The sequence below is a fragment of the Mugil cephalus genome, chromosome 1 (genome assembly GCF_022458985.1).
Source record: "Mugil cephalus isolate CIBA_MC_2020 chromosome 1, CIBA_Mcephalus_1.1, whole genome shotgun sequence".
In the NCBI taxonomy this organism is placed as follows: Eukaryota; Metazoa; Chordata; class Actinopteri; order Mugiliformes; family Mugilidae; genus Mugil; species Mugil cephalus.
In genome coordinates, this window is record NC_061770.1 from 1718707 (window position 1) to 1970472 (window position 251766).

Genomic DNA, 251766 nt, shown 5'->3' on the forward strand with positions numbered 1-251766 from the left:
TGACATCAAACTTGATGTAGTTTAAGAAGTTCCTTTTCACGCAGCTTGTTCAGGTTCATGTCGAAAACTTCGTAACCTTGTATAAGGGTGACTATTAGTGATTGATAAATAATTAGTAACTGGTAATTCATTAACGAGCTAAAGTAGACCACGGTCATGTGGTCTTGTATACTGACGATGCTGTGCTTCCTATTTTTGCAATTGCTAATAATTAACTAAGGTTGATACATAGCTTTTTACTTCCTCAGTAGGCTGTAAATCTGTAGACCAACCTACAAGATAAAAATAAAAACACATATTGTAAACACGTATAACTTACAGGGTAATAAAATAGTAGTATAAAAAATAAATAAAAATGACTTCACTTTTCTATTTATTTGTTTGCAATAGTATTTGACTTGTGGAGACATGAGGCTGATCCATAAACCTCCTTTTCTGCTACACTACCCACTGATGGGAGCGTCCCAGCTCTGGAGAATGGTGATGCAGGAGAGAAAAGCAAAGCAAGCACTGAGGCAGCGCAGCATTGACGTCACCAGCCTTTATCAGTGATGGTTAATCTACTCGGGGATGGATGGGCTTATGCAATTGTCTGTGAGTCCTCAGGCCTCGCATGTATGGATTTGCTTTTCCACTGTTTGACCCAGTGTGCTCCTGCAGCCTGCAGACAAACACTGAGATGATGGAGTAGGAATTTCTCCTCTCTGTGGAATTTCTAGTAGATGTTGTTTTTTTTTTTTTGTTTTATTTTTCTTCCCTTCATCAAATGCAGTGTGCTTCAGGTTGCAGAGATGAGTTCGAACACATGGGTTTATTGTTTCAGTCTGGTGAGCAGTTAAAAGGATCCTGTCGTACAATGGGAGGACATTACTGCCTGATCAATACATGGGGGGAAACTGATGAAGGCGGAGGGAAATAACTGAATATTGGAATAACTCTGAGTGCACGTTTAGTGTTTAAAACTAAATGTGATTGATGCAGGAGTGAGGGACTTGGAAAACAAAGCCATTAGCATTTATTGGGGTGAGATGCCATTTGTATAGTTTCTGTTAGCATACAGTGTGATTAGAAATTACTTTTAATGCTGCACCTCCGGGTAGGTATTTTAGTAGATAAGTTGGAGAAATTGGCTTTGGTTTCAGTGTGTGTTAGAGAGAAAGGTCAATCAAGCTGTGTTTTAGAGTGGAGGCGTGTTTTTGTTGGGGATTACAAATAGCCTTGACCTAAAAAAATGTAATTGTGACCATTGATGTTCCACTGCATACAGTTACTTTGACCTCAGTGCTGTTGCTGTGAGGTAAAGGTCTGTTGCGGCTGCTTGCTCTGTGGGATTGTTAGGGAAAGTGTCAACCTGACAACTAGGAAGTAAGTTGCTCTGCTATGTAGAGAGTTGGGTGATTTAGATGATAGACATAAAGTTTTTCATACCTTACACGACTGAATGAGAATCTATGGATGCCGGGATATATATACATGAAAAGTTAATAGAGGGGTGAAAGGAGTAGTCTGGGCTGTGGTGAAGTTGGGATGAAAGGGCATTACAAAGTTCCTGGACTGAAATGTTTTATCACCCTGCAGACTGATGTCCTGTTGAGTTTGGGTGGGGGATCAAGAACACAAAGCCTAGTTTCCCCCATGTGTATGGAAACCAGGATGTCCCATCTACCCTGAGGTGCCTTCTTCTACAGGCTTTTGGCCTTTGACCCTTTTTTGCCTTGAGACTTGAAAATCTGCTTGCCCAAAATGCCGGGAAATAAAATTGGCAAAGCCAAACAAAGAAGTCTTATACTGAGAAAGATTCAACTGAACAGCTGGAGCTTTGTCAGAGAGAAAGAACTTTTATCACCATGTGGACATAAAACACTGGGAGAGAAACTTATGGATGAAGGCCTTTTATTTAAAGGGAGTAACTCTGCTGTTTTTTATTTATTTATTTTTAGAGAATGTTTTTAAGCGGCTGATTCAGTGATTTTTTTTTTTTTTCTGAGAACAGCTTCTTCCATCGCTGATGATGTTGCTGTTTGACTCAGGTTGGTAGAACTGAGAATACCTAGAATTTGCTGCATAATTCATCAATCCACTTTGACCTTTCAACAGACTGCATTCCCCAAACTGTGCTTAAACACACACACACACACACACACACACACACACACACACACACACACACACACACACACACACACATACACACACACACACACACACACACACACATCTGATAATGTTGGGGCTGCCTCAGAGCTCTTGCCTATGCAACTTTTCTTAAAAGCCAGTCTCATCTGATCCTTCAAGCTCCCAGAAGTGTTCCACTACTTAATTACTTGTTTTCTGTGTATGGACATCCTGGAAAACCCTTTAATCAGACTACTAACACTTAATAACTTGAAAACAATCTTGCTCCAGTGGGATCCCTCACTGGACAAAACTGTTTCAGCTGCACCATTTCATAAAGTTTTAATTAGCACAGCACAAGATGTAGTGTCCTTCTCTGTCATTAGCAAAGAATAAATGAATCCCATTAAATCTATGGCTGAATGAAAATGCTTGAGACAGATTTGGGATGTGTTGAATGATGTATAAAGTGGCAGTTTTCTTTTTTCCTGTTTGAATTAGCAGCTTTCAATTAGCAGTATGGCACCACAGCTGTAGTTGATTAGAATTATGAGGACTAAAAACCACTGTAGCCAGTAGCACTGTATTTGGATGTGTGTGATGATGCTTAAATGGCTTTTGATTTGAGAAAACGTGGCTTGTGTCGGACGTTTCAATCCAAAAGTGAGCAGACACCTCTCATTAACACAGGAAGCAGATAGAAACCTTGACTTGTGATTGCGTCAGCGTGTGCAAGAGAACTGAAACCAACAATGAATAGAAGAGTGGCACTTTAATCAGAAGATGCTCCAGCCACGTTTTCAATTACCGCAGCTTCAAAACTGCCTATAGCATATATGTCCCTTCCATACAGTCCTTCATAACCTGTTGAACTATGAATGCACCACCACTGATGCATAAATTAAATTTTGTATTCCTTTCAGTATTGGAACTGTCTCATGGACACAGAAGATACAGATATTGTAGGTTCTTGTTTGTAGTTAATATTTGGCAAAATATTCTTGACACAAGGTCCACTTGTCTGAGTTTTCAGCAGCATCCTATAGTCTTACACAGTTGTCATGGAGACGGCTCAGCTGTCCCCTCTTAGTCAAGCTATGACAATTTGGTGAAGTGGTTAGATGTTGTTTGGAGATTAAAATGCTAAATAACAGCATCCATGCTCTCATATTAAAGGCACTGTCTCAAAGATTTTAATTTAAAGACATGCCTGTTGAAATGATGGATGAGTCTATGAACCAGTGACCAAATGATATGATAATACTTGCATTTACTGCTGCTGGGGGTCTGCAGAGATGTTCCTGTGGAAAATTACAAGCTGTGCATATTGATACCAGGCCAGTCATCGGGTAGTTACCTTTGCGTCAACTGACTAATAACAGTTGGAGACACACATGGATCTGTTTAAAAACACAAGTGCAATTACTTAAAGTGATTATGTAGGGTCGGTCATATATGACAGCAGATTTGTGCGAAGGATTTCTGAAGCGAAATGTGAAATACTGTATATCAATATGGAATGAAGACAACTGAGAATATGATCCATTTGGTTGACATTTTATTTCATGGTGGTAGGAACACAAGACAAAGGTCATAAAGTTAGTAATGTTCAGGTCATGCCACTCTTACTCGGTGCACTGCCCTTTGACGAGGTTTGCGCAGTCAGACAGTAGTTTACAGAGGCCGGATATGGAGGGTAATCCACATGTAGACATAAATAAGGAACAGAAAATAGATTCAAAAAACAGTAAATAGATTTTTTTTTTTGTAAAAAGCCAGATGGGACATTTGCAGAGGCCATCTGGGATAATTTTTTTTGAGTGTATGAGAATTATTACTAATATAGTTATTATTACTATTATGAATTACTCATTTACATTATGGGGATGAGGCTAATACACTGGCTAAAGAAAGGAAATAGTTACATGAATGAAGTCACCTGCTTACAGCCGAGGTGACCGGTTTTTAAGGCAATTCAGTTTCCACATAAACCAAAGACTGCAATTGTCTTTATTGAGTAGATCCAGGATTCTCTCCTGTTTTAAGTTGTTACCACCTGAATGGGTCAGATTCAAAGAACAGTGTGGTAAAATAAGACCAGTCTGAAGTTAACAGAGTGAGTGCTGGAAGTTAAAACACCAGAAAAGGGTTCCCGGGTCTGGTGCCGACACCCTGAAGCTTGATTACACACAACACAGTTATAGCTTTAGGGCTATCACTCCCCATGTAAGAAGTATATCATTGTGTGGGTGAACAGACAAGTCAGACATGGCTCCAGTGTATATCACTAAAAACATAAACCTCCACAGATCACACATTTGCTAAATTTACACTCAAAAATTGCAGGGCTGTACAAAAACAGGTGGGTTGATGATTTAAGGAGGGTAACATAATTAAGAACTTAAGAAAAACAAAAAAAGAGTACAAGACCATTTTATATTCAACCACGAACAGGCATGATTTAGTCATATAATATTGCCAAGGTTCTCATATCAAAACAAGTGTCTTTAAGTCAGTCATCGCAGCTTATTGCAAAGACGACTCCACGCTGCAACAGTTCACTGAATGTGACAGAATTCGCACTCATAATACAAACCCATGTGTTGCTATGTTAATTTGCAAGTACTGTAGGATTATGTATCTTTCCCCAGTTTTTGCGGCTGTTATGGCTTCATAAGGTCTCAAGAACAACACAGTCTCTCTTATACTCAACAGCCGAGGATTCGTCCAGGAACACTCCCAGGTGAAAATGTGAAATTAAGTCCCAGGCCGAGCTTTTTGAAGCTTTTTTTTGTTTGTGTTGACAACTGACTATTGTTTGAGAGGACATTTCCAAGTGTAGTGGCCCTCCTTGTGGCAGGATCTCTCCTTGCCTCCTTTTTGTCTGTCCTTTTCATCAGTCTTTGCTTTTAGCACCTCCTTAAGGTCAGAAATGGTAACAACTCTTCCCTTATGCACCGTTCACGGTCCTGCAAAACTAACCCCAGGATAAAACACAAAAGATCAAAACAACAAAACAAAAAATGATACAGGGAATGAATGAATTCAAATATAATTCCAAACTCAGTGGTTTCTGAACTCACATCAGTGGAAGTAAGAGACAAAGAGGAACGTTGATTAATCAATGCAAAGAAAAGCCCAACACAGTGACATTTTTCAAAATTAGATTTTCTGGACGAAATGTAAAACACAAACAAAAAACAAAAACCAGATTCAAATCAACACTGCAGAAGTGCATGCATTTATAGTGGTCATCGTTAGTTCATGAGCTGATTGTAGAACAGAACGCACAATAGTACATGAGAAGCACAATTCTCAAATGAGAACCCATCTTACATATTCACAGTCTCAGGTATTATTTATATACTCTATATTTATAACATTTATCCATGTCTATGATTCATATCTTGACTTTATGACTAATGAAATGCGAGTAATTGTGGAACACAGCGCTTTCTCTCCATCACGTCAGGTTGCAGTGTTAGTGAGTCATATTTCAAAACTAAAGGCTCTGATGGGATTCAGATCGAGAGGAGAGGTTTTTTTTTCTTTTTTTTTTGGTGCTGTGAGATGGGGTGTTGATTGAGTGGTTTTGACTGTGTACTTTCTCACTGTAGCAGCTTGACTGATATCTGAAAAGTCCCATTAGGAAAATACAGTGGACTGAATACCGGGTCTGAATACAGAGTTCCTTGACTGCAGATGCCAGCTGGCTGTAGAATCAAAGAACTGAACACACCGGCTTCAGTATATACACACTGTGTGTAGCTCTCATGTGGGAATGTAAATTCAAGGATTGAAAAGCCATGCTTGGGGAATGTGGACGATAGATATGGCACCAAGACAAGGCATTAACCAGAGATCATCAGAGCGAGGTCCTCTGCGTTCAAGTAATGAGCGCGGGAAAAAAAAAGCATGGTTGATTTTTTTTTTTTTTTTAAGTAGCCGTTTGTTTTAAAACAACAAAACAGAATAAAATCTCTTTTTCACAGAGGTGCCTTGTTTTGATGAAAGCTGAAGGGAAAGGAAAGGGAACTGTGTATTGTGAACAGAGGTGCAGATTAAAAAAAAAAAAGCAAAATATATAAAACTAAAATTAAAACAACATATTCATTTTCTTTCCATATAAAAAGCGATGAAAAGTATACAAAAATAGAAAATAATTACAGCAGGAGACATGGGCGCTATGGAGGGAGCGGGTGAGAGGGCTTTTTTTTTTTTCCTTGCAATATTTTGTCTCTGCCATGTTATTTGGCGGCGGAACAGTGTAAGATTTGAGGGCTGTTTAAGGCGTCCTCCACCAGGTGGAGATCCACGCCGTCTACCACCACGTCCTTGATGCAGCCAACAAAGCCAGTGCTGTAGGCCTTGGGCAACCGGCGGGCCACGGCCAGCTCCTCCAGACCACCTGAGGAGACACAGACAGGGGTTAGTGTGACTGAATCAGCTGCAGAACATAAACACCCATACTATACTACGCTAAAAGGTGCCACCTCAAATATTTCTACTTCAGTAAGTGTCTGTTAAGGCACTACCTGTTGCAAAAATTAAGTAGTAACACTGCAATTGAGTCAATGGCCTAATGATGAAATTATATGCAAGTCCTTATATTTACAGTATATTATATTTACAGTATGTTGAACAGCACGAGACAGAAGGGAGAGCTAATATTCAAGTGAATAATGATGACACACCGGCAACACTGTTAGGGAATTTCTAAAACACACCTACAGTTATGATTTATTGCCAAAGGTGGTGCCAAAAAGAGCAGAAATGAGATCTTTGAGAATACATTTCATTCAACTATTTTTGTTCAAGTCATTCTTTACAACTCGCACGCATCTAGCTTGTAAGACAGGTGTTCTGTTTTTTCAATTCAAAGCCAGATCTCAGGTTAATTTGTCAGATTCTCTAACCTCCACAGAACATCTTTCTTCACTGGCAGAGAAATGCTCTCCAAACCTAACGAGGCACATGGATTGTCACACAAAGCCTTCTCAGAAGTTGTCCAAGGAGGAAATGTGCAGCAACTTTCGAAAAATACTTGGCAGGCAATTGGGTGAACCACCTGTCTGTCAACATTTATCAACCGGTGAGTTCAATGAAACGTACAGAGCTGATGTAGCAGGAGTAGAAGGACAAACACAATGACAACTCTGTGGCAAAGTAAGTAGTTAGCATGTTAGTAGATGGTTCTTGCCATCTCGTAAAAGGAACAAAGTGTCACCAAGCTTTTAAGACACTGAGCTGCCAGCAGCTGATGCTGACTGCTTTAAGTCTGACTGATGGATCATGACATGATCTGGTAACCTCATAAGAATCCACCTGCCTCATAACATAAATACTCATACACCAGGGACAGGGTTTATATTTAATAATAAAACCTTAATATTAAAATCTGGGTTTGCAGGAAATGATAATGTTTTTAATTGATTGATCTATTGATTATTTTTAAATTAATGTATGGACTATTTTCTCAGTAGGCTATTATACTACTAATGTACAACTGGACCTTTTCTCATAAATGTTATTCAAACATAATGGTGACATATTTGAACAAGGTATCTATAAATGAAGAACCTATTTTAAGTTTTTGTGACTTTTAGTCTTAGCAACAAAGTTCAGATTTAGTGAGTGTAATTAATAAGATGATTATAATATATTTTGTGCTGGTTGTAAATGGAAAAATAAACCTAACATGGAAGAGGCTGCTGCATGTTCTCACATGATGGTAAGTCTCTGCTGAGTTCTTTTCTCAAATGACCAGCAACCAACAACCAGACTGAATTCAATATATGTAAGTCAATTTAATTCTGTGGCTACTGGTTGTATTAGTTGTATTGTATTAGAGTCACACATATACATATATGTATTAACAAGTACTTAGCTCTGTGCAATGAATTTGGATAAGGGCTTTTTTTAAGCAAACACTGTGAAATGCAGCCCTATGAAAACCTCATCAAAGCCATCCTATCCCTGAAAAAGTTTTGTACAAACTATCAAAGAGATTTGTTGGTTTAGTCGGAATGTATAATAGCCTTTCATGTTCATATGATGACATTAGCTGATGGACAAGACAGAATGTCAGTTTATTTGTCAAATCACCCTGATCAAAAGCAGAACGATCCTCCTCAGTCACAGAGAACTAATCTGAGACAGACAAGAGAGAATGCTGTATTAAAATGTGCTTCAAATGAAAGTGGTGACAGAGTGCAGAGTCCTCGTTATTTTTTATTTGTTTCCATCTCTGGTGAAAAGTGCACACCGCCCTGCTGCGATATCACCAGACACACCTGTCCATCAGGGAGTATATTCAGAACTGTGACTTCTTAAAGTTTGACCTCCGATAGGCTATACGCTTCTCTTCATCTTCTCATATCCCACTGCTAACTGTCTGGTCTTCCTTTATTTATTCCAAACTAGCCCAGGAAATAAAATCTCTATTTTCTTGTATGTCTCAAAAGACTGATCCGATACCTTTAATTCACAAATGGGCGATTTAACTAACTGCTTTTCGTCAAATAGTAATAGTAATAGACTACCTTTGACAGCATGTTCTGGATAGGTTGTAGAAAGTTGACTTACTAATGTTTTCTTTTCTACCAGTCAGATCAGAAGTATAAAATATCAAGGACCTGTGTATAAAAAGACATTCAGCTTAAATTATTCATTTTGTGAATAATTTGTTCCTTTTCTTCTGTTTCGCATCAGACTGATTTTTTTTTTTTTTTTTTTACAAACTTTAAAGTCTCATAGAGTCTCTTTGTGGAGACTTGATGACCTAATGGCTGGTTGTGTGGCTGACTCCTTTGCCCTTTTGATGGTGTTTTGAGCTACTCTTTTGAACCAGCGCTTCCAAAGCAGTAATTAGACTCTTTCTCATGAAATCAGTTTGAAATATCTTTATTCCAAACTCCCTGGGGTTTCTTTCCGGGAGAAAGCCTGACCTTAGGTTTTGTCTGCCTTCCCCTCTCATTGTCTGTTATCTACATTGTCAGAATCCCCCAGCATCTTCTTTCCTTCTCCACTTCATCGTAATGCAAATGCAAATATTTCTCTTCACATTCAACACCTCTCCTTCCCTTCCCTGTTTTGTCAGACTTCAGAGTTCACATCCCCGTCTAGCTCTTTACATCCCCTGTCCCTGCCCCCATTAATCGGATTGCGTGCCTCCGAATCAGGAGTCGACAGGGCTAATTTCATGCGAGTTACAGATGAATTAATGATGAACAGTGAAAAGGGGATTTAAAAAGGAGAAGGGCTCTCGATGGGAGGGCTGTGAGTGGATTATATATTCTTGCTGCGGGGCTCGCTCAGCACCTGTTCCACCGTGCTGCCTCACCAAGAGTGTGTGTGTGTGTGTGTGTGTGTGTGTGTGTGTGTGTGTGTGTGTGTGTGTGTTTGTATAGCGGAGTACACGAGTGCACCTCTATGCGCGGCGAGTCTCTTAAATGTCACTCAGGCTGCTCCTCCACTCAAGCCTGCCTGTTCTCTGCTCTGTGCGCTGCGCATTTTAAAGAACATCCTGACTTTATTGCGCTGCCTGTCTTCAATGTTGTTCCCTCTGAATGTTCAATCCAGCCGTGCCATGTGGGTTCGAAAATGATTTCTTTGAGCCAAGTTCAGACCAGATAGAAATCCAGGTAGATAAAGGGGCAGACTTTGGTCATCTTCAATACAGGAGAGCAGACAACTTTGCAGCTACTCTAATAGCCTTTCATTTCTCAATTCAATGCCTGAATAGAATTGAATTTCTTTGGCCCAAACCACAGATTTTTACCCTGCCGTAGACTTTGCTTATCCTGTACAATGCCACTGACTTCATTGCTCTTTTTTTGGCAGCCCTCTACCATCGGGTACAATCAAAAAGCACATTTTATAGACAAATTTTCAAATCTGTATGACATGTTTTGTTTTGCATGTGTGGGCACCTACCCAACCAGAGCGCTCCGTCTGTGTCCAGCTGTGTTGCTGCCAAAGGCGATGACCCTGTTACTGCTGCCTCGTTGCCGACCTGAAGAGAGCCGTCCCGAAGTGCTCTGAGGAGAAAGAAAACGAGAGATGCGTCTGGAAGTTAGTCTGATACATGTGTGTCACACTGGATGGCGGTAAATTGCAGTTTCATTTAATCAGAAGCATCAACACTCCATTGCTCCACCACCAGTACACTAAGCACTCACATAACTGCCTTTGCCAAACGGCGTTCTAAATGTGCCTGTCTACCAGCTAACAGATGAAGTTAGAGCACCATTCATTCTACGCGGCTCCGCAATGCACATTAGCACACACTTAAGAATTGTGAAGACGGGGAAAATTTTGAGCCAGTAAAGTGGGTTTCCAACAGAGAGCGAGTATCATTAAAGGCAAGCCACAAACACACACAGCTATGTAACTATGTGAGCTGTGTGCCACATGTGGTGATATACACCATCATCAGCATACAGACTGTGCCATCTTCCGGCTACTCATGTGGTCTCCTCAAAAGCTCGGGATGAGGTTTGTCCAATTCCCCGTTCGAAATAGATGCAGCACGTTTTGGAGGATCGATTATCCTTGCCTCATGTGACGAAGCTAATCTAATTATCTGCCATCCTTCCATTTACAGTGATGTGGGAGACAAACGTGCAGCATCGAGACAGCGGAAATCATAGCAAGGCTGCTGAACGGGTCATCTTCAAAGTTCAGCAACTTAATTTGGCTCTAATGAAGAAATCTATTACTGTGACATCTCTGTCCAACAGAACGAATTGAATGCTTTGTGTTTTTCTGGAATGGATTTGGAATGATTGTTCATTATTTATTCATGTACTAATCTAATACCTGTACTACTGTGTCTAATGGAAGGCATGTTCATTTACTACACATGTTTTGATGTCATTTTTTTTTGTATTTCTTCTCCCGTATTTGATCTAATTCGAATCGTAGTCATTTCATTTCTCTTGCAAATGTGTATTTAATGGTTGTGTCTTCAAACCACTCGTGATGGATACACTGTATACAGTCTGTGTATTAATATACATCTTGTTCTGAATTAGTCTTATTCACTTATTTCCTGTCGGCGTGTTCTTATTTCAATAATATGCCAAAACGTGCTGTGATGTTGCAGCATGTTCTTCTTTTTTTAACATTCATTACCACGTCGAAGCAATTTGAAGCGTAATGCGTCAACACTCATGCATGACCAGGCATGAAAATAAGCTTAATCTGAAACTAATCAGTCATCTCGGTGTTAGGGATCACCGTGTGGCAGAGGATTCATGCAAGAGATCACACAGTACGCAGCAACACTAATACAATATGGATTTAATCTAATCCTGGTTTAACTGTAAAAGCTTTTGCTGCTGATCCCCTGCTACCTGCCATCTCCCTGCTTACCTGCTGGCCTTGATGCGTATCCAGCGGTTAGTGTTGACGCGCACAGAGGAGCGCAGCACGACGGGCTTGGAGCCCAGGTCGTACGTCATTTGGACGTGTCCATCCACAATGGCCAGGGCAATGTAGTCTGAGCGCTCCACACCCTTCCCGCTCCACAGCACCAGGCCGTGGGTCGCCTCGGTCCGAATGCTCAGCTCGAATTTGTTCACCAGCAGAGCCTTCTCACTAGGACAACAGAAAACACATTAGTTAGCTTTTGGTCTAATGCTTTATAAAAGGAATTCTGATCTTCCTGGCGTAGCTCATTGGTGGCTGTGTCATTTGTAGTTGCGTAAATGAAGCAAGGGAGCTCTGTTATTGTCTCAAAGGTACATCATTCAAGGATGACATATGGTTATGTTTACTTCACCATTTAGGGAGGAAGCTTTGCAGTGTGGGCTCTGCCGACTAACAGAGTTAAAGTGATTTGTAAGGAAAATCAGAATGCAGACAGAGTTTAGGAGTAGCAGGAGGCTGTTTTGCTATTAGCTTTCCTACATCCTACTGAGCCTGAACCGCACCGCAGCTCACTGCTTCCTGTGTTGCTCTGTGCCATGCTTTGTGTGTGTGTTGTTTAGGCAGCTGTTTGATCTCCCGCCTCTTGAGTGCTACAGCTGCAGGGGTGATTTGGATGCAGAGACTAGGAGACTTCCATCTATCCTTAAGAGGCACTGCATGCCACTGTCACCGCTGTGTGAGAAAAGTCCACACAGCTATCTGCCTTGACTGTATGTGTGTGCACTCACAAACACCATCGCACATCCATCCCTGCAGACAGACATCTACAAGCATTCTTTGTGAGTCCACACAACCACACCTTCCGTTTTCACTCAAACTGGAACCAGTTTCTGTACAATTCTCTGCAAATCTGCCCTACTTATACCTTCTTCACAGGATATTTGAACACAAAGACAAAGACAAGGTGAGGACATGTATGACAAAGAACCACTGACATTGGTTAAAAAAAACTGCGGCAAAGAGCTGGATACATTAAAAGCGACTAGACAACAAAAGAGTTAGCACAGCAAACGGGAGCACATGGCAGTACAAATGGGACAGGAAATGGGAGGAGATAAAGTGAAATTGAGTAAAGCACCTCTCCTTAAACTGGAGGACAGTTTTTTTTATTTCTTCTGAGATTTTTCTATTAAACAATGTGCAACGATAAAAAAGCAATAGGCTGATCTCTACCCATTGGGGCAAGGCAACGATGACAGCAGCAATGATGCTGGTTCACCTCAGCAGAAGAAGTGGATAAAAAAATCCTGAATTCATTTTGAGAAAAAAAAAAAATGCTTAGGTCAGAAACTTCAACCATCTTGATTAATTAAAAGTGCTGAGGTAAACAAGACAACATTCAAAAAAATAAATAAATTATGATTTCAGAGCATTAGATTTTTTTTTCCTCTGGAGAGAGAGAAAAAAATCCAAAATGCAGCTCAATGAACCCTCTCCTGGCAAACCCTCAAAGAGCTCACGCGGCCCAATAAATCTCCATCGGAGCAGCTTGTCAGTGATAAGGTCAAGGTTATTAAAAGTGCTGAATATATCATGAATAAAACAACGCCGGCATACAGCGTTCTAAATCTAATACACCACTGACTTCACAGATTTCTGGTGTGATGCTGTTTCCTGTTGGAAATGGAGAGGTTTTATCTCGTCCTAATATGCATTCCAGTCTTTAGAGGACATCTCAGCATGTGGAGCTCCGTTCCAACTCTAGGTGGCACTAATGGTTAGAATAACAAAAACCCATAAGGGAGGATGGCTCCAGCAAAGAGGTTGGAGCTTTAGCCAGTTTTGTGCTGTTGTCAGTGCTCTGAATTTCAGAATGAATTGAAGCATATGCAGAGGCTGTTTGAGATTCGTACTGGTGACTCTATTGCAATAATGAAAACAACGGAGGATTCAGCCCTGTGAGAGGTCGAGGAGTTATCTGGAGAGAGGAGGGGAGGAATGAGCAGACGGTACCAAAGTTTGAAAGCTTTGAGAGACTCACCTCTGGTCAGAAGGGTTCTCCAGAGACTCGGGACTTAAGGGAGCAGGGGAGAGAGTCAACGGCATGCAGTGTAAGCGCAAGGGGCCACAAGAGGAAAGGGGAAAGGAGGAGAGGGAGGACGTCTAAGCTTAGACCTAGAGTTGCAAAAAAGCATAACTTATCTGCTCTACTGCAATATCGACCCTGTCAAGAGTCGATAACAACTGTTGTGTGATCATAGGAAGTGTGTAGCCTTGGTAACACCCCAACCATAAGAGGGGGTTCTTAAGGGAATTGGTCGGATCAAGGTGGATGACTAATGCACCATAATGCCCTGGGATCAAGCTTTTTTTTTTTTTTTTTTTTCCAGACAACATCAAGATTAAGTACATTCATGGTCAGTGTTCACACCAGCACAAAGCCTGCTTTAAGTCATCGACAATTATTGAACAACTCCTTTATATTTATGGCTCTGCACGCTACAGTGGGGCGGCAATTACCTTCTGTCTAGAGAGGAAAGTGGTGAATGAGAAAAATTGGGCAATTGTCAAAAAATGGGGTCAACCGCCGTATCAGTTGAGAGTCACGACCAAATATGATTTGTCAGTGAAATAATGGGACTTGAGCGATTGACCTGAGCTTTCACATATGGGGAGAGAGGTAAAAGAGGGCCGATGGGAGGCTGCTCTATATAGTAACACAAGCATTAACCCAAGGTGGGAGCTTGGCATTTTGGCCTCACCAGCACTTAATGGCCTCTCAGGAAATGTATTAATTTCCTTTACAAAATCAAATCATGCAGAATTGATCGGCGCACATTTAGAGTGCTGCATCAAGAGTCTGATTTGCTTAGATTCACGTTCATTGTGGCTCTTAGTAAATGTGACATCCGTTAAACTTCTGACAGTCTGGCTCCAAGGACCACTGTCCCCTCCTGCTAAGGGAGATTGATGCCCATGGCTAAACACTGCAGAGAGATCTCAACTGGAGGTCTAATCTACAAAGGGAGACAAATCTGTGATTAACATGTCACAGCCTTTCTGTACAACCAACTCTGTAATTATTCACTATTACAGTTAGAGATCTGACAAAAACGAAACGACAGCAGCCCTGGCATGGACTGGGACTCAGGGCTGAATCCAGTCGGCTTAATTTGAGCTGAATTCTGCTTCATCGCTTCGTAGGACTTTAAAAAGAGGTTACTTACCGAGCTAATGAGCGGGAAGAAAAACCCTTAATAACTAAGTCATGGCCAAGGGTTTTCCAGAGCAGAAACTCCACAGGCACCACGAAATAGGTTAAGGGGTGTTTAGCGCACCCCCCTCTTGCAGTTGTAGAGGGGTCTCATCCATTTCCCACACAACACTTAATGCCATTCAGTGTAAAGTGCATGGCAATCTATTTTGTTTATGAACGAGTTACAACCATGCATAAAATATTGCACATTCCTAGAACAGCAATTCATTTTCTCTGAGGCTTGAGCACAATGCTTATCATGCACGCATTCATGCTTCGCTTTGCACTGGGTAACAGAAAAGAGGCTCTAATGACACTGCAAAATGTGTTTAAAATAATGAAACCTGTCAAATGAAATTATGGATGTGGAGCTTGAACGTGAAATTTGACTTTAACGGTAAAGATGATTTCTGAGTGGAAATTAAGAGGGGAAACTGAATGTACTTGAATCTTTTCTGTTGGGTTAACTATCAAAAATGGATTATCTGTTGCTGCTGTTAGTTGGGCTTGATTTGACACTGGGCAAATGCCCGGTCTTAAAGTCTTACTTACTCTGGGATCTCATTGGTCAGTTGGCTTGATTGAAAAAGGAAAGACAGTGAAGGACATTTATATGAGACAAAGACGTGTGCGTACGACGGTGAGGGAGGTCACACTGAAGGACAGGACACATAGTGGACAAACAGTAAAGACACACGTAATGACACACAAGTATTTCGCAGAATTCTCCAGCCAGTTGTTTCATGAGTGTGAGTGTGAGCTGTGTGCGTGGTGATCCCCGGGCTGTGGTTTTCACACCTCTGAGTGTTTGCGTGAAGGGCTGTGAGTCGCAAATATAGAGCCGTATGCTCGATGCCTCTTCAGGTTCATCATGTAAACACGTTCATGCCAACCTGGAGGTGCCAGTCTGCTAGATGGATGGAGGAGTGTAAATGTCTCATCAGGAGTCTAAAAGAAGAGGATTTGTTTCCTTTTTTTGTCCCCCCCCCTCCCTTTTTTTTTTTTTTTAAAACAGCACCTCCAGAAACCATTTTACAATTATGTCATCAGTTTTTTATCCTTCAGCGGGATGTTAAAATTGAAAAGTAACACATACATACATGCCAATCTGATGAAAAGTGGCCCTCCACGGGTTAAAACGGGACAAAAAGTTGAATCGTGGGTGTGCTTACTGTTCAGTGTGTGTGTGTGTGCGAGGCCATAGACCACAGAGTGAACTGAGTTTGCTCAGGGCAACACTGTGATTGTTAACTGTTTCGCTAATTAATGAAATCTAGTCAAAAGAGAAGCAGAACTGCTATGGGGGGCTATTAGCCAATCACCTAGTTCACCCTGGAGCCTGATCATATCAACACACTGTCATCAGAGCTTACCAGAGGAGGAGATGGATAGACACAGGGGTTATTTGGCTAATAGTTAATACAGTGGAGATGGTGGATGAAGCCCATCGGATGACAATGTTCCACTTGCCCTCCTCCTTACCTCTTTGTAACGCCGTTGTGGTACTCAATGAAGGTCCTCCCATTAAAGGCGATGGCCTCGGTCTCTCCAGCAGATTTCTCGTGGACGGCTGCGAAGGAAAAGGGTGGGGAGGATTGTTCAGAAGATGAGATCACACCAATCAATAAGAATAAGGGCTCAGTTATCAGAGCTGAAGGCAATGGAGTGTGAGCAAATGGGGGTAGAAGGGAGTGGCGGCGCGCTCATAGTTTTAATTAACGTGAAAGGGACAGCGGGCCACGTGCACAAGGTTAATGGGGAAAGCAGTGACTGAGTGCGTAATACCGATCGGACCTGAGTGAGTCTATGTCTGGCAGCATAAGACGAAGATGATGAAAGGGATGTGCAACTATTTCGTCTCATGAATATTCAGTTAGCACATTTCACAATTTTCATAACTGCCAGATTAGTTTGAAAACAATACATAATGTCGGCACATAAAAGGGACGTCACGCTATTAATATTGTCATTATTAACTTGCACAAGCTGAACTCAATGGACATAAAGGCAGAAAAAAATCAAAAAAAACTGAGGCTCATGATGAACCTCCTATTGAGGCGAGCCAAGAACAAGCTGTGTTACATGAGGCATGCTACGCTTTTAAAGCAGCCAGAATCCTATGTGTCCTTTTAAAACCAGATAATCTTGGATGAGAAAATGGAATAATTTGTACAGTTAGAGTGATTTGCTGCAACTGCAGGCTGCCAGGATAAGGTGATCTTAACCCAGTGTTCTTAGTCCCTGGCTTACACAAAAACCAATCACACTGATCCTTATAATTGGGGTAGGAGGACTGAAGTGCTGACATTTTTCTGTGGTTCATTGACTTGCACTGGGATTACGGCAAATGTGATGTCCCTGTTAGAACGGACAAAGAAAATGGCAGCGATACTCACTGTTCAGACACTGCAAGCCAGAGAAACCATTGGGGCAAGCACACTTGTAGGTGCCCAGCTCAGGGTTGCAGCTGCCTCCGTTGTGGCAGGGGTTGTAGGAACATGGGTGGTCCTCAAACATGGCTATGTTCATGGAGTGTAAGGCATTCTCCTCTTTGAGGATGGGCGTGCCCATCAGAATGATCTGGAAGCAGGGAACAAATGGTTAAAAGGAGAACTTATGGTTAATGGGTCTCTACTGCTGCTCCAGAACTGAGAACAGAGCTGTTTTATGTGTGTTTATCATGACTTTGGCACACATATTAAGTTATTATTTATTGAACTCCACCTTGACGTTAGTTGGACCTGAACAAAAGTCTTATATTATGATATATAGTTATACCTCCAACCCTGGGAGTTTTCATAGGCACTGCAATCTCCCGTAATGAGTGTGAATAAAGACATTGGTAAAATGAAGAATGAGGAAATGCGTAATTTAACCACACATGGCTGCTCTTGTACACACATTTAATACTTTCATTTGTACGTTCTTACTTAGGTTGATGTTTGTATTATTTAATTAGTGAACAACTACAACTTCAAAGGCTCTCATTACTAATGGACAAACATTACTTAAGGTGCTTTTTCTGTTTTAGGCTATCATTTATAATGTTTTTAACAGAATGAATGAGGTAAAACTCCCCTGTTGAGTATAGGAGTTCTTTAATGTGACTTAGGATACATTGCGTTCACACTACCAAAGTAATGAGGACACACGCAACACAGACCACCTCCAAATGTGATCAGAGATCTCTCCAATGCAATTTCAGTGCATCCTGGAGGTGTTCACACCTGTCTTTTATGTGATTGGATTGCCCAGATTGGATCATAATGCAAGGTCTGAACAGGCCCTGAGTCACAATAACCGATTCCCAATAAGTAATTACTTTTGTACTGATGTTGATTAACAACACATAGATATAATTGATCTAATAATTAATTTTTTTTTTTTTAACTTATAACTACATTTTTCCAGAGTAGATTTGTTTGTGTCATAATTTGATCTCTTTTGTCTTTATGTTATTTTTTATCTCACCCAATCACTTATTATTAGCTTGACAGCCATTTGAGAACCTCTAAGAACTGCATTAACCTGTAGGAGAAGTTCTATTCAACGGTTATTTATCTGATTGGTTGAATGCGTTGTAAATACTCTGTCTACCAAATGTTCTAGCAATACCAGCATTACAGGGGCAAAGATCCTCACAGCTCATTAAGAATATCTCATTTTAAGCCACAAGATATACTGTTGCATCCTCCCTGCGTGATTCAGCTGAAAATCAATATAATCATTTCTATTTTCACAACCCTCTTAGTATTTACAGTGTGTGATCTTTCTTTCAGAGGTTACTTTACAGTATAATTCCTGCCTTGATTTTATGTTTATTATCTCCTTTTAATCACATTTCTTGTCTGATTAGATGTTTCTCCCCTTAGGAAAACACATGAGGATTATTATTTGTTACCACTCTTATTCAAAGGGCTGGGTTTTACCCCCGAATGATCAGTACACCTAATTACTGCAACACATCTTAAGAACAACTCCAGTGATGCTGTAGATTCTGTTAAACAAGTTCCTCTAAAGATGATACTCGCAATGTCATCAGGCGGGAAAAATAGCTGCTGATAGCACATTCACGTTAAACAGTACATCAGAGCGAGAATACCTACTGCCTTCCTCATAATTAACAATTCCCTACAGGCCAAGTAAGGCAAACGCCACATTTAGCTTTTGATTTGCTTGAAACTGTCAAGGGAAAGTTTGCAAAGGAGAACTAATGACAAGTTTGCACAAACAGTAACATCCTGTCTTTGTTCTACGGAGTTATTTTTGGCCCTCAGAGATGAGCCTTTTGCTGAAAAGTGGAGAGAAAAAAAATAAACTGGAAAGCTGTCAGGAAAAGATCTTTGAATAGCAAAATGGAGGGACTTCAAAATGTGTATTCTATTATTAGTGCATGCTAATCCAAATGAGCAGAGCCACTGCCCGTCACAGTGAGAGTTTATAATGGAAAATTACTAATATGAGGCTCTGTAGTATGACAGCTGGACAGCTAATAACTTATCACTGGACTCTGCTATGGTATGCTTCGTTACAAGCAAGGGCCCCCGAGTCATTAAAATAACGCAAAAATACAGAACAAGCAGAACAAATGACACAAAATGACAAGAAATTCTCTCGCAATTTAACATTTACCGATTGGATTGTTCCCTTGAAGCCTTCAGTCAGTGCAGCAGCTCTCGCCAGTCGGCTGTAATCCGGAGCTCCGCCAACAAAGAGAGACTCCTTCAGGTTAAGATCTATGTGTGTAGACTAAAGAGACGGGACACAAACAAGATGAAGCTGGTGAGCCATAGCATTGCAAACTTCCACAGATAAAAATGGAATCTTAACCCATCTCTAATTTTTCTCCGTGGTATTCTGTTTAGGACATAACGGTTCATGGTTTTTATGGAGTTATGTGTTTATGTCAGGAGACATTAAGAGTAAGATTAAAAAGCATATACCACATTTGTAGACATGTCATGGACGTATAGATTTTCACATAAAAAAGGGTTAGGCAGAGACTTTACTGCTCTTTTTTGTCTTTCTTCCACACCAATACACTTGATACATTAGAAAGTAATTGATTTCTCCATCTCACAGAGAGAGTGGTCAATTATCCTCTATCTGTGCCACATAAAAAGAGACTACAAAGGGAAATCAGGAGCAGGCTGGACTTGAGATATGGACGGTTCTTTACAGACATCTCTAATGAATGGCTGATTATAAGCACCGACCTTTCAAACAGTTGAGTGTGGAGACACATTAATTGCAATTCATTTGCGCGGCGGATGACTATGAAATTCAATTCTTTCCACCAAACCTTTGGGACAATTGCTTTGCTTTAGCAAGGTGCCGCTTCCTTTTTTGCTTGGAAGAGCCGGCCCACTTCAGAAGGAAGGAATTAATGATCTTTATTTTATATAGGGCAGTAATCGCCAGAGGGGTAAAGTGGAGTTAATTGCTGGAAAAATGACGGAAGAGGCCAAATAAACAGGCTTTGTGCAGGCAAACTGGCATCGGCTTGGTTTTTCTTTAGGAAGGGACTTGGAGTGCAGGAGGCAGTGGTGCTTGGCCTATGTCACTGCACCTTGAGCTGCTTCCAACACAGACAGACCTTTTCCAGAGTTGCTGGACGAAGTTGTGGCTGGTTTTTGTGGGGTTTGCCAAAGGTTGTTACCAAGTATCGGGTAAAGTTGGCCACCTCAGACCTCGTTACTGTTCTGTGACACTGACTAACTCTGCAGGACGCTCTCTGACACAACTCCCCCGGTTTGTCATTGTCATCTTGATTGAGATGTTACATCTCCATAATGTGTAACTCTGGAAATTCAACACTCACTATCTAGAGTGTGTAAGGAGAGGCGCTAAAGTGAAACTTCATGCAATGAAATGGTTGAACTGTTTTTGCCAGGTACTGGTCTGCACCTGGTGAAAGAGGACACTGATGTTCAGTGAGTCTTGTGTGTGTCGTTATGGGTGAGTGAGTGGGTGAAAGGCTTCACGAGCAGCTTCATGATATTATGGAGGATTTTTCGTGTGTGCAGGAGAAGACAGAGTGGATGACAAAAGAACAGCCCAGCTTGGCTTCGCACCTCGTCATCTTCTACGGTATACATCCTCCTCGCCTCCCTCGTCCTCACCCTCACTTTTCCGACAGGCACGCGGCACCGGCGTCTTTATCCCGCCTACGCCAAGCTAATGAAGACGTTTCTTTGTTGCAAAAAACAATGGCCGTCACAAAGATGACTGCCTCTTTTCCCTCTTACTTCCCACCTTCCCACCTCCTTCCGCCCCCACAGCAGATGGACCGAGGTGAAAGCCAAACCGTGTTCTTTAAGAGCATCTCTCCTTCAGTGCTGTGTGTGCGTGTATGAAATGGCAAAGTTTTTCTACAGAACTGGCACCTTTAAAGCTGCCCGCAGCTCTGCAGAAGTAGATTTTTTTTTTCCAGTGGTGTTGTTGCATGGAGAGATGGGGGTGAGAGGACGTAGTGAACGGCTCAAATGAAATACGGGCTAAGGTGTGACTAGGACTTGTCTCATTACCTTGCGTGATTTCTTATTTCCAGACAGCACATCATAGAGAAGGAAAGAAAATAGGGAGGAAGAGAGTTATTAGGGGGAGACTAGTAAGTGTATGTGCACAAGGAGGCATGCAGCGCTAGAGCAAAGGCTCCCAAAACACACACTCTCACATAACGTTGTGTACGGACGCACACACACACACATACTGTACACATCTCTAAGAGCATTAAAAACAGCAACAGACATGGGAGACAAGCACATTAAATAAGAATATAAGTAATGTGAAGGATGCGCCACCGCATAATACGCTCAATATAAACATACAACCACAAAGCTGTGCAAGTGTGTGTTAACATCTAAGAGAGTGAATGCAAATAAGACAGCAAGACTGAGAAGGCCATGCATGAGGCAGATGGTGCCATTAAGAAAAGATGAAAAGAAAAAGACTTCATGGATGAGAGACTGTGAATAGTGCCACTTAACCCAAACTCATTTACAGACTGCTGCCATTCACTAAGAGGTGAAGTAGATCTCTATTTCTCCTATCCATGCCTTTAAAAGTTTGTGCTCCATTACGGTGGCAGCCTGAGCCGTCTTTGATACGGCGATCACTCCCTGCATACAATGTGTATCCCTGTATATGCTCATTTGTGTGACCACCTTTGATATCCATGTACATACGCTTTTCTCTAACTCCCTTTGAGTTCTTGAATCCAACACAGGAGAGAATTAGCTGAGAGCCACACTGGACAGGGTGTCTGCATTGAGCTCCATAGCTAGTCTCGACTTATCCCTAGCGTCCTCCCAACCCCCTTCCATCTTCACTCACTCCTTGGCTCTCTTCCTCTAACAAGATTTTCTGCCTCTGTTGCTGGAGTAAAACACAATTATCATACGGTTGTTGGGAGGCAGCGGGGGAAGGACCCAGCATGGAGGGGGAAAAAGTGTTGCGTCTTAGAGGAAGATGATGGAGTTGACAGTGCATGTTCATATTCAAAATTGCACTGTTTATTATAATTGGATGACTTACAGACTTATCAAAGTATTAGATCACCTTCATTTAGAGGCATGTACCTGCTTTACTGCCCTAAGTGCTGGATGCAAGAGTTTCATTATGCTCCTCTAGCTGGAGCTACTTTATCTGGAGCTCCTTTATCTGCCTCCACCTCCCCACACACCTGCATTCATGAAATTGACTGTACACTAGCAGTAAAGGTTGCTTTAGATTTCTCTAAGTCAGCCAGCTGAAAAGTTGAGAGGTGAAAAAAAAAGGGAAAAAAAAGAGGAAATACAAAATTTAGACAGCTTGTCAGACTGGCCCTCTACATCTGGAGCTCTCCTTTTTACCTTGACAGATGTCTGGAGATAGCGGCATATTTTCAATAAAACAAGCTGGCAAAACCACACCGTGTTTGAAAAACCTCAGCAAAGATTCAATTGTGCATGAAGCGGCAACTTGGACTACCTTTACAACTGCAAATAGGAGCACCAAAGCCTTCAGTTGTGGCGCTGATGAGATACGAGCACGCAGATGAGTATGTTCAGGCAGGAGCAAGGCTAAGCATAGCAAAGGGCCAAAAGCAAGATAACCATGAGCAGCAGACTGTCAGCTTGTTGTTTCTTACTGGTGACTCTCCTCGGACAGCGTCCTTCTTGTTCACCGTGATCTCTCCTTTGCGGTTGGAGCGCTCCAGGTCGATAGTGTTCCACACATTTAACTGGATTGGTTCTTTACTCCTGAATCACACAAACAGACATTTTGTGTTACTGTGTTTTGCCGTGGCACGATCAAATGTAATCTTTATGGCAATATAGCACCCCAGTGTTTCTATACTCTACAGCCTCCATGTAAAACTTATTTTACATTTATTTTAATTTCAATTTATTTTCTCCCTCTTTGAACGTAAATCTTGCTGACCTGATGGTAGCTGGTCCCTTTCCCAGGTCGTAGCGGAACTCCAGGATTCCTTCATTCAGGGACAGGGAGATGAAGTCCCCTTTTCCGTCAGATTTTTGGCCGTTGTAGAAGATGAGACCATTGGAGTCATTGGCCATGAGGACCACTGACATGCTGAGTTTCTGACTGCAGAGGTAGCACAAGCAAAACCAATAAATACATGGAACCACTGACACTATATGCTACTATACATACAAGATAGAGGTTGCCTTGATGTCTGCTGGAGCTCTTTCTATATAAAATGTATGTAGTGATACTATATATTCAACTTGCTTACGCCTAGATGTTTGTGCAACCCTTACTTAAAGGCTTACTTATTTCAGACTTAAAGAAGTAAATTCTGCCTTAGGCGCAGAACAAGCTCCGCCTTTGTAAATTACATGACATACACGGTTCTATAGTATAAGACATCACAGTGTGGGACACATGTGATGTCTTAGGACTTACCGCAGATCATGCCCGTAGAGGTAGAGCCCCTTCAGCTCCAGGTACGAGTCTTTGTTGAACAGTGGCATGTAAGCCCCACTCCTTTGAGTCACTGGAAAAGAAAGAGAGACCTTATTCAGCCTCAGGTTTTTTGTTGATGACAGAATTGAAATTCAGGGATAGTCGGTATATCGTTGAGGGGACTGTCAGCATTATGAAAAGAGATGAATTTGAGTTTTTATAGCATTTGGGATTAAGACTTTCTTTTGACAGAAATTCAAACAAAAAAACATACAAAAACCCTTATGTCAGTCTGATTACACAGCCCGCCACTATATAACAAAGAACCTTTGGAGAAATGCAGAGTTTAACACCACAGCCGGGACCTATGAAATAATGCAGCCATTGTAGTTTGGCAGTCCTTTTTTTCCCCACAAATTCATGTCTTTGCGACGGATTCTACATCTGGCTGTCCCGTTTCCGGCTGTCTGGAGTGATTAGGACAGGCACCGTGCCATCCTTCTAACAAGTAGCTTGACATTAAAAATCATTCAAGTGTCACCCGCGGGTATGTGTTTATTGGGCTGTTTGCAAAAACTACCATCGTTCAGAGGCATATGCTACAGACGAGCACACACACAAACTAACACACACACCTATCTATGTAGCCAGCAAGAAAGCTTTTATTCGTAATTGGCTGGGATTAGCTGAGTCGAGTCAGTATGGAGAAGGCAGACGGAGATGAGAAAGCTAATTAGCTATTGTGCAGAAGACTGCTAATGATGATGGCACGCACCATGGAGGAGAGGGAAAATAGTCTTGCGCACTGAGCACGCGACAAAGAAACGTGCACCAAAGTGAACTCTCTTCTCAGACTGTGGGTTCTTATGGAGCACTGTGGACAGCTGTTATTATTTTCACCCATAGCTTGAAGGGGGAGCAGCATGATCAATAACTCAGTAGAGGTCAAAGGACTGGAATGAGCTGCGTGACCAGGAAGAGCTGCATGACGTTTGGGGAAACCAAGCTTGAAGACCAAAGAAAGTTAGTCAAGTTGAACTTTTTAGGGCTACATTTTTCTCAAAACTCAGAAACATATCAGGAGTAACGCATATATAGCTGTTGCTGCATTGCTTAAGTTGAATGTAAGGTCTTTGGAAATTTAGTTGATATTAAAGTACTGTTACTTAAGTTGCACCTAAAATGCACTTTTGCCCCTTAAAAACTTCCCGCCCCATCCACAACTAATCAGTCTCTTTGGGAGGCACATTTATGTTTCAACATGACTGATTCGCTGACTCATTGTCGCTAAGTTGCTAAATGTATAACATCATTGAAGCTCAATCTCCCACTTGCAGTTCTTTTTTACTTTTTCAGTGTCTGAGTCCGAGAGATCCTGCTTTCATCGCTAAATTGTAATGATTTACACTATCACAGGGTAAAAGCACAGAGGAAAGTAAGCCATTCAATACTACTGGAACACCCTTGAGAAAAGTCCTTGACTGAGAATATTATAGCAGCGAGCAGGGCTGACGAGCCCTGGCTGAATTGAAATGAAAACCACAGCTCAGCTGAATATGCACACACACCCAGATACAGACGCTTCATATGATGGCTAATTCACCTTTAGGCCCCTGACGAGTGGCCTCTAAGCTATCCGCCTTTTTAACTGTTCTCAGTGCAGCGCTCAAAGGGGACGTCCGTCTGGATGCTGCTTTATCTCTGAGCTCCTGTCTGGGGCTGACACTTTGGCTGACTGACGCTTCCATTAATCACCATGGGCAGGAAGGACTGATGCGATTAGTCATCTCATTGATTCCTGTGAAAAAAATAGCCTTTTGGAATGGGAGATGCTCTCGCTCACATTGATTTTGGTTCACCTCAATTTATTTTAATCACCTGCTTGGAGGGAGGCTATTCCCATCTGCCTTTTCTAAATTCCCAGAAGTGCAAAGGCGCATGGTTCTCTTTTGTTCAAAATGTGCGTGATACTATATTCTCTTTAATTTGCAGTTGCAGAAGTCAACTTCTGCAAACATTTATGACAACATCTACAAAGGCAGGGAGGGAAATACACGAGTAGACTTCAGAATGTGACACCGCCAAAAGTGCTAATGATGAACTTCAAAAGCAGCTGAGCAGTGCTCTGGTCTTTCCCAGCAGCGGCCTGGTTCTGCCATGTGAGACTAAGTACCAACAATCATGTTTGAACACAACACCTGTGGGCGGATAGGCAGGGAGGGAGGGAGGGAGCTTCTCTTCTGCTTACCCACTAACAAGCGTAACTGAGTCGATGTGGTGAAAGGCCCGACGGGGCCAATCATCTACCTCAGTTCTGTAACCCACCAACCCTGAAGGCGCACTCCCCTACTTCTGCGTTTGATCTCCCTTTTCGAGTCAGGGCGGATGGAAATGTCACGGAGCGGAAAGAAAAGAAGAAAAAAAATAGGCAAAAACAGAGGAGGAGCTACTTAGCTGACTCTAGACCAAAAGAGCAGTGCTCTGGAGAATACCTCAACAATGATGTTACAGCGCAGTGTTTTGTGAAGTTACCTCTATCACAGAATCTCCCTTCATGTCCCATGGGACACTCGCATTTGTAGCCTCCCTCGGGGAGAGCCTGGCACTGCGAAGGTGACTGGCACATGTTGGATTCGCATGGGTCACGGTTGTCAGCACATTTTGGACCTAGACACACACATACATAGATATACACCATGAGAAATCCACCAATGAAACTTGCAACAAGCACCAACATTTTCCTCTGTCTGTGTTATCCTATCAGAGACGAGGGGCAGACAAAAAAAAAGGGGAGAGAAGGGGGGATGAGGATTTCCTCTGTAATAGAGGTCATTTTCTAATAGGATTTGGAAATATTACACGTCCAGATTAAAGAGTGGGGAGCCTCCCTGCCACGTGGCTCTGTTTCTGGGCCAATGTTGACTGTGTGAAAGGCTGGTAGATGATGGTTTTGCCCTCTGCCACAGCCCGTCTAAATTCAACCATCATTACTTTAGCAGTCAGGGCCTGTGGTGAGGAGAGTGCTTTAATGAACCTCATCCCTGCTGAGCTCACAGGTCTGCCCCGTTTTCCTGTCTTTCGGTTTTGGAAGCTGCCTTGTATGCTCCGGTCTCTCTTCTTCCCTTCCATAGCTCTTTTTTCCCCCTATCTTTTCCTCCTTTTCCTTCTTGCTTAGCGCTAATATTATCTCACGTCCCTCATTCATCCAGCTGTCCTCACATGTCCTCCCACTAACTACAACTCACCCCACCCATGTATTCTCTCCTCTCTCTGTCTCTGCCCCCCCCAGAAAGGAAATCTTGGCCACCTTTACCATCGTGACAAAATTAACTTGAATGCAAGTCCGCAGGCATCAGTCCAATCCTCATTATCACCATTCATTTTATGCCTTGTTGCCAGCACAGTCCTTATCACAGCAGTACTTCTACTACAGCGTTTTCTATTCTCCTCCCCAAGCTTCTCAGGAGCAACAACAAAACATAAAAGCATCTAAATAAATGTAACAAGATACTTTATTGATCCACATTTTAAATTCAAGGACAATGGTCATTGCAACTTAAAAACAGATTGCCCCTTACATGAGTATAAAAACCTCTGCTATTCAAGCATAAAAGCTTAACTCCAACAATTGCTTTTGTGAAACTTCCTGCAGTCGGCTATGGTGTCACCATCTAGGGCCACGCTTCACTAGGCCCTGATCGTGTCTGCTCTTAACTACAGTCTCTCTCAGTTGCTTGTTAGTTGCCATCTGCTGCAGGAAGAATGAGAGGAAGAAGGGATGTGGAAGTAGAGGTAGGCCAGAGACCAGTCACTGAGAATTTGTTTAAAGTTTTCATGTTGTCTGCACTCCGTCAACATTTAATCTCTCATTTCTCCATTGGACACACAGACATGATGATGTTGGGTGTTTACAAAATGACTTCTAGTGCTCCTGCTGGGGGTATGAGCTACACTGTCAAATTAGCCTGTCAAGCTTACTGGGGATTTGTGAGCAAGGCATGACCACTCTGAATCCAAGGCAACACGGATATATATATATATATATATGTATATATATATATTAACATAACATCAACTACAAGGTGATAAATAAGACATATTTTCCAGCTATTTTCCTACACTTTCATTGGAATTAACTTCAAAATTCCATTACTTTTGAGATATCTCACTATAAGTATTCTGAAAACTGCTAAACTTCAACGCCTCAGTGATGAATGTCAACACCTTACCCCAGAATCCTTTGCTACACTTGCAGTGGAACATCTCTGCCTCCTTGACCTGGCATACACCGCCGTTCTTGCAGGGGTTTGGCTGGCAGGGGTTGTTACCACATTCACCAACTCCACTGCCGTACAGAATGTCGCCTCCGTTCTCCTGGAGGTTGAGCACCCGGTTGTTGACATCCAGCAAGCGGATGCAGCCCACCAAACCCGTGGCCACCGCTGTCCTTTCCCGTGTGCTAATGACGAGGAAGGAGCAAGACAGAAAGTGACAGTTATGATGCTACTGATCCTGAGTGATGCTGAAAGAACACGACCGACTGAGGGACTATAGAAATACGTCATATGAATGTGTCGACAGTTTCTGTTAGTATCACTGCCAAAATGGCAAGACAAAAGTTCTTAAGTATAGCTATAATGATACAGAAAAATGGAAAAAGTCATTACTAATACCAAGTTTAAGATGTTCATGCATATGTCATATAAACTAACTCATAGAAACTCATAGATTTTAGATGCTTTTAGGTAACTGTATTGTATTGTATTTTTGAGTCCAGTACTTAAACCCCATCTCCAGTGGCAGTGGCTGACAATGTATGGCACATTGTCCCTGATAATAAGGCCACTAGAGGGTGTATTAAATAATTTAAAAAATACACATTAACTGATAATTTAACATCAGTATGTAATTTAATGTAGAAGTCTATGTATTGCTGTAGGGGAGGAGGTCAAGGAAGAATCATTCTTCACAGTTTCGCTTCATTCGTAGCTTCAAAATAATCCAAAATGTTTGATGTACTGACGGTATAAAGTTCTATTAATAGAAATAAAGGGGCCAGTGGAAGCTGTGAAAATCTTTCTAGCCAGTACTAATCCCAACATGATTTAATGCCAGGTATAAAACAAATGCAAGTAAATGCAGTCCATTTATCCAAAGCACTTTACTATTCATATGGGAGATTAGGAGATGTAGTCTGCACAAGAAAGCAAGGCCGGATTATCAAAAAGGCAACCGAGGCCCTGAATAGCCCCCCTGGAGGCCCTATACTCATTAACTGCAAATGTGTTTGGGAACATGCACCAGTAGCACAAAATATCAGCTAAAACGGCAGGGTCCTTGGGGTGGGTTCTGCATATTGCTACATACATCAGCCTAGTTCATCCTGTATTTGGGGGGATGCTATGTCAAATAATGACATGTTGCTCAGAATTAGTGGAACACTGGAGTTAATATAAAAAGCCTTAAGACTGGAAGAAACAGTTGATAAATTTACTTGGTGCAGCAACTTCTACCATAGAGATGAAACCGTAGTTGTAAATGGAGGGTCTTACTCTTGCTTTATATCATCTGGCACGCCTCCTATGAACAGGTCAGTGTCAAGGTTGAGGCCGTCTGTCCCCCGTGGACTCTCGCCGTCGATTTGCAGCTCTTCATCCACCCTGAGTACAGCACTCCTGCGGTTGCGATTCACCACCAGCTGATGCCATCGGCCCTGACTGATTTGAACTTTGCTGGTCAGTGTGCCTGTGCCCGAACCTGTGTTGAACCTGAGGAGAGTTGATAAAAGCACATTCAGATGCTGATTCAGTCAGCTTTATCCAAAGATTACTTGCAGCAACTCCTATCATAGTGCTGATATGTACTTTATAACTCCATACAAGTTTACCACACAAATTCGGGGAGTATGTATGCCTGTTCCGTATCGTGCAGCGCTATTGACGAGAATAAATCTGCTCAGAATGCTAAACAAGACAGCGATAGATGAAAGAAAGAGGGCAGGAGACCTCCCATTTAGGATTCCTAACTACAGTATGTGACTGGAATGAAGCAGTTGCTCACTCAAAAAATGTCTTTCACTGCCTCATTTTAATTCAACCTTTTATCTAATGAGGTTTTGTTGAGAAAAAGACCATATCATCGGAGAAAAGAGCCGTCATGTACATGCACCCACACATACGGTAGTATTAGCGCAACCTGAGAGCAATTATCTGCCACAAATAATTAGTTCTTCTCCACACGTCTTGGATTTGCAGAGCTGTGGGTGGTAATCTCACAGCTGTATTTCTGGAACTAAGGCAGAGCTGCATTTGAGAGCACAAGTGACTAATGATCTCCTTTAGTTTGCAATTGATTTCACTCCGAATAAAGAAATCTAACCTGGCCAGGTTGGGAGAAACTAAAAGGGCTTCGGGGGGTCGGGGTGAAATACGAGACCCAAAAGATAAGGAAATGGTGCTTGAAATAATAGGTGCACAACAGAAGAAGTGCAAAATCTCTAACAAGTCCAGTCACGGCTCTTCTAAAGACACTTCTATTCACACAATTCCACAGCAGGAGAAGACATGAATGCTTAGTGTTTGTGTAGGTGTCTGGCAGGATAACTGTCCCATTTCAACAGACTGGATGAAACGTTTACTTACTGTCAGCATCAGTCCAAAACTGACACTTGATAATACTATATATATACCATGCATCTTAAAGGTGGATAACACCAATTTCACACGTCAGAACCAATTTTGGTCAGGCGACTCTACATTGCTAACCGAGGGCAGGGATGGAAGATGGATTTATCAGGCAGGGAGGGTTGAACTAACAGAGGGCAAACCCTGGAAATTGTTGGAAATTTTATTATACAGTATATTGTTTTGGCTCTGTGGTATGACTATGCAGTCATACACGTCATCAGAGCACTGTGGTGTTAAATTAGATTAGTCATTTGAACACCTAATTGTACCTGACTCATATTTTGATAAGAGGTGAGTATGCCTCCACTGGGTAGTCAGTTATGAGAAACAAATCATTTTTCGATGTGGTTCAAATCGCGCCATGATTTTGATATGGCTCAAAGATCATTTTGCAACTAAAGAAAGTTGCAGATTGACATTGCCAAGATGAATGTAACCCTGGTCTACTATCCATCTTGAACATAGACTGTAAATAAAGATGGAGGTGGAACGGCTCCTCAAATGAAGCCAAAGCAATGATGCAATTTATCTTGTGATTTCTGCATTTCTTTATTATTGGCCTTGCAAGTCCACCTTTGATTTTTAAACTGCTACAATATACATTACATACACTGGAGGACCACCAGTCCAATACTCCAGGCTAACGCAAAGGTGACATAAGGAACCTTAAAATTAATGCAAATTATATTTGATGATTGTCATCAGCATCAGTATATTTCTATATAAATGTCAGAAGGAAAGTATGTTAATTTTCTGGATGCATTCCTAGGTCACTGCTTCTTATTAACATTTTTCCTTAACTGTATGTATTTGATTAACAAATGAAAGGCCCATGTCAGACCTCCTGCACATATCACTGTGCATATATTTCTACCGCCTGTGAACGTCCTGTTAATCTGAAGGTCTCAACATATTTTCTGAAAGCATTCATTGCCTCAACATACAAGTCTGAGAACAAGCTCCTGTATCTATATTTTCTGGCACCGCTGTCTTCAACATGTTTACTTGCTGTAATTATTTGCCTCATTATCTCCAGTGCCGTCTATTTGTTTTACTCTTATTTACATCCTCCCTCAGCTGCTGCAATGACCAAGTTCCCTCGTGGGGATCATTAAAGCTTCATTGAATTTTCAGGGGATGGATTGGGAGGATAAAATCGCTGATCAAATTAAATCAAACAAAAGCCGAGGAATCGATAGCTGACAATGACGCAGCCATGACTAACTCAGCCGATGCTCACCTGAGCTCGACCCTCCCGTTCACCAGGGCCAGAGAGATGAAGTCCTTCTTGCCATTCTGGCCATTGTAGAGAAGAAGGCCGGTCATGTTGGATGCTCTGAACTCCATGGCAATACGGACCGTGTGGTATGCGCTCATGGTTGGGAAGGCCAAGTAGGACTGGCCACCAAATGACGGGATAAAGTACTTGATCACTGTGGAGTAATAAAGACAACAAGCAATCTTGTCATTACACAGCTTAATAGAAGTTTAATGTGCTCAATTAAGTGTGTGGTGGTGCAGTGTCACTGGCTCTTGACAGAAAAATAAGCCTCTGTGTCAGTTTATTTAAGGAAGGATGTTTGTTTTGTTTTGTTTTTTTAAATGCATTTTGAGTTTGTCAAAGAAAGGAGGCTGAGAAAAAGGAGGGTTTTCCCCCCACTCTAATACACATTCACAAAGTCATGCACTCACACAGAAATCATTTGTTGATTTTTTTTATCCACTCCACAATTATGATTATTTATTTATTATCAGCCACTTTGTCTTCCCTTTTCTCTGTCCATCTGCCTTTCTGTCCATCGCTCTGAGGAGAATGGCAGCTGATGAGCTCCTTCTTTCCTAATGACTTGATTGATCTGGAGGAGGCTGACGTGCACACATCTGTGAGTGTGCGTGCACAATTTCATTCAGTCAGTCTAACTCAAAGACACACACTGATTCAGGCCAGCTAATCCCCGTCAAAGCAATTAGTGTCAGTTATCTTAAGATGCAGCTGTGTGAGGTCACTCCTCGTTCCGCAAAAAAAGTAGAATAAGAGGAGAGAAAAAAAAGAGTCGCGCTCTCAAGAAGTTCTGCATGATTTTTGATTTTCTCCGAGGCACTGATTGCATCCTGTGTTGCCTTTGCTGAGCGTCTGCTCATGTCTGAATAAGATGAGTTTGAAGCACCGAGAAGAGATGCTCAATTACTCTTCAACTCGTGGTCTCTTTCTAAAACAAAATCTAACATAAAATAACTCTCTGTCCAGTGCTCTGACTGCTGTTTATATGATCCAATAAATCCACAGCTGCGATGATATAACATTTCATTTACATATTCTGGCGTTAACTGAAAGTCATTACTCTCACTGCCACTGGCATAAGGTATCACGCTGCTCTTACTACAATTAGAGAAAAGTGTTGCACGACAGTTGGAATACATTTCTTTTCTTCTTCCCTTTAAAATAAAGGTTTCCTTCAATAAAATATCTATTTAGTACTTGAGTTATTTTTTATTATAATGGTGGCAAAATGTATTAGAACCCTTTAGGATATGGTCAGGAGTGGTTATAAAACAGCTAAAAGGTTTGATTGGCACAATGGAAAGTGGAGTGCCTAAAATGCTCTTTGTTGCTGTAAGATCTTCCTAAATGTCACCCTTTGGTGCAGACATTGGATTTGCTAACTGCAATTGTATCAAAATATAGAGAAGGTCTTTTCCAGGTCATATCTTAGAAGAGTTTAAAATAGAAGGCTTTGAAACTTTTGATTTAAGAGTAATTACAAATATGAGAGGAAAAAAATAGTTCATAATTTGTGAATGGTAATTTTGTGAATGTGAATGAAGAGAAACTCACCCTTCTCACACACAGATCCTCCTCGGCCGGCAGGGCACTTGCAGCTGAAGTCGTTGCCTTCGTCCTCGCAGGTGCCCCCGTGGAGGCAGGGGTGGGAGTCGCAGGGCTTCTGGGAGATGTCGCCATGCCTGCCTCTGATGCCGGGGTTGGTGGTGGCGGGAGGCAATGCGGTTGTGGTGACAGCTACAGTGGTGGTGGTGGGGAGCGGCGTGGTGACGGGTGCTGTGGTTGTGGTGGTACGTCTGCTGCTGAAGGGCCTGCGAGTGGTGCCCAGTGGGCGGCTGGTGAAGTAGGAGGAAGTCGCCGGAGGCCTGGTCGTAGTGGTGGGAGCGGCTGTGGTGATGGATGCTGTGGTGGTGGTGGTAGTGGTGGTGAAGATGGGGGTGGAGGACAGGCCTGTCAACAGACCGGGCAGAGAACAATGGAAGTTGGAGAAAGAGATGTTAAAATGTGCTGAGGCTGTGGCCCTGTGATTTCCTTCAGACCCTTTGATAAATCACCTCATGAATAACTTAAATCCCCCTTTCATTTTATTAATCCCTACACACTCCTGTTAAGTCCACACTGTATTACCATAATTGGTGAATTGAATATTCTCATCCTCGGGCTTCTTCACAGAGATGCTGGTGTCTTTGGAGGCCTTTAACTGTTTCAGCAGGGCTCCTTCGATGTCCTCCACGGTGTATCTTGTGTCTACAATAAACAAGAGATACAAGCACTCAGGACAAGGCCTCTGAGGAGCATTCCAAAGCAAATACAGGACTCAAGCTTCTTTAATGGTACAATGGATATATCAGGCAGCCCTCTGTATGACAGGTGGAAGGTCTCAGCGGACCACTTGTCCTCCAGCCGTCGCTTGTCCAGCTTTTTTTTTTTTTTTTTTTCAGATGAATGGCTCTCATAATGTTCGCCACAGATGTTTGCTTTACAGGCCATGGAGGAGCGCTACATAACAGCACCCGTCGGCCCATGTGAAAAATATGAAGGGCGCTAAACGGTGCTCGTAAAATAGGAAAAAAGGGAAAGGTGATGTTTTGTGTAAAGCTGTGTAAAAGACCAGCTGTGACATATATCAGCATATACAGTCCATCCAAGACTTTGTTTTAATGACAAATCAGCACTTTCTATGTGTGGAAGTGAAAGTAGTGAATACTGTACATGCCTGTGAATATGTAATGTAAACTGAATGTGAACACATCAAGGAAACTTTAGTAGCTCAGTGTTTTAAAGCCTGTGTGCAAACTCCCAGGCAGGATCAGTCAAGGAACCTTTCCTGGCTGAAAAAATAACAAATACTCCTTTGAACATCTAAGAGAAGGAAAGAACCTTGCGATGGCACTGGTTGTTTTTAATAAGAAGGTAAATTGGTGCAAACAAGAGATTAAGATTGTCACTGAATAGAAAATAATAATACTAATAAAAGAATCTAGTGAGGAAAAATATTGAGTGCCTCAAAACATGAGCTAAATAAAAACTAAGCAGAAAGCACTCAAAGTGCACAGGCCTGCGAAGACGAAGCACAGTCCACCATCTCAGTTATCATTTGCACCACTTGCATTACATTTCTATATTTGGTTGTATTGTGTGTGCTTGTGGCGTGTGTATTTTGAAATAGATTTGTTTTTTGTCCATTTGCTTGACTTTACTTAAGATGGAATACGCTGAGGTTGTGGTGATTTAAACTGTTTTTTTTTTTTTTTTTTTTTTTTTGGTTTTGTTTGTTTTTTCTGTTGTGCCAACTCTGTATATTTTAGTTTTTATGATAACTCAGAATGAATCGATATGAGCATGTGCACTTTGGCTATTATGCCACAACTGCCCTGAACATTAATGATGAATACTAATGTTAAATATGCCACACCTACACAGATTTAGTTTGAGAAAACAGTGGAACATTAAGAATATGCTATCTACTGCATATAGTGAGTGGGCGAGCGAATTGGATTTCATTATGCGGCATGTTCGGCAGATACAGAGAAGAACAATATCTCTGCACACAAGCAGATAGTCAAACAACCAATCAGAGGCAAAATTACTTGAGGATGGCAAACTTGGTCTGGCTTCCAGGACAAATCTGTGCTATACTAAATATTCTAGGCCAAAATTTCGCCCCAGTGCTTAATTTCCGATCCAGGGGTAACAAAAAATTAAATGTACTTAAAAAGGCGATATGGTACATTAGTCTTTATAAAAAAGTAGGTCTTTTGTGGCCAGTGGCCAAACTCTTTTTCCACTTTCTTTTAATATTTTGGTATTTTTTCCTTGCTGGAGGAAGCACATATATCTCTATATCAAAGATCACTCACCTGGCTTGAAGTGGGCCTCAACAACGGCCAGGATGGAGTTGCTTTGTTGCAGTTTGCGAACACGGACACTCATAAAATCTTTGCGCACCCCTGACTTCCTGAACAACTCGTTTAGCTGAGGAGGAAAGAGGGAGCGGGAGGAGAGAACAAACAGGGAGAAAAGATGATAAATGAAGCTGGTAATGAGCTCTACGTCATTATTGCAGCCAATTTCAGAATACTGTACACTATCTCCATGAAGGAAAGACCAGCTCTCAAATCGAGGTGCAGAGGAAAAACCTACTGGGTGTGGACAAATTGACATTTAGCTGCTGCTGTGGCATTAATTATGGGAATAAGTTTCCAGGAGGAGCTAAGATAAATGTCATGCTACCCTGACAATCTGATTGGTTTTGCTTCTAATGCCCATGCTGCATATTGTAAGAGCCTGAAGAGCGAAGAGGAGGCTGAGGAGGTTTGACTGAAATGTATTTTTAAGCCAAGAGTGATACTTGCCTTTACCCCCAAATCTGGGCCAATATTATATCTTTAACTAGGCCATTGTCACGCTAGGACTTCAAAAAAAAAAAAAAAAAGTTCACATTCTCAGTGTTTCTCTTTAATTCTGTCCTTGCCAGCGTGGCGGTGGATTAATCACATTCAAACACTCTGCAGTCCACGAAAGCGACAAGAAAATCCTCTGCATCCTCGTCCCCATTTCAGCTGCTGGTTAAAATCACAGCAGCCACAGGGCCCGCTAACCCACTTAACTACAGCCTCCTCTGAGTGGCCACTTCTGTTGTTTCTAGCGAGTGCTCCTCCACACTCCCCATTTGCATGTCACAGATTTTACTTAAGCCAATAATTATTTTAAAATTCCACCATTTTATGAGACAATACACAGGCAATGGCCGTGACTTGTGGTAGAAAGGATAATTCATTTTGTGCATGCTCTTCACATTCTGTTCTACTCATGGAAATAAGGAGGTGAACATCAGTGAAAAAGATGCTTATTTAGTCAGTGACATTGATGATCCAGTCCAATTTGTTGAGCATGAGAATTCCAAAACAACAAAGTAGAAAAATAAAGTTGGCTTGAGGATGGTAATAGTGATCCGACTCTTTACTGTGATCTGCATCTCTTTCCTACATCCCAATTTATTCAACAGTTCTAAACTAAACTTGCCATGTCATCAAAGAACTGCAGCTCGATTCTTATCACACGTATACCATATGTCTGTGTGAGTGTGGATGCATGTGGCCCATGTGTGTGCTGGAAGATGAAGAGAAGGTGGCTGCTGTCAAGTTGCGCACCAGGCTTCAGAGACACACAGTTTGAGAGCGTTAACAAGCGCACACACAAATCACTGTGAGGTAGCAGATTAGGTCCCAGTGGGGGTTAGTGACACTGATTCAACAGCTGGTACAAGTGTACTGTGTAAACACACACACACACACACACACACACACACACACACACACACACACACACACACACACACACACAAGCACTAGTTCCCGTTTCATCAGAGGAGCGAGGCCTTGGCTTGACAACAGAGGCGTTTGTTCAAAGGTCTGAGCTCAACAGAGAAAACGGACAGTGGAGAAGTTCAACAAGAGTAAACTGCATGGGCCAAACCATGGTTACTGTATGGGCTGTGTGCCTGTCCGGTCGGTGGTCGGTGACAAACACCAAGAATATGCACCCGATTTTTGAAACTGCTGAAAAGTCTTAATTAATCTCACATGAGAAGCTGCTTTTGCATACTGTGAAGTGTTTGCCAAGCAATCCAAAAATGTGTCTTCGCACAAATCGGCGTAGGGCTGTTGCTTTTTTTAATAGTTGTCTTATTAAACTTGTGTTTCTTTTTAAGTGAACACAAATTCTGTTAAAAGTCTTAATTAACCAGTCGTATATCTGAAGAAACATTTGGCGTGGACGTGATCAGAATTCTAATTTTGATGTACATCACCGAATAGAAGAAAGGAAAAGAATATTAAATCACAACAATGGCTCTGTGAAAAGTCTTATTTTCCCCTGATCTACCTACAGCGGTAAAAAAAAAAGGTATTCAATTACTACTTTCTACGGATCACCTGATGCACCAGATTGCCAATGCTCTCCTTTTATTAAAAATCAAATATCAGCCAGGCTATGTTATCTGCCTCTGATATGATGTATGTTCCTCTGTGACCGCAGCTTGCAAATATGTTTTTTTTTTATCATTGTTATTTTTCTATCAGATGTCTGACCACAGCCATCACTTCAGCCCAGCGTGGCAGAATATTACTCAGCACCTTCAGAGGTGTCAAGCCAGTAAAACGTGCAATGAAACCCGCCTGAAGGAGCTGAAAGAATTTGATTAGACTGGCTCTAGGCGAAGAGTGTCATGATGCTCTGAATGTTGTTTCTGAGGCTTCTTCAGTCTCGATCAAAAACATTCTCAGGAAAATACAAAATACAAGACTATGGTTATCTCTTGGGTTTGTTGCATTGATTTGCCATGTCCTGCAGTTGCGTCAAACACAGTATATGGTATATTATCAAATGTCATTACGGCAAACAGTCAGCAGGTAGGCCCGCTAATGCAATTTGCAAATAAAAAGTGAGACTGACATTTATTTCCTCCTGTGTTTAAAGACTAAACACTAAAGCAAACAGCTAAAAATGTCTAAAGTGCTCGAGGGACATGCAGAGATTGTGACTATTTAGTGTTTTTGTCACGAGAATCTTTCACATTACATCAATTTGATCAATGACAGTATGTAAGTGTTGTTTTAAGACCAAATGCAGGTAAGAAGGACAATAAGCAGGAAGCAATTTCATATTTGTCCACATTAACTGACATCTAATATTTGTTGTGCTACCATTATAACATCACATCACATCACAAGATTACATACTCTCAACGTAGACAGGATATTTCGTTTCAGCAGATTTAGGCAAGAAAAAAAAGCCCATCGTACTGTATTCCCACACTACTTACAGCACTCTCTATACTGCGGGCTGTCTCTCCGAACAGCTCTGACTTTGGGTCGTTCATCTCTGCCGTGTGGAAAATCTCCTGGCCCTCCACCTTGTCCAGGTGCAACAAACCAGTGAACTTCATGGTAGCTGGAAGGAGAGGAAGACATGATACTGAAACACTGTGATATCAATTACTTCATTACTCTGTTCCTACTGCCTTCACACAGGGCTCGTTTTGGGGAAGTGCCAGTTTTGCGTTAGTGATGGGTCGTGTGTTTGTGTGTTTGACAGGGGGAGGTTAGTGAGTGTGTTGCTTAATGTGTGAGGGTCTGAAAAGGGCCGGAGGGCGACCGCTGGAGGTGAATGTGGTGGCGGTGGAGGTTGTGCAGGTGGACGGGGTGGACTGTGACACATGACACAAGAAAGGAAGGACAAAAAAATAGGAATGAAAGGGGAGGTGAAACAATGGGCCAGTTTTACCAGACGGAGACTCATCCCAAAAGCTGGCCGTGGCATGGAAGGCTGGGCAAAAAGACAACAAGTTAGACAGACACACACAGATACATGAGGAAAAAACAACACACACACTAAAGAGGAATCATCCCCAAGGAACTCTGAAAAGTGCCTTCTTCAGCAAAGAAAAGGCATCCCTGTCCGACCTTGGAGGGGGGTTATGTTGTCCAACATCTATCAACTCTCTGTGCAGTTTCTTCGCACTGCCGACACAAAGGAGAGGGCTTGAAATAAAGCTAAAAGGAGAAGAGCAATCGTGTGTGTGTGTGTGTGCGTGTGCGTAGAACGGAAGAGCATGTGAGCCGCTGATGCCGGGCTTCCACGCCGCCCGTAATCAGTGCAACAAATTGCCCAAATCAATCATGGCTGCCCCTGCCTGAACAACGGCAGGGAGAATTGGAAGAGCACTTGTATGATTATCGTGAAAGATAGTCGTAATTGTCTCCTTAATGTCGCCAGACCAATGACTGACAGAGTCTGCTTAAAATTGCATGCAAGGGACAGCAGACACTACCGACACACACAAACCTCACGCTGCCCACATCCCCTCCCACCCAACCCTTCACGGGGAAGAACACATCGATTCAGATGTGACGCTGGCCATAAAATAGAGGCGAATGGTTGAGGTCTGGTTGATGGGGAAAGGGAAAATAAAGAAAGAGAGATCTGACTTTTAATCTGCAAAGAAGACAAACATCAGAAAGGGTGATTTTCCAGCCCACTACCATGACGGACGTAAAGAGAGGGAGAGTGATAAAAGGAGGGACAGAGCTATTTGACTATCAGATTCCAGTGAGCTGTTAAATGTAGTGGATTTGTCAGACTTCCCCTGGCATATGGAAGAGTTTTCAGTGGAGCTGGAGCTCAGTGTGCCATTAACTTTCACATGAGCACTTGCCGGCTTGATGTCGTATTAAAATGGTATGCTTAAATGTAAGAGTGAGTATTAAATTAGAATTACTGCCTTGTGGTTGTGCCAACTCAAGTAGGTTTTACACCCATGTCTGTCAGCACTCATACAGTATGTGGAATGAAAACTTTGATGGAGTTTAATAAAACTTTCGGATGTCATTATTCTGTCCTTTTAGAAATCTTGAGGGGATACCATTTGAATTCTTGAGTTTTGGCTGAAAATGTTTTGAGTTTTGTGATGTTTGTAGTACTTGAGTGAATGTCTGAAATCTGAAGAGATTCCCCCTGATATAAGACCCATGAGTATTGCCAGCACCACTGACTGTAAATAAAGATGATTGAACCTTTTATCATGTCACTTATAGGGTTCTTTAAGAGCAGTTTTTAAGCTTTGTGTTTCCTCTATGTCCGTTGCCATCTTGGAAATGCCTTACTCCACCTGGCTAATTCCAAAAAAGTCAGAGCATGAGAGGGGCTGAAGTGGTTAGGTGAGGCCTAGACTGTATATATATATATATGTGTGTAGTTGGATAATGTGTCCCCACTTCCTAGCATTGGCCGAGCTGACGTTATTTCAGAGCCAAAGTCTGTGCAGTACGGTCCTAGAGCAGAGCCAGGCAGAGCCGTGTTACTGACGATCTGCCCTCTCCTGCACTCTGGTCTACGTCCACCAGTTACAAGGAAATGTTGGATTATACACTATACTTATTGATTTTTTTTTAACAACTTTCACAGTCCTGCAGAACTGCTTTACGGAGGGGTTAGCACAGCAGTCATGATGTCACTATTCTATTGAAAATTCTCAGAAAAATTGACACTTGCATCATCATCAGTAGTACTTACCTAAAATGAGAGAAACTATCCCAGAAAAAAAAAAAAAAAAAAAATTGATGTGTATATTAGTGTTCTACTGTAGTTTGGCTCCCATCTGCTAACATGGTGGGGCTTTTGACCTATACTGCTGCCAGTCACCAGGGGGAGCTCTACTTGCTCTGGCTTCACTTTTGAGGAGCTGCACTGTCGTCCATCTTTATCGAGTCTATGAGGCGGATAGTTAGCAACCTGTGAGGACTGCCCCTTGTCAATCAAACCGCAGCCTTAATTATGCATAATTTCATAAAGCTAATTTTGATATAATTTTAATGAGTAAGTTATATAAAATTACACCCCTGTACAGATGTTATGACCAGTGAAATTGGCTGCAGGGATCAAAGCCATGTACCAGGCTTTTCTTGGCCATTTTAACATGGAGAATTATTGGTACTGAGTCACAGTTGGAGGCAAGTGGCCATTTGAGGAGTTACAGTGTATGTCACTTTAGCACATCATTTTTTCTGCCGTGGAGGTTTCAGACAGTTTAAAGAAAATACATTTGGCGAATAAAGCCAAAACGTTCTCCAATCTATCTCTATGGCTAAAAGATAAGACTTTTTTTTAAGTCACCCATTCTCCACCAAGGTCTGACATCCACTCTGAATCTTTACAACGCAATACAATCAAAGTTTAATAGGGCTCCTTGAGTGTACGAGAGTGTGAATTAAACTCAACCTTGAGCCACTTTGGCAGTTGATGTCTAAATAAAATGGGACTGGGGCAATGAACAATTAGTCCTTATGCTTCTGAAACAGCTGGGCAGCTGTCAATAGACTGGATTGTACAATGACATGGCAGCCGACGCACAGGGGACGTGTCATTTCACTTCTAATGAGTGGAGCAGGGCCTGAGCTCTTCTGAGAAGAAAAAACAAGATCCGGCCTATCGATCAGCATATCGCACTGCCTGCTTTTATCGGTAACACTTGAGATGAATGAAGTATTGATCGCCTGTGTGCCGTCATTGTTAGCAGGGATAAATATTTACAGGCTTCAGAAGATTTGTTATAACAGATCTCTTTGAGCTAAAAAGCTGCTCCTTCTGTTGCCTGGATTTGAGGACAAGTCCCATCGAATTCCACTTCTACACGACATTCCAGGTTTCACCTATTTAACAACAACTTCTATAACACAACGAAGGCCAAAGGTGGCCTAATTTCTTCAAATCCTACTATGAATTTTGTGGCCGTAAATTGTGCTGGTTTATTGAAGGCTTTGGGACCTTCAACAGAAATGCAACTCCACGCACATAATTGTGGCCTCAGCTTTTTCAAGTAGTGACCTAGAGCTCAGAGAGTATCTCTCTTTTCACCATCCCTCAGACTACCATTGCTGGGACAAACAGAGAGGAGGTTTCAACAGAGGGATGGAGGGAGAAGCACAGGGGAGTAAGGAGTCCTTTATCTTTATGAACTGAGTGTGGCAGAAGGCACTGATTGGTACAACAGCATTCGTCGGCCTCTGGTAGTCCCTTGAATCTCTCTCCGCTCAACTCCAGAGAGAAATGAACTGATGCAAGACTGGATTGAGATTGACTGGGTATGAAGCAGAGAACAGAGAGAAATATAGCTCAAGAGGGAGATACGGAAGAGTGGCGCTGACTGATAAAGAGAAGAATGTGTGTGCAGGTTGATGTGTGAGTAAAAGAAAATAAAGGAACCAACAGTTATTTATAAAGAAAAGAAGAGGGACTCTAGAATATAATGTTGGATGAAACCAGACTTCATTCAAAGACTTCAAGAAATACTAGCGAAGAAAAAAACTCACTGGAGTCTGGCAGCAAATGACTAATATCAGGATCAGGCTACCAGGTGTTGTCAAATTCATAAACATGGATAACTAAGGGCAGACAGTGAGGCTTTTTCTCTTTTTTTTGAAATTCCTGCCACCTGTCAATAAAATCATTTACATATGAGGGAAGTGATTCATGAAAGCACTGCTACAGAAAAAAAAAGAAAAAAAAACACCACCTGTTCTGGGGCTTCAAGACAGATGGGCCAATGCCACGATTTCCATAGTAAACATTGAATATGAAAAAAATGTTCATCATAAACTGAAAAAAGTGGAACTGCTAGAAGTCACTCCGCACTCAGGACATCGACACAAAGGTTGTTAAAAACATGCAAAAGTGTAGAGCTTATTAAGCTGTAGAATTAACGGTCAAGAGTGAAGCTTCAGAACACTGAATACTGAGCTGAAGCTGGGACCGGATTAGTTTAGATTATTGAGCGGAAGATAGATGAGAGAGAAAACAAGTCCTTGTCATTCCACCCAAGTTTGTGTGCATTTCTGTGCTTTTGTGCAACCATAAAGTGAAATAAAAAGATAAAGTGTTCACTGGTGCTGGTTGTCTTTTTTAAAAAATTGGCGAAGGATGTGTTAAGTGTTCTCTTGTGCTTTCAGCCTTTACGCATTGCTAAACTGAGCTAATTATCACATGGCTCCAGCTCTGTACTTAATGCACAGAGCAGAATCAGGCTTTTCATCTCACCCTCGGAAAAAAAAAACTAAAAAAACAAATGTCTTAAAATGCTTCAATTGTTCCTTTTATGTGAGTTGTAGTTTTATATCTATTATTTGAAGAGTTATACGATGGCAAAGAGTCTAAAGTAGAATGGTAGCTAATTGCAAGTACCGTAATACACATTCTTAAGTGATAAATGGTAAAACCCTGAAATCTGCTTTACTTTTTCAAAAAGACCAATGAAAGAAAGCCTAAGTAGAGATGGAGATTGTGGGATTTGGCGTTAGACAACCTACAGATGGGCAGCAGAACAACAAAAACAGACAGCAGACAAAGACACAGAGGTAAATTACTGGAGGGTAAATGTTTTCTGAAGGGGGCATTTGGACTTACAGGGGCAGTTGGCGCCCTCTGGAGTGCTGGACGGCGTCTTGCCATCGGGACAGCAGCCAAACTCTGTGTTGTCGCAGGACGACCTGACCTCAGGTGTAGGAAAAGTGGAGCTCGCCACCGTGAGACCTGGAGGTGACACACAGGGGCTTATTATAATTCATTAATCTTGAGAACATTCATAAATTCAACCCAGCTTATCTCAACAACCCAGAAGAGAGGTATTTTTTAAGAGACTTTGGGGGCAACAAGGTCAGGTTGTGTTTCTGAGGACAAAACCTATCATTTTTAATTTTTTTTCTTAATTTGCTCTTGCTCTTACAAATGCTTGTGCACTGTCAGTCTTCTGAGAGGCCTGGCCAGTGATTGGACTAAAAAAGGCATCTGTCAGGAGGCATTTTCACTGGAACCGATTTTACACCTGGAACTCATTTTCTCAAGCAGTGAACAATAAATGGCACCATTGCCAGTCATGTCACACACAGACCGCCTTAAACACCGTGTGGGAGACGGGATAAAAGCTGATTGCTGATTGGCTGACAGTAACTTTCAAGGCTTCCCTGGAGGAAAAAAAGATACAGTCACGTATTGTGTTGGAGGCACTGTATATCTGGCTATCTTGGGACATAAAAGACATAAAAGAGGCTGCTCTTTCTCTATCTGAAGCGAGCCTACATCCCCTGTAATGATCGCCTTGGTGGAGGGGTTGTCTTGGTCCACGCGGTGCAGTTTACGGCCGCACAGAGATTAGAAATAATCGCAGAGGCAAACAGCTAGCGGCTGAACAAGTCGTAAAGACGTCAGAGGCGAAGGACGTCCTGCTCAAGGACTTGCGGTCAAAGAAAGTGATGGGAGGGTGGGGGGAGGGCTAAAGGCGGCAATAGGCTGGGGTTTATGGGGCATCTGTTGGCGGGTGGTCCGCAGATTTACAGATGCTTGGATGAAGAGGAGAATGCCGGTGGGAGAAATAGGGCAATGCATAAGAGCAAAGGGACGCTGCACGACTCTGGTGGGAGCCGTAAGAGCTGTGAAATCAATACACACACGCGCACACACGCACACACACACACACACACACATACACAGTACGTGCAGAATTCAAAGGAAGACAGATATAAAAATGTACAAATAAGCACCTCTGATCTATACACATTTGTTACACAGTCTGTTCCCTTTGAATTGGACATAATACTCTGTGACACGAGAAAAGGACATGGAGAAAAGACTAAGCTTACCTCACAAAAACATTCGCTTACTCAGAAACAGACCTTTTCTGGATTTAATCTCCATGCCTAAATTTGCATTGTGCCATCCCCTAATTGGCTAAAACATTCACACTCACACACTGACATGTGTTACTACTTCAGTGTGCAAACACAGTAATAATAAGAAGAAAAGACAAAAAGAAAAATTCAGACATGCTTGGTTAAACATTCATTCCCACACACATCTACACACAGTTAAAAGGCACTGGTTCTCCTTCGCAGACAGGCTACATGCTCCTCGCGTCACAGAGCACTCTGGTCAGCCACTGACAGGAGAATAAATCTAAAACTCAAGGGAGAGGGAGCAAAATGGGAGGAGGATGAGGGGGACGAAAAGACGAGAAAGAGCATATTGGGGCTACACTGTTTCATCAGTCCTATCCTTTTACTGCAAGCTGTCAGGAAAGTTGGATGGATCGAGGGCAACATCAAAAAAAAAAAAAAAAAGCCTGATTGAAAAGTTTCAGTCGTCCCTTGTTGTCCGAGCGGAGGCCCCTTAACTGCAGCCGACTGTTACAGTCAGGAGGGCATGTCGAGAAAGATTTAAGGCTAGTCATGTGACACACACACTCGCACCTCAACCTCTCAGTCACATCAGCCTGTCAAGTCAGGCTTCAGAGATCCTCAGATGCGGACCAACGGTCTCATCTATCTGGCCTGGCGCGAGTGTATTTTACAGAACTCGGGTTTGTTTAGCTACGTGTTGAGAACGGGAGCTCTGGTGGAATGGGAGAAAAAACGCATGGGTGATGTAGCAACAGCGAACCATGCAAATACATTCCTTTCAGTCTGAAATTGAGATATATATCTTGTGTATATCAAGTGGAAATGACTCCGGCAGCATCTGTTTACATACATTTCTCTTCCCTGCCTGCCTGCCTTTGACATTTGTCTTCTCAAAAGCAATTTGCATACAAATACATAAGCCTGCAATTTCATTTTCAATTAACAGATGATGGCATGAATGCGTTATGATGTCAGCTAAGAGGAGACAATGAGTGTGTCCAACCCCTTCTTCATGAAAGACCCTCCCACACATCCCTCATAGTTTTATGGATAATGCAGTGAAAGAGCAGGGATTTACCGACAGGCTCCTCCGCCCCACTGGCCTCCGATGGGACGCCACTACCAGCTTCATCTTCCTGCTCCCCTTCTTCGGGTTCGTCACCGCTTGGCTCCCCGCTGCCGGAGCCATCGAAATGGGCTGTGGTGGGGACTGTGGGTGGGGCTGGGCTGCTGCGAGAAGATGGGGTGGTGGGGGCAGGCCTGGTGGGCTGGTTATGAGTGGAGTGGTGGTGGTCTGATCGGGCACGGTTGCGGGTTGGGGTGGACAAGGGGGTGGTGGCCGGAGGCTGCTGGGTGGTCTCTGTCTCAACTGTCCTCGGAGGCGGGATGCCCAACACCATGTTTGAATCGTGGGGGACAGGGGTGGTGATGGTGGCGACAGCAGCTGAGCTGGCGGTGGTGGTAGGGGGGTTGGGGGTGGGTCGTTCTGCTGGCTCGGTGATGGTTTCTGGTGGAGGGAAGGGGAGGAAGCAAGGAATGGATGAATGACTGAGCAAAGATGGAAATGTCTGATTTTGCTTCACCTAACTCAACCCGGCACAACCACAGATATCACACCAAAGGAAATGAAAACATCATTAGCCAACAAAGCATAACAAAACCACTTAATGATTATTACAACCTACTGCTGACAATAACTTTTTACCTCTGCATTTAATGAATGATTATTGCTTTTAATCATCTAACCCATCTCCCTGATGATCAACATTGTCATTATGAAATTACATTAAAATAATGATACACCAGACACATATGCAGACTCCAGTTTGAAAAAGCAACCACTGATTAAAAACCCTGCAATGGATGAGATGCTGGGAATCGTTATTTTTCTAATCTTTGGAGTGAGTATGGAATATGCCAACAGATGACACACTACATTCAGATGTATATGTACAGTGGGGGAAATAAGTATTTGATCCCCTGCTGAATTTGTAAGTTTGCCCACTTCCATAGAAATGATCAGACTCTGGTTTTTATGGTTGTTTACTGGTTATGGGTATAGACAGAATATCAATCGAAAATGCATAAAAAACACACAATCTAAAAGTTATAAATTGTTATGTATTTTATTAAGGGAAATAAGTATTTGATCCCCAACAATTCACTTAGAATTCAGGCTCCTACAGATTGGCTGGTGCGCATGTGGCACACAGCTGTGCTCAGTCAACTAATTACCAATACTCCTGATCTTAACTCGTCATGTATATAAAGCACACCTTCTCTAAGAATCAGTTTCTTACATTCCAACTTCTACAGCACCATGGGCAAGACCAAAGAGCTGTCAAAAGATGTCAGGGACAAGATTGTAGACCTGCACAAGGCTGGTATAGGTTACAAAACCATCAGCAAAAGGCTTGGTGAGAAGGTGACAACTATTGGTGCCATTATTCGCAAGTGGAAGACCCATAAAAGGACCATCAACTGTCCTCGGTCTGGAGCTCCCCGCAAAATCTTGCCTCATGGAGTGAGGATGATGATGAGAAAGGTGAGGGAGCAGCCTAAAACAACACGGCAGGAGCTTGTTAATGATCTGGAAGCAGTTGGGACCTCCGTCACCAAGAAAACAGTTGGCAACACACTGCGCCGTTATGGATTGAACTCTTGCAGTGCCCGCAAGGTCCCCCTGCTCAAGAAGGCACATGTACAGGCCCGCCTTAAGTTTGCCAGTGAACATCTAAATGACTCAGAGAAGGCTTGGGAGAAAGTGCTGTGGTCTGACGAAACCAAAGTTGAGCTATTTGGCATTAACTCGACCCGCCGTGTTTGGAGGATGAAAAAACGTGAGTATGACCCAAAGAACACCATACCCACGGTTAAGCATGGAGGTGGAAACATCATGTTTTGGGGCTGTTTTTCAGCAAAGGGTACAGGGCAACTTCACCGCATTATGGGGCCAATGAATGCAGCCATGTACTGTAACATCTTGGACAAAAACCTTCTTTCCTCAGCAAGAACACTGAAGATGCCTCGTGGGTGGGTTTTCCAACATGACAATGACCCAAAACATACTGCCAGGACAACAAAGGAGTGGCTCAAGAAGAAGCATATTAAGGTCATGGAGTGGCCTAGTCAGTCTCCAGACCTTAACCCGATCGAAAACCTGTGGAGGGAGCTGAAGCTCCGAGTTTCCAAGAGGCAGCCAAGAAACTTGAAGGATTTAGAGACTGTCTGTAAAGATGAATGGGCCAAAATCCCTCCTGCGCTGTGTGCAAACCTGGTAACCAACTACAAGAAACGTCTCATCGCTGTGCTTGCCAACAAAGGTTTCGCTACAAAGTACTGACTTGTGTTGTGCTTGGGGATCAAATACTTATTTCCCTTAATAAAATACATAACAATTTATAACTTTTAGATTGTGTGTTTTTTATGCATTTTCGATTGATATTCTGTCTATACCCATAACCAGTAAACAACCATAAAAACCAGAGTCTGATCATTTCTATGGAAGTGGGCAAACTTACAAATTCAGCAGGGGATCAAATACTTATTTCCCCCACTGTATGTGTTCAACCAACAAATGAGTTTCTCCAGTTGGTGTCAATGCAATGTATAGTGTGCATATTCTTGCTTGTGTTTGTGTGCATGCTGTGCCAGCGCCTATGAATTATATATCCATATTCACACGCTGCCCTCCAGTAGCAAAGCTTTAATCACTAACAGCCAGTGCCTCCGGTGATGAATGATTGATAGAAATGGGGCAGAAAAAAAGAAGAAGCCAGCTTTAACTCTGGCTTCAAAGACAGCACGCTGCTGCTTGCGGAGAGCATGAGCATCCGTCAACGCCACCACAAACACACCGATGTCAACAGACGCACACACCAAAAAACGCTTCAGATAAGTGAGAGAGAAGAGCCTCTCACAGCAAAGATACCGTCATTACCAATGCAAAAAGCTCTGGTGCAAGAGGACAAACTGTCGGCGATAAATACGACAAAAACTCCTGAGGGGGCAAGTGAGCTGGCAGAGAGATGGTACGTATCTGAGCAGTTTACATTTAACCCAGGCAAGCAGGCGTGACAATATTGCCGTTTTTTCTTGTATTTCTTTATGTCCCATGAGGGTAAAATGAACAAAAGAAAAAAACCTTACCATAGATTTGAGCCTCACAGGGATTTGGGGATACACATTATGTGTAGGACTTAATTACATTGCTATAATCGCCTTTTTATCTGCAATTATTCACCGAGGTGTGAAATGTGATACCTACTGAGACTGCAGAAAGCCTGGGAGACACACAGAGTGTCAGCTTAAAACTCAGAAGATATTTGTATATGGAGAGAATGGCAGCAGAGTGCACAGAGGAGTGATGCTATCGCCAGGAACGGTGGCAAGCATTGTCTTTCCTCTTGGCTACACCTGTCAGTCAGGTGCCAAGCTTAGCGTCAAGACGCTTGCTCCTGGAAAGGACCTGAAGTGTGTTTGAGTGCGTGTGCATATCTTGAGTGGCAGGCTCTGTGGCGTGGGATAAGGAATGAAAAGAACTCATGTTTGAAAGAGCAAAGAAAGACTGGCAGGATCTGATGTGTCTCTTAATCAGGTTTAACACTATTTGCATTTTTTGCCTTTTTTCCAGGCAGTAAAGCAAAGGACAGTAATGTCAATGGGCGAGGGAAAAGAAATCATTGTCATATCGGTTCACCTCAGTCGTGTAGTTGAAGTTGAAAAGTGGTTGTTAAAATAGTTTGTGGTGTCAGATGCTCTCAGTGAGGAGGAGGGCTGTGGATATAGCAGATCAGAGAGGGAAGGCGAGAGAACCACAGAAAGAGGCAAGAAGAAGAAGAAGTGATCTGGACAAACTGTTTAAATTAGGCAGAAAAAAACATGCTAACAAAGCAGCAGTAGGAGAGTACGGTAAGGCGAACACAATAAGGGATAGAATAATGGGAGAAAATCGCTGGACGTGGAGAAGGCAAGATAAGCCTGACTAATACGCCGGCAGAGGGCTGCCTGTGCCATATGCTGGCATTCATTGCCAATTTGCTGCGAACCTACAGGTGATAACACCATATGGGAGAGGCAGGTCATTGCCAACATGGTGGTCATTTTCTCCCAGTGCCAGCATTTGCTCATCGGTACAAATGCTCTCCCTCTGGTGCTTGGTACACTATCTCTCGCTGGATTTCTCAGTTATTCCTTCATCTTTTGCCGACATACAGCAGAGACACTAGGACGACTCCTCCCTACACACTGTGGCTGCTCAGAGGGTTCAGAATGCACTGGGCAACATCGCAGTTTGCACCAAGTTCTCTATCACAAGCAGAAAGATTTGAGGAGCTTTTTCTGCAGGGCTGTGATTTCTTTTCTCAGCCTGCCCATTAGTGGCAGACTGCGTGATACTAGTCATACTCTGCGGTGTAATAAAAAGTTGCAACAGATCAATGATGTCAAAAAAGATCAATATTCACTCATTTATATAAGCCCTTGGCATTGCGCTCTTGTCAAACCACATAGCAGCTCGGTGAGCATTAGCATGCCACAGCGCTGAGGCCGGGCGTCTGGAAGCATTGCATGTAAACAGCGGGAGGGAGGGCAGGCAAGGCTTCAGCATGGTGAGGGGTGGAGGCAGAGCAAATGCTAATTCGCACCCAGCCACACGTGAAATGAGCTCGAGATCTAACCCCCGAGTCGACAGCAGCGACAGAACAGCTACCCGCGGAGCGACCGCATCCGGGAGAAGAAATTAAAAGATCCTCTGTGGCTGTCGGTGGGCCCGAGCGCTCGGCTGTCTGTTCCTCCCCTGAGGGTCTGATAGAGAAAGAGTCCGCTGCGAGGCGTCTTCTTGCCTTCTGTGAGCAGCAATGCTAGGTGAGGGATTACACACAACCCACATTTCTATTGCCAAGCAACAGAGGAATGTGGAACCAGTCTGGATTCTGGCTCCTTTCGCTGGTAACCCACGGCACTGAATTTGTAATCACCAGATGTTCAGGGAGTTATCAAAGCTTTGTTGATCTCTCGCTGAGCATATTTTTATTCTTTCATTCTGTACCTGTAACTGCTGTTCAATACAGACTATGTAAACAGCCTTACCTCCTCAATTTTGTGCCTTAGAGGACCACTCAAGGTAAATGGATGAAAGGCACCAGTCAGTGTTTGGTCACTTGATCCATGCCCGCTAAGCGATGAGGTGAATGGACAATTTTCTATCTAAAAGTCTTCGACACCTGTCAGTGGCTCATGGCCACAACTACACAGCTGGCAGTCCTGTTGCCCACTGTGCTTGCCGGCAGCATCTCTAGAACCCTGTTGTGATGCAAGCTGGCAGCCAGCGCGACAACTTCACTGTACATGAAAGCTGTGGCCTTGGCACGTGTCCCAGCACCTATTACACCAATCCAAACGGTGTCCATCAGCATCTGGACCAAGGGGCAAGAGCTGTACCTTTCCCTCTCTACGATTATACTCTACATATGCAATCTTACTCCAGCAGCATTGTGTTCCTGGCAGCACAAAGCTGCGAAGGGAATGACGCATTCCCCAGCAGGGGGTTTGAGGATGAAGCCAAATCCCAAATGAGAGGTGAGAAAGCAGAGAAGAAGTGTCATTGCTATACTGCGGGATTGCAAGGCTACAGTCAAGCCCAGGGTGTTTGGTTTTTTAATATCAGCATCTTCATTGTGCATTGTGCATCCACCTGGTGGCATGAACCTGCTTACTCTGTGTACTATATATTTACTAGAAACCTGTTTAGAAACGAGAACCACAAACGAATAAGCCTCACTACTCAGAATGATTCTAGGTGCAGGTACTTTCCTGTACACACACACATCTCAAATCTAATTTACATTCAGGATGCTGTGACTTTGCTTTCTGAGACAGAGAGATGGATAAGAGGGAAAACAGCAGGAGAGGGATAATTTGAGCCCAAGGCGCCGCTCATTATCTTTTGATTGGCGACTGACAACAGTTGGCCATCCGCGGTACAAGTGATTCATGGAGGCTTCAACAGGGCTCACCTGTGCACTGGCCAGGGTACTGCACCGTGATGTCCTTGTCTTGCCTACAGGCTATGGTCCTCAGCTGGCACTGGTCGGCATAGGTCACCCCATCTGAGCCGCACACCTGCTCCACATTGACAGAGATGGAGAGGTGGGAGACGGTAGCACATGTTAACTCTCTACTAAAAAACGATGAAAACGATGAAAACGATGTGTTTGTGAAGTAGAAAACTTGGGGATCACACAAGTCAGGTTTTACAGACCCACCTTGGTTTTGTTTTTGATGTCGCAGTCAGGTGAGGGGCATTCACAGTGGGCTTGGCCGTTCTCCTCAATGCAAGTGGCTCCAAAACTGCACAGTAACTCTTCACATGAAGTGGGAGCTTCGGGACCTGTGGAAAGTTTGAATTGTTAGCATTCCACAGTTCCACAATCATTTATAGCAACGGGGTAAAGCTACTTTATGAAATTTGCAAAATGGCAAACTGAAGTTCTATTTGCAGCCGCATGAGACACGTTATGAGATAATGCTTGCCTTAGTGCTAGTACTCAGGGTAATACTTGTGAAGGAGAAGTCGAGGCACACAAAGGTTCACAGTACAACTTCGTTCACGTTATTTCCATCACCCTCTCAGCACAGAGCAAACACCCCGTGACACCACTTGTCCCAGTCTGGTTGACTATAAAATGCTGTTGTGTAAATCTTTCTCTTCTAAGTGTCTCTGAGTACTTTTGCAACCACAGTACAGCCTTAATGCCATCACAAATTTCTTTATATCAAAAAGTGCAAATTATACAGTTTCACAGACGGCAGCATTTCTATAAACTGCTTTACAACAGCAAAAAACTGTATCTCTAGAATTGTACAAAGGTGTGCACTCAGGATATTTTGGCTCCACATTTCACCCCTAAAGCTCGTTTGAAGCATTGAAGTTGCCACAGCAGGAGCTGCAACCCAGGAGCCATCATCCACCCGCCACACTGTAAGTGTGGGGCCTTTGCATTGTTGGAACATCAGAAGGCTTGGAGGCGCCCTCCCTTTGGCTCCTGCTTTTATGTGCGGCACCCTCTAAGTACCTTGTCTTTTTTCTAGCCAGGGGTGGCAGGGTGCTCCACTACTGTGCCGGGACTGCTGGCTTCATTAAGCATTTGACTTCCAGTCGATATCTGATAGTGCATCTTAATCAAGGAGCTGCAGGCCCCCACAGCAGGAACTAACCTTTACTTCAACTGGCTTTTTAGCTTGTGCAATCACAGGGGCTGTTTCCATTATTAATCAAAAGTAATCAATAGTATTTATACAGGGATATAAACATACACTGCGAATCATCCAGGATGGAGTATGATGGTGAGGAAATAAAATATCAGTGGGCAGTTTGTCAAGCACATGCCATTTCTACGCTCCGTATTTTCCTAATCACTATTGATTAACTATCTTGGAGCCACTCTGCCAATAAACCTGATGGATGTCAAGAGCAGATGAAAAAAAAAAGAAGCAGCTGCTGATTCACAAATCAGATAAGTGACTCAAAAACCTCTTTCAAATGATGTAGAGAGACATGGACAAAAGAGAAAAATGGCTTTGTGCTGCTTTTATTAATGCTGCCCCCATCTGCCTTGGTACTCTCTCTCATTACCTTTGTCGCAGCCATTCATGCCCATCTTGCTTCCATCTGGACACACGTTGCACTTCATGCCCTTCACTCCTGTCTTGCAGGAGCACAGACCCGACATCTGCTCGCAATCATCCCGGACTGAGCCTGTGGCGTCGCAGTTACATGCTGCCGTGGTGAGGTAAGAGGTAAAAGGGAAGAGAAAGATTGATGAGAAAAGCCAGTCAATTAGGGATGATGACAGGAAGAGGGATATGAATTGCTTGGTTTCTATAGTGGAGAAAGTATGTTTGAAGCAACATTAGCCTCTCTGCTTCTCTTGAGATATATGTTAGACTCAAGGGTTAGGGATGGTTCACCCAGCCTTAGGGGTGACAGAGAGAGGAGGAGGATGAGCACGGAACAGAAAAAACCCTAGGGAAGGACATCAACCTCATCATGTTCCTGGAATCAATGATGTGTGTTTTTTTTCCTCCACCTCTCCTGCTGAACAGCGTATTGTCGTGCGGTGTTCTGCCTGCTTGCTTTGGGTAAACTTTGTTAGGGTCAGGCCACGGGTGAGACACTTGCCAGATCCCTGCTGTTGACTGAAAATGCTCTGTGGCTTAGGGAGCGCATGTCCTATGATACCTCAGCGGCAGGATACGAGCTAGTCGCCATATTGCATTACACCAGGACAAACAAGGGGTCTTGACCCAGTTCTTTACTTGAATACAAATGAGAGCAGTTCATTCAGTACAGTTTTGACAGGGCTACAGGATATGGTAAAACGAAGGCATCAATTGATAATACAGTAGCTGAATGGCAGTTGTTCAGGTGGCAGCTGTCCACAGAGGCGTCTATGGATTAAGTAGAGTAACTATAACATAATCTCTTTTTTTTCTAATTACCAAATAAATCTCACTCAACACTGGCATTTGCTCTGTGACATAGAAGCGATTCCTTACGTGTGCAGCCGCTCATGTTCTCTGTCACGATGCCACGGAAATTCCAGAAGCCCGGCTCGCAGCGGTCACATTTCTGCCCCCCTACACCTGGCTTACAGGAGCACTGACCAGTGGCAGGGTCACATGTTCCCTTGTAGGAGCCATAGACATTACACTGACAGGTATCTGAGGAAAACAACAAAACAGGTTTTAACTTCTTCTGTGCCACACAGGAGCCTTGATTTGTGCTTTTCTATCCTTGACCCAAACGTCGTAACTGCAGGAAGTTAGATACTGCTTACGACGAGGAAAATTCAGTGTTAAAGATTTATGCTAAACTCAAATGGCTGGGTAAGCCCTATTCCACAAACAAAAAGGTGGATGAAGTGTACTTAGGTGATTTCCTCTTTCCTAAACCTCAGTATATCCTTATCTCTAAGTCTGCATTTTCTCCATCCATACAGTATCCCCTGGCTAACAGCTTGATGCAGCATTTTCTCTTCCATCTGTGTGCTATCATTTGTCAAGATTGTAGAGATTCTTCATCTGATGCACTGCAGCATTACCATAATTATTCCTTGGATTAAGATGAAACATTTTCATCTCTGCAACTTTAGTGCTGTAATTGTGGTCAAGGGCAATAAGTCCCATATGCTACAGTAGTCTGATAGTATCTACAGAGCTTTCTCACTTTTTTCAGTGCACACAACAAAGTCAGGACATATGAAGGGTCAAAGTGGGACACAGAGCAGGACTTACTGGGGCATCCAGCCAGTCCAACTCCTAATGCAGCCGTAATATTGTCGGAGCAGCAGCCGTACACGGAAAGGCTGCAGTGCTGGGGTACTGTCGGCTCAGGCGGCAGTACGGCTGAAGTCGTCGGCGAAGTGGGACGAACAAGGGAGGGAGGATGGAAGATGGCAAAAGGAGAGAAAAGAGAGCACCAGCATTTTAGTAATTACTGTGGGCTGGAGTTTGGTGGGGAAGGGTAGGCATTAGACAACACAATCTCTGAGCAACATGTAACTTTTTGCCAACAATGAGATTGGCTTCAGGGGCAGAGGTGGAGAGGCTGGCAGCCAGCTTCAAGATAACAATTCTATTTGCTTGTTTCTCCACAATGGCTCAAAATCAGGGGGAAAATGACGCCATTACCTCTAGTGAAAACAAACAATGGCATTTCTGGTGAATGTGCGGCTGCTGACATTTACCACCTACTAGGAGGCATGTTCTCGTCATTTGTTCTTGTCTAATATTACGAAATTGCACTGCCGCCCTACAACCTCCCTTAAAAAAAATAAATAAATACAAGCAAAACAAGCCTGCTGCATAATGTGAAGGAATGTGCCAGGCAGTTTCTGCCTGAGCACGGTGCATGGAGAGCTCCTTTGTCTAAGGATGCACGAGCCGTCAAACGAGCGTGGCAGCAACGAACACAGAGCTGCATTCAACAAAATAAAAAACAAATGTGTTCCCAAACCTGGCACTTCTCCAGAAACTGGGAGCGAACAACAAAATACAGTGGGAGGAAAGGGAGGCTTGTTTAATGGCTGAAGCACAAATATCATTGTTCAAATAGTGGCCAGGCTTTGGAGTAGAAAGTAAAGTTGTAGAATGAAAAGAGAAACTGCTCCCTCCTTTTTCCCTCTCTCTATTCCCCTCCCCATCTCACTTTCTTGTGTTGCTCATTTGGAGTTTGGAGGCTGGAGATACGGGAGCCATAAATCACACTGTTACTGGTGTGGATATGAGCCTCAGCCTAATGGTGATGACTCGGCTCGCTCTTTTTCCAGTGCTTTCCCACTCCAGAGATGGGCTTTGGACACAGTTCATTTAACTTGCCACTTTCCAGCGCTCCATTCAGCTATCTGTACTGAGCCTATTAGGACAAGGAGAACTTTTAATTTCATATGTTCTTCCACCCTTCAAGGGTTTTTCCTCTTCAGTGGCCATTGTCCGGCACAACGCAGCTCACTGTGAGATGTGCTGTATTACCCTCATGTTTTCAAGGTCTGCTGCTGTGCCTTCTCCGCTGCAATGATTGAAGCTAGACTTTTATATTCCTGCAAGGGTAATGCAGTGCCTAGTAAACCAATAAATACTTCATTGGATTATATTGAAATCCCTGATCCAGATTTAAGTCTGTAGAAAACTAAGAATCACCTCAGATACAATGTGAGGCAGACTTTACAAATGTGGATGCAGCCGATGACAAGAGTTGACATTGTTGAACCTCAAAAAAAAAAAAAAAAAAAAAAAACAAGGTTTCTTTTATGCTTCAATAGTGAGAGCTGGTGTGTTTTTATAAGTTTCAGGAGGTCAAATGAAGTTTCTCCTAACACAGCTAATGTGGAGGGGAGTGAAATAATTCTCCAGGATCTGAGTTTTTCCATTAGCCAATAGGAGAGGAGACCCCAGAGGTCCCATACCCATAGAGGGCTCTTCAAAAAGGATTGATTATCCATGGATGGTGGAGAAGTGTGACAGTCAATGCCCAAGGAGGCCAGCTTAGGCAGGAGAAGAATCTGCAGGGGTGTGTGTGAAAACACTGGCTACTCCCTCCTTCTCTTCAGCACTCTCCACCCTCCTCTCTTGGGGAATCAAACAGGCTGGAATGATCACACAAAATCCCTTAAGTGCGTTTTGCTCTGCTCCCTGGCCTGTGCTAGCAAAAGCTCTTCATTTATGGTGGTCAACGTTTGCTGCTTAGCCACCAATCTAGCAACTATTCTGACTGATAAATGCCACTCATTACATGCCAAGAGAGGTGTTTATATTAAAGTGTGTTTAGGCAAAGTGGTGTCCTCGGGGTTAAGAGGCAAGCTTGTGAGCAAGTTTAATGGCTTAAACTGTCAGATTGTCAGAGTGGAAAAAGTGATTCATTACTGCTATCAACTCAGTCCATACATGAGTCCGTGAGAAAGACCTCTAACGCTGGCCCCAGAGGAGCGGTCAGTTGAGTCAAATTTCCCCGAGCAAATTACGCAAATACACACATCGTATTTAACACCGACCTCATTTCATCATTTCATTTGCTCATGGCTACAATGGTTGGCTTGGATAGAGACAACAGAAGTGCTGTCAGGATTCTATTCCACCAATTACTACCCCATCAATGGATGAAATGAGAGGAGAAATGAGATGTCTGAGACAATGAGTCTTGATGAGGGTGCTCCTGCGCTCTGTAATGACATTAACTCTGAGTGGTGTAATGTACCGACCTGCACAAGGTCCCTGATTCTGAATCAACAAGTGCTCTTGTTTCTCACATCTGGCCTTCTTCAGCTCACACTCGCTGCTGTACGTTTTTCCATCTGAGCCACAAACCTACAAATTACAAAAAAAAGACACATGAGAATTAGAATTACACAGGGTGTAGTTTAACCCTAGGCTCTGTTGCTCAGTTCCATTTGTTCACTATCGAACCCTGACAAATACGTTGAAAATATCTCAAATAAAGGTCCAGTTGCAGGTTTATGAGGGAGTTCTCAGTGATCTCACAACCTTCATCACTGGAGTTTGTGCAGTCATGAAGAACTTGGCCCAGTCGGTTGTGTATGTAAGTCATCTGACTAAACAGCTGTTGATTAAGACTGATGAACCTTGCAGGATTATTTCAGAACAAGTAACAATGTAGTCATCACTGTAGTCCTCATTTTATGTTTCCCAGAGACATCCATGAACTGAACAGAAAGGAAGTTCTGAGCCTTAGTACAAGGAAAAAAGGCGCCACCAAACAAAGCTAGTTTTAAGTGACTGAGTCATTCCTATTGTTTTTCTTTTCAAATACATATCTTGTCTTGACACAATATTTTAGACTTATTACCAAAATACAGCACTTTAAGGATATATCATATCCCAGAATTTTACCAATAACCAAATGAGCAGTCTTCCAGAACTGTACCGACATACGTCTTTTTTACTCATTTTTAATTTTATCAAATTCACAGGAAAAGCAGCTCCTGTTTGCAGCAAGACAGACATCATCTGGATTGTTTTTGATGCTGAACAACGAGGCAAAAATGAAGGTAAAAGACTGTTTGTTTTTACTCTCATCCCTGATAAACTACGGGGCTAAACCGTGTCTGTATTTGGTTCCTTTTTGAAGGCGTCTGTACCTGGTTGTGAAGCACATTTTGGCAGCTGAATTCACAGATGCAGCGGTCGTCCTCTGCGTCCTCATCCCATGAGCCACCAAAAACACGACAGCGGTCCTGCTCACAGCTCTCCACCCCTGAGCCTGACCCTCCTGAGCCACAGTCTGCATACAAAACAAAAGCACACAAAAATCATGAATAAAACATATATACACACACACGGAGATTCTTTTTTATTAGTGCATCTTCTGAGTGCTGTAGTTTCATTTCCCTTTAAGCGAACACTACTTTTCTGGTTTAAGAGAGTCAGAAAGTTATGATAATTTACATTTCCGTCGCGCTAGTGGCGGTGAGAGGGAACCAAAGGCCTGCTGGTAGCACAAGATAATGACCAACTGTAGCGAGGGTTAGTGATTGACTAAATAAATTAAACATCTCTGCAGCACCAGTGAGGCATCCTTTTCATTTCAATTAACTTTAAAACAAAAACGGGAGGGAGCCATTAACTCTGGACTCCAAGTGTGAAGAGAGAATTGGTGGCAAGCCCTGCTTTATGGGTGTCGCACTCCTGATATGAGATCGCAACTAACTGCACTTGCATTTGTCTTAGAAGACTACTTATCTGTATCGTATCCTAGTAGGACTACTGCTCTATCAGATGTTCATGGACAATTTCTGGTCCAGCTTAGTTTCACAAAACAGTTTACAGGTTTACAAGAAGGACATGAAAACATTGATTCGATGGCTATTGCAGAGTGTAAGCAAGGAAAGTGGGAGGATAATGCTTTTGAAGTTGCAAATTTCATCTACAGTGGAAATCCTGGGGGAGATTAGGTGAACGTGTATGAAGGCAGGGAATGAAAGCGGCAGATAGAGAGAATGTCAGATTGAGAGATGTACCCTGGGGGCTGACGGAAAGTTCATTTGAAACAAATTTGTTATTCAAAATAGGAATGCATCCCAACTAAAAGCTCCCAGCATAGCTGAAAGACTCAAAAAACATTAGCTAATCAAGGTGTGCCTCCCTCTTTGTGTCTACTTTTAGGGCTCATTCAATTCATTGTATTCAAGAACCACCTCTAATAGTGAAATCAATGTGATGGGAGTGTCACTTAGCATAACCCAGCTTCTAAAGTAGATTATGGAGCAGGTCACAGGGGCAGATGAAGTGGCTGTTCTTTAATATGGGTCATCAGCAATGGCCTGTGAGAGTGTGGTTGATACGTTGGGGGAGCCTTCACTTCATTATCTGCAGTTACAACACAGTAGCTGGAGCTTCAGGCAGAATTCGAGAGCCCACATCCCCCACAAACATCAGAACTTGTTAAGAACTCGCTCTGTCTAAAGCGTCGCAACCTCCGACCCTAATCCTTTCATTCCTTCGTAGCAAATTATCGATCGTCCGAGTTAACATTTTGTGACGAAGCTAATGGCTTTCAACTCCCACTGCCGCAGTCGGTAGCATTTGGCTTGAGACAACATCTGAAAATGGGAAGTGAGCCGAGTCCAGTCTAGTCCAGGACGGATCAGAAAGAGAAAAAGACGTAAGGCGCTGAAGGCTGGCCTCATGTATCTGTTTACTGTACACCAGCACAGCAAGACACAGTAAAAGGGGATTTGCAGGATGGACCAATTCATATTCCGCTCAGGCCCCCTAACAGAGACAAGATAAATAAATAAATAAAAGAGGAAAGACATTAGAATAGAATAAATAAAAGTGAAAGGCAAAGGGGGGTCCTAATTAACTGCTGTTCTTTGATGTGCCCACCACCCGCGCTGCCTATGAACCTTTCAATTAATACATCCTCAGCTAAGATGGCTGCATCAGCTATTCTCTCTGCACTGCCCGTCCGTTCCTTTTTTACTCAATCATGTCAGAAGCCTGAGTCTATTTAGCCAAGGGAGCTCCATTAATAGGACCGAATTCAGCGGCAGAGTGAAGAAAAGAAGTGAACAGCACAAGAACGATGGAGATGATTTGACAGTAGAAATAACAGAAGATACTATTGTTGAAGCTGTGCTCATCTGCGTGTTAAGGAAAACAGGAAAGAGAAGAATGAAAGAGAGGAAGAAATGGAATAAATGAGAAAATGTGTGTGACAGGCAAGATAACTGGCTTGCAGATTTGTGGTCGACCAGACTGATCATGTCAACATCAGCGGCTCCAGGGTGTTACCTTGGATATCATGACCTGAGTAAAGGTCAACCTGGGCATCTATCAGTCCAAACAAATCCTCCCTCATTGCGGCGAGACCCATGGCAAAGATTGAAAATGGCATTAGCAGAAGGATGCACAATTTGCCTTTGTTTTTTCTCCATCCATCACACCCTGCTCTTGACGGATGTGACAGGGCGTTAGTCCAAATAAAGTTCCCCCAAGATAGAGAGGGATGGAGCGTCACCAAAAGTGGGGAGAAGGAATTGGGTGTTTGAAGATGGCAGAAGGAGAAAATAAGTTTTGTTGCCTGAACAGAAGGTTACAAGCCCTGTGATGGATGAACCATGAAGGAAAAATCCGCTGATCTCACTAAGAGGAGCTTTTTGCAACCAAGCCTCCCACCTCGCTTAGCTTTTCATGCCCTTTCATTTCTTTGGGAGCTTGATCTGATCTGTGTGATATCAGGAGCAGGGTGTGGACTGCGCATCACTGTGTGATCCTCCACTCATAATCTTGTTTATTAAATGTCTATTCAATTAAAAAGGGCCAGGGACCCCTTAGGTGATGAACTGCTCTCAGTTGCCACTTTGTCAGTGTCGAGAAAAGGAGCTGAGGCCAGGCCTACCCGAGTGTGAAATTAAACAGGTGATAAATTTCCCTGTATGGCCAACAGTGAGAACACTGTCATTTTTCATTACTGCTAAATAAAAGGCGGGAGAAAACAACTTCCATTTTTATGTCGCATGCCCCCCTCCTCCAAACAAGACTAATGAGGATGGTTTTTAAGTCTTAGGTCTATGTGAGCAAATAAATCACATGTTCACTTCCTCTCCAGGCTTATCTTACATTTGAAGTATGGGACGGAGGGTTCTGCATACCAGTGATGTAGAGCTTTGCGGCTGTCTACAATAGAGCCAGAAATACAGCATCACATTTTGTGACAAGGGTGCTACATTACACAATATATACTCCTACTTTTTCCAAAAACTACCACTCATACATCCAGACAGGGGTGAATATATCTGCTACAAATTCTTTCAAAGGCATGCAGCCAAAAAGAAGTAGCACGACCGAGAACTTGGTTTGGACTGTATTACAGTCTCACCAGACTTCCTGTGGAGGGTCTGGGTCACAATCGAGGGGGCTGAAAGAATCAGGGAAAGAGCTTGCAGCATAAGACAGAACTGGTAGCTGCCCCTGGGGTGAAATTTATCGATTTTAGACGATCAAATCTCCACCCCCATCTGTGAAAGCATTGCTACCCCTTTTGTCAAGAGATACAATTTTGATGGAGAAGAGTGCAAAATGGAGAGAGACATGAGTGGGTGGGACAGTGGGGGGCGAAGAGGAGAGCAGAAAGAAAAAGAAAAAAAAAATCTATTGTGTAAGCCTGATGGTTTTCCCTGAATCAAAATGAACAAGTGGTGGAGAAAGGGAGGATGTTCAAAGACGGCACGAGAGAGTTGAGAGAGAGAGTTGAATAAAATAATAGTAATAAAAAAACAAGCTATCAGGTACCACAAGCACAGCAATGCCCTTGGGGATGCAAGAGCATTTTTGCCTGACACCATACAACCAACGGACAATGAGTACAGAGTGTGTCTGTGTGAGTGTGTGGCAGGGTGGGGGATGGACAGTATTGAGTGCATACTATTTCACATTTCACTATGCTCCACATACAAAAAATGTCAGTCAATCTCAGTCAATGAAATGATGTTAAATCGACCACAAGAAGCCCCACAGGCTGAGGGCCAGTATGGAAGACAATGGTCGCAGGAATGAAAATTAAAAAAAAAAACTGAAAAGAAAGAAACACCCCTGACAGCAAGGAAAATGGAGGTGGATTCCGCCCATCTCTCTTTTTGCTCCGCTCTTCATCTACCTCCTCTTTTCCTTTCTTCAGTCATTGCTCCATCTAGCAGGTGTAATCTGCTCCCCTTCACACCTTGTCAGTGGATGACTGTGTTCACTGTGACGACCCACTAGCCACAGGAGAACGCCGCTGCCTGCCTGACAACCAGAGGTTGGCATGTTGCTCCCTCCAGAATTGTCCCCAAGACGGGCTGAGCGAGGGACTGTGATATGCTGCCTCGGTCTGTCAGTGCTGATCAAGATATGAGCTGCACGGTGAATTAGATCTCATTTATTCGGGATGCGGAGGAACGAAGCAGCTACAGGCGTGGAAATCACAGATACTCGCATTAAGCGCCACCGGTCACACTTTTAAAAGCCTAATTGGATAGAAGGGCTTGATAAAATGTGTACTGTAGCTGTCACAACACAAATAAACAACACCTAGCCTGTAATGAAAGTCAGGTAGAGTAAACTCTGTGTGCTACGGTGGCTCATATTGGAAATTCACAAAAAAAAAGAAAAAAGAAAGCTGCTAGTCGGCAGCTCAGTGATCTTTAGCATTCACTAGTGTACTTGAGATTCACCGTCTCTGTGCTGAAAACATTTCACAATGAAGTTACAAGAAAAACCTTGTTAGCTGGTGGAAGGCTTTAAATGTATAATACCATTGCCGTAAGTTTGAACTCACACCAAATAAAAACAATATGTTCAACTAATACAACAATATATTAGGCTCCGTGAAGAAGAGCAACAGCAGCAGGAAGTACGTCAAAAACACGCTGAATGTGTAGAAGCGAAAAAAGATTGTTCTGTTCTGAAGTTACCCACAGACGAGCAACTTATGTTCCTGTGACAGGTTTTGATTATGGACACGCACTATGACTCTCACTTCATCTTTTGCTGCATTAGACTACTGGCATGCTGCTTGTGGCATATGCCACCATTATGAAAATCCACAGATGACTAAATACTGTACCACAGGTCAGTTGCTAAAGATAATTACAGCACTCCAAACGCTGATTGGTTAACATAATTACACCATTTCAAAGTCAATTTCCTACCTTCATCACAGCTGCCAGGCTTCGCCACATCAATTCTCCTCTTGTGCGTGCAGGAGGACAAGCGGAGTTCACACTCGTTGTCGTAGGTGTTGCCATCACTTCCACACACTGGGGAGAAGGCCTTGCCCGAGCACTGCAGGCACTCACACTTATTTTGGACACACCGGGCGCCCCAGGCACAAACACTGTCGCCGCATGTTTCTTTATTACACACAGAGCAAAGGGACAGGTAGAGCACAATTGGTCAGTGGAAAAAAAAAATTACATATTCACATAAATATTTTGATTGATCTCATCCACAGAGACATTAAAATGCATCTCTGGAATTGATATTTAAATGTAATTTCATGCATCCTACTTCTTCTCCTTGTAATACATTTCTGTCTTCAAACACATACATGCTTCCCTAATAATTGCCCATGTGTGCATCCAGTTTGACAGATTTGTTTCCACTTGAACTACCTGCCTGCTCAACTTCGATTTAAGGATGCAGGAAGAAATCTTTACAGGATTATTTCTTTTTCACCTTGATGTTTGGGGTCAGGAAGTACGAGATGCTGTAATTAATGGACACACACTGCATAGATGAACAAATTACTTACTGCACTCTCCCTGGTTGACAACTCGGATGTCAACCTGCTCCCTGCAGGCTCGCACATGCAGCTCACACTCGCTGTTGTAGGTGGTACCGTCACTGCCACATACGGACAGGCGGGACTCCACGCACTCTGATGGACACATACACTGCCCGGTCTGTGAGTCGCAGATTCCCCCAAAAGAGCAGTTGGCACAAGACTCATCTAGACGGAGAAGAGGAGGAAGGCATAGGCTCAGCGTACAGAGCTTCAGACGGCGACACAGCTCAGTGATTTCACATCATTTTACATCTTTTATATGTTGTTATATGGTAGAATTGTGCAAATTGTGCATTTTTGCTGTTTTTCCTTTCTGATGACCGTTTAAACGTCTTTCAAGAGGATATAAAGTTTCAATGAACTAGTTTTTGCCTTGCTACACATCCTCCATTATTAATAGTTTTAGTGAAAACATTCACATAAAACTCCCTCACTAGAGTCATGAAATAAATCTTTCAATAAAATAAAAGCAATTTTGTGGCCAATATAATATATAGATGCAATGTTTGCTTGCATTATAAAGTAGTGTTTTAACATTTATGACACACAGCATCTGTGGAGAAATAAAATACAGAAAGGAGCTGTTGTTTTTATCTAGCTCTTGATGCCAAGTTAACTTTTTGAATGTAACTCCACATTTAGTATTTTTAGCTTAAATCATACAGTGACAAACATCTGTCCATTTAAAGGTATCACGGTTCTCATGCATGTGAGAGGTAGAAAAGCCATGGAATTCAAAAAAATTCTAATGAAGCAAATATATTAGGAGGTTTAAAAATAAATAAATAAATAAATATAATATAATATATAATATAGAACACAAAGAACTTTGTAAAGTCTCATCAAAAGCATAAAAGAAGCTACCGGAAGGACAGTGGTCTCTCAAGCATTCCATCAATTGGGACGAGAGTGGTCGGAAACTGAAGCTACTACTGAGAAAAAGCGTCATGAGAGCCTGATTGGAGTTTGCCAAATGACACTTAAAGCATTCTGAAGCATGAAGGAAAATTCCTCTGGTCTGATGAGGTGAGAATTGGCCTGAACGCCAGTTGCTGTATCTAGTCAAAGCCAGGTACTGCTCATCACCTGGCTACTACCATTCGTATGGCAAAGCATGGTGCCAGCAGGATTTTCTGGGGATGCTTCTGAGCAAGAGCTACTGGTTATTGGAAGTTATTCAGAACTGAGAGAGAAAAGTCACACTTTCCTGATTGCATTTATCACTTTGTAAGGTTGATCATACTTGCTAGAAAGGTGCTAGTTTCTGCACTTCATATTGAATCAGGCAAACAATATCTATCGTCTCTCCAAAAGACTGCGCTGAGGCACCCAGAAGACTCAGAAAGACTTTCGAGACTTTCTATATTAGTTGAAGGATTCGCATAGATCATCTCCTGCTTTGCTGTATTTTTTATTTGCTTCCTCCTTCAGAAACAAATAAAAGAAATGGTACAGCAGGATCAGACATGTCCAGAGTATTGACTGATTGACTGTCACAGGATGGCGACAGGAAAAGAATGAGAAACACGAGGCCTTGTGGGCTAGCAGCAGAGACACCTTTCCCTCTAACACCAATTACACCAAGAGGTCTGCATTAGCACAGCTCGCTATCACATTCAATTAGGGGCAAGTTAATAACTGCTGCTAATTTAGCACTAATTGAGAGAGGCCATGCTGGCCTCTGGAAACTTCCTCATTATTAATCTGTTTATTACTCTTTTAGAGTCCATCATTTCCTTCATCTCTCAATCCAGTGCTGGCATCCACTACTTTCTTGGATTAACAGCCTTGACTGAGAGGTTTTAACTTAACATACCACATGGTGCCACCAGGAGCCTGTAGGAACCAATGTGTCATTTTATCTTAGCAGAATTACACACCTACAGAGGCATACCTGAATTAAACTCTGACATGAATGTTTCCCTGTTCTCCGTACTTTCAGTACAGAATATTAGAGGTTTCTGTCTCAGCCTGGTTATTCCGAAGACCTGACATGCACAGCCCAGAAGAAATGAACAATTCTGGGATTAATTAAAGCAGTGATGCAGTGACTTCACAAATGCTATTGTTTATTGGATGGGTGCAAATCCTTGAGAAAAGGGGGAAGGCCGTTATAGTACCACATTAACACTCACACGAGTGTACAGTATGTTTGATAATTTACAGCTCAGAGTAAATATCACTGTTTTGTCATCACTTCTTCTTCACAATCCTGACACTGCAAGTGGGATTGTTCGAGATGAACAAGCTCCTCGACTAATGTTTTCCACTAGAATCTGTAACACTGTGTTGTTGTGGCTCCTCTGTGGTTGCGGCAGCTATAAATCAGTAAGTGGCTGTGGTGAGTGTTGTCCTTTATCAGGCCCTGTGTCCTGATAGTAGCCTCGCTTCTTTATCACTTCCTGCCCCTCGCACCTGGCTCTCCACACTGCCTGATCCTCCCGACAACATGCATCACAGCCAGAAGAGGAGGGGAGATTCAGTTCAAAGCCAGGAGAAGAGAGGGAATTGTCACCATTACTGATAATGTTCACAAGTCCACTTTTTGTCATCTCTGATTCAGTCATCTCCACGTCTATCACTGATAATGTGGAGTTTCAGTTCTGAAAGCAACTTTCCAGCCACAGATAGTTCAGACTTCAATGTGAAAAGTCCCGCTAAGAATTATGACAGAGGCATGACAATAAAGAGAGACTAGTGTGCTCAGATTACAGTACGAGATCTTTGATATCATGCAAATCCCTTTCACGTCCATCAAAATGTCTCGAGCATAGAAACGGTGTAACAAGATGTGCACGATCAAAGTAGGAGTTTCTTGTGCAGTCTAATAAAATACATACCACTAACTGCATATCAAAAATTTACATAAGTGTTAAACAAGTGACAAGACAACCCAGTCAGTCATCCGTGGCTGAAACCAATCCCCAGCCTATGTCCCCCTCACTGGATATACGTTAAGTGTATGGAGATGGGCTGAGCATGAGAAAACACTGAGCCAGAACTGACACCCACGTCTGAGGGTTGATATTTGTGCACCATTCATCATGTTTCTGATGTGATACAGTGCAAATAATGCTTGTTACATACTCTGCAAAAAGTGGTACATTTGTTCTTAGTGCAGCATCAAGCAGAACTTGTTTGGAAGATGGTGTGATTAATGTGGAAAAGTGGAAATGCTATTGCTCAAGTCAGTGAGGCCACTTTGTGTGCTTCCAGATGTTGTTGATATGTTGTTTGAACGCTAGTCTCTCCTGGGTAGAGAAACATGGCATAAAGAGATATGGCATACTGTGATCCGATGGACACGGCCGTCAAAACGTCTGGCCGATATCCGAAAATGGTAAGAAAAGTGCCTCTTTTCCTACATCTCCCACAGTGCTTAGCGTGTGTGACATATGCTGCAGTGGGAGGGCCCAATGAGGACTTCCTGGTGTTCTGCACTAAAGTTTCTTGTAAAGGGATAGAATGAACTTTGTTCTTGTTCAACTTGAGAACAAGAAAAAAATATCGCTTCTTGCAGAGTGTGCAACAAACTTAACAGGCTGTTGAAGCGTACACGTATACATTGTATTATTTGTAAAACTGTCCAAAGATATACTAAAGCTTCTGTTGTTGTATTTGGCGAGTCTTTGCGGTGGCAAGAGTGAGGAATAGAGGCAGGTTGGTATATAAAGTGCCCTTGAAAGCATGAAGGATTGACTCTGTGCTGAAAAACGCCAAAAACAAAGACCCTCCAGCTGCACAGCATTTTCTTGATATACTTACTGGGAGAAAAGTTATAGTGCAGCTGAGGGGGTCTGGGAGGAGTATTACCTCAGGATTAAGCAGAAAGGAGTAGGCTGGTTTGTGTTTTGAAGGCTTGTGAACATGGCTGGGTGATAACAACTCCCCTGTTGATGCCCGCCCGGCCGGCATCTATTAACTCTGCCTCCCACTTTCTGCTCCTCCTCGTCTTATTTACCTTCATCTCCTTCCCTCCCTGCATTTATCATTTCCCCCTCCTCCCTCTCGTCTTCCCTCTTTCCACTGTCTCTCATCGACTCCTCTCATGCTCCTGGTGTGACCTATATTTCTTACTCAACTGAGAATATCATTTCCAACACCTGTGGGAGGAAAAAAGGGGGGAACTTGTTATTGCCTTTTCTCAAATGATTCAGGCGCCTCTGCTTTCATCAGTTTGGGTAAAGCAGTATGAATGGTCCCTTTTTTATGAGGCGACTGATATGTAGCTGGGGGGTCTATTAACTGAAAGCACCTCTCCCAGCCCACCCTACAAGGTCGCCCGCCACTCAAACGCAGGGGAGGAAAAATCTCCGAATAATAAGAAATGTCACTCATATTGCTATCAGGTTGCACCTGAGCCATATAGATAACCACTATTTTTCCAGCCCGGAGGGAAGGAAATGAAATTATGGCTGGGTCCAGGAGAGCCAGTAGTAAAGCTACACACACATGCGGTTAAGCACATCTTTCCCTGTTGCGGTGCTTCTCTCACCTTCTAAACCGTTGCTGCTCTAACTGCGTCTACTAAACTCCTACTTTTGATTCTGAAAGCCATAAATATGACAACTGACGCACCATAGAGAGCTGGATAGCAATATCTAAACAGGAGCAGTAAACAAAAATGGAATTTCTTAGAGGACTATTTTGGAAATCACACATATAGAAACATTTAAAGGCAAATGTATTCATGACAATTATCAGTTCACTAACAGACAAGAAAAAAATAAAATAAAAACCCTCCCTTTATTTCTCTTTTCTTCATTGCCTAAGTCTTTGAGGCTTGCTTCCAAGTCTTCGGACAGCGCCTGAAATTTCTGCCCCATAAACATGTATAGTATATGAGTGGTGGGAATAGGCTGTTATAATTAGATGAGATAATAGCTTAAATCAGTCAGTTGTTATGGTGCTGAATAAAGCTCAGTAAAGCTGTGCAAACAGCCCAGAAATAACCCGCATTATCATTGCCATCATTCCTCGGCTGGCTTACGCTTGGCAAGCGAGTGCTTCAGCATTTTTATGGCACCACTGCGCTGATGCAGGCCTGTTCCTGTGGGAGCCAAGAACCATCCATATAGTGCTGGCTTCCCAACATGGCACTTTACTCCGGAGGCTCGCTCTACCTCTCGGTTTTTAAAATAAAGACTATTCATTACAGCAGAGGGACCCCGAGCCGATGGATCTGCTGTCTACCTGCAATGTGGCACACCAAATTGACTCAGACTACCTGCCCACTGACTAAACGCTGCTTTCGCTCCATTACTTGTGGCCATACGTCCTTACATGCTGGATATCAATTTAGAGAAGGCTGGAAGGGGAAGATGACAGATGCAGGTAGAGTGTCCACTGGTACCTCGCCAACAACTAGGTATCATCTACTCTGCTTTAAAACAATCTGATTAGTTCACACAAACAAAGTCAGAACCATAAACGCTTCCACACTTCAGGAACAAATTGCAGAGTACATTTCTGTAACAGCAAACTAATTCATTTATATTGATCATTCTCCTAACCGCTCAGCTCTTCCACTAATACAGCACAGCAGAGGCCCACTGATTTTAACTGTTATAGTCTTCAAAATATGCAGACAAAAAAAAATCTATTGCAGTAAAACTGAGTAAATGAGGTAACTCAGAGAGTCTGGCCAAGGGGCAAATAACTACTGTACTTCTGCCCAGTGTGTACAAAAAGAAAACGATCTGACTGTAGACAAGGAAGAATGCTCAATCACCATTTCGAATCCATGGGAAAATTGGCCTTGCAAAATGGCATTAAGCCATCAAGAGTATTCACTAAATGTGTTTACCAAGATGTAAAAATGTGTCCATGTGGCTGTGTGCCTGTATAGTGGATATGAAGATATTTTTACCACTTGAAGCTCTGCTGTCTCTCGTGTACTAATGACTAGCTGATACTGTGACACTGCAAGACAAAGCCAAGTGACTCATGAAGCCAATTACAGACAAGTATGCTCAGTGCTCTCTTTCATCAGGACTAAAGTGCATCTTCACTGAAAGGTCAAAACTGGCAAATTGGAGTCTTGGTGTCAGTATACGGACTTAAGAAGAGAACCAGGGCACGGACGAAAATATGAGACAAGGAATCAGGAAATTCTTCCGTGTGTTAAGTATTGTTTTGACTATGTTTGATTTGAAATGGGCAACAGGGGGTTGACACATGAATTGCGATGCTGTATGTGTTAATTGGTAAGGTCTGGGGATTACAATTCAGACTGAGTAATGTAGCACTATTAATTCATTTGAACCAGACATATTTCACAGGGGGGAGATGCTTCCCTACCTGTAAGCTATGATTCATGCAATTTTACTAATAATTTCACAGCTATATAAATGACTATGCAGCATAACATAAAGGCGATGCATGATGCATACTAGTAATTCATGAATGAAATGGCACTATATTTAAACTGTGTGGCATGGTGGTGTTGTGTGACTGGAGCTACTCACCGCAGGGTCCCTTGTGTTGAATGTTGATGACCTTCTGTAGGGCACAACCCATCGCTCGCAACTCACATGGGCTGCCATAGCTGTGGCCATCAGATCCGCATACGGGGTCGGACGTCTGCGGGCAGGCCTCGGGGCACTCGCACACCGGCTCATTGTTCTTAACCACGCATGTTGCTCCATGTTCGCATTCCTTTTCCAAGCAGGGACTCGGTACGTTGAGATCTAAGGGCCACCCACCCAAGAGATAGAGAGAAAAGTTAGAAGGAGGAGGCCGTACAGTGTAGCAGGAAGGAGGAATGTATAGAGGTTGGAGCAAGGTCTGGGGCTGGAAAGGGCATAGGTGATAGGGGGGTTAGAATATAGCTACACGGGAGAACTGCTGGTTTTTGTGTTAGAAAGGGTTTGGGGAGGGAAAAAAAGGTATGATGGAATATGCAGTACAACCCTACTCCTGTGACACCTCTGCTTACTCAGCTTCCTATACCATTTCCTTGCCTCTGTGCCTATCCTGATGTATCCTGAATCTTTGAAGAGTCCACCGAATCCGGTGGCATGAGGACAGCGGATGAAAACATTGCCCTGTAGCACAATAGAGATGAAACGGCCCACGAACAATGGTTGCACAACCGTTTTTTTCTTCCCAGGCAAGTAAATGCTCGGATTAATTGACGTTCCCACTGTGTCTCTTCAAAGGCTGCCATTTGCATCTCAGTGAGAGCCACCGCTTCAGCCAAAGCTGGTTGAACTGACATGGAGGAGCAAGAAAAGGACAAGTAAAAGGGATCGAGTGAGCGGAATAGGGAGGGAGAGAGAGAGAGAGAGAGAGAGTGAGAGAGAGAGAATGTAGAAAAAAGAAAGAGATACAAAAAGGAAAAAGGTGAAGAGAAGAAAGAGTCCTCTGCTTAATAATTCAAAAAAGGCAAGCTCCTGGGCAGAGGCAGATATGAAATGTGAACATCAGAGAGAGGTGTCTGCTTCAGCCTTCCCTTCTTATGCACTAACTCCAGCATGACTTCATTAAAATGAGGACTGGATTTTGCACCTACGATTCTCGGCAGCGGCAGATGGTTGTAGGCTGGGCTGATCAGGAGAAACCTGAGAAAATGGCGTGGACAATGCTTTGATCGCAGCCTCACATCCTGACTCAATCCATTCTTTGTCGCTTTATGTGTCAGTGAAAATATTACATGGCAATGTGTATACGGGTCCAGGGTGCCAGAGTGTGAGTCCGTGGGCTCAGCTTAATGGTTGTAGACTGAGACCTTAAGGTGGGATACACTTATCAAAGTGATTTCACACCCAAAGTGCAACAAAACTTCTTCCTTCTCCACTAATGTATCGTTGGTTTTGGGTAAGGTAGATGTGCTGTCATGGAAACTGCCACTTGTAATGACACCACCCATGGATCTATCATTACTGTGACCATTATGGGATTAGATGGCAACGTGGAGGGGTGGGGGTTGGGGGGGTTACTTGGCATGCTTGGAGGAACATGATTCATCTATCAGCTCAGAGACATTCAACAGAGCCTCAACCCATAGCAGGGGTGAATTATCAACTGATAACACAGCTGGGGCAATTAGCTTGATTCAGACTGATTAAGGCGATGGGAGGCATTGGTGACACTACGATCAACAAATCTAAACATCTTGAGAGCAAATAAAAAAACAAAAAGTAGAAGGGATATTAGTTATATTACTGTCCATTGATGCCTACTGCTTTTCCACTAAGCTGTGACTATAACTGGAGAAATCTTTCCGGATGTCCCATTTCTGCAAGTGTGTGTTTCAGATTAGAAGGTGGAACACCGCTATTGATTTCTGTGTTTTGGTGCCAAGCTGCTGCTTCAAAAGAGCTTGGAGGTGCCTCATAAATACGTAAGCCGCTCAGTGCTGCTTAATTTGGTGCCGCTTCTAAAACAATTGATTCCCCGTGATCTCATTTCAACGCCTTGCTTGTGTCTGCAAGTGTGAATGTTTATGAGTGTTTATGGGTGTGTGTGTGTGTGTGTGTGTGTGTGTGTGTGTGTGTTACAGCTGTAAGCTTGTGATCCCAGCTTAACAGTACAACCTTGGCCTTCATAAAAGTTCACCGGCCCACTTCCCAAGGACAGGCTCCTAAAACACAACTGCAGCTTCTGATAACGCCTTTGTCTCCCATTCTCTTTGTTTCAAACTTAGGAAAAAGATTAAAGAATTTCCCTCCAAAACTAATTCTTTTTTTTTTTTTTTTTATCATCCTCTACCTCTAGGGGGACAAATTCTGCCAGATTGATTAACTAGGGACTGTGTAAAAAAAGGGAGACAAATCTTCCCAAGTGTAAAAATCTTATAACCCAGTTAAAAACTGAAGCTATCTCTTTCCTTTCTCTTGGATGCAGGCAGACGCTTTGAAATGGCAGCCTGTCACAACCGAGGCCGGTGGGATGGTGTTCACAAGGTTTTTCCAGTTCACTTCCTCTCTCTGGTCCTCTACCAAACACTTAAATCCATCTCTTCATGCATGTATCAGTGTTTCTGTCAGGCACGTCCAGAATAAACCAAAGTTGCTGGGTTTAAACTGAGCTATTTATATGTGAAAATGAGCTTGACAGTTGAGCGGGAACATCTGTAGTGCCAACACATGGCGCAGCAGCCAAGGCGGTGTTTCTGTGGTTGAGCAGGTGCAGCATGCTGTTTGCTGTGGCGGCAGGGTAACGTCAGGGAAAACAGTAGCGAGGTGGAAAAAAGGAACAGGAACCATTTTTTCTCTAATCACAGATTCTGCTCAACTGGCGTGCACTCTGCTCCGTTTCTGTACTACCACACCGGTTGAGAGAATTCTACATTCTGGGTGTCACTTCAGTCTGTATCCTCCCCTGCCAGCCACTGTGTAACTTTTCTATTTTAATTAGCGTGGTATTTTAATGGCGTGGCCCCACTTCAGGGCTCGAAAGAGGATTACTTCAGGTTAGGCCGTGGTGTCAACTCGCCGCAGCTGAGCTACATCGAATATTAAGAGAACATATTTCCCTTATGTCCTGACACCTGCTGAAGTATTATTGCTTGCCACTTAGTGGTGTTATCTGATAGATAAAGTGGCAAGTACGCTACGGTGTAACGTCTGAAGCTTAACAGCCCCTCATATGCTGGCACGATGGCACGGCAAGCTGTGGCAGGACTCTGCTGTAACCGTGTGGCTGCTGCAGAGAGCAGCCGTACACCGTTAGCCCCCCGTAACATGTCGGTAAAACGCTGGGAGATTATTTTGGCGAGCGTTTCCTCCCATCTCCACTCAGCTCATACATATGTTAATTGGACTTTTCCCCCTTGGGTCTGTGTGCAATTCCAAATCACTCCCTGTATTATGCAGGGCAGTGAATCAGTGTAATCCAGGTGATGCTCACAGTAGCCAACTGGCAGGGAGAATCACCTACAACTGCAGCCCATTACAACACAGGACTCCAATGGGGCACAGGCAATCTACAGCAAACTCCGCCTTCGGTGTTTCTTCACCTGCAGGGCTTTGATCCAACTCCCTCTACCTCACTCACATTAAAAACATTTATGTATCATATTAGTCGAGGGAAAGGGAGGTGCAGAGAAAAAGGCTATATTAGCATACCGCAAAAGGCATACCCGCGGGCTGTGTCTGTCTAGCACTGAATACGTATCACAGGCAGGAGGTAAGTCGAAACCTCTTTGTGCATTTACAACTAAGAACGTGCTGCTCTTCAAAATGGAGACACACAAAAGCAGCATGTGGGGAAGAAGAAAGACAAACTAGGAGCCCTGATCTTGTGACATGTATCTATCACAGGTGAGATGTAAACACTTTCTGTCAAATCCAAACAGCTGATGTTTTTCGCCGTTAGGGTGCGCATGCCACAGGAAGTTTAAAAAATGATCTCGAAGTTCCCTCAGAAGACACACAACATAAAATGGAACAGCATGGCATCTCTAATGAAGTCGGGAGCTGCAGCACAAGAACGGGCTCAGACGAAACAATAATTAAAATAAAAGGCAGAAATTGGATGGAACCACATGACTGATCATGGTCCAGTAACACGCAATAACACCCACTACGCCTCAAGCCGCTTCTGACACCTTGTTGACCCACATTTTACTGCAATTTCTGCTCAATGACAGCCTGCGGGCCGCTGTAAGTGGACCGGCGGTCCCTAGCTGCTGTCAATCTGGCTCCCACGGTACATCCTCTAATTAACTTGATTAGGAATAACAGCACTGGTGATCTCAGGCTGACTTCCACATACTCCAAACTCCACATCTGTTTCTGAGTCCAATCACAAACGCGCAGAGGGAGATGCTCATCAAATAAACATGCAAATGATAAAATATTCTGCACCGAGTCTTGACACCTAAGGTGACAGATTTTTCTTCCCTGCTTTGCAGAGCTCTTTGTCAATGACAATGTGTCTTCCGCTGACTGATTTCGTGTTAACCTCCAGAGGCGACAGGCAACAAATTTCAAGCAACTCACATGAGGTTTTCGGCACTTGTAATGGTGAACTCACACGCACACTCGGCTGTTTACACATGACATCACAAAAAAGCTGTGACTAAAGAATTTATGTCTGCCTAACTAGCTCTTTCATTTGTTCACTTGTAGTTTGGGTGCCAGCATGTTCCTAAGTTTTAGTGATTTTACTGAATTCTTTGTCTATACACTAAGAGAAACCTGGGCTGCTGCTTGTATTTCTATTTAAGGAATAGTCTAACAACCAATTCAGGAACCCCTCTCTGCTTCTTGTTCTGCTAAAACCAGACATGAGGCCGGCACATCAACAGGCTCCTGAGAGTTGTGGTGAGCCACTTCATACGCCCGTACCCTCTAGCACTGATTCAAAGCACGACTGAATAAGTACTAAACATTCTTGACTTAAAGGAGCAGTGGAGAAAAGCCGGCGGGCAGGAAGTAAGCACTGACACAACTCGGGCCAACACAGAAAGAAGAAAGACAAGTTTTAATTATGCATTTTGTTTGTAAAATTAATTAATTGTAGTCACAGGCTGCTTCTCTGATATTAATGTGCTTTTTTTATTGGCAAATTAAAAAGCAAAACCATTTTGCTTTAAAAATGCCCCTCGGTGGAAGTTTATTTTAAGACCATTCCTGTTCTTGAGCCTTATCATGATGATGTATAGTTTTTCATTAGATTTTATATTTTGGCTTGAAGGATTCCCGAGATGCTTCCAGAACTAGTTGACGAGTTGAATTTGTAGTTATTCCCTTTATTTATTTATGCTTTTATGCTGCATAACTGTTATCAATGTTGCAATTTAATTTCATAAAAGCTGTCCAGTTTTTGTGGATCTCAAAAAGAAGAAAAAAACAAGCATGAAAGAAAACATAAAAGCCTTTGAAAGCCTCAGGGCTCTGAAGCCCCACCAGTGTTTGGTCCTCTAAATATAGTTGAACAATTACGACTACACTTCTGCTGCAACAGCCCCAGATCCAGGCGCACTTCCTTGTTTAGTTTGCGCTGGTACCCTGCTGTGTGGACATCATATGGTAAAGAGAAAGAGAAAAAAAAAACAGGATTTCTGTGCTTCAGCCTAAAAATATTCTCATGTCGCACACCGTGAAACGTCTAATCTCCACCATCTGTATTGATTTGCGATCATTTATAAATTAGCCAAACAGCTCAATCAAATCTTTTTCTGCAGGACACGGCACATATTTCCTCACAGTTTAATCAGCCACTGAATGAAGGAAGGTTCTATTGCGGCGTGGCGCTGAGAAGATGTTTTAATCTAGGCTTTAGGGGTGTGTGTATTTAGACGGCACAGTGGTGAGGATAAGGTCAAGAGTAAATAATAAAGTAATGACCCTTTTTTAACAGAGCATGCGTAAGCAGCTGTGTCATCCCATTTACTTGTCTGGTGATGACAAGCACCTTCTCTTCTTTTCTTTCTCCAGTGTCAGAGTTCTCTTGTATTCATCTCCAGATCCAAGGCTACAGACCTATTCACCGTCCTTCACAGCAGCCTGCTCTGATTCACTTCCAGCAAATCCTTACATGTTCCTAGACATCGAAGAATTGTGACTCCGCCAGGACACGAGTTAATCAGCTAAACGCCACGCGACGTCTCTATCTCTAAATTGAAGGGCTCTAGATATCAATCAGAGCCTTTTCTGCCGCAGACAGCAGTCAGGACATTTGAGACATGTGGGTTTCTTTGCATGCCGATCCTTTAGGGAGGGGTTGACATTAGGGGCTGTCACCCACATGAGAGGAGATTTACGACTGTGTCAGAACGGGAGAATTTCATCCGCTTGACAGCTGGCAGAGCGATCGATCACCCCGCCCCGTGCACCACTCAGCCAATGAAACGAGAAAAGAGATCATTATTTATCAAATCATTTCATATATCAAAGTCTGCCTTTTCAGAGATGGGAAACTTTGAAGTCTTTACACAGTGTACGTGAGCATGTGACACCGTGACACAGGGGTCATTGTTTGGTTTTCTTTTGACTGTTCTCTTTTTGACTGCCAGCCACGTCAGGACAACGACGGAGCACAATGGAAGAGTGCGCCTCACACCATAAACATCCTGTACGTATGTGTGTTCTGTCACACGATCAGCGCAGGCTATTGATTGACTTTCGACAAGCTACTCTTTCTGGAAGACAGAAAATCAAAACGCACTCTCTCTCTCTCTCTCTCTCTCACACACACACACACACACACACTCACAAAGACACTGACACGCTCAAATTGCATGCATCAGTAGGATGAAATTTTTTCTTGTGTTACGAAGAAAGTCAAAAAATAAGGAAGGAAAAAAAAAGAAACAGAAAGAAACAGACGCATGAACACAAACGCACACACTCACAGACACACACACACTCCGTGCATGTATATCATCAGTCTGACTAAACCAACAGTCTCAGTGGGCACCTACGCTCGCCTCTTTTGATGTTTAATTAAAACTGTATCGGGGGGGCGGTGGCGTTCGTGGCGCTCTGTTTTGAAAAATATGCAAATGTCAATAAAAATGCATTAAAGAAACATACTACCAGTCGCTGACGGCTGCAATCTGCGTTCCAAGGGAGGAAGGATGAAGAGAGAGAGAGAAAAAATGAAATAACTAAACAAATGAGGAATGGGGTGGTGGCGGCGGTAGGACTGAGACGCCATTTGCCAGAAATAATGAAACACAGCAAAACATATAAGCGCTCTCACTACCAAATAATGCAAATGAGCTCTGGTTTCTTCTAACGCTGCCGACTGGAGATAACTTCAACGTTCAGCTTCGCCCCAGTGCCTGGAGGACGGAATGATCTCTCTGCCTTTATCGGCCTCTGTTGTGACAACAATAAAAGTGTGGACAGCAACTCTGAGCAGAATTACACAGCGCGTGTGTTTGGTGGACTTCCCGTTTGAGGTAGATTGAGCAGATTACTCCAGCTTTATCATGCATGCTGAGCTATCAGCGTTATAAACTGAAGGAGCAAAAACGCTTCCAACTCTGGAGATCAACATAAGACGAGGCCTTCAAATGAACCTTAAAAAATGATCAGGGAGGAACTTGCCTCACTTTAAGCACCTAGTTTGGGACTTCATTAAAAAAGCTATTACTAATTCAGGTGAATTGACCCTTTAAGCCAACACAGAAATAATCTAGACAGAGTGTGCTGACTGCAAAACCGGTCTTGAACATTTTATGCCTTCAGCTGAAATTGTGCCAAACTGCCTCCACATTGTTACAACTACTCTAGTGTGTGAAGCTTAAAGTTGGTTCACCAAGCTCTGAGGCTAACAAATCTCTCACTGAATCTTTTATTTCTTCTTATTCTTTTTTTATTAGCAAGGGCAATTTAGCTTTCATTCAACAGGCAGGGTTCTTCTTTTCACCCAGCACAATGTTGACGTTGGTCAGGTCGGCACTGGATTATATTCAATTATGCCTTTCTTTTTCAAGTTCTAGGGCTGGCGTTTTTTTAAATTAATTTTTACAACATCTGTGGCTACTATGAGCTTAATAAGCGATCTATAAGTGCTAGTAAACTGTTAAAATAAGTCTACAACAGAACAATTGTGGATAAAGGCTGCATGCCCTTGACTCTCATCCCCCACCCTGCACTCAACAACTTTACATTCTGTATTGCTACATAAAAGACTCACTCATGCTTTGTCAAATGTGGGTAATTTGAACAAATTCACAAATTACCCAGTCTTTGATCCATTAGCTGCATAGTCATTAACTCTCCACTAGTCCTGGCAGGGTACACAGGTCTCCAGTCTATCACAGGGCTAACACACAGAGAGACAGACAGCCGTTCACACTCACACCTACGGCCAATTTAGAATCACCAATGAACCTAACGAGCACGTCTTTGGAGGGTGGGAGGATTCATGTGCACCCTGAGAAAATCCACGCAGCCACAATTCAGGACCAGAACCTTCTTGCTCTGAGGTGATAGAGCAACAGTGCGCCATCCAAAAAACAAGTGACACAAATAGAGCTGGACCAGCGCAACGATGTGCGACGATGGAATACACGCAGCATCCCACTATTACGGCAGCTATTGCTGCCAGGTATATTGAAAATGACCAAAAAAAAAAAAAGGCAGAAAAATGTGGCCCAGCAGGATGCACATTGTGTACAAAAAAAGGTGTAAAGTTAGTAGTAACGCACCAAAAGATTAATCAACTACTCAGAAAACAACTACCAGATTAATCATAGCAGCCCCAGATACAATTTTAGAAGCTATGGTCTGTTAAATATATAATGATACCCAAGTGAAAATAAGTTGTAACATTTCATTATTACAGCTTATGACATTTTTCAGGTTGTAGCTATAAGTTCCTATATATTTTGCGAACAATGGCTAGGGCACCTCACCTTTAATGTGCTGAAAGATGGTTTAGTTATTTTGACCGCTCAGTAGTTAGGGGCAAAGCTAAAAGGGCTGGATACAGGGGATTCAAAAGGTTTCAACAAGTGAACTCCAACCCTAGTGCAGTATTTATGCTCACAAATGGTAAGAAAGTGAGTCTCTCACATTGATTGAGCAGTTGCAAGCTTTTATGAGATAGTCCTGATGATGGGGAGAGGGATTGTTCGGGAAGCGGTGAGGTGAGGAACTGCCGTGCACTACAGCATGCAGTAAGAGGAGAGTCAGAGGTCTGCAGCGGTTAGGGACAGGAAAAGCTTTTGCTTTTTTTGTTAGACAGGAAATAAAACACAGAGAGCAGGAAGAGAGGGAGACTTCTCCAACCTCACGCATCACATCTTTGCGGGAGGGTGAACAGAAGGAAAAGACATTAATGACACAAAGAGACACATATAGACAGAAGGAGTGAGAGGAAAAAGACAGCGGTACAAGACCCCTCCTGTTAGGTCCACACGGAGACAGGGGGAGGGCTTCACCCCTCAGAATCCGCTTGATGAGGTCGCCCACGGGGTGACCCCACTTTCCACCTGCAGCCAGACAGCTGGGAAGACGGCCACATGGACATAGACTGACAGACAGACTGACTGACGCACTGAAATAAGAAAGAATAGCTTTTTATACAAGAAGAGCACACAGGACAAAAAGACAAAGACAAGAGGAGAAAAAAACGACAAAAGCCACTGAGGTGGAAGACTGGCACGAGTCAAGGAGTAGAAGACACGGAGAGGATGAATGAAACATGAAGGTGGCGTTTCGTTTTGGTCGCGTGACTGAGATGGAGGGGTGAAGCGTGACGTGGTGAGGAGATGGATGGGAGGTGAACGTGTGAAGTGAAGGCACGGTTTTTATGAAGAAGGCAAACATGTTCTGTCTAAACCACCCCACCCCCAACCCTCTCAGAAAGCAGAAGGCATCACTCAACCATTTCAGACATCGCGTTTAAAATACATACAGTTAGCCTGAAAGGAAAAAACACTGAATTAAAAATAAGCAGTGAAAGACATAGAACAAGAGAGGGACTCAGCATTAACCCTTGAAAAGAGTGAATAGCAGCCCCCCTCTTTCCCATTCTCCAGCTCCACTCACCACAGGGCCCTGGGTGCCTGATGGGGATGAGGGCCTTGCTCAGACACTCTGCTTTGCGTCGCATACAGTCGTTGGCGTAGGTTTGACCGTCCTTGCCGCACACGGGCTTGTAGATGCCGCCGCACTCGATGGGATCACAGGAGCAGTGGGCATTCAGCTGTTCCACCAGACACACAGCATTGAAGAGACACTCATCTTTGCACTCAACTGCAAGGAAAAAAAAAACGAATCAGGCTTCAGACTCAGAGACAGCCTAACCTTAACCCGAACCTACTGATCCAACCTTTCACTGACCCCTCACTCTTTCACTGTCACCCATCTGCACAGACACTGATTAGCGTTTTTAGTGATGTTTCCGAGAGCCGGCATGACAGACTGATCGCTACTAGAGGAAAGGAGAAGTACTAGCAAAGCGTGAAAAAACAAACAAAAAAAAAAGCACGCAACATTTCCAGCAAGAAAAAGTGTTTGTTCCTGCTGTGTGACACTGCTGGTCCAACCATGAGGAAATAAATCAATTTTCCTCCAAACAGTAATTACATGTTAGAGTGGACTGATGTCACCAGCAGTGCGTGTAAAAGCTTTTCTTTCAGCAGTAAAGGTTCAGCCTTTTGAGAAAACACACAAAAGAAACACATCTAGGATTGTTAATTGGGGAATAATACAACAATTGGCCAGTCTAAGAAAAACCTGAGGGACTGATTTATTACAAATCAATTTAACTACATTTAAGTAGCAGGGGAGTAAACAGCATGATATGCACGATTAGCTGATAGACTGCAAGGTAACAGAAGAAGCAGGACTACTAGTGGAGATTTGTATGAGATTGTGGACATTTTATTCTCATTTCGCTGGTCCATTAGACCACATTGGGGAACATTTGTTACGTTTAATTAATGATGGGGAAGTTGACAACATAAATAACCAGGATTGATTGATGAAAACCATGGAAACCAGGACTTAGATGCTATTAACACCGAATAGTTTCAGTTTTGATTGGGGCGTCATTTAATTTTTATCTCAGTTCAGATAAGTGTTTGTTTTTTAACATTTCCTCTCATTTTTGTTTTTGTGTGGTTTATGTAAAAGTAATACACTTGGAAAAGTTTGCCACTAACTTTAATAATAAAAATGAATCACAAACTTTGTTTAAGGGCCAAGTTACAGTCTAAACTATTACATGTGCAACACTTTGACTCACTAAGCAGAAATCTAGTGCGGAAATTAAGGGAAAAAGGAAGAAACACTGGTGATGTGAAATGGCAAATTTTCCACTGAAGTGAGAAAATCCAATTTGAAGCAGGCCTCCGTTCTGGAGGCGCTCGCTAGACTTTGAATTTATTTCATTCCTGATCAGTGGATCAAATTTGTACAGCAATTCATTTCCTTATTCTCTTTTCTTTAAAAGCCTGTCATGCCACACTTAATTACATCGCTGCTGTATCTGGGCGAGAGGGCCACGAGGATGTGCAATGTCACGGCTACGAGTCGAAATGGCCATTTTCATTAGTTACCGATTTGTAATTTGCTTTGGGATATGATTTCATGGATCTGTGTTTCAAATTGAATCATTCTTTCATTTGAAAAAGACGGAGGGAAAAAAAGGTGAAACAGAAAAATGTTCATCCATTTGCTCATATGTTTGTGCAGATACATACTGACACTTAACACAAACACAAACTCACAACCCTACTTAGGCTGGGATTTGTGCAATTTGAAACCGTCACACTGCTCCGTCAGCCTGTCAAGCAGCGCAGACAGAGGAACCGGAGTGTGTCAAAAAAGCGTGTATCAGCCTTCACTGCTGACAGTACCAGAGGACATCCTGCAGTGATCCATTCCTTTCTTTTTCATTGTTAGGGGGTCTCAGTACATGGGTGGGGGTCTCCACACATTACTAGGCCGGCACAGCTGCGGCTTTGCAGGGACCCGCCGACAACAAAGCGGCAAAATTGGATTTTCTCTGATGGCTATCAGATGTACAGTAAAGGCTGACAGCTCTTTGTTGACTAAGGCTTAAACCCCGTGTTCTAATAGCACAGATAACAGCCCTGGAGGCTCTTATCAGGCTGGAGGAGGCCAGTGCTAGAATGGATACAGTACAGACCCCGAGACCTCGGAGTCACTTATATATGTGGCATGACTCGGATACAGCTACAGAGTTGATGTTTAATGCTGGTTCCACTGCATTTGCTGGCCAGCCATTGTTAAATGTGTGTTTGTTATGTTTGCATAACATCAGGACTTACATCATGCTTATGTGCTCTTCTTTGCGTTCAGTTAACTGATTGTTGACTATCTGATATGCTATTCTGCTTGGTATCTGTTTCAAATTCCATCTTATAATTTTTTTCTTTTTTTTTGCTTGACCCTTGATATGATGATGGAAATATAATTATAGTTTTGGACTGGCACACTGTGTTAAATACAGAAAGAGACTCTGGCCTCCCCTGCATTTAACAACAAAATTCATCAAGCAAAAATAGATACATACAATAAATTACAATCACGACACTTTTCTTAGTACTAATAGTGCGTGAACGTTAGTGTGCAGTGTTGCATCCTAGAGGTGATAGAGTGGCTGATAAGAGATCAAATCTGGGAGAGTTATGCAGCGTGAGCATATCTGGAATGGCTGCATCACAAGGACATGGCTAGAGGTGAGCTGAATGTGGCTAATAAATAATCATTTATATCAAAAGAGACAAAATAAACACGACCAAAAGGCACTTGGCTACTTTTCTTGCACCTACACGGGTAAGTACTGACAGATTTCAGTGGAATAATGATAACAGGAAGATGGTGCATCTGCAAAAGCAACCTTTTATAGAATGTTTAAGAAGAAATAAGATAATAGGGTGTAAGGTGCTCTGTTCATTTTCAGTATACTCTCAAGACCCCAAAGTTTGTACTTACCCAGCCTTCTGCATCGTCCCTCATGGACCTTCCTGAGTTTGATGCCTTTCTGTGCTGCTGTCGCCATCATGGTGCACTCGCTGGAGTAGGTCCGCCCATCACTGGCACACAGATGCTCGTTGCTTGGGGGGCACGACTCCGCCAGACCAAAGAGTTGGGGCTTGCGGGTGAGAGCCTCCACCCGACACACAATGTTCAGGCTGTTCTCATTGTCCTTGCACGGGTCTGTGGAGACACGGGCATTTGTGAACATGTACTGCAGTACGGCATGGTATCCAGTAAGACAGAAAGGCTGTTCATATTAATTAGACTCTGGGGAATTGAATCCTATAATCAAAACCATCTCTGACCATCTTTTTGTTCGCTCTGGAAAGGCGAACAACAACGTGTTGGCAAAAGAAAAAAAAAAAACAAATTAAAAATATAACAGGGTGTGATGTGCCTCGATTAAATTGCCTTACTGCTGGCACCTGTTCAACTCCCTCTGAAGAAATAGCTTTAAATAGTAGTAAACACATATAGTTGAATTATTAGAGGAGAGAAGAGAAAAGAAAAGTAGAGAATCTGCTTTCCAGATAATATCAGTGGCCCGTCGGCTCTGAGTGGGACCTTGGATGTGAAGGGGAGAGAAGGAAATAGATGAAGAGACGATCGGTTTGATTTGCTCGTTCACACCACCCTCCTTCCATGGGAGCGTAGGTCTGGCACACTCGTCCCTATCAGTTCGTGATCATAATGGAATTGGTTTGTGGATGTGTGGGACGGGGCTGTTACTCCTTCAAACAGGAGCCCAGGCTTTATCCCACTCGCCACGCTTTCAGCATGTGGGAAGACAAAGGATTTATGTAGCACCGTGACATATTAAATCACTGCCAAGCTGCAGACGAGTCATTCAAAACACACCAAGGATAAAAACCCTATCATCAGGAAAGGGGCAGAAAGGAAGACAATGCGAAATATAGAATAAGGGGAAAGGGTTTCCAGAGGCTTCTGGCAAAGAGCGAAAAGCTGGGACATAAAAAGGAACAGAGCGATTTGGCTGCAGAGGTGTTAGAGGCGGAGTGACCACTGGCCAGGCCTCGGATTGTTTTCTAGCAGCACCTTGCAAAGGGTTGCAGAGACTAACCACCGAGCAAACAGGGGTTTTATCGTAATGCATGCAGTTTCTCTGCATGACGCAGTGCCTCCCCTGCCAGCCAGACCATTATCTGAGAGAAAGACCATTACCTCCCATTAACCAAGGAGAGCAGCTTCCAGTATCCATGCTTTCTCTCGCTGAGCAAGTAGGATAATTACAAAAAGAATGGCCTGTTTGCTACAGAAGCTAGCTGTGTGGATAAATCAACTCCATTTGTCTGGCTAGGGCAAGCAACCTGAAAAAGCCAAGGCTTTAGAAGAAGCGCCTGCAGGAAGATTTAGAGGACCATCAGGGACGACTGGTTTTCTGAGTCTTGGCCCACACCGGGGAGGACGGGGCAATTCAGGTCACTTTGGCTGACTCCCGCCGGATTTATACGACCAGCCTTCTGCCTGCGGACCTAAACATCCATCTCCCATTGCCCACCGCCCCGCTCTGTCTCCTGGAGGCTTCTGCTGCTAAGAGACAGAGTTAGTGTCGACTGTTACTTCCCTCCATCTGGCTTGTCACGAGAAAAAAATAAAAACATTCAAAAGTTGAGTGCCTTGGGAGTAAACAAGTACTGCCGAATGATAACAAGGAAAAACAGACAAAAACGACAGCTCTGAAGACCTACTTAGAGAAAACAACAATTCGCACCACAGGAGTATCCGTGTGAAGCAAAGCAACCCGAATGAAAAATGCGAATGAGTGTGCCGTAAGTAAGCGGGGTACGTAAAGGAGAAGCAACAAAAGACAGAGGTAGTAAGCAGAGAAAGGACATATGAAGAGTTGTAGAGGGTTTTATTTATCAAAAAAACCTTTCCACCTGCTAAAATGTGAGGGTCTGTTTCTTTAAGATCTTTGGACTATTGGACAAAAAGTCCAAATGCTCAATTGATAAAGAACAACATAAATAATGCTAAAATAAAACAAAAACACAAGCTTACCACAGTGTCCTTGGTATTGCATGCGGATGTTCTTGTGGTTCTTGCAGGCATACTGATGCAGTTCACACTCGTTGCGGTAGTCCTTTCCATCACTGCCACACACAGTCTGCTCGGGCTTACCCTCGCAGCCAAGGGGGCACATACATTTAGCCGACAAGCCATCTGATGACTGGACACAGGTGCTGCCATAGCTGCAGATCACCTCAGTGCAGGGGTCCTTCCGGGCTGCAGGCGGGGACGGACAAGAAAAACAAGGTTTAGTCCAAAGCTGAGGGGTTCTTACAGGAAAATACATTGATCCAGCAGCAGTATGCCAGGACACTCAGCGCTCCTGTACACTGGAGTGCATCACAGATGACAGGCCACCTTATTTAGGTGGCTGTTGCGCATTTAGGAGTCAAGCATCGTTATTCTGGGTTTGACGAAGTACTCGACACCCCTGGGTAGAGATGCACAGCTATAGCTGTCTACTCGTACAAACATGTTACGTTTCATTTCTCAGAGCAGTGGGAACTGAATTAAAGGCATTCCCAACACATTCTGGATTGCTATGCATGAACATGCTTTAATCACCGTGGCTTGAAAATGACCCTTGAATATTTACCTCTACACAAATTAGATCCAGAGAGGGGAACCAAAAACGTGAGTTTGCTTCTACGATAACTGAATGAATGAATGCGAGTGACTTATTCCAGTGATGGTAGAAGGTGAAACTTTAGTTTACTTTGAGTTCCCCACTGATGGGGCTTCTAATACTCAACAAAAGGCAGCCATGAGATTATAATTGCTGTCATCTCACAGCATGATGCATATTTATGACTGTCAGAGACAAACATGCACTCCCATGAGAGAGAAGGCGAGCATCGGCAGCCCTCTCATTTCCTAAGCCCGCCACTTTTAGCATAAATATTTGCCCATGTCTGATATTATCCCCTTTTGTTAAAGCAAGCACCAATGAATTTCATTTAAAGGGGGAGTGATATATAGTGAAAGCCTTTGCTGCTCATTCTGCCTTGTTTGTTTTTTTTTTTTCCAACCCCTCCATTCATTTTGAACAAGAGACAACAGGAACATGTCTCCGAGTTGGAAACGCACGGTCTCGTTATAATGAATGTGTGCAGAGATATATTATGGATGTGTAAGGAGACAGGAGTGCTACGAGGAGTGCTCTTGATCAAAGTATATCCCACAACTCGCTTTCCTCCTCTTCATGACACATTTTTTCCCCTGCTTTCTTTTTTCTTTTTTTGATCTCTTCTGTCAAGTTCTTTTGAGGTTTGGTGTGCTACACTCGTTAATGAACACTTTTTTTTTTTTCCATTTTATATTACTGCGGCAGGAACTTTGAAACTGACTCTGCCCCTAATTCAATAGTAAAATCAAAATAAAGAACTAAATTGTACCTGTAACTGCAGGACACAGGTAGAAAATGACTTCCTGAAATCATACGTCATTGTGAGCCATTTATGATGACTTAATGGCAGCCCATGTGGAGCAGATCCCAGTTGCGACGCTCGACCTCTACTTTGTGTCTAATCATATGAACAATAAGACACTGATGACCTGTGGGATACGGCGCTGCAGTAATGACCTTGTTGTGTTTGCCGGAGCAGGTAAAAGGTCATGTTAAATCATAGCGGCGGCAATTACGCACAAGCCACGACACAATTTGCATGTGCAAAAGAGTTCATGCCTGAGCATGCCCCTCTAGGAATATCCTTCAAAACCATACTGCTTTGCTGCGCCTACTGATGGCGATGAGAGGTGTTTCCAGACAGGGAGAAGAACTATTAGTGTTTCAGTAAAATGCTGGTTGTTAAGGTGAGGGGTGCAATCACGGCTACCGAGGAGGATGAGGGAGAATCCCAGCGATGCTCCTTTGCTGTAGAGAGGAGCCCCTGTTTGCTTTGTCACAGTAAACAGCATCCTCCTCCTCGCACTTCTTGATCTCATTAAATAATAGCCCGGGCTTTGTCTCTCTCTCTTTTACTTTCCCCTGAGCAAATCTGGCATGTTGACAGGCAAAGAGGGGGGGGGGGGGGGGGGGGGGGGGGGGGGGGGGGGGGGGGGGGGGGGGGGGGGGGGGGGGGGGCGATAGCAAGGGGCGCGAGAGGCAGGTAGAATGGGGAGGGGAGGCTGGGGAGGGGGCGCTCCATTTGAATGCTAACAGGGACCGATTTGGATACGAAGCGAAGCCTCAATGCAGATAAGTGCAGATAAGCTTTCCTTCTCAAACCCAGACAGGCAGGCAAATTGGCTGCACGAATGTGATCAGTGTAACAAGCGCAAATAAAAAAAAAAAGAAAAAGGACAAAAGAGGGGGGAAAAAAAGAAAACATGCACATCATAGCACACTTGAGTTCTTGCTTATATATTCTCGTTTTTATAACGTGAAAGGTAAAAAAAAATAAAATAAAAAAAAATACAGAGAAATGGAGGAAGCAGGGAGCTGGACGTGTCAGTACAGTTGGTTGCGCTAAATTAGAATGATCCTCAGTGCCAATTAGATTAGTCTCCTTTGCTGGAGTAAAGCTCATTGAGGTTTAGACTCCACGCCTAATGAAAGACAGAGATAAAGACACAAAGTAAAACTGAAGCAAATCTGTAATTCATGATAAAGTATCCCAAAAACATGTGCGCATTCTGTTCCCCAGTTGAAAGAATAGTCCTCTATTTATGCATGTATGGTCAAATAGCTTTTTGTGGAGACTATACATTGTTTTATTTATTCATCTTATATTTTGTATTAGCTCAAATCCAGCTACTTTTATAAGGACTCATTTATGTGGGTCCATCACAACAGGAACCTGGATTTGTTTGGTTGGAAAAACACCCCTACAGTTCTCTAATGATGAGCATGCAGCATTTGAATGAACACACCTCCTTGGAATATCTACAGTCAGCAGGTTTGCTTCATTTGAATCAGAGGGCCGGTAGTGTCTGTCAGTAGGTTGAAGCTCTGTGACCAGACTACCTTGAGTGCTTAACTGGCTGCATGTGGTGTGGAAAATCCCAAATACACACCTTCACAAGTTAAGAGTAACACATGAGCATCTCCCGTAACTTGGGCTTTAACGTTGTGTAAATTAGGATTCAAATTGGGACAAAAATCGGTCTGGTTGTGCTCGCAGCTGATTAGTAATGCTTACATTGTGTGTGAGTGTGTTCAGACTGAAGGCAAAGCTAGGCAACGTGATTGCATAGGAAATCAATGCAGAATTAAGAGACAGAAATTTTTTTCCAGAAATAATGTTGCGCATTTCAGATATTTGTGACTTCAGCTCATGAATGTCCCAAGAAGAAACATTAAATGTTTGAGGGGTCTGGAGGAAAAACAATCAAGAAAAAGGGTTCACTCTACCACTTTCACAACCGCATCGGCATGACTTGCTAGATTAAAAACCTAGAACCTCTCTCCTGTCAGTCTGAGCTGTAGGTGCTTTATTTTTTAATTTTTTTTAACAGAATCGATTGAGAAGTGTAATTTTCTGTAAAATTTTTTCTATGCAAATAAAAATTCTGGTAATATCAAATGCAAAAATAGATACCTTGGAGCGTGTTGGACTGAGCGTGAATTAAAAACATTTTCCCTTTTATCTGTGCAGTCTGGCGCTGAGCTGCTGAAGTCTTGATTGCCAGTGTGTGTTTAATTACAGAAGGTCATGTCTTGAGTCTTAGTTTGACACCAGGAAAGTGAAACATGTGGAACTTTCAGCATGATGCTGAAGAGCAGGTGATTGGGGGGTGATGTCTCCCAGAAAAGTGGGGCAGAGTGGGTTTTGGAGGACGGGGATTACAGTGATCCCCTCCCCTCTCATCTCTACCCCTGGCAGTCAGCAGGCAGACAGCCAGGCAGGTGGGAGCTCTGCTGCTCTCTGATCCACTGTTTTGTGCTGCAGTTTATTAATGCTTCATTAGGGACAGGGAGCTGTCAGTGCCGTGCTGGCTTTACTTGAAGCCCTGCCGCCACGACACCACCAGTAGCCCAGATGTGTGTGCGCGTGTATGTGTATGTGCACATGGGGAGACTATGTGTGTTCATTCAAGTATATGCCAGTGCACGTCGACAGAGAGCTATGGAGTTCAGATAAGTGAGTTTCTGATATCTATGCATGCGTATCTGCACAGCCGCGTGTGCGTGCGTGTCTGTGATGCGTTTCCTGTTGTGCTGGGTGTGATAATGGCAGGAGCAGGGGGTTGAAGCTAATCAAATGCAATGATGCGATGTGGGGAGACTTGGCAGTGTGTGTTCTAATCAAGAACCTCCCCATTGCCAGCAGGAGAGGAAGAAGAAGAAGAAGAGAAAAAAAAACAAGAAAAAAAGACAGAATGTGACACTGAGACAAAAACAACAACAAGGGCACTGGGTTCAAATATTGACTGCAAGGGACGAGAAACTATAACAATTCCATTACTATTCAGACATTTTCTGTAAGAGTTCAAGAGAGAAGTGAGGAGAGCTTTGGAACACTGGACCTCCTACCTTCCAGATTGTTTTTGTTCTTTAAGCTGCATTATTCAGTATTTTCCTATCAGCAGTAAGTGAGCATTACATGTGTAATGTGAAAGTTTATTAACAAGTCCACAAATTACCACCAGACTCTGCAGAGGATATACAATTACTGCCATCACCTTTAGCATGTCAACTTTAAAAGCCAATGCATATGTCAAATGTGTGATATTCAGCCCGAGGTTGTGCCTCTAGGTGGCTTAGTGCGCAATACACAAACATGAAATTGGTGTTGATCATTAAAGGGATACAGGAATGCAAAGAGGCAAAATGCTCGGGGGCTACTTTAAAATACATTCATGCACAACTTCATGAAAATAAGTCAGGTGCACTGCTACTCATTGCCTTTGATTTGTTTCCAATCCCTCTCTGTTTGCTACTTTACATTTGACTGCTCTGTCACGAGTCCATCTTTACAAATCCAGGCTTTTTGTTGGTATAAATGAAATGCCAGGACTTCAGTAATCCCCTCCCATTGGTAGTCTGTCTGCTTTGTCTTTCAATGTGACGTTGAAGAATGAAGCAGCGCTTTACTTTATTTTATTTTGGATCTGGGTTCAGGAGCTACCATCAGAATCAGAAGATGCACGTTGCAAATTTTGCGTGACAAGATGCCACTAATTTGCAATTTAGACAGTTTTCATATTGTTCAAAAATGAAAACTCAAATCACTTTAATATCACAGCGCTCGACAGTGTAAAACCTGTTAAACTACTCTCAGCTAAAACTTCAGAATCATGAGTGACTGGAATGCCAGTATTGTGACTCACTGAGTGACCAAACTAATGTTTATTCTGTAGAGAAAAAGAGTAAAATACGGAGTGATGTACTTCAAAGTAAAAACAGAAATGTGTTATAAGGTAAAATCGGGCATGTGAAATGCAGGAGTACAACATCAATAGGCTCTTGGCACGTTTAAATAAAAAAACAGCAAACCAGGAAGGACAGGAAGTCAGAAACATGGAGAGTAGATGGAGAGGTTGTGTTGAGCTGGTAAGAGGGAGGTGTGTGTAAGTGCGATAAGAGAAGAGGTCAGAATGGAAGCAAGAAAAAGGCAAAATAAAATGGTCAGAAAAAAATCAGACAAGATCAAAAAAAAATACAAAAATCCAAGTACTAAATATGGATGAAAATGTGCAGCCAGATATTCAAACCAAGTGATGAGGAGCAGGAGGCATGGACTGAGGGAAGGCCAAAGGATTAACAGTCCTACACACCTCTCCAACATGCTGTCCGAGTACACAAACACGCACACGCTTCCTCTATTTTCTGTGCTGTGAGGCCAGTGGCAACAAGATGATTCTCTGTGTTTGATGTAGTTCCTCAAAGAGCTCCATTCAACTGCAGCTGTTTCTCCCTTTCACACATTTTGCTGTTTTACCCTTTGGAATGGAAAACGAACCGCACAAAACCCTCATCGTGCTCTAGACATCGGTCACACTCACTGTAAAATAGTGCGGCCTGAGCATACAGTACAGCTGGACAAAATTTAAGCCAAATATCTGAAATTTATTCCAAGTGTGAGAAATGTTAAGGAGGACAAAGAACAATGTCTTTAATTGGACAATAGTTTTGTCCAAAAAGATCAGTGTTTAGTTAAGTTTAAGTGGCAGATGATAAAATACTAAAAGTAAGCAATTCCTCAATTTTTGGCGTCATCGTTGTCATCTCCAGTGGCAGATATCTCACGCTTGAAAGATGCAGTAAAGTGCAGGTGGGGTGCTGAAACGACTGCACAGGGCCTATTTGTTCTTCTGAGTGACAGAAGGACAGCAGAAGAGGATTAAACCATCTGGATGTGGCATTTATGACAAACACAGACAGCGGTGTGTCCATCTTTCAAATGACAGCACGCAATTTCACCAAAAAATCTACAGTTATGCATCAGCAAACATAAAAAACACGAAACATCCTTTAGCAAAACTCCCTTGAATCCTTGGGCGGTTACATCCACTTATCTTATCTAATCTTATCATTTTAACACTGTCAAAGTATACTCATGGGAAATTCTCTCGCCCCTTGGCAGACACGTCAGACTGCAGCTACAGAACAGCCTCCATGGAGCGCGTGACACCAGAGCAAGATGGAGTATAAAGATTTTGTTGAATCTGGAGAGGCTCCAAAAAAGAAATATTGGCATCAAAATAATAGAGTGATTCCATATAACACAGCAAAACACAAGGTAAAAAAGTAAGCACCGAGTACCAAACACTTCAGTTCCTCTAACGACCACTTGAGGCTGCTTCTAAATGCTATGCAATATCAACCCGCAGAGACATGTTAAAATGGCAAACAAAACAAACTATTTGGTACAAACTGGACTGGTCCAAAGGGACAAACTTTCTTTTTTGCATATTTAAGGATGTAGGCAGTTTGGACGAAAGGCACATGCAATCACAAGTCTCTAGCTGCCCATCATCTTTAATCATTACTCGTCCAACTCAACTCCACTCATGCCCCAGGCCTCTATAGAACACTTTTGGATTGGCTGGGAGTTAGGTGGAGTCAGGCACCGGCAAGATTGAGACAAACAGAGCCACTATAACTAGCTTCAAACCATAGACTGTATGTAAATATGGAAAACGCACCTCTACCTCTTTGCATTGGTCAAAGTGACGGTAGTTTCCCAGGAATAACTGAAACTATGCTTGAAAACACTTTTTAGCGTTTTAGTTTGGTCCATTCACTAACATGGAGGAGTTGAAGTTTATGACCTATACTGTAGCAAGTCACCAGGGGGAGCTATAATTTGGCTTTACTTTACTTTTGAGGAGCTGTTCCTCTGTCCATTTTTATTTATGATCTTTTCTCTAAACCCACTCTTTGGAAAACCTAAGGCTGAGCTCACAGAGGTTCTGTCACTTTATTACATAGTTTAGAGTTCTCTCAGTTACTGCTAAATGACTCTCCAAATGGTTATACATGTGTCAAAACATCCAGACAGTTAAAATGTGACAACTCACTCTATTTTAGACCTTTAATCCATATAAATAGCTAAAGAGATAAAAGGTAAGACAAAAAGAAAAACACTAGCTGATGGACGGTCTCTTTAACCTCGGGGCCTCCCGTGTCACCTTAATAGCCCATGGGAAAAGTCGGTATTACTTATTGGAAAACTGTCACTGCTTGTACCAAGAGCTGTGACTCTTGGATCAAGGCCTTTTGAACATAACAAAGAAGCTCTTGGTGCCAAAACAAGTCGGTGAGAGGAGTCAGAGATGCTCTTAACTGCTTCTTTGTTTATCTCTTCAAGCCCAGGATCCCACTAATCAATAATGCATTTATATTGTTTGAGTGTTGATTCTACACTGACGCCTCTGGATGAAAAGTTGTGAGATTAAACCTGGTCAGACCCAGTTAACAGATTTAGCATTACAGCGTACATTTATACAGCAGCTTTGGTTCATTTTTGAAATACTGTCATCACTAAAACTTCCCCGGGAGCAGGAAACAGGAATAATGACTTTAGCATGCATAATAGTTTAAAATCTGAATAAAATTCAATCTGCACTCTTGTGCCGAAAAAACAAAATGAAAAGATGCTGGAATCAATGAACTCCACTGAGAGCACTGTGCATTCAGACTGACACCCATGCCACAGAAAGAGGTACGAGGACCCATGTGGGCTAAGTGGCACATATGCCACAAGTTTCCTTTCATTAGGTCCTGATTAACGGGAGCCGGTTGTGGTGGGGAGCCAAAATCATCACTGATGTGCAGCGGAGCATTGGCTAATCATACTTGGCCTTTGCCATCAAAACACTTGCTAATGAGTGATGGCCGCTGGGCACAATATGCTGTTTCAGAGCTGCTGAAAAGTCAGCTACAGTAGGTGTTTGGTTCTCAGCACAAACACAGGAGCATCTGTGTGGAGTCATGCACACATGAATGCTTGACGGGCTCTGACTTTATCTCTCCCCTCAATGGTGTCATATAAATCTATTCAAGAGTTCTCTGTCACCAGGTGATACAAGATACAACACCATATCACGAATGCATTTGTTCCTAATCTGGAAGAAGGAATGTGTAATTATTACATCATTACAGGAAAATATATCTATTTTTTACTCCATATTTTTCTGACCTTACTCACATTATTATCTTGTGATCATAACTTGCTGCTTACTATTTATAACTCAAAGCAACTCATTCATATGAATTCTCGGCAAATTAAATCTGGTTTTTACATTTCCAATTACTCTTTGGAATAAACTGAGACATCAGCGACAACTACAGAAAGCTCATCAACAGAAAAAAGCTCCCTGTGAAACACAAGTCAGATGGTTCAAAAAAGACCAAAATGCTGTTTGTGAACATAACCTCACTATCTCTCTTTCTCTCCCACACACTCACTGACACCCAGGGACATGTGGAATCTGATAAACCACTCAAATCGGCGCGCCCGTTTCAGCTTTCCAATATGGGGACCCCATTTAACTTGACAACAATTTAATTTAAGCAATGTTGATAAGGCTGCAGGACACAGAGAGAGGCAGCAGGAAGCTGCAGCAGGAGCAGAAAGTACTGACATTTATTCAGAGCAAACAGTAGATGAAAATAACTCGGATTGATTCTCTGCCTTTTCAATAGCAACTACTATTACTGCAACCAGGCGCAGTGTGTGCATGTGTCTATTATTCTAATTGTGAAGAAAATTGCGAGCTCAAAGAGTAAGAAAACAAACACATTTGGGGAAATTAAGGTGCACTGGACAGCCCTTACAATTTCCACGCTAATGTGGTTAGGGCCAACGGTAAACAGAGAGGCAGTTTATATGGTCAACATCACCGGTCAAGTGACAAACACTATAAGACTGACTCATTCAATCTGCTGAGAAGCACCACTTTAATAGTGTTTTGCTTGTTTTATTCCACTATAAACAGGACATTTGAGTTAGGGCACAGCTCAGAGAAGAAGTGTTCAAATTTGGGTGTGCTCCACTGCAACAAAGAGGAGGAAGGAGGACACTGTTAGGTCCTTCAGTAGAAAGAAAACATTGTGAAATGTTTTGTGCAAACGCTTGTCTTTTTCAGACACCACAACACAAGTTAATTGTATGCAATATCCTTTAATAAATACTTATGTCAATAATAAATGAGTTGAACTGGGAAGGAGTTTTCATTTTTCCGATGGAGCACTTTAAAGTCACAACACAGATCTCCAGAGAATCTAACAGTACTTTTATCTTTATGATCTACGCTTTTCCAAAAATAGTAATAATGTGTTTTTTTTTTTGTTTTTTTTTGTTCTGTATGTGTTATCTCTTTATGACAGTAGTACTTAGAAGATTCCATTATTACCGGCAGAGTCCGCCACATCTACGTGGCATTCAAATTGCCCAAGAGCAAGAGGTTCAGAGGAAATTATATGCCGTATTGTTACCGTTTATGATTGTTTTGTCCTTTGTGTAACCTGTAATTAACTGATGTCTGTCTTACATTTACAACAGCTGGGGTGTCACATAAAAGTGCTCAAGAAGCAAGGCACATAATGGCTTTTATTAAGAAGCGTCCATAGAAAACACAACTTATTTGTCAGCGATTGGTGCTGATGTTCTATCGTGGCAGATAAGCAGTCGCCGACAATCCACACGTCCAACTCTCCACCGAGGTCACCAACTCCTCTGCCTGTCTGTTCTCTGTCAGGTAAAGTAACTGATTCAGAAGGAAATGAATGCACCGTTAGCCTACATAGCCTATATTATGGCATTGTAGGTTTTATTTACAAAAAAAATCCTTCAATAGCATGCAGGGTTAATACATGTACTGCCCAGGGCCAAATAGAATACTAAGCCTTTTTCTCTTCTGCTATGTCTGAAATCACTCTCTGATCCACCCGTTCAATATAAAACTCCCTGCACTGGAATAGCTTATAACAAGGAACAAGTTGATTCAAGTATGAACTCACAGAATTTATTTCATTAATTCATTCCATAATTTGGAATATATACTTGACAACAGAACACTCAAATACAGCACAGTTAGATTATCCTTCGTTATCCTGGGGACTGGATTTCTCTTCCTCTCTGCTCACTTAACCACATTCACATTCCAACCCAGGTGTGAAGTGTGCCTCATTAGTTCGCTAACATGAACAGCAGCAGGACTCTGCGTCCCCGTGACCTTGATCAATAAGCCGGGTGCTACTTCATGTGGGCTTTGAGATCAAACAGTGTACTATACAACACACATGGGACTGCAACAAAAGGTTTAGAATCTGTTTGGTCATTTTACAATAGCGACAGTGGGATTTAAAATCAATCCCCCCCTAAAAGGAAGGACGGCTTAATTTGTCCTCAAATGCCAAAGTGTTAACCCACTAACACTCTGGGGAGTGAACTCAGACGATGGGGAAACTATAACCAGGTTTCAAAGCAGGAGTGAATCTACAGCCTATCCCAGCGGCCACTGGGCAAGATGCACCCTGAACAGGTCTCAGACAGACAACCATTCACACTCACACTCAGTCACCAGTTAACCTAATGAGCATGTCTTTGGACGGTGGGAGATGCACCCAGACTACATGCCTTAGTCAGCCAGCGGGTTTGAGCTCAATCATCTTGCTGTGAGGTATATGTGCTAACCACCACACAACTGTGCTGGCCTTAGGTCCAGCTCAGACACATTTGTTGTATTTCCCCAATATTTGCTATCCCCTGCATGAGGTTTCTATCGATAGGAAACAAGACATACCACATATTTAAAAAAAAAAAATTAAATAAATCAACCTGTGGATTTTATAAATCGATAGCGGACCTTTCAAAATCCAGCCCTTTGAAACACACTCAATAATTAATAACCAAACATGGAGGAACTGTTGAACGATGAACACAGTCTATACACATATTTTCTTTCACACTCCTGTACCATTTCGTGGACAATCTTTAGAAGTCAGGGTCCTGACAGTTGTCACTGGCTCTGTTCGGCGAAACATAAAATAACCGTTATTGTCTGCTGAGCTGGTAGTTATCCTAATATTTTCAACAGAGCTCTGCTTTTATCATTTTCACTCCCTTCCATCTCCCTCAAAGTATACATGGAGAAAATAACAAATAACAATGTATTATTCAGGAGAAGCCAAATGCATAAATACATTAAAAGGTCTCAAAACACAACCCCTTGTCTGGGATTATGTGGGCGTGTGTGGATACGGAGGTGTGTGTATGTGGATATAATCTGTGTTTTACCTGCACAGTAGCAGAGGCAGGGAGAGAGAGAGAGAGATGACGAAGAAGACAGGATTTGCTTACAAGAAGCAGTGGTTGCAGAGGAGTGGAACAGCAAGTAAAGATGGATAGAGGATTCCAGCAAAGCCCATTATCATCTCTTTATGTGCGTGAGAGTGTGTGCTGAAGTACGATAACAAAAATGTAGATTTTTCAATCTATCTGTTTGCAAAATGCCTGCAGTGTGTGTATATTTCACTAAGTATGCCTGCCATGCATAGGGGTATAAATGCACTATCAGTACCTTACACACAGACGCACACACACGCAGTTAGTCCGTCAGGTTCTGCATGCTGCATGGTTATGAATACCAAGCAAGAGTCAGTGCCCCGGGGAAATGAAAGCACGAAAGCAGAGTTATTTACAATGACCTCTCGCCCTGTGTGTGTGTCCATTTGTGCGTGTACGAGCGGATAAATGTGTTCAGCAATCACCCTGGAGAAATTTGATTACTTTCTACATTTGTGTATTTGAGCCTGTGTTTGTGTAAGTTACTACTGATGATAGTAGCAGTGGCAACATTGTGTCTGAAAGTCTTAGAGCGGCAAGAGGGAGAGAAAGAGGGATGGACAAAAAGAAGTGAAAGTGAAGGAGTGACAAGAAGCAAGGGGCGCGTGACTAAGGCGCTTTTGGCTGAGCTAACAGCACGCAAATGAAGGAGAGGTGAAAGAGAGAGTGAAGTTAAGAACAATGGACTGAAAGAGAAGGAAGACAAGATGGGAAGAAAAAAGAGAGGAGGGAAGTAGAGTGTGAAAAGGAAGAGAGTGTAAAAGGCAAGAGGCAATAAGCCCATAAGGGTAAAGACGAAAAGGGGAGGGGGAGAAAATTGGGACGAGGATGGGAAGAGAAGTTAAGAGAAGAAGAAAAGGGAAAGCAAAATGAGAAAAGGTGTGGAGGTAGAGATGACTTGTTGTCTGTTATACTTCGCAGAACACTGTTATCTACTCTGGCAAAGCCAAAAGTCATCTCTGCCATCTACAGCTATTACCACCAGTACATTGTCACTGGGGGCAACCAGGCATGTCGCTGGGGTAACAATATAAATTGGCAGAGCATGAGCAGACGGGGTTACACGGGGGTAAAGGAGGAATAAATAAAGCAGGTTGGCTTTCATCTCCAGCTCCGCTCCAGAATGAGGCTTTGGCTAGTGGGGGATTTTCAGACACGTCGCACCCCAGCCAGCTTTGGGGCCTACGAGGGGATAAATCAGGGCTTTACCTGGCCCAGCCCAGACACCTTAACAACCAGCCAGACCAGCACCAGACACATTTTCAAAACGCACAGCTGGGGTAGCAAGCTCAGGACTTTTTATTTTAGATTCTTCTGGGAAATGTCCTCTCCCAACAGTAGTTCAAGAGGAAAACCTTCGATTTATAAAAGAGTGTACTAAAAGACAGGAACTACATGGGTTTATGTGTAAACATTTGTTTCACAAAGTGCTTCAAAACCTCCCATAGCTGTTTACACTAGACTATTGCTATAAACAGCCAAATGACTGGGTTTGCATGATCTTTGTATACATATTTGTTAGTTTTCTGTCCAGAAAACAAATCTCTGCTACCAGTGTCTCCTCCATGTAGGCACATACCAGGAGGTGAGCATGTAAAATCTTCCAGCTGGAACAGAAGTCAAACCATAGCAACCAGGAATGTGTTTAATGTTGGCAATGTAGGTATTTTTCTAAACCTACGTATTGAGTGCCTAAATCTGACCAAACAGCACCTACAAACATGGGTGATAACACAAAATGGGGAATAATAAGTCAGCTGATTGAAAAAGTGATGGTCAGACACAAACCACCAAGACAACAACAACAAAAGAGAAATAGCTGTATATGAAGCTCAGTGTGAGTTAAATTAGGAAAAGTGTCTTCACCCTAGCTCATTCAAAATTCACTTTCTTCCCACTCCCCCGGCCAGCTGGGACTTTCCAGCCTATCGATTCAGATTTTGCCGTGATCTCAATCACCCAACCAGGCCATTGCATCAGACTTCAAATATGTTTCTCCTCTGTTGCTCTAATTTCAGTTTGAAATTGCTGTGACCCTCCACCACCATGTTCACCTCGGTTCTTCACATGCGTGGCTCATGTGGAGCACCTTAAGAGTCCACTCAAATGTGACGATGCCACAGATGCTTACTTTTCTCTTATTATGCCTCAACAGTCATATCTTTAACTTCCCTGGTTTAACTGCAATACATACAGACACCAACAATTCACTGGCCAGCTTTGAAAATGTTGTTATATATAACTAAATACAACTTCACGTTGCAGAAGGAGATGGATGTTCACATCCTCTTAGTATTAGGTCTGATTGCCAGCAGTTTGTAAGAGCAGACAGAGTATCAGGTGTGGAGTACTGATGCCTTTTTCCTTTCACTGTGAGGACACAAGGAGTGTCGGTGCTGGAGAGATAAAACCCTCTCTAAAGCACAGTGAGACAGAGAGAGAGAGACTGTGCTGACAGAGTAGGACGTAGGGGGCTGCACTCATAGCCAACTCTCAAGAGCCCAAACGTGCACATGCACGCATACACAAAATCAACCTCCACTGATCACTGTCTTGAACCCCGGTCACTGTACCCACACACTCCACCTTTTTGCATTACTTGTTGCACTCCTTCAAAAAGAAAACAAGTAAAAGAAGCCATGTTCCACTAGAGTGGCCACACAAGATGAGTTGTGCAGCACTTGTGTGGCTCTCTCAGGGAAAGGGAGTGTATTTATCTGTCTGCTCCAAGTTCAATATTAGGAAAGCCAACATGGTGCACGTTCCCCAGTCGCCTGTGTACATGGTCCCACACATACACACACATACCCACACACACAAACATATAATTGCCCAAATGTCTCATGTTTCTCTGAACCAGAAAGAGCTTGCTGTGTTCCTTTCTTTTTCTGCCCCTCTCACTCTGAGGACTTTCTTTTCTTAACCATGTGTTGTTATCTGGCGCTCCTGTGGGGCCAATTTAAATGCTGCTTCTCCTTTTAATTTCGATAATATCTAAGGCCATTATGTGCTCGCTGCCTGGCTGCTTGACCGCCGGAAATGTAACCCCGCCGATTCCAAATCATCCTTCTAGAACAAAAGGAGGATAATGAAAAAGCTGGGCCCGAGCTGGTCAGCACCATTAAGGTGCAGGTTATGTGAATATTAGAGGGGAGCGATGGGAGAGAATAAGAGGCCACGTTGCAACAACATGTGGGACATTTTGTCCTGCCCTCAGGAGGGAGCTTGTACTATTACCTTTGAACTTAAATGTTGTAATAGCTAGTTCAGTGCCATAAGTGAGATGCCAAACTGATGTGTTGTAGGTAGTTTTTTTTTTTTTTTTAATATTGAAGCAAATTGAGCTAAAATGAACTATGCAGTCACAGGAGTGGGAATATGTAGTGTAGGCTGTAATCAAGCCAATGTATTTGGCTTTAAAAATGCAAGCATATCCAAAATGTGAATAAAAAATGTCTCATTGCGATGGAAAGTGTGTTCATGCATCTAAAGTGAGTAAAAAAGGACAGAGCTGTGGCAGAGAGTTGGTCTATTAACTGTGGAGGGGGCTTACAGCAGAGGTTGTGCCACAATGTCCTCTTCCAGACAGATGTGGATGACTGAGGGTTTGTTTAAAACCTTTCTGACCTGCCTGTGATTCATTTAACTTAATTTCAGCAGAATTGCACGATGCCAAATCAGTGACACAAAACAATGAAAATAAGAGCACTGTTGAATGAAAGCACAATTAACCAATTAGCAGAGACAACATGATAGTGTATTAAAGTGAGTGATGATGTTGTTTATCATTTAAAAATGCAACTTTTCTGGCGGTGAAATGATTAAAGTGTTATTTCTGTTTTTAAAAGTAGCACAGGCAGTCCTTACACAGGCTTCAAAAAGTCCACACTGGAAAATGTAGCGGTGTCAGCGTCCTACAGACACCTGCTGATTGACGTTCCCTCCTGTTTGTGAAAGTATACACCAAGCTTCAGATTTGTACTTAGTGCTAACAAAATGCTCCATATAAGTCTGGTCCCTTTAAAGTCGGGATAATCTGTGAGGAAAAAAAAAAAAACTTCTTTTGTGGCTGTACTCCTGAGTGCCAGATAAGACTCCAGAGTTGCTTTGAATTGGACATGACGGCTTCTCAGAACGGTAGCCAATTCACTTACCCCAATGAAAACCCGCCATTCAAATCGAATGAGTCAAACGAGACTTCGCACAAAAGTGCCAATCCCACCGCCCACACTATTCTTAAAGTTAAAAGCTCCCCCTTTCCCTCGGCTCACTCTCTCTTTTAGCGCTGGCTCCTGCTCTTCTTCCTTCCTGTTCTTTGCCTCACTCTTCCTCCATCAGCCCTGACAACTCCATAATCTCAGGCAGGGTGACCTGTCCAGACCCTCAGTACCGGCTGAATTTATTGGAGGAGAAAGAGAATGAGAACCTGTCACTTGGCTTCCACTGACCTCATGATACCCTCTCCCTTCCACACACACATACATCCTAGCAAATATGCATGTATAGCATCCTGCACACCAATGTCCTTATACCGCTACAGAATATTAATGCAAATGTGCTTGAATTCAGCCATAAACCAACACATGAATGTGAACACTGACGACTGCTACGCCACAACCTTTCCATCCACTATAAAACTACTTGTCGTCTACAGACGTGTGTGGGAGCACGCCAGAGGTAGCTGTAGCAAGAAAATCAAAGGGAACCCAGATAGCACTTAGTTAAGTGGCTGATGCAAGACCTTGACTGAATCAACCATGTTAGCTATAGCATAAAGCTATAACAGCTATAAGTGAAGAGTCCAGAGCTGAAAAGACGATTATTTCTGCTGTACAAGTTTTATAAATTTAAAAATGCTGCACTGGATGCATTTCTCCAGACAGATGGTCTTTGGTGGGTGACAGACCCATGCATTAAAATATTTGTACCTACAAGGAATTTGTTATTTTGTTGCATGGAAAACATAGAATAAAATAAAATAAAATAAAATAAAATAAAATAAAATAAAATAAAATATACAAACAAAGAAAAGAAAACAAAGCTAAGACAAAAGCAGCTGGAGATTTCTTGAATGTGTTTCGTCTAAGCATCTTCAGCTTTAAAGGACTGAGTAGAGGTTTTTATCAAGGACATCTGTGGGTAGTGTTTGTGTCTGAAACTCACGTGACTAGAGTGTGTTAATGACGCAATGCTCGCCTGAATTAGGGGACGTTATTCAGATTAACATGGGAGGTGCCGCGTTCCCTAACAACATTTTTGCATTGACTGCATTATAAATCAAGAGTGACAGCATTTTTCCTTACCAAGACTAAATACAGGCACCACAGTAAGGTAAACAGCAGGTTATGTAACAGGCTTCATAATAATTATTATTAATCTTACAGTAAAAGTGTATCAATTAGCAATTCTACAGCACTTGTAATAAGTGGTCTCCATCCACTTATTACAGATTACACATTTGTTACCAACAGGCATTCCTGTGCGTATTCTGAAAAAAATAGGTCACTGGTTACATGAAAAAGTTGCATTAGCATTAGCATTATTTATATTAGGTTAACTACAATGCAGGCAATTTAAGTAAAAAAGAAATCCTAGGAAAGGATGTCTGTTCTGATGGAGAATATGTAGCTATAATCAACAATACTATTATTAGTATAGATCATATTTTACTTCACTGCCAGTGGTTTCCAGTGGTTATTATGGTGCTTCTGGTGGCCTTAAACCCCCCACAAACCATCATTACAACCTTCATACTACTGATTTCACTCTCTAAATTTAATCCACCATTCATTCACTCAATCACTCTGTTTCTCCAGCACTCCACTATTTGTCTAAATGTTCAGGCGCTCATTCTTCTTTCATTACTCCCCCACTCCCTCTGCAGAGGCTTTTTTCTCTCTGTTCCACGCTGCACCTTGTGTTCCTCCCATCCTATCTCTGTCCTCCTAGCTCTTTATTTTCTCTCTGCCAGTTGTGGGCAGTCACCAAGCTTGTTATTAGTGCCAGGTTCAAGCCTGCACTGTAATCAGACCCCTGGAATTAGCAGCGGGCCCACACTGGCAGGAAGGCACAGCGCTGACAAAACACTATAGTTATTACTGAGGCTGCTGCAATGTTGTAGCTTTGGCAGGGATCTTCTCCTCAGAGCCTTGGATTTTGATAGGCTCTGCTAAAGAGAAGCAATGAGAGGTACAGCAGGAGTATAGGCGCCCACCAGGGGCTGAGAGATAAAATACACACTGGATGGCCACCAATGGGAGCATTAAGTGGCACATTTTTTTGTTGTGGGGTTGCAGGTGGTGCTGAAGCACTGGGAGCATAGCCATATTGGAAACACAATGGATTGCACATAATGGGGACGTTGTTTTATTATTGTGGGATAAAGATAGGATGGCAATGCATGTTGTATTAGGACAGGGTGCAATAGAAATCCATTTACTTGACAAAAACAAGCAATTTAACATCACTCAGAGAGACACAGCTTTGTCTGATTAAGTAACCATGATAGTCTTTTGTCCAAGTTCAAAACTGTTCTGTTGTTTCTATTATTTATTAAAACAAAATCTCCCAACCACTGTTAAAATTTACCATTCTTTAAGCCATTTATAAACTTTCACATTCAACTCTCAGTGGATGTGAAATGAAGAGTGCCAGTCTTGGTTAACATTGCATCAGAAATACCATTGACGCAGCAGTCTTCCTAGGACTGATCCTTTCTGGATGAAAGGCACCAATTTGATTTCTCAAAATATCCAAACCATAGATTGTATAAAGATGGATGGCAGAACAGCTGCTCAAAAGCGATTCTAATGCTGATTCATACTGCATGCACACAGAGTCCATTTTTCTGATAAGTTTCTTTTTAGTTTGTTATTATTTGAAGCTAGATAGAAACAGGATGTGACATCAAGTCGCCATGCCAACTGTTCCTAAATGAGCACACAGTAATTTTAATTATCATGGTTTTTACTGTCTACTGTAATTTTATTGTTTTTATTTTTTGCAACTGTAATCTATTTATCTTTTTATTTCTCTTTATATGTACTCTGTGCCCTGTGCTGTACAGCACCTTGATCGACTGCTGTTGTCTTAAAGGTGCTTTATAAGTAAAGCTTGAGTTGAATTGAAAAAATAGCCCCCAGAAAAATAGCGTCAGTTTGGTCAATGCATTGTCCTTATTTATACAGTCTATGTCCAAACCCTGTGTGTACTAATGGTCAAACATAAAAGCTCCTGCTGCCGCTTAATAGTCTTCAAAGAACACTGTAAACCTCATTTTGAAGTTTGGGTGTTGTGATGATTTTATGAATACAGCACAGCAGATGAACATTTAATACTGCTCAACCTCTATCGCCTTCAAATGTGAAATCCACAATGTGTTCCTTTTAAGTACTGCATGAGAATAACAAGTATTTAAATGTCAAACTTTAAACTGACTTTCTTTAATTTCCATTCCCACAAGTAATTTCAGCATACTCTCAAAGTCTTGAAACTAGGTAAGACAGAAAAAGGCAGATCATTCCAAAAATGTCAGGGGATTTCCAAAAATGAGCTACTCTGCAGTAAAAGCACACAGAATTATCCCAGATCATCCACTGTTTGCTTAAAAATGACTATTTTCGGTCTCAAAAAGAGATTGGATGATTTGCTGAAACATTTTCTGAGAGTTTGCTGGTTGGTGGGCAGGTTGTACTTACAGCAGGGTCCCTTGCGGAGAACCTTGATGCGTCGCTGTGCTTGACACTGGGCTTTCTCCAGCTCACACTCATTGGAATAGGTGGATGAATCCGAGCCGCAGACAGGCGCCACCAATAATGGGCAATCCGTTTTCTTGCAAATACACCCAGCCTTGGCTGGGTCAGTTGGGTCACGCTCACAAACAGCACCAAAGCCACACAGCATCCCTCTGCAGCCTGGCAGAAAGGAAGACAAGGAGGACAATGAGTTAGCATTAATGTACACCAGTTCTCAATGTTGCCCAGTATCACAATTTGAAGTCCAATCATCAAAGCCATCTGACCCCAAACCTGCCCGATGCATAGTTTAATTAAACACATTAATTGTAGTCCACGTCTGTTTCAAACATGAACTGATTATACATGCAAACAAATGAAGACTAATGATGTTTTTCTTCTACTTCTTCTTGCAGAAGAAAGTTTAATACCAGACAGGCATGTCTAAACAGATTTATCTCACTATGTGTCATCCATTAGGGTCTTTGTGGAGAACCCTACACAGTTCAGCCACACAAAAGCTTCAGGGATTAAATGTGATCCTGGCATAAAGCAAACAGATGCTCTCAATTCATTCAGAGAGAATCGGTCCACCCATGCAGAGAAAAGCACACAGTGTTGTTGGACGTGCTGAACATTTTACAGATTTTGGAAAAGCTTTAATGTTAAAATTTTCAGAAACTCTGCAACGACATTAAATCGATCTACAGGCAGCCAGCTTGTGGTCAGTTCATTTTCATCCTCTGAAGAGGATGCAGTCTTCAAACATCAAGGATACACCGTCCAGGAAAACAGGCAGCAACATGAAGACAAACCGAGGTTAGCCAAACACTTCAAGGCTTCACAAGTCAAGCACGAACAACTCTCAAGACTTTGATCCTAAACCTCCCACTGACTCCTCAGCTTTGATCAAGTGTTAAATAGCAAAACTGGAAACTTTGTCCAAGTGCTGAATGTGCACAGCAAACAGGGAGTGTGTACATGCATATGCAGCCATTTTTCTTTTTTTTTTTTGTTGTTGTGTGTGTGTGTGTGTGTACACAACATGAACTTGGAAAGTAATTGACCCGTACTGTGGCATCTACAGCTGCTGTGGATCTGCACCCACTCTGAGAGCTGTTGGGCAGCCAGCTGGTGTGACATGGTGGTGTCAGTTCTGAGGGGGGGGCATGAAAAGAGATGGCAAGCTCTCACGGAGCGGCAACATGATTGGAAATCAATGAACAAAAGCTCGCAGAAAACGAGTCCACTATATAAAAAAATAAATAAATAAATAAGTAAAAAAGTCTCTTTGGCTGGAGAGGTGAGCAGCAAGTGTCACTGTGAGGATATTTATGTCACACAATCACACACTCATGCACCTACACACAACTTTCTTATCACTGGCTCCCAGGCTAGCACTAAACGGAAGGCATGTCCGCTTGGAGTCACTGGCAGGTGACTTTTGCGGTACCGTATAGATAGACAGACAGACAGCCAGATAGACCACCACACACATGCACACACATGCTCTTTGTGTGCAGCTCAGACAACTGCTCCTGCATCTGTCCAAGGTATCTCATTCTGTCTCTGTCCTCACACCAAAACACAGTGCGTGAATGCGTCTGTGTGTGTGCACATGTGTGTGCACCCGCACAGAATGACAGGCGGGGAGGATGTTTTTGACTTGCCCACTGTTCCCTGTGGGGGAGCTCCTGACAGCTACCTGAGCTCACTCTCTCTTGTACCAGGGGAAAAAGAAGTGAGTGTGTGAGTTTGTGCGAAGCTATCCATGAATGCATCTGTATTCCTGACAGCGTGCATGTGTGTCTAGGAGGTGTAGGCATTAGGTGTCTCACACACAGGCACACACATGAATGGGGCCGGGTGCTTGCATGAAGGCCTTGTCATGACTGGGCTCCTGCTCTGCCATCACTTCACACCACGCGCCATGTGCTTCTGTGTGCTTGTGTATGTGAGTGAGGTTCGGTGTCAGTTTGAAGAGACAAGAGGTGAAATTCAATCGAACCGTGTCAGATGTGTACAACAGAGAGGGAGGGTGTCTGATTGTATGACAGGGAAAAAAAATGTGAGAGACTGAGGTTGCAGGTCACCAAAAAAAAAGATCTCGCTATGGTTTAAATCAGATGAACAGTACAGTTTGGAAACACCTTCTCATTCGATGTGTTTTCCTTACTTTTTTCTGATGTTCTACATAGTAGAGTAAAACTGAAGACATAAAAATTATGACATGGAATTATGTAGGAAAAAAAAAAGTATTAAAGAAAGATATATCGTAATAAAGTAGTACTTCCTAATACTAAGTAACTCTACTTTGAATGTCAACACACCATCTAGAGAGAATTAAATCCTGAATGCTAGTGGTGAAGTGTAACCAGAAGCCTTGAGAGATGTTTCCCTATAAGAAAATCTCAGACCAGCCTTAAGCTTAACTGTCTGACAAAAGACTGACATCAGAGCCGAGGGCTCTGTCAAAGTGAAGGTATCAAATGCAGGCTCTGGACTGAGTGTACAAACTGCATACTTATGTACCAGGAGTTCTTTCCTGGGAAAGATCCTCCTGGCACCCAAGAACAGATACATCTGACACTTCCAATTTCTTTAGAACAGGGAAAAAAATCTTTGGCACTTAATATGAACAGCGGTATCTACCGTGTCTGCAAACAAAAGTACACTACCAATGAAAACTTTGGCAACAATAAATCGTAACTGTGCTGGCCCTGACCCAGTTTGACTGACAGGCGATCTCTGGGAGCACAAGCACAATAATGGAAACAGTGAGGATCCGGTGGACATGTCCTGGAGACAGATGAGCATTACTTTACAAAGAGTACAAATGCGATAAAATGGAAATCTCCACATACCCAGTGTAAACCTTTTCCCACCGGTAACACACACAATGAAAGCAGCGAGGAACTTCGGATAGTGCTTTATGTTGGAATGAAAGCAGGATAGAATAGACAACTGCCCTATAATGCTGGATGATGGTTATTGCTCAACGCTTTCACGCTCACAAGCAACCGGCATAAATGGTAAAAATCTTTTCCAAAGACCCAAGACCATTTTCCATTAGTGTCTCACTGATGGATTAAACAGTGAAGAGGCATATAAACACAGTGGCTCCTTCACTCCACTGAAAACTTCAGTATATTAATTTTATTTAAAACACCTCTGAGTACAACATAACAGAATAATACAGCACACTATCCCATTGCCCCTTTTACTATCACCATTTAAAGAAGAGCAGTTAAACAATGAGTTTGTATTCTTATTCTTCCTCCTTATTATTTAGACAGCTGTCTGACTTTTGAACTTCATAGATCAATGCTAAAAATAAGAGAGCCAAAAGCTCAAAATAAAATTTGATACTAGACTAGCAAAATTACAAATCGATGCTTCCAAATAACAGTCTGATAATGAGAACCACTGTGCGGCTCCAGTGGGACTAATGGGCATGACCTTTGGAGATTGTTTTCTCTTACTAGAGTTGTGGGAAATAATGTGGATTTTTTTTTAATGCATACTATGTGTATGCAGGCAACAAAGCAATCTCTGGGGAAGTTTCCAGCTGAGCTGACATGATGACATGGGGCACTGTAAAACAAATTAATTTATATCTTAATATGGAGTGGTTCAATGCCCTGCTGTACTATATCTCCAAAACGATGAAACTATATGGCATAGTTTGATGATTTTCTTGATAGTGTAGAGCTCCACAATGGAAACAAAATCTAAAATGTTCTTAGACTGTCCAGGTTTGGTCTTTCAGACTTGCTTGACATGCCTTAAGAAAGAGCTGTAAACAGTTCTTAAGTGCTCGCAAAGGTGTGAGCTTTTGTATACAAAATTGTGCAAGCGCACTTATACCATTTGTAGATGCAGCTTTGCAATTTGTTGTGTAGATGTCTTTTTGAGTGTGTGTGTGTGTGTGTGTGTGTGTGTGTGTGTGTGTGTGTGTGTGTGTGTGTGTGTGTGTGTGTGCATGCTCTGCGGTCCATGTAAGTGTGTAAGGTAATCTCCCTCTAGCCCTGCAGCGTTAAAAGCCTCACTTCCATGATGGTTTTTCTTCCAATTGGAGGCAGAGGCAGAAAATCCTATTGCGAAGAAAAGACGGCATGTCCAGTTTGTACTTGTCCAAGGCAAACGTCTTGTCCAGGTAACGCATCATCCCGTGTTAGGACAACTCACCCATTAATAATGACACGGCAGCAGAGCCTTAAGGATGCTCTCAGTGCTTCAGTTGGTTATGGAAAGAAAAGGATGTTGTGATTCGAGTCACAGTGAAGAACGTCATGGCTCTGGTGGCAGTTATTCATGTTCTTTTGTCCCAGTTCTGATGCGTGAGGATTCAGAGTAGGTCGGAGGTAATACACATTTAAGTTCATTTCTTGTGTGGATCCCAACACGATTCATTTTCACCCACTCCTCTGTGTTAGTACAGTGGGGGCCTATGCTTTCAGTTCAATTGTAAAACAGTGCTTCCTCGCTGGCACAGCAAATGAAAGATACATATTTCATCCTATGTTATCTCTGCGCAATTTTCGTGTTAGTCGCTTGCTTTTCGTTATAGATTGAGAGAGACACAAATTCAATAAATATGTCCCAAAACCAGAGAGTTTCTATTACTCTGAGATTGTTTCTACTCTGTGAAGAAAATGTCCCCACAGCTTGTGTTTGTGGTGATGCTCTATCAGTTTCATTGTTTTGCTGCCTTGTTACATTTACTTCAAACAAAGTGAAAAGGGGAGAAATGGACTGGTGTGGCAAGCATGAATGCGTCCAGGCCCAATACAGCTTGACAGAATTGCCTTGACAAACTCAAAATGGCTACTTGGGAAGGAACAATAGTCTCTGCAGGGAGGAGGATACCTGTCATGTCTTTTGAATGATTTTACAGCAGTCCCATTTGCTTCAGCAAGAGAGGGAAGGAAAAGAGAAGATGTAGGGGAAGGAAGGTGTGCATGAATAATTAACATCTTGAACTTTACATGGGTGACAAGAAAAGCAGCCAAATTATCGGGACGATGGGCATAGTAATGCACAAATGGCGAACGTGCTGGAAAACCCGCAAAGGTAGAGTCAGTTTTAACATGATCAGATTAAATCTGCACTCGACAGCTTCAGCACTGACTAATAACATATTGGCTGCCAGGAAATCAGGAAAGGAAAGTTGATGGAGGGAGATAAAGCTTGGTGTCAGAGAAGTGACATCGCATTAATGCAGAATGAGTCTAAATTCATTACGCTCTAGCACTCCAAGGGGACATCTTCCACTTACTCCTTAATAAAAGAACCCTTTCCTTTCAGATGACGCTAAGTAATACAGATGTGCTGCTCAGTCCGGGCAGCTTTTAACAGTCCTCTCCTCTCTCTCCTCCTCTCCATAAGAGGGCTTTAGCCTCTCTATCAGTGTAGCCGTACCAGAAGACCTCCGCGGTGAAGGGACAAGTTGCTATGGCAACAGCCAGTGATGCAATCGGCACAGAGCTGCTTCTCTCATCACATTGGGAGTGGAAACTTTCCGTCATGCCCACAGGTGGATTACATATGTATGCACATATACATGCAGCATCTGTGTGAATCCAGTGCCTCCTCAATAAACTCCTTGACATATTTGATGAGTTTGCCTACTTATTATGGCCGGATGCACCAGTGAGGCTATAGGTGCTTTGCATAGATCTGGAGCACAGCAATAGATCAGTGCAGTATTGAAAATCAGTTGACTTCCCTGTCCATCGATACGGTTATTTTCAGCACACAGTACACTACACAGTGGTGTAGTGTACTATGTCAGCGAAATGATATAGAAACACAGCGGTGGATAGCAGCTATACCTGGTAAAATGTCTGAGACGGAAAAAATCAAACCTACACGGCTCCTATTGATCTCTGTCAGTGGTCCCTTGGGGACCAATGCAGTCAATTATTGACCTTCCAACACCCAGTGTGAAATAAAGAAAATATCTGCTCCAAAAAGTACACCCCACCACACCAATGAGACTCACACTCAATGAGAAATTGCTACTTTAAACTGGTTAAATGAAAAGAAAACGGGGGAGGGAGGGATTTTCTAAAGAAAACAACTTTTCTCTTGTCCTGCTTTTCAACCCCGCTGTTCTTATCAGCACAACAGGAGAATGAACAAAACACAAACTGTAAAGATCTATCAGTGTACTGCATTTTCTCTATGCCTTCTGCTGCAGTTCTCTCCTCTGTCTTGAAGATGCAGCATTTATGTTTTTGCATGTGTGTGTGTGTATGTGTGTGAGGGCTAGTACAATACTGTGTTTTCTCCTTCCCTCACATAAAGGGAGCAATCAATTTCATCCTCCTACTGCTTTCTGAATGCAACACACGCTTGTACAACTGAGCGCCTGGGCCTTGACCCGGCTAACACGCAGGATGAACTTATTTACCAGACTCCATCGTCCAGACCTGCACAGGCTTACGCCTTTCCAGAAAGTGAGAGATAAAGTTGGAGATAGACTGAGACAAAATGGGGAGATGAAGGAAGGCAGGCGAGGGGAAAAAAGGTTTTACTGGAAGAAATACTGGATGAGATGAAGAAACAGAGGTGAAAGAAGGTTAGAGTGAAATATGAGCGGTAGAGGGAAACTAACTGGATTGGAATACCTTTTACTCTTTACACCTTGTTCAATCCAGAATGTCAAGCAAAGCCTCACCAGCTGCAAATAATCTGCGGGCTGTGGCATAATTGATGCAAAGACTATTGGACTGTCCATGTGAAATCAATAGGTCAAAATCTGAATACACATTGACAGTGTTAGAGGAGGTCTGGATCTTTAAAAGGCTGTACATCCTTAAATTTTCCCTGTTGGCATTGCTGCTAAGTCACCTCAGCTGCTACTGCTCTGAGATTTTGAGAGTTCTATTTCTGGCCTCCCTTGGATGTGGTTACTTTTTTAATTGTGTCCCAGTGGCATTAAGTGTAAATAAACAAGCCATACAAAGGCTGTAGCGAGCATGCACACAAGCATATGTTGAAAAGATTTAACATACTTTTTTGTTTTGTATGTTTGTTTTTTCAGTGTTGTTCAGTGTCCAAAAACTCAAAATACTATTAAAAAACCTATTCCATCCTCAACAGTGAGCAGAATCACTCTTCTATTCTCATTAATGTTTTGGGCCATATAAACACATATTTTATGAATTCAATATTTAATGTCCAGGTATGCAACTGAAAGTTGGAATCTCAAATCAGATGATGATTTCAGTTGGATTACAGATATATTCTCCACTGTGACAAGTCATATGTCACATCACAAGATGCTTGTATTTAACGCTCTAGGTCATTATTTATAAAGACTGTGAACGTAAAATGCGGAATATCCGGTAATACCGGAATGTCAGTGTTACAGTGTTATATTGTGCGCCCATATCAGAGGCTACAATGAAAGATATGCTTTTGTAAATAACTGGTTTAAAATAATGCAGTTCAAATTCTTTCTTAAATTGCATTCGTTTCTCAAAATTTCTCTTCTGTCATCAACTTTTGCAAGCTGGCACCACCCCTCCGTGTTTTTCTTTAATTTTTTTTGGCATCCAAACCATACAGCAAATACATTTTTCACACCTACTTGGGCGTGAGAAGGTATTTCAAACCCTGGAGCAGTTCTCTGTTTTGTTCACTATGTTTGGCCATATGAGAACCCAATAACTGCCAAAGCAATTAGACTCAGGCCTTGTTGAGAGAGCTTTCAAAATATGTTTCAAAACCAACCCCAGAGCTGTGTTTGGTGTGGAAGCGTCATCGGCCTGTGATCCAGCCCTATTGCAGAGGGTGTTCCTTATGGGCTGGGCCCACTGTGATTTATTGGCAGTCTGAAGATTTAGCCAAGACGACCGTGTTCTCCTACATCAAGTATGAGATCAATGAGGCTTAATGATTAGTTATGGTTCAGTGCAAATCTGCAGTGCAATAAACCAACAGCTGACTGTTTATTGTCATGTGGACCACAACACACTCAATGTGTGCTATTTGGGGATGTGAGTTACCCATATAGCCAGTGGGCAGATCTTTTAAAATGATTAGTATTTTCCACTCTTTTCTCGTTTAGTCATGCCATCTTTTAGGTTTTTGAATATAGCAGGTGCTGCGACTCCATAAATCAGGCCTGAAATATGACAGCTCTTGACAGCTTTGAACATCTGCCTAATCACGCTTGTTATGGGAGAAAAATACATGAAGGGTATATGAGGGAAAACGCTTGGTTATTTGTCTTGATCAGGCAGGGACAAGTGCAGTGAAAGTAAAGAGGGACTAAAGTCGACAGAACGATGTACTGAGAATTAAATAGGGAAGGTGTTCCACATAAGGAAATGAACGCCTCATCTTGGCAGAGGACGATAGTACTAACATAGTTACCAACAAGAGGGTAATTGACAATGGGGAACTATTGGTGGTTTGGGAACCAAACTGTTGGAGGGATGTACTGAATAGTTGACAATGCCATTCTTAATAACGCATAATATTCATATTATTTATGACGATATCCTAAAGAGGTATAACAACTGAACTTAGCAAAGAACTGAGAACTCAAAACCCTGTCCAAGATCTTAACAGCAAATCCCTGTAAGTGTTAATGGGGCTCAACTCCATGTATTTCACAGGGAATGCAACCCTGGACCCCATCAGCTGTAGTGCCTTGCTCTTCTTAATGAGTCACATGGGTAATGGAAACAAGCTGTGTGTTGGCATGAACAGACTTGCTATCTTCAGAGCGTTCCTGTATTTTCCAGTACCCTCTCCAAGCTTTCCCCCACCCTATCTTATCAATAATGGAAGCATCGGTGACAGAGCCCTATTCTGTCACCTCACATCTCCTCCACAAACTCAAACTAGCAGGCAGACTGAGATGCTCCCTGAGAACAGATTACACAGCTAGTGTGCAATATACATGAAGAAAACCAGCATGGCTGCCAGCGCACTCCTGAATTCAATTATTTAGCCAGTGTTATGAGAGGAGACCTCTTTGTTCACGCATCTGAGTTTGTGTGAGCTCACGTCATCTCCCAGAGATGTGAGATGGACTCATTTATTCGAAGAATTGATTTTCATATGACACACACGCGCGCGCACACAGCCTTATTTTTATGCTTGCTAATTGGAAGTAGGCATTGTGTGGGAGTTTGAGGGACAATTCATTCTCTCACTATAAACATCCACGCAGACATGCAGAAAATCGACACAAAGACACGCATGCTCTGACGCACAGGCTCTCGCCCGCAAACGCACAAAGTGCCCAAAGCGAGCATCCTCTCATCTTGTCCTCGCCTGCCTTCTTCTTTCTTGTTCTCACGCTCCGCCCTCTTTCAATCCATCTCTTGTCACCATCATCAAATGTTTCATCAGCGTTGCGATTCCTCTCACTTGATACATTAAAAAGGGACGGTAGGTGTGTATGAGGAGGGGTAGCAGAAGGTAGAACTTGCCCCTCTGTCACTGTCACCACAGCGTGAGATTTCAGACACATTTTCTCTGCTTGATTTACTACAAACCATTACAGTTTCCTGGAGTAAAGGCACCAATGACAACTTTCTGAAGAGCCAGCTGACGCCACCTCATGGCTAAAGCACTGTTTCTGATTAGGAGACATAGTGGCTTATCTCAGAGGCCAAAATTACAAAAGCCGTAGCGAGGTTTAAAAGATCTTGAGTTTTAAACATCAACTATCTGAAAGGAGTAGAGAAGTGTTCATGACCTTGTGCTGCATAATTATGTGAGTTTGCCTGAGACAACAGGCGATGTCTGCTTCCTTGCAGTAAACACTTCATAACAGGTCTGACTGAGGTGTGATTTATTTGTTTTGTATGTGTATAAAAAGAAGAACTGTCCAGACTTTCCCTCCTGCAGTCAGTCGGCTTTGTGTGGGTGTACGCCATCATAACAGCATCTATAGCTTTTGACTCCCACAATTCTGGCACCATATGTGCCTGTAAACAAAAGTGACTGAGTAAAATAGATGCAAGTTCTAAGTTTGCTCTCCATCTTTTGATCAATAAATCCGTATTGTAATCTAACATTAGGAAATTACACTTGAACTACAAATCAATACCACACTAAAAGGTCCGCCCAGTATCGCAAGGGTTTCTGTTTATATTGGACATTTGTGCAGTGTAAGACTTCCATCTAATAGCAATGTTTAATGTAAACAGGGGATGCTGTAGCATTGTAGCATTCATTTTAATGTAGACAAGCTTTTACATTCTTTGACAATGACTCTGGATTTTATTGGGTGTTATGTTTTGTATAGTTGCATTGTCTAAAACTGCCCCCTTGGGTCTTTTAGTCTCTACTTTATGGATCATGTTTTCTGTTTATTTATCTGTCTTATTGAGTTGCTTGCTGCTAACTAGCATGCATCTCCCTGGGAGACCGAAGGCAGCTAAAACAGACTGTGTTACCCTTTTGGAGAGATTGAGGTCTGTCATAAGCTTGATCCATTTTCAACAACAAGCCATAGGTGAGCATTGTCAATAATGTCCAAACTGTTAACATGGTATTTATGCACTGTGGCAGAGATGGCATGAGGATCACAATGAATGCTGTTTTCAGATACTGCTTGTATACCCAATTACTGCCCGAGTCCACCTACTAAAAATGCACTAATATTTTGTAATTGCAAGGCTCAGTGAATATAAAGTGAGCAGGACTATGCTACAATGTAATGTTCTTTTTTCAGGGAAATATGACCTTAAGTGCTGGTTGAAGGATTTGGCGTGTAACTGTTTGAACAACCACTTCAAGTCACTTATCTAAACTGCCAAATTATTCCACCAGTTATTCCCATATGACCAAAAATTCAACATTACTGGTCCCTCCCCCCTGCCAGAGGGAACTCAGGCCACCGGCAGTTTCCTTTAAAGTAGAGAGCTGGAGATGAAACTGGGCCTCCATGCTGGCTCCTGCAACCGAGAGGAGAGGGTGCTCCATTTTTCCTGGATATCTGGAGGGAGCCCAAGTCAGTGGCAGATGGCAGCAGGATGAGACTCAGAGACAACCTGGGGAGAGCTTGGAAGGCAAGCCAGGAAGCGGCAGCTCTCAAGTGCTGAGCTGGTGTGCACTGGATAAAAGGGAGGCAGCCTCCTCCATATGCTACTCATTGCTATGCCTGATCACAACGAGGTGTCCATTGAGTCATTGCCATTGTCACTGAAAGACATTCAGAAGAGTTGGAGAAGTAGTAACCCTTTTTCAAGGAAAAACTGTGTGGAGATGTGTTTAAAGTAGGACATAGAGTCAATTATCCTCTTGCCAGTCCATATTTGCGTCGCCATATGGAAAAAGTGAAAATATAATGGGAGATCCTTCTTGATGTGAGTTTGAGATCCAGAAGGTAAAGAGAATTATATTCCTGTGAAGAATATAGATTAATATTGATGTTCCTGGTTGAAAGCTCCTGCAGAAAATATTGAGCGCAGAGCTTCTTCCCATAATGAAGGGTTGATGAAAGTGGCTCAAAAGAGAGAGCAGCTTGGGCCAGCTGAGCCATGGTTGCCCTAATTTTGCACCCATCCATAATGAACCCCAAGGGCCTTCTAGTAATTCATGAGGGTGATCCCCTCTCATTGCTCTCATGCCAAGACAAAAACTACATCACTCCCTTCCCCTTCTCCTTTTCCACTTTCCATCTCCTCCTCATCCCATTTCTCCTTCCCTCTCTACTCTCTGATCAATAGCCCTGACCTGTTGATCAATATGGCCACAAATCACTTTATTTTGTTTTTATCCCCCCTTTTTCACTGCCGTCCCCCCCAGCCAACCTGAAAGAAAATAATAAGGTGTAGGAGGGCGATATCATTGTGAGAACTGCCCTCCCCCTCCCCTTTGTCTACTTCTTGGTTTATTTGCTACTTGTGCAACAGTCCAAAGAGAAACTAAAGAGGGAAATAAAGCCTATTAGAGGGCAGTCTGTATTTCAGTCCAGCTCATTTTAAGCCCTGTCGCCATACGTTGGCCCGCACACACAGTGACAAATGCACCATCACACACGCTTCTAGCCACTCCTATCACAGCCTCTGTCTGCTAATAGTCCCGAACGGTGAACATAGCATATGATTGTGTTATTTTCAGAAAATCAAAGTGTGGTGTCGACTGCCTATCCATCAACCTGAACTTTTTCTATGAGGTGCCTTGAAGGCCATAAACTCACATAATGTAATCACACACAAGGAGTGGATCGGAAAACGTAAGGGATAGACTGGGGAAAAGTACCTGACGTAGATTCATATTTATAGGCAGCATCCATGCACTGCTGCCTTTAGCGTTAGTATTATAGCACTTCAGGACCCTGCCAGCCACCGCTGTGGAATTAATTGCCAGTGACGCGAAAAGTAGCACAAAAAGTGCCACGCTTTTGCGCTTTTCATTACTGTGCCGGGAGTCTTTCTGTGTGGCTTTGTAATATTTTCTCCTGGAGAGAAAGAAAAAAGCATGTGTGTGTGTGTGTGTGTGAGGGGGGGGGGTAAGTAATATGCAGAGTATTTAGCTCATCTCTGTTCATTTGTCTTTATTTGGTCTTAGCCCACCCTGATCCACAACGATGCAGCTCCACCATGTAACAGCTGTCTGTGTGAACGCACAAACATGTACAGACAGCCACACAAAAGCATGTACAGTATGCAGATTCACACCTTAAAAACTGAGGGAGTCAATGTATCTCTGGTTATGCATGCCAATAAAACACACCCACAAACACAAATACACACAAATGCATCTCAGAGATTCATGGGTAAATGATTCAAGACCAGCCCATATCATAACACCCTTGTGTCTGTCACACAATTGCTTGCAGCTCTGGACCTGTGTCCACAGGCTAAATAACCTCAAGGTCAATGAACTCATGTTACTGTGTGTGTCAATTGTCACTTGTGTCAGGTAAGAGCCATTCTTTAATTTGAGATGCATATGACCTCTGTTTTTATATGGAAAGACAAAGTGAATAATCACTTCCGGGCTCTGAACGTAACATTAATTAGGACACGATTCAAGACTATGCATGGTACATCACTGCTTATCTGATATCTCTGTTTGTATCTGCTTTTACCGTGCACCATTAACAAAACCCTGGATCATTAGTGTAATTAACTTGAGAAGTGTACTATGATAATGCGCTCTAGGGGTCAAACATGTTTACGGACAGTGGAGATTACAGCTAAAAGCTAGGGAAATCTCATTAGAAAACAGATATAGGTATAATAGATATAACAGATAAGGAAGAAAAAAGGAAAATCTTGATTGATGATTGGTGTTCACTTTTGGTGAAATGAAATAGAAGAAAAGCAACAGTAGAACTCAGGACTATGTTTAATAGTGAAAGTAAGAGCATTTCCTCATATACAATGTGAAGAGAACTACAGGGATTGGGACTGAACAGCTGTGTAGCCTTAAGAAAACCACTAATCAGTGAGGATAACTGGAAAAAAAGGCTTTAACTTGCTGGGAGCACAGAGATTGGACTCTGGAGCAATGGAAGAAGGTTATGTGGTCTGATGAGTCCAGACTGATCCTGTTCTAGAGTGATGGGGCATCAGGGTAAGAAGAGAGGCAGATGAAGTGATTCACCCATCATGCCTAGTGTCTACTATACAAGCCTGTGGGGTCAGTGCTATGATCTGGGGTTAGTGTAGGTGCTCAGGTCTAGATTCAGCAACATTATGCCCAAAGAATAAGGTCAGCTGACTACCTGAATATACTGAATGACCAGGTTATTCCATCAATGATTTTTTTTTCTCAATGCCAGGATTCATGGGGCTCAAATAGTGAAAGAGTGGTTCAGGGAGCCTGAGACATCATTTTCACACATGGATTGGCCACCAGAGTCCAGATCTGAATCTCACTGAGAATGTTTGGGATGTGTTGGAGAAGGCTTTGATCAGTGGTCAGACTCTCACATCATCAGTATCAGATCTTGGTGAAGAATTAATGCAACACTGGATGGAAATAAATCTTGGGCCATTGTAGATGCTTCGTATGGAAACAATGTCACAGTGAATGTTGCGGTAATCAAGCTAAACGCGTTCCAACAAAATATTACGAGCATGACCTTTTTGTTTTTGTTTTTTTGTTTTTTGGTAGTGACTTTGTTTGGTCAGTGTATATTAGGTACTGCTGACATATTACTTATTTAACTTTGATTACAAAATTAGATCTGTTTTAGATTTATCTTATACGACTGAAACACTGCAGTGAGTTACAGAAAGCAGAAAGCTAGTTGAAAAGTGGTATTTCTATTAAAGTCAAAATCTCCTGATTCTAAAAATGATTCTATAGGTGCAACCGCTCCTCCCTCATAGGTTTCCCGCGATCTTTATTAAGAGTGCTCCTCCTAGGACAAAGACTCTGCACAGAAGTAAAAGGATGCATTCTTCTGTAACAGAAAATTTGCTGTCAACACTGCCAACCAGGCCAAACAAGATGGTTGACAGCGGTGCAATTTGGTTGCCCTGGGCAACTGGTCAATTGTTACCGTGGAGCCATTCACGTTGTTCCTTCTCTGCACTCTCTCCTATGACTTTGGATTTGGGTCGGCATGACGTGCTTATCACATTACACCACATTCCATTCCCAGTATGCTGTATGTTTCCTCCACAATGAAACATTTGTTTAAACATCCCACCTGGACGACTGGGAACTGGGAAGGCGGCAGAACAGTGTCCTTGGTGTCTATGGCATACATGAACATTATGAATCAGCTTATTGGTATACTGGGGTTTACCATTGTGTGTTTTGGAAGACAGACGGTGGAAAAAATGGATAAAACCAGGAAAATACTGAGGAGAAGGGTCTAGTCAGTGTGAGCCAAATGACCTCCCACAACTGTCTATTTCAGGCTTCTTTACTCAGATAGAGAGACACACACACACATTACCAAAAGCTTCATTATGTAAATTCATACTTCTATTCTTGCACTGTATGGGAGGACAAAGAGAAAAGAACATGTACTGCTGCTTATTACAGCTCCCTTGGAGGTGTCTTAACACAGGAGTGTAGAAGAAACTTGGTCTAATGATATCATCAAAAGACACAGTGGCACTGGCCATGTGTGTGTGTGGAGTGGTGGACTGGTTCGCTACTGCACGTCGTAATGCAATAAGATCACTCTCTGATCATGAACAGCCCGGTGAGTTCTGTGTACCTTTACACTGATTGATGCCTTGTGTGTGAGTTCATCCCTCCCCTGGGACATCAGAGACCACTTTGAGTAACTGGACAGCAGCTGGTAGGGATTCAGTGTCTGGCTCAAGGACATTTCAGCAGAGCAGATGTTTGCTGAGACAGTGGGACTGGACTGCTGCTGGTGGTGTAAGAAAGCCTCCGTAAGCCTCATAAAGTATCAGTACATGTATTTCTACAAGCGCACTCATTTAATATAAGTGGATCTAATATAATCTGGGAGATGAATCTAAAAGGTCTGAGCGCTGACATGTGCAGTCGTGCTGTTAAATCTGCGCTGCACAAGGTTAACTCTGAATCACAGCCTCAGTAATGGGATAACTATATGATAGTTTATTGCTCTCTATTGGGAATCCCTCGTTGTTCAAGCTACAGCATCCAGTTAAAGAGTTTGGCTCAAAGATTCAGCTGGGAGCTGTATGAACATGAGTTGAGTGGTGTCACTTGGTTAGAGGAGAGTTTCTATTTTCAACATATCATGCTGGACTAGCAAAACCAGGTTTGCTGTTGGCTGCCAGTATCACCAGTCCTTTACTCTGAAGAGAGCTTCACGGCTGCATGCAACACTATTTTAATACTGTTGATAATCAGCAAATAGACTGCTTTAACGCAACAATAAGTAAACACATAACTCAGAGTGATGAGGTGATTTATTTTATACGGTCTATATGTAGTCAAGGCTACTAAAATCATACATTTGGATTTGGATGATTGGGCACTTTTTATAAACAATTTATTAATATTAGAATCACAAACTGCAACTCCATTTTTTTAGGAAAATGTATAAATTGCATTTAAAATTACAATTAGTACTGACACAAGTGACTGATTAGCAATTTCACAGACTATGTCATTATCAGTTAAAGTGCAATTCATCAAATGCCAATGAAAACTAATAAACTGAGGTTATTTAACCTTAGGATTGTATCAGACCAATAAGCACGACTTCACATTGGGCTTTCACTTTTCTTATTTTTTTCTTTTTTTTTTACATCCTCCACTCTAAATGACTAACTGTTAAATTAACCAAACATGAAAATAATCACTACAACTACAGACTTAATTTAAGCTACAGCAGAACATTCACTTATTCAGTTGTCAAAATGCAATTATGCCAGCCTAACTGATAAGGAGTGTGAAACTTGTATATTAATGATTACTAAATCGAGGGAGTCTAGACTGTGGTGTGCAGCTACACTGTTAGCTGAGGAGGCCATTTTTCACTGAGCAATATTCTGCCTGCAAAATGCCTGTTTCTGCATATGATACTGAAACTGAATTGCAAACCCAGTGCTCTCCTTCTCATAGCATTTGCTCAGTATAGCCGGAGGGAAGACTTACAAATCACTACCACCCGTATTTGGTGGAGAACCCAACAGCCATGTGAAAATTTGCCCATTGAAGCGAGATTAAGTCCAGTAGCACGTTATGGCTCGACTGGAAATCATTCACGGGTTAGATGTGAACAAATGCAATATATGTACTGTATAAGCACTCTTGTCTGTGCATTGATTATGTGCTGATGCATGGCTTCAGAGTACGATTCTTTTCACAATCACATATGCACACCTCTGTCTTTCTCTCCAACACACATTATTGTTGCTATTGTTCTGTCAATCCCACCTTTTTATCAATCTCTCTCTCTGGCCCATTGTTGGTGTGAGGGGAGCCTCCATCATGCAGCCCACAGTTGCTGATACGCTCTCTGACTGACCACTACCTTGCTGATTGGAGTGTTTGTGTGTGAGCACGCAAGTGTGACATTTCTACAAAAGCTTGTGACAGGCAAATACACAAGTGCACGTGCACATCCACGTTCACACATCCACAATGTGACTTGGCAGTAAGCACATAACATAATTAATAGCTGCCACAGAGTTCCCCCGTTCCAAGGCAACAGTTTTCCTTGACAGAGAGAGAGAGAGAGAGAGAGAGAGACAGAGAGAGAGAGAGAAAGAGAGAGAGAGAGAGTTGAAATTAACTGAAATTAATTGGAAAAGAGAGAGAGCTGCAGAAGTTTACTAAAGAATATTGGACGTTAGAAAACAAGAGTGTCACTGGGCAACTTGACACGTGTTTGTCTGTGTGTATGTGAGGGCTGTTTTAGGATGCAATGCAGTCACTGCACGTGTTCAGAACTAACTCACTGTGGTGTTCCAACAGTGAGAAACAGGAGACAGCATGTAAATCAATAGTAAATTCCAATTGTACAGAAAGTATTGTAAATCCCTTCACACATCCTTAGAACTGCTGTAGAGTGTCTTGTAGTGTTAAATCAGTTATTAACTAGGGCTACATGAATGAATGTAATATAAAATTGTCAAAATACTTTCAAAAACCTGAAATGAATGCAAAATCATCACACGTTTAACTGAGAAGTTTGTATATATATACATATATATCAAATTAAATATTTTTCAGCTTTCTAAAATATCAGCAGCATTAAGATTTAATTTAAGGTTTCTCATTGTAATGCCTTGATCAATAGAGTACTGCTGTGCTGCCACTTTGAAGTGTTTTCCATATGACTACAAATTATACAGATTGTTGTCATACACTGCTTTGCAATCTGAATTGGTTATAGGATGGCCTGAGCTGCTCCTTTCATTACGCAACCTGGAGCCAATTAGGTAGCCATCAAGACATGAAATGCAATGATCAGTGTCTGAATCATAGACTGTATAAAGTTGGACAACAGAACAATATATGATATATATATACACATCAGATGACAGTGATAATTCATTGAGACGTTCACTATCGGTCCAAAATGTTCTTCGTTTTCTTTTAAAATTGATATTAACACATTCAAAATCGATATTGTATCGCAAGAAAAAATATCGCAATATATTGCCATACCAATATTTTTTCCCCATGTCTAGTGTCATATTTATATACAGACTGTGGTTGGAATGCACTGGCCATGCCTTCTATTGACAAGGAAACTGTCAAGAGACGAGTAATGTAATTTAAATTGTGAGTTATGCTTTTACACATGGACCCAATAAGAGCAATGATTGCTGCACCTGAGCCACCACTGACAAAATTACCCTCACTGGGAAATTTGGCAGGGGGTCACCACTGCCTAATATCAACAAAAAAAGAAATCTTGCTGAGCATAAAAATTCTTCTTCTGCTAAAATAAGCAAACAAGACTTGAATACAGGATGAAAATTATCATTTACAACCCACTGATTTGAAAAGAATGTTGAGGAGCAACAGTGCACAGAAAAGAAAAACATGCATGGAGAGAAAAATATTTCAAGATGATCTTAACTGGAAATGGATAAAAGAGGATCAATGAGACTGCAGCAGTGTGACCTTATAGAAAAGGGAGATGAAAACTGAAGCAAGGTTTGTATCTGGAAAGAAAATAGCAGTATCTGAAGGAAAAACACACTAGAACTACTGGGGTTTAGCTGAGCTAACCAACAAAGCATCTTCTATTCACAATGGTCCCTGACCATCCATCAGCTGCCATCTTACTCCTCCGCTTTGCCTGTTTCTCCATTGTCACCAGACACACAATGGCCTTGTCCACATTGACAAAACAGGGGTGATTCAGTAAAAGCAGAGCCAACTTTCCTGCCTACACTCCCAAGTTTAAATTAAGCTAAAAACAGAGCTGGGTAAAATTAAGACAGCCAGCAGGCGTGACTTTTATGGCCTGCTGTATTCAACCAAAGAAATTGACTGTTCAGCAAACTGCCCGTACAGAACAGAAAAGCGACAGAGTGGATGTACATTCTGACTACACAGAGGGAGCAGGGCCTAAACAAAGCACTAGACTGAGTTTTGCGCAAGGCTCAGACGTCAGATAAATTGAGGTCACTCAAGCTGATGGACTTAATTGGCAAAAGTGTTTAGGTAGACATAGCTGTCAGCACAACCTGTAAGTACCAAGAATTTGTAGCTGTGGAAAAGAAAAGTTGCTTTGGGCCCAGATGGAAATCATGCTGTTCACATCATCTTTGCTGTTCTGATTTATTTGATACAGGTGTGTATTTCCCACTGGGATTTCAAATTCAAAGCAAAATGGCGGCCTTGTATTTGTTCAAACCAGCTTTGGATTGAGAGTAGCTCATATAATAAGCACACACACACTTTAGTAACACTGCTATGCCCTGTGGCGAGATGGAAACCAGGATGGTGATGTTTGCTTCCATGTCCAGCGGAGCCTTGAACACTGTGTGTGTTTTTCTGTGTGAGTGAATTTGAGTGTGTGTGTTAGGATGCGTATGATCACATTCCAAGGACGTGTGCGTGTTTGTGTAAGAACGGTCCGTGCAGCCAACGGACCAGAATGAAGCGCTGCTGCTGCTGGTCTATACTCTCTGGGAGACACAAACAAGCTACAAGGGGCAAGTTCAACAATGTGTATGTTTCACCTGGGACCTGGGAGTCTGAGTGTGAGGTCTGATCTCAGCAGCCAAGGTGTAAGGGATGAGAAGTGTGTCAAAGTAAGAATCAAAATGTGCGCACTAATGCAACACTGTGACAACATGGCAGGACTAATTCACAAACACTGACGATTTCCCCCCCCCATCACCACACTCAATTTTCCCTTTTAATTTTTTTCTCTGAAGCTTATCTATCACACCGTACTCCAACCAGTTTATATGTATAACATTTTTAATGTGCAGAGACAAACACATCGCCTGCAAACGACATAGTATTCCAAGGCATAAGGCACACGTTTCATCTATTAAAGGCTTTCTGGCTGCGCGGTTCAGTATCTGCCTATGTTCAACACATATGGAAGCACAGATAAATGCTTGTCTTTGTCTCCGCAGTCTCGCAGCCGTTCTTCACGCTCGTTCTGCAGCCGCCTTGCCTTTTTACCTTTGGGAACAGAGTGGGAAGAGAGAACGCGGGGAAGGTATTCAATTCTGAATCATCATCGACTCAGCTGCATGATATGTTTCCCCCTGCAGGGCACACTAATGATCCTTAGCATGAATGACATATGTCTGAGGCCGATTAGGACGCTGCAACCTGACAACATATCAACAGGGATCATGTCAGGCTGAATTAGTTCAGCTCCGCTTAGGTGGGCTGGGAAAAAGTTCACAAAACGAAACAGGTGGATTACGTCACAAGCATGACTCTATGGGTGATCGCATGCAACATGAAGGCTGGAACTAATGTGGTTTCTCTCTTTGTGCTCCTTGTTTCATTTCTGAGCTGCACATGAACAACTGCAGGCTAACTAGAACGGTGCAAGGAATTCCAGGCTACAGATAAACCTCAAAGAGCAATATCCTTCTCTGCAAACCTTCATTTTGGTTCACACACCAGCATTTCTTGGCTCAAGAAAATGGTGCAGCATGTGTTTCTCCTTGCCAGCCTTTTGTTTTCTTTTCGTACGGAGTGCTACTATCTCACGCTGCTTTCAATCTCTCCACATAAGCTCCTTCCAATTTCACAAACTGGAAATATGACTTGACACCCATTCAAGTTCATTTGGATCTAACGGTAAAATGGACCAGAAAATAAAAGACAATTTTTTTGTAAACTTGTTGGCTGTTGTTTTGTTTCCCAAAGCAAGTAGGACAAAGCCGCTTAGAGGTGCAGACTTATAAGTATGTAACCAGTAATAGAATCATTACATCTTTGGAAATTTCACATTTGTGAGTCACGTTAACCACTCTGTTAGCTTGTCCATGTAACTTGTAATTATGACATCTCCAAAAGCATCTGAAGGCAGAATAAGGTGACAGCAGTACGTGGGTTTGCTGCTGCTCTACTAGGCAAATGTGTGGAGAGTTTGTCTTTGGAGACGAAGCCAGAATATTTCAGGCAAGCAGCCTTGAAATTTAGATTGCATCAGATTCTCTTTCCATTTAATGGAGTGCCAGGCTGCATTAACTTGAATCACTTATGCTAAATGTAGGGCTATTCATATGGTAAGTGGTTCTAGGTATGTGTTTTTTCTGCTTAAATTTATGGATATCTGTGTAGTAAAGATATGAAAAGTAACTGCTTTCGTTTGGAAAATGAACATGGAAACAGAAAGAGAGAGAGAGACCCAAGGGCCTTGTTGCCCATTATGCATGCAGCATTTTCATTTTCATACGCGACAGCAGGAGATACAAAGAAGTCAGCTGGGGTGTGAGCGTGTGTGTTTGCGTATGCGTGTGTCACCTCTGGTTGGAGCGCTCAGTATTGTGCAGGGCCCAACAGATAGTTGTACAGAACAATTAACAAATGATGAAATTGTTAAGTATATTACAGGGAGCCTAAACTGAGAGCATTTAATACTGCTCATGTCCACAGACAATTTCAATTGTAATAATGTCTCCAGCATTTCATAAAAGGAATTTCCCCACAGAACAGTGTTGGAGCTGCAACATATAAAATGTTACTTCTAATAACCAGCACAAAAAAAAAAAAAAATCATGTTAATGCTGCAAATGCTTCAGTGTTCAGGGTTTGAGTCTGTTACACATCACGCCTAAAAGACTAGCAATAAACATCATAATGAAAAGCATAACGTTCAAAAACATTAAAAAAGTATTACTGTGATTTAAATGTATTTAAATTTAGCAATAACTAAATAATTGAATGGCTAGCTTGAAATTGCCTAATACATTGACATAGAAACCATATGCGTCCATGTGCCGCTATGCTAACAACAGGGCTGCTGCTAAAAACTTCTCCATCCAAAGGTTATTTTAGCAATCTACATCTACCAACTGATGCTGGATACGTGTTAGCTAACAAACACAAGTGCAACGTCTATGTTTTCTGATACATTAACATTCGACGATAAAAGGTTCTTGGTTATAACAGCTTAGTTCTGGGTTCTTCATCCTGTTAGAGTTGCATCTTAAACAAACCAGCTTTTCAGCAACATTTATTTTTGTGCTACAAGTCAAGTTGCTATGAAGAGCCGTCCGTGTGGAAATCAAGGTGCATACTCAAGTTTTCATTAACGGCAGATGTGGATTGTAAGCTAATATAATATATTGGAGTTGTTTGCCTTGGTGTTTTCCAGATGCCAACAGTTTCCTGGCAGTGGTGTTCTCTAAGCATATGACAGATATAACAACATGAGCACCAAAAATTTTTTGTACACATTTCGTGTACACAACTTCCCATGTCGTAAGCACAAGCTCACACGTCCCATCTGGAAGCAGTAAAACATGCAAAAGCTGCACTTGTTCTTCGTAGACTGTGCGCTGGGAGGGTGGGGGGGGGGATACATACATTTTTACATACAGTCATACATTCTTTAAACAGCTGCAGAAACAACAAAGATGCTCATTCTCACTGAGTTGGGCAGCAGTAATACTTTCACATTATGCTCATTTTCATTAAGTATGCAAATTATCACCTGTGTCAGGAGTAATATTCACATTTAGAAGAAAAGCTATATATTAAAAAAAAAATATGTGGATTTAAATGACTCTATCTAGAATTATAAATTGTTGTGAGGGTAGTAAATGCTCTCAAGACACAGTCATTGTCTTGCCCAACGTAATCAATATAAATCTGCTGTGTTGTACAAATCTTGGAGCAATAACTTCCCAATACACAATAGTGTATAGGGAAAATAACAACACAGTGTCCCCTAAACTTGTGTATCTCTATTAGCAACTGTTTGATATTCATTCCATGCTCATCATTGGGATCCTTTGATGAAAATGTATTCCCAACCTTCACTTAACCTCGGCTTCTTTATCTTCATTCAGCTGATTGACCTCCAGGTTCTCTCTCAACTCACTCAATCATTTACAATCATGCAGTTCCACACATGCCTCGTGCTTACATGGCTGAGCTGAGGCAGCTGGACATAAGATGCCTGTGTGAAAGAAGTGTTGTATGCTTTGGCCACCTACACTTCTTCTATCACGCGTGAAGGATTTATACGTTTTGCCACAAACATCCATTCATTTTAAAATCTCTGGACGAGCATCCATCTTCTTTGCCATCACTGCTGCCTGGACTAAAATGCTAACAGCAATGACAGTGAATGCACCTGCATGAGGGCCACAAGTTGGGCATGATGACTAAGATGTGTGTGGGTGTGGGTGTGGGTGTGGGTGTGGGTGTGGGTGTGGGTGTGTGTGTGTTGGGGATGGAGAAAAAGACGGTGGAAAGGTCATCATGAATAGTGCATGAGTGTAGGTGTAGGTTCAATGTCCATCACCTTCCTGCAGATGATCTCCCACTGGTTGGGGCAGGGCAGGTGGGGGGGTTGTGACTAGCCAGTCACACGTGTGCATTTGGTAGCAGCGACCTCTTCCATATTCATGTTCCAAGCGTAACCATATGTATTCAGCTCCACATGAGACACGCCTACATCCAGGAACATTTAGGATAGAAATAATAGGAGGAGACATAGGGGGTGGAGGTCTGACCTTTGTCCTACACTTTGTGTGTGTGCGTATGGGGGAGGGCTCAATGGAATACTGGCTGCAAACAGTTGGAAGTGATGCCTCAGCTACAAAAATGTACATGGATAAAACACATATGGCTTCAATATGAAACAAATAAATAAATAACATCTCATTGCTGCCCTGATGCTTACATTTTATTCCAGCTTAAACACAGACAGTGTCTAGAATAGAACGGAGGGACAAATATATCTGGGACAGATATGTCACCCTGGTATATTTCTAATATCACTCTGACCTGTGCTGAATGTATTTAATAACTGTCAAGATGGTCAGGAACACATTTTCAACTGTTGACTCTTTTACTAAAATGAGACCAATCAGTAGCAGGGCAGGATCAGATCTCTGTTGATAATGGAAAAAAGAAATACAGGAAATTACGCAGAAAGGATGACATATAACTGAAACACTGAGAGATCTTGCTTTAGTATCACAAATATTTTATGCTCGTTATGCCTTCATGAAATAAGCCAAATTCAGTGCCTCTTATTGCTTGAGTCAACATTGTCAGTTGAGCCAATTATTCTTTTGATTACTTTTTCCGTATTTTATTTTTACTCTTCCAATTATTTTCTGAGTCAGTGATTACTTAAGCTTCTATCAAATAATAAACATGACTTCTCTCTTTGAACTCTATGGAAATCTATGACTGTAGAAACCATTGCCATGGTTAGCATGTGCACTAGCATGAGCCCTATTGTGCACTCATTAGCAAATACAAAGAATCTGCCGTCCACTCTATTAACTTATAACATGTAAATAGGAGTTTGAATAATCTGTAGACAACAGTGGCATATTAAAGGCGCATTAGAAGCAAATCTGCTGCAAAACATGGCGGAAAATGTCAGTTATATTTTAGCAAAGCAGAGGGATACGTAGAGGACAAAAGCAGATTAATTCCACCATCCAAGTATCACTGATCTCAAAAACAAACAGACTTGGAAATGTTTATTTTTGAATAATTTTAATATTCTAGGATAGCTAAATATCACTGCTGGGGAATGCGTCCAAAAATGTGTTTGGCTTGTTATCATCCAAGGTACAAGAACAGGCAGCACCAACCTCCACACACATGCTCCACTTATACAGTACACTCATCTATCCCATCTCCATTTTCTCCTCTCACTCGTTTGACACTTCAGTCTTTCATTATTAATCTTTACACCGGTGCTCTTTTCAATCAGGACTCCTTTGGCCTGCACACACACAGCCTTCAATTATTAATACATTTCCCAGGACTAAAAATAGTTTGATCAGTCTTGCCTTATTTACATTGCATTTTTCCCCAACAGTACCAGGTTTGAAGGTGAACTAGAGACTTTTGGCCACGAGACCTGGAACGGGAATTCAAACCTGGCACAGACAAAGACACACATTCATCATTGACTGCGTGGAGGTGAGAGAGCTTAAATTTAAGGCTTGAGGAAGACGTACAATGTTTCACCTGAGGTATTAATAACACAGCACAAAGTGCTCCACACTGATCCCCTGTTGTGCCTTCAGACAGCAGCATATGGCCTGACCAACACCCCGACAACAAAGCTATAAGACTCTATATTAGCTTATGCAATGCAGGTGCAATAGTGTATAATGTTTTACTATCCTTGAGTGCTTTTCCCACCAACTGGAAGGTTCATAAGCGACTAAATTCTTGTGCCACAATGGACAAAACACTGGACCTCATATATCACAATTCCCTTTGCCAAGTAGCTTTTCTGCTTGAACTTAAAATGTCAGAGAAAAGACCAATAGCAAAAATATTTTCACCAAAACCAATATTAAGTGAAGCAGAGAGAATATAAAAAATCCTGCGAGTGTATCTGTGAACGCACACCTCCATTTTTAAAGCACTGACTATTTTTGCCTCTTTTGCAGGAAGCTTTCATTTCTTGCAGGTGCGATTTTAACACTGTGAATACTGTACCCTCCTACTTCATTTTGCTGAGCTCTACAGAGCCACTGTTATGAGAGAAGAAAAAAATAGATGTAATTAAATGAATCAAGTGTGATTTCGTTACTGATATCTCATGTGTTAGATGAGGTTTAGTGTGCAGAGGTGGTGCTGAGTTTGAAGTGTCTTCATTCGATGGCATGCATTTCAACAATACAGGACACCCAGTAGTCTAAATGAGATACTTAACAGCATCAGCACAACAGAATAATGTTTTATTACAAGGTGAACATGTGATTAAATTACAGAGAGCGCCAATTACTGCCTTATCTTTCCCCAACAGTTTAAAGTTGCATATCTGTGTGGAATGCTCTATGAAGTGCATCTTTTTTTTTCCTTCGAATCTCTGCACCATCTAGCAGAGGCTCAGATTGTGAATGCAGATGGTTTGTAGGGCTCAGTGTGTGTGCATTTGTTCCTCAAGGCGAGGAGCAGAGAATCAGTGATCCTCACATTTGATTCTGCTCATTGATCCTGCCTCTGGTTGTACCATCCTAGCGCAGTTCAAACTGTATCTGCTCATGGAGAAACTGCTCAAAAGAGTAGTATAATATGTAATATATCACCACGGGCTAGCATTTCCAAGTGTGAGGCGCAGCTTGTTGAGATGACACAACCTGAGTTATGGCTTCACTCGCTACCTGGGCCTATGTTTATGTTCTGAGTAAGTAAAGTTGGATGAAAGCATCACACTGCTGCACTGTCACTTTTGCACAAATATAGTAGGAACTGTGGCGTCTTTCGTAACTTAAATAGCACTCGTCAAAGTACAAACATTCAAGACTGCAAACAGGCTGACACATCTTCATGTCGGAATATGTGCTGCATATGTTACCTCCATCTGTGAAATTTAACAAGCTTGGCTCATTAAAGAGCCCTCTACCCGCGTATTTGTATGGACTGTGTACAATTAATGCACATTTTATTAGTAAGTACTGGTGCGGGAAATGAAAGTTGTAATTTTCACATGAGAACTGTGTAGTAAAGTAGGTCTGTCTGACATGGTATAAGATGTGACGATATCCATCAGAGAGATAAATACATTTCAGCTGTGGTGTGAAATTACATTCAGACTAAAGCAATCATTTTGGATTTTCAAGCAAGGAAGAAAATAACAAGTCTGTATTATGACGGTACATTCTTCAAAAAAGAAAAAGTTCATTTACTGTCTTTTTCTGGAGCTTTCATCTCGCTTTTTCATCAGGGATGGAGGCTGTGCAGTTGTCATCACAAGTGTGGAAGGGTTATGTGCTAACAGACAGTTGTATAAGGACGAAGATGCAATAAAGTGTGCAAGAGGGTGTCAACTATCTGTAAAATATAACACATGGATCCTAAAAGAATTCATTGTATTGTGTCGTGTCCTATCGTACCGTATCATACCGTATCGTAGGCGCATTGTGTTCAATGAAAATTTTGTCACATCTGCACACACAGCATGATTGACATTACCAGTCTAATATTGCAAAACATTACAGTTCTCTTGATGATACCTGACTAACGAGAAATTTTAGTCATGCATAGACTGACCTATCTATAGCAACAGAACTGGAGAATGACCTGCACTTCTCCCTCTGGAATATTGGGAAAATGCATTTTATCTTTGTGTATTTCTTTAAATAATTGTCAGTCACCTCAGGGCTTGCCAAGCCCAAGATGGAGAAATGCAAAAAAGCATGTGCATCGTGAAGCCTTTGCACAGGGGAGAGATGAACACTGTCATCAAAACAGCTAGACACCACAGAGACAATAAAAGAAATGTCTACTGTGTGGTGCCAGTTTCACTCGCAAAAAATATCATTAGATAATCAATGTCCTGAAGGGGAAAGCAGCATATACCAAACAAAACTGTGAGCTGGGGGTTAGAGGATAGTGAAAGTTTTTTTTTTCAGTATCCTGTGCTATGCTGTGGTCTCTGATTATATCAATAAATCAAATCATCCAATTCTATCTTCTGTGTTTTTGACATATGGTGATCAGGGAATCCTACCAGGCCCTGTCCACAGGAACTGATTTAAAAAATTAAAAATATATCTCACCTTGTCCATTGCTTGCAAGTAAAAACAAAACCATTTTAAATATTCAAATAAGGTGTGTGTGAATACATTTGCAAGCATATATCTTCCTTAAATAAAACATCTCCTCAGACTCTCATGAGAGACACCCTTAAAATAATTCAAGGCAGAGGAAGAGACTAGAGAGGTGGAAGCACATGCTTTGGTTGAGATTTTACATCTGCACAGCCGCACTTTTTTAGAAAAACAAAAGGTATTACTGGGATAATCCTGTTTTTCATTATGTGCAATATTAGCTATTTAATCTAGATTGAAAGCCTTTTGCGAAATAAAAAGAGCACTGTCTGGGAATTGAAAGAACTGACGGCTCTGCTGTAACTCTGCACTGCTGCATGTAGTTCAGAGAGTGTGCTGGGATAAAGTGAAGTGTGCGATGCCGCTGCTGATTTCTCTCCTGGCTCATTAAAACTTGATGAACCTGAACACTCCCTCTAAAAGCAGCAGCCGCTCTTTGACAGAGAAGGCCTTGCCTCTGTCCATTAGCATAATGTGTTCAGTGATAGAAATGGCCAAGATCATCAGAAGACAGGATTTAAGGACATTTGGCTTTATAAACATGTTAAGTAACTGTTTTTCTTTTTCCAGTTCTTTTGTTTTCTTAGCACCTCATTTAATCATTAGAGCTGCACTAGTCAAGATTTTGTTTTTAACAACTGGATTGAAATTACTGTCTGCATTATGGAAGGTGTTGCTGATAGTGATAAACACAGAGAGTTATCACCAAGCTCTTCAGTTTCTGTCAGCAGCAGGCAGACGTTTAGTGTCTTTCAGCCCATTTTTGGGGGGTTAGCAATCAGCAACATCACTGTGGTATCTATTCTCAAAGCAGCACACCTTCCAGGTTTGTTATATATGGACCAGAAAAAGAGGGATCTGTAAATCTTCTTGTATCAGTTAAAGGTTAAAGGTATCCGGGATCATGTTCTGCTGCAAGCATGTCGTTTTTCTCTAAATTAACTTTTTCTGGGAAGTTCGTTTAAAAAAAAAATCGAGATTCACAAAAGAACCCAGAGCAAGAATCCCTCAGAACCACAACCAAGTCACAAGGACGGCCCCATCTCTTTTGAGGCCAGGAGTTGGACAGTCTTTTTCCCTGATGTAAAACACATTCCGCCAAGTGTTTTAGATTAGATATAGACTAAATAATTCACTGTTATGCAAAATCGATGGCCTACAGACAGGAGAAGCAGATCAGGGACTGGTTTAAATGAAAAGGTTGCAGATTGCAACTTTTTAAAAATTAAAAAGTTTCTCTGAGTTGCATCTGGGAGAGTTAAATATAAATGGCAGTTTGCAAAATTTAACTGAGAGAGATCGCTTCAAAGATGCCCACAGATCCCCACACCTTCCAGTGAACGCGCTCGGATTGGAACCTAATTCACCATGCGTTATTGTTTGCTCCATATGTGCTAGTGTATACTGCAAACAGTCAACTCTGAGCTGGTTTGAGTTTGCATAGAAAATGTATTTGGTCGGTAAGCAGCAGAGAAAGGCTAGCTATCATCTCTACTTAAGTCGGCTTTAAGGCCCATCCTATGACAAACACTGATGCTTGTTTGTTTACCTGGACTGGGAAGAGAGTGTGCTGGTGCATATTAATGACAGAGTGTGTGTGAGCGTGTGTGTGTGTGTGTATGCACTCATCGGTGAGCATGTGTGTATGTATTCAGCCCTGAAGCTGGCTGTTTCCTATCTCCAACACCATATCTCATCTTTAGTAGAAGGACCACTGTGACCAATCTAACACAGCCCCAGGAACCGAAAGCGTGTGTGTGCATATATATTTGTGTGTGTGTGCGTGTGTGTGTTGGCTGCCATCTGCCCCTGCCACTGTTCTGCCTCACCGTAGCAGCTCCTGACCTGTGCTGCTCTAACAGGGCCGCTGAACCTGGCTCCGTTCTCTCGTGGCTCCAGTTCATAGCCACTTCTGATGACAAGGAGGAAGGAAAATACCTAAGAACTGTTATCTGATTGAAAGACAAAAATAGGTAGCTTCACATCATCACCCAAACCAATCCCTGTTCCTCTCAGCTATAATGGAACTGGTCGGGGGGGTGGGGGAAGTGATTGAATCGTAGCGTGGTATCAGATGAACCCAGCATGGCACTGAGGTAATTGCGCATTCTTTTTTTTTCCTCTGGTGCTTCAGCTCGCACATAAAAGTCTAATTTTGAACAAGAGAAAATGTATTGCCTCTCAAGGGACTGAGGAGTGTTAACGTGGCTTCGAGCCTCTGAATTAAGCCCCACCCCGTGTAGACATAAATGTACAGACCACTTGCTGCGCATACATCTGACCGCGAGTTCACTCCAAAGGCCAATCGCTTAGCAAAGCAGATCCGCACAAAAATTGGCTCGATCGAGCTGATTCTTTATTCATTATCAAATGTCGTTCACTGACGTTGGCCTTTGAAAGGGAAGGGGGGCAACTGAGCAACTGATGGAGCGCCGCAGTCCAGGAGCCCTCAAGAGTGAACTGAAGTCTACAAGGGGGAGGCAGGAAAACCTGTTTTAATTAAATTTCTCTATCTGCTCTGAACAAACACACACTAAAGGTGCTAAGTCCTACCCCCAGGCTGACAAGCCCTCAGGGTCGGGCAGAGGGGAAGGGATTTCTTCAGGAGAAGGGAAGAGAAAAACTTAAGAAGTGGAGAAAGGAGATAAATCAAAGGCAAATTTCAGTTCAGGTCAATTTCTGAATGACGATTACTTAATATTCTAAGTGCGAGGGATGGCGCGGGTAATTAAGTTGTTCCCCAACCCCCCATGCCCTCACTCTCAGTCTAATTTCTTTCCTTTCCTTGCAGTAGTTTTTATTTCTATTTCCACATTCTCTCGTGTCTTAGATTTAACTTTTATAAAGTTCCTTTGTTCATTTTTTTTCTTTGTTTTTCTGCTGTTTTCCCCCTCGCTGTTCACTCCAGTCGTGTTGTTTATTGTGTCTCTAGTTATTTTAAGGGTTTTTCTCACTTGTGAACTCTTTCACAGTCAAATTAATGCTGACCTTTGTTTCTATATATTGTTAAGTGATTCTTATTTACAATGCAGTTTTTTAAAAGAGAAACCGCTATGATGAGTACGAAATACATACATTGTTGATATCCTATCCTAGTAATCATCGTGTACCCCTGACCTCTGGCTGAGAACAACTGAGCCGTCATGCCTTCCCCTAAGAGGATGCCCTTACATACTGCGTGAAGTTGATGATGAGCTCAGCCTACAGAGGTTTTGAGACAATTTATTCCTGAAATCCTCAAAATCAGGTAGTCTTCAAAATCCAAACTCCGTTGTGTCACCGCAACACTTGCTGTGCCCCAGTTTCCTCTCTCTAACTACCATGCATGAGCAGCATCCACGACCGACGGCCTCAATTACACACATACACAATTGTTATTCACTGGAGCACATACACATGCATATTGTGTAACATTTAGTTCAGTCAAAGGTTGTAGCCTCAGTTAGGGGTTGTTTTGTGTGTGTAAGGGAGGTGTGGCAATGTGGCTTCAAATTGTATATTAGCATGGGCTAGTTCCTGTGTTTGTTTCAGTTTTAGAGGTAGAAGAATTAAGAAAGGAAAAGCAAGAGGATTAAGAAGAGGGTTTCAAACTGCAGAAAAGAACTCCGGTTTGAAGACTGTAAATGATTTCTTTTCCACAAACGTTAATTTTGCCACTTTCAAAGCTGATTAAACTGATTTAACCTGTCAGTCAATACCCCACAAACAGGAATCTCAAGCCCGGTATCTCATGACTGTGTCTTTGAATCAAGGAGAGGTAGAGGAATCTGACAAATATTTTAGGAGAATGACAGAAAAGTTAGTCATATTAAGCCATAAGATGTCTTTTTGAAAGTTTATAGTTTATATTTTAGCTCTGAGAAATAACTGATTTGTTACTATGAGAATGAGTTATTGCAGTGCAGTGACAGAAGACAGCTGGGGGAGATAAGAGCTGTCTGACACCAGTGGGAAATGTCACAGATAATACGTATCACATGTGGAGCAACTCACACTAGAAGCCTTGTTTCCTATAACACTGTGTGTGTGTGTGTGTGTGTGTGTGTGTGTGTGTGTGTGTGTGTGTGTGTGTGTGTGTGTGTGTGTGTGTGTGTTTGTGTGTGTGTGTGTGTGTGTGTGTGAGAAAGAGAGACAGACGTGAGCTCACTCGCAATGAAATTCCACATGTGTGTAGCACATGTTGAGTGCATGAATCTGAATGCTTCGCAGTTATCCGATACGCAACCCAGAGAGTCATTCATCAAGCAGGACACACGATGAAATGCTTGGCTTCAGGCTGTGCTTCCAGTTGCTCTGTTTGTGCAGAGAATTAGAAACAAACTTGTAACTGTGTTATAATGGGAGCAATGGGCACACAGTTGTTCATACTAAGTGAGTGCAACTTACACATAAACACTTTTACTTTTTTAAAACATTTAAAGGGCCACTCACACAGAGCTTTAGTGCACCACTAGCACTACCACTGCACCGCTAGTAAATTGTAAAAATAATAAAAATCCTACAAATTACATTCAATAATTAGTATTTAAACTCCAAAAAGGTTGAATGTTGCATTTTTCTTAATACATCCAATTTCATTAAAACAGCTCCTGTCCCTTTAAAACTGGGACATGAGCTGTCCAGCATACTGGTAAAACTGCCTTAAAAAGCCCTGAACTCTATCATGAATGTTTCTTAAACTTTCCTTTAGGATGGAAAAAGTTTTGAGATTGAATTACATGTTAAAGAAATGCATTCTTTTTTTAATATTATGATTATTTTTGTATTGTAGCCATTAAACCTGACCTTATAAGGGTTTAGGCCAAACAGCCATTTCCAGTAAATGCAATGAAAGTTACAACACACACACACACACACACACACACACACACACACACACACACACACACACACACACAGACACACTTACACACACAGTGTTTGCCTTCGGTGCCACCAACCCCTAATTATGGAGATACAGAGTGTACTGGGGTGCATGAAACTCCAGCAAAAAAAAAACAAGCTCAAGCAAAGGAGTGTAGAGCAGATATGCAGGCACACAGCAGCCTGCCCGTTGCCTTATTACAGGAAACCTTTGACATCTTTCACAGGACTTTCTGTTTTTATGCTCATCACATACTGTGAGCGCAGAAACTTCACACAATGCAAAACCCATTCAAATAGCCAAATTACCCACACCGAGGCACGCACGGAGCACAATCAGGAACGCACACAATAACTTCCATCTTTCTTTCTATCAAAAAATAAACACAACAGCTAAATTGTTCAAATTATCCTCAATTCTTCATCCTGCTTCTTTCTCCCCCCCCCTACTTCTTCATTTTTTCCTCTCTCATTATGGAAATGAGGAAGCGGGTGGATGTGTGAGGTTGTGGGAATACTAAGCACATTCTCTGTTAGTTCTCTCCTGTTCACACACTCTCTGAGCTGTATGGCTAAAAATTAAAAAGCGAGGGCGTTAGGTAATGATGAGTTAAATGCACAGGATGTGAACAAAAAAATGCATTAAAACAGACGGCTTTGGAGGACAATACATTTGCCTTTCACCAGGAGTGCAAAAATACCCTTCAACTCTATAAACAGAGGGGCAGACTTAGCAGTATGCATGTCTTAGCAGTAGCAGAATTTGGTTTCTTCCTTAACAATGACATGTACACAAGAGATTTCATTCATGCCACTGCACGTATCACACATCTTTAGCACTGAAGTGGGTTGAGAAATTCCGTCATAACAACATTACTTTCGAAAAATGGCTCTAACACAAAAATGTAACAGTTAGATAACAGTTATGAGGGTTAAGTGTACACATAAAGATTTTCATGTGTCTCGTGTGTCTTTTTTATGGAATACGAAAGGAGTCAAAGCCGCTCAAAGGTCTTATTTTTTTCGCCTGATTTTTGCCTCATTCTACACGGTAGCTCAGCTCTCTGCTAACATGAGCAAACCACCGACTAGTGCAGGGCAAAATCCAGCAATTCCCAAATAGGCATTCTCGGAGCAATGTATAAATACATACTGAAACGCATCAACGCTGAGGGGCACGCACATAAATGATATTTTAGACTTTGACAAGTGAGTAAACAGCATATTGTGCCGTTACCCTCCAGTGTGCCTGTGGCTGGCTCTGTGTCACACCGTAAAACACATTATAATATGTTGGCTCCCTTCACTGACCCGCTATAGTGTACAGTACGCTATATATTATCTGTATTTCAATGCATTTCTTTATGCTGCGAGAAAAAAACGAACAGAAACACTCAAGTGATTTACAGTCTATTTCTCTTTGTTTCTCCCTTCGTCTCAATATCTTCTGCCCTCCGTCTCGCTCTCTGCTATCATAAATCTTATTAAAGCTCAGCGAGAGGGCAGCGATCAGCACACACACAAACCAAACCACGACCCGATGAAATCCATTTGCGCATGATGTGTGTGTCCGTAGCCCTCTCTTTTTTTTTTTTTGAAGGAGGAAAAAAAGTAAATTGGTGTCGCTGACATGCCATGTGTCAGTGTGATGTAATTGTGTCCAGTGAGGCAGGACACACATATACTCAACACACACGCAGATTCTGGTAGACGTCAGGGCATCCGGGGTCCAGAAGCCAAATCAAGTGGGATGACGACAACTCGTGTAGGCTGTGTGTGTGGTTGAGCGTGTGTGTTAGCAGAGTGGGTGAGACTTCCGTCTCCATACAGATGGAGCTACCATACGAGCAGTAAATTATGAAAAGACTGTTTACAAGAATTCCACTGACTGGTTCACAACATGCGGTTGCCATGGCAACTTCCAGTAAATATAGTGGTACAGAAGACAAACGAACAAATATGTCCACCTTAAATCGGAAAAACAGAGAGATGCCACCAGTCCACTATAGCCTTACAGTTTTTGAACTGTCTTTGTTGTGTTTTTGCAGGTGTGGGTGCATTTGTGTGTGTGTCAGGGGTCACACTGAAGTTGCTCAGAATGGATCAAAAATGGTTTCCTGCCTCCAAGAAACACAAACACACACCAAACACAAACTCAGCACAGACATACCGACCAACGGCATCCACAGAGACTCTGATAAAATTTGGTACAAGCTATAAAAACGGATGTTTGGGCTTCTAGTATGTGTGTGCGCCGGGAGCGTACGTGTTTTCATGCACACATCCTGAGGTTCAACTGCAATCTGTAAACAATGTTTCTGGCTGAGTGAAGAAAAGTTAGAAGCGAAGGGTGAAATGTTTGGGAGAAAGTAAGTGTGTGTGTCAGTGTCTAATAGAACAAGAGCAACAGAGGACTGAAGTGCAGACGCCTTCTGCTTCTGCAGAAGACGCACACAGTATCAGTGTGGATGTAGTTGGCACCAAGAGGGACGCTGCTGTAACTTTCTTAATCAGGGAAACAGTGACTGTGAACTAGGACGCTAATAGCAGGATATCACAGTACAATACTGTTTAGAAACACATTGACATTACAAGCTACGTATTTTCCTCTAATTAACCACCTGACAATGACATTTTTCACACTGGTTTTCCTTCCTAGTGTGGTTATTTTCTGACATTGCCACCCAACAACTCAATTAGCGCCTGCCCATCACAGCTACAAGTGAAATGATGACTGAGTCGCGATTTAAAATAAAGCGCTGCTGTGTTAATGAGACAGAAGAAACAACGTAGCCTTTCACTGCTGCTGAGCAGCCACTATAGCCTTCAACATGGGAATAACATGTTAATTTAAACAGACATCAGGCAATTCTGCATGCTAATTATTTCCAGTGTATGACAGAGGGCTGAGGAACGGTGGGCTTTGGACATGCGTCTACATAGCCATGGCGAGCAATAAGGGCTTCGATAAACAGCTGGAAAGTATTAATTAGCTTGCATGGATTCCTACAGTCAATGGAGTTTTGTTTATCCTGCTAATGTCATCCCATTGATTTCATTTCAGGGACTCAGCATTTAAGAAATGTGTGTTATTTTCTATTATATTGTTGTTTAACTTGTGCAGACATAGTTTGGATGAATTTACTTTGGCAAAATAAACACAAACAAAAAATAAATTTAAGACTTGCATAACTGGATTTTGTTTTTTTTTTAGGAACAGGACCCTGTAGCCCTGTGATCTAGGGTGTACCCCACCTCTCGCCCAATGCTGGACTAGGGAAAGGACCCAACCCTCTAGAGGACACTCGGTTAAGGAGAATGAATGGATGACTGTTTTGTATGCATTGTACATAATGTTTCAAAAGCTACTTTAGTGCTGATTTGTAATATTCCTTGAATTCCTGCATCAAGAAAAGGTTTGCTCCACGTCTCAGGGACATATCAAGAAAAACTGCACTGCTAACTGCGTCGACAATTACTCAGTGGCCAATACGGTTGGTCTTTACAGCTCACTCAGTGAAACCTGGCTCATATTTTTGTTTGTCTTTCTTTGGACGACTGCCTGTAACCTATCAAGGCAGATCAACAGCGGGTAGGCTGAGATGAGGGAAGGCGACCCTGAGTGGGAATGCTATCGTTGGCAAATGGTTAGACAGTGGGGGTTGATGATACTTGGCTAATAATTTACATTTTTCCTTTGTTTTTGAAAGGAAAAAAAAAACCCTCACAACCTACTGGCTGTCAGGTAAGCATCCACTGAGATGAGGATACAGAGTTCAGCTGTGCAATTTGGGAGCTCTGTGTACTTCAAAAAGGGCAACAAACTTTCAGCTGATAAAGTCAAGGCTTCCAGCGGGGTAACAAGCTGCTCTCTGTTGAACACCGGATATGACTCTTCTGTGAAATCATAATCCTGGGAAGGCAACTTTGCAGTGTACCTTTGATATCTTGATGTGAGACATTCTCAGCCAGGGCCCCCACCCCAACTAAAAGATGAGGTAGATATTCTGCCTCTGTTGTGTGAAATCTATGATGTGAAAAGATTTAATTAAGATAGGCCGAGGAGTCATAATTAATTCTGCCTCTCTCCGAGTCAGGCTTACTGTCAAGAACACAGGGAAACGCTCCGGCAGAATAAATTACAGGGGCATTTTATGTGTGTGTGTGTGTGTGTGTGTGTGTGTGCCCTCCCTCAATCTGAGGTTAATGGCTGTGCAGCACATGGTTACTGTATTGTACCAGAGCTGACGAAGAGTTATGTCAACTCTAGGTCGTGGTTCTCAAAATGTAAGCGAGCCCGCTGGCACTTTCTTTTCTCTCTTTTTTTTTTTTTTAACAGGCGTCCCAGCATCTCAGATCAAATGCCATTTCAGTCCAGGAGTTTATTTTGACTGTCAGTGAGGAGCATCCTCTGGGGAGTGCTGTCAGTGGCAAATGTGAAACTCAAAGACTTGCAACAAATGGGATATTGCCAAGCAGGTGGTGGTGCAGACGGCTACAGTCACAGGAGACTCTCTGAACTGTCTGAGGTTCCACTCTTCCATTACACTTTGTCTCTTTTGAGTGGCCTATTTTGATCTCATTTGGTCATTGTTTTGTCGCCCAAGAATGCAATAAGATGCAACGACACATATTCAGGAACCCATATTCACTCCTTTTCCTTTTGGTCTTGAGGCAAAATTGAAGTAACAGAAGTATTCTGCTCATTTACAACTATATTTGCCATCACTCAACACCCAATTAGCTTCAACTTCCAATGTCCTTTAACAGCTGGTGACCAAGAGCTTCTTTCATGAAGAATTTCTCTCGGTCAACCCACGATTTCCAAAGTCCAGTACTAATCCCAAAAGCTGCAAATTCTATGAGCTTTCTAGCTTTGGCCAAGCACGCAACAACTGTCTTATTATCAAGAGACGACAGGCAATAATGAGTATGGCCCGAGCCAAGCAACTGCTGCTTTGAGCTTTCAAAGAAAGAGCCTAATTAAAGGCTGCTTTGTGACTTTTGTCACTTTTTTGACTGGTGATTATAGGCCATTCATTGGGGAGGATTCGTCAGCTATTTGCGGGTGGCGCACACCATAAATACCATCTAAGAGCCTTTACTCGTGTTGTGCCGAACCTGCATTTTTCCCTGGTGTGTCCCAAGATTCTCTTGCTCTAATTTGCAGAACAAATTCCTTTCCTTTCTGCAGAAACTCCTTTGCTAATAAGGACATCTCATCAACGGTATTTCAGAGACAAACTGAGCTGTTTAAAAATGCAGGCTCCTTGGTATCTTGTCTGTGATTTCCTGTAATTAAGTACTGGGGAGCCAAGTGTCCTTGGCGCTGAGGACAAGTTCAATAGAACAAGCCCTGTGCTCTCTGGAGAAGCTGTGACTGATGGTGAAACTTATATTACTACAGCATCTTCTACATCACCCCTCCACCACTACTAAAAGCATCTCTCATCTCCAAAAAGTGGCCTACTACCGTATATGGGCCAGACTCTAATTGTCTCACTAATCTCTCAAGTGTTAAATGACCCAGAGAATCTGTGTCCCACTGGGCAGGCTTAGCCCGCTGATAGGAGACTTTGCTTTTTGTTTTGCTTGCCATATTAAAACAGCATAGGCTGCTGACAGGAAGTCTACAGAACTATTGGAAATGTAATTAAGGGCTAGGAGCAGCTTTTAAACGGTTGACTAGTGCAGAAACAAACTGTGCCCTTCCAACAGCAAAAACTTTAATACATGGGAAATGAGTGGCTCAATCGATAAGCTGGGCGTTATTTCTTTTGTGGGGGAAAATTCAATGGAAGACAGAAATGGGCTGCTTCGCTGCCTGCATACTGTTTCTCATTTCCCCAGTGGAGAGCCAAATTTTATTGCAAGATTTGCTTCAAAAACAGACAAATAGAGACCTCAGCGTAGGATATAATCATTTGTCAAGTCAATTTCAGCTGTCATTAAAACAAAAAGGAATTGCTGCTGTAAACGGTGCCGACTGCAATTGAATCGTCAGAGGTTTTTGTGATGAGGCACAAACGGGGAAAATACAGACATCTTATGGACTCCTGAGGTGTTGAGGTGAGTTGAGAAATGTTCAATCAAGCCCTATTATTTGTTCAGGGCAAACGCCACAGCAGTTTCACATTGACAGTGAACAGCTTATTGTCCCGACTCTGCAAGACAATTACATTCATCATAAATCACCTCTAATTTGATAGGTTTTTTTTTTTTTTCTTTGTTGTTTTTTTAACCTGACATCTTTCACAAACTGCTTCTGCAAACAAGCTGGCCTATGGGGAGAGTGACTGAGCAATTACAAGAAACAGATTCAGCGAGCCCACACTTTGGCCTTTTGTCCCAGGCAGTGGCCAGCCCTCGGATCATTAGAAACATTTTCTCTTCATGTTTTCTCCCTCCGAACCTCCGGTTTTGTAGCTGGCACACAAGCAGGATGATACAACACCTTCAGAACTAGTGGGAGTCCAACCCCAGCGAACTGTCAGTGCAGCACAAAATAAAAAAAAGTCTGTCAAACACCGTCTCTGTGCTGCGTCTGATAAATATTCATGAAAGCAGCTTGAAAACCAGCTGTTTTCCTCCAATTAAATCTTGCAGAGATCTACTGTTTTGGAAATAAATTGTTGCCTTTTTAATTAAGGGCTCTGTGTAACTGGGCCCAGAAATGACTGAAACAATGTGACATTCATTGCAAAGGTTTATATGTGCCGGATTGGATGCGAACATACAGATAACAAGGCAGGGTAATGGTGCAGCTCTTAGCCCCTGGCCAACAAGCCCCAAGCAGCCCAATGTGTTTATATTGAATAGTCACATAGGAGGAGGTGTATTATCCCATTAGACCCTATCAGAAGTATGCGAATGGTGCTGTCGTAACAGGTATTGAACATGAGCCCAACTAGCAGTGCGGAGCTGATCAAATCAAGTCATCAAGAGATGCTTCTTACATCAAAGCCCTGAGCAGACCTGGCCACGTGCCTGCCATACCAACAGTGGAGAGACAAAAAGCGGAGCAGCCAAATCTGGCAAAGCACACAGACCACTGCCCACTTCAAAGGCAGAGATCTTCTGTCTGCGGTCATTATTCGCAGGCACCCTCCCTCCCCCAGAAACCCAGCGGTCAGCGGAGGCGCGCGGACAGAAACCACAGAGGACTTACCATCAGGAGGCTGGGCTGGTGTGAAGTGAGGTGGTTTGTCTGAAAGAGATAAAACAGAAAGAGAGAGAAATAGGGTTTTAGTTTTGGGGAGATTCAGCAGCTTCCCAGGGGTAAAGGCCAAATAATTGAGTTGCTACAAAAAAGGGACACACATCCTTGGTTTTTCTATCTAACACATTCTAATGCAGTCACTGGGCCCTGCAGGGACCCGGCCAAGCTAATCGACAGGAGTGCATTTCAGAAATGCTCTGATGTCTTTCATTGCTTCTATCATCTTCTCATTTCAACCACACGGCGTGAGTTTTGATATTGTAAGAGCGCATGAGAAGTGAGGACACGTGGATCTGAAAAGGTGAGATAAGAGTGATGCATGACATGGTGAAAACCACGTCCCCTGCAAACACATGCAGAATCAATCAGAATATTTTCCCTTAATACATCAAATGACATCATGCTCCTCTGTTTGTCCACACCAGACAATGACATCAGGCCAGGGTGTTTATGGGAACCATAAAACTAGACCTGTAGTGTCAAATGACAGAGCAACTCACCAGGGGAAAACCTCCTGTAACCTGAGTTTAGTGCAGCCGTAACACAATGATGCTTGAAAATACCTTGATATGGTTACATGAATCACGGTCAGTTAATGATCAGTAACACAATATGTTATGGAGATTTACCTTTTTTTTCTAACTTCTCCTTACTTTTCTTAGTAGCAATATTGTAGAGAATAAAATTACTTTCCACAGCCTTTGGAGATGTCTTGAAATTGGTTGTATTCTCAAACAATCTCCCAAAATGTGTAATTCCCGATATTAAGCAGCCAATTTTCACATTTGAGAAGCTGAAACGAGGGAAAGTTGGTTGGCCGCTGTAGCTTAATTTTCTGTGGATTGACTAACTGATTAAACAGCTAATCATTGCAGCAGTGAACAGAAAACATCGAGTGGGATAATCAAGTAGACAGAAATATGCCACAGACATCATGACAGAAAGCACATCCAGCTAGTGGATATCAGCAGACTCATACTTGATAGTGTTTGTTGTACGTGGCCTGGAAGCCTGCCTGACTTCTCCCTCCCAAAAAAACTGTTTGCAGTGGAAGGTTGATCTGGAGTCACTCTCAAACTGATTAAGCTTGGCCAATCAAATGGTCTGGAAGGGTTATATGCAGTGATGAATTGAAGGCATAGTCATCCACGTCAGCTGAGTGTAGTGGAGTCAAATTTGTTTACATCAAAATGACTAGGACTATCCAATTGCATGCAGATGGATTTTTTTCTGTATTGATTGAAACACACCCCATAATGACATCCAATTTATATTCTCAGAAGAATTGAGCATGGCTACAGCAGGCCAAGTAGTATTTCTTATCCAAAACAATTGCATTTCTAAGCATGACTACGACTGAGAAGTTTTTTTTGCGCTGTGCATTGTCACCATTCACTATCACAAACATGATATGTTCCCTGAAATCTGTCGTGGTACACTGGTCACAGTGTACCAGAGCACCAGAGTACCAGGCACGACCCAACCATACCGCCATCTGCACTCCAGCAGCAACTCGCCTGTCTGACTCACTAAGCAAAGCCCCAGTGAGTTGTCAGCGCTCCCTGCACAGAACAAACACACCAGCGCACACATATTCAGAAAGCCTGTGCATCCGCCCAGCCATCTCTCTACTAGCATCTCTGCACTGTGACGGATAATGAGGAAGATAAAACACATCACATCAATTACCCCGCTAAAACATTTTTCAGTTGCCCGTCAGCCACTGCACCGCAGTCTTTCTCAGGACTTCTGCAACACCCGTCGGCATCCCGAGACACAGCTGAGTTTTAAATTTAGGCTCACTTAAAATTGCTTGTCAACAGCCGGGGCTTTGGGGAGAAAGCGAGCGAGTGAGAGGGGGGAGGGAAGGAGAGAGAAAATGAGGAAAGCGGAGAAGAGAAGCGAGGTTGGTTCTAGAGGTGAATAATGAAGTGTCTGCTGAAGCCGTTTCCCAGTCAGTCATGACGATAACTGATTTCCATCTGGAGGGGATTTCAAGAGAACATGTGAAACCAAGGGAACATAAATCGTCATGAGGAAGATACAAAAGTTCTGCAAAGAGAGTAAAAAAGCATCGAAACAGGTTGTGCTTCGGGTCGCGCACTTGAGAGCATGTCTAAACATGCACATACAAACGTATGCCGATAGAGATGTATTGTCGCACAAGGTGAATCGGAAGGAGCCCGACAGAGACGGTGTAGTACAAAGTGAGCCAAGATGCTGGGCGAAGCTAAACGATTTCCTTCACATTTCCATAACGAAAGGACAAGATAAGGTCTTTCCATAAACATATCAGCCATTTCCATCTCCCTTTGCACTTGGCAAAGCCTGCGTGAGTTCCTGTGCCTGTGTGAATGTCACAACATGGCCATCATTCACCCTATATCTCTAGCAAATCAATGTGTCTGACTGTGACATTTAGCCATGTACAGAACGAGGTGTGTGTGTGTGTGAGTGTATCTCTGCAAGTGTGTCACCTTCCCCTTTGCCATGGTTGATGTATAGCGGTACAGAATGATGAAATGAGTGTGCCTGCATTGGCAGGCGAAAGAATTTCAATGGGTGGGGGGGGGGGGGGGGGGGGGGGGGTTACAAATTGCATGCGTATGTGTGGACATGCTTCACCCCATATGGTGATAACAGAAATTGTGAATCTGAGGTTGCATGACTACTCTAACACCCCTCCTCCCACTACACACACACACACATCACACACACGCACGTCACGTCACTACTACCAGCACTATCACTATCCCATCCAGCTGTCCTTGTTGCCACATGGCAAGGGCTCTTGCCAGCATAATAGAGCCCCTTTCAGCTCATCAATTTCCCTACTGCACATTTCTTTTCACTCTGTCATTTGAGAGGTGAAAAGGGGCCTGCTTTAACTGGGATTGTATTAAATCTAATAGAATCTGTCTAGCTAAAATTGATTCGATTACAAATGAACTATCCTCCATCAGTTCACGCACAATCACCAGTTGGAACGACAAGGAACGGCCGACGAAGCTGAGAGAAAGACACAAACCTAGAAAAAACAGACACTTTTTGACAAATGCAAAGAGACACACGCTCCTGACTGTGGGGACTTTGCCTTGTGCATGGTTTAAAAAGTCAACAGCCTGATAAGAGTCAAAGAGTAATCCAGCGAAAACAGGTTGACACGGAACAAAAAGCACAGTCAAAGAGAACAGCGAATCCCGTTATAAAGTTGCTCTAGTACCACTTCAAAGCCATTTTGGCATAAAATTGCTACTATGGTTGTGCTTATTGACCATATTTACTTACTTTACTAAATTCTAATACATAAGTGAGTGTGTTATGAGGTATAAGAATCACATAAATGGAGAGAGGGGGAAATTCAACTTTATGTTGTTGTGCTGTGAGTTGTGTAAATCTCTCTGAGAGAGTGAAGGAAATACATCTGAGGAAATACCTGATGGCCTGTTATTGCTGGTGTTAAAAAAAACAAAAAAAAAACAGTACTACTTGGATTACTTAAGCAAAGTCACCCAAGCATGCAAAAGTCTATTTAGGTCATGTTGTGAAGGTGACTATAGGTGCTTACAGCTGTGACAGTCAGACCTGTCAGGAACTGGGCTGAGTATCTGATCAGTGCTTTCTAAGCAATATTTGAACCTCAGGATCAGAAACTGTCAAGTGTCAAGAGACGGCATCAAACACTTGGTCAGATTCTTACTTTTCTGTACGCAGTTCCTAAAGCTGCTCGTGTTCAGACAAAACAGTGCTGTGAAGAGAAGGCTGTCATATTTCTATTCATCTAACTATGGTTCTGAAAAGAACACTCTGTCTGTACAGAAACGCATCTACTGCGTTTCTACTGTATTTGCTCTGGTGCTTGAAAGTGACACCCCGCCAGGATGAAGGTTAACATAATCAAAACCAAAGCAATTAACTCTCGTTCCAGAACTCTTTGACACAATGCCAAACATCAAAACTACTACCAGCAGCTAAAGCACACAAACGGCACCGTATGTCTTGGGCTCTTAATGAGCTACTGCGCTTTCAGTATGTAGCAAGGGAAGAATTTTGCTGTCGGGGCAGATAAAAGGAGCGGTCAGGATTTTCCAGGCCAAAAGACATTTTTCATCCACCAAAGGCATTAATCGCCATTTAATACTTCATTGCACAGTTTAATGTAAATGCCATGGCTTTGGAGGGGAGATATGGAGTAGTTGTAGAAGCCTGCAGACACTGAAAGAAGAAAAAGGCGACTGTGACTTTAACTGTCCTGATGTCCTTACTTCAAGCGGAGATAAGGCTGTCAGGAGAAGGGAGTTGAGCTTTGTTTTGGTGGCATATGGTTCAACAAGGACATTTACTATGTAGTAAAGGATGCAGTATCTGCAAAACATATTCTTCCATCTAAATTGTGTAGCAATGTGGCTTTATGGCAAGCATTGTTTTCCCAAGCAGTATGCTTATGTGATATGAAAATGCAAAATATGAATACAGTACAGAGAGTAAAGTTGTGTGCTTCAAATGAACAAACGTACAGTTATTGAGGAACAGGAGCACGGCGAAGCCCAGTGTAGATGTGGCCAGCAGGATCAGACAGATGTTGCAGGGGATCATGAAGTAGCGCACCACCAGGGACACTTTGTGCTGGTACCTGCGGTCCCGCTCCGGTGGCGTTGGCGAGGGATAGTGGCACCCGCTCATGCTCCACTCCAACGACCCCCTCCCCTCCAGGGTGGAGGAGATGATGGGGCGAGGAGTGCGACGAGGGGTGCCCAAAGACCCGTTGGAAAAAATGATGGCGGTAGAGTAAGCGCAAACAATGAAGACAAGGAATATACAAAACGCAAAAAAAAAAAAAGAAAGAAAATGATGCGTAATGGTCGTTATTTCAGCTGTGGTTCCAGCTGTGCACCGTGGCAGGGACCCGGTGACTGTTTCTGTCAGAAAATCGCAGCAGCAAGCTTTCAGCGGTTTCCAAGCAACACATTTTTAGAGATAATAACATCCATTTGGGGAAAGGGGACAGACGGGGGGACAGGGATGTTGGACTCCTACAGCCCTCCACCTGTCCACACAACCTCCATTCTGCTGTGCCCACTGAGAAAAAGACAAACTAATGGGGTTTTAATGTGCAAGAATGTGTGTGTTTTGAAGTGGTTTATACTTACAGTGCAAACATGAGTGCGGATTTAAGTGGGTGAAGATAAGGTGTTGGGCAGTGTGTGCTAGTACATATGTATGTGAGATACACCTATGTCAGAAATGTGTGAGTAAGGTGTTTTGAATTGTCAGACATCCACAAGGAACTCTTCCACAGCAGACCGGTAGTAAATCCACAAAAGGAATTCAATCTTTTCTTTCCAGTGACCCTGACTGGTAATTAGTCGAATTTGAAAGAGGTCTAGGATGCCGGCTCATACGGCACTCCCCCCTCCTTCTCTGGTCAAAAGCCTTTACAAATCAAGCCGAGGTCTGGTGCTCACCGAAAGCATGTGTAACAAGTATTTCCCTAAGAGGTGCTGGTAATGCATCGTTTTTAGCTTTCCTGTGGCTCTTGCACAGCAGGTGCTCCCTCAGCAACGGGCTGCCTGGTGTTCCTCTAACTCAACATAACTTCTTTTCATCCAAAGGACCGGCTCTTTGGTTTATGGTGTGGTAGACGGCATGTGAAATCCACCCAAACTTGATACTGTCACTGGAGAAAATTGTATCTGCTGTAGTGTGACTACGAGGATCGCTGTAAAGCAGCTGGCTGTCCCTCACTAAATAATATGGTCCCAGGATCGAAGGAGACGGTTTGTTTTTCCTCCCTGTCCCTCCTCCGCGCCTGCCACTCCTCCTTGGTTCAATATCCTTTATTCCTGGGCAGTCTTGTGGATGGGGTTAGTAGCTGCCCCCACTAAAACCCACCGGTACGCTGGGGCCAAAAACAGGTCAAACGGAATGTGGTGAGGAGGGAAAAAGTTAGAGACACCAACGATCGCAATCCCTACTTGACTTGTCAGTCTACAGCTGTCTCCTGTTCTAAGCAGCTACAGATGAATGAAAGAAAACACTCTGAATGAATAAAGTCACAGAATGAAAAGGAGAAAAATCTCAGAGAGATTAGAAATCAACCAAGGCGCTCGAGGCAAAGATTTCTTGGGCTTTATGTCTCTGTCAGCAGCCCACAAAGAAGATTCCAATCAAAATAACGTGAGGAAATGATTCTCTTAGTGTGATCTATCGTCAGTCTCGCCTTCCGGAAAGAACTTGTCCAGGCTTCTCTCTGATTCTTTGGTTTGCCGTCTGTTTGTTTTATACGCTTCCTCAAGCATCCAGTCGCTTTTGCGCTGGGATGTCTCAGTCCAGAGGCTCTCCCAGTGTCCTGGCCACAGGGATTTATGTTCCAGCTTCTCCTCCGTGTGAATCCAACACTCACTGGCAGCCAAAACAACAAATTAGGCTTTGGGTATTCATAGCGCACTTAATCCCCAGGCAGCAGGTAGTGGTCCCAGTGTCAGCGCGCTCCGTCAGCCAGCTGAAGCAGGCAGGGGTGAGTCAATGAGTGAAGTCAGCGGACAGAGAGAGAGCGATCGGGGTGAGTAGATGGGCGGGAGGACAAGCGTCGGCAAGAGGAAAAGGCGCTCCTGACACTTCGGTCCACCTTTTTGGTTTGTTTTCTTTTGGAGAAAACAGCAGTGATATGTCGCTGGTTTCCCAACACTCTCCTCCAGAGCGCTCCACTCTCAGCCCTCAGCCGGCGGAACGGATGAGCAAATAATGAGAGAGCGAGAGAGACAGTGCAAGAGAGGGAGAGGGAGAGAGAGAGAGAGAGAGAGAGACGTGGGGGGAGTGGAAGAGGGGCTGTCTTAACAAAGACAGAGGGGAGGAGGGGTTGGAGTTAGGAGAGAGAACGGGGAAAAAAAAAAAAGAAAGAAAACGAGCGAGAATAAAGGCTTTGGGGAATAGTACTCAAGTCCTGTCAAAGCAGGGAGGGGGGCAGCAACAGTGCAGCAGCAAAACAAAAGAGGGCCACAGTCTTGGGAGATGTCAACCAACTCCTCCATTTGTTTATGGTCTAATCAAAAGAAAGTCTCTTCCACAAGAGCTGGAGAATTTCCACAAAGATTTAATGAGCAAACTGAGAGAAAATAGGCCTGCGGATGGAGGGAGGGAACAAAACTTAAACACATTAAAGTCAATCACGTATTGAGGCTCTAACAGCCTAACCCACTTGTTTGTGACTGATATGCACAACCAGTGCAGAAATAAGCTGCAGAAACTCAACATCCGTTCCACACTAACAAGCCAATATTCAATTAATTAACAATCCCATTTGGACCTTTTTATTCTCACTGGCTTGCATGACAACTAGGAATAGGTTTCTTTTTTTCCCCGTGTTAAATAATATGGCAAAATAAACAAATATTCAGTTAATCTGGCAGATGATCTGAGGCTGAAGCATTTGCATCTATTTCCTAGAACGTAATCGTTGCCTATTTTAAAAGCAACGCATTATTGTTTTTCTGATGTGATAATGAGGTCAGTATAGAGGGGTGGTTGTGCTGTGTTTTTGCAAGACCCTGCATCAACATCTACTTTGAAGAAACTCAACGGCAGCAGGCGGCAGATGCAAGGCGGTATGTACCATCAATTATTTATGTATTTTTCACTCTCTCTATCTGTGTCTCCATCTCCATCTTTTCCATTCACTCCCACCACCCCCCACTCTGCGCTTTACTCAGGAGTGCACAAATGCATACACACTAATGGCGATGCACACAGCGCCCACATCCACAGAGGGATTGCATGAACACACACACAACTGCCTCTTTTCTGTCCGACAGAAACTAGCACATGTGTGCAAAATGGCTGCTTCTCTGCTTTTTTGTTTCCGTCTGTTTTCAACCTGCAAACTTACACAACTTAGACTCACTGTAGTACGCTCTGAAACACGTCCACACTGGCACAGGTAGGTGATTTTGCTTCCCCTCAAAGTAATTTATCTCTTTGGACAGTGTGTTCATTCCCAGGCCCAAGCTGAGCTCTGTGGGTGAGAGTCTAATACGAGAGGTTTTCAGACTGCCTGCTGAGGGTCAAAAGTTCAACCCCCCATCATCGGCAACACCGCCCACCCAGAGTTACCTCTCCCCTCGCTACTCTTTCCAGACATTACACCCCAGACAGTCCACATCAGCTCTCATATTGCATAACAAAACCTGATTGATGGACTGAGTGAAAGGAAAGAGGAAACAGCTGCTTTCTCATTTGCTGCCTCTCCTTTGAGTGTTTTTTTCACTTTTATCTACATCCGCGTCTTAATCACCAACTGCCTACTGTCTGCAGGGCACAGTTAAGGATTAAAACCATTACAATACAAAGAAAAGAACAACACAACACCTCAAGTTGTGTCCGTGACAGAGAGTTCTCCCAGCAGAGGGAGCTAAAGAGTCAGGCTTACCAGCCTTCTCTGCTGCCGGGACCCAAATAAAATCTACCATTGACATCAAAGCTCAGCTGCTTTGATCCATTTTTAATGTCACAAGTATCGCACAAGGTTAACATCTCTGTTTGAGGGCTTTGAAATAGCAATTTCCATTATGGAACCAAAGGAGCTGCTCTCTTGTTCAGTGGTCTGACAAGACGAAGAGCTGATATGTGTGTGCATATGCACATGTGTGTGGGTTATTTTTTATGCTTATGAGGGTGAGAAATGTGTCCTGTTCAATAACAGACTGACAGTTATGCTTCAATCAAGGTGTGTGTGTGTGTGTGTGTGTGTGTGTCTGTGTGTGTGTGTGTGTGTGTGTGTAAGCAGCCCAGCACACATCCCGGTCTTCTGGCTGGTTCATCTAATTGGTTTAAGAGAAAACTGTTGTTGCCTTTACGGAATGATAATTCTCGCTACAAAGGCCAAACGGATTATGAGACGAAGAGACAGAAGAAAAAGAGAATGTTACCACTGAGATTCACTTATTAGCATCAAAGTAAGAAGGGTTAAATTCCCTCTCCTTTTGCATCATCTTCAGACATTTCCCATAAACGCAACTTTCCAGCAGCACAGGGCTGAGGGTCGGATCATATGAGATGATATTTTTCACATTTTATAATCACTAAGGGGTCAAGGCTTTGAAACAACAAGCAAAAGATCTTACATTTCTGGTTTAACTAGCTTAACGTGCCAATTCTCTCAAGAATATCAACTCTACCTTTAGATTTATGATGATTACAATACATATGTGTTCGCTGTAGCAGTGCAAGCCCCAGCCATCTGTCAGGTGTGTCTTTTGAATGCAACTGCACTGGATATAGAATTCATGTCACAGTTTAACAGTGACACTTTATTCACAGAGAGAAACTTGTAGAAAAAGGTTAAAGCAGATGCATTTATTAAAAACATTTTCTGGTTCAAACCTGCTAAGATGACTTCAACACAAAGTCATCCAACCTCCTCTGATGATATTAGGAGCTTAGTTTTCTGGCTCTCTGATTGGCTCACGGTATAACGCTTTTTTAAGCTCACTGACACACAAGCATGAAATAAGTATGAGTTCTTCGGCTGCATCTTTTATCAGATAAAGTGTTGTGGAAAACTGCGTGTAAGGATCTTTTGCTAAATGCGTCGACAACAGCTTTTTACGTTAGGGTGTTTGAAAAAAAAAAAAAAAAAACAGTTGATGAATCCACCAGCACCCCATTAAAGTGGGATTCTATCCATTTTTCAAAGCAGGAGCTATCAAAAGGGAAGCTGTTTCCTTCACTAATGGCATTAGAGATCATCCTTTCCTGCTGTCCCTTATAAATGAGCATTTTAATGACGCTGATGAAAAGAATAAAGTCTGTTAAAATTTAGGACGGATTTCATAATTGTCTGCACTACATTCTGCCTGCTGGCCCGCTCAACTACTCATTTATGCCTCATTTCCAAGATAAGTTACTGTATTATTTGTCATATTGTTTTGTTGCATGTGAATACATAGATATTAAGCAATCTGCTGCAGTGGGTAATATTTCAGCCAGATGTGTTACAAAGCTCGATCACAGGCTATTGACATTTATTTCTTGGTATGTATTTGTACGACCTTGTTGGTCTACATGACATCATTAAATGTATCTTATTTCACCATGAACTATAAATTCAAGGCCACAAATTCTGCTTTCAGGGACATCAGGCCAACATCAAAAAGACATGTTGAATTCTTCATGTGCATCGAAGCGTGCAGACGGAGTGGTGGGGGGAAGCCAAGGCTCCTCACCCAACGGGCCACTTCGGTGCGTTGCTAGCAGGTGGGCCTATTGTCTTGCTATGCTATTAACCCCAATCATCATAAGTCAGACGTCGCGGCAGCATCCAACAGATTCCCAGTCTCCTCAGTCATCAGGCAACCAAGCTGAGCAGCACACTCAAGACATGTAGAGGCCAAGGCCTCTCACAGCTGTGTGCAACAAACGGCATTAACAGCGATTCAGGAAAAAAAGAGTAAGAGGAAAACAAGCTGCTTCTTTGACAAGTGTTATCATGACAACCAAAATCAATACTACAGCAACTGAATGACCATATATATTCTGGTAACCTGCAAAACAGGCCAGTATGTTAGACTGGTTTGGTAACAGATGCATCAATTCAAAGGTGCTATAAGACGACAGGAAAGGGTTTGGAAATGTACATAGCAACTACTTCCAGATACACAGTAGAATGTCATGTTACTAGTATTCTAGTATTCTACCAGGAACCTGTGCTTCCTTGTGCTGTATATGCCAGAGGGTGAGTATTATTTTCATAACAATGCATGTTTTTCATCGTGTTGAGATGCTCACACTGACGTCCAAAACAGATAATTATCATACTTTTCATACACAGCATTCTGTGGGACTGGGGACTTTGTATGGGAAAAGTGTTTCATATATTTTTAAAATTTTCCACTATTTTATCCTGTTTCTTTTGTTGGTTTGCATGAGCAAAGTATAATAGTTATCAGGAGGACAATAATAATAATAATAATACATTTTATTTATAAGCACTTTTCATGGTACTCAAAAACACTTTATATATTTTACAAAAATCTGTCAAAAATTGTGATTCAGTTAAAAGTTAAAATCCAGCACTTCTGCTACAAATCCCAGTTCATCCGAACTTGCTGTAAAAAACACTTAAGTTGAATGTTGAACTTTCTGATGGTCCAAAATGCACCTAATGTGCAAACACTCAAATCTGTTAGAAATGTGGTTGGGCATTAGTCAGTGATTACCCACGCTTCATATTTTAGCAGCATTACAATATTTAGATTCTGAAGTCACTGTTGTGTCAAAGTCAGAATTCAAAGCACTTTCTCTGACTCAGTTGATGATGGTACTACCGTCCAGCATTGGCGTGAGTGTGAATGAGTGTGTTCTCACACTGGGTGGGCTCCACACATTGTGACTCACAATGTGACACACATATCACCCAGAATTTGATGTCAGCATAGATACACTATGACACTGATAGCTGTGGAAATGCAGTCCACAGCTTTGCATGAATGTTCATGAATCCACGGTCAAAACACTCAGGCCACCTTGAAGCCTGACAGCGTTTGGGAACCATTTATCCATTTAGAACTGCAATAGACAGCCTGGTATGTGTGTGTTGACTTTGTTCAGACCGCTAGCCAATCCTCCAGCTAATGCTGTTCAACTGTCCACAGAGGAGTCTCCAGTCAATATGATCCACCTGTCAACACTCAACACTACTGGCCACATTAGCCTCTTCCTCCCTCTCCATCCCGCAATGCCTTGACCTGCTTTCAGCTCACAGCCAGCCAGCTCTTAGCCTGGGGCCTCAACCAGAACGTGTCCTCAACTGGACATCATTTAGTTTAGGATGATATTCCTCGCCTAGGGGCTCATCTGGAGCCAGAATATGGCGGTTCAAGCCTCAGGCTTGACATTCACAGGCCTGCTGCCCAGTGACCCTCCTCCTTCCTTTTACACTGGTTCTCTAATCGAAGAAAAACTCATTCACGATGGAGTAACTTGTTATTAGATGGCTCTAATTTTATAAACAGCCCCTTCTGCTCATCATCACCTGAAACAGCAGTCATTACAAGATGTAATATTCTCACCGCTCCACTGCCTCACCCTGTTTGTTTAGGTCTTCAGCACCAACATTTTCCCCTAAACAGACATGTAGAAAATGATTTCAATGACGGGCCGGGGCAGGGAAATAACTAGAGACAAGCAGAAAAGGAGAGTGACAGAAAGAAAAGGTGGGATAGAAGAGGAGAGAGAAGCCTGGGAGCTTGGCTGCTGTATGCAGCGCTAGCGGAGAGTGACACTTCTCCGTGTGGCTGGCATATGGAGCCAATTGTGGCATCAGAGCAGGAAGGCTAGGAACAGGGAGGAGTTACTGGCTCTGATGGCCTTTACACTGGAAAGGCAAGGTTGATGGAGCTGAAGGATGATACAGATGTCACTCTCCAGCCAAGTCAGCCATCTGTCATGAGGAGCTTGCCAAGTCACACTGGCCCGGTCATGCGGAGAAAGTGGCAGGAGACTCATGATGACCACTCATTATGAGCTGGGAGGTGTCCTTTCAGCATGGACAATACCCAGTGGTATTTGCATTGGTGTAGAGTAGAAAGAGTGCAGACATAAATAGGACTTTTAGAATACTGTCTGAAGAGTGTCAGGGAAATATGACTGGTCAGATTCAGATGCTTCTTGATAAAAAAAATAATAATAATAATTCCCTGCAACATCACATCAACGCTATCAATTATGTCGACTTCATAAACAGGTTGATTTGTGGATTATAAGTCAAAGCAGCCCCCATCACAGCAGCCCAGTGCACCAGCACCAGAGAACATTCAGCAGCTTTCTGACCTCAAAACAACAACACCAGTATTGGAACTATTACTGTGAGTTTATTCTTATTTTTGTTGGTTGCTGTTTCATACCTGGGAATATTTTTGTGTCCTTACCTGAGGGTTGTTTTCTCAGACAAGATCTCAACGAACGCTCCCTAGAGCAGACACTAATGTTTAATATGGCAATGTTGCCTAGAGGTGCAGTTTCATCATAATTAATTGCAGTATATAGGGAAGATCAACTTTCCTTGTTAGGTCTACAGTGAATAAATCTCCTATGATAAATAGTATCACTAGGTAAACTTTAAGAGGTTGAAATACCTTCAGTTGCACTTTTCTTGGGTACAGTTGTTGGAGTATTCAGCAACTGGCCGCAACTGGCAGCCCCACAATATCTCTGACCCCAAACTTGTATATTTTGAGTGATAAAACTCTAATGCCAAATATCTCAAAAAGTAGTTATTGTCAGAATTATGAGACAATGGAAAACTGACCAAAGCCAGAGTCAGAAAGACTGACACAATGGTAGAAACAGCATCTTATGAGTCTATGCTGTATAGAGTGAAAGGGAACATGGGAGATGGGATCACCTCCTGGCATCACTTCTGGACTCATATAAAGACTGATAGGGATCTTGTGTCCACTCCACCACCGCCTGGGTGTCCTGTATAAATTTTCCCTGTTGCTTGCCCCTATGTGTAAGAGATGTGCATGACATGAGGTTTTTATGTTTTGCTGCTGCGAGGTCATCATCGGCAGATGTGTGGGAGCACAGAGGAGACATAATTTAACATTTGACAATATGAGATTTGTGAGGAAACGTAAATGAGAGAATGGGAATGTGCTGCTGCCCAGAGAAAAATGAAAAATTCTTTAGCATTTCTTATAAATAAAAGGATTCCAGTTAATGAGCGATATATCTGACACAAAACATTGTCATTAGAAGTGAGCTATAAATATTCTATTTTAGATTCCATCTCCATTAAAGATCTTATGTTCTCTTGTTTAAATATATATATATTTATCATATCGGCTTTTTGGCACTCGGGCTGAGAGTGACAAGCTATTAGACACTGGGACCCTTTAATTTGCATTTATAGTAATGAACTCGCTCTCTCCCTTACACTTCTCTTTCTTTCTTTCTTTTCTTTCAGCTGCTTGCTGCAAGTCCTGCTGGATCTTCTCAGACAGAGGGCAGAGAGGGAATATTAATTGGCGTGCAATACCCACTTGCTGAAATGCAGCCCATAAATGAAATGACTATAAATTATTTATATGCCTAATCAGACAGCATGTGCTCCAGTTATTCTCTCAAACAAGACAGTTTCAGTGCTATTCCCTTTTTTCCTCCCGTAAATAATTTCACTTTCTTTTGGTAAGAGTACAATCAGACGAGGCTGTGTGTTGGAAGTAGAAGCTTAATGAAAATAAATCAGGTGCACTGACGAAATAGCCGATTTCTGGCTGCAATCATGGGACAGGGAAATGAATGACCTGCTGATTACCAGATATTAAAACATAACCTGTCTGTGGAGAGTTTTATTCTGAGACCAAAAGCAGATAAACGCACATATTCACCACTGAGTATTATCTCATTAGACGTGAATGAGATGATCTATGAGGAATGGATGTACAGAACATATAACAAAAAACTAAAACACTTGCTCATCCCAGAAGCAGATGTAGACAAAATGTGAAAGGTTTAAGTGTGCACCAGTAGTGAGAAAAGGTCAGAAAAGGTGAGCTTATTGGCAAGACAACTTGATTTCTTTGTGCGTTGCAAAAGTGTCTTCAGATTTGGAAACACTGTAAATATTTAGGTACCAAAACAACCTGGATAGGAAAAGGTTTGACTTAAAAAAAGTACTTTGTTGAGAACAGGGAACATATCTCATATTAAATACCTTTTTGTTATGTGATGGGGTTGATTAAGGATTAAGGCTGATTAAGGCTTATGCCCAATTGTGGCTAAAAAAATATTTTTTTCCCAAGGTTTTGTTGACCCATCCATCTGCTTTGAACTCCTCCTTATAAAATTATCACCTTACTCCCTCTTCTGTGTCCCTACTAGAGGGCTTTGTCTCCTCAATGTAAACACACTGTTTGTTTGTTTGTTTTTTTTGTGAAAAATGTATTGATTGATGCTGTCCCTATTACCTGCAATTTATGCTTCTGCATTAACTGACGCAAAGGTTCCCATGTTTGCGCAGACGCAGAGTATCTGTAGCTGACATGCACCTCCCCAGAAATGCAACAACGTGTGTGGCAACATAGACCAGAGCTGTGATTAATCCACTTGGTAGTAGCAGGTTTCCGCTTTAGTATTTCCAGCAGCTTCTCCATCTCCATGACTTTTGAACCAATTGTTTTGGTTGAGTAAAGAACTGGTTAACTGAGGAGGTTTGGAGACAGTGTTGGGGTGGCGTTGTTACAGATCACTGCAGGTAGCTGTTTTGTTGCAGATGATTTTGCATTGTTTTATTCAATTAAAATACTAATATAAATATCTAAATTCATGCTACAGATACATTGAACAAGAAGTAGATTAGAAGACTAATTTCAAACATCTAGGCAAGACGCAGTGTGGACATACCATGGATGCCAGCTATTATCACCGCCCGGAAAGTAAAAAGGCTCTATCCTGAGCTCAAAGGTCGTCAGAGTCATTGCTGCCATAGACAGTTTGCAGTTAGAAGCAAAGCAAAGCCAGGAAAGAAGGCCATTACCAGCCATGGAGAACCAATAAAGAACCATCGTCAGACTCCTCAGCTGGCTGACAGGCTGCAGTATGTCCTGCTATAACCCTGAGACCGGCTGTCTGTCAACCACAGGGCTTTGGCTGCATCCTTTCCAGCCTCACAATGCTCTGAGACTCTCAAACACACACACATGCACACATTCTTACAAGATAGGCACAATGTCTTGGCATTCACACACTTGACAGAGAAAATAAAAGCCGACACATTTCTTCCTTGAAATGCCACAAGGTCCTGCAGGGTTAAAATAAATGGACTGCTTAAAATTTACAAGAAAAAGAACAAGAGGGTGGAAGCCGGATGGCTCAGTGGATGTTTTATAATTCCTTATTTAAAAAAAAAAGTCTAAGATTCTTTATTCATGTGTAATGCCCTCTTGCTCACAGTTCATATTGAAGAAGTTTTATTCAGTTGTCTAGACTGTGGAAAACCCAAAACTCCTACTCTGACAAACATCTTGACTGCTAAAGTGTCCTTGAGCAAGACTATGAATTGCATTAGGCTGCTGAGTGGTTGAGCCTGACCTCTGACCTCCATCTTTAAGGAGACAAGAATTTCTTCACAGAGATCAATAAAGTATCATTCTTTTTGATGCTGGGTCACAGCAGAAAAACGTCAACTGTCCCTTATGATTGGCCTCAAGCACAGCTAGCAACTAGTGGTGACAAAGGTGGAGGTTGGTGCAGGTGCATGCTCAAAGAGTGATGCAGACACTAAAAAGACGACTTGAATTTCGGCATTGTGACAGTCTAGGCTGTGACGTCTTGATTTAAATGACAATTTAAATTCACATTTCCTGAGAAATCTTCGGTAATAGTTACGTTTTAAAGGGGTTAAGTGTGAGATACGGTTAGCTCTGCATCTTTGGTGCACATCAGTGCTGATAAATAAAGATTGGAAGTGCATAACTAATGTCTAGTGTTTGATTGCCTTTGACTCATAGCACACTGGGTTGGTTTAAAATGTGCCCTTGGGTGAGAATAAGCAGGAATATTGAGAATGGGTAAAGTGGTAGATGAAACAATAGGTAAATGGAGTAGAATGCTATTCCAGGCTTACAAAATGATACAGTTTCATTCATATAGGAAACACGGGACAAAAAACAATGTACCATATGTGTACGGTATAGACATACAGTGTACGGACATACAGTCTCGGTACAGACTCAGTCTCCTCTCTTCATCTTCATCAGCTTGTGCAACAGCCGAGATTCGCATGGGGAACAGTGTGTGCTGATATATCAACTCGTCCGTCAACCAGAAGTGGAGGGGGTGGAGTCAGGGGGAGGCAGTGGGCCTGGTTTTTAGCGAGCATGACAATGATGAGCTTGGTGTGTCGCCGAGGCAACGAACATCCTCATCCATTATTCATTTGGGCAACAAACTGATAAACGAGGTAAATGAAGAGAAACAACGGCAGCGAAAATAATGCCGATGGACCAAAAGAGACATTCAGAAGCTGGCGGCGCCAGCAGCATCCTGAGGCGCATATTAATCTGCCAGGTAAACAACAAGGTCTGGGCACGGGGTCAAAGCACAGCAGCTCTCATCCTTGGGAAGAGTGATGTGCAGCAAGTTCCAAGCTTCAGAAAATGGTGGCGGCACAAAGGAGATACAGTAAGAATTCACATCGCTTATTAGCTACCACACTGTCAATCACCCACCAACCGTATGACCCTGCAGAGCCCTCCACACTGTCCACAGCCAGAAAACAAACTACCAAACCCCTTGCAGCAGAACTTCAAGTCCCAATCATCTGCATCAGTCTAGCAGCACAGGTACAGAGAGCATAAATAACATCCTGGGTCTCACATGTCATGCCAAATTCATGCAACACGATCTGTACGAGACAGCAGGGCGAAGAAATATTGCCCTGTTGCTACGGTAACACCCTGAATGCAGAAAACACCATGTCGTGGTCTGAAAAAATGGTGATTTGTGAGATTTCATTTTGAAAGCCAGTCCAATGACAGGGGAGACAAGTAAGGAGGGATAAAGGAAAGAAAGAAAATTGGCAGTAGAAGTGGAAGAACAGAGACTCAGATACAGTAAGGGGGAGTAGAAGAGGCAAGGCTTCACTCACAGCAATTTGCAGCAGTGTTTTAGACAATCTGGGTCACTTCTGTCACTGTATTTCTATAAGGGGAGGAGCAACACCTCATCTGCCATTCATTTCATTTCCATTCCCACACCTGCAAGCCATTTGCATTCTGTCAGTTTTACCTCCCCCTTTCATTTGTCCACATGCCACTACATTTCCTGAATGACAACATACTGGCAGTTTCTACATTGGCATAACATGGGCCAGAACACAACACCACCTGCATCCAAAGCAGGGGGACATGTATCCAGTCTTGTGCTTCAATTTTTTTTTCTTTTTTTTTTTGTCGCTCCACCCTATGTCCCAGTTTGCCTCTCAGGTTTCCTGTAACAACCACCCCACCACCACTTGATCGAATCCAGATCTTTGCCATATGACCCTCAAGAGCCCTTGCAGGGCCAAGTGACTCCCCGGGGACCTGAGGCCAGATCGTATGTCTCACCTCTCCACAGCAACAAATGAACCAGGCACTGAAAAGCCCGCCTGATTGGCTGTCATGAGATGTATACTATCACTGCTTACAGCAGAGCTCCACGGGGCCACAGTTGTGTCTTGCACAGGATTACTGGCTTGTTATACCAGAGCAGACGGGCAGCTGAGCGGATTCAGGCAGGTTTCATAGAGATGAATTTAATATTTTTTCGAATCACACTGAAATAACGAAATAATGCCACTAGATTGTGGAATATGAAAACTAAAAACTAAAAACTAAAATAAAAAAAACTGTAGTCTAAAAGAGTAGCTCTGCTTGTCTGGGCTCATCCCTCCTGAGAAATACAACACAGCAAGAAAAACAGTAAAAAGCATTTGGGGCTTACGGCTTAAAAAACTTTAAATGCTCTGAATTGAGATATTCACAAAACATCAATATTCATGAGCTTTTCAAGCAGTGCTGTGCAATTATTACGTACTGGTAGCCCCAAAATGTCAGACAGATAAAATGGTTTTTGAATTTTGAGCTTTAAGAACCTGAATGCGTGTTTCATGTTTAACCGTCAGGCCAGTGTGTGAAGCTTCATACCAAAGGGTGCCAAAAGGATAAGAGGGAAAATAAGGATCTAAGATAGGCAAGCCCTGCTTTCTTAAGATAGAACGCACACTCACAGCTGTTTGTGAGACATTATTTCACTCTAGCAGCAATCTTTGAATTTATTTTTTTTCTATTGTCTTCCAGTTTTGAAGAGTGCAGTCCCTTCTGTAGTTCCAGCAGTTTTCCTTTGATTGTGCCTCTTCTTTCTTTATCTGTTCAGCCTTGGTTTTCTATTACAACAAATGGTAACCACTCACTGGTTCCACTCTCACCACAAAAAGCAGGAAAATCAATCAAAATCACGCGCATCTCAGTATTCCTCCCTAGAAAGATGCACCCAGCACCGAGTATTAAAAACGAAAATGAAAAAGCCATTGGATGGAATCATGTCCCAAAGACAATTTCAATAAGCTGCAGCCACGGATTACCTTTAAATATTGTCATTAGTTATTATGTACACAACACAACAACTAATCTCCCAGAGCATAAGGTGACATGTCCACTCCTTTGTTTTGTCCCATATTTACTGATTTTCAATTTAACCCAATCAAAAGCTGGGAAATTGGCATTCATGTTTATACAGTATATCCAATTGCAAGACTTCGATTAAAATAATCTGGGGTTCATAGGGTACATGTTGTACGAAGTTGGACTCTTGTCATTATGAGGCTGCCAGGCAACCAGAGCAGACTCATACATTCACTTTTGTCCTGATCAAAGAAATAATTACAAATGCATTAAAGCATTATGCAATATTCACTTCATAAAGGTTTTCCAACAGTAATATGTGCCTAATATGTGCCCCCATAGCTTCTGTATGAGGCACTTCCCTCACTTCCTTGTTCCACTTTTTAGCAAAAGTGTGTTTAAATAGGCGTATCAGAGATTTTTCCCTTGTTGAGGTCAAGCGGAAAAATAACCACTCCCTCTTGTGGTAGATACTGCCTTTGCCCCTCCAAAATTACCGAGCGAGCACCATTTTTCTCTCTTTGCAAACTCTTGCAAACACACACAGCAGAAGGTACAAGCAAAGCACAGCCGTTGCTCTGTCGTTGACTGCATCAACGAGCACAGAAGTCTATTTTTACTCCTTTCGTCTGAGCCTCCTAGTGGATCGATTTTATTTTTTTGCATGTGTGCGCCCAGCATTTCACAGAGGACTGCCTTCTAAACATGTGTCCATACAAAACAGGCTTCGTTAAACAGCTGAATATAAAGCATGGCTCGGTAGCAACAGTACCACAACTACAAACGTGGGAGTTGTAAATTATTTTGTTTTGTGTTGCTTTACTGTGTAGGCCTAGTTAGCGTGATAGCCTGTGAACATGTCCCTGTAACGTTATCACTGCAGCTAACGTAGCCTAGTTACTGTTGCTAACGTTTGTGTCCTTGAATAATATGCAAGAGTAATTAATATCAGGAGACATTCAACATAGACAGATATCCCTGGTGCTTCTTAAAAAATATATTATATGCAGTAATTCTGATTGGTATGCTTGTGTGATTCCGTCCCCCATTCCATATATGTACATTGATGTCATAGTGTCGCATGTATAAGTTAGATAAATGCATATTTACAATATATATGTAAAAACTGGACAGAGTGCATGTCCTGCTGCAGCTGCAGAGTCTGAACGTCTTCAGGAACCTCTCCTTCTGGGTCATATTCTGGTTCAAACTGGTCATGTTGAACAACAGCGTCTCTACCAGCCATAGTTATAAATCTACCGTAAACATTAGCGCATGGTAACTTCAGCAATAGCAGCATCCTCTCCCTGAGAGGGGCGTGGAGTACATGTGGACAGACAGCTCATTAGCATTTAAAGGTAGATCTACAGACAGAGGAGCAGCCTGTTCTCAGTAAAGCTCACTAGAGCCACTTTTTGACGGGCTGAAATTCAGGACAAGGCTGAATTTGGGGTAACAACAATAATGTTGGACTTCTGACACCTATACGAAATTGGTGAAAAAAGTATAATATGGGACCTTTAATTAGTAACGTATAAAGCTGCTGGTATTTTTTTTTATCTTTTTTGCCAGAGCTATGACTGTTTGCTCCTGATTACCTAAAACTACAGCGCAGGACGTTTACACATAAATGAATACCTTTACCTTTGGAGTTCACATAGTAATAGCTAAGCTGATCAGCACCATGTAAAGCTTTAATGTTTTTTAAATCTGGTGTCCATGGCAACATTCCAACGCCGGCGCAACGGTAACCAAGAGTTTTATCTCAACCAGCCAGACTGGTTTTCAGTAACTGAAGAGAGCAGTGATTGAGAAGGAGTGGCCAACAGAAATTGCTAATGGCTCTCAGAATGTGTCACCTCTGGCAGCAGGAGAATGAAATACAATCAGAAACTAGGAATTTCTTTAATGTTAAAATGATAAAATAATTACATTTATTCAGACGAAAGATTACAGTTCGAAAAGTACGGACTGAGGGTATTGTAGACATACACAGATCAGGCATAACATTATGACCATCTTCCTAATATTATGTAGATCTCCCTTGTGCCAAAACAGTTGTGACTCGTCAGAGAATGGACATGGTCCTGGGTTGAGGGAGGGGCGTTTGCAGATCATTCCACAGATACTTGATAAGTGTTTTTGTGTGTGCTGAACAAGGAGTGTCAAGTTCAGCAATGTATCTTTAAATGACTGATCGTCAACATGTGTTGCTTTATCAAGCACCACAGTGTGTCCCCAAACTGGTTCATACATATCAGCAATCTCTCTTTTTGTAAAATAGTGCTTGGATGGAAGATTCTCGTCATGGACAATTAGACAGGTGTACTTTTGGTTGGAATCATGGCTTGAGCAGTTTTAACATGGTTTTATGCATGCGATGGGGGGTGGTGCAGTGCTGTGATTGAAAATGTAGGGCAAACCCCTTAAGTGGAAAGACGGGGAGAAGGAGAGAGAGAGATCATCAGAGCCATTACAGCATGATAAATGATTTGCTAGCTGGTGAGTTGCCCTGAGGGAAATGGGGGGGCAGAGTGCATGTGTGTATGTGTGTGTGGCGGGCAGGGCGGTTAAACCTGTAGCTTACTTCTATCAAGATCCCATAGCACCCACGTAGTCCTAATGCAGTCTGTTTCATTACACAGAGAAAGGGGTTGAAGCTACACACACACACAGACACACATCCATGCACAAAACTGAACTCCAGCTGTACTGAAATCACACTTTCTGTCTTTTACTGAAACGCACGCATGTACCCGCACACAAAAGCTTAACTCAACCTTGCACACGTACACACATACACACACACACACACACACACACACACACACACACACACACACACACACACACACACACACACACAGAATCAAACTTCTTCACGCACACTATCTCACACTCCGTCTTGCACACACTGCAGGCAATCACATCTCGAGGGAAAAGAAGCTGGAGCTCGGGCCGGGCTCATAGGAGGAGGAGGCAAATTAGTGAAGAGTTGAAAGAGCAGACTGGTAGATGGAGAGAGAGGGAGAGATGGGGGGTGTCAGAGCAGAGCAGAGGAGGCTAGAGGACTAGACCGGCTGCTTCAGCAGAGGTTTAAGACCTATGAGTTGTAGTGATAGTGGGGTGCGATAACAGAAAAAGAGAGAGATGTACTAAAAAGATTCAGGTGTGGTAAGTAAAAAAAAAAATAAAGATTAGATGTTAAGCGTTTGAAAAGGGTGAATGAACAGATAGAGAGAAGAAAACACAGGGGAGCTGGAATGACAGCAAGGAGAGAGACGGCGAGAGGGTAATGGCTGGTGGGAGAGGTGCGAGCAGCTCCTGCCAAGATAGACGAAGAACCAGAGCGGGAAAAGAGAAGAGAAATTGAGCAGTGTAACCCTGAAGACCTCGCTGTCTGCAGCGGAGAGTGGTGTGTGTAGGTTGGTGTGTGCACGTGTGTGTCTACACTAGTAGCATGGTGCATGTTGCACTGGCAGGTCTGAGGGCTGGTGTCAGGCTCCTCAGCTTGTCCATGTTTAAGAATGGGAGGAAGGGATTTCTAGTGCGATAGCCCCCAGAGGAGTTCTTCGTGCTGGGGGAAGACAGCCTGGCTGGCTGGCTTCCTGGCTCCAAACCCTGGATGAAGCCCAGGAAGGAGACGCAGCTGGATGAAGTCTGGCTCAAAGTCTAAGTACCAAATCACCAGCCAACGTACATCCCGAGGAGGTGTGCTAACGTACAGGTGGAATTACGATGAATATGAAAGCATGCAGCAAAGCTTCATAATCTATTTTCCTTACATTCTGACATGTTGTAGGCAATTAATTAGTGGATTAATTAATATTAATGAAAATTCATTAGTTGCAGCCCTTCCTGCTTACTACCACTAATGGTCATGTCTACCAACTAATATGATTGGTGATAATCAAATGTTAACAACCTTAATTTATTATGATTAATGAACAATTACTGTGGAGCACATTAAAATTCAGCTCAAACCGAGGTTGCATTATGAAACATAAAAGGCAGTCATCCAGCCTTATACTTAGCTGCCTGGTGTTATGCCAGCCTTTATCCACTATTTCTTCCTCTTTTCTGCTGCAACTGTGTGCTGTCAAGGCTGGAGTATACACAATGTTGCAGCTTAGATGCCAAGCGAGCACAAGGGACCATGACTGAAAATTGCTCATCTCCAGTGGCGCTAGCTTGGATGAATACGCTCGTGTGGGTCTCTCGGATATTTTCACGGAGATTTTGCAGGAAGTGCAAGCAGTTCAATCTGGGATTGTCTGCGTGATAAAATACTCTTTTGTGTTAATCATTTGTACGAGAAAAGACTTAATTTGAAAAATTGTGATACAAAAAGCTGCATAATGTCGTAGTATGCACATACAATAGGGGGCTATGTACAATTCAGCCTGAAAAGCCCAGATGTCTGACCTTGGCTCAGAGCAGGATTTGGCCTCAAAGCCCAAATAGCTGATGGTGCAAGACATAACTTAGAGTAAGCTTGATGATCCGTTCAGCAGAGTTTATCTTTGCTCAGTCCCATATCCCCAGGTCAATAATGTTGACTCATCGACCACCTCTTTCTCCGTTGTCGATAAAGAACACTATAGTCTTTTAGCTTCTGCTTTGGCTCTGTAAAGACAAAACAGAACAAATGAACCCTAAGGGCCCACGAAAGGCCCAGGAAAACAGTGGCTCACGCTGACGACAAAGCCCCATTCACGGGGATGAACACTGAGTTTTTTTCCCCTCTAAAATTCACAAAAAAAACAGGTGGGCATTTACACGGGAGGATAAGGTTTGAAAGAAGATTACCAAGATAGGAAGGACTGAGGTGTAGAAGGAGAATTGAGCTGGGCACTGGCCCTTTAAAATTGTTCCTTTTTTCTAGTGATTCTATCTTTGCTCCCTTCTCATGTCGTTCTCCATCATATCGATCAGTGAATCAGCTGCCTAATAGACAGGTAGTGCTCAACGCAGGGAGGGCAGGCTTGAGGTGAAAGAGTCCTGGTAAGTGCCCAGAATATTAAAATGGACAATTAAAGCAGTCCCTCTTGGAAAGCGGACAGCAAAGGACAGGCTAAGTGTGACCCAGGCTTCTCCAGGTGGGGGGAAGGGGGTGGATTATTATCTCCCTGGACTGAGGAGCACATAGAATAATTCACATGGAAATCAATTTCCATCACGTCTATTACAGACCGCCGATGGACCGAGAAAGAAAGCGAACTAGACAGACCAAGAGAGAGACTCATTTCCCGTTTTTATCCTGGCTGTATTTTTCTTCCCTCCTTTTCTCAGCCCAAACCATCTCAGCAGCGGAGTGCACTGGCCGCAAAAAGACATCTGCAGTCGATCATGATAAACAGTCCGCAACGCTCCCATTTGTTTCGTTACAAACCACGGAGCTGCCTGAGTAAAAGCTACAGCTGCTTTCTGCTCTGAATCATGACACAAGCAGTGCAAACTGTGAAGGCACTGGCATTGATGGTTTGGAAGGGCAGCTGGTGGTACCAAGATTCTGACTCACTTGTAAAACTTGAGGTCGTCATAGAGAGAAGGAATGGGATTTTATTCTTAGGAGATTAAATAACTGGAAAGAATAATTCAACATTGCATTTCCTCTCAAAGTACATTTTTTTTGTGCTAAGAAATTAGCAAGATATCATATATGAAAAAAATACAGTTTTCTCTGGAGTGGTAGACTGAATTAAGGGCGTGCTAAGAGAGTGTCACGTTTGCCACTAAATCCTAAAGTGCTCCTCTTATTTTAACAACACACCAGCCCACAACCCTCATTCTCTTTCCAAACCGCCAATTTCTAGTTTTCCACTGCTGGGTCCTCATTATCAACCAAAGAAAACAGAGCTGATGTGCCTGAGTGTGCATATGTGTGGAGAGCGGAACTGCTAGATGTGATCAGAGGATATGAAGCAGAGGGAGGAGAAGTGATGGGTGTGACTGAAGGGGGGTGTTGTCAGTATTTGTAGGTCAGCGTAAATGTTTAATGCTTTATGCTGATGAGCTGACGCCAGATCTGTCTGTGTGGTTGTCGGAAAGACGCAGTCCGATACCCACCAAGACACCTCGCACACGTGGTTCCCACGCATTCGCAGGCATAAGCCACCCGTTCCAGAGCCCCGTGCTTATACTCTCCCGACCCCTCGGCACGCCAATTAAGCAGGTATGTGACAAGACAGCCAAAAGTGCCAATTAGGCCAATCTACCTCTGCGATGGCCCCCCTTACACCCGCCTCCCCATCGTTTTCCCAGCTGCAGCTTCCACCGTACTCTCCACACTAGTCCTTAATGGGTTTCTATGCCTCAGTCTCTCTTCCAGCGCTTGGCTTTACCCTGGTTACATCACACTAGTGAGTCCAAATAATTTAACATTAATAAGGACACTTTAATATTCAGCCCAAAAGCTGAGGTAGATGTCTCTGTTTTAAGCATACATAATTATTTAGCCTGAAGTACACATTATAATTGAAAGGGCCTGATAACAATTTTACCTTGTTACATGTACTACATTAAGAACCGGAGAGATGGATTAGTGTTACATGACAGGGAGGTAAAAAACTAATTTGGTTTACGAGGGTTTAGGAAAGAAACCCCGTAATGGCCTGCTTATCGTATCAATTAGGGAACGATAATATTTTTGAAATGAGAAATGGGGGTTTGCCACAGGGCACAATCATCTCATAAATAAGGCACGTTACTAAATAAATCCCCAAACCTATTTATTCAATTTACCATACAATGGATTATGGCTTAATTTTGGTGATAATGGGAGTAGACACTTCAGGAACTAAAAACTTGAAGTCGTTTCTAAATGACCCCCAAGGATGGGGGAGAATCGTGAGGGGGAAATATAAGAATGCAGTTGTCTCTCTGACAAATACTGTTTAGTTCCCTGAATAGAGTGAAAGCCAAAGGGCACAGTTTGCCATTTTTACCGTTTGATCAACAATCATTTCAAACGCTGGTGCAGTCCTGGACACATTCTTTTCAACACATCGTTCATTACGGATTCAGTGGAAGCCTGGCTGTTAATGGCTTTTTAGATGCTGCCTCCCACACCCTACTTGATGGGGCATGCTTTCCATTAAAGTGAAAGTATTTTGGGTGCTTACAGTTCGATCATAAACCCCCATATGCCGCGTTGTTATTTCCCCGGCGCTGTCGCAAACAAGCCTCCACGCTGTTGCAGCATGGGGTGACAGTGCTGCGTGAAAGCCAACGTGTCAAAATCAAAATGCATCACCGTCAATGATGGTAATTGGTACTGAAAAAGGGAAGAAAAGCACACTGTGTGCCATTGGGCTAATGAAAGGCATCACACACACAAGCATGCACACAGTCTGTTACTTGGCGCAGCCTCTTTTCTTGTTTTAGATTTCATATGTAGCCATATAGTATTGTTCCAACATCAAAAGAGATCTATTACAACCCGCCTTAACACAGGACATAGTGTGTACAAAGCCTGTTTTGGTGCAGAACGGTGTTTGTGGAGGTTTAGCGGTTCTGTGGGGCCTCCAGCACCGCTGTGACAAACAAGACAAAACTGGGTCCTTCACACCGGGTGTGGCCTGGATACACACAAAGCCCCCAGTGGGTCAACGCCTGAGGAGAGTCTGTGCATGGATGGATGGACGGACGAATGGTGTATTGGGGACAGCAGAGTGGATCTATGGTGAGACGGGGACAAACATGGGGAGCTGGAGGAGAGGCAGGGGTAAAGCAGATGATATATGGTGAAGGAGGTTGGATCTGGGTTACTGCTGAATGAAAACCAAATCTTAGAATCTATCAATGATTAGTATCCACCAGGAATGAGCAACATACTTTATATATCACTTTGTAGTTGTCCTAAACAATTGGTTTCTACCTGTAGTATATTATGATCTGATGTACTACAATCTTTACCACACATTACTTGTGTGGTAAAGATTTCACTTAAACCACTGTCAATCTATACGTGTAACTTAGAAAATATCCACAGATGGTGAAATCCATTTCCACTTGGTAACACATTTTTCACCACATGTGGGCTAAGAGCAACTGCGTGCCCCCCGTGAGGCTTTAAGCCCCACTATCCGAATCCACAGATGACACCATCGCTTTTAACTCCCATTTTTCGTCCCTCAATTCAACACCACAGCAACGCATCAGGGCCAGGCCTGCTAATGGAGACCTCACCCCATCCCTCTCCCAAGAGGCTGTCTGCTCCGAGGAGGAAATTGGGTGTGTGGGGGTGGAGAAGGGGCTGGGTTTGTGAAGGGAGGGACAGGGGTAAGAACTCTGGGCCAGAGACTCAGTGTTGGCCTCTTAATCTGGGGATGGACAGGGTTGAGGGTGGGGAGGCTTCACACACACCAGATGGGACCCCCTCCCCTCCTTATTGTACATTTACCTACTTAGCATGCCCGTGGGCACATGCACACACATTCTCACTCTTATCCTTATCCCTTCACTGCAGCCCTCTTCATATACAGTAAGTGCGATCATGGGTGAAAGAGATTATATTACCATAACCTAGATATTCTAACCCCCCATGACCTACTGGGTTACAATCAAGCCGTTTCACTTGGCAACACAATAACCCCAGCAGTGCAGCACAATGTCGAAGCAGACCCTGCTCTAGCTACTCAGTCAATGACAAGCGTTGATGCAACAGTGGCTCAAATGATAAATTAAATATAAATGTGCATGAACCATCGCCCCCTTACACAGTTTCCCGTCCTGGTTGTCTTCCCTTTAACAACCAGAGTGCTAATGATGACGTGCTCGTAATTTTACTGGTTCAACTCCTTCTCATGGTCTCCCCCCACTCATTCCTCATTCCCGTCACTTCCCACTAGGTTTTTCTTTCTAAAGAGCAGATGCACCATAAAAAATGCCATTAAACTGAAATACCTCTGTGACAGCACATTGAGCATAGGCTCCGGTTGTAATTCATGTTAAAAGTATGTTTCTGAATGATAATATCCTAGGCCTGTTGTCACTCTATTATGTGAAGCACAAATGAGTGTGACCCCAGAGAGGAGAGAAGAAGGAAGAAGAGAACACTAAGGCTGAGCTCAAGTTTGGACCATCCAGAACAATAGATAGAGGAGGAGCCACCTCCCTCTGCTCAGTGTTGGAGCATGTGTGCCCCCTAGTGTACCTACTTGTCCTAGCAGTTGGTCATTGGACAGCCGACTCTACTTTTCACACAAGCAGACGCCTGGTGATGGAATGATCTAATTTAATGTTAGTAATTACTGAATCCTGTAATAGGCCAAGCCTTTGCCTGATGAACTTCAACACAATAAAACAGGTGAACGTTTGTCGCTTTGCATGATATGATTAGTCTGTCTTAGATTTGTCAGACCTAAGGAAGGCAGCATTTACTAATCCAAATTTGTTCTGTATCTTCTAGAGAAGAGAGATGATGGGTACGTGAAGGCTCTACGGGGTCAAAAATGCGTGTTTTTGACCAATGATAGCATAATCTGGGGAAAATGGTCCTCTTGACCTCAACAGCTACTCTATTTCTAAGTCAAATCGATTTTCAATTTTCATCTCATTCACCTGGTGGCATAGCACAATGGATCAGTAAAATGAAATTGGTCCGTCAAATCACTGGACTTATTCAACCAGTTCAACTATGACTATAAACTGCTGGGGTTAAAAAAAAAAAAAAAAAAGGAAACCTTTGAAATCCTTTAGATAATATTCACCAAACACCAAGCAAAGTTGGATAAAATGAGAAATCTAACTCCAGTTTCCTTCACTCTGAATACAGCACAGCAGATTGTACCAGGTTAAGCAGCAGCAGCATACGAAGGTGAGTCTCTCCCGCTGCTGTGCAGCAGAGAGCCATTAGATGGCAGCAGATGCAAAGTGTAGCCCACTCCTGTGTTCACAGTCTCATTTTCTCGAGTAGGAACCACCAGTAAAACTGTACAGGTGGGGGAAGAGAGTTTTAATCACCTTAGAGAACCACATCTCATTTCCTACAACTGTTCATCAGCATGAATGATGGAATAATAAATAAAAAGGCGCAGAACCTAGGTTGACATACTGCATATGCTATGAATTATTTGAACAAAACTGTCAATATTGCAATAATCTTTTCCATCAAAAGACCTAATACATCTTACTGGTGACAATCATGGAGATACATGCAGTCCGAGTATATACAACTATATTATCTGCTGTGATCATTATTTGTAGAATCATAAATAATTCTAGTATGTGTTTGCTTCTGAAACCAGTTTGTATTATTATATAGACGTGATATAAGGTTCAGACAGCATGCTCCACACTTTTCCAAATTTAAACACACTACAGGTATAAAGCCATACTCCAATACACCAAAACGGTTCACACACATGATTTAAAGGAAACCCTAGAGTTGGCAAGGACCAACAAATTATTGAACACATTTCCCATGAGTATCTGGGAATTTTGTAGTGGCACTCTGGAAACACTGTTTCCACTGCGTCAAAGAGAAGCAAAGAGTAATGAAGGTGACGATACACACAGTACGGGAATAACCGTGACTAACAAGCTTGGCTATGACACAAAGTTCAACAGAGCCTTGGAGATAAGAGTTTGCATACGGGTCAGAAATCAGTGCAGGTGTGGAGACAGAAACACGTCTGAGGTGCTGCCCCGAGAGAGAGAGAGAGAGAGAGAGAGAGAGAGAGAGAGAGAGATTCCCTCCCAATAAGGAAGACATGAATAACCACATAACCCTGACTAAGAGCCAATAGCCACGCTGCCAAACACAATCCGTGCAACTCAATAAACAAACCTCCAGGGAATAATAATCTCACAAAGAAGTCAGAGCAAAACGTAGCTGTCAATCTGTACATGTAGCACTTGAAATGCTTTGCTTAAAGAGGCTCCTAACATCTAGCTGAAGAGCTAAAACTGATGGAAATTTACATGGTGAAAACGGCAATTGTCTTAGTATGCAGAGCATAGTGAAAAAGAACAGAAAAATCCTGTCAGTCCTCTATAACAACCATTATTTCAGCTGAAACCATCCAGTGGGTGTATACAGGAGAGGAAGTATAAAAAAAAATAAAATAAAATAAAAATAATTCATATTTTGATTATATTAAATAATTAGATATTTGTGTAATTTTTGCCACACACACCTTGTTTTCTGCTAGAGCTATCATCATAACTCTAAATGATTACATTTACAAGACAATAAATCCTTTACAGTTGTGCCATTGTCTAACGACACACAAATGCGTTATGTTACACGTTTCACTGCAACATGAACATTAATTCATGACAAACTGCTTTTAGAAACCTTTTGTCAATGTTACTGAGCTGTTGCTATTTGCTAAAGGGTCAATATAGTAGCAGTCATCAGCTCTGCCTTACTTCACGCCACCAAACATATGCTGTTGAGAGCTTTAGCTCTTTATACACAGCTTACTTTCCTTTGGAATTAAACAGCCACACACAGATGTAGCTGAGCATAAACAGTCTTGCCGGCCCGTACGCCTATGGAAATAAACAGTCACAAGCTTTTTTTGGAAGTGAACGCTCACACATACCAGCGAGCAAGAACTGACACGTAAACCTCGGAGGCTCGGACACCTAGAGATGGATACAGCACATGCACAAGATAAACATGATCTCTACTGACAAGAGTAAACCACAGAGAACTAGAATAAATATTCACAAGAAGGCAAAGGAAAAGACTTCACATCCTCTTAAACATACACTACCAGTCAAAGGTTTCACCTTCTCATTCTATTCAACGAGGTGTGTCTTAACTTTCGACTGGTAGTGTACAGCAGCCAGGCTCTGCGATCAGAAGCCTGTAGCACGTCTCAAAACTGACTCCACAAATGACAGCGTACGCAAATAATGTAAAAAGTGACAGTGGTTGTTCAGGACACTAACTTCAAATAATTTTAGTTTTCATTGGTGGAAAATCAAATCGAGTCCAATGCTGGCTTAAAATGCCACTGAATTTGATTCTTTACAGATAAGATGATGCTTTTTCCAGTGAACTGTGAAATCTTGAATGTCTGTGGTGTTTTGACACAAACAACAAGTTCTCATAACAGTCTCTGTATTTTCAGTGAAAACATATCTTTGACCAAACAAACTAGTCTGAGTCCTGGTTAATCCCCAGTACGCCTCTACATGCAATGCATAAGATAATCACAAGAACCGAGGCCGACTCACTAAACTTTTACCAAATCAACTAAGACATTGATCAAGTATGAAGTAGATGGGGAACATAGGAGAAACAAAACTATATGTATAAAAATTGTGATCTAGATGTGACGACCTGAGTTCACTCTAGAAGAGGGTGGAGACTAAAGCTTCATTTCATGTGATGTAGACAGCGTATCGTACCTATTCTACCGATCACCAATGACCCTAATGAGCATCTTTTTGGATGGTGACGCAAATGACGCATAACTTAGTCCATCATCTATTTTGTTTTGAAGACCTGTGCCTGTTCAACATCTTGAATAGCAATGGCTGCTGTTCTGCACTGCTGGAGAGACTCTGTTAACAACAGCGCAGCAGGGCACTGCTGCCAAAGATTCCCGCCTCTAATAAGCAATTCACAGATAAGGGGCTCCACAATGGAAAACTACTAGCAAAGCCCTTGAAACTCTGGTCTATTTTGTGAACATGTCAGCTCATTAGAATTTTATCTGAGAAAGGGTTGATACAGAGGGTCAGGACAGCCCTGAGAGCTGGGAGGTTCCTCTGACTGATAGATGCAGATGCATCTGATCCAAAGCTGGGCTCCTGGAGGGGGGGCTGAGAGCCTCACTCTGACCTCAAGGAGAAGAGGCAGAGGAAAAGCCAAACAGGATAAGGAGTGAGAGGGAGATACTAGTGATAAATAGTCCATGATAAAATGTGGAGCTGCTGCTTGTCTAACCCAAAATGGTCAATCTGAACTTTATAAAACATTAGTCTAACATGTTTTAATTGTCTTTGCTATCTGAGCACATATTTAGACTGACTTGTGTCCTGGCAAGTCTCTCACTATATATCCTGGGATGAGTATTAAATGAAGTCTGACAAAAAGAAACACATATCAAACTTGACATGAAGGTTGCAGGTGATATTCTCTATATCTAACTATTTAGAAAAGCGCTTTTGAATCACCTTAGGTGTCAGAAAACTGCTCAAGTCGACCTAACTGTAGGAGACAAAATCCCAGGTACGGTTAAAAATGGGTAAAAAGAAAGAATCCCCACTACTTGTCAGTCTCCCTGACTGTCAGCCGTCATTTAGAAAGCTGTCAACTGAAAGCAGTCCAGTGGGCAATACTCATTTAAGATGGACAGGAGTAAAGGAATCAAGGCCACCTATCCACCAGCGCACTGGAACTCATCAAAATGAATGACACCAACAATCTTGAGAAGAAAAAAGCAATAGAGCCACAAGCTACATGCCTTAACCCTCCAATCCTGATTACTGACAAGACTGACCTCCGAAACCAGACAGCAGATAATTGCACCCTCATCCATTTGAAAGTCAAATTAAAAGGCTGATAATGGAGTTCTGGCTCAGAAAAAAAGGGATCAGTGAAGCGTACAAGAGGAACAACAGATCTGTCTTTGGCTAGAGAAGGAAATTGGTATCTGGTTGATTCACAGAAAAGCCCACAAAAGATGTGCTCTCCACTTGTGTCCATTGTCAGTGATGTGTTGCTTTTGAAAAGGGCAAAAATACCTGTTTCTTTTTGAATGAGGCTGCTTGAGGGGAATGCCAGTGTGGAGTTAATGGGGTCGCTCGGTGATGAAACCCACGCAGCTCATAGCTGAATGTGCTATTCGTGTGCTATCAAGAACCACGATGGAGCAACAACAAAAATGTTCAGTTTGACAATGCAGACGTGATAAAGGTTCAGCAAATGGCCAAGCGTAACACGGGCTATAAAATATATATGAAATAATAATATGTTGGCACTTGTATCACGTTTTTTTTTAATCAATGTAATTGTAAATAAACAGAATAAGTTTGGCAAATGAAGAAAGACGCTGTGCTCACTGGTTGGTGAGTGAACAGTGAATCAGTTAATTTTGGGGCATTTGTAGGCCTTATTGCGGCACAAGGATAATTACAGCAACAGCACAAATTTAATTTCTCTTTTCATACTTTAAATTGTAGAGCTCAAATTAAAATAAGTAGATGCAAAAAAAGAGAACAGAAAATAAAATACTAAACTTTAAATATTCAAGAAAGACATTCTGAGAAATGCAGGTTGTGAATGGCATTGACAAACCTGACCCTTGTTAGTAGCTGTAGTATCGACTACAATTGAGTGTGGAAAAAAAAAAAAGAAAAATCAGTCTCAGCTCTGTCTCCTCTTGCATGTGCTTGTTTGTAACTGCTTTCTTGGGGTAGCCTCTAGTTAACAAGCTCCCTAAGGAAACCATTGCTAAGCAGGTCACGAACTGTTGCAGGCACCAGAGCACCATGCATGACCCCTGACCTCACCGCTACACTTGCCCTTGCCACGTAAGCTTGTGAAAGTCTAAAAGCCTCACTTGAGGTTTGACACCACACATGGTTACACACAGGCCACACACACACACACACACACACATATCTGTTAAAAGGATGTCGAAATAATAAAAGCAAAGAGCAAAGCAAAGTTAAAATGAACAAAGATTTGAATGTTTGTATACTGCAGGTGTACAGTAATTGGGGAACTGGCACCAAAACAATATTTTGGGACAATAGAATTTTTACATTGTGCTTTCAAAATTACACTTGAGTAAGGACGTAGACCCTGTGAACGACAGGTGAGTATCACTGCAAGCCACTAGCTAGATGGGCCTCCACACTTTAGCTTTAAAACTGATTTAGACAGATCCACAAGGGAATTTAGGAACCCTGTGGGTGATATCACAAAGGGTTTGTCCAGCTTTGTCACCATCATTGTGGCAATTTGCCCCTGCAGCACTGCACCACCGCAAATGATATACTATATGTATGAAATGAAAGCCTGCAACCCTTAATTCTGCCCACAAGTATACAAATCAAGCAAAGAATAGCAAATTACAGAGGGATTTTCATTCACAGAGGGATTGCATTCATTCTATGCAACACTTGGTTTCCAAAAAACATTTATCCTAGCACAGCTGACAAATCCCACTCGGACATCACAAACGCACACTTCTGTGGTTATGTATTTGCCATTGTGAGCTTCAGGCTCCTTGTATTGACTGCGGCTTTAATTTGTCCTGCTCACATATAATTTGGGCCCACCAGAAAAAAAAAAAAAAACAAACAAAAAAAACGAACCAACCTTAATGAGGCAGGATCAAAATTCCCAATAAAGTTAATTCATTTATCCCACACGACACATAGAGCTTAGGCATGACACAGGGGAACTGTCTGGCAAAAGCAATGACTTACCTGCAATGATATATTTGTGAGCTTCGGTAGGCAAAGGGAAAGAGACAAGCAAAAATACAGTTAATGAATAATAGATTGCAAAAAAAAGCATACAGGGCCAATGAGTTGTTTGTGGGGGGGAGGGGAAATTTGGAAAAAAGGAATGAAGTTGAAAGAGATGGATTAGCATGGGATGGATTAGTGACAGCACGTAGGTGAAGGACGGTGATCAGTGCTTGTTTTGGAAGTTAAAGAAGTAAAACAGGACAGAAAAAAAGATCAATGCTGCACAAAGCTTTGTTCCCTTGTGTCGAAATTGATGGCAGGTTTCCTTCAATGTCCCAAGACCCTGTGTCAGCAAAGCACTCCAATTACCATGACGGTATAGCTGAACAAACCCAGCCACCTCACACACTATGAAAACAGCATCACCGATATTGTAAAATCTTATTCATCTCCTCTGCCAAGACACACCTGCCAATCAGCTGTTTGCCCAGCTGATGCAGAGGGTGAGCAGTGTCGACAAGGCGTATGAGAGGCTCATCCATAAAAGATGGGCTCGGCCCGGCCGAGGCAGGAAGCCGTTTACTGGGGAATAACACAGAAACTACAGAGTTCCCACCATCGATTATTAACCAGGTACACATGAAAATATTCTATCCGTGTCTGAGGCACATACTGAAATCACTTTATGTGACAAAATGATGTGCTCTAAACCAGAAATGCAGACAACTGTTTTTGGATTATGATATTTGTATGACGTCTGTTATAATGAAGTTGCTAGAATGATGCAGCATAAGAGTTTGTAGAAGGTGTAGATATTAGAAATGTCTGGGCTTCAGTGTATGGTGCAGTCTGGAGCATTGATCAATATTTCTCAATGTATATTACTCTCTTTACCATTTCTATTTAAATTGTATTTGCCTATTTGTTTTATTAGGTACACCGACAGTAAATCTTTTGTTGAGTAAATACAGGTCATTTTACTGAAATACTTATGGGGAAAAGAGCAAAGACATGTAAGCAGATGTCTGTGTAGGAGGCAGGAGGGAGATGGGGCCACTGAGAGATGGAAAGTCATTTTTGACCAGTCACTGTATTACATTTCTGGGGAGGTGCATATTGTACCAATGCAGATGTGTGCATTTAGCTCAACAAAGAACATATTGTACATGTTACAAACATTTTTTTTAAAACATAAAAACTGACCTTCCGTGTGTAAAATAAATGATTTTGTCAAACCGGCCACCAAATGCTAAATGCAGGCCACCATATAGTCATGAGGCTGTTTCTTTAAGGGGTACTCAATTCATCCCAATAACAGTCAACTACAAAAAAATCCAGCAGTCATTCCACACAATAAACTCACAGCCATGACAAAACAGGTGTTTGGATGGGTTTTGTCCCGGGGCGGGTATTAAGCAAGTGTCAGCTCTCCTCCTCTGTTCCACCCTCTTGCATTTCTCTTTTCCACTTTCTCTACTCTTGCCTTGATCCTCATTATTCCACACTGGGGTCTTTGGGGGAGCAAATGGTCTATTATCCAAAGATGGAGCTTAAGACAACTTAAATCTCTGGAGGAGTGGCTATTTATTTGGGTTGAAAGACAGACAGAGAAGGAGGGAGTGTGTGTCTGGCCTGGCGTTCCCATATCACTTAGGCTAATGTGATTAGGGCAAGCGAGAGGGGGAGTTTATTTAGCTCAGAGTGTGTTGGTTCTAAGTGATTCATGTCAGGGAGAGTTGAAGGGGGGGATACAGAGGGATGTGGCCCACCACAGGACTTCCTAAAATACACACACCAACACATGATCAAATAAAAATGGAAAGCTCATCATTAACAAAATTAGTTCACAGGAATGTGCATACACAAATCCTTACTCACCCTTCCAAAAACTACCAATTAATATTCATTTACTCACATTTAGCTGCCTGTCAAAAATTTGCTGCTAATTTCAGGATCTCAGTTTCTGAATTTAATTTGTTCCATGAAAATTTTCTTGATGGCATTTTAGGAGAAAACAACAAGGCACCTGAAGTTCACCAGAATTAGTACATGTTTTACCATTAAAACCAGATCTGTCTGTCCATTATGTGAGTGAGAATATCCATTAGTCTGGGATTTTTCCTCTATTTTAATGTGTGTTCTGTGGAAATAAAATTCTTTGCATGAATTATGAGGGCGATTTCAGAGTTCACAGGTATGATTCAACCTATGTTTCATCAGGGATGGCATCTTCTCTTTTAGCACGGTAACTCACCACACAAGTGTTCCTTTCACACTCAACCAAATGTGTGTGTCTGTGTGTGTGTGAGGGAGAGAGAGAGAGAGAGAAAGAGCAGGGCCCCAAATGTGGCAGATGGACCCACTGGACGTCTGAAAGCCTTTTTGCATGCTGCCACCCACCCACATATTAAACAGACAGAAACAGTATGTCAGTGGCACTTCAAACTCTCAAACAGGGGGCAAAGGTATCTCAGTGTATGTTTCCAAAAGCAGCTGCATAAAAATCTTTATTCAAAGAAACATCCAAGAGCCCATGTTTGACCCACCATACGCTGTGTGTGGGTTTTTGTTTTTATTTCACGTTAATGCTGTAAGCTGCAACAATGAATACACACCCCTGACAAAATTTGTGTAACAGAGGAAGGGCTTTGTTTGCCACTCAGCTGTACGCTGGCAGTAAAAAGAGACCACCGCCCTCCCGCTCCTCCATGAATACTGTCCCATCTCAAAAAGACTTCCTCCACCCAAATAAAGGAAGGACTTTAAAGGCAGGAAGAGAACTGTGTCATCAATCCCTCCCCCTCTAGCTCTGTTGTACACTTTCAGTTACCTCCCTCTGTTTTCATATTGGTCAAGACTTTAAGGGAGAGGCTCTATCTCTGTCAGTCTGTGACTGCAATAATCAGCCTGTCTTAAATAACTCATAATAACTGAGTCATGGCAGTTAGGCTGCCAAGATTTAGGAGCTTAATACTTTTTCACTCACTGATAATTCCCCAATATGTGCACAGTCTGGCTCTCAGTAGCAAACTAGTAGTGGACATCATGAGGAGGGGGGAAGGCAGCCTTTTGAGATTCAAAAAGGACACATTGGAGATTCAGACAACATATGTGAGTCTGGACTGAAGAGCCCTTAGGTCAACCACAAACAGGGCCAAAAACTTGGAAAGGGGGACATTTCTAAGGGACTTGGACCAACTACTGCATTTTCTCACACGCAGGACACTGTGGCCTGTAAAGTGTCCTATCAGTTTCCAGCTGTGAGGTGTATACAACCCTTTCACCGTCCCCTCCTTTTCTCCACCACTTGAATAAATAGAGGCTGAGAAATGGGCCGGAGGGAAGAAAAAAAGAGGAAAAAGAAGGGAAGGTTCCCTTTCGAACTTGTTTACCACATGCAACACATCCTTCATGACGCCCCAATTTGCGTGGCTTTTAACAACTGCATGGCAGGAGAAAAAGCAAAGCTTGCATTGTTTATTTTTGTTGAGGTGCATCTGCCTCAGCTGATGGAAAATAAGGCTTGAGTGATGAGGTTATGCTGAGTAAATTTCCATGAGAAAGTCAAATTAATAATGCACGTAACTGTGTCCATAAAGTAATGGTTAGGTTTAGCCCAATCTTGGAGCCATTTAAATTTCATATCAAGTCATTTGCATATGCAGCACAGTGATTATATGTAAGAGAAGATAGAAATGCAAAAGGGGTTTTGTTTTGCTCAAGCACAATCTTTTCACAATAGCATAATTTCACGCCACGGAAATCTGCTGCTCCTGTGGGCCTGCCTTGATTGATTTCGTGTGAGGGAAGAGATTAAACACCACAAACCACACAGAATGATAGACAACCAGGACAGACTGAAAAAGCCACTGCTGCAATGAAAATAAATGGACACTGTTGTGTAAGCTGGATTGTTTCCTGTTTTCTTCAGCCACATCTTTATCTAAGTCTAGATATCACATACAACGACACTTGCATACTGTCTTGCATCAGCAATATCTGAAAATAAAGATGATGGGATTGCAGGAGATTCCTGACTAAGAACATTTCACTCTTGAGATGCCTCTAAGGCTTGTATTATTTCACAACTCATCATGGAGACACCATGAGATCAGCTCCATGTTAGGGAGGGAGTGTTATCCTTATTTTGAGCAAGGGGCTCCAACTCCCACCCTGACATTTTCCCTAACTAGTAGTTCTGCAACAGTCAGCCACGATTTGCGGGGGCTCCATGTTAGGACTCTACTCCTACAGCTGATGACACTGTGGGAAGGAGTGAGTCTGATAGCCCCTACGTTCCTGACATTCCAACTGTATCCTCAAGTTCAACATTGTACAACTTCAAGGTGCATCTGAAAGCAGTCTGAAAGAACATCATTCACTCTTCCTTTGGCTATGCACTGAATTAACAGTTTGACTATCACTATATGGTTAGCCTAATAGCATAACTGCCCAAGTCACATTTGAACATTTTCAGAAAACAAGAAAAAACCCAATTTATTGCAAGCACATTGGTATTTTCATTGATACTTTCAATTAATACTTTCATTGAATCAGAATCAGAATTGTAATATCATATATATTGATATATCACAACAAGGCGCTGTTTAAGGAGCTTCAATAGCTAGCAAGTAATCTGTAGACCATTAAACCATAGAAAATATATTCCATGAAACACAGTAACCGTTGTGATGTCTAAAACATGCCCATAGCTTCCTCACAACCCCCCTACAACTACAACGTGAAGCCTGTCGAGTTCGGCTACAGTGTGATCTTATGATCTCTCACATTCTGTATTAAGACAACAACCTTGCACTGTAAATTATCTTTACACATCTGTGCGAATAGATTATGAATTTAAATTTATATGCATTTCTGTACATTCTCTGTATAACATGATTCACCCATACTAAGCATGGCTACCCTGATCTTATGCTACATAGTCCGGCAATGTGTTTTATGTAGGACTACAATGTAATTTCTTTACTGGGTCACTAATCTTTGCAGTACACGGTGGTCCTCTCATTCATGTGGTTTGGTAGCCAATGGTGATAATGAGCATAGTACCTTGAATTAGTTGGTTGAGAAATGTACAGTTTGTACAGGTACAAAAGGGGAAATGAAACCTGGCTTTTTAAGAGGAGACTATTACTCATAAAATGTCATCTCTTATTCACGTAAGCTTGTCAAGTTTTCCTTGACAGCTATGCAGTGAACGTGTTGTCACAGACGCATTCATCAAACATATCACAATCATTAGTCCACCACTAAGTACAGGCTTGGCATAGGCATGCCTTTGGATGAGTCTCCCTGAGTAATTCAACCAAGCAGTTAATGTCACCCTGGACAAAGTCAAAAAGGCACAGGGAAATGAAAAGTATCAGAGGCATCAACAGGCAATGAGTCCTGTCTGGCTTCCCGGTTCTGCCAGTGACATCACTGAATCCAGCTTTACCCCCACTTTAGTATATGGTGTCCCATCCTTCACCTCCGCCAGCCTTTAGATAATTCCCACCCATATCAGAAACACAGCCTTCCCCCCTGTTAGCTAAATGGACTCATCCATTAATGGCTCCTAAAGCTCTCACTCGTAGAGGAAATGGCTTTTAATTTGGCCAGTTAACAAGCTAGTAAATTCATCAGCGGAACTAGAGATTCATGGAATTGGACAGCGAGTATGAGAGTGAGGGAAAATGAGTGGAAGACAGGGACCATTAGCTTTCCCACAACCCATTCAGGATGCTCTACAGCAGTGACTCCCAATCACTGTGCCGTGGCGCATGAGTGTGCCATGAGAGATCATCAGATGGGCTGTGAGAAAGTACCAATTTCACTTAATTGGTTAGAAAACGATTTATTTACTGGAAATAATTGGGCTTTCCTTGTCTATGCCAACAAAGTAGTGTGGCAGGCAGAAGAATGAAATCCTCTTCCACTAGATGGCAGAAGGTAGATAATTAACCTGTCTATTTACCTGTTGCTATTCAAACAGCACAATAAGTCGTGATGCTTGGAGTGAGACAGTGAGACATGGATAAATTCTGGAAATATGAACTGAGTCCTGGAGAAAATTCTGACCCAGATAAAGGTCCTTGTATGATTAGTGGTCAGAAGAAAGCAAAAACACTGACCTCAAGATAATACAATGAAAGTTCTCTTTCCTTTGGATTTACTTTTACCGAGGAACCAAACAAGCCAACTATGTTCTGCTTGGTGTGTGGGGAAAAGCTATGTAACAGAGTCATGGTTCCAAGTAAACTTAAACCCCATCTCCAAACAACACACCCATCCCTTCAAAACAAAAACACAGAATACTTTGTTCAACTGCATGAACAGACTGGAAAACATGCAGCTTGATTGAGGGAAACCACAAAGATGAAAGACAGAGAGCTCAAAGTCAGCTACCAAGTTGCTGAACTCATCACCAAATTAAAACAGACACACCGTAGCAGAGACAAAAATACTACCTGCCTGGAAATAGGCTGGGCTTTTCAAGCATGACTGTAGTAAAACCTGAAAAGAGAGAGAGACTCAGAGCCACTGAAGAAGAACTATGTGTGTGTCTTTCTTCAATTCCTGTGAGTATTTCAGCTTTTTGTTCAACTAAACAGGCCCAGATTTCACACTGAATGCGTAAATTGTGAGTAAATTTAGAGTAGATGATCCTTATTTCATTACATATAATTTTGGTGACATATTTTATTTGGTGGTGTGCGGTGAGATTTTTCTTGAGCAAAATATGCGTCATGACTCAAGAAAGGTTGAAAAACACTGGTCTACAGGGATGCACTTATCAAAAACACACATAAAACTGAGACCAAGGACATTTGAGAGATGAGAAACCTGAAGCGACTAGCCAGCAGGAAGGGAAGGGGCAATAGAACATTTTTGGCTACTGGTGGTACAGACACACAGCAGATAAGGGATATTGTAATTTGTTTCATGTCAGCCCAATGCAGGAGATAGGACTGCAAAATCAGTGTACTGGTTAATAAAGGAGGAGCTTGTGCTATGTAAATAAAGAAATTGGACACTGAGTCAAAGAAATTGGACAGGAGAGCTGTCACACCCAAAAGTGAAGACATGTCTCTATGTACCTGTTCAGACCTTTCGTTAACCTTTCATTTCAATTGTAGCTACGTGTGTTCAGACCTGGCATTACCATGCGTCTGCAGATCCGATCTCAGTTTTGCGGTCAACCCCTACATTAATTGGACAGCAGTAGTCAAACAATTGTGTCAGTAGAACAGTGTCAGACAAATCAAGCAATGTCCTGGGGTGCGAGTAATTAAGATTCAATATACTGTATATGGAAACACACAATACCTACAGTTTTTATTTTTGTAGGGATTTGAAGGGTGTTTATAACACACAAATACACAAAAACAGGGGCTGATAAAGACTTTTTTTAATCACTTTTAGTCTAACTGATGTCGAAACAAGTGAAATGTGACTCCAGAACTGCTGCTGGAGATTACATTTTTATCATCCTAAAATATTCTCTGAATGTACGGGATTCATTAAGATGGACATTTTCTGAATTGTACTGAATAGCAGGTATTGTTTGTGATTTCAATGGATGAACTTCAACCTTATCTGAAGCCCAACCGAGGTGTCATTAATATCCATAAAAGTCAAGGTCTTTAGTCATTAGACATTGTCTCTCTATTCTCCAGTAGAAAAACAGAAAGAGACATGGACAAAGCGGCTGTTTTTGTCTTGTGTGGGCCAAAATAAAGCAGCCAGTGAAAAGGTTGCCATCCATCTTCATCCGCCTGGCATGTGCTTTAGTTTCTTCCGCCCTCAGTGTAGCCTTTTCTGTCTTTTCTGCATGCCTTGTATGTGTGTGTGTCCGTGTGTGTGTAAGTAGAACAGAGGTTAATGAAGTGCATCCACCTTTCTTCCTACCCCAAATGAAAGAGACTTCATTATGCAGTGTATTGACTCAGTGTAATAATATTCCTAGTAATACATGCATGCACACGCACATGAAACAACACAGACACCTGTGGATGGCATTCGTAGTTGTACATTTGGAACAATGATATAAATGCCTCCACATGTCCACTGTGATATATATTAATCTCTGGTAAACCGGATGTGAGATAGGATCTTGATGATTTTTCTTTTGTTCTGGTCTGAAGTTACACTGAAACTCGCTTAGACTAATTTCAACATCTCAGATCTTTTTGGTCTAGAATAGGCTTCTATAAATGGTTTTCCTTGATTTCCTGTGTTCAATGTTAGTTTAGACAAGTCATTGTGACCATAAATTATATGCAGCGCATTGAAAATCAGAGCAAAGAAGAAGAGGAAGAAACATGCTCTAATTGTGATATTACTTACTGTACTATTGTCTTGGATTTATTTTCCTCTCCCTCATCTCAGTCCTCTTTCCCCCTGTCCATTTTGCTCTCTTCCCCACTCCTTTCTCTCTACATCCTTTCATCTCGACCTCCCACGCATTTCAGGTCACAGGGAAAGCAATCGTCTAAAGTGCGGTGGGTGACAATGAGAGCTGATGAGAAACCTTCCTGTGAGTGTTGACTGCCAAAGGTAAGCTCCCGAACCAACCTGCACTGCATACAAATGCTGGAGACTCATCTGTGCCTTCTCTTTTCCTCCTTCATATTCAGGAAGATTCTATCTTGGCATAACACTGGACAGACAAAACTTGCTTCTTCACCTCAGAACCAGTACACACAGGGAAAAAAAGAGCCAACTTTCATACTCACGGAGTTGATGCATGTTTCAATAAAATATTTTTATCAATCAATCAAAATCAACCTGAGAGATGATGTATCTCGCTTAGCTCTGGTTTAATCCACCTTTTATTTTCAAGGTCTAGCTAAGTCTTTTTTGGGGTCTAAGTCAATATCACTCTCAATCTCTTTACAGACACTATAGAAGAGGAGGTCATTGCATCAGACCACAGACAAATTGCTGACTCCATGCACATAATCCTCTCTGCTCCTCTCTGGTGACATTAGCTCTACAATTTAATGCAAAACAAAGAACAAGTGAAACACAAAAACGACAGAGTAGGTCTACTGCCAGTGACTCCCAAAATAGAGGATGTTTGCAGAAGCACCACCTAATTTGCAGGCAGTGAGATAGCATAAAGAGCAACACAGAGTGCTTTCATTGGAAGATGGGTGGATGGTGGCATAATTCAATGAGGAGAATTTGGGTCTGGCTGGGTCATCATGTTGGACCATTTGAAAATGCCCCTTATCTTGAATCTCAGTTTGTGTTGAAAAAATGGCTCTTTCCCATCATACAAGTTATAAGGCAAACAGCTTACAAACTTCTCAAATCTGCAACAAGTCCTGCCCCATTCAAGAGATTACCTATGGACTTATTCAAGCCACCACGGGAGGGCACACAGCTACATAAACACCTATCATTTCAGCTGCCTTACAGAAATCATCCGGTGTTTGTCTTGTGAAGATGAGCTAAACACAAAGGGCAACAAAGGGTTGTGTGGAAGAAAACCCCATCAGAGACAGAAAAAAGAAACGTTCCTCCAGCAGCCCGTGAGCAGTTTGGCTTCCTGATGATTGATTTGTTTGATTTTACATTGGCTGTCTCCATTCATCCATCCAAACCAGCTGTCTAAACAGCAAAGTACCATACGTAGGGATCTGTAGTCTCCAAACCGCTCTGAGCGTGACTTCGTCCATGGACATGCCCCTGCAAAGCCCTGACGAAACATGCAAGCATTACACATGAAAAATAACTGACAACTGTGGTCGAACGAGGACGTGACGCACACAAAACTAACGATTCATATGACAGATTGATGACTGTAACTCAATGAACTTTTAGTTATTAGATGTTGGTGTCAAAGCATCAATCTTGTCGTTGCTTCCTGCTGTTCTGTCGTGTCGAACAAATGTTAGGCAGCAACAGACAAGTTGAAGAAAACAGTAACTTATGAACATTTATTCACTTCCAATGCTAAGACTACTCTCAACATTCAATTCATGTGTGTGACTTGACATGTGCCAAGAATGAGCAACATGTCAACCACCATTTTGTCACATGACACAGAAGAGTAGGACAGACTAACCCCATGGAGGCTACAGTTTTACAAAAGCAGATTAATGAATGGCGACATTAATGAAACTACAAGGACCATGGACCATAGGCTGGAAGGACATTGAGAAAAGACTCTGTAGAAAAAGATATATTGAGCAAAGATACATAGAGAAAGACACAGACAACATGAAAGAATAACCTAGTTTCGTTTTATGATGTGACATAACTTTTCTGTTACATAAAACATTAATTTTAGGGGATTTTGGTTTTAATATTTAGAATGACAGGTTTCTTTGCAGAAGCTATATTAAACTTGTGAAATCTCATACATACAGTATTCATTGGCCTGCACATATACAATAGGTTAGAGTTATTTTCAGTGGTGAAAATGCAGTAAGTTGTTTATCATATGAGTAGAATAACTAGAATTAAACCTAAATAGAGCTGATAAAGTTTAAATATAGCAAGTGGTCAAATATAAAGGCAGTTTAATAGCTTCTCTGGTGTGGTTCATATCCTTTTAATTGTTTAATACCCCTCATCAAACAAAACTTTACAACTGTCTGAAGCATGTCTTACCCACAGACCTCCTTTTAGGCATTTTAACTGAATCTCCATTTAAATAATAATTGTTTTTCATCCCAGCGAGCCCATAACTCATAAAATAGAGCTATCTCCCTTCTGGGCTTTAGGACTCCACACCAGACCACTCGATTAGCAAACATGGCCTGCCTCTTGTATAATGGACCAAGAGAGGGACGTATAATCAGTCTAATTGGCTCTGGGTGGATTTAATAACATCACAGAACAGTCATATCACGGACCACTAATTAAATGCCGTAATCAACAAGCTGCCTCATATACTGAGCTTCTGATGCAGCGTTCAACAGCTGAGCCTGGGGGATAGGGAGAGGAGGGTATGTGCACTATCATCAAGAGCTAAAGTAGGTGTGCAGAGCAGGCAGGTGGCTTTTGATCTAGTTGTCCAGATCCACTGAGGCTGAGACTGCTGGTGAGAGGATGTGTTCAGCGCTAAAGGCTCTGGGACTGATGAGCTTCTAGTTGGTCTTTGGATGAAGTTCATTAAAAGATCTCCATCAGTGCATAATGCATCTATTATCTATTTGTATTCATCAATTAAAACTAAACAGAATGTAACTTTTATTACCTTTATTACAGGCACGAATCCTCAGACGACCAACAAGGTGACAAAATATAATGTCAATTTTAAACATTTTGTGATTATGCAACCATTGCGATAATATAATAAATTATGTTATTCTTGTAACAAAAATCAAATTGAAGTAAATTTATATCTATAGTTCCTATAATACAGTATTAACACGTGGCTTCTGTGAAATAATAATAATAATAAAATGCCGCCTAGTAAAATATGATACTGTGACACACTGTTTTGTTCCTGCACATCTCATGAACTTTTTTAGCTTCAGTTTCTTGTCACTTTCCTAATGCATAAGCTTTCATCATGCTTTTCATTTAATAATAAAGAGCCCAAAGTCTCAATATGTAATAAAAGGCAGAACGAGGTGTAAACCCAGAATAAAAAGTATGGCTAAATGGGATCTAGCCACAAATCCTCAACAGCTCCTATAGGGATTATGTTGGAGTACCAACTGGATTCTTAAAAGCCAATATTGGAAACGCAGTAAAAATCCTGAGCCAGCCTCAGGCCTGCAGACAAACCGCAGCTTTATTTAACATCCATTAGCTTCCCAACATTTACCAGCTGGCAGCAGATGACCAAAGAATGGAAGAACTCCACTTGTCTCTGGTGGCCCAGCTTTTAGCTGTTTAAAAAGCAAGGATGAGAGAGAAATGTTGCAAAAAGTGGAGTGCCTTGAGCCATCTAACATTTACAGTTGCATTAAAGGTAATTTCTTCCAGTGTCAGTCTTCAAATTGAGATATGCTGTGATCCACCAACATAACAGTCCTGATAGCTTTAACAGGAATGTTGCAAAACTCACCTGTACTCTTCATATCAAAACTAGAACTGAATTAAGCACTACTGACTGCATTTCCCATAATCCTCCACTTAAATTCATTCATTGGCCCTGTTCAGCTTATTGTGGCATGGAAATGAGGGCTTCCCTGCCAAATCTGTTTCACACAGATAATTTAATTCATAAAGACAGGAGGTAGAGGAATGATGTGTGTTTGTGTTGTGTGCACATGATGGGTGAGGGTATTACCCCAAAGATCTCAGGACACACTGACACACACAGGCCACTGAGCCCTGCTGTCCCAGTATTTTTGGGCTGCCCTCCAGTTTTACGTCAGCAACTCACCCCCAACTGCCCGGCATTCTGAGTGCCCAACAATGGCCACCTATGTTCCCACAGGGAGAGCAAGGGACGCCACAAGCCTCCTCTCCACACACAACAGCGTGGCTGGCAAGACGGAGACCACATGGAAATCTGTGTGTGTATCTGCTTGCATGTCTTTATGCATGCATGCACCAAATTTCCAGCCAGCAGTAAACTCCGTCAATATGACGTAACTTGGCAGAAAGAACCACTTAATGAGGAAAACAGATATAGGCCTCCAAACACCTCTATCCACACCCCGTCTTTCATGAGGTGAGATATTTTTTGTACGGACTAGCCATTATAAAGGACATGCACAATAATGCCATTTTAACCACTGTTGGTGTTTGGTTTGGAGCTGTAGCGGGCAGGATGCTTCAGTTCTCAATTACGCCCACGTCTCTGAGTCAAGAGCAGACATAAAGCAACGTGAAAGGGGAGTCGTCAGACTTAGAGAAAGCGAAGAAGTAGAATTCAGGGCAGGGTAACCCTGCTGCAGCCATCTGGTTAAGCCATTTTGTGAGCTGAAGGTTTGGGTTACATTCTAAGTGTCCACAGGGGGGACAATGGAGAAATTACAATCCATCCATCTACTAAAACAGAAACAGACAGGCTGTAGGGAGGGGTAGCCAGCATGTAAAGAAAACCAGGATATGGTAATTATGATACAAAATTATATCACCATTGTGTGATTCTCAGGGATTGTTTCTCACTGAAACCCTTGAGGAGGTTAGAGGTCAGAGGTCAGAACTTGTCACTGAACAGCAGGGAAGACAACACTGTACTCAAGGACACCTCAGCATAGTGGATGGTTGCTGACAGGAAGATTTACAACTCAAACATCCACCTAAGACCTGGTGTCTCTTTCCAAGATGTCATGCCACCACCACTAAGTGTTTCAACACAACCAAGGAGTCCCAACAACCACATGTTTACTATGTGCTGACAATGATGACAGGCACTGGTTGTACTACAGCCTGCACTGGAAGTTTGCAGTACGGAATTTCTATTAAAAGTCGTTCAGTGTCAGACTGTCAGTATTTTATTGGGCAGCTTTAAGCATTGATCTACTGTACAATGAAGTTCAAGGAAGTCGAGGCAAATAAATGTCTAATGTTTTACATCCATGTTAAGTCATTTGTAGTCTTATTGACTGACTGGAGGAAACAGCATTTTCAAGTAATCAATAAGACAAGGTACTAATAGAACTGGACATGGCTACTAGACACTAACATGCAACACAACAGAATATCAGCACAAAGGGAACAAACAAAAAGCTCCCTAATTCATGTCAGAATTTACCCTCTTATCCTATTTTGTTGTCACAATGATCGTGCATAGTTAATAGCACTTTGCGCTTTGATGCAATTCAAACATTAACCCACTAACCCATTTCTTACCTAAATATTACACAAGCACAACAGGAGGGGAGCTTCAAATATGTTAAATACATTTCTGTAATCGTTTTCTAGATTTAAGTAGATGAAATGTTTAACATGCTTGCTTTCATACATAAAGTTTAGTTTACGGTGATGCCATTAGTTTTGATATTTGAGTCTGGTATTTGGTGATGAACCAAAATATTGGTGAAATGGCAGAGCAAATACCAGATGATCACTAATATTCCTGGATGAGATGCAACTGTGTGCATAAGATTTCTCACCATTCAATAGTTGATGACTCACATTCCTCAAATCGCAGTAGGGAAGTGCATGTAATAAAGATAAATTTAAATTTTCGAACAAAACAGCAGGCTGTAAAACAAAATTGTATGGTTCTGGTAGTCTAGGTCCCTCCTTTCTTCTATCCTTATTTTATTTAATTAATACCGCCAATATTTTTTTTATATTCATTGTGTGTGTGTGTGTGTGTGTGTGTGTGTGCGTGCGTGTGTGTGTGTGAATCAATATACACTACCGATCAAAAGTTTTAGAACACTCCCATGTTTCTTTCTTTTTTTATTGTATGCCTCATTTTACTCTTTGACAGCATAAACCAAATAAACAACTGAAGTTAAAAAAATAAATAAATAAAAAAAACATGGAATCAATATATCCGGTATCATGGTAATCCAAAAGCCGTTGAATAAAGTCAACTGGACTTGTAGAATTTCTTGAAGACGTTTCGCCACTCATCTGAGTAGCTTCTTCAGTTCTGATAGACTAGTGAGGTTGAGGTTTTCCTATTTAAACCTCAGAGTTTTCCTATTTAAACCTCAACTACCCACTAGCCTCAGAACTGAAGAAACTACTCGGATGAGTGGCGAAACGTCTTCAAGAAATTCTACAAGTCTAGTTGACTTTTGGATGGAATCGATATACAGGTGCTGGCCAGTAAATTAGAATATCATCAAAAAGTTGAATTATTTCAGTAATTCCATTCAAAAGGTGAAACTTGTATACTGTATACTTTCCTTCCACACATAGTGATATATTTCAAGTGTTTATTCATTTTCATTTTTATTATTACAACTGACAGCTAATGAAAACACCAAATTCAGTATCTCAGAAAATTAGAATATTCTGAAAAGGCTCAATATAGAAGACACCTGGTGCCACACTAATCAGCTGATTAACTCAAAACACCTGCAAAGGCCTTTAAAAGGTTCCTCAGTCTTGTTCTGAAGGCTCCACAATCATGGGGAAGACTTCTGACTTAACAGTTGTCCAAAAGACGACCATTGACACCTTGTACAAGGAGGGCAAGACACAAAAGTTGATTGCTAAAGAAGCTGGCTGTTCGCAGAGCTCTGTGTCCAAGCACATTAACAGACAGGCGAAGGGACGGAAAAAATGTGGTAGAAAAAAGTGTACAAGCTCTAGGGATAACCGCACCCTGCAGAGAATTGTAACGACAAACCCATTCAAAAATGTGGGGGAGATCCACAAAGAGTGGACTGCAGCTGGAGTCAGCGCTTCAAGAACCACCACGAAGAGACGCATGAAAGACATGGGATTCAGCTGTCGCATTCCGTGTGTCAAGCCACTCTTGAACAAGAAACAGCGTAAGAAGCGTCTCGCCTGGGCCAAGGATAAAAAGGACTGGACTGCTGCTGAGTGGTCCAAAGTTATGTTTTCTGATGAAAGCAAATTTTGCATTTCCTTTGGAAATCAAGGACCCAGAGTCTGGAGGAAGAGCGGAGAAGCACAGAATCCACGTTGCATGAGGTCCAGTGTAAAGTTTCCACTGTCAGTGATGGTGTGGGGTGCCATGTCATCTGCCGGTGTTGGCCCACTCTGTTTCCTGAGGTCCAAGGTCAATGCAGCTGTCTACCAGGAAGTTTTAGAGCACTTCATGCTTCCTGCTGCTGACCAACTTTATGGAGATGCAGATTTCACTTTTCAACAGGACTTGGCACCTGCACACAGTGCCAAAACCACCAGTACCTGGTTCAAGGACCATGGTATCCCTGTCCTTGATTGGCCAGCAAACTCGCCTGACCTTAACCCCATAGAAAATCTATGGGGTATTGTGAAGCGGAAGATGCAATGCGCTAGACCCAACAATGCAGAGGAGCTGAAGACGACTATCAGAGCAACCTGGGCTCTCATAACACCTGAGCAGTGCCACAGACTGATCGAGTCCATGCCACGCCGCATTAATGCAGTGATTGAGGCAAAAGGAGCCCCGACTAAGTATTGAGTGCTATACATGCGCATGCTTTTCATGTTCATTCTTTTCAGTTGGCCAACATTTCTAAAAAAAAAACATTTTTTTTCATTGGCCTTTTCAATATTCTAATTTTTTGAGATGCCAAATTTGGAGTTTTCATTAGTTGTCACTTATAAATATCAAAATTAAAAGAAATAAACATTGGAAATACATCGGTCTGTGTGCATTGCATGAATATAATGTACAAATTTCACTTTTTGAATGGAATTACTGAAATAATTCAACTTTTTGATGATATTCTAATTTACTGGCCAGCACCTGTATAGCCTAAGATCTGTTCTAAACTTTCGACTCATCATAGTAACCATATTTGGCTGTGAACACACTTGTGACATTCTTTCTTTCTGAAATGGAAAGTCAAATGATTTTCTGAGAGTTCATCTCAATTTTGTTGCAGAAGTTCCCAGAAATGGGCGACACTTGTAGGGTGCTTTGTTTTCCCTCTTCTGTCCAGTTCATTACAAACCAGCTCCATTGGGGTTAAAGTCTAGAGACTGGGCCATGGTCCACTCCATGTTTTCAAACTTTCCATCTTATTTTTTACCTTGAGGTAGTTCTGGTGGAGCTTGGACTAAAGTTTTAGATCATTATCTTGCTGTAGGATGAAGCCCTGACCAACCATGCCAGAGGATACTGATGCTGTTCTAAAACTTTAGACCAGTAGTGTACATATAAATACAGTATATGTACTCACCACACATGTGGTCAATACCCACTGATTCTCTTATATGCATACAACTCACAACTGTAATGTTATACTGTGCTTCTTTATTTTATTATTGGGCTCTATCATATCACCAAATTATTAAATATTGTTATGGGTTTAATCATGGCTCATGGTCATATTCATTATTTTTACATGCAGTAGTAGCATATTAAAATTTTAAATACACAGAATAGCAAATCAGTAATGTATATTTTTAGGTTTGTTTTCTATTCTGTTTCCTTCCTACAATTGTACAACACACACCCAGACACAAATCTTTCACGACCACACGTCAAATGCCCTGTACACATCAATTAAATAAACCGAAGAACTAAAACCCTGTTGAACTGCTGGATTATGATGTGTGGGTGAAAAGAGGAAGAGAAGAATAGACGGCAAAGCCACTGAAATCCACATCCATGTCCAAGTGATTAGCTGTGGAGCTATGGCCATTAGGCAAACGATCGTTATTGGTTGCTCATTATTAGGCTATTACTTCATCATTAAAATGACATTAGCAGCCCACTTTTAGTGCAGTTACACACAAACACATCACAGAACACATATGAGAAAAGTCTGCCCATCAGATTCTCTAGTTCCAAAGAAATAACGTTTACCTATACATACAGGCTCACATAATCAGAGAGACAGAAGAGAGACTGAGAGGAATGTAGGTGCAGGCTGACACAGGATCAGCTTCAGACATGCATCAACTTGTCTCATCTCTTCACTATAGGTGTCTGCTTCTCAGAGGTGCATCATTCCTACCTGACATCTCAATTCTTTGCTTAGGTGTGCCCTTCATTCTCTATTCTCCTATCACACACGCACACACTTCAAAAGCTTTGAAGTCTGTGTGGTACATCGTTTTCTGGTTTACCTGTGAACCAAGGAAGAGGCTCTGGGAAAATGCCAGAGAAGCCATGTCGGAAGTCATCCACACTGGGAGTGTGTGTGTGTGTGTGTGTGCATCTCAGGAGGGCCAGTGATTTTATGGGTGAATGGGTAGGATGGGACTAGAGCTTTCACGTGGAGGGGCTCAAGTTGCACACAGGATCTCACAGACAGTCCCACACACATACCATAAAATAGGCTGGTATGCCAGTGCCTGTCACTGCGCGGGATCCCCTGTAACACAGTGGTACTGAAGCATGGAGCATTTTACACACATGCATGCACACAAACACACAGGCAGTCATATCACACTATGACTGCATGCAGGGATTAGCACGAGAACACACACACACACACACTTTACAAATGCTTTTGCTTTGGTTCTGAATTTGGTGACACCTTATAATAACAATTTAGTAATGACTTCATGTGTCAGGAAGCGCTTGTTAAAAAGGAAAGACGTGGGCTATAATTTGCAAGTCATGATAAATGTACAGTCATTTTTTGGCGTACTGTGTACTTCCTAAACCGTTTTCTGCATTCCACAGAAGAGACACACACATAGTGGTAAACCAAGACATGTCAAGAAGTGTGAGAGAGAAGGGTACTGAACAGATATATAGAGTCTCTTTGGTTCAGCACTTACAAAAATATTTGTATGTGGGTATTCATATAGTAACATCTGCAAAATATCTGTAGATCAGAAGCCCTTCATGTACTGTACGTGTGGCCATATGCTAAGGATCCTGCAGAAACGAGTTTACGATAAAGATTTTATCGTAACCAAGGACATTGGAGATTTGGAATGGACAGAAATGTTTAACTTTTTGATAGTGTCTACATATATGTAGACACACAGTTGGTTCCCTAATTAATTAATACATTTCTCATTATGTTCCCTGGAAAGATTTAAAATTATGCTCTTTGGTGCTAATTACTAAGTTTAAGATGTACTAAAACTATCTGAGTTTTCAGGAACTTATGTGACAATTATATGTGGTGAGGGTAAGGCTGTGCATTGATTAATTAATTAAGTATTTAACGGCAATTAACTGCATATTAATAGTTAACGCAGACTTAAATCAAATCATACAACATGCACAGATTATTTGCATTGGTGTTAGAGGTAAGATCGCCAATGGACTGTGTCAAAAAGGCAGCAACACTCAAAAGCAATCAACTGATCTGATGCACCAGTTGGAAGCGTTGCTTCTTCACTCTGTGCTTTTCAAAACTGATACTAATTACAGTTAAAATGGAAGTTTACAGTCATTAAGTTAGGTTTAAGCACAATTTTTTTTAGGTTTATGGAAACATGGTGGTTTGGGTTAGAAATGGCAACGTCATAAGTTTTAGAGTGGTTTGTGGTTCATTTTAAAAGGCCTAATTCCTTGCCCAAAATTTATCCCTTAGAAATCAATTCCTTTCTAGAAAATTATGAGAAAAGTAATGAGCACATAATAATAAAGAGCACCAGCTCCTCCTTGTCGGAGCAGTAGAGGTCTGAGTCTGGAAGAGGGATTGCTGGAATTCTTCCTTCAGATGGCGCGTCTTTAATCTCATTATCTGGGAGGATATGAAATCTGCATTCCAGCCTCGTCAGACACACACACACACTCACTAACGCACACACCTCAGCGCTCTCTTTTAATCTCAGAGGGATCCTGCAGTGTGTGACACTGTGGCTGAGGCCATCCAACTCTGTGGTGGTCAAATGGCTACACACAAGTATCCTGACCTGCACACACATCAAACTGGGAGCACCGCAATTCAGAAAGCAGTCACAAGAAGACGGAAGGACTAAATTAGATGATGGCAAACTTGTGTGGAAAACTGAAGATGCCCTTTTAGAAGTTTCCTCCTAAAAAAACATGGCTTGAAAGGAAAGATGTGGGTTTGGTACTGAGTGACAGGAGGACCTCCCACTTTAACAGGCGGCGTGATGAGGCGTGACCACTCCTGACAGGTGTTTTGTCCCACTCAGAGCGGCATGATGTGGCCATTGTAGTGACCACTTCCCCTAAAAGGCCTGAAGAAATCCCACACCAAACAAGGAGAAGAGTTTGGCGTGCTACAACAAACATGATAGTTTCTTTACAAACTACGTCTTACATAAAACCCAGCATCAATCAATCAATAAGTGTCAATAAGGGGGTTTAACAGCACAGAATGGAGCTACAAAACTTCAAAGATGGACTTCAATGCTTTTTTTTTTTTTTTTTTGGACTTCTTGGGGTTTTCAGGTGTGTTTTCTTGGAAACTGGTTCAATTCAAGGCCGGTCTGGAATTTAATCAGCAGAAATCTTTTCTGAGCCACTAAAAGAAGGCATTAAAATCCTATTAAGAAGCACAAAGCATCCACTGTTTCTCAGTAATACTACAGCACACTCTGAGGGACTTAAATGCTAATGCTAACTAGCACCAACACTGCCCCCTCAATTCAAGACCTCAAATCTTTTAAGTCAAGTGCAGTTGGAGATGAGTTGTATACAGTATTTTTTCAACAATGTTATGCCCCCCATTAATACACGACATCTATTTTAGTCAAAGCTTTTCAGCAAAGCTCTCCAACTTTCACTTTAGATTCATGCTTCACTATCTATTACAGATGTACACTTTGTCAGAGGTGTACATTCTTGTACTACACAGCGGCTTCAAATGTGATTCAGCCCATCAGCCCTTTGGATTGCTTAATCCACTTTGGTGGAGCTGTTGAAACTAAAGAGAGAGGGGACTTGACTGGAACTGTGTTAACAGGAAGGGAAGGGCCCTGAGTGTGGAACACATGAAAGGACAGCTCCGTCATCTGGGATCTTTAATGACAGACCGAGCAGCCTTGTTTTGACTGAAGCACTCTTTTTATATACATGACAAAAGGAGTCCTTCTGGGACCTTCCGTGGTAACAGACCCAAATCCCCTGACAAATCCCTGTTGTTTCTTCGTTGCCTCCCCATCAGTGGTGGTCAAGGTTTCATTAGAGTTCAAAGCCAAAACGTTTTCATGGCCAATCCGGGGTGGTAAGTAACAGCACTGTTTATGCACAGTGATCAAAACCATACAATTCACGTGCTGGGCTGCTATTATGGGGCATTAGCTTTTATTTGCCATTCTCTCATATACTTAAACCACATGGAGTTTTCCACTCCTCTTTTGACATCCTTGTTTGTGAACAACACAGATGCTGCACTGGACATTGTGGTGATAAGTACTCATATAACAGTCAGGCAGACAGGACAGCAAATTTCCACTTGGCAACCACTCTTGAAAAGCTGAAACATTACGATCTTGTAGTACCATAAATGATTCAACAAATTCACAGTTTAAATCACATTAGAATGTCCCCTATGCGGAACCATCATGACGTGGTTCTGCATGGAGCTGATGACTACATGGAAAATGGCAGTGAGATAAGTGGTAAAGAGATGTGGCATAGATGGATCTTGATGGTAAGTCAACGTGCATATTTGTTCCTAAAAAAACTAAACAAGCCACGTTCTACTTGCACCGATTAGGTGGTCCTTTGAGGTATGATGGGTTTGAAAGTGGGGGTGGTTTGAGAGAGAGATTAAAGTGAAGGGAGTGGTCTTACCTGGTAGGGCGTTGGCAGGACAAAAGAGAAGACAGCACATGAAAGAGAAAGACAACACGCATTAGAGGCTGTTTGCCAAGCTTTAAGCACAATATCTGCACATTTGTAGTGTATACAATCACTGATAAAGTGCTGTCTAGACAGGCGTACCTAGGGATTTTAGTTTTTTTTTTGTTTGTTTGTTTGTTTTTTTTGTAGTATTTCCATAATGGATACTTGCAGTAAATGGTTTTCCATCATACTACCACTGTAAAGCACTCACGCAATGGCAAATACATCAATCATCTTAATTTTTCAAGGTAAAGATCTATACTTGCATCTCTGCAAGGCTGACTCCAAGCATTTGTCTTACTGGATCACAACAGCAGTGCATCATGGCCCCGCACTTGGATGTTGTAACTAAATAAGAATTGATTTTTCTTGCATTGAATAGACGTTTTTAGCTGATGCTGTTGGTTTGTTCAGTGTCTCCTAAGGTTTTTCTGGTTATTTATGGCAACATCATATCGAGACAGAAAAGAAGCAGCAGGAATAAAGGTAGAACAGCAACATGACATGCTTTTATGGTAAACAGTTTCCACCAGCTTTTAGTTTTTATCATTTAGACACAAACTGATCTAGAAGAAAACATTCACCTACTGATCTTGACTGTGATAGATGTATGCTCCACTAAAATGTCTTGGGTGAACAAAGAACCAAAAAAGTTACAGTATACACTCACTTGCCAGGTTATTAGGTACACTAGTGAAACAGTGCAGGATAACAGTCCTGCACTTAATCTTAGCTTCATGAATGTGTAGTATTCACCATTTAATGGAAAAAAAAAATAGTTATGATCGAAAAAGATCAAAAGAAGATTCAATTATGTGTGTTTTAGTGCTATAGAATTCTATTGCATTTTGATGTTTCTTTTATTTTGGAAATCCCCATTGTAGTCAGTGGACTAGGCTAAATAACACTTCATTTTTTTCCACTTTCAGTTTAATCCAATCCAGTTTAACAGTAACACAAACTACATGGCCATTTGGTTGAATTACCACCTTCCTGAAGCTGTTCCATTATAAACACTATAAACATTGTAACAGTCATGAAGAAGGATTTAGTGCAGGACTGTTATATTAAAATGCAATCATTTTCACTAGTGAACCTAATGTTTTGGCTGGTGAGTGTGTCCCTGTTACAGAAAACCTTCATTCCTCCATAGGACATGAAAAGCACTATCAGCAGTAGAGAGAGACTCCATCTTCACCTCTGCTACTGTTTGGTGACCATCCTTCAGCTCTGAGACAAGCACTGAAATATTTACAGCCTGGGGATCATTTCACCAACAGGCTCCACTTGGCATTACACAGGAAACACAGTGGTCACCTTCCTTTGTCACCCATATTTCAAAAATGCACTGAAGGCACTGCAGAGGCCTTTCAGAGAGTGAGTGAGCACTGAAAAACATACACAGCAAAGTGAGTTGGTAAGACCTCAAAGACGGTGGAAAACAGAAAGCAACCTTAAGACAAGAGTCGAGTTTGGAGCTAATATTGTCTCCTGAATTTTTCATTTGAATCCACTTCTAAACCTCATGTGCCTTGTTTTGTGTAATTTAAGCTTTCATGCTTGACCTAGGACACAGAGGTAACGATGCAGGATTCATCTGTGCTGACTAACTGTGAGGATGAATCCGAGTACAAATCATCCACCGTGCAAAAAAGCTCTTGACCCATAACGTAGGCTGCACTTTTAGTGAAAATTGTTCCAGAGACCAAAGAAGAGGGAAGAGCTTCACATCTTGAAAATACTATGATGGAAGGAAGGGACGGGAAGAAGAAAGGCAGAGAATGGAGATTGTTAGAGAAGCTCTTAGTTTATCATCCGCCTGGTGCCTTGATGAAGAGATACTCTGCAGTGGGAAAACGGCTCTAGACAAAACAAGACAGCTCTTCTTTCTGTGCTGCCACTCTCTTTTCCAGCCAGGAGTGATATCCATCCCTATCCATCTAGTGCGGGTAAACACAGCAGATGTCTGAAGCCTCTCATCATGAACACAAGAAGTGACTGTGGAGTAACCAGGACAGGTCTACTTGAGTCTAATATAGCCCTGCGGAGGAAGACAGGGGAAGGGGCCGTAATCTCTCTTAGGCTAAGTTAGTATTCTCTGAGTGTTCAGAGGTAAAGCTGTGTACAACGCAGAGGTGAAATCCTGAGAACAGATCTAAAATTCATCAAATGGTATCTCCAACTGGAAATTTATCTCAATGAGATCCCAGAAAGTATAGAAACATTTTGCTCTCTATCAATGCTGTCTGGCTTTTAGCTGCAAAACGTCAAGAAGCAGCATGTTTTGGTCACGTAATAACAATCTGAATGACTCTCATGAGTCACAGTGATACTTTTAGCAAGTTGATCTCACAGTCTCTGTCTCTGTTAGGATGCAGTGAATCCCACCCTCCTGTCTGTCCCACTACAGTGACGCAGTCTACATGAGTCTCAGCATATACAATCTGAAATTATACAGCACACCTAGTGAAAAAGTAAAGTACTATGCTGGGGAAATTCGCCAAGAACAGACCACTGGGTTCAACGGCACTAAGGGTAATCAAGTTCCCAAGCAATCTTCATTACACAGAGAGCACTCAGCTTTATTGAGATTCAGGGAGAGGAAGATTTCTGGCGCACAAAAGGGATTTATTGATTGCACTTAATGCAATAAGCATGCAGGATCCAATGCAACAATTTCATTAGATTTTTCTTTACAGCCGCGCTGAGGGTGCTTGGCTGAAGATGAGGATCAGGGATGCAGGCAGTAAGGACGACAGGACAAGCTGACACACCACATACACTCCCTACGAGAAATTTAATGCGAGACTCTTTTTTTAGCACGTACTGCCTGATCTTTCAAATGTTCTTCTGCAGATACGTCAAATGATTTTGTCACTGCTCTTGTGCGAATAGTCTTGTACATGACACAGCATAAGTCAAATGCTAATAGCCTATAGCTAAAATGTTAGCAATCCAAGAAATTCATTATATGCCTAAGAGAACAGCTTCACTTTGATTTAGTCATAGCAGAGCAACGCCGACTAAAAATGTATCTACCAAATTCAAGGAAATACATCACAAAGAAAGTGAATCTATTGAAAATAGAATCATCGGTTTGCCATCAAAGAAGTTGAAAAAGGAGACTCTTTGGGCCTGACAGCTACAAGTGCTTTGATGAAACATCCAGTGTTCAGCATAAAATAAAAAGTCAACTACCACTCCTGGCCCTGTCATACGGAGGTTTTGGAGCGGTGGCTTGAATAGCATTTGGCTTCTTTTTCACATTCAAATCCTCTTCATTCTTATTTGAGGCCAGCTGGCCCTCAGAACCAAGAGAAAGGGAGATAAATAAACAGATCTGGAGGAGAGGGGGCAAGGAGGAGCAGGCCCAGGATGACAGTCAGCCATGTGTTCCAGCTGTTGGGTCGTCCTTCTCCACCACCCCCAACGTGAACAACTAGCCAGACAACCCCCACTGACACTTCTGTCAACTCTTTTTCCAACCCTCCTTCCACCAACACCCCTTCCCTTCCACCCACCAGGATAGTCCCCTCACTGACCCTCTACTTATTGGGTCATGGCAATAAATACTCTGTGTTGGCTCTTCAGAGGCATGTTGACTTCAACTCACCCCCTGACACCTGTGCAAAGACTGAGGAGGAGCATGATGCGGTTGTTGAAACAGGGAGGACTTGAGCAAATGAAGAAAATTAGCCTGACAGAAAGAGATCAAATACAGTAATTCACTTTTTTAACCATTTCTCAAAATGATTTAGGCCTGCTTGCACGTGATTTATGTTCCAGTGTCTACAATTCTCCAGCTGAATCAAATGGGGCTTGTAAGAACACTAAAAAAAAAATCCTGTGGAGCGGGAGCATCAGGTTTTTATGTGGATGGGTGCTTAAGACCATGATATAAGAGGGGAAGGGGGAAACTGAGGATGCCAAGTGTTTCAACTTTCAAATTCAGGAAGTCAGAAAATCCAAACCATTGTTGGGGCTTTCCAAACAGCCCTGTAATTAAATTAGGCTGACAACAGGAGCTCCCACAGTCGTCTCAGCAACAAAAACATTCATTAGTTCATCCTCTAAGTTAGCAACAATGTTAGGTAGCGACTGCTCTTATTAGAACTCAGTGGAAAGAGCCATCTTTTGCACCAATCATCAATTCCAATCATCAGATCATAAAATAAATTTTATAATAATGTAGAGTTTAACAAGACCGTCGACTGATGAGGCACTAGGTGAGCCTCAAGGAAGGAGTGAGCCTTATAAGCAGACTTCACAGATTTCCATATTGAGCACAAATGCCACACTTATGAAATAATGTCTTTAAATGTGCAATCATTTATAGGCTTAATGCAAAGTAATGTTATGCAATATTCATTTGAGACCTCGTTGCAGGTCAGCCTTCATTTACTGCTGTGAGTTGACTTATTCCCGTATTCATCAGGCTTGATTGGGCAGCCAGGAGCATATTGACCTGTGGTTGACACTCTCTCAAGGCATATGTGCTGAGTGAAACAAATGGACGCATGGTGAGTCGGTATTACCGAGATGGATAGGCTTAATTCATTTGGACACTAAGCACAGATACTGAGGGTTTGTTCTCTTCTCTTATCCCGGTTATTGTGGGTAACTACTTTGTCTGAGTTAAAGCAGAGTTATGAATGAACACAATCCGCTCTGGATCAAATCACGGTTCAACACAATTATCGCACACCAAGTGTAAAGGCTTTTGATGTTTTTGGGGTCAGTGCTCTGATATGTTATCAGTTACAAACCACTGCCATATTTGAGTTGCAGACAGGACAGAACTCGGTCACACTTTAGGATCAAAAAAAGCTTTTCAGGGACCAATGATGTCTTCAGATTCAAAATATTCAAACACAATGCCCTTACTGATGATACTGAGAGGTGTTTTATGCTTCAATGAAAAAGTCTACAGATTGCACTTGCTGTTCTGAAGGACTGTGTCCTTGATTGGGTTAAGAACTGGTCTCTCACTAAATCAAGACTAGTTTAGAGTGTCCAAGTACCAGAGTGCTCAAATGACAGTTTGCTTGCAGACAGTGAGCTACCTTGTTCGAAGGAACTGAGCTAAATTTGACAAGAGTAACAGGGAGTGTTAAATAATATAAAGGCAGATACTAAGATGTATAAGGGAAATAACATAGCCAGCCCTTCCTCTTCTTAAATAGTGCATGCCATTCATCTCAAACAATAAACGAAAGCAAAGCTTAGCCTACATTGCAGACAAGACAGCTCACAGTAGCAGTGTGGGTACAACAATGTACTTCATCTCATTTGGCCTAAGTGTGTGGCAGTACAGTGTATTAGGATTCAGTCCAGTTTGGATGTTTACATTTTGAAAGCAACTCAGTCTCCTTTATACTGTATACACGATAAATTACTAGGTTTACACAAAGGCACAGCTAAAATGATGTCATTTAGGATAAAACTGGTGCGCTAATCAGTGAATTAAGCTTTTTGGATGCTGTTGGCAAAGTTCCCCTAATTGCAATGCAATTAAATACTTGCACAAAGTCTATAGCGGCAACTGTATGTCTCCTGAGGTTGGGTAAGTAAAACATGCGGTGTCTCATTTATCTGTTGCTATAGCAATGGAAAAATCAAATATAAATTGCAGCAACAACTTCAGAAAAATGTGTTTACCCGAGTCAAACAAGCAGCTTAAATGCTTCATTACTGAAACATCCTGCTGTAATGTAGACAGTGCAAAACACTGCGTCTTGAAAAGAAGCCTCATTTTGTCCTTCATTGCACTGAACTGCATTGATAAATCTTCTCTCCCTAGTGCTAAATGGTTTAATGTTTTATGATGTATTTTGTGTGCAGTATCCAGTTCAACCACACAGGTCTGTGGGCATCTGGTGGTGCGTAAAATAGACCAAACATGCTGACAAAAACTGAGCTTTTTTCCCAAACGTCAACTATGACAGATTTATGAGTGTTAGCAGTATTAGGTCTAAAAGTGGGTGATGTCAACATCTCACAGGTGACATTATAGCAGAATTCATCTTGTCATTTCACTGCCTCGTTGTCAGTTATGACTCAGCGTATCTCTGCGGATAAACCTGAAAAAGTCCTTAGACTTTCTCAAACTGCTTCTGCATGCGTTTTGCTTCACTGCGACCACAGTCTCACTTATTTTGAATCTGCAACCTGCCTGATATTAGATCCACAAAGTTACAATAATTATATAAGAACACGTAACTGAAAGTGTTTCATAAATACAGAGCATGAAAAACAAGATAAAATTAGCCTTAGCAATGAGAAAGGAATTTTTGTATAAAAGTATAAAAAGTACTTTAATATGTAACTACTGATTTGTGTGTGTGTGTGCTTATGACTTGTGCTTTCCCACAGACTGCTAGTGTAGCCTCAGGAAGTACCTGACCTGAGGCCCCAAGGCTCCCCACTTTCCCCGTCACTTCAAGGGTTTCACCTTTGACCTGTGGCAGTGAGAACTTTCATGGCTCTGTGATCTTCCTTCTCTCATGCTCCTTCCCTACCTTCCTCTCTTTTCCACATACTTTCCCTGTCCATGCCTGTATAAAAGGACAGACTAGTCCTCAGATAAAAGGGGTAATTTCTAGATTTATATCTAGCCTGCTGGTTATGTTGTGTTGATAACAGATAAAACCTGGCAAAACATCTGAGACATTGAGAAGTTTCTTTTCCATTATAAAACCTATATTTGGTCATCAACCACTAGTTGTTATGGTGTATGTGGTGTGACTCTTTCCGTAATACACACAGCGCAAAGTGTCTCATCAGAGCAGCACTGATCCTCTTGGAAATTCAATAAGATAAGAGGTTTCACCAAACACAGGCATTCCCAGTCAGGTGAAGGTATAATTCAAACTGGGGTCAGCTTAAGAGACTTGTTAGGCATTAGCCAGGCACTCTCCTCCACTACTTCTATTTTTACCCTTTACAGTGACTGAGAAATGATTAACTTTACCTGACAAGTAGGTGGCAATCAAATGAAATGGCTTCCAATCAAAAACAATGGAACGGCATAAAATCAGTATTTGTTTTTGTGCACTGTGGAAGCAAAACTTTTATCACAGAAAAAATAAAGTCTTGCTCTACGGTTCTTTATAATTAAGTATGGCTTTAAGCATTTAATTAGTTACTGTAGTTACTGAACTAATTCTCCATCCTGTCAGTTTTCTGAAACTACACTACGCATGTTTTTTTTGTTTTTTGTTTTTTTGTTTTTTTCATTTTTCAGCTATGAGTCTAAAATGAATCACTGTTGCACTCACAGAATGTTTTTGTCATTACAGTGCACCCTTATGACAAACAAGTCTGTATTAGTATCAGGTGTAGATCTTTTAGCCTGAGGGAGAGAATTTCAGATGAAGAAATTACACTGTATTTAAACAGAAACAACAAAAGACCAAAAAAAAAAAAAGAGAGAGAGACATGAGTGAACTTGTAGTAGCAGCATAATCCTCCCTGTCAGCTTGCTAAAATATCTTCTTGATGAATCAGACTGATTCCAAGTGTCCTGTATGTGTCAGTGCTGATTATGTGTGCATATTTGTGTGTTGGGTCAATAGCAGTAAACTTCACAGTCATTCCCAGTAGCATGACACAAATCAATCAGTGAGCAGAACAAGAAAAAGTTATACTGCTTTAATTCACAGCGCACGCTCTGCAGTATTTGCCTTTCTTGATATGACATCTCGCACTGCAACAGCTAGAATGTTTCTGCTGGAAATGACACTGAACTACAGCAACGCACAACGGCAAAGCTGAGGGGTTTTATTGAATGTGTCGACAAAAAAGTCTGCCTGCAGGGTTCTCTGCAGGAAACGGAGTGAAGGAGGGAGCAGTGGAATGAGAAAGGATCCCATTGTTGCAAAGGAACAAGAGTGCAGAGGCACTCTGACACAGGTATTCTGCTAAATAAGGCCAGCATTGTACAGAGAAAGCACGAATACTGGCACAAAAAATCACAAGAAGGGGGAAAAAGCCACAAGGGGATCGAGGTACCTGCTTGAATTCTGACCTTGGTACAATAGTCACTGATTTTTGGAGAGGTTGCTGCAAATATGGACAGATATGCAATATATGTTGATGTGATGGCAGACAGACAGTCATGGTCTTAAGCTTCCACCCTGTTTGATTTCGCTGCACATGAGATTTACCATGTTCACTTTGCTTTTAATTATGAAAAAGTTTTTGATATAAAAAATAAGATATTTTCTGCAGCTGCTCCAAAAAGTCTCCCGACATCCATCACAAACAGTTGCCGTTAAGTGTCAATACTGTCATTGCTGGTCACACACATCAGGGGAAAAATTGATTATAAAACTAAGATGAGGGACATAAAAACTCCTTTTGACCCAAGGGCCTTGAGCCACAAACTTCCTGCTTCCTGTACATCCACCTTCAGAAGAAATCAAGCAAACTTAACACTTTCATTGCATACTTTAAAGCAGGGACAAAAGGACTTAGGAGCAGCAAAGGACTCCCAAGGGAACCGTCTGAAGTTGCCCCCTGCCTCCACTGTCCAGGTTCCTGTAGCATTTCCATTAAAGCATTCCATTCTTCTTGCATTCCCCCTGAATACCAGGCAAATGGAGATACAGTGGCATTGATTCATTTATTGTGGCTCCAATGTGCTTTTCTCTGGCTCCTCAGCAAGCGGTGGCTGTGATCTAATTACCAGTGGAGAGATGAAGTTGTCTCCCGGAGCATAGCTGATGGGACCATTCTTCTTCTGAATAGAAAGGATGGCTGATGCTCACATCAAGTCAGCTCCCCAACACTGAGGAGCTGAAACTAATGCAAGAGCGCATTAGTTACAGAAAAGCCCAGGGTCCATCGACTGAGCAGCGTAAACGATGAGGCTGCATTGATCACAAGCTCGAGAAAAGCACCATTGGACTGCTGCAGTCTCTTCTCCTCTAGAGATGAAAGTCACCCTCACATAGTTAAAGGACACAAAGAGCTCTTATTGAAAGGCCTCCCTTCAAATCTTGCCCGTCAATTGAACTGTTCCCAGGACAAAAACAATGTTACTGTATTTTCACAAGAATTCCTATTGAAGTCTTCCAGAACTAGATCACAAAGGCATATTCTCTGGCTAGGCAAGTGCCAAAGGTCAAACAGGCCTCATGTCAATGAGACAGTAACAAGGCTTACTATATACAAACCCTGTCCAAGTCCATGTCACACAAAACACTCCACATCCACTGTGGCTGCATTCCTCTGGCTTGTCCCTCAACAAACAAGTGCCTTCACCTTAGGAAACGGCTTGACCTGCTCCAGCCAAAGTCTGCACTTGCAAAGTGCTTTGTCTTGCTTCTTTTACAACTGGGACAGGACCACACACACACTGGGCCATGACCAGTGCTGGTATTGTCCACATGGTTGCTAAGGTGCCTTAAAAACAGTGCTACACAGGACAGAAGATGGCCACAGTTGTTTAAAGTAAATGAATAGCCTGGCACCATGCCTGATAATAGTTCTGCATTGACTGTAGGTAAAAGCAATGTTTGGAAAAGCTACCTTGAGAAAACACTAGCACTCACACACAGCTTGATACACTGTCAACACTAGTTCTTGTGCTGTTTCCTCATCCCTGCCTGGCAGTAATGAACTTTCAGGTACAATTACAGTTGACAGCATTAATTATAATGACTTTCAACAGACATCATGCGTGAGAATCCAGACAAAATCCTTCTCATTAGGTATTCAAATGAAGAGGATTATGAAGAGGATTCAAAAACGTTTGAATTAAGTCAGCCATGTAAAATGCTTCTAATCCTTTTGTCAGACACAACGCAAGACTTTTGTCTTAAATTAAACTCATGATGAATCTGTCAGCTTGTGTTATGATTCGGTAGTGTGAAGAGACACTTCTGTGTAGAGCATTTTAACAACCTAAATGGATGGATGAATCTGTCAGGAATTAAGACTCGTGGCCGCATAAATTTAAATGAGACGCTGAGGAGCTAGCGGATGATTTAAGTGTTTTTTTTAAATGACAACGCCTGTCTCGGCGTATTGTGGAGAGACATGCTCTGTGGGTAAGGTTCATTTTCAGTCCTATCTTGGACACATTTTGTACACCTGAAAACACATACTGTTATTACAATGTTGGGGGTTTTAAACTTTGTTGAGAGCAGTGCTTGTCTCCTAGCTATATTTTGAGCATGATTGTTTCGTGGTAGTCAAACCTGACGAATAACTACATTTACTATGTCTATCATTTGTTGATTAAACCAAAACCACTACAGAGTAGGGGAAAGCTGATGCAGCTGAGAGCATCAAGGAACACAAATAAGGCAGAGATTTACAGTCTGAAAAAAAAAACTCCCAGATGCCTGCATTACTGTTCATTCCTAATATCATTAGGATCATGTCAGACAATGTCATGCTAATGAGGGTTTAACATGACAATGAAGTATTCTAAATGAGCAGCCGAGGGAAATGCAGCGCACATACAGTATAATTACACAGCAGTGAGCAGCATATCTCAACTTCACCATGATCTCAAACATATCTGTCATGGGTTTGATTCTAGTGCGGAAAGATGTTTTCAGGAGCATGAAGATTTGCACAGAGCAGAACGAGCTCTACATTTAGTTCTTTGTGGTATGTTTAATTAACAAACCGTTCCAGATGAATCTAATTAGATTAGCATATGAAAACTGCAATAAGAGAAATGAATAATGCAGATAGAGAAGGGGTGGGGGTGTGCACCATTGTAGATCTTGGCAATCAAACAAGGCCAACATGTTTCAGAAACTCTTGCCCCCTGATAAAAAAAAGGAAAGAATGCTGCTGCGATATGAAACAGGACTGACAAATAGGGATGTGTGTTCTCATTAATAGAGTATTTAAAAGTTCCTAACAGACAGGTCAAAGTTAAGACCTGAGAGGATATCTGACTTAGCAACACCGTGTGCGCTTTCTTCACTTATTTGCCTTTTTTGACCCCAGAGTTTTCTGAGGGTTTACCGATTCCAGCCACAGCCAGCACAAGACGCCAGCCGGTGATAAAAGATAGCAGGACTGAGACATAGTTTAACAGTAAAAGCCTTTCCTAGCAAGAATCCGGTGAATTTCAACGTTGCTGTAGATAAACATATTTTCAGAGTGCATTACAAAGAATTCCCCTGCAAACAAAATACAAGATTTTCAATTATGAAACAAAACAATCTTCCTCCAGGTGAAGCCAAAATGACTTAAACTAGTGAAAGGGTGACAAAAACAATTGAATTTTATACAATAACATAAACACCCTGACTCATCTTACATTACAGGGTCTTTGTATCATTAGCTGTACATAAACATGGACAAAAAAATTATGTCTGGCTTTACATGACTTTGTTTAACTCCAGACTAATTTTAAAAATGGGCAAAGAGCTGAAGCATTAGAGGGGTTATAATGTTCAGCACAAAAAAGTTTAATACAGTTGAGTTCAAAATCCACCATATAGTTATCATAAAGTTGAGCATAAAGTGGCCATTTGTGCAGACTTTGCAGAAAGGATTTTTTTTTTTGGACTAATCAACTTAAGCTCATAAGCGAGCACTCTCCAGATGAATCTGTTTGACAATCTCAATCAGATTTGAAGTCTATGCCATTTGTGAGTGAATCCACTATCTTTTATTCCAAATTTATTATTGCTGGTGAGAGTCAGGTCTGAGTTGAGGAATGTATGAGAAAGGCACAAAGTTTCTCTTCGCAGATATAGTATTAGTATATCCAGCGGCCTTGAACATATCTAAATAGTCTAAGGAACGTAGTTCTTGAATGGATTATTTTTGAGCACTAACATTAAGACAGTATTAAAATAAGAGATGCCAACTTTCTTTAACTGCCCTTTAAGTTGTGTATTTTCTATCTGTATTTCAGCAGCGGCCTGACAACATCTGCTGTGACTGAGAGAATATGGGTGTTAAGTGATTTCATGGTTGTGGGATACTTCTCTTGATTGGAAACATATGGCTGTAGGAAAAGCTATAGGAAAAGCAAATAGAGGCAGAATCTAAACATCTGTCTGTCTCCATAGCAGTTCAACGTAATGTAATAAAAGCATTTCAAATGAAAAACTAACAAACTAACAGGTGTTTCCGGGCTCCTTTCATACGCTGGAAACACAACATTTCCTCTCCAAGCCTTCGGTTTGTTTAACTGGAACCATATGTTTCCAGAATCTGAATCTTATTAAGCATAATCGCTGCCAGCCTATATTTGGCTCCAGTTTGCAGGGCTTCCAGACACTGGATCAGAAGTACAGAGGGGTACAAAAAAGCTTAAGGGTATTTAGATGGACATGAGAGGAGTGCTCTGCTCTCACACATTTCAGCCAAGTGGCTCTGGGATACACCACCCCAAAACCTCTTCTTCTCAATTTAGTCAGCCGTCAACACCATGCAGAAACAAGTTGACGAATTAGGGGAAATTGGTCGGGACGCCCACTGGAGGGGTGCCAAGGTTTTCTGAACGTTCAGGTCATCTCCACATGGAAAAGGGAACACTTCCTGGGTCAATTGACAGGATGTGGTGGGAAACAGCCACTGTACGGCAGCTGTCGAGAACGGGATCCTGAGAAGCTGGGGGTTAATAAGGCTTGGCAGGGGTGTTCGCATGGTAATTGCCATGGTTACCTAAGGGCTCAGTTGAAAAGCTAGCCGCGGGCAATGCTAAATCAATCTGGATGAGAGATGAGAGAACTGAACCAGGAGATCCTTGAGACATTGAAATTGACAGCCTAAGCAATGTCATAAACTTTACAGGCAATCAATACCTTCAATACCTTCAGCAGCCTTTTATTATCTAAGATCTGTTGCTGCTGTGCCATGTATTTCATTAACAAAAAGCAAAATGAAATTTAATTTTATGGTGGGCCCTGGTGATGGATAACTATGGTCGAAAGAGCAAGTGCAGCACATTATTACGAGCAAGAGCTACTTATAGAAGACGGCTGTTAATACAGAGGTCATGATATTTTATAGTAGGCAGAGGGGGCAAGTGTTTCAATTAAAGAGAACATGACTGTTTTCGTTCTAACATGACTTCATCAAAGAAATCCCTAGCAGAAGTGTACTTTACAAAGTATAGTCTGTTCAAGTAAAATTTGCAGAATGGTATTATATGGTAGTAACAAATATACTCACTGAGAACCTTTTCTTCAAATGAAGAAGGTGCTGCATTTATAAGGTTGGATATTAGTTGACATGATAACATCTCAAGTCACTGAAACCATTTTCTTTGTAGGCCAGACCAATCTTTCCCAAACCCAAACCAACCAGCAATATAACTATAAAAAGTTTGTTTGGGGGATTCTTTATTCATTTGATGCTTCCTTCAAATTGTATTTGCAGTACCAGACTATTTAGACAGGGTTGGAGAAACATGTTCCAACCCTTGGATCATTTATAGGAAGATGTCACTTTTCTCTGGATAACTAAACAACATAATCCCATAATGATGCAGGCACCACAGTGAGCTCAGTAGAAGAAATGTTCTACATAAACACTGATGATAGACTACGAGCCTAAAAACAGCAAGAGACTGTTTGCTTAGTGCTCCGTAACAACATTATCAATGAGATAATTTATAAAAAAAATATAATCTGACTCTTGCGCTTGGAATTGCAACAATTAATCTTTCTGCAGGCAAATGTCGCATATTCAGACATTCTCAGGAGGTTTTTGGAAAACCACTTTAATAAATGAAGTGAATCACTAACTGAAATAAACATACAGAAGACAAATCAGCTTCAGGAGCAAATGGTACATGAGTAAAGTAAATTAGAACAATAAAAAAAGAAGAAAAAAAAAAACACTTCTAAACAGACCATTCCAGCCTTTGGTGAAACATTACAGCCTTTAGGAAAAGAATAAAAGCAAACACTCTCTTACAATAACTGCCTCACTATCTTCTCGCATTGTGCAGTATATCTCAGTATTGTAGATCCTCCAATTACAGAGATTATCTGCAAACCATTGAAGACAGTTTGCATTCTTATATTTCCTGACAAGAAAAAAGAAATTCAGCTTGTAGTGAAATTGTGCAACAATGATGCGTATGAATACTGTATCAGAGCTCCCTATGGTCCCATAAAGACATGATGTGTAATGTTCGATAACTGGGATGGCTAATCTGACAGGAGATGAGATGCCTCTAAACCCGAAGGAAATTCAAGAGGTTTGTGAGGTTTAGTGGTGCTGGTTTTGTCTTTTGTTCTACTGAGCAGTTAGTGTTTGTAGCCCAGAGGCGTACTGGACGGCGGTCCACTCTACTGTCTGGGCTGCAGTCCAGGCTGGTGGTGGCTGTGGGTGTTTCGGCTTTGGGCCGTCACCCCCATGGCTGAACCAGAGCCCTGCAGCTGCTCATTACGGTGCACTGGAAGTGGGAAGGGATTGCTTTACAAGCCCTGGGAAAGTCAGGACAGATTCTCTGCCCACTACAAGCTAAGCAATCCAGTTACATCAATAGTGAGCCTAGGGACACATGGCTAGCCCAGGCTAATCCAAATATCCAATTTAAAATGTTGAGAAATGATAACCAGATGTCAAAGGCTTATGTTTCTCCCTTGAAATCCGGTGGGGAACAGAGTAAAGGAGGTCATGGTGTACACCAGACATGAGACCTATCCTTCCAAATGGATCTGACTGAGTTAATCCGTAGGGGTTTTCTTCAATTCAAAGGCAATAATTCCAAATTTATTTTTTATTATGCACACAGTGATTATTATCACTGTGACAGAAGAAGATGTCCTTACTGGGCAATGAAAAAGTCAGGAATTGTCCTTAGTCTGATGTTTGCACATTTGTCTTTTTTATTATAATAATCATTGTGTTTTTTCGATGCACTGCAGTATTTTATTTTCACAAAATAATGACTTCATTGAATGCATTAGATTGTGTTTTTTTTTCACGATTTCCAGATCCTCAAAAGAATCCTCAAAAATTAGCCAGCAGTTGTCACGTCCAATAAAAACTGGGTACATGAGTACACAGAACGTTAATCAAGCACCTCATGAATGTATGGGTGTGTTCAGATCAAGCTGCTTCCCATCCTCAACATGTGTTGTAGATGCATTTCATTCTGGTCTATTTCTGTTCTCATCAAGTATATCTCTTTCTGTAGTATGGCCTCCTTCATTTCATTCTTAAACATTGATGTAGAATGGCCACTCTAGTGAATTTTGGCATCAAACATTGAAAATCATTAATATACCAACTGTTAGATGTAATTAGATAGCAGAAATATGACAGGATGAAATTTCAGGACCCGTTCAGACCCTGCATTAACATCCATCCTAGATAAGCTGAACCCAAGTGGAGAGCTTTAAGAATGTGCGTCAACACACCCAGGCCCACAAATGACGCGTTTAAGTGATTAGATCTCACAGCTTCAGAAGAGGTCTGTGTCGCATTTGATGAAATTCCTTTGGTAGAGTCTTGGATCATCTACTCAGCAAGGGTGCTCTGTGTATGTGACGTACTATGGCTGCAATCATACTGATGTATATGGAGTCGCGAGGAGCTGAGTTATGTATCACCAAAAATCACTGCGTCACTAGCTGTGAAATTATGGTGCATATGGGCGCTTCCGAGATCTGTTCATAGTTCTGATACAGCACTAGGTAGCAACCCATCAAAGAGAACACAATATTCCACCACAGCCAAAATAATGTTGAGTTTAGTTGCATACAGAGCGTGAAACTGTGATCAGATCAGAGTGCTGGCTGGAGACGCATATTGAGGTGCACTTTAATTCCAGATGTATGCAGGTTGGAAGTAAATGCAAGGTCACAACAGAGCCTCTATCTCTTCTCACTTACCAGGAATTCTAGTCCTTTCAGTTAATTTATCACACCGTTCCCTGATTTACTTTGAACACGTCCTGTGTTAAGTAAATCTTTTGCTTAAGTTGAGAAGTATTCATTGCCTCAATTCAGGCTTGCCAAAGCAAATACACAGCTGCTTGCATATTATTACTGACATTCTGTGTGAATTTTGTATTACATTCACACCTTAAGGACCTCTAGCATACCTTTGCAAATGCAAAAGCTGCCTCCTGTCCAACTCAGTTGTAGTGGTCATAAAAATATTTCAACATGATATCAAGGTATCATGGAACATCCTTTCGGAACGCTGGCTACAAAAATAATAAAAAGACAGTAAAGGTTTCTTCATAGCAGCAAAGACTGACATGCTGAGCATTTAATGATGCTATTTGCTACACAGACATCCAGCATTCTGAGACAAACAGGGCTGTCGTGATACACCCTCTGTTCCTGGTTTTGGCTCACTGACTCTACTGGGTGCATTTCTCAAACTCCTGTAAATCATTAACGAGCTGCTTTAATGAAAAGGTTGTTCACCTCTTCTCCCTCCCTTTCTCTCAGTCCTGCCCTCCTAGCTTCTTATCACCAGCAATTGACGAATCCAAATGAGCAAACACTGAGTCACTGCACCTGCATTTCCGACCTTCAATCGCAATAGTCTTAATCCAGACGCTGCCTCCCACAGCAAAGTGAGCAAGTACAATATGCTAAGACGAAAGAAGTGAACTCAGTGTATTATTTCAATGACACAGTTCTATTCTGCAATAGAAATAGATGGATATATTGATCAGCCAAGAAAGTTCAGAAAAACAAACTGAAATAGTTCAGCTGAGCAAAAGCTCAATATTTTCAATTTTCAATATAACTAAAATGAAGGATTTTACATACAACAGCATTTGCATAATAATGCATTTAATCTTTTCAACACACAATTATGACCAGTTATGACTTTGGCCTGAACATAGTTTGGGAAATCAGGAAGTGATCAAAGCAGGAGCAACCCTGTGGAAATCAAGCAGAATTACTGCAGAGGGCAGCAATATGCTCTGCAGCGTCTAAACTGCCAAAAACATTTGGCATCATTTTCATTGGATGCACTAAAAATGCACATTTGTCCATTCCAGTTTACAAGAGTGATACAATCTTCAAAAACATTCAGTGCTTCTAACATTCAGTGCATTAAAAACAGATTTTGAAACGTGATTAATTTGCATGAACGCATGTTAGCTATAACTGAGGGATTCATCACGATTAAATACTTCAATCTATGGACAGCACTACTCTTAACATAATCCTGTCCTCCAATCATCATGTGACTCATGCTCATCACATCTGTTTGCTTCATCTGAATTTTTCAGAAACGTAACATTTTTAAGTACAGCACTGGCCTTTTGAATAAATACTCTATAAAGCTACTCTACAACTAGCAAATATTGCACCCAAAGGAAAAGGCTTTAAAAAAAAAAAATCCCATTTACAGCAACTACAGCACATTCTTTTTCCTCCAGCTGTTGTTCTTGTCACCAAAGAGAAAGAAAAGTCTATGTGAGTACCTATTTAGTAGTTTTTATCATTTGAGCTAGGAATCTTAGTCAGATTATGAAAATCGTAATGCTCCAGCATATATAGATATTTCACACAATTGTGAAACATCTATGTATGGTTGTGCAAAATAAATACAAATATAACTAACATAAAAAATGATATAGCTAGGACTTGAAAACCTGAACATTGCAGAACGAAGAAATGGGACATTATTACAGAGTACGTCTTTTGCTAATAATCAATGCCTTTTGAACTCTCTTGATACTATTCGAAATATACTCGCAAATGTTTTGAGTTCCCACCTGGAACAAGTAAAGAAAAAAAATCTTACTTTTCACTGCATATCACTCTTAAAAATAGTATCTCCATCTAAGATGTCCCCAGCCTCAATAACGTCCCATTCCCCTCACTCCCTCCCTCGTCCCCGTTCTCCCTCCCGTCTGTGTTGTAGAGAAAACACCTGCGTCCTTAACACAGGTTTTTGTAAAGACCTCCTTGTTACAGGTAGCAATTTAGTGAGTGTGCAGCTTCAATCATTTTCACTCCTGGTGTTTGATGTCAGGAGAATAAAAGTATGCACTGGTCATATGGGCTAAGCAGGCTGTTCCACGGGAAAATCATCCATCAAAGTCAAGATTACAGTAGCTGTAGTTTGATAAAAGGTCTCACACATAAAGGAAGAAAAACATTTAGGACAAGAAAATGACAATTGTAAGATATGGTTGGGGAGCAAAGAGATCTCTATCAAGTGGTAGCCATTTTAAAGTAATACATCCAATGTCTGCTAACTGCATAACAGCAGTGTTGATTAGATTAAGCATCAGTAATGTGATGACAGAAAGAGGAAATAGCTAAATATGCCATTCACCTCTTGTTTCCTGCTCCTCAAAGCAAGGATTTCCTAATTTTCCCTTTTTAGAATATTTGAAAATGTATCTTTTCATCTCAAATTGTTCTTCAGACAAAAATCCAAACCTTGAGCTCCAAAGAAAACCAGACAAACTCATATACATTCCTCTGAAGGTTTTAACAAACCACAATTCTGATACTTTTCCAGTACTACGCCAAAAATGATGGGTGATAGCTGGACCACGCACTCCCTCATACCTGAGATTAGGGTTTGAAGGTCGAAGCTACACCAGAACAGGCCAGTGATGCACTGACACATGACGACACACTCACAAAAATGAATGGAGGGAGGAATTTGAGTAATGTCCAAAAGTCAACAGAGGTGCAAATACTCAACTAAATGGCCTCCTCGGGTTTCATTGTTAACTTGAGCCGTTACTTATTCCAGGAACATGATCAAAAATCACTGCCTGCCCGTCAGGCTTCCGACTTCCACGAAGCACAATAATAAAAGCGCAGGCAGGTGACTCACAAAAACGTTTTGTTATGTCTGCCTAGTTGTTGAAGCATGAGTGTAGTCTATGCATCATGTTGAGGTCAGGACAATGATGGGAAGAATCGAGGACGAGGGTCAAAGAGTGGGAGGAAAGGTCTAAGATTGCAGGGGGCTTGACGGTAATGGAGCCAAGGTGGTGCGGAAGCAGTGAAGATAAGGAGCAACTGCTTCTTTTCATACTCCGGTGATGGTATGGAACGGAAGTTTGAAAAAGGGTGGAGCTGTCTGTTGATGAAAGAATAAAAGAATAGGAATAGGGAGCACTGAAAGTGAGAGACAACAGAGGGAGCAGGGAAGATTTGAAAAAAAAATAGGAAAACTATGAATGTGAAAGATGTGAGTGACATAGCTAAAAGGGAATTTTCTAGCTGGTCGAATTTCTAACCATACATGCTCAAAAATAATCACCCTTGTCACTCACAACCTACCAGCTTTAGTTAACACTGCTAAAACCGGTAAAGCACTGGCAATAGAACATGACCCCTGCCAACCCCTCAACCCATGTTTCACACTCTTCCCTCCAGTATCCGATACAGACAGATAACTTGCAAAGGACACGGTTTGCCAAGGGCTTCCTTCCCACAGCCATATCTGTCCTGAACAACCTCAGCAGGAGGTAGAGGGTTTTTCACTATCATATTTCTCGTGCAACTGTTTGTGATATTTGTGATTTTTTGAATTGTGCTTTGTGTTATAAGTGCTGAACTCAAAAAGAAGCAATTGGACTGTATGGACTGTGAAGTCATGATAAATCTAGGAGTACACTACAGCCTCATCGGGCTTCATTTTAGCAATGTTGACACATTACCAGATCTAAAGCCAGAACTACGTTGTACCTGCATTGCAAGTCTGATGAAGTTGATAGCTATATATATATATATATATATATATATTATATATATATATATATATATATATATATATTAGAATATAACATCATTATGGTTTGCTTCCAAATATTGAGAGAAAATTGGGAGATTTGTTTCACAGCTTTACCCCCTGAAGCTCGGCAACCTGTCCCTCTTTTAATCCCTGAGAGTTAAGACTTCTGGAGAGCCTACTTTATAAGTAGCCTTGTCCTCTGGCGATGGATCCGTGCCAGCAGCAGCAGCCTTGCCACTTATTCTTCTCGAGCTCTCTGCTATGTGCTTAGTGTTCACTTGGGCTCATCCCCAGCCCTGTCCCTCGCTCTAGTTCCCATTCCCCTCTCACTTGGCCCCACTCTCTCGGTCTCAGCACAATCAAGTGCCCCCGTCAGCAATGGGCATTTCATTACCTAAGTGCCAATTCCTTAGCAACCAAGCAGGTACTAGAGCACTCCACCGCAAGCGGCAAACTGAATACTAATGAGACGGCTCATGCTAGTGTCTTAATCCACACTCGGTATATGTTTGTGGATAATATAAATTGCTCAATATAAATAATCAAGTCTGTGGCTTTGAACTAAATCGGTTTCCTTAATTCTCATATATCTGAGAAGTGTCGCTCAACAAGAAGTTGCAAAATTCCCTCTTGTGTTCCTCCCTAAAAACTATGAACTATGAATGCCAGTAGCACATATGCATGCTTGCATTGAAATTCTGCATCAGTCTGAGAAGCTGTCTGGCCTCTCTGGTGCATGTATACAGTACAATCAAATCAGTCAGGAGCCAGACTCAAAACATGCCACAGTAATTTAAAAGAGACAGAAATCTCAGTGCCTCCCTGTTAATTGGGTTAAGTTTACCCCAAAGTTGACTGTTGTTTGCAGAACTTGACTCCTGCTTGCAATTTTAATGTACCTTTAGACAAACTGAGGAACTTCAAAAAAGTTTTCGAGGTATTTTATGGGGCGGTGGATCAATATGTCTAAGTAGCTTGCTTATATAAATTCAATGTCTTTCTGGGCTTCGGCCAGGACTTTCAGAGTGCAGCCTTTCTCTGCCAGTTTTTTTGTCCCATAAATGTCCCATGTAACTTGATTAAACGTGATTGATAAGGACACTTTCAGAGTCCCTGGCCCAACAGATACTTTAAGTGCATCTGTGTCACTGGTAAGAACTACACTGATGTTGAACCTCCACATAAAAAATAGATGTTCCTGGAGTTGGAGGCAATGGCTTTTCAATCCACGGACACGCAATCAGTCGGCCTGCTACGTATACCAGCATCTTGCCCCTCACACAGAAACTGAAAAGGGCTGACTATGACTTTGCACTTCATAGCTATAGAATCTGTATAGCAGCAGATACAGATTAGTCAGAAAAATGTGACTGATGAGGCCACTATAGAATAGACCGCAGCCTTCCTGTGTGCTCTGTGGGAAGACAGCATATCTGGAGAATTTAGAAACATTTCTCAGTTTAAAGGCGTCTGTGCATCCTCTTCGCATCGTCTTTCCATAATGAATTATAAAGGTGTGGGTAAAAGCAAAAGACCTGACGCAGCCTCCCACAGTTAGTCTGCTGCAATCACTTTGGGCGATACGCACAGACATCCACAGAGGCGTTCATTGTAGAAACTGCCTGTAGTACTTTCTCAACCCTTCCTCAGAGAATCTGGGATTTATACCTCTGCGGGACATAGCCTATGCTGGTGCAAGCCATTTATACTTGTACACTAGTCAGACTGGCTCACCGTGTAAAAACACCACCCAACACTAGTCAGTGTTATGTCTTTTTTGCCAGTCAGGTTAATTTGTGTTTCTACATCCTGCTTCACTTTGAAGAAAGGTGGCTGAAACTTCAGACGAAATTTCACCAAAGTCAGATTCATACATTAGTGTCTTAAAGCAGGAGAATGAACCACTACCAGCTTCAGAACTGCTGCTGCAACTAAATCCTGACTTCTGACCTATACGTAGAGTGAAGAGATCCACAAATTGCTAAAATATATATATATTAACGGATATAATATTTGATCCTAATAATAAAGCTTATAAAAGACATTGACAACAATGAAAATGCGGTTAATGGTAAATACGGTGGCTTTCCACTGCAGAGGGACTTCTAAAACTTCCCCCTTCCCCCAGGCTAGTGATGGGGGAAACGGTCGTCATCAGGTAAAATGACCCTTAATGCCTCCTGAATAGAGCAGCTAACTTTACGCGCCCGGGTCATTAGGGAGACAAAAGGGCAGGCCAAACAGCAGGAGTACATCCCCCAACTACCAGTTACACACCCCCTTCCCCCCAAAATCAAAAAGGGACTCCAAATGTAGCCTGTCTGTGTCCCACAAACACCCGTCTCAAAGTGACTTTCTTCACACTTCAGACTTGTGTGAGCGACAGAGCAGAACAGGACACTCCCAAGTTGGAAAGGAATGGAGTGGATAAAAGTGGAATGGAAAAATTAAGTGGGATGTTTGCATTTGGCCGCTGTTCAGCTGAAGCAGTCTGAATGATTGAACGTGTGTTGAAACTGATAATAACCCTGCGCAAACAACCAGCACTGCCGTCAGGGAGAGACTGACAGTCATCACACTGAGCATGTTAATGATGTTTGCAGATGACTCGGAGACCAGGACAGGACCTCAAGGACCACTGAGGAGGAGTGTTTCAAAGGAATTTGTGTGCATTTCCCATTGACGTGTTGTACGTGCACATAAAGCCTGGCACATAAACACACGCAGAGCCTCGCTTTACTGTCTTCAAATGTTGAATAAACCCGTGGTCCAGACATCAAAGTGGCTTGGTGTTTGTGCATGCAAGCATTTACAGCACTACAGAGTGACCACACAATTACTTGGACACACATTCACTCACAGCCAGGCAGAAAGCCAGGCCTGGAAAGTGCAAAATTCCAGAGTTACACAACAACGACATGCAAACTCTTCTTCTGAGATGGCCGGAAGTTGCGCTAGCTAGGAAATGTCTCAGTTTCCACTTCTCAAGTTCAGACCAATGGAAGTGCTTTATTCTACTTGCCACTTTAAAAATAAAATATGTAATGTGATGAGTTTCTGGCAAAAATCTGTTAAACAGAAGCCACAAAAAGTATTTAACAACTCCTCTATCCTTAATTAATTCAGTGTTTCTGCACTGATTTTCTTCCTTAAAATTTCAAATGATCAAAAAATCAATTAAAGTGAGGTTCCAATTTTGTTAATGTAGAACATCCTCATGTGAGCCAACAGCATTCAATCAAGGAATAAATGACATAAAGAAAAAAATCTTTCTCACACATACCAAGTCTTTGACAGTGAATAGAAATAGCTTGAAACTTAAAGTCACTGCTAAAACTGGCTTTTTTCTTTCAACTGAGCACCTGTCACGTCCGGGGTCAGGTTACTCTGCCATGCAGACCAACAAAGGGAAGCAGTACAAAAAGGAGAGGAATAGTGCGAGCTCTGGCAGTGACTTCTGAAAGACCGTGTTACAAAAAGCAATAATTTCACCTCATTTAAAATGAAATCCCCGTGAATAATCTGCACACATGAGAACCTGTCTCCCTGACCCCAGAAGGGCAGGATAAAGTGTGCTGGGCTGCATGCATGTGTGAGGGATGTCCACAAGCCCAACAGGATGGCCCACTAGTTAGGATCTGGGTGGTTATGTCAGCACAAACCCGACAGGGGAATTAGTGATAAAAATGCTACAAAAATCAGAGGTTCAAGAAGGTGTGGTAGACATGCAATGCAGAAAGGGCCCCAAAATGAAGAAGAAGCCAGATTATTCCCATTTACAGCATCTGTTATATCTGTCAGGAGGGGACAGCCGTGTAACTAACAAAAAGCCGCCTCCTTTTTTTCAAAACTCTCTTCATGCTTTGATGAGGAGGTCACAACAATACCCCGAATCTTCTGAACTACCATGGTCCCTTCTCCTTAATTCTTAAATAGTTCCTCCATTCCATGAACTTGAGTTTGCTGCTCAAACGTAGTGCAGGGTTTGAGTAGCTATTATTGTTTTATTATATTTTTTTATTGATTCTACTCCCACCAAAAATGTGTTTTTGTTACGCTTCATCTCAAAGGGAGAGAAGGAGGAGCTGAAGATCTTCAAAGTTGGGAGAAGGTAGCGAGCTGTGTTCAGCCGCAGAGCTTTGATGATCAGCCATGATGGAAGACAGGTGGCTGGGAGGGGAGGGTTCAAAAAGACAAGAAGTCAAACAACAAAGGCCACCCCCGCAAAAGCTTCCACACCCCACCACAAGCTGGCCTCCAAGCCTTTGTCAACGCTGATCTAAAAAGGAGAAGCTTTGGCGGTGGCCTGAGGGTGATCATTTACAATCTGCCCCAACTCTAAGCGTGTATTCCACAGCCTTCTCTTAAAACCACACCGGCAGATACAACAATGAAGCCCCATCCCCTCCCGTCACGATCTCCACTCATTCTCCCTCTCAGTGCTTAATAAACGAAGCCTGTTAACAGCTTGGGCTCAAAGTTTGGTGTTGATGAAAAAACTTCTTTCTTCTTATCACATTTCAATTCCTCTTAACTCAGCCGACTGGCAGCGGAGAGGAGTGAAATTAAAAAATCCGCTTGCGCGCTCTCAGGAGGTTCCACTCGCTGCAGTAGTGCCTGAGAGAGAAAGACCTCTGCAGTCATGTGCATATGCAAAAACACAAATCAATTTGAATGTACACACAATGTACAGAAACACACACATAGACACACAAGAATACGTGTGCACACACATTTCAGAAACAGGGCACTCTCGGGAGGGGAACTTTTTAATAAACTTCACAGTCCTCTGCAGTTATCAGCAGAGGGGAGGTGATGAAGCGTCACCCTTTATCAGGACTGTCGCCCCTTCATCTCAAACCAGCCGGGTGATTTGCATGCTGGATCTCATTTCGGCTCCGTCAGAGGTGTGATGGCGGGGCTAAAGCGAGCGAATCCAAAACACAGCAGCCTTGATTGACTGCAGGTAATCCGCCAACTGAAAGCCTTTAGGAAGAATGCGTTTTAGCCAACAGACTTGATGTCCACCCTTCCTGTTTGTTATGATTGTCAAGTGAAGGATGATGCTGGTTATACATTGAGTGTAAGCTGTCACAGGGACTTAAACATCTAAGGTTTGGATGAGGGTAAAGAAGATCCTTCTTTACGTGGTATTAGTGTTACCTGTATTTAACCAGGCCTGTAATTAAAATAAAAGGGTTGTGCCATTCATGCAACAAGAGTAGCAGGCACAGTCAATAAAGCCCCTTTCACATCGAGCGGAAACCCGTGTCGATGCGATGTGAAAGGGTCCACCCGGGATTTTATCGGCTCAGCTCGACACAGCATCGATGTGAACAGGAATGCCGCATCGACCCGGGTTTTTCACTCTGAAGCTGATATATCTGCCTGTTACATTGTGACTCGACGGCCTGACAGACTATATCATTGTAAAAGCTTCAAAAACAAGTTTTGGTCTACTCCCGTAAAGACTGATCTCTGAAGGGCAGAGATTTTTGTTCATATTTTTCAATCAAACAAATCAAATGTGTTGTTACACGATCGTTAATTGACTGTGCGACTGTGTATTATATACAGCTTGTATAGCAATATCCCACACTTTTTTAACAATCATGGCAGTGCTCTCCATCTGAGGAAAAGAGGAGATTTGGCGGCAGATATCGGGCTCTGTGCAGGACACAGTGATTTATTCTAATATCAGCAGCCTTTTGAAAGAGAGGGGTTTGACCGGTCCATTCTACAGGTCATCAACAAACTGTAATGTTATCTGCAATTTGCTCATTGACATATGAGGGAGGAAAAATAGACACGTAGCTCTCACAGCGGGAGGTCCAACCTGGGATTGTGCCAATGTGAAATCGCACCAAAGGCGAGTCGACCCGGGATTTTCAATGGGAAAGCGGTATAAGAGACACAGGGAAAGCAAAAAACAGAGTGCGCGGAAATAGCTTGGTATAGCTTGGTATCAATAAGAAAATCTAAAAGACTCCTAGATGACTGACATGGGACAGAAATGTGCACTTCTAGTGTTTCCTGCAGATCATTCCAATATTTCCACTGGAATTTATTAGTTCCTAAAATGGCTACAGCTGTACTGAGACAAGGCGAATGATCTAACTCCAATGGCATTTCTCATTTGTTCATTTAGGTGCAATCAGTGAGATCCTCAGTCTGCCAGAGCAAAACCAGACCATAACATGTAAGGGTCGTTCATAGAACTGTTATTGAATCAGAGTGACCCAACAATTTGTCAAGCAGCAGGTGTTTTTTTTTTCTTTCTTTTTTCTCTTCAGGAATTCAATAACTTAGTCTCTGGCCTGTGGGAAGAACAACACAACCATGAAAAAGTTTCGATCTGAAGCCAAATAAAGCAAAGCACAAAACCAAATCTGTTATTCTAGTGGTTTTAATGTTGATATACTGGTCTCTACTTCACGGTAAGTTTGTTTTGGTCAGTTACTCCTGAGTATAGTACAGTTACAACAGGCCACCATAATATGTGCTCCACACCTGCAGAAAACCACAACAATCAACAAGGTACTGGACAACTACAATCACTTATTTATTATTTCTCTGTTTAATAGTTATTTCATTCCACAAGTCATTTGTTGCATTACTTTTTGTTACTCAACTGTTGAATGTGGCGTTTTGATTAACAAGCGGTGCGCCAACAGTTTCCATTTATGGTCCTTCAACAGCTAGCTGTGGACCAGCTGGAGAACAAGTGAAGCCTGCATTCACATCCAAGACTGGTCTACACAAAAACTGATATCAACCCATCAATTTCCTGGTAAGACAGCAAACAAATCAACTCCCTATGATGTGAAACTGAGTTTCATGTTGAGACCAATTCTCTGCCACAAAAAAACTTGTCTTTGTTAAAGTTTTGGGGTCAATACACAAATGCACCAACCACCACTGGTAAACTCTTAACTGTGCAAACACCTCTTAATCTAAGCAGAGAAACCAACAGTGAAGACAAGGCTTTCTCAAGCCTGTAATATTTTTAGATGTTGCACAGACCTAAGAGACACTAGTGGCTACATTAATTCAGTATTTCTATTGGCTGAGCAAATTCACACAGAAAAAAAGGGCCCTGAATGCGTGTAGTTCTCAGCAGCTCACCAACTGTTTGGACCAAAAGCTCCTAAAAAAAGGAATCACATTTCTCTGTTTATAAGAGAAACACAGCACTGCATTACTATCTGACACCCACATCCATATTCACACAATGGCCTTTTTAGCAAAGCCATATTTTTAATACTTAAATTTAAGTGACATGGAATATATTTGTCCCTGTAAGTGCACCCTCACATGCTTCTTCATCTGACTGTCAACTTAAACGCCGTTGGTCTAGTGTCATGTTATTCATGAGAGTGCATCCTTTCAATGAGGATCACTTTGAATTAAAATCCATGAATGTGCCACCAGAATTGATGTCAAATGAAGCTTATGTTAATTGATGGTAGTGTGCTGTGTCATGTCACACAATGCACATTTAGAAATGACAGCCAGACGGCACAACATAAGGCAGGCTGACTGCGTGTGTGTTCATTATCAGAGGAGCTGTGTTCTCATGAGCACAGATGAACTCCTGAAGCTTTGAGTTTAGTCTACTGTCCATGTGGCTCCCTCTCCATCCTTTGTATTCCATCTTCCAAAAAACACAATAAAGGAGGAGGGATGGGGGCTGCTGGCAGAGACACACAAGCAGAGGGGAGGACAAAAAGAGGGAATCGAAGGTTCAAGGAGGGGAAAACAGAGGAAGAAGAGGAGAGAAATCTCACCCCTTAACTCCAACCATTGTCTAAATGTAAATTGGAGCTGATCAAGATTCCACTAGCATCCTTACCAGCAAGTTAAATTTGCACAGAGTGAACAGAAGAGAGAGAGCCATACTGAGAGACAGAAAGAAAGAGTGAGTGAGATGGAGAACAGTGTGTTTAAGAGTGACTCATACAGAAAGATAGACATGCAGAAACACACATGGGGACAAAGGAGGAGAGATACGTTTGAGTGGGAGCAACAAATGTGACACTTTAGATCTTCTAAAGCAATGAAAAGAACAGTAAGGGGGTGAATGTACATTGGAGCACACACACATACTGTACACACAAAATCCTTTTTCAATATGACAAATTTTGTCAGCTCAATATTGGGGGCGCTTAGCACGTTAAAGATAATCCCCAGGTTGTTCAGTAGCTGCTTACTCTGGGAATGTGTCAAGGGTCGCTTTGGCTGTGAACACGTCTGACCCTGATTCCACCCTCAACCCCTAACTCATTCAGCCTTCCTTCAGCCTCAGGTAAGGGCTAACTGGAGTCTGACCTATTGCCTTTCACTCTCCCTTCATTTAAATGGAATGGGATGTCTGTAGGCTAAATACTCATGCAGCAGCCTGAACCCTGACTGAGCTGGAATGAGGCCCGTGGAAGTCAACAAGTGAAAAAGGTCCCAGGGGGAATTCCAGTGGCAACTTCGCATCCAGTGCCTGATCAAGATAAGCTGTTACCTACACTTGCACATTTCCTCAAAGGTATAACTATATTTCCTCAACAACACTAAACTTAATGAACCCCCTCTAAAATATCAAATCCATTATTAGTACAAGTCCAAAGTACCACCACAGATGTTCTTGCTTGACCTTTAGACGTTCACTCCTTTCATCTGAGACAAAGCAAAAGCAAATATTAGTCGTCAGCCAATGAGAGATGTGCATGTTATATATATATATATATATATATATATACGGTCTTGCTCTTATATAGAGCTTTTCTACATACAGCTTTTCTACCTACTCAAAGGTACTCAAAGCGCTTTTACAGTCAGAGACACATCCACCCGTTCGCTCACACAAGCACACACACATTCACACCCCAGTGCCAGTTGCACTGGGAGCAACTGGGGGTTCAGTGCCTTGCTCTAGGACATATAGCACACTTGGGGGTTCAAACCACTAACCCTTTGGTTCATGGACAACCTGCTCTACCTACTGAGCCATAGCCGCCCCATATATGTATGTATGTATGTATGTATGTATATATATATATGTATATACACGTCTTATTCTTGATGAGCAACTCTGCATTGCTGACCCACAAGATGCAAGACATCATTCATGAAATATATGTTTCATGATTTTAAATTGATCCTACTGTTTCTTTCTTTCTGTTTCTTTATTTGGATCATTATCCATTCTCTTTTATATAATGCCACTTTTTATAATGTAGTAACTAACTTGGTGGGCAAAGAGAGGACACTCAATTTCCTTTTGACTTTGCATATTAGATATTCAGGAAAAGAAAGAAGAAATTCACACCACAAGTGAAAAATATACATGTATGCAGAAATTTCAAACCTCACAAGGCGTGAAGCAAAGACTGGAGACCAGAGTGGTATCTGTGCCCAACCATTCACTGCAACCTCCTCTAACTGTAACACATTTTTGTCCAGAACTTAAAAAAGAACTCATAAAGTTTTACAAGGTTAAAATTTACTATAAGAGATTGATGATGTTTAGTCATTTACAAAGAACTTTCAAACAGGTAGATGTAGAACCAGTCCAAGCAGGTCACATAGCCTGTTGAAAAAATAGAACAAACACAAACTTCCCACTCTCAACACTTCTATCCATCTCAATGCTCATATATTTCCCTAAGATCCCTCTCTCAAAAATGTCTGCTTTAAGTGCTCTTCCAGAGCATTCCTCTACTCTCTCACAGAGCAAAGGGAAATCATTTTCCCGAAAGATGGTCAAAGAAACTTTTTTGTAGCTATTGCTTTCATAGTCCCAAGCGATTGTGGTTATATTTCAAAAATGCTGACAGCACTGTATGGTAATAAAACCACAGTGTGTGTGTAATATAGTACAAGAGACTACAGAGTGACAATAAGGAGTATTCAGAGAGGATCATCTGGGCATACCTCTGGCGACAGCTCACAGTCTCTGATAGAACTTGCTACCTCAGGCCAAGCCTCTCTTAGGCGTCATGCTTCTGCTGGAAATTGCCAAAAGCTGCCTCATGGCACTCGCTTCAAGTGTTCTTTTGTTTTTTAGTGTGGGGGTTGCTCCAGTACGGTGTAAGAGACTATCAAAAGCAGTGGAAGGATGATACTGACAATGTGGGCATTTTAATTATGTGTTTGAGGGTAGCAGAGATTGCGTGTTAAAGGTAGTGTTCAGTTGTATTACAGAAAAACATTACACCTCATGGTGTCTGAAACATATGCTCTCAGCCCACATTTTCTACATTCTGTTTCTTCTGGCTTTTACCACACTAGCAACAACTTTTATCCAACCTCGTATTTCTTTTTTTTCTTTTTACTCTACTTTCTCTTTGCCCTACACCAGAGGTGACAAATTAATTTCAGTTCAGGGGCCACATACAGTCCAGTTTGATCTCAAGAGGTCTGGACCAGTACCACAATAGCTTATTAACCTATAAATAACCTTTGTTTTAGTGCAAAGAAGAACATCATGAAAATGTTACATTTAATGAACTGCACAATTACAAAACAAAATTTGACACCCTTGCCCTACATCATCAATTCCTGACCTTCTGCTGCATAAATCTTAATTTTGACTTGCAATCAATGCTAAGCATGTGCTCCAGGTGCCTCACAGCCATAGTATGCATCTGTCAGTGCGTTTACATGCACAGCTTAATCAAGTTATGCTCGAAATTCGATTTTCTGACGACAGTCCTTGTCCCAGTTTACATGCAGCAGAGAAAATCGAATAACTGACGGGAACATGTCCTCCTCCTCCACACTAGGTGGTGATATGTGTCTTTTCAGAGGGTTAATACCATGTTAATACAGCTCCCTTTCCAGTTGACCTATTACATCATATAATAAACAAGAGTCGTTCATGCGGCAGACCGGCATTTCAAACAATAGTCCTTTTTTTTTATCTCATACGTAATGTTCGCGCTACTTCTGGTGCAGATAAGATGCGCTCTATCCCTCAGACGGTTCTTCTACCTCCTCTGTTTACCACCTTCTTCTTCTGCAACCAGCTTTCTTGGATGTATTTGTTCCGGGGTCACACGCCAGTGCAGCTGTTGTGGAGCATGCGCACAAGCATTATCCTGTTAATTGTCCGATTAAGCATTATCTGGGTGCCTTAATTGGATAATGAGAACTCCAATTTGAGTCAGAGTAATGTGTTTGCATCCACTTAAGGTCTCCAGTCATAGTCCGGTTAAGGCAATAATTCGGTTTGTTCATGTCCATGTAAACGTACTGACAGCTGGGCCACAACCTCTGCATGCTGCTACTATTTGTAAGCACAATTTCAGATGACTCAGTGGCTTCTAAGCAACTACTCTGAGATTCATTTCAGGTTTTCCAATAAACTTAAACCTTTTACACTGACAGATTCAGCAAATTCAGCATTACATCATATCGTACTGTATTGCAACTGACAAAACAACTAACAACAGGCAGCTTTATAGCTCTCACTCACGAATGGTTGGAACAATTAGCTTTCTCTTTGCAACATTATTTTTTAGCACACATAACACAGACAGGATCTGCTCATTCTAAACAAATAGATCATGTGGTCAACCAAATATCTTCTATGTGTCCTGATTACAGCATTTTGAAACAGAGATGTTTGTCGTTACTTTGGAAGCAATTCATTGTTGAAGGAAATCACAATGCATTGGCTAAGTCTGAAATTAGTTGTACTTTGTTCATGTTTTATTCAGAGGATAGACAGAGAGAGTGTGTGTGTGTGTGTGTGCGTGCGTGCGTGCGTGCGTGCGTGCATGCGAGTGTGTATATACAGAAACAAGCTCAAGCTAGTGAGATATCCTCTGCCAGATATCTCTGTTTGTCTCTGAAAGCCATCACGTCCTTGCCATTGTTGGCTAAAACAACAGGGCAGACTGAGTGCGTCCCTCCAGCCAGACAAATCTGTCAGCCCAGAGGGCGTGCGGGGGGATTCAGCCCTCAGTAGTCTTGTCATTTTAAGGGGTTTGTCTGAAGACGCATATCATGAATTCCATAGCTCAGGAAAACAAAGGAAACTCAACCATCCCAGATGGCATTACATTTCTAATCTCTTTTTAGTTTAGTCCTCAAGTTTGGCTAAATCCATTCTTTAAAATTCTTAAAAAAAAATATATATATATATGACACGGTTGAGTTAGTGATTTCTCGAATCAGTTTTGAAACAATTTTGTGAAAGAGAGTTTTTCATAAAACTAATTTTGTCATTGGCATAGGAGATTTGTGTCATTTTTCACAGAATTTAACCTTTAGTTTCACATCTTGCATTCGGCTTTGCTTTTGTTCAGCTCTTCTCTGGTGTCATAGATTTTTAAATCCAAAATGTCTCCACACATCAGCTTTCAGGTCTGACATTGCTGTTAGAGCTGTGTATGACGTTTTTGATCTGCAAACCCAGATTTTTTCAAATCTAGACCGATCAGAGAATAAAAGAATTTGGATTCCTCTAAATTCTCTAGACGTTTGAACAGTTTCCTATGGCGTTGCAAAAGTCTTCATAACAATGGGATGAATTTAGGATTATCTTGTCTGAAAATGTAAATAGACTTAAGTTATTTAGATAGATAGATAGATAGATAGATAGATAGATAGATAGATAGATAGATAGATAGATAGATAGATAGATAGATAGATAGATAGATAGATAGATAGATAGATAGATAGATAGATAGATAGATATAGTAGGTATTTTATTTATTCCGAGGAAACTGACTTTCTGAATTCAGTGTTAGTTTGGGACTCTTTAGGACTCTAAAGGAGAAGGTAGGCATGTGGAATTAGGTCAGAGGCTGCACTAAGTGCACCTGGTTGTTAGGAGTATGACAGCTTTAGAGGCCGTGGGATTCCAGTCTAATTACAGGTGGAAGTGCAGTGTGATGGGAACAGTGGGAGGAGGGAGGTGACGACTGTGAGAATATGGAAGAGAGAGGCCAGGGGAAGGGAGACGGCTGGTGGTACAGCAAAGGATTTTAACGTGTGTTAAAGGAGGTAAAGTTTGACAGATACAATCCAGAATATGATGAGCCAACTTATCAAGTAGCATATCAACATATCAACTATGTTTGCAACAGAGGTGAGACGCAGAAACATAGGACAGATCTCAGACCTCCTGGACTCAATAACTCATGAAACCAGACATATGGGGAGGACATCATCTGAATGTGGTAACATGACTGAAGTTGAGACTGAAAGAAGGAAGAAAAACAAACATAATGGCAAAGACAGCAGGACACATGGACAACAAGTCACATGAGACAGATGAGGGTTCATCCTCAATTTACCATGACAACACTTCGACATAAAGATGGATGGGGAGGAAAGGAAGCAATGGAGACTGAGCTGTAATCTTCTGTACAGAATAGCACATTGGGAAGCCTGTGCGTCCCATGAGTTGTTTTTGAACGTAGGGCTCCAAGCTGTGAAGTCTCCCCTTCTTCCTGTATGCACAGCACTTGTACAATAAGGAAATGCACAGGATTAGGCTCAAAACCTTTAAATCTTGAGGACAGCTTTTTCAAAAGAGCTGTTTTAGCAGCACACAGAAGTCTGGAAACAAGGCCACAGGCATATATAACTAGTTGCCTGTGCAGGAATATGGATGGCTGTGTGAAACAGGTGCATACCAAGAGAAAACGATGAATATGATTGTTCTGATTCAGAGGCATTGGGTCAGTGCATGTTGAGGACACATCCAGAGAGAGATGGAATGGAATTAAACTCTGAACCCAGTTCTTTCTGTTCTAATCTAACCATGGGGTAATTTAGATGAAATATGTTCCGCTTTCTCAAAAATGAGGTCTCTTCTCTCAGCCCTGCGAATCCTACAAGAAAGTTATAGTTTGTCAAACTATTTCTGGCGGAGGCATTTATAAAAGTATCCCCCAATGCAACCCACAACAAAAAGAATATACAGATCAAAAAAACTTTTTTAACCTCTTCCCTTGTTTTTTCTTGATGTCTTGATCGAGACACTCTTGACTGACAAGTGAGCTGACTTAAATACAAATCTAAGTCAGACTCATGCTATCCCCCCGGTACTCACCAAAACCCTTTTCTCTAAACTTGATGTTTTTGGCGTGTTGACAGTAAGTAGCCGCACTTGCCACGGCAGCTGCCCTGCTCTAGAAATACGGCCTTGGTAGCAGGAATTTTGTCATGGATCCAGTTCTCCAGAGGGAGTCCAGCTCTCATGCAGACTGCTGCTCTGAGCTCTTTATGTTCGGGACAGAAGAGGGAGGTTTCCGGGTCACTGTACACCCAAGGCCTTGCTCAGAGCCTCCTGGGTAAGTTTCCTTTTTCCGGGTCTTAAACTAAAGAAGAGCTTAACCGAGACTTTGACACCAACTAACTCGACATCCTCTTTTCAATTTCATTAGCTTCAGAACAATGCCGCTTGTTAAAGATCATCAAATTACTTTTAATTGATTTGAACATGAGAGAACCTTTTTTGGATCGAAATGTCCACAAAGAAATCCAAAGTAGGATGCGGAGAATGTCAATGTCGTGTAACAAGCATTTAGAAGTCCTTTACATTTAGGGTAGTAAGCTAAGAAGTATAGCAGGATTATATGCACAGAAAGATAACTTACACAAGCTGGAACAGAATTAAAAAATAAAAAGAATATTTGCAGTCATCAAATATAAACTAATAAAATACGACGATGGATTTAGAGTGGACCTTTTCACGTGACATACAGTGTATTTGGACAGGCCTAATGTTACATGGTACGTCTGTGTGTACACACTGAGCATGTTAACATCTCACATGTAGTGACAGGCATGTCACTACATGTAGGTGTCTTTGCATTCTATCCCTACCATCTGTGATTCTTATCAACAGGAGAGTGATACACTCTGCTTCAGGCTGGGATACAAGCCAAGGTGAGCAGACTGCGGTTAAGTGGTCCATTCCTTCTTTGCTCTCTTCCATCTTTCATAGCTTTTTCATTTCAGAGTCCTTTATCGCTATGCCAAGCAGGCTCTCTCCGCATTTTTAATTAAAATCTAAAATGTGCAATAACTCTGGAGACTCTGGGGCTAGCTGGCAAACAGGTCCACTGGTCTTGGTTCTCTCTTTGAGCCTTTGTTGCTTATTTCATCAAAGCCTTCCATCAAGATTTTTCATTTGTCCAATTCTGTTCACTTCACTGCATAAATGCTTTGACATAAGCCACCAAGGGTACACAGATTACCAGGGGTACACCTTTGTAGAAAAGCTCTACAGCAAGCGTATGAACTCTCACTCTTAGACTATCGCCTAATCCATTCAAGGACCCTGAGAAAAATCCAATCCCTAAAGTCACCCTTCTTGACTTCCCATGACTCCCTGAAGACAAAAGGCTGCTTGTGTAGACATGGACTGGATAAAGACTCCAGTGCTTTAGTTCAGTCACCTGGGTGCATTTTCACACACTTTCCAGAGCCACAATAAAATAAATTCCAGTCTCCCCTTTGGAATTACCCAAAAGCCATATGTTTAACTACCCGGGAAAGTGGTAGGCTGTCATGTTTCACTGTTCACAGTGATGTTTCTCATCCATCTCTACAATTTCTTTCCAAGATTACAACATGAGCAGGTGGTAGTCTAATATTTTAATTATAAGGCAGCAAACGTGCTGCAAGTTTCCCCAGAGTGTTTTATAGCAGAGGTGGACTACCTCACCTTAAATAAAAACAACCTCCACTAGGAGGTTGTTATACTTTTGGGAGACTTTGGGAGACTTTTGGGAGACTTTGCGGAAGCCATATATTTAATGTAAGAGACTTACGTTTAAAACATGATAACCAATTATGAAATAAATTAGGATCTCTCCTGAGATGGCCACTTCTGCTAAAAATATTCCTGAAATATCCGAGTATCAACATACTCTCAGCAGGGCTCATTAAGGGTTGATTAACTGACCCCTGCATCCTTTCCCCTCCCCATTTTGCTATCATTCTATCATTATCTCATCACATCTCCAGAAAGTGAGGAGGCAGCCTAGTTAGGAATTCCAGGCGATTCCGTGCCTCCTCCTTGCACAAACAGTGGGAAAGAAAAAAAAAAAAAAACTCCGCAAAGGCCTTGCCTTATTCACTCAAGGAGCACTGAAGGAGACGGGGGTGGGGGAGTGGGCCCAAACAGTCATCCCACATCCCACCCAACCGGAGGAGCATTCCAGAGGACTGTCTGCTCGCCCATCATTAAGCAAGACCACCTGCCGGCAAATCAGAACTCCCATCATGTTCTCAACAAGCCCGTCTAACCCCATTACCAGTCAGCCTCTGGACTGCTGTACACACAGATCATAAAGAGCCAGTGGTATGTTGAGCAGTAAAATTTTGCTCATTAACATCCCTCAAGGGCAGCGTGGACACTAGCAGCACTCAGCGTTATGGATTTAAATAGATGCAACACAGAGGGGCAAAGAAATCTTCTCTGATGCAGCTGTTGCATGACTGTGCACTGCCTTCTGACAAGCTCATGTCTCGCCTTCCAAAAAGTGAGACAAAAAAAGGGGAAAAGAGGAAGAATTCAAGGCAAGAAAGAAGAAACAGCCCTTTGTTGCTGGTCTTCATCAAGGCCTCGAGGGAAAGGTTTTGGCATCAAGTCATCAAGAGCTGAAACAAAAGCAGCTGATAAACAGAACAACACAGATACAATCTCCCTGTGCGCTCAACACTTTTCCATCAAGCAGGCTTCCTCTCTTCCAAACCCCCCAACACCTCCGCCTCCTGTCCCTGTTGTAATTCACTGGAAAAAAAATAAGTGGAAACAATAATAAACACCACATACGAAACATCACATACGCTTTTTTTAAAAAAAACAGGGACCTGGAGGACAAGGCAGCGTTGTGTTGAGCCTTGCAATTGGCCCCTTTATCCAGTTTTAAAATAACCGTGACTCCATTTGTGTTTTCACAGAAACAAGCAACTGATTCTGTCTGACACATTATCTGTCAACTGTCTGCACAGCACAACTGACAGCGATAGCATTTCACTAGAGGACCAAACAAAGGAGGAGACTGTGTGCCAGAGGCCCTCTACTTATCTGCCCCGACAAGGTGCAAATTCAACAATGCAGATGAGGTGCATTATGAGTTTAAGAGTGACATTCTTTTTCGTATCTCAGTTTCTTGTTTCAAATGAGCAGTGATGTCTCTGAGGGCTTGCAGTAAGCAGAGATAACCCACCTGAAAGGAGAAAAGAGGGCATTCTCATTTACGGTAAGTATGGCAGACAGAATTGTGAGAACAGGCCCGAACTGCATGTGTGTACTGAAGTCTTGTAAACACTCCTTTGGGGAGGGTGGCAGATGAAAGCCTGACTGCACACATGGACTCCTTGCCCCTGAAGTGCCACCACCCAGTGTGTAGAGCACATGGGTAGAGAGAGCATGAAACATAATGCCTGAAGGCTTCTGCTTTCACGCAGCCCTGATCCAAACTCGAACAAATATACCAGAGCAAACACAACACCCTTTGCAGTCCACGTCCTCACATGTACAAAAAAAATCCTCTGTTTTTCCTTCGTTCTACATCACTGATCTTATTTTCTCTTATGGCTGCAATGTTCTTCCAGGCTCACACAAAGCCTCATTTCTTCCTCCTCAGACAATGCACCTCCTCCCCACCTAGCGCTCTGCCAGGCATTCCTGAGTCTATCCTAGCTATCGAAAATGTCAAGAATGAGGAGAAAGCAGAGGAGGGTACAATGAGTGCTGCGGCAGGTAGAGTCTTGTCCCACTGTGCTAACATCCCAGAGTCTCCCAGCGTTGTGCTTGCACAGAACGGATGGGATCTGACTTGACTCTTTTAATTAAGCCTCACAGCTCACTCTCCCCTGGATGAAGGAGGCATTCAAGCTCATTATAAGGACTCATTTCACTCCCCGAAAAGAAAATAAGGATTTCACAGGGGGGCTGCACCTGTCAGTTGTCCTACAACATCTCTAATTTGAATAATCAGTTTGTAAGAAGCTCCTCCTTGCTTGAGAAATAGTTCCAGCTATCTTGTAAAACCATTTCCGTCTAACTTTTCAATAATGACACCTTGACGTATTTCCTTACCGCTATTCCTTCAACTGTAAAGCGATATGAGAAAAGCAGGTTATGCGAAGTAAACCCTCCTCAAATACAAAGCCTCGAAACAAAAAGGACGCATTCTCGTCAGTCTGTCAGAGCCAAGGAACTCCTCTTTCCACAACAAGAGTCCAGAAGGAAGAAAAGCGGGCGGAATAAAAAGGTTAGCAGTGCAGTGTTTCGTGCCTGGACAGACAAACAGAAGAAGTTTTATGTGTGTGCCAAATGCAACTTAACACTGCAAACAAGCTCCATCCATTGGAACATCCTGCCACCCAGAACTGCTGAGAGGAAAGTATCCAGAATATAGACCCCCGCGATTCTCAAACACTGATTGCCCCAGAAAGCCCTTCAGCGAGGTGATTCGCGCTCTGATTCATTTCCCCCCCAGTGCTCCCGGACAGTCCAAGCGTTAGATTCCAACAGATGCCAACATTGTCAAGCACCAGCAAAAGTTAAACAGCAGCAAGCACGCTGCTCACTGGCATGGGGGCACAGCCTAATGCAGCCTGAGAGTCACAGTAGATGTGTTAGTCATGGCTGCATGAGCGGTCTCATAGGAGCGTGAAGCATTAGCTGTCAACCAAAAAAGGGAATCAGAAAAATAACAGTACTTAAGTAAATAAGTCTCTTAAAAAAACACGTGTGTGGGCATGATTGATTCAATCATTACATGCCGGCTCTCTGCAAGTCATTTGGTCTTTCTTTTGCAATGAAATTAAAACAGTTGAAAACCTTTGTGTCACTTGTAAAACTGTGTGGGAATCGGTGTTGCCCTGTAAAAGCTCCCGTGTCATGTGTTATAGGTACCTATGTTTTTGTAAAGCAGTTTCACCTTTGACTTAATAAAGTAACCCAGCTACAAGGTGCAAAGGTCGTGAGTCGTCCCTTAACCACTCAACCCCTGTCCTTAGGGAGTTTATAAGACACACCCACCTCAAGGCGTTACTGGGAAAGACTGGAACATGGCAACAAAGCTCCTAAACTGACTCAGGTGTCATTGTTTCACAGAGTTTGGGAAAACTCGGACACCGTAAGCCTGAGGCTATGTAATTTCAACAGCCACCAGCGTATAAATCCCTGCTGCTTAAAGTGATTTACAGCTGTTCTGAGTCTGCAAACCACAGAATGACTTGTGTACAGAATTCCTCACATGTAACATACTGTATCGAAGCTTGACACAGCAAATCGACCGATAATATTGCAATTGAATCTCTAGGCACGCTTATTCTTGCACAAGTGTACATTCTATCCCATGTAGGTCTCATCACATTTCTCACAAACCGCATGCTCACCTTCCACACAGTGCTCCACATCCTCCAGGTTGCGCAGAGTAATCCTCATCAGGCTTGAGTTGAGCATGAGCTCGTTCTTGTGCTCGGGTCCCATGGAATCCGGGGCTGGGTTGAGAAAGAATATGCGAGTGTCCCCCGTGGCTACCTGATTGTCGCAGATCCCTGGGTTCCCAAAGCCGCCAATCATCAATTTGTTGCCTCCATCCAGGAGAATTTCGCGGTTGACACTGGATTTCCCTTTCAAGTAGCGCCACACTCTGACCTTTACGGGACAATAACAGAAAAATGGTTTAGTAGGTTGCGAAAACCAAAAATATACTTCATATTTTGCAATGACAGGCTGGAGATTGGAAACAGGTCCAGATATTGAAAAAGTTGTAAACAATACTCAGTGCATTTTATTACAGTAAGTGCTTTGTGAACAGTCATGAGATGTCTCGCTCCTTCCATTACATGTCTGCTGCCTTGTCTCATTTGGGCATTTTGGTGTTTTGTTTTTTATTTTTTTCTGTTTCTGGAAACGGACCTGTGTGCCTCTAATCTACTTCCATTCATACAACCAGAGACAGGAAGTAAGTAGGCACAGAGGAAAAGAGCAGCGAGGGAGCTGACCAAACACAACTTGTTTATTTTTCACAGATCATACAGTGGTCTACCACAAGTCTGCAATGGTGCAAAAGTTAGTTTCACAATGATCAGCAAAGGAATGAGGCTTGAGGAAGGCTGCTTCCTGGCTGAATATTTGCTTATTTAAGGAACAATGGGAGCTTTTCTTATTGTGCGTTATAATGATGTCTCTTAATGAAAGACAAGGGGAATTTTACTGCTTCATTCATGACTAGACATCTTCATCCATTTTTGCACACTTTGTAAGGATTATCGGTGGCATCGGAGTAAAGTTTCTGCGGTAACTTCTTAACACATAGTGTACTATTTTTTACCCCCAATGACATGTTGCTGACATCAGTCACAAAACCATAGTTTGCGATGCAAGCTGTGCTATTTGCCAGCAGCTCCAATAAATCAAGGTTCAGAATATCATACTTGCGGCCACAGGGAAATGACAAGTTTTCAACATTTATGAGGAGACATGGAGGGAGAGCTAACAGTCAGGGGCCACTGAGGGACCTCTTTCCTGCTGCAACATGTTTTGGATGATTACATGGTCGGTTAGGCCTGCCTTATAGCTATGTAATTGGTAAGTGGGGAAAAAAAAAACTGCATCTATCTATTTCTGAAAACGAAGTGGATTCACTGTCAGTGTCCATGTAAGCGATGCCAAGTGCTTCTGGATGAATGAGTTTGTTTTTCAGGCAAGCTGCTGATGCCTTTGAGAGTTGGGAGCACACAGTTGGTAATGGCTTCCATCATCTAACACGAGGGTAAAGATACGAAGTGACAATGTGACTCCTGCTAGTCCAAGGAGCCCGACAGCAGGTGCCTTTTCCTTTAAGCACATGCGCTCCTGCGGATACTTCACATGATCGTTTTCAGAAACCGCACGGAAGCACTTACCTTGCAAGAATAGGTGTTATGCACCGGGTCCATGTTAATGATTTCGTCCACGGTGCCGGTTAAAACTATGTTGGCCTCCTCTTCTCTGTCCTCCAAGTCTTTCTCCGGACAACTTGCGGAGGAAAGCTGCCACAGGGCAGCGATCAACCCGACCAGGAGCAGCGCAGTCCGGCCGGCCTTGAGTGTCCGAAGGGAACCCATGACCACCACACGGATGTAACCCCCCCAAAGGAAAGTTAACTTTTGTCAAATGAAAACTGAAAACTCCAAACTCTTTCGTGTGGGTTTGAAAGCTGCACCGAGTCTCCTTCTGAACAACTTCCCAGCGTTTCGGCAGCCTCTCTTTCAGTCTGCAGCCCTGATCCTCGCATCTGCAGCCCGGGTTCAAAATCCCTCTCTGCCGCCGCCGGCTGGGAGACCAGGAGGAAAGAGAGGAACTAGGAGGAAGGGGCAGGGATCTCTCTCTCCAGGAATGCAACTACACTTTTCTACCCCTATCTTTTCCCCCTCTCTCTTTCTCTCTCTCTCCCTCTCTCACACACACACACATACACGAATGCGTCCACAGTGACGCTCCTGTGGATTTGCATGCAATCTGAATTGCTGATCCCACAAGTGAAGATGAGGTGGTTGGTGGGGGTGGCTGGAGGGCTGCGCGCTGGGGTGTTTGTAGAAAGTGACTGTCCAACGCCGCCCCCAGTCGGACAGACGGTGTCTCTGCCTCTGGTCCCCACTAGCCACAAAAGCCCACAAAGCCTGCATGCGCAAAGCAGGTGCATATCATCTAAGTCAGGAAAAACCTCTGAAGACCACCATAGATTGTTTAAATGACATCGGTTACATGGTGCCCAGGATTTGTAGCTACATGAATTACTTCTAGTCCCCCAGATGATGCTGTAGATGAAGCATGAACTGCAAACGCTGTGGTGGTTTATTGACTAAAACAGTAATCTGTCTTATTCAATGCTACTGGACTGTAGCATTGAATGTATTTGTAGACATGGTATTTACACTACCCATCCACTTTCAAAGTTTGGTTGAAATTACTTTTAGTTTACAATGATTTCCCATAGCAATTCAAATTTATATGGAATTCACAAGGTATCTTGAGTCTTAATTGGATCTATAAAAAAGTAAACGCGCATTTTAGGTTGTGTGGGGGACTGTCTGTTTTCCTTGATCGCCCTGCCTACGTGGTGTGTGTAGTTCAGCACATGCCTAAAATACTGCAACACAAATAGCACCAGTCACTTTACACAAATGTTAGCAACTACTGCTCCGTTAGGTACTATTTGCAATGTTACAATGTAAATATATTATTATTATATCTATTTATTGCATTTAATCTTCACAGTGATGCAATTCTGGGTCAGTCCGCATGTCTTCGACCAAGCTAATGGAACAAAATGCTTGCAACTGGCTGGTGAAGCACCTGCAACTAAAGAAGCAGACATTTTCTCAGAAGTTGGTGGACACCAAGAGATAAAAACAAAATATCCTACAGCATCACTCCTGATGAATGGCACTATGTTACTATGAGTGTGATGGGTGTACAAAATTGAGTACACCTTGAGTGAAACAACTTTACAAGATAATATAACATACCAAAGCCTGTATCTTCAGCAACGCAGTGACATGATTACTAGAGTATTCAACTGGTATAGAACTGGACACTGTCCTCGAACCTTGATTTTAAGGATTAACAGAGAGTTCGGGAAACAATAAGTCATAGACCTGTTTACATACAATGATAAACTCCCTCAGTAATGTAAAAAAAAAACTAGCTCTACGGCTGAATAGGGGGATGCTGGACTGTGTCGCATGTCATTAAAGATTGCCCTCATATCGTAAACCTCCCATCTTTAAGTCCATAAATGCAACCATATGGCTATTTTGTTAGAGCTCCCTTTCAAGAACAGACAGTGCGTAAATTTCCACTCCTCAAAAGCTGTAATTTTAACTAACCCTTCTATTCCTGGGAAAATGACAGGCTTCGTTATGCACAGTTGCCCGAGAAGATATTTACAGAAATTTGCTCAAGTAGGTTTCAGCAATGACAGCTGAGTTACCCAAGTAAACCAAACTGTGTTCTGAATGAAAGCATGTGACTGGTTTATAGAGATTTGAAAAAAAAAAAAAAAAAAAAGCTTGTTACAGGAGAGCATGCTCTGAACACACGTCTCATCTGGCCAGTTAAATAAGCACTATTTTAAAATAAATAATCTCCTTAATCGACTAATTACATAATATCATCAGGATGTAAAACGTGGATCTGCTCCACTGAAAGCAAAAAGCCAGAATTACTCTGTGGTCTTGAAGAACGTTTACATTGGCTTCTACACTGAAACAAGCGTGATTATACAGCAGTAACGACTAGTTCCCACCAGAAAGCATACTTGAATGAGAAAACATCCTCACTGCAGGTTATTGTATATTGTAAATTATCCTTGATGTAGCTGCGCGTTGGCTACTATAATTTGGAGACGAAATAAATCTTCCTTTGTTTCTGGTTTTTGTAAACAGTACTGAGTGCAAATTAGATCACATTCATACACTAATTACAGTATGACACTAAGAGTGTAGGCTGATGAATAACATGTGAGCGCCAGATGTGCAAGGCAATTGTTTGTTAGTACTCTATGTTCACTGTAATAACTTTGTTTCAGTTTTGAGTTCACAGCTTGGTCCACTGCCCCCTGGTGGCAACAAAACGAATAGAAAATGAATATAAATTCTCTTCAATAGACTTTTGGGAAGTCTAAATTAAGCTTATTTGCACAAGCTGTGGTAGGTATTTCCTTTAGCATTCTATTTTCCTTCTCTGAATAAGTGTGTGAACATAAATGACAGACATGGAGAAGGCCACAAACAGGACACTTGTTTGACTACATCAGCTGTTAATGAGATGACTGGAAAGTCTTACAACAACATCTTTTTTTAACTGTCAGAGCAAAGAATTGAGCAAGAGGACATGAAAAAAAAGTCAAATATCTACATGAAATACTGGCTCTTAGCAGTGTCCTATTTTAAAAAAAGAAAAAAAAAATCCCATAGCAACCGATCTGTATTTTTCACAGTTAGGATGATGGATTCAGATGGAGCCTTTTATTATGTCTATTTTGATAAGTTATACTTATGTTGATGGCTTACACAGAACAACCGCTGCAGCTGGAAGGAGTTTGACTCTGTATTCAGGCGTGTGTCACTGGAAAGAAAGAGGTGCAACCCGAGATGTGACTTTCGCAGCCAAATTGTATGCAAAGCCCAGGGGCAGAATTTTGCCAAGGAGCAGCTGCGGTGCTGCACCCACGTGTATCACTGCATCGTGGTCAGTCAGACAATCACAGTGCAGAGCACCACTGTAAAGCGATCCAACCTTTGGGCTTCTGTTAGTCATGTAAGTGATATCTTACAATGTGTGCCACATAAATAATTCACCAATCCTGCTAAAGGTATTCCATCTCATTTTGCGCCTCCTTTCAACATCCTTGCCTCTGATATTCTCTGTTCACTTCCTCTTTGTCCATCTCGTTTTACATTGCTCTTACAGATAACATGCAGGCACAATCCCTCTTAGCATTTCCCAATATACAACACACTGAGAAGACATTCCAGTGTTATCAGGGGAGGCTGCTGTAGCTCTTCTGTTTTTCTAGAGGACGGGCCCACTCCTCTTTATCAGGTATCAGCATGAGAACAGAGGACTGAGCCTGGGCTGCCTGGCATCTATCTGCTTCAGACTACAAACATGGTGTTCAGTTTCTTCAGTCTTCTTTTTCCTGTCTCTTGGTGCACCAGATGTGGCTGGAAAAATGTTGGAGATTAACTCATCTGGTGATGTGCATGTGGAAGGCCAGGCACTGTGACTGTTGTCTAAGGACTTTGTTGAAAATGAAAACTCACACTAATCTGAATAGTGCATGCAAACTTTTGGTCAAAAAGACACTGCCTAAACAAAGTACCCAAAATGTAACACAGTTGTTCAACTGTTATTAGGTTGGAAACAGTGCTTGACCTTTGCATGTGTGGTATTTAAATCAGTATCATTATTACTTACTCTGTCTACGTACATCTAAACAATGTTTTATTCAACAGATCTGTTTTTCATTTCAGAAGAACCCTTGCTCCAAGTCTCCTTCATAGAGTAGAGAAAATAACCTTAAACATCAGATCTGGTTTTCTTCATTCCGTCACCCTGTTCAAATTAAAGCAATGGGAGATTCTTTCCCTTCATGAACACGATGTCCCCCCAGAGAAGTCATAGATATTGGGATGGGCAAGAACAGAAAGCAGAAACTGACAAGAAATGACTGAGGTCAGTATGGATGACATCAAGGCCTGTGCACACTGCATCACTGTGAAATACCTGGATAATAACCGAGATGTGGTGGTGATTATTGTCTTCATGCGTCAGCTCAAAATAAATAGTGAACACTCCATTGTATGTTTGCATAAACTTTATTAAAACGTATAACAAAGTTCTTGAACTGATAGCTCTAAATGAAATATTCAGTTTTGATAGCTCACAGACATGTTCACCGTCAGGCATTGTGCACAGTTACTGAGAAAGCATAAAGAGCCATCCTCAGTTTTCTTATATGAGTTGAGATGACGATGGTGACTTGGGAGTCTACAGCGGTTGCTTTTAATCCCGTTTATCTTGACCTGTTACCAGGCACCACAGGACACACTCAGAGGGCCCATGTCCATTCTTTGATGAGTCACAACTGTTTTGGAAGCACGAAGAAGACCTACACAGTATTAGGAAGGTGGTCGTAATGTTAGGCCTGATCTGCGTATTTCATATATATTATCTTCCTTAAATTACTGCTCCACTTCCCTACGACGCTAGAGGTAGAAGAGCTGCACACTGTGTTTAGATGTCTGACAGTTTTCCAGCTGGACCTTTTCTTTGTGGCGTCAAGTCTAAACAGGAGAGTTGGTTTCACACCTGGTTTTATCCCTATGCATTTAACTGGAATGTCAGATAGTTCTTACCCTGTGGAGCCTCTCGTTTCTTTTTTCTCGCTCCAGCTTTCTGTTTTTAGTCTGCAGTCTGAGGCTTTGGGCAAAGCTGACATGTTTCTTGTTGGTGTCTACGGAATGAACAAACAGATACTCACCATCTAGGGGCATTATTGATTCATGGAGACCCCCCTATTCTTCCTTTCCTTGATACTGAACATGTTATATCTTTCCAAGGGTTCATTTCAAATAAAAATGGTAGCATTGTGGTCGTTGGAGTTTTCTACCACTGCTGTTATCTGTCTCATCTCAGTAGATTGCTGAGAAAAGGTTGAGTGGAGACAAGATAAAGGAGTGTCAGTGAGGATCACCATGTAGACCTCACCTCATTACAGATAGGGAGCTTGATAAAGTCCCCTCACTTCCTCATGTCACACATGGCGACTCTATTGCCCCTTAGAGCATATTTACTCTGTAATGTCTTCACGCACATACAATACTTAAACATCAGAACCAAAGTCATACAGACCTTTAAAAGTCACAACAAAAATCACCTAAAGTGGTGTTACAAAAAAAGTCTGATACAATATACCAATAAAACCAGTTGTGAATTGTTTACTGACCGAACTGACAGCAGGGCAGCAGTGAGTGATAGTAAGCCTGCCTCCATTAGTTTGTTATGAAACCTCTCCATCCGTCTGTTCCTGCTCCCGCCCCAGCCCCTTCTCATTTATGCAGAGTGGTCACAATTTACAGACAGTCATTCTGTCTAATGGATACCATTCATTCATTCCCAGCGTGCTCTTTGGCAGGCGCTCACCAGAGTCCATTAGGGAATGAGTCCACGGCAAACGCACACAACCACACCATCGCAGATGAATGACAAGATCAAAACCTGTCTGACTCCTAGTGATTGAGCCCTCACTGTGGAGCTGATTTAGTATTCTACACATAGCAAGTTGTGTCATGTGTGAGACTATTTTGATGTGAAACTGACAATGCCAATTCACTATTAATATACCGTGTCATCTCATTTTAGTTTGACATGTAGTACTGTATCTTTTCATTACAAATGGACCAACGGGGGACAGGGGCCTGTAGTAGAAAAGATTGGTAATGTTTCAATAGAAACACTAACAGTATTTAAAGTCAGAGGCTGCAGCGTTCACTGTTTCACTCCCTGATTAAAGACTTTTTGATGTAGAGAAACTTCGTGTCAAACAGGATCCTCATTTCCATAAGCCAGTCCTTGGTTTCCCCTGCACTGTGATTTATGGATTAGCGATAGCGTTTGATCTATACGTCTCGCCGAAGGAAGGAAACTTGATCAATGGGCTGACTCTGCAGGCGTATGTGTGAGTGTGAGTCTGCAGCTGACCTTCAGGATGCTGAGCAGCGTGCCAGAAGACAAACTAAGCCCTGTGACAGGAAAGTGCAGTATCATCATGGACTCCTCCTCTGCACACTCTGTCCGATGTAAAATGCCAGTCAGGCTGCATTAGCTAATTGTGCACTCCATTGTCTCTGAGCAACTTTGCACTTTCTTATCTGGCCAGCTATGCTGATTCAGTTCAGCCCAAGTCATTTACTTTTCCCACCACCAGTGAGTTTGAACTCAGCCGCACTCATCAAATGGATACTGTATCTAAGATTACAGAATTAAACATTACAAATCCTGTAGATTCGCTTATCACTGGCTACGTTTGCATGTACACTAGTTTTGTCTTATCATCTGTTAAGAATAATAGCCCAATAATCACCTTAATCAGAACAGGATGGAATTTTCGATTGGACAGAGGTGGGTGTTGTTAACATTTCATAATCCAACACTGATAGGAAAACATTGTGTCTAACAACCATGGATACATTTGATGTGACAATTTCTTTATATATTCTTTCTCACTGTATAACAGTGCACACTTATATGTAAGTCAGATTTTGTACTTTTTTGTTTCCTGTCCAGTTTTATATATCAGTAACAATGTTCATTCACTATAGACAGATTTTGTAATTACAGTTATCCTGTGGAAACAGTGTACATTCACCACACTTCATATTTCCACCTACAGATTTCACATGTACATTCTCTGTTGATATTGTCTTGTGTAGTCTGTGTTGCAGCATATTGTCCAAGGTATAAGGAGTTAGAGTGGTAAAGGTGGTGCAGTTGCGGTTGTAGTAGCAGAGTTAGTTAAACTCTATGTCATACTGTATATAGCACAGTGGAACTCGGACAAGACCACTTTTCACATCTCTGCATGTTTTCATGAATGTATTGTGTAAATGACTGTAAACTAACCTGGTGGCCTTGACAAACATCCCCGCCCTCAATTTCTTTGCAGCTAAAAGTTGAACTGTATTCGCTCCGTTGGAAACTGATCATGCTCCAGCAAAGGTCTGCTAGGCCAGTCGAATAGTTTAAGTGGGCTATAAGCTGTGACAGACAGAAGAGTAACAGCTATATAGTCATACACGCAGTGGAGTTGATTTGCAACCAACTGGCTGGGATTGGTTGCAGGACTATCCAATTGCAAGCAAGTTTTCTTTTTTCTTTCTCTGTGTGAGTTAAAACATGCCACATAATGACTCTAATGGCATGTTACCAGACCCATACCCTGATTGGAATTGAATGTGACTGTCAGGCTAACAATATAAATAACTTGAATCTGGAATCTTATGTGCACGCACGTCTGTCCCATGTGGAATAAACATGAGGTTCTGGCGAGTTTCTGGGAGGGTCCGAAACATAGCCTTTTTAAGGAATTTGTGTATGAAAAGATGAACTAAAGTGGAAACAATGTGGACAGCACCACTGAAAACATGGATCTGGTCTTGGTCAGTGTTTTCAGTTGAGCAGAACCACCTTGTCAAAAATGTTTTATTGTGATGTTCTGGAGTATGTAAACAGTTCAGTTGTAACCTCTGATCAGAAGGATTTCAGTCAGGCTGAAGAAATACTGTCCATGTAAGGGTAGCCGGTGTATATTTACTCTTCTCACAAGCATCTAACAGTATGAAAGGACCTTAACTGGAAGCATTAATCCTCTGATTATTTCTAAAGTAGGCTAAATGGAAGTACCATACTGAACACTTCGCCAGGCTTGTTACACGAGCAGGTGGGAACCATTCAGACCAGGATGTGATGCTGGGCTGTAGCCAGGTAGAAGAAAAGAGCCGCCCCCAGCATCTACAACCAGATGTTACCTCATGAATCCTCACCCAGGAATCTGTGACTCATACCAAATCTCTCTTTCTCCCCGAGAACCTATGTAGGACTGGAAACGGGAAAGGTGAAAGAACACAGAGAGGCGGTAGAGGGTAAATCATGAAGCGCGTGACAGTGGGAGGGAAGGATGATGGCGGGAAGGATTAGCAGATGGATAGATGAATAGTGTGGGTGGAGAAGTAAGTGCAGAAGTGAGTTCACCTTTTCTACCTCTCTGCTCTCTCTTTCTTCAGTGTGAATGGAATGACAGGCTCCATCATAGGGCAAATATTTCAAACGCACAGCTGAGTGAAGTGGCAAAGTAGAAAATAAACAGGAGTGATGGCAGAGGAATCAAAGCCTTGGTCTGATGAAAGTGCACCCAACATCCTGTCTGTCACTTAGCAGAGGAGGCCGGCTGCCTGTCAGGACAAGTGCCTCTGTAGCTGTGAGTGTGCATACATTTGTGGCGCTCGAGTGGGTCGAAGTCAAGCGACTGCATGTGTGTTTCATCTTCTCTAGCGCACCCTCCCCTTGTCTTTCAGTCTCTCCCTGACACTCAAACTCTCCAGTGAAAGCATGAAGGTGAGCCTTGCTGATTGAGTGAGCCAAATGTCTCATCAGAGAAATATGTCTGGCTTGGCCAGCCATGAGAAAGGGAGAGAGGCCCTTGGGTGTAAATGTAGGGATTTGTTCCCCATGTTACATTTTGTTTCCCACCCTCTTTCCGCCTCACCCTCTCATTTTCTCCATGTATAGTGCTGTAAGGCTGCCGGCCTCTCTCTTTGGCTCTCCTCCCTCAACAAAACCACATCACACACGCACAGACTGAGAATTACACATTAACATATGCACATGTCTATACACACAATTGCTTGCACAGCACACACTGCTGACTGCAGTACCAAACCAGTTGGAGTTTGGTTTAATGTATGTACCAATGACTGAATCACACAAATTTAATTTACAATAGCAAACATGTGCAAGCAGTATCATGGCAAAAACTGAAGAAGACAACTGCTATATTACAACTGTGTATACTACAATTAAAGCTTAAGCGTTTGTATGAGTCACAACTCTGTTTTTCTTATTTTTGTCAAGGTAAGTGTTCTTTTCAAACGCTGCTTCTATCTCCCACACCAAACTGAATTCAAACTGAGTTCAAATGTAATTTAAGACTTTAAATGAGGTGCTTGTGCTTGGTATTACCTTACAAATGAAGTAGTGGTGTTTCATTGTAGGGCTTGTAAAGAGCAAGTTTAGTTCAGCTACAGTTTTAGTCCACTAATTGAAAGCCTTAGGGTCTTTTTTTTTTTTTTTAGAATGACTGAATTGAACACTCAATAAGACTTTAGACAGGCTCTTGGTAACGATTTCAATTGCTGTATTCACAATTACAGTGAATCTAATCCTTAATAAAGCACTAAAAATACATGTTTTTTAATGTGATCAGCAGATTTTATAACCTGGACATAGTCTGGGATTCATGTTCATCTGAGAACATTTAAAAGTGATCCCTGTGTCTTCCTGCCATATTGAGAGTGTAATTAACTCCTTATAAAATAAAGGATAAACTCAAGAATGGAAACCTCTGGAACCTAGCTTATAACCTACCTTTATTGTATGGCTGTTATCTGTACCAGGCAGCTTTTTTATATTTTTTGGAAGTCCAGCATCATTTCATGCATGTTTGATTATTGTATGTGTATTTTAATGGACCCCAAGAAGAGTAGCTGCTATTATATGTAGCAGCTAATGGCTGTCTTAATAAAACAAACAAAAACAAACATACTGAAGGCCAATTCATGCTTATATCTGGGGTTTAACTATGTTGCAATCCACAGATATACATGTTGGCCATTTAATAAAGGTAATGTTTTGTTTTTTGTCAGAGGAAACATCTGTGATGATAAGGTCCCAGGAATGTAAAAGAAGATGGTAATTATGGTTCATCATGATGATGAAAATTAGTTTGATATTTAGGCTCCAATTTTCTGCAAGTGGGAAATAAGATGGTTAGGGTCTAATTGGTGTGCTGCGTTATGGTAAATGTCAGAGTTACATGGAGTCACATTCGGTCCCCTCAATATTAAAAGCTGATGTATTTATTTATTTATTTATTTATTTTAGCTGGACCATGTCTCCCCCTAGAGGCTGAAAATGATTTCAACACAGCCAGGCGCACAGTATCATCTACAAACAATAACTTAAAATACAGTACAAAACAATACAGGACATGATGTTTATTAATAAGCTCTCTTATCTTGTTTTGTATCATTTATATCAATTATCTATTGTTATAATACTCTGTGTTTTTATTTTATTTTATATGCTACACCATGGCAGTTGCTAACTTGCTTTATTACTGCATATTGACCTTACTTTCATTAAATTAGCA

General features: G+C 42.1%; 1 protein-coding gene across 10 annotated transcripts; it reads right to left on the bottom strand.

Moving 5' to 3' along the window:
• Positions 1-3656: 3656 nt before the first annotated feature.
• agrn (agrin) lies at positions 3657-241780 on the bottom strand. 10 transcript variants are annotated; one of them, XM_047599681.1, is made up of 40 exons: positions 241199-241780; positions 239684-239945; positions 179386-179406; positions 144773-144811; positions 105071-105286; positions 85630-85854; positions 83563-83787; positions 80647-80853; positions 70660-70881; positions 64160-64357; positions 63558-63758; positions 58506-58648; positions 57609-57714; positions 55147-55257; positions 54409-54573; positions 53486-53629; positions 52116-52240; positions 51867-51972; positions 45929-46357; positions 43583-43708; positions 38448-38575; positions 35482-35596; positions 33749-33868; positions 33176-33571; positions 31580-31772; positions 29206-29421; positions 27883-28112; positions 26186-26320; positions 23654-23744; positions 23168-23332; positions 22875-22986; positions 21271-21282; positions 19376-19492; positions 17140-17323; positions 16226-16313; positions 15296-15319; positions 13529-13561; positions 11491-11715; positions 10051-10154; positions 3657-6523 (listed from the first exon to the last, which is right to left on the bottom strand). In XM_047599681.1, exons 1-40 carry the CDS (start codon positions 241397-241399, stop codon positions 6363-6365), a joined length of 6321 nt encoding a protein of 2106 aa, XP_047455637.1. In that variant the 5' UTR covers positions 241400-241780; the 3' UTR covers positions 3657-6362. The 10 variants fall into 10 exon arrangements, with proteins under 10 accessions (XP_047455637.1, XP_047455653.1, XP_047455645.1 ...); XM_047599697.1 differs by lacking the exon at positions 179386-179406; XM_047599689.1 differs by lacking the exon at positions 21271-21282.
• Between the last annotated feature and the right edge of the window lie 9986 nt (positions 241781-251766).

Excerpts from the sequence above, each read along its gene's own strand:
- agrn (XM_047599681.1), bottom strand. The coding sequence starts at position 241,399 with ATGGGTTCCCTTCGGACACTCAAGGCCGGCCGGACTGCGCTGCTCCTG. Across the intron at positions 23,333-23,653 it reads CTCTACGGGCATGATCTGCG|TCAGAAACTCAGCATGTCAG; the intron begins GTAAGTCCTAAG and ends CTACCTCTGCAG. Across the intron at positions 17,324-19,375 it reads TCAAGGGAACAATCCAATCG|ATCATTCTGATGGGCACGCC; the intron begins GTAAATGTTAAA and ends CCCTGCTTCCAG.